Source organism: Drosophila simulans, chromosome 3R (assembly GCF_016746395.2).
Source record: "Drosophila simulans strain w501 chromosome 3R, Prin_Dsim_3.1, whole genome shotgun sequence".
In the NCBI taxonomy this organism is placed as follows: Eukaryota; Metazoa; Arthropoda; class Insecta; order Diptera; family Drosophilidae; genus Drosophila; species Drosophila simulans.
In genome coordinates this window covers 14,017,281-14,259,665 of record NC_052523.2, presented here as the reverse complement: position 1 = coordinate 14,259,665, position 242,385 = coordinate 14,017,281, and the positions used below count along the sequence as shown (strand labels likewise).

Here is a 242,385-nt window from a genome sequence, read left to right as displayed (position 1 = left end):
AAACTGATATGCCTATGCATTTGCTACAAAAAAACTAACAAGATTGATATGCCTACTCAGTTGTCAGTTTTATGTCAGCCAATGAATAATCATAAATAATTTATAGAATGTTAAAATTACTGGAAAATATCCCTAAATAAAAACTATTTATACTGTATTATTTTAAATTTTTAAATTTAGCACTAAGAAAGCAGCTTAGGGAGTCACGCATACTTTGAACTTCTGAATCCACCCACGCTTTGATTTTTGGTCTGCCAACCTGTTTGAGTTCGATGTGTTGCATTCGCGGTGGGCTCCAAAACTCCCCAGACGGCAGAAGAGTATAAATAACAGGTAACGAGGATTTAAGAGCCACCGCGATTGAACCCATTTGATTTTGGCAACAAAAAACTACTAATTTAAGTAACGAATGCTACCCCTGCACTTTTCATTTAAGCCAGGCTTTCATGTCATTTACATTTCATTTTCATTTTTCTTTGTCGTTGATTGTTTGTTGATGTCATGGAGCGGTTTTTCTACATATATATGTATATGTACATGTATATGTATTGTTTTTTGCTGCTGCTAACTCTGCTTCTGTCACCGATGATGTTGTTTTTGTTGTTTTGTTGTTGTCGCTGCCGCCGCTGTCGTCGTTGCTAAGTCAATTTTAAGGTTTATTTGAATTTCATTTTTCCTAGTTTTTCTTTAGCGTTTTTTCGCTTTTTTACTTTGACAGCGGACGTTGCTGTTGATATTTTTAGTGTTTTATGTAAATTTTCCAAGGCGCTATTGAAGCCAGGTTTGTGCCCACACCCAAATACATACATACAAACATACATACAAACATACATATATGCATAGTTGGTAATGAGGTTGGCTTTATGCCCGGCCATACTTATTTTTTGCTCCTGCATCACTTTCCCTTCAAGCCTGTTGCTTGTGTGTGTTTGCTGCGAACTAATAACGAATTAATTTTGATTTGAATTATTCATGCTCGGCTCAACACACTCACAAATGGGAGTTTGGCAACACACACACACAGATGCATGCACACTGACAAATAAATTAGCATTTCGAAAAGGGGATAAGCCGATTTAACACGAAATATGCAATTACCGCACTGGAAAATCCGTTTTGTATATCAAAATCAAATTCAAATCGAATTCCCAATTTTAACTGCCGTGATAAATACACACCTACTGCTTGAAATATAACTTCTTCTTAACAACAATAATTGCATTATAAATACTGAAATATATTTCAAACTTAACGTTCCACATTGCTGTCAACCTGTTTTGCCGGCAGTTAGCAGAAATACTCTGGAATCTTCTGATGATCGGATATCTGACTTAATTCGGATTTAACTAAGTCTCCTTGCCTTTCTTGCTATCTGCCTTTAGCAGGCAATCAGCAAAGACAACAGGCAGGTGAAAGGGGCAAGGTGAATGGAGAAAGTCTGAGACCCCCTCATTTCTCTCCTTTCAAACAGCCATCCTTTCGGTACCGTTAATGATGATGCCACACACGTGTTCCTGCCGCTCTGTGCGTATGTGTGTGTGTGAGGAAGATGCAGCTGAGCTCCAGTAGGATGCACTCATGCAGCTTGATTGGCCTCCTCGTTTAACCAGCCAAGCTCCACCTTTCACCACCCCCAACCGCCCAGCCACCCTGCATTCCGCCCACTGAATGACAGTCAAAGCCGAAGAAGGAAAACAGGTGGTGCGGGGTATAAGCTGGGTGAGACGGAGAAAACAACTTCCTGTGCTTTATGTTTTACTACTTTTTTTGCTTTGCTAAATAAATGGGTTAGTATTACCAAGGACACCTGATATACGGGAAAAATGCGGCAGAAGGAGACTCATGCCAAATTGAAAAAGTAGGCATAGCAACTGAATAAATTGCTAGGGGAAATAAGGATGATGAAGTGGGGGTTATGGTAAATAATACAATAAGGGTACCTTACGCAGGGTTGACTAGGTCACAGAAGAGTAATTAAAACAACAACGCTCGGCTGAAAATATGAAAATGTGTTTGAGAATAAAGAACATATCAGTTAAAAGGTACATGAAACGATAAATGGCTTAACTGCTGTCAAACTTTTTAGACAATCCGCATATGAAATTACTTGACTCGCGCTGGTTCCATTCAAATTGGCTGTCGTTATCCATGGACACTGACCACTGCCCCCATTAGAAACCCCCTTTGTGGGCTAATTAGTTGGGCCGCAGAACGGAGCCAAGTCGGGAATTATTATAGTGCCGGCTAACTGATAAAGCCCTGCCTCTGCCCACAAAATGCCATCATCATCATCGATGGCGCCGCAACTGTCAGTGCAGTTTGGGCCATGATTTATGTGTGGATTTGGCCAAGGGGGGAAAGCAGGGGGTTCAAAATAAACATTTCGGCCCGAACTGAACTGAACTGAACCGAAAACCAGACAAAGCCAAACAAAACTATTGCTAATGAGGTCCGCAATGCGCGAGGCAAATAAATTCCGGGGGCAGCTGACCTCTAACCTTCGAACTCGCACTCACGCATTCACCCCTTTTGGCCACCAAAAAAAAAGAGCTACTCCGCTAATGACCAAAAGCGGATTTCGCATTGCAGGCAATTATTATTTTTTTGTTCTTCCTTTGCGTTTATTTTTTTAAAACATAAATTTAACTAAGCCGCTCAAGTGGTGACCCCACAAAAACACCCTCACTTGCCATTTACTCGGAGAAAGTAACCTCCGAAAGTAAATAAAACCCGGTGAACCGTTTCAGTTTTGTACATTGCTTGATTCACGGCTAATGCGAGGATATCAAATTTAATTTTGCGTAATTAATGTTTCCCAAACTTCCATTCGCAGCCATTTCCAACCTTGATAGAGGTCCGAGTCATGACCAAAAGAAAATTCATTAATATGATTTAGGCCCACAGGATAAACAACAACAACATGGGCTTAGAGGCATAAAACCTTTCAAAACAAACCAAAAAACAACAACGAAAAAAGCGAACATTTGACTTTGACAACTTTGTAAAGCAAAAGGGGTATACCAAGTTCGTGTATGGTCAAGATAGTATATATATTTATGATGTGTGATTTTCTATATCTCGGAAACTATATGAGCTAGAAAGCTGGGATTAAGCTTGCAAGGGATTAAGGTCTTGCAGACCTTACCGACCGGCTGAGTAATGGGTATCTTATAGTCGAGGCAGCCGACTGTGCCGCTTTCCCTTGTTATGTATTTGTATTTTGGGTCCCTCATCGTGCATGACTGAGCCAAGAAATGAAACCCTTTTGGCCAAAGTCTGGTCAAAAAAGGCAACTGAGGGAAAAATAACAGAGCACAAAAAGAACTTGGTGATAAAAGTGCTAATTTTGGTCACCTATATGGCGATGGATTTTAAAAATTTAACACTTCATCTCCGAAAACAAAATAAAATTTGATTGGTCAATAAAGGTATTAAAAAAAATTCAATTTTCGCAAACATTAGGTCGTTTAATCTAACACTTTTTTTCGGTTATTCTGTAAATAATTTTATTGTTGTCATGTGCTAAAATGTTTTGCGTGAAATAATAAATATTTTGTAATTAAAACGTTTGTAACAAACCATATTGCTTTCACACTGCCCAAATATTGAAAATGTACATTTCCAGTATTGAATTCGCGCCAATTAATTATTTTTGTGGCTGCACACATGTTTGCGCAACAGGAAGTTGATTGCTAACAAAACGGAAGCCCCAACAACCACCATGCACCACCCAACCGCCCTGCTCCTCCAGAAGTTAGGGCAAAGGGTTCGTAATCAGCACGTGGTATGCATCCTGCGCAGGTTCTCCTGGGTCTGCGGATCGCTTGTTGTTTTGGTGTTTGGCTATCTATCCGCTCCACCACGAATATTGCCTGCTGCGAGACCGGACTGTCAGAGGCGCTTTTCTCATTTTCCCGACTGAACTGGCTGTGTGTCTGCCTTGTTTATTTGTATTGGCTGCGGCGATGGATTTATGAGCGAAGCCATTGAACTTGCTACCCGCCAACGTTCACTCTGCCTTTGCTGGCTTCCCGGTCCTTACTATCAACTCATACCTACTCAGATGTGTGTGTTTGTGTGTGTGGCTGGCACACAAATATGCCAAAGGCACGCACATAGCCTAAGCCACTCGTTTGGAGCCAGAACAGCCATCCAAACACACACTCGCCCACCGGCACGCCCCCACACACTTGGTGGAATCCCCATCCTACGGCACACCCCTTTTGGCCATTTGACCCGTCAGGCTGCCCAATTTTGACATTTGCGTTTTGACGCACACGGCGTATACGTAATTTGTGGCTCTTACTCTGACTCTTTAAGCCCTGTTTCAGCTCACGCCGCTGACCACGTGACCAGAAAATTGTTATGGCTCCTATTACTTGGCAAAAGTTTTCAATTCTAAATATAGACGCGGAGAAAAAATACATCACGTTTCGTAACTAATAAAGCGTCACAAAATGGTAGCAAAATGTACATAACTTAAAGTACTGATTTTAATATGATATATAAATCATATTATCATAAATTGATATAAGTGTTTTATGGCCTATATAAACAGACAAGACGTTATATAAATAAAAGTATGCTTCAAGTTATTAAAACAAGCTTTGGCTATTACGATCATATTGCAGAACCTCTCAACTGTCATTCGATTATGAAACGCACTTTATGTACCACACACACACACACACCCTATGGATGCGTGCGATTTCTCATATATCATGGCTTGACCTCTGCTTCTTTAGCCAGTGGTATAAATTGTTTGTCCTGTTCGAGAACTGTTTGCTGTTGCCTTTGTGTTTATTTTTATGACCCAAATGTTGGCACGTATAAGCGGAGGGGTCCGAGCAAGCTGCCTTATAATACTATAACCAATATAAATGTCATTTATGTTTTGGACACTTTTTGGTAGCGGCAGTCCTGACCCAGGAGTTGGAGCAGCATGGAGGGTCCTCGAGTGGAGAAAAAATACAGTAAAGAGTGAAATTCTGTTGTGGTCAGCGATACGAAAACCACAGCGAATCGAGGATTCGGATAGGGATGGGGACGGTGAATTAGAATCAACAAGCACTTGAAGCTCACAAACATAGAAACAGGATATATGCAGGATGCACAGAGTGCTGGCTCCATTCGTGGGTATCCGTATCTCCGAATCCAAGAGTATTTGTATCCCTATCTGCACGTGAATCCAAATGCTGTTGTGGCGTGTGATAACCATCACATTCCGCACACATGAAAGAATGATAGCACCACTTAGTGGCACTTTAGGATATGCAAAAGCTGTAAGGACTTCCGCTTACGTTTCGCTCAGGATGCTCCAAAAAAAAAGTTGGAGTAAACCTGAAGTTCTCTGGATCTCCACCTACCTTTTGGTCTGGAAAAGTGTTTGGATTTGCGTTCTGTGCTGCATTTTGTGGCAAGGATGTACTTTGTGTAAAGGTAAGCTATTACTTTAGAATAAGCTTGCTGCAGAGTTATAAACTTAATTGACATTTCGATTAAAAATACAAGCTAGAAAATCAATTTACCAGGAGAATATCCATTTGCCGTTTAGCGAATGTAAACATCGAGTGAAATCGCCAATCTACGTGCCTATCTGCAAACTATTCAGACGCAATATTAATGGACAAGGAAATCCTGGCTCATCCATCTCAGCATTCTCATTTCCAGCTGAGGCGAAGACAGTCTTCCATTTACTCCATGTGAACTGGATGACACGCGGCGCGAGTGGGCCAACCCATAACCCATCTCCTCCGAAAAAAGCTCCTTCCAACTTCCGGTCTCCCGCTGCTGATGGTTCCCCCACCAAAGTTGGCTATAAAAGCGGAAGGCGTCGCTTTCCAAATGGCGTCATGCTGCTTTGAGCTTTGTTTTCCGCCCCCTCTGCTTTTATACTTATACAAATATATATATATTTTTTTTTATTTATGCTCTTTGCGCATCGGTCTTATTATTGCATTAAGTGGAGAGGAAAGTGTGGCGGGGGGTCCTTGTTATTTTTTGTTATTTGTTGTCCTCCGTGCTATTTTGCATTATCTTTATATGAATTGGGGATCCCCCGAACCCTGCACATTTCCCCGATATTATTGTTTTTATTATTATGCATGTCGCGTGTGTTGCCGCAAAGATGGAAAACAATATTTATTTGTTTTAACCCTTTTCGCTTGCTGGGGTGGGAAAAAGTTGTGACACGGCTATCCCTAATAGACCATAAATATGACAAGTCTTAAATTTTCCGTCCTTCCTGCTACATTTGCACAACCTTCGTCAGAAAGTAGAGTTTATTCTCAGGTCACGATTGTGACCCCTTCTTCGTTTTGGCATCCCAATTCAAATTGCAACTATTAATGCATAAATTTCATTACCCAATTCAATTCGCCCACGCTTAACTTTATTTTCAGCTTGTTTTGTTTGCTGTCAACTTTCTGATGGTGCATTTGCTGGGTTTATCTAGCTTTGGTTTGTTTCTATTTGATTTATTTTTAGTGTCAACTAAACATGAAACATGCAAAATATGGCACTTTTAATGGCCCCACACTCAGCTTTCTCCAACCATCGCAGCATTCAAAATATATGGGGGGATGTGAAAAAAGAGCACTTTATGCTGTCACCGAAGTGATTTAAAATAATGCGATTGCATGGGCTTAAAATCAGAGTCGAAATAGGTGTTGACAGGACACACACACCTTAAATACTATTTATTGGGCTTAACTATTTAAAATGACTACTTAGATATGTTTATTCACATAGTTGAATATATCAATAAAATTCGAAATTCGTGTGGTCTAAAGCACTGTTTTTTGCAGCTATCAAAAGCAGTTGATTTTTAAAAGGCTTAATGCAATCAATCCTGTATTGTGATCCTGTTAAACAATCCCCCAAAAAAGGCATTAAATAAATAATATTATTTATAGAATTATTTTGCATGGGATTGTATTAAAATTACATTTTGCTTGCACGTTTTCAATTTTATGTCAATCATATTTTATAAGCCCATATAAACACCAACGGTTTGACACAGAATTGACCAAAACAATCGAAGAAAAGTTGGCAATTACCTCAACTTTCTCGTTCTCCTGACCCTTCCTGCTCCCCCCATCCCCTTCCCCAAGCTGCCAATTTGCATGGCCAGCAGAGTTTTAGTGTCCAGTCAGCGCGTCTGGCCAAAGCGGATCGCATTTGATTTGCGCGTATATGTACATATAAATATATATATATATATATCAATCCGCAGCACTATCCATATCCATATGTCCGATTCGATGCCCACCGGCATCGCCGTCACACTGATCGTGTGCCTGCCCATCGCAGGTAGCCGATGCGATGCGATCCGCTCCGATCCGATCGGATCGGCGATTTGGTCGCCGGCTCTCGATGCTCGATGGGTTAAAAGGCCCGCTCCGGCCGGCGGGTCGAGTCAGTCTGCCCCTGGCCTGGCCCTTTGTCGGGACGCGTTTTCCAGAGCGTTTCACAGCCGAGAGCAGGTGCAGGTGGTTACCCCCCGCTGCCACCGTGACGTACACCGATGACCGAGAAGAGAGAGCGGCCGGGCCCGCTGCGCTGGCTGAGACACCTGCTCGACCAGCTCCTGGTGCGAATCCTTAGCCTGAGCCTCTTCCGTTCGCGCTGCGATCCGCCGCCTTTGCAGCGTTTTCCCGCAACGGAACTAACGTCTGCCGTCGCCGCCGCCAAATACGTGCCCATTCCGAGGGTGAAGGGACTTCCGGTAGTCGGGACACTTGTGGATCTTATAGCCGCCGGCGGAGCCACGCAGTAAATCCGTATAGTTGAACCTCGAAAAGTCGGAGAGATAGCACTCGTGTTGAAAATGCATAATAAATACTATAAAATTGGCTTATGCCGGACTAGTTCAATGTTAAACAATTCAACCTTAATTGGCAACCTTTTGAAAAAAGTGATTATCTGTAGGTTTTTCTTTTAAGAAAGTGCTTAACCCTACTAAAATTACCAAAAAGTGCAAAACGTAATAGAGTTGTTTATATCTAAAATGCTTTATGAAATAAAAAACTATATTTAAATCTCACAAATCGAAGAAATCGATATAATACTTACAAAATATCAAAGCTTTAAATAAAAAAAATATGTTGAAATATAGAAGGACGAAAGTAAAATAAACTAAAAACTAATCACAATCTCTGCGACTTAAGAGAGTTCAACTACATATGTACTAATATATCGTCGCCTTAAGGATCCCTAGTATAACCCGTATATCCTTAATCTGTTTAGCCTTCATAAGTACATCGATGCGAGGCACAAGCAGTATGGTCCCATTTTCCGGGAGCGCTTGGGCGGTACCCAGGATGCAGTGTTCGTGTCGTCAGCGAATCTCATGCGCGGAGTCTTCCAGCACGAGGGTCAGTATCCGCAGCATCCGCTGCCGGATGCCTGGACGCTGTATAACCAGCAACATGCCTGCCAACGGGGACTGTTCTTCATGTAAGTGGAGTGGACCAAATGAGTCCGTTGAATTGCAAATGTGGAGCCGACGAAACCGATCTCTTGTCTCTTCTTCGATGGGAATAGGGAGGGCGCCGAGTGGCTGCACAACCGACGCATACTTAATCGACTGCTGCTCAACGGAAATTTGAATTGGATGGACGTGCATATTGAGAGCTGTACCAGACGAATGGTGGATCAGTGGAAAAGACGCACTGCGGAGGCGGCGGCGATTCCGCTAGCGGAGGGTGGTGAAATCCGAAGCTACGAACTGCCCCTGTTGGAACAACAGCTCTACCGTTGGTCGATAGAAGGTACAAGCCGTCATGCATTAAGCGCTGATCCCCATACAAAATGATTTCATCCCAACTCTATCCACTTGTAGTGCTGTGCTGCATCATGTTTGGCACCAGCGTGCTCACCTGCCCCAAGATCCAGTCCTCGCTGGACTACTTTACGCAGATTGTGCACAAGGTGTTTGAGCATAGCTCGCGACTGATGACATTCCCGCCTCGCTTGGCCCAGATTTTGCGCCTGCCCATCTGGCGGGATTTCGAGGCCAATGTGGATGAGGTGCTGCGTGAGGGAGCTGCCATAATCGATCACTGCATCAGAGTGCAGGAGGACCAAAGGAGATCGCACGATGAGGCGCTCTACCACCGCCTCCAGGCGGCGGATGTGCCAGGCGATATGATCAAGCGGATATTTGTAGACTTGGTCATTGCAGCAGGTGACACGGTGAGCAATCCAATTGAATTGTAAAGCCCATTACTTATTGTAGCTACACCTCATACAGACCGCATTTAGCAGTCAGTGGGCTTTGTTTGCCCTTTCAAAGGAGCCGACGCTCCAGAAACGACTGGCCAAGGAGCGAGCTACCAATGATTCTCGGCTGATGCACGGCCTGATCAAGGAGTCCCTGCGTCTGTACCCCGTAGCTCCCTTCATTGGCCGATATCTGCCGCAGGACGCGCAACTTGGCGGTCACTTTATCGAAAAGGATGTGAGTGAAAGAAATTTCTTTGAGAGCCTCATCGCTCATGCACGCCTCTTTCAGACCATGGTGTTGCTTTCCTTGTACACGGCAGGTCGCGATCCATCACACTTTGAGCAGCCGGAACGCGTGCTCCCGGAGCGCTGGTGCATTGGAGAGTCGGAGCAGGTGCATAAGTCACACGGCAGTCTGCCTTTTGCCATCGGCCAGCGGTCTTGCATTGGTCGCCGTGTGGCACTCAAGCAGCTCCACTCCCTGCTGGGCCGATGTGCCGCCCAGTTCGAGATGAGCTGCCTCAACGAGAAACCCGTTGACAGCGTGCTCCGCATGGTCACCGTGCCCGATCAGACTTTGCGTTTAGCCCTTCGGCCGCGAACCGAGTGATACAGTCATACACGCATAAACATAATCATAGAACTAACACTAATCGTAATTGTAATCGTAGTATCTTTAGTTTTATAAAAATATATAAAAGTCACATATCTAGTAATCTATCTAGTTAAACATTTCAAACTAGGAAAACAATGCCTGGAGCATGATATAGACTAATAGCACAGTCGCCAGAATAAATATTCCCAGGAGTGGGGAACCCCACACCAGTTGTCCAAGGATCATCGAGCAACCGATCGTTGTGAGAGCGGATATAGAGCCCAATGGTCGTAGACAAACTCGCGGAGGAACCAGATTTTCGCATATTTCAACGTGGCCGGAGCTTTTGTCAAACCACTGTTCCGTCATCGGAGCGTACAACAGTTGCCGGGACACTTTTCCGAAGTAATCGTCGCGGACGTAGAATCCTTGTAGTTGACTACCATACTGGATAAAATGTTATTACCAACAGGGAAAAACAAAAAGGCCATTTTAAAGAAACTTACCTTTTTGTTAATCTTTTCCGAAACGAAGTGCAGAATTCTTACCAACGCTCTAACTTCATTGGTCTGGATGGGCAGCGTCGCGGGATCAACAGCGGCATGCAGGTTAGAAGCATTGAGCGACATTTGGTGCGGGTTCAGCTTTGAGGTGTCCAAAGTGTCGCTGGCGTCGAAAAAGCTGAAATTTTGCACAGCAGGCGCAGAAGGTATAGATGGTTCCTCTGGCAGAGTTTCATGCATAGATAGATTCGCTTGATCAACCTGTTTAGATATTCAAATATTTAAATTTTATGTTAACCGAAAACGAACAGTAAACTCACATTAAACGTTCGACAGAATGCGTCGATGCATTGACGCAAAACCTCCGGAATGCGACTGAACTCGCGCAGGGTCACTTCTTCCTGGGTGCACTCCCCAAACATCTTCTTATAAAAGTTCTTAAGAAATCCTTCAGAGCGCTGTTTCTCCGCAATTTCGTTTCGAAGCTTGGCGATGTCTCTGAGCACCGAGTTTCGGGCCATACTGATCACCAACAAGAAGGTTTCCATTTGCGTTTGCATGGTAAAACTAAACAGTTTGACGGAGCTTGTGTTCACCGATTGATTCCATTGAGTGCCTGGAGAGACGGATTTGCTAAACGAAACAGGATATTTTAAAATGAGAAGTTATTTAACTAAATAGTCTCAACCCACTTCATTATGTTGACTTGGCGCTGTGGCGAGTCAAAGCCAAAAGCATTGCCTGCATGGATTTGCTCAAAACGCTGTAGTTTATCTACTAAATCATGTTGAGAGAAGATTGTGGCCAGACGGTACAGCATAAATGCGTTCCGATACACAGTGTAGTCCAACCGACCGAAGTGTGGCATTAGCTGCGTAAATACGTGAGTATACATAATAAGGTTGTCGATAATGAAGCCATCGAAGCAGGAAGAAATTGGCGGCCTGTAGGAAAGACTAGGTCTAAAAAGAATAAATTCATTAGTGGTCTTCAGTGTTTCAATTTATAAGTTTAATCTTACGCTTTATTGTTCAGCGCCGCTATAGTGTATCTCCATGGCTGAATGTAACTGAGCCAAAGCTCCAGCACCACCATCAACGAGCTGTCCAGAGGCCAACGATCGATCAAACCAACTATAAAGGCGTAGATCCTTACTTTAACCATACTCAACGATACCTTACGCAGCGCGCACAGCGAACTGTGGTCGAGCTGAGCGCCATTTGCAAAGAAGTGCACCTGCTTGACCAAGGTGCGTACGCCGCGCACAAAATCGCTGCTGGGCAAATGATGCTCCGACTCGATGTCGTAGCGCAGCCAGATGTCTACGAAAAAGTGGAGAACACTTTCAGATCGCCAGGCGTAGGCCCTTTGGGAGCTGGCATTTGGGCTGTTGGACTGTGGTGACATGTTCCCGCCAACGCTTGCACTGGGACTGCCACCTCCGACAGACACGTTTCCGCCATTGCGATAGGAGCTGGAGATCTTAATGTAGCGCGGTTGTCTTTGGGGCTGTAATGCCTGGGCTGGCAATGGCTGTGGCGCCTTAACCCCGCTGCTAAAGTGCACCGGTTCTATGCGTGCATCGGGAACCAGCGGCAGGAAGTTGTTAAGGTACTCGGCCACCAGTTTCAAGTAGACCGTTTTGCTGCGCACATTGTGGATTTGCATGGCTATGGGATTGATAGAGTGTAGTGGCTGCAGGGCGTGTAGCACAAAGTGAATCACGTAGAAGTCGAAGGCGTTGAGCGAGAGCGTGGAAACCTGTTGCATCATCGTCTCCACATTGATGAGTTCCGCATAGAAACTAGGATTCTGACCATTCTGCAGCAGGCTAACGAATTTCGCCTGAAACGAAAGGAATTAGAGTGAGCCATAATACCCCTATTAAGTCCACTTACCGGCAGCAGATTGATGTCTAGTTCGAATTTGTACTGGTCGACGAGCAGGCGGTGGCAAACACGCATCCAGGGACCACAGACGCCGAAGAACTGGTTCAGCGTTTGGAATTGCAGCGGATTGTTTTCAAGCGTCGTGGTCCGCAGGCCCCAGCCCAACGGATTGCCATCGATCCCGAATATGGAGTGCACAACGTGGGGGAAGATCTCATGCACTTGGCGCAGGGAGCACCGATCGAACAGGATGCTCAGCTCGTGCACGCGCTCGAAAAGCGGCAAACTGAGCACCGTCAACAGGCGGCTCTGGAATGGGATGAGATTAGAGCGCAATTTGTATTACCTCGATGCTCGCTACTCACGCTTAGGTTTTCTGGCGGCATGGTCTGCGACATGGTGAGTTCGTGTATGTCAAAATTGTCTTAAATTACAAATAAATATCACTTTAAAACTTAAAAACTTCTGCCGGCGTGCAGTAAACAAAAACCTTTCGCCGTGCTGCCGGACCAGTGAAAAATGGTATCAGTCCATAGGGCTGCCACATCGGCAAAGAATACGTGAAATTTTTATAACAATTACATTAAAATGTTGATGAAATTCGCTAGCGGTCATTAAAAAAATACTGAATAATTAATATAATTTTATTTGTTACATTCCTAAATTTATAAACGGGTAGGTTATTCGTTTTGCAGTTGGTACGGGTTGAGGTGGGAACAGAGTATTTCGGAATAAAAACTTTGGTATATTGTGTCGGCCCTTCAACGGTCACACTAGCAACCGGCAGCGTTTGTTTTGCTGCAGATTTTTGTGTTTATTATCCTTTTTGCCCAATTTAAGAAGATCAACATGAAGCGAAGAAGTCAAACTAGAGCCGAACAAGCCGTTCCACCAGCTAAAACTATAAAGGAGAAGAGTGGAGCGCTCACAGTGGCCCAGCTCAGCTCCGATGTCATTTGGCAGGTGGGTGCTCCGCTGGACAAATCGAAGTGTGAAATTTAAATCTGGATAACCTATTTACAGCTGGCATCGCAGTACTGGACGCCGGATACCAAAGCAGATCACCTGCCGTACAGTGCCAAGATCATCGAACGTATCTACAATGAGGAGATCGGTGATGGCGGTGGCCACAGTGCACGGAGGATCAACATGCTGGAGTTCAGTCAGTATCTGGAGCAGTATCTGTGGCCACACTACCAACGTGAAACCGCCACCCATGCCCACCTTATGTCCATCGTTATAATGGCCAACGAGAAGTTCCGGGAGCGCGTCGAAGTTTGGACTGTGTTTGAAAAGCTTCCGGATCAGTATCCAGCCTTCTTTCGCCACGTGCTAGAGAGCTGTTTGCCGAGCAAAAAGGCAAAGGAGGCTAGTAGCACGCTGAGGGAGCGGACAGCGCTGTTGATGTTCATTAACCACTGCTTCAACAGCATGGAGATAGAGCTGTGCCGAGAACAGGCCAAGCGACTAGTCTCCTTGTCCATGTGGCATTGCCTCCAGCCTCGTAAGTTCTTCTTCGCAACTCTTAACATCTATCAAAGTGATCCAAAATGTATTTGCTTGCAGGCCGTCGCGAGCAGGAGCTTCGAGAAGTTCCCGAGTGGCGAAAGTACTGGAAACGCCTGCTCAAGAAGGAGAAAGGCAGCAAACCGGAGGTCCTCTGGGAGAGACACTTTATGCAGAACCTTATTATTGACTTCCTGCACATACTCGAAAGCATTCCCGCAGAAGGCGAGGTGCCACGCAACGTGGTTCACTACTGTGAGCGCTTCCTAGAGTTTATCATCGACCTGGAGGCACTTTTGCCGACGCGACGCTTCTTCAACACGGTTTTAGACGACTGTCATCTGATTGTGCGAGCTCTTCTGTCACCCTTGGTTCGTCGCGAGGAGGGAAAACTGTTTGGTCAGGTAGGTGTCAGACTTCTCTTTTAATAACTATCTCGTACAGCATAAATTAGTTAAAATTAAGTACAAATCTCAATGTTGGACATTGCTAAACTACGAAAACACTTATATTAGTGTGGACGGTGGCTCCTCAGTAATCGTTGCCGTTCATATAATGCAGCTCATCGCCCCAGTCGTTTGCCGACGGTGGCTCATTGTAGCAGCAGGACTTCTTTAGCAGAAATGTCACATGTCGCTGGCGCAGAACGCAGATGTATAACAACAGAGGCGTCTGCAGTGCGTTGACTACGATGTGGGCATAAAGCAGGCCTTCCATCTGCAGCCAGGACATTATGAGGAATAGCCAGGCTATTGACATTACCAACAGCATCAGGGAGAACATGATGAAACTACAAAGAAGAAGATGTTTTAATAGATGTACTTATGTGTCTTATGAGCAATGCCGAGTTGCCTTTCTACTTACTTGGCCTTCAACTTGTGCGCAATGCGGCCGTATACCGTCCTGCGGTTAATCAACTTCCTGGTGGTCACATAGAAGAATATGTTTACCAAAATGGTACAAGCAATAGGAGCAAAGAATATGCATATGCCTAGCCAGCCGATCGTCTCTTGCTCGCCCACCATGTGCTCCTGTTTGTAGGATTCGGCGTCAAGGAAGAAATGTGCGAAGACAGCCAGTGCAGCCATCGTTGCTGTGCATCCCCAAGCATACGCGGAATAGTAGCAGTACTTCCTGCCGTCCGTGACTCGCAGGAAGACGTTCCTCGAACGAAAGGTCTTCCAAATGTAAAAACCGAAACTGTTCAGCCAGAAGAAGGCTGCCAAGAGGCTGAAGCACAGGATGATGTCCGCCACAATGAAGCTCACATGGCTGGTCAGCTCGGTGAAAATTCTCACAAGGTCTGCTGCCTGGCTTACCATAAGGCACACGGCTATCGTTGTCACAATGTTGCCAACCAGATCTCTGCTAAATGGATTCGAAATTAACGCATGAAGCAAATCAAATTCAAACTATTGCTCACCTGAGAGTAGGGAGTATAAAATAGATGATGGCGATGACCAGCAGGATAATAAGCGAGATGCCATGAAATATTGGGTTTAAGATTTTGCGGAGCAGGAAGTTTGAGTCACTCCACTTGATCTCCTTGCGGGCCAAGCAAATCTTGGCGAAGAGCACATTTTCCTCTCCAGTACTGGAAGTGGCCTGCGAATGGATTTTATGATTATCCATGCAATTTATGTGGACTTTAGCTACTCTTACCTTGTCAATGCAATACAATCCCTTATCGTAGTCATGGTATAGCGGTTCCAGACTGCCGGCAATATCCTCCTCATAATCCGACTGTATTCCATGACGCTCCTCTTCTTCATTTTCGGCATTGGTGTAATGCCTTAACCTCCCATCATCCAGCAACACCAGCTTATCAGAGCTCTGAAAAATATAAAAATATCTATAAGTATCTAAAAGTTTATGTACAAAGAACTTTAAACTCACGCCAGCATAGTGATATATGGGCCACATCTGCATGGATCCACAATTTGGAATCCCGATGACGAATTTGAAATTAACGGGCCTGTTTTGCTCTCCTCCATAGCTGGTGAACATTGGCTGGAAGTAGTCTGCAAATGGAAACCGACGATAAATAGAGAACACAGACCGTGGAAAATCATTAAGGCAGTTCAAGTTATAGCTGCTTTTGTCGCGGCTAGTGGATCAGAGGGGAGCCAGATTTTCTTTTCTCTCCGCGATAAATATTTACGCTTCTGGGCAAAGAACTTGAGCTGTTCCATTTGCCTTCATCAGCTGGTTTTGCAATTTGTGCGGATTGGTTCTTCTTCAATTATCGAAGTTCGGATACATTTTTTTCCACTCACCCATTCATATGTTAATCATTGCTAAGCACGCGGAAATTAGATTGCATGTTGCGATTATGTGCTCTGTTGTAGTATAGGGATTACTCAAATGACTACAATTAAATTCGGATGAGATCAGTACAATGCAATGATTCAACTATCAGTAATAGTTACATACATTTTTATGTGTCACCTATATGGCCGATCCATGGTCATAAATGTTTTATTCAGTTTTAGATGTCCGAGCTAGAATTTCGATATAGTTGCTAGAGTAGGTTTTTATATTTCCCACAATTGTTGCGATTGTTTGTCAAACATTCACCCAAGGCAAATAGTCATTGTAAGTTGGTATATAAGGCTTTGACTCTTTGACACTATTCAAATATTTGTGTATCACTATATTCACCATTAGCTCCACAAACATAAATTAAAAAAAAAAATTGGCTTCCCATTTATGGGGAACAGAAGCATCTATAGTACCTTACTAATGGATTTTTTGCCTCATTTTACTTCCAAGAGATGATATTCTCGATTTGGGAATCCCTCATCAAGTGGCTACTTTAATGTTTAAACAGAAACATGCCCCACAGCATAAATCATATTTCTCATCAGGATTGGGGCCACCCTCTGTTTGTTTTAAGAACTTTCTTGGGGGAGTACGAACCGTGGAGTTGGGGATATTTAGCTGTTGGCTTCGTTCCACTGATCCACTGATAGCCAACAAATGGGCCATTTAATGTTGGGCATACATATGTTGCATGCCAGAAGGGAAAATCCATAAAGTTGAATGGCCAACCAACTTCGTTGTGGTTGTTATGGCAACTTTTTCGAGCGACTAGGAGTTTTCCGCCTGGCCAGCTGTTGAACTTACCCGTTTCGTTGACCTGATGACACTCTTGGTCCACGTGTATCTCGAACTTCTCGCAGCATTTGTTGACCAGCACTAGGTTGGGATCGGAAGATCGCCCCGTTGATGATCCGCCGCTAGTTAGATGACTGGTTACTGGTAAAGGGCTAAGACTAAGAAGTAATACGCAGAGCAGGGGAATCAGCAGAGCGGAGCAGCTGCACTTTTTTGCATTTTGCCCGGCTGCAAAATGCGCGCCAAGCGTTTTTACGAGCATCTTTTGCTTAGTAACACAGACACAGATACAGATACAATACACAGGTAAAAGGCAGTTGCCGTTGGTGTTTATGTGGATCTGCGCTTGCTAAGAAATGCGTCATCAAGGTGCCGGCTGTGAGCCAAGATCATGACTTGCATGCCAGAACTCAAGTAAGGCGACACTTTTTTGTATCAACACACACCCACAAAGGCACTTTCGTCTGGGTTTCAGACTCGTATTCGGTTAATAAACAATGCGCGCTTTACTTCCTCTTTAAACAGTATTCAAATCGAAATAAAAATTGAAGAAGCAACATCAACCGATTCGAAGCGACGACAAAAAGCGAATGACTCTCTGTTCTCGGCTCTTAATATCGAGTCACTAAGGCGGCGAGAGAGTGGAGAGTTGCGATAGCAGCGCTCAACCCCCACCAAAGAGCTCCCTCTCTCGAATTAAAAACCAGACAACGTTGTACCCGACTGCCCCGACTATTCACTGCCCTGCCTGAAGGAACTGAAACCCACATATAATAACGTTTTTATTTATTTACCGATTAAATACTTTTTTAAGATATGCTATCAAATATAGAAGCCATTAGACATTTATGTAGGCGTACTACGGTTCCTATATTACAATTTAACAATTTATTCTGATTTCATTTGAAAGTGAACATGCAAACAGATCTATATACTCAAAAGAACCGTTGTATAATACCCTTTGATCCATCGAGGGTATAAAATGTTGAAGCAAGGCTTTGAATTCGCGCCCTCTTTCCCTCTCCGTGCTCTCTTTTTTTTTTAAATTGAGCGACGCAAATTATCAATTGGAGCAAGTAGTCAGTGCGAGTGAAGCAGGAACCGGCAATGTCTGCCTGTACGAGTATGCGACGGCTTTGTTTGCTCCTCCAGCGCACTCTAGTGCTCCCCCTCCCCTCGCTTCCTGCGCCAGGATGAGGCTTGATGATGCGGCGCGATAAGATGCAGCTGTGTGCAATGCTCTATTGACGCGTGCCCTGTCATCGCACTTGTCCTCTCGCACCTCCACAAACTCCGAAATGGAAGGGAAGATAAGAAGTCTTCTTTAAAGACTTCCCTTTAGTTAAATGTTAGTCCGCAACACCCTTCAGCTAACCTTCAACACAGATTTGTATTGAACACACACGCATGTATTGGGTTTCAGGGAAAGTCCCCCCATTCCAACAGCAAGGACTTCCGCTTTCCGCTCACCTGGCTGGTCTAATTAGCACTACCTCTCTCGCACACATAGCCAAACTTAGCTGGTGCAACTGTGTGAGTGGTCTTGCCCAAAATGATGACGTATCAACCTTTTGGGGTACACCAACCGGCTTGGCTTACACAGTATGTCTGGCTTTGAATACCTGTAGTGCAGCTGAAATCAAAAAAGAGAGAGAGAGCTTGGCAAAGAAAGAGAAACGCTCAATGTTTGCGTGAGTTTGTAGAATTCACGAGGGCAGGTAGTACAACAAACACGTTCCATTCAACACGCGCGTTTGGGTAACCGAACAGGAGCGGATCAGCCAAAATGGGGGTTGAAAATTAATTTATGTGTAATATCCCTTAATTGGATTTAACGACATCTTGGCTAATTGCTTTAACATTATGGAAAAACAAACATACCTACAGCTCCTGGACATGCTGAAGTTTTATACCCGCTTCGAGATCAACGACGTTACTGGAAGTTCGCTCACAGATCACGACATGACCCAGCTGCACTACAAGAAGATCACCTCGCTGCAGCGAGCGGTGTTCGCCAAGTTTCCCAGCCTGCGGGTATTTGCCTTGTCCAACGTGGCGACGGTTGATAACAGGGAGTCGCTGGAGCAGCACTTTGGTGGGTTGGATGGCAAGGGACTCCTTCAGATTGCCACGTTCCTAAATCTGGTGCCAGAGGAGGTGGTCTCACCTTTGGACTGGCATCGGGTAGACGAGCAATTTCTGCGTGAGCTGCTGATTACGCGACATGAGCGACGCTGTTCGCAGTTGGAGGCGCTTAATGAGATGCCCCTGTATCCCACGGAGCAGATCATCTGGGACGAGAATGTGGTACCCTCGGAATATTACTCCGGTGAGAGCTGCTTGGCGCTACCCAAGCTTAATCTGCAGTTCCTGACTCTCCACGACTATCTCCTACGCAACTTTAACCTATTCCGCTTGGAATCCACCTATGAAATCCGGCAAGACATCGAAGATGCCGTCAGCCGCATGTTGCCATGGAAATCTGAAGATGGCGATGTTGTGTTCGGTGGCTGGGCAAGAATGGCTCTGCCCATTGCCAGCTTTGCCGTTGTCGAAGTGGCCAAACCTCATCTTGGCGAAAAGAAGCCATCAAGAGTACGTGCTGATGTGGGCGTAACTCTCTCCGTGCGTCGAGAAATCAAGGCAGAGTGGGAGAACCTTCGAAAGCATGACGTGTGCTTCCTCATAACCGTAAAGCCAACACAACCATACGGCACCAAGTACAAGCACCGCGAGCCTTTTGTTCCCCAGGTGGGCTTGGTCAGTGTCCGTGGGTGTGAGGTGGAGGGCATGCTAGATGCCAATGGCCGAGTCATAGAAGACGGCCCGGAACCAAGGCCACAGCTGCAGGGTGAGAATCGTTGCTACCGTGTTTGGCTGGACTCCAATCAGTACCGCTTGGATATGGACGATCTCCAGGAGGTAGGTGTCCAACTATTTCCTGCTAATTGCCAACAGTGTTACTTAATAAGTTGTTTATTCAGGGAGCCGACGATGTCTACGAAAGTTTTAACATCCTGATGCGCCGCAAGCCCAAGGAGAATAACTTCAAGGCCGTGTTGGAAACCATACGTCATTTAATGAATACAGAATGCGTGGTTCCGCCTTGGCTTCACGACATTCTTCTTGGCTATGGTGATCCTGGAGCTGCGCACTACAGTAATATGCCCAATCAGGAACGCAGTCTGGAGTTTAACGATACCTTCTTGGATTACAATCATCTTGAGGCCAGTTTCCCCAAATATAATTTGAAGTGTGAGGTGCCAGAGGAAAACCGCCAACCTCCTTTTAGGCTAATATTTGAAGATGTGCCTATTCAAAAGGAAAGCGATGGAGAGGATCCTGAAGAGAATTCTGAAATGGAATTGACCAAATCTATTTTGGTGCAGCCCTACAAATATGAAGCCAGGGGTCCATATCCTAGCGACAAGCCTAAACAGTAAGTATTGAAATCGAATATCCAGCGTAATATATTTTATATCTCTCATATATGATTGAACCAAATTGATCACAAATGACCGTTTCATTTCGTTTTAGAAACTCTATTCGTTTTACACCCACACAAGTGGAAGCCATTCGTGCGGGAATGCAACCGGGGCTGACACTGGTGGTCGGTCCTCCTGGTACCGGCAAAACTGACGTGGCCGTGCAAATTATATCGAATATTTACCACAACCACCCGAATCAACGAACCCTTATTGTGACCCACTCCAATCAGGCGCTCAACCAGTTGTTCGAAAAAATCATGGCTTTGGATATCGATGAGCGGCATTTGCTACGTCTTGGTCACGGCGAGGAAGCTTTGGAGACCGAGAAAGACTACAGTCGATATGGACGAGTCAACTATGTTCTGGCCAAGCGTATGGATCTTCTAAGCCAGGTGCAGAAGTTGCAAGAGGCGCTCGGCGTAAGTGGTGATAATGCTTACACTTGTGAAACCGCCGGCTATTTTTACCTGTACAATGTCATGGCTCGATGGGAGAAGTTCCAGAGTCAGATAAGCGTACATAAACAGGAGGCGGACGTGGAGAAGCTGAGAGCAGAGTTTGAAAAAGAGTTTCCGTTTGGAAAATTCTTCGCAGATGCCCCGCAGCCATTGTTCAAGGGCGCGAATTATGATGAACTTATGGATATTGCCTGCTCTAATTTCCGATACATTTCGGATATATTCAACGAACTAGAGGAGTTCCGTGCTTTTGAATTGCTTCGCACGGGACTGGATCGATCGAAATATTTGCTAGTCAAAGAGGCAAAGATCATTGCCATGACTTGTACACATGCGGCACTCAAACGCAAGGAGCTGGTTAATCTCGGTTTTCGATACGACAATATCCTTATGGAAGAATCGGCACAGATCCTGGAGATCGAAACGTTTATTCCCCTGCTGCTGCAGAATCCTCTGGATGGACTTAATCGTCTAAAACGTTGGATTATGATTGGGGATCATCATCAGCTGCCGCCTGTGATCAAGAACATGGCTTTCCAAAAGTACTCCAACATGGAACAGAGTCTGTTTACCAGGCTGGTTCGTCTCGGAGTGCCTACCGTAGATCTTGACGGGCAGGGTCGTGCACGAGCCAGTATTTGTTCGTTGTACAAGTGGCGCTACAAGAAGCTGGAAGACCTACAGCACATCTTTGAGCGGGATGAATACAAACAGGCTAATCCAGGATTTGTCCACGACTACCAGCTTATTAATGTGGAAGATTTCAAGGGAGTGGGTGAAAGCGAGCCCAATCCCTACTTCTACCAGGTGAGACGAAATTGAATAATTCCAAGCATTTTCCTTTTCTGAAAACCCTCTTTAAAAACCCGCAGAATCTTGCTGAGGCAGAGTACATTGTCGCCGTGTACACGTATATGCGTCTGTTGGGCTACCCTGCAGCCAAGATCTCCATTTTGACAACCTACAATGGTCAAAAGCATCTCATCCGAGACGTAATCAACGCCCGCTGCGGAAACAATCCTCTTATTGGTTGGCCGCATAAGATTACCACCGTGGATAAATACCAGGGTCAGCAGAACGACTACATACTCATCTCTCTAGTACGCACCAAGGCGGTTGGACATCTGCGGGATGTACGACGTTTAGTGGTGGCCATGAGTCGAGCGCGTCTGGGATTATATGTATTTGGGAGGGTCTCCTTGTTTAAGAACTGTCTGGAACTTCAGCAGACTTTCAAGCTTGTAAGTTTTTATAGCATATTATGGATTTTCAGAGATTTATAATTCCGGAACTTTTTCCATTCCAGCTAACACAGAGACCTTTAAAGTTGAGTCTGGTACCCGAAGACAAGTACCCGACGGATCGTTTGGCTAGTGCTGATGTTTCCAGTCAAGATATCAAGACGGTAGAAAACATGTCCGAAATGGCACAGTTTGTGTACGAGCGGTACATGGCCAAAATGAAGGAGCTAAAGGGCACTCTACCTTCCGAAGAAGAGTTGGAAGAAATGCGCAACCAGCTGCTACAGGAAGATGAGGAATATGTTCCAGAAGCTTCCCAAGAGCCACCGGAAAAAAGAGCAGCTAAGGAAGAGCCATTGTCCAAAAAGAAAACAACAGAAGCCTTCAAGCCCACCCCTATTCTCAACGAAATAAACGTGGACGACACGGAGATGGCCCAAAGGGAACAAGTTGAACAGGAAGCTACTGCTACTACTACTCAAGATAAAACGCAGGAGTCCGCTCCACCTGAAGAGTCTTAGTTATTGTTCAGTTGCTCAAATAATTTAATTTCATTAAGTTCCAACAAAGTTAAAGTGACAAATGCAAAACGCATAGACCACACACCATAAATCTCCGTTTACTTCTTGGGTGCGGTTATGCCCTCCAGCTGAGCCTTCAGCTGAGCGTTGGTCTTCTTCAGGAAAGTTATCTCCTCCGTGAACTTCTTTTCTTCGGAGGCCCTCAGTTCAGCATTACGGCGCTCTGCCTGTTCCTGCTTAAGCTTCATATCTGCTATTATCTCCTCCAGTGCCTCTTTGTCTAGTTCAAGAGTCTTGACCCGATCTCGAAGCATTTCCTTTTCCTCATGCGCCTGCAAAGCCTTGCGCATGCCAAAGGCTACGGAACTGCAGTACAATGTTTCATAGGCCTCCATTGACATGGCGATCTCATCACGTATGCGCAGCAGTAGCAGGCCACGCTCTGAACAGTTAATGGTAACCTGGCGAATGATTTCGTCTGATGGAGTTGATGATGGAGTTTTAACAAGATGGAAAATGGCAAAAATGGATTGTCTTACCAAAACATTGTGAGTAGAGTTCGCGGCGCACGGGACAAATACCTGTCTCACGAGCTTGGGTCTGCTGCAGCCTAGTATCAAGCATCTCCTGCAAATTGATCACATCCTGGCGTGTTGCTGGAGTACTAGACACAGACTGCTGCCACAACTGACCATCCTCCTCCCAGCAGCGCGGTGGCAATATGGAATTAAGAATCTCCTCGGTCTCCCTTTTGGTATCTAGCAAAGCTCCCGCCGTTTGGGGCCTTTTCATCTCTATCTCTGTTAGCGGAGCGCCACCTTTCTTGTCCGGGTGCTTTACCACCAGCACCGGGTTGTTGTAGCGCACCAGGGTCTGGAATTGACCCACGCTTGTTATATCCAGCTCCTCCATTTTGCTGGTACTATTTCAATTTCTCAATTTCTATCTCAAAAAAATATATATATTTAAATATGTGTGATTAGGAATTCAGCAGGTTTGTTCACCGCTGTTGATGATTAAAAAATCAGAAATGCCTGTGCTAAGAAAATTCCAGGGGGTGTGAGTTTGTTATTCTCCCTGCGCCTTCTAGCAACCATGCGCAACTCGGCAACGGCTTCTGTTTTTGTTTATATATGTATCAAACTTGCAAATATCAACAGGTGTAAAACTGCGCTGTTCAATGAACCACAAAATTCAAATAAAACCACAATTATCATATGTATGTGTATATGTTTAATGTAAATGCAAACATAAATGAGTTTCTGGCTCTGCCCGTGAGGAGTCGGACAGCGGTCAAAAGTAACTTAGTTCGTTGCACATTTCCAATTCACTCCAACTTAAATTCTGAACTTATAAGTATGAGCAAGTTTGGCTAATTAAACTAGGATCTAAGTAACTAATTGTTAACACACAACTAAACGTGTTACGGAATTGGAAGAGCAAATAATTTAGTCTTTTTAGTGGTACAACTTAAGCTGTAGACGATTTGGATCGCCATTAAAACTAATATCGCGGAAGTTTTCGAGTAAAGACTGAATTGTGTAGATGCCATTGTAGATGTACATTAGTAACTCTTACATATTCATATCGTTTCATTACGGCTAGACATTGTCAATATATAATAGTACATATATATTATTGTCATTAATTATGCGGGAGAATTTCCTCTATGGGTTCTTGTAGTTCTGTTTCTGCTCCTGGCTCTCTATCCTGATTACTTGAGTTCTAGATAAACGCTGGCTTACCAGTTACAACTACGCTATGTATATAAGTATTTATATGTGCTATGTACGTGTCTAGAATATTGTTGATGAAAACGCAACGACGAACTCAAAGGTGCAACAGAACAGATTCGGTTGAACTTAACCACGGCGAGGGCTTGTCTACAACACAGATACACAGCTACTACATAATTTACACATCTTTTTGGGCAGCAGTTCCCATCGACCATTAGATCAGCTCGGCCACGGCGTCGTCTCCGTCCCGGATGGGAGCCTGAAATGTGGATCCTGTGAACTCGTACAACTGAAGAGGGAGAAGTGTAAATATAAATTATATTCTTTACTTTCTGCTTGGTGGATTCATACCGAGGGCGCTCTATTGTTTCGCAACGTGGCATAGTCCGCAAATTCATTCATGTGCGGATCAACGCGGGCCAGTAGTAGACCAGCACCTCCCACTCCTCCGGCGCTGGCACCTCCCCCGCTGCGCATCGATCCACCGCCGGCACCACCGCCGCCAGTTAGACGATTTTGATTATTGCGCGGCTGAATGGTGGCATACGTGTTGTCCACCGTCTGGCCCACATGATGAACCTGCTCAAGAGAGCTACGATGGTCGAGGTGGCCCGGTGCCTCAGAGTTGGATATGTGATCGGGCTCCGAGAAAACCTGCATGGTTAGTTCTTGTTCCTCATACAGTTTCAATTTTCTGAAGGAAAATACAAAAATCAGAAACTATTCAAAACCAGTTTATATCAGGACTTACTGTTCTATCCACAGCGGATTTTCGGTAGTGTTTAGGTCCTCTATTATCTGCTTCTTAATTAGGGCCTCCTTGCGACGGGTCTCCACGGGCACCGACAGATTCCAATGCTTTAGGCAGCAGCACAGGACAATAAAACTAATAACGCCCACAAAAAGGACGATGACCAGCGCCACCAATCCAGCCACTGCTAGATCAAACTCATCTTGCACAATAGCTATGTAGGCGGGCACAACGTTCTCTATGGCAAAACCAGCGTAGTAGTCCTGAAATAAAGCAATGTTAGTTAAAATACATATGCACAAAACAAAGTTTAAAGGAATTACCTTTAGATAATCGTAGTTTCTGTCGATATCCTTGAGAATCTCATCAACTGGTGCAATTTGCTGGGTCTGAGGATCAACTGCATGGAAGTACAGGTCACACCAGTCCATACGAATGCGTCCAATCGAGTCCAAATGGAATCTTATTTCATCAACAATGATGCGATGCTGGGTGGCATTGCGCAACTCAGCAATGATCTCCTCCTGTTCCTGGTAAACCTCTTCCGGCGGACGGGACAGAATTACACGCACCAGCTGCGTGCCATCAAAGACCCAGATCTGCATGAAACCAAATAATATTTATTGGATTGTTATATATAATATTACTACCACTTACATTCACTTTAGTACTGGCTGAGCGTTGGGGTTGCTCCAATTCTCTTGCCACGATCTCCAGTTCGAAACGATCCTGGTTGTACTCAGCCATGATAGTGTTTGCTGAGATGCGACCATCCTGTGAAATGGCAAACGGACTGGGAACAATCGATCCTGTGGATTTGGTGGCTCCAAACTTATACAGATTTGAAGCGACAATCATAAACTCGATCTTTGCGTTCTTGCCTTGATCTGCATCCGTTGCATTTACTAGCGTAATAGCTGCCCCCATCTTGGCATTAGCGTTTACTCCGGCATAGTAGATCGGCTTCTCAAACACGGGAGGATTGTCGTTAACATCCAGGACAGTGATGGCCACTTTTGCGACTGTGTTATCCCGGTTGAGGGTCTTAATCGAGAAAGAGGCGCGTTCCTCCTCGGATATATGCAGATCCGCCTTGATGCTGGCTAGGATGTATAAAGTGTACACATCCGTTTCTTCGCGATCTAGGCTCTTGTTTGTGTAAATATCCCCAGTCAGCTTGTCCACATAAAACGCACCATCCTCATTGCCCAACAGCATGTAGTAGAATATATCCCGGTTGTGCTTGCTTCTAGAGGCCGCTTGAATGTGTCCAATCTTCACATCCCGACCGCTATTCTCGTTGATCGACACCTTATAAGGATTGGAGGCATCGGGAAACTCCGGTCGGTTCTCGTTGGCATCCACAATACTGACGCTGAGGAGACGCAGGGATTCAAATGGAGGATTGCCTGCATCTCGGGCAACCAATATTATATCGTAGCTAACGGATTTAAGAATTACAGATTAGAAAAGCTCTACGTAAAAGTAAAGTACACTTACTTGGCACGGTTTTTTCGGTTCAACTGTGTTTTGGCTCGCAATTCTCCTGTCACTTCATCGATCTTGAATTCCCCGGTCTGCTGCTCGTTCCGATTGTTCACCTGCAGGTGGTAACTAATTTTGCCGTTTTCCTCCGTATCATTATCCATTGCCCTGACGGTGAGCAGTAGATAATCGGGCTGAACAATATCACCAGGTATCTCAATGGTGGCATTGGACAACGCGGGTATAACGAACTCCGGCTTATGGCGGTTAACCCTTAGTACAGTAATAATCGCTTTCGTTGTGCTTTCCATGGTGCCCGATCCTTGAGTGTCGCGTGCCGAAATGGTTAGCTCGTAGGCTCCATGTTTTCCGGACAAACTTTGTGCAGGATACACAATGCCAGACTGCGCATCGAGTTTGAAGAGTCCCATTTCGTTGCCAGCTGTAATGATATACCGCACATCTCCGTATAGACCCTCATCCTGGTCAATGGCCTGAACTTGGAGCAATGCTGCAGGCGGCTGATAGGCGGCATTTTCCGCCACCGTAGAGTTGTATACATCTCGTGTAAAAACGGGAGCATTATCATTGACATCCAAAATGTTAATGTGGATCTGTTGGTTATAAAGTAACTAAGGTAATGCAAAAAGGAAATCGGGAATCATTCTACTCACCGTTGCCGTAGCCGATTTTTGGACAGCAGCCGGAGCCTTATCCTGAGCCACCACGGAGAGCGTGAGCTCCTTAATTTGCTCTCGATCGAGAATCGAGGAATTGGCCACCATTACGTTGCCCGTATAGGCATCAATGCTAAAGTACTTGTTATTTTCCCCGATAAGCGTGTAAGTGATTTCGCCAAAGACGCCTACATCACCATCGTGGGCCTCCACTTTTCCCGCCACCGTGCCGCGGGGTGAGTTTTCCGTAACATTGAAGTAATAATCGGATTGAGAGAACTTTGGGTCATTATCGTTCAGGTTAATAATATCCACCACCACATCAGCGGTGGCTGTTAGAGCGGGCACACCCGTATCACTGACGGTGACTTGGAACTTGACCTCCTTTACGGCTTCGTAGTCGAGCCGGGCAATGGTGTAGATCATTCCGCTGGTCTGGTTAATGGCGAAATAGTCGTTGTCACTGATATTAAATTCGCCAATGCTGGAGTCCTCATCGGTGGCCTGAAGAGTGGTCAGTACGGTGCCCACAGGCTGCTCCTCCACCATTTGCAGCTTGATTTGCGGCTGCTCCACACTCCATGGTGCATTGAAGCGCTGAAAAAATTATGTATTTTTATTATCTGTGACTTTGAGAACATAATCAAAATTATTAGCTCAAATTTCTCGTGAATTTTCTCTTTAAGCCATCAAACCCCACATTGGAAGAATGATCAATGAGCTATCCGCTCCTAAGCTTAAGCTTCTATTCATTAATGTATTTTCGATTTTGCACAGTGCCACTTATATGAATGTGTACCGCTTATATGCAGACTTAAAAAACGTGAAAGCTGGCGTGGATGGATCAAATGAGGAGCTTTGGATCAGGGAGATCTTTATATTCCTCATCAGTGTTTTCATAGTGATTCGCTTTTGTCTATGCTTCGTAGGATTGGCATCTAACATTGTGGCCATGTGAGTGAATTTATTAAGCGATTACTCCATTTAATAATTCCAAATATTTCTCTATGCAGATACCCAATTCTAACAAATTCGCAAGCTGAGATGCTTATGCCTACCATCATAGTGCAGGCCATTGACAATGTCGTCCTAAATCTCTGCGAGATTACTTTGGGCTACGGCAGCTTGTGCTATCTCTATCCTAAAAGTACGCCTGTTTTCATCTTCTTTCTTATACAGATGGGAGTCAAGATTGTCTGCAGCATCTCTGTCTTGTAAGACTTAATAATATTAATATAAAAAATTGCTTTAAAACATTTATACTCGTCTTAGGAATATTTATTCGGACCATCACAATCACTTGGCAACTCTAGTTTCCTTCAACGAGGAATCACATAGTTTGGGACCAGATAGTGTAGATGAAATCGAATTGGAGAACCAAAACTTGGATTTTTCCTAACTAACTAAATATATATCTTAAAATAGAATGATAATATACTATAAAATCTGCAGATATTTTACTTACCGGTGGATTCTTATTGACATCAATGATTTGTATGATAAGCAAACCGCGACCCTGCTGGACATTGGGAGCCGTGCTGTCCGTAACCAGAACGTTGATCCTCATCACAGCAAACAAATTGCGATCCAACTGCTTGTTGACCGAAACCTTTCCGTTTCTGGAAATCTTAAAGTACTCCTTGAACTGATCATAATGCGGCAACTCCTTGCCTTCCTTGTCGATTGCGGTGATGTCGTCGGTGCCGGCAAACTCCAAAGCATTATGGCTGGCAACATCGGGATCCAAGGCGATTAGTGTGTAGACCAATTGCCCGGGAGGAGCGTCTGCTCGCACTTCAGCATGCTGTGTAGCTGGCACAAAATACGGATCCTTATCATTACTGTTCTGAACATTTATCGTCAGAGTGGCGGTTCCCGTAAGACTTGGGGTTCCCTGATCGGAAGCCTGAATCTGCAGCTGATAGGTGTTGCGTCGATCGAAGTCCAATTTTCGGGAAACAAACACCTCGCCGGTGGTCTCAACGATGCCAAAGTCGTCAAAGCTGCCCTGTTGTATGCGGTAGCGTAGCTCTGCATTCTTGCCCGTATCCAAGTCGGTTGCATGCACCCGCTCAACGCTCGTTCCAATCTCCGAGTTCTCCTCGACGACGGCACTGTAGCTCTGCTGCTCGAAATTGGGCACATGGTTATTTACATCCCGAACCGTGATATTCACGCCGCAGTGAGCAGTGAATAGTCCATCGTTGGCTTCCACAGCGAAGATGAGCTGATCGCTATTTAAATTGGTCACATCTAGTGTGGCATTCGGCCTGATGATGATCTGCCCGGTCTCACGATCAATATCGAAAATGGTCTCAACTTGCTCAGAGCCCCGGATTCTGTAGCTAATTCTGGACATGGTGTCCGCATCCCTTGCCTTGACAATCAGCGGGGAATCAAAGACCACTGCTCCCTCATCCACGCTCGCCCTGTACAGGGGACTTTCGCAGACTGGCGGGGAATCGTTGGCATCAGTTACAGAAATCCGTAGGGACACTACAGATGCGGATCCACGTCCATTATCGTCGGTGGCCTAAAGAGATAGATATAGACAAATTTAGTTAAAACCTCATAATAGTTATTTAGTTTCATTCAGTTGTCATAAAACTACGGAATGTATGTACACGCAATTAATTATTAAAGCTTTTAATTTATTCAGCTTATTATCATAATTTATGTGCAACGAAGTGGCCATTTGAAATATACATTTGAAATGGGAAAAAGAAAAGTAATTATTTGGCTAAATATATCTAAATGATAAAACGGGAAGAATTAGTTTAAATCAGATTTAAGGCGTTAAGAAGATATCAAATGTATCAAGAGGCAGGCCTGAATTTCAATCCTCTTTCGTTACTTATATTCTACATGTTATGGAGGGATCTGCCCACGCGATGCACATCCCACATGGTTCCCTCACCAGCGTACGCATATAAAAACCTTGCCACCCGCACACGAAGATTGAGACAGTCACTCACCTTGTATGACAAGAAGTACGTGGTCTCCGATTCGTAGTCCAGACACGTCTGCGGTGCCTTGTCGTCATTAGCAGTCGCTGCGGGAACTCCAGATGGAGCTGCGTGTGGAACAGGAGCTGATAGTGGAACCGACGATGCCTGCTCCTCTGGCGCCTGGGTGATTAACGTGTACTGGACGGTGGGCTCTGTGCCAATTTCTCGAGTAGCTGCCTCCATGGAGAGCATTTCCAGGTGACCCTCGCCATCTTCATCCTCGACATGCTCATCCCCGTTCAGATCACGTCGCTCGCGTCTATTGCTCTCCCCATTGCCATGGCAATTGGCTAGGATTATAACACCCGTCTGCTCATTGACATGGAAAAGTTCGGCACCGGTTCCGGATAAGCTGTACCGAATGCCGGAGTCACCATAACTTCCGGAGTCCACATCCCGAGCCGTAATGGTTGCGATGTACTGACCCGGAAGCGCCGCCTCCGAAACAGATGCAGAGTAGCTCTCCTGCTCGAAAACTGGCTTATTGTCGTTGGCATCCAAAACACTCACTGTAATCGTTGCCGTGGAGGATAGCCGTGGATTGGTGTCTGTCTCTTCGGCGACCACCAGAACGATGAACTTCCGCTGGTTGGGATTCTCGTAGTCCAGAGTGCCGTTTGCGACGCGAATATTGACCTGCGAGTACCCGGTGACCAGCTTAGGTTCCACATCGAATACGCCGGAAACGTCATCCAGGCGCAGTGCAAATTTGGAGTTAATGCCCACGTCAGCATCACTGACGCTCATGTCCAGCGCGAGCGGTGTGCCAGGTAGAGTGTTCTCCAAAAGGGACACGGAGTACTCCTTGTGATTGAACACCGGTGGAGAGTCATTTACATCCCTAATTGTCACCGTTGCCTTGGCCGTAGCACTTGTGAGGGGATCATCGCTGGGCACTCCGTTCACAAGCTCACGAGCGCGAATCACCAACGATATAATACCAGTGGAATCTTCCAAAGCTTCCCGATCTAATGGTTTAGCTGTACGCAGTTCTCCTGTCTGAGCATCCAGCAGGAAGTAATCATTGGGATCTGTGAAATACGTGAACATATAAGTACGAATTAAAACAAGAGAATATATACTCGACTTACTTGTCCGTAGATCATAGACAATCTTCCTTGGTTCGCCCGTATCGCCATCCCGAGCGTGGACAGTAAGCACCAAGGTGTTAATGGGACTGTCCTCATCAATAACCGTGGAGAGGGAGCCCTGAAATACGGGCGGCTTATCCTGCACATCCTTCACCCTCGCCTCAAACGTTGTTTGCGTCTTGTGCGGCCCATCGGTGGCTTCGATTTGGAAGTGGTAAACCATCCGCTGATTGTAGTTCAGGGTTTCATTGAGCACAACTGCTGCTTCCAGAATGGTGGCATCTCGCTTTATGATATGCAAGCGGAATCTGAATTGGAATTTATTTGATTAGTTCGGTATTTCTATTGATTTTTCGAGAGCTACACACTTTTTGCAAGCTTCTGGACTTTGCTGTTGGGGCAAGCATTTCAAGTCGAGACTTTCGCCAACTATATCCCTATCCTTGACTGTAATCTTATCAAATATAGTTGTGCCCACCGCAGCATCCTCGTTTACATCGGCCTCATAGGGAGTCTGTATTTTAGTTAAAACCAGTATTAAATGTATATCCAATCTTATAAGCTAATAAGTGTACTAACATTTTGAAATTCCGGTGGATTATCGTTCAGATCAAGAATAATAAAAGTAATCGGCACTTCGACCACATTATCCCTTTCCGACTCTCCCTCGGGATCTACGCGATCCCTTATCGACACCAGGAACTTCAAGGTATCCTTCTCCTCACGATCCAGTGGTTTTATCAGCGTTATGTTTCCGGAAACCGGATCCACGCTAAAGTGATCCGCACCGATGGCTCCATAGGTAACAGGACTTCCTTCGGGATCATAGGCTTCCAGACGGAAAACTACCGTACCCACAGTCACATTCTCGTAAAGGATAATATTGTTCAGGGTCTGCGTGAATACAGGTGGCAGATTTGTCTCTCCTGATTTAAAAAGTTAAAAATGATTAAATTTATACAATTCTTTTAGGTTTTTTTCGTGGTACTAACCTTTTGCGAGGGTCAAGCCCAAACAGATCATCAACAGCCCCAAGGGGAGCTTCATTTTAGGGTCTGCAAAAAGTAAACAAAATGAACGTAAAGTGTTTGTTTGATTTTATACTCGGCAAACATTGAAACCAATGAGCTTAAACAAACAAATTTGCGACACAAAACGGAGATACAAAAAAAACAAGAAAAAAATCAATGTTGTGAATGCTGTAAAAAAATGTACATTTTCTTTATAATTGCAGGTGAAAAACGTTTACAAGTAAATACCTTCAAGCCTACCTTATAATTGTTATTCAAATGGAAGCTTAAAAAGGGTGCCATTTAAGGGGAGACTTAAAAAAAGACTACTCGGAATTGCAAACAAATACATATGAGCTCCCAAAAAGCGCATAAAAATCCTCTTATCAAATTTTAGGGTGTTATATATTGTTGTTATTTGATTTTTTTTCGGCTTTGCCGTGTTTTTGTTTTCATCATTTGGTGGCATAAACAAACAATAAAGATAAATTAAATTTCATTTCATGCTGAAAATTCAATTAGCTGACAATGCACACAGGCCAGTAAGAGCGTGACAACCATGATGCGGATGATGATGATGATGATGATGGTGGTGGGATGGCAGGGGGCAGCTACTGATGATGATGGCTATAACAACATAACGTTGTTGATGACAACCAGCAACAAAAAGAGGCAACAGGCAACATTGTGGCAAATTGTGCACTTTGTCTGCGGGCTGGAGGGGATGTGGGGTCGAAAAACGAAGCAGGGTTTTGGACCAGGGAATCGCCGAAGGCGCCAACATTCCTGATGCGTCCGTCCATTTGTCCGGCACGCACCACCTAACCGAGAACCAGCATCGCAGGCCCGTGGACCAGTGGCGCACATATTTGGCAACCAGCAGACGGGACAGCCGGGCGATGACCACACAAACAGGCGAAGGGACACGAGTACACTTTGAGAAAAAACGTGGTATTTTCACTGTTTGAGGCGGAAATTGGATGTTGTGAGGTAAAAGAACAAGCAAATTAACTCAAATACTTATACTAAAAAACTTCAAATATATAGATAGCTATTTACCGACCAATATATATTTTTCGAATTATTTTAGAAATTTTTCAAATATTTTTTAGGTGCATTCGCAGGAGTTGCGGAAGACTGGAGCGAGAACCAAAACCAGGCTGGGCCAATTAGTTATGCATAAAAGCTCGACTAAATATTTTCAGTTTGGACCTTGTTTTGTGTGGGTTTATTTGCTTAGAACACTGGCCAAGGGCCTAAATGGGCAGCACGAGGAGCACAAACGCACATCGCCTCCAAAAAGTAAGTATGTCCGGCTGAGTTGGGTGCATAAATTCACCTACAAGCGTTGTGCTGTCTTCCCGAACTGACCATAAACTAAACATTTTAGGGTTAAGCGGGATTGTTTTCGGGTCTGCTGGGGGTTTGTCCAGCTTGAACTTCAACTTATTTCCCCCCGTCACGAAACTCGATCCGTCCCTTAATCCCCACCGCAGGCCAAAAGTTCTGGCAGGAACACAAAATACTCTAATGGCGAATAAACTGTGAGCACATAGAATTATGCTTGTGCATCGGATATAAACTTATAGTTTTGCACTTTGGCAATCAACTTAAAATATTTAAATCCATTTAAGTAAATATTTAAACACAAAAATGATTCAGATATTTATTCAATATTTTCCTTTAATGTCCTAGTTTTAATACTCTCTGCTCCGGCTCAATATAAATTCAATTCCATATTCAACTGGTTGCCATCGCACAAAAGCACACACCATTAGCAACCCACCCACCTTGCATTTTGATGCCCCAACGTCATATAGTTTGGTGTTTAAATGTGGTTCCCAAACGATATTCTTCCTGGATAGTTGGACGGGGTATTTGGGTAAGCTTTGTCCCGTTGATTAGTGCCAACCTGTGTGAATTTATGGACGGCTAAATCATGTTACCCCCAGCTAAATAGACTCCTAGCCATTGTGCGTTAATCTGTGGGGATTATGGGCATAGATCCCCACATCCATTGTTTTCAGGTGAGTCGGAAACTAATGATTGTCCCTATGGCATTTTAGATAGACAGTAAAGCATTAAATTGTTGCATAAATGTCATTCGTTTTGTATGTGTCATTTCTAAATTTTCTGGCACACAAGCTAGGACAATTTTCCGGAGCAAAATAATTGGGAGGAATTCATCTTCTTTTCAAGCACAAAATAAAATTGAATATGCAAACTGAATGTAGGTTTTACATTTAGATATTCGTTAACACGAACGAGTTTATGTATTTTCTTACACCCTAATGGTTTATTTTAAAGGCTTTAGTTTACACCACATTTCATAGCTGGGAATTTAAGTGAAAGTATACTTTTAAAAATATGAAAATTGTGGTACAAAGGGGAGAGATTCTTTTCTAGATATCTTCACTGCATTCTATTTAAAGCTTCAAGTGAGTGTGAAAATGTGTTGAAGTAAACAAGTCAGATACTTTTTAACACTTGCAGTGGCTTAAAGTCTTTGGGGATTGGATTATGTTCAATGCGATTCTCATCATTTCCCCCAATTTTCTGGCTCCGATAAACTCAAAAGATTTCAACCCACACAACCCACTAATAACCGGCAATCTCCTGGCAATATATTTTTTGCTTATTTTCCAGTCAGCTCTTCTGCTCTGTGTCAATATTATATCACGACCATTAAGGATGGCTCCATGGGTTTATGTGTACATGCGTACCCACACAAGTATATAGACACGCGTTCGGCGGAGCATAACCAATATCAATCATACAGTAAATTTATATTGCATTTACGTATTTTCCCTTACGCGTTTGTCAATCCAAAGCCGAAACGATGGGGGAATTTCACGAGCCTGCCCAATCCCCGACCAACCTGTTGATGATTCAAGCCTTTCCAGAGGTGGCAGCCACAATCCATCCCCCGGGGGTCACGTCGTTTGCCCCAATCACCTTACTGTGGCACCATAAAAGCCATGTGTACCTTTAACCAAAATTTACTTTGAGTACACGGCACAGGTCGGCAGTCCTTCGAGCAGATTGCCTTTCCCGTTGGGAGACCCATCCATCCATCCACTCCCTTTTTTTTCGGTCATGTCAAACATAATAAATCATATTTATTTAAAATACATTTTGTTTAGCCAGCACATGGCTTTGGTACCGTCCTCCTTCGACTGACTCATACATTCTTTTGCGAGGGGCAATAATAATTGAATTAGGTGCGCTCCAAGGGACTCTGTTCCCCATCGGTTCACCCCAGTATTCCTGCCCCTCATCCGATTACGACTAATGCTTTAAACTTGTTTGGCCGCGTCTCTGGCGCGGTTTTCGCCGCTAATCCGAGGAATCCCACTACGACTGTGACTGGCTGGCAAACTTGACACTTGACTTCCCCGAATCCGTAACTTTTACGCTTTACTCGCAGTTTTTCCCAGACCGAAGACTTTTGGCCAAAGCTATTTCTTTGTAAGCTAGAAAAAATGGTTTAAAGTCTTATTTTGAATGCCAAATATAAACAAAGTGTAAAGCTGTTACAAATATGTTTTTTATAAGTCAGTAAAAATGGATACTCCTTCTTTTTTTTTTTTTTAACACAATACACAGTGTCATTCAAATAGATTTTACAAGTTTTGTTGAATATGTAAGTAGCTTTTTATTAATTTTCAACCTTCGGTTCGCAGTGTATCTCATCAATGTTTCATCTTCCCCATCGTTATTCTTTTTATCTGATTTCAGCCCTCGCTGGCATAATAAAAATGTCAAACTCCGTATGCTGTCGCTTGTAATACATTTTATTCATAAAATGCTTTTTTTATGATTCCAGTCGGCTGTTGCCTAGCTCCCTTCGACTTTATACCCATCTCTATCGCTCGCCATCTATCTTTTTCTCTCTTCAGTTGATTTTTGTGGGTTGTGTGCGACATTTGTTGGGGCTGATGATGATGATATCCCAAATGCGGGAGGTGTGGGGCTCACAAAGTGCTCCACTTAAGTATGCTATGTAAATCACCTGTGCGAGTGGCGCCTTACCATCTTGCCTTTCGTTTCCCCTCAGGTGACAACCCCCTCCCTCTCCCCTTCGTCGTAGCGCGTGTCAGTGGCGTCATTTTCTTTATGCCTTGCAGTTTACTTGGCCCAAAGCGTCGCCGGCGAAAAACCTTTGCCAGGGATTCTATTTAAACGGCATTATCTTCAGTTGCCCGCCCGCCCTTATCTCACCTCCCCCAGCCCCAGCCCCTTTGGATTCGCCCGGCTCCTTGGAGATGCCCCAACATTTTTCGTTCGCATTTAAATTGCTCTTTTTTATTTGCGCCTTCTGTCCCCGTTTTGGGTGGGGTTTTCCCTCTTAATTTATTCATAAGCCTGATGGCGTTGGCCGGATGGCCGAGGTGTGGGTTGGTGCTCCACTTCTTGAGTGGGCCAACATCATTACTATTACTCATGCACGGCACACACACAAACACACACACACTCTAACACAAACAAACACACACATTTACGTGCGTGTTCCATCGTAACTCAAAGTTGTCCTGTCCGTGTTTGTTTAGGTACCATCCCCATGCTCAAAAGTCAAAGTTTCGTCTTTCTTCTGGTTTGTTTTTGTTACTTTTGCTAAGCAATTTTCACATTCACCTGACTTGCCACGCCCCCTCCCCCACCCCACTTTCCAACTCCCGTTTCGTGCCACCTCGCATCGCTTATCGCCCCCCTCACAGTTTCACAGATTTGCGCTGTATAATTATGCCTAGCCCGGCCCAACACAATCCATATAAGCCGAGAAAGGTACGTTTCGAAAGTATAGGTCTTAGCACCTCACAAAAGTGGGCCTGCCTTTAGAAGCGTTATCATACACTGAATGTTTTTTATACACTTATATTTTATAGTTAAGAATATATTTTTAAAAAGTGCATTAAATGATTTCAGAATGGTTTATCATTTAGTAAAGATTTTTTCATATTTTTAAATTAAGAAAATTAGAAGAAAATCGAACCTTGAACCGAAAATTATGGTGACACAACGTGCTGTCCTCCGGCGCGACTTCCTCATTTCGTATTCAAAACACTTGTGACAGTTTAACAAATTTGGAATTTAAATTGCACTTGCACTTAACTAAGAAGGGGATGGGATGTGGGGCCTTTGCTACGAAGGGAAAACACGACGAGTCCTGGCACCTGTTGGGGCAAGCACACACACACACCCACACGCACACACACAATCTTATATCATAACCCCACATACTTATATGGAAACACGTGTGTGTCTATAAATCTGTTGCCTTAATCGTTATCGTCGAGGATGCTGGTTTTTATTATGAGCGAGTCGCTTAATTTCTACAATCCCCCACAATTATGAAAGACAAACGGGATGAGAGAGCGGGGATTTTGGGGGCAAACGTGCCACATCCGCATCCTTCAGCGGGGGCGTGGCTGCCGCCCCCGAAAACTTCGGGTCTTAAGGAACAAAGCCAGGAAGCAAGCGAGTTCGAGTTCGAGTTATTATCAAGTTTCTTTTTTAGCTGTTTGCCTTGGCGCCTCAGTTGTGTTTTTTTGTACATTTTTCTTTTCGGCGGGATTACCATTGTTGTTTTTCCCACGAGTATTAAGTGGCAGTACGCCCACGCCCCCGCCCACCCAGACACACACCCACTCCCATAGTCGGAACTCCATCGGCAAGGACAGGTGGTATGTCGAACTTAAAATTACGGCTCTGAAATGAAATTAAAATGGTTTTCTTTCTCGTTTTCCTGCCAAAGTAGAAGCTTGGCGCGGTAGTTTGTTATTGTCTGTCTGCATATTGAGGAACGTTAAACAGTCCTCCACCGGGCAGAACCCATCCGCCCACTTGGCCAAGTTTAAATTGGTTTTATGTTAAAGCCAAATGAGTACAGCTCGGGGGTCGAGAGCTGCTGAGAGCTTTTGGAGTTGGGTTCCGACCATCACCACGCCACCGTTTCCAGTTGAGCATCAGGAAATGAAATTTCTTCTGAATTCCTCTTATTTTTTGCCTTCCTTTTTTTGTTCTCCTCTTTCGTGCGGAAAATAGAGGGGGTTTTTGGGGGAGGGGACTGAGCGGAAAGTGCCGTCGAGAGGCAGATTTCCCAGCACTTGACGAGCGGCCGCTCAAGGAGTTTGACTGCTTGTCAAACACAGCCAAATGTTTTGATATATTTCATACACTTGACAATCAGCTTCGAGGGATTCTGCTCCTTGGCGGGCTGAGTAGAGGGGGTACATCGGCCCAGATGAGAGCATTTCAAATAAATGACCCGTAATGTATTAGTTGGCCTGACCTTCAAAAATATTGCCACGCAGACTTAACCCACTAAAGGCTATACAATGTAATGGAAATTCTTATTCATTTGAGTCGTTTTTCCATCGAATGAAATCATCTCAGCTTCTATTATTTGTAATAACTTAAATGAAAAGTTGGAAATATTCTTGTAGAAAATATTCTTGTTCAAAAACATCATTTACTTGACTTGTTTATGTCGAAGCTCTTCAGAAATGCCTAACTTTAAAACACCTTCCCTTGCAATTCCCTCTTTAATACCATCAACTTTAAAGTATGTTTATCGGAACCCGGTTGACACCACAGGGTTAATTGCTTGTTTGTTTTCCGTCAGGCTCTAATGCAGCGTGTTTTCCCTCAAAGAACAACAGAAATTTTTCCTTATTTTCTGTATTTGCTCTAAACTCATTGTTCTCTTGGGGTAAAAGCGGTGCAAAATGTGTGGGCCGCAGGAGTGCGAGGTTGGAAATGATGTGGCGTCTAGATTTTCGGTGTTTTGTTTTGAGATTTTCCCAGCTCTACTCCGCCCTGCTCCACTTTAATAGCAATACCATTATCAGCACAGCGCACACAGCAATGTCTGCGACAATGGCAACAGTGGAAGCCAACCTGTTACCAAACACACAACCAAATCCAAAACACCAACAATTTGAACAATACTACATATAGCCACTGAAGCAACAATACTCGAAGGAACAACAGGGACATGGGCAACAACAAGCAAGAGTCATGCCATTAATGCAATGGATTTATAATGCATATGAGATCAAATTTACTGTGCATTAAAGCCTCTGTAGTAGTTGCATCAGGACCTGCTTGTGTGCAAAGTTTCCCCAAATACAATTTAGCCCTAGGGAAACAAAGTAACTAAATAAGACTAAAGTTTTAATCATAATACCATAACATACAATACCAAGTATGTGTACTTATTACAATAGAGTTTAGAGCAATTCAACAAATATTCCATTACTTGCACAGCTTCAACTTGCTATAATTCTAGCACTAGGAACCACAGGTGTAATTACTAGCCTCGAATATGGACAATTTTGCTCGGCTCCTGAACCGTAATCGCATTATATTTCCCTTGCCTCGTCGATAATCGACTGCTATCATCTCGATTGCAGTTGGCCAAACGCCACCACCCGGCAATTTCCCTTCGAGTTTACCCCCTCACGCGCTTCAAGTGGCCATTCATTATGGCCCTTAAACCAGGCATTGCAGCCAGCATGGCCTAAAGCATTCGCCCCGTTAGATGGGCAATCCGTGGGTTGGGTTCGGTTGGGTTGGTCGGGTTTAGTTGGTGGCGGGCGACTGCAATGCCAGCCGTAGGGCGGCCTATGCCATAAGCACAGCTATTATAATATAGTACCTGAAGCTATGGAGCTCTGGCCGTTCGCCTGAATATATAAGCTGTCCTGGAATGGAGCTGGAGCTGGAGGCTGGAGGCAGGAGGACTCGGGGCACGTTCCGGGAGAAAGCACTTAAAATATCTGCGCACGCATGACTGATGATGACTACTTAGGGCCAGGCCAGGCAGGATTTTCCAAAGCTCCCTCTTCACCGAGCACAGCACAGGTGAGAGCAAAAGCTGATAAGTATTTTATATTTAACGGTATTGTTTGTTGTACGTGCCCCAAATGCCACCCACATAATTGCAAGGCCCGCTACTTTTCACTCCACATCGAATACATCGAGGAGCAAACATCAAACGTTGCATTACACAAACTGGCTGAAAGACATCAGTATTTAATTGCCCCTAATGCGCCTGAAATGGCAAATGCAAACATGCCACAAGTGACGTGGCGGGTAAAGTACGTATGTATCTTACAGATGTACGTGTGCAGATACATATGTATCTTGTGGATTTTCCTGGCTGCCGTCGACTGCAGTCTGCAGTTCAATTATGCCTGACAACGACTGCGTAATTATCGTAACATACACAAAGAAAGTCATGAAGATGGGACCCAGAAAAACATGGCTTACATCGAACATAAACTTAATTAAATCAGTCCATCACACTGCTTAAAACAATTAGTTTTGAACTCTAGTCAATTAGTTCAGATTAATTGGCATTGGGCATTTGCAATATGTAGTTGAGCTGGAAGATAATTTGAAAATGACAACATGTATGTATGTAATAGGCATATGAATGGTATGAGTGCAATGCAGTGCAATAAGAGTTTTGCCATTTCATAATTTTATTTCCTTCTTTAACTCCGCCTATTCTTAAGAAATCCTACTTTTTCCAAGTAAGCTTTTACCGCCTGATTTGGTCAAGGTCAGACGAGAAATCACGTAGTTTTTATCTACTGAAAGTCACGACGTGACCATCACTCCATAAATCGAATCTTCGCATAATACATATATAAACAAGTAAACAAAGCAACCAGAAAGAAAGCAAACATGAATTAAGGCAAAAAACTAAGTCCGCCGGAATAACAATAACTTTTATTCAAGACACGGAGTTCTATCAGTTTCCTCGTGGCTTCGTGTTTGTGTGACTGTTATTGTGATTTGCTTTGACTTTATTTTGTGACTTTTTATCAATTTGTCTGATTTGCTTTTATCCCATTCATCTTTCCATTTCCCCCCCATGTACGTCACAATGGGAAAAGTACGACGAAAAGATTGGCAGAGTGAAACAGTTAAGCGCATTTGATGCTTCAAAGCGTCAAGAAGAAGGGCGTATTACGTATACGACTAGTGGATACCTAGTGGATGTTAGAAATGTAAGCAACTCAACAGGTTATTTCTAACAATCCGATAAACGATAAAAACCATAGATTATATCGTACATATATTTTACCCAAATAAATTTTTGACCTTTTAAATGCATAAAGTGCTAACTAAAGTAGAACGAATATAATAGATACCAGCATTAGGAATGCTAAATATCAAATAGTTTCATCTTATGTGCTTGCATTACTGCAATTTTGAATTAGCTCATATACCCCACAATTTGTACCTCATACCCTGCACAAAATTTCACAATAAATATTATGCTACTAAAGCTCTAAGAGAATTACATGACAGCAGCAGCATCCACAGTAGCAACAAGAACTCCCGACGACAACTTGCCCTGCCAGCTCCTCATACATCTCGTCACCCGAAAAAATATAACGAAAAAACAACGGAAGAGGGGACATCGGAAGTGGTTGGCAAAAAGTATAAAGAAATGAAAGAAATAAGCGTTATTATCGTTATTACGTGAGCAAAATAAAAATACATACTAACAGCATCTAAGTAAAAATAGCCACGAAAAATAGCAGTAAGCAGAACTATACATTAACAAACAATAACAACAAGCCAACGATGGGCAAAGTGTAGGGAAGGGTGCCTTCTTATAGAGACGACGATGACGAGGATTTTCGAAAAAGAAGACTACAAACTGAAGACCAGAGTGCAAGTGGAAGGAAGTGATGTGGAGAAAGCCGGAGGAGGGGCTCTGGTAACGTCAAGCTTGGAAGTGATTTCAGGGAGCACTTATACCACTTTTATATATTTTACTGCTCATGTGATATAGAAAAGTATATACATATATATATACATATATATACGATACATGCGAGGCTAAATGGACACACGTACGTCGCCTTGAACGTGAAGTGCACTTATCAACAAAAAAAAAGACAAGGGTCAAAATAATATTGCGCACAGCAAGCCCTAGATGAAACATAGTATTTTGGGGGGAAACTGAAACAAATGCACACAAAATACATGATTTATGTTACACACACACACACACGAATGTAATGTATCAATTTGAAAATTGATTTGTTACTGCATAAAGCCGAACAAATCTACGGCAAATGCTGGTTAACTGAGCCAAACATGTCGGTAATAAACAGGAAAATGTAAATCTTTTCAAAAAAAAAAAAATAAAAATGATGAACAAATATGCGGTTGAAATAAACGCTTTAATTATGACCGGCATTTGCAAAGGAGGTAACTTATATATCAACTCCAATTAAGAGCAGAGAATTTACATATCATTTGTTGCTAGTGAAGATTATGCCCTGGTTTATGGTATTAAGATATATATGTATAAATGCTTCGCAATTGCAACAAATTATGTTGTAATAATAAAATAAATGTTTTTCATTACGAAATACACGGATGAACCCTTTTAGGAGCCGTTTAATAGATTCCAGGGGATCTGAATCGAATTTTATTCCGCCGCTTGTAGTCCTATTCAAATTACGGCGGATTTGCAGCCGCCAGTCAACATATGGCCACCAATGGGCCCTCCACCAACGACTGACTTCCTTTGTGGGCATCAATGGGCTGGCGCCTGGCATCCCAGTGGCTGCAGAATGGGTATGGGGCCAACATGGCAAATGCCGTTGGATTTGAGCTGCTTATGCCGGGGATTTAGTTATAAATTCCCTGGTAAAGCGGGCGGAGATCGCTCCTCGTCGCTCTCTGCGAATTGAAATTTAATGCAAATGTAAATGTGTTGCGCAAAACGCCGTGATGGGGGGTGGGGGAGGGGGGTGTGGCAGTAACAGAAACAGATTATTTGTAGCACACATTTGGGGGCTCTCCACTTGAACAGCCTTGCGAGCTGCAACCCTATCGGCATTAGTGCCCACCAAATCCAAATACACAACCATACAGATTTACATACAATTTTAATACGTTTCTATATTGATTCTATGTTTTTTGATGCGCCATACACGCATTTTTTGTGTATTCCAACTTGATTTAATTTCCACAAAAAGTGTGCAGAGCAGAGAACTGCAAGGGTGGCATTTTTAGCCACTCGACTCACACCCAACAATTTTGTGTGCGGGTGCTACCCGCCACGCACATCGCGGGTACTTACAAACACACAGTATACGTCTGCACATGTAGACAAGACACCCCGTTGTGCCCGCACCCGAATCAATACGGTGACCTGCGTCGCGGGTGCCGATCATACTCGGCACCCATAACGGAGGGTAGAGAAGACAAACAGTCAGAAAAAGACAAATGCCTAAAAAGGGATGAGTGACAAAAACACTTGTGGGTTTACCGTTAAACACATGGGTGTTTCCAAAAATACTCGGGTGTTTCGAAAAATACTCGGGTAATAGTCTCTATCAGTCTATCTACTCTTGTAGATAGTCGAGTCACAGACAAGATGCGTAACTCCATACGTTTTACACTCCATACGTTTATACACTATTCTTTCGGCGTGGCTCTAGACTTTGTCGAATACTTTGTAAAATATGCCCTTCATCTTATTATTATATTTTATTATAATTATATATATTATATTATATTTTATTATATTATATATTATAAATATATATATATATGTAATTTAATTATATAATATATATATATATATATATATATATATATAATATATATATATATATAATATATATATATATAATATATATATATATATATATTATATTATATATTATTATATATTATATATATTATTAACGTTTTTATTATTTAAATGTAAATTATAGTAAAAATAATAGTAATAGTAATAATGCTAATAGCCGAATCTATGTACATAATGTCACAAAATTCATTTCAAAAATGAATTTATGCAAGAATATTTGTCATTAGAGTATTCAGCTAGCGACTTGTGAAAAATTAGTAAGGCAATGATTCGAAACGGGTGGCACCCGACATGAGCACGAAATTTTTCTTGGGTATTCCCTTTTACCCTTCATTTCTTATACCCGTCGCTCTTCCACCCATACAAATTTTAGGCGTACAAAAAATGACCTGCGGCCGATCGTTGACTGTGCGTCCACTCACCCATACGGCTCTTGCGCAGCAGGCCTCGGGTGGTTTTTTTACTCGTAACAAAAACACAACGTTGGTAAAACACCCGAATATTTTCTGTTGCCGCAAGTAGGGTGTCAAAAAAGACGGGGTGCCTAGAGACCGAGTGTTTATAGGGTGGACGTAGAGTGCCAGTGGCGGGCTGCAGTTCTCTGGTGCAGAGCTTATGTAAAGAGTAAGAACTGGTTTGCTGTTAAGCCTTCGATTATTTTATTTTTCGCTGCATCTTGTTTGAAGTTGACACAGTGCTTGAAAAAACAATGAAATATGCGCAACAAATACGCAAATAATGACAAAATCCGCCAACAGCGAGATGAAAAAATCTGTAACAATATTGAAATATTTTATGAGCGAAAAAAGTGCATGGTGGCCATCTTCACTCTCCAGCTCCAGCTTCACCCTGCAATCATCTCTCGCCCCCCGCCAGACATTCCAAAAAAAAATATGCGGTGTTCACTCCATATATACGAGTATCGTATCGATGCGAGCGTTACGTCCCTTTTCGGATTTTGTGGAGAGCCAAGGCTCCTTGTTTTTTATGCTTTTTTGGCTTTCACTCAACGCGCGGCATTTAAAGCGCTTTAAAAGCACATTTATCTGCCATTTCCTCAAATACCACGGGCTCAGCAGACGAATCCTGCTCCTCTTCGAGTGTCTCATCCTGCGTCCAGAATTTAAGTTGCCTCCAACCAATCTCGGCTGCTTCCAACCAACTCTCTTTAGAACCCCTCTTCAGAGACAATTGCATTTGCTGCAGGGTGGGGGAGCGGGGGATAATGCTGAGGGCATAGGACAGACACACTCAAATATTGATTTATCGAGTTGCTCACATGCTTTTCCCATATGTCCTTGCAGCAACTTCTATTTCCTTCGGCCTCCTTTTGTCCTGTTTCATTCCCTCGACTCCTCTTTCCGCAAACAATAAAAATTGCTGCAAGATGGCAAGTGGATGATGGGCAGGGTGCGAAAATTCGCAACCGAATCACTTCAGGTTAACCTCAAGTCGTTTGCACCTTTGTGGGTGGAAAAGGAACTGTAAAAACTTTAAGTCTAATGACTTTTATAGATACTCCACAATAAGTCCGTGCCCATCCCCATCTGCCTTTTTCCTGTCTGTGTGTGTGTGTGTCTGTGGTTGGATTTGGCCAATGAACTTGATTGTGGCAACAGAGTCTTAGCCGGGGATTGACACAACTCAAGTGGAAGAGCAGCCGGCAGCACAAAAGGCCAAAAGGCTCATAATGCATTAAGCCCTCTTTTGGAGCAGGATGATGGGTGGCAAAAGCAGGAAGAGCATCACTAAGTTCACGATGGATGGTTATGAGACTATTTTCCATGAATATTCTTAGCTTTTATTAGCTTCTTACTCTGTGGGGTATTATTTGAATTTGCCTTATATCAGTTGATGCCTTTATGATCAGCTTATAAGAGTCTAAGCTAGCTTGTTTTATTGAGATTGCAAGGCTAAAAGAAGCATTATCATTAAACGCTTTATTTAGCTCTGAAAATATTTGATATATTTTTACCTACTTATTTCAATAAACAAATATAACACATTAACTGAATGTCCTTGCTATAAAACTGTTACTTTAATTTCAATTATTTCACTGAAGCAAATAGTCTTCGTTTATTTTCTTTTCTTCATTCCTCATTTCTCAGCCATTTATCATAGGCAATGACGCTGCGGAAAAAGGACTCCCAGGACGAACTCTTCCTTTGTCCCTTAATAATCGGCACTGCAGCAGTGACTGCAGTCCCCGAACAGCAGAGCCCACTGCTGCTTACTGACCAAGCCACCAGGAAGGAGAAAAAGAAGATCACCTCGTATATAATATACGTACATACATACATATATCCACTGAGCTTTATTACACGCTTTCGGCGCCAAGGATTCCCCCTCCCTCTCTTGTGCAATAAAAATTATATAAGAAGGACTACAAATTGCCAGAGGCCATATAAGAAGAGGTGTTGAACAAAAGTGGCAAAACTTTATTGTCAACCAGAATGAAATTCCTTAAATTGCGAATTGGATTGTGTGCATTCTGCACTGGGAGTAAAAGTAAGCCCACAGATATTTAAAAGCCTTGTTTAATTACAATGACAAACAATTGACAGCTTTTAATGAGACAAAAACACGGCGCAAATTGCGAGTAAAACATTTCGTTCTCATTCGCATTCCAACTTTTATGGCCTTCGATAGATGATGGTATTGCTTTGGCCGCAGAACTCCCACCCGGCCAGCTCCTAACCAACACCATTTACCCCCTGACTTAGCCAGAAATTAATGGCCTAAAGGGAAAGGACGTGGCAAGAACTCCTTATGGACTGCCAAATGGGGGGAACACAAGTGTACATGTGAATGGATGAAGGAAAAGTAAAACAAATTCCAAATGCTTTTTACGGCAAATGGAAATGGAATCGGAATCAGAGTTAAAATCCGATTCGGAAGTGCAGTTGCCTAGGGATTAGCATTGCAAATTAGTTGGGCAAATTACAAAAGCGAATTAGATAATTAAAAGGAGATTGATTAGGTTGTTGGTTGTGTGCACACAATTCAAGAAATTCAAGAATTTTGGTTTGAAAAGGGATTTCGAATTTCCTGCAACATCGAAAAGCAATTTTCATTGCCAAATGAAACATGTTTTCATAATTATATTTTAAATTAATCATTTCATATCCTTAAGCTGATTCTGCCAGTTATGATGGTATACCATCGAATATGCATTCTCCAGAAAAGAGAATAGAAGGAACTGAAAAGTTGCAACTCAATTGGCTCCAAATTGTTGCCCAACTCGAGCATCTCGAGGCAAGCTGGTAAAAGTGCATAATTCTATAAAAGGCACACAAATTGAAACACAAACACAAGCCGGAGCGAGAGTTCCAACTTGGTGGATCTACCTCCCTCCACCCATCAAGTCAGTAAGGGAAAAGTTGGCCTGGCAGACTGGCAGACAGAGTTTCTATTAAAAATATTGTCAACTCAATACTGTAAGGAGTAAGTGCAAGTGCGCGAGGGGCACGGTGACTTCGAGTTGATTGTTGTAAACAAAGTTTTCATAAAGAATTTCCACGCCGCTAGTATTAAGGGGGAAAAAATATGCAAAAGCCAAAAAAAAAAAAAAATAGGAAGCCGACAAATTGGCAAAACCTCCAAAAGAATCACAACACAAGGAAAACCCAGCCAGCCAGCCAGCTAGCTGCGGTTGGTGGCACAACAAATAAATTGACATTCCCCCAGCTCCACCATTTACTCCGAAATCCCCCGTCTGAGCCACTCGTTATCATAGTTATGGTTGAGGCTGTAGCCGCAGCCAGGCAGCGATGAATGCTGCGGCTTTTCCGCAAAATTGAAGGAGGAGTGGGGCAGTGCCAAGGTGTTAGGCTGAGGCATGGAATCGGATGCTGCCGGTGGCTTTTTCATATAGCAAAACCGATTCTCTTGCTACTACTGCTACTCCTGCCGCAGGCTGTTGCTGCCACAAATTAAAATGTGGCCGCGCTTAAATTCCGCACACAAAATTTATTGTTTGCCGCCGCCTGTTTGGCAAGGAGCCCAAGGAGAAGGAACAAAGCCAGCCAGTCAGCCAGAAATAGGCAAATAAGTTAAATGCTCTCTGGGCCAAATATTTATTGGCAAGGAATGGGCACAAGTGCCAATGAGATCATAGAATGGTTTATGTACATTCCACTTCGATAGAACAGCTGAAAAATTGGAACAGTTATCAGTTATTCACCCTTAAAACAAGTAAAATGTAATCGAACAAAAACCTATTTAATTTAACTATACTTAAAACACAATTGCATTCAAATCCAGTTACATTGAATTAACTAGGTGCCTGTTTTAAATGGATTTTACTTTGACGCAATCCCATTGCACTGATTCATTTTTTATGCCGCACATTAGTCAAACTGCCCAACAGAGTTATGAAACCATAGCCACTGACATAGTATAAAAAATGGTAAAAAAAAAAAAATTAAAGAGAATCTTCTATTCAGCAAAAAAAAAAAGAAAAGCCAAAACAGAAATAGCTGCCAAGGATAATGCGTTGCAAATGTCGACGACAATAAAAGGGATAATGCGACAAGTTGAAAACGAGCCAAAAGGCGACCGAATGACCGCCATTTCTGCCCAGAAAAGTTTGAGCCAAGTACAAAGAAACGGGAAGGAACAAAAACAAAAACAAAAAAACTTTGTTAAAACGAGAAACAGAAAGTTGAAAGCGTTTAATGAGTTTATTGAACCAATTGCACAAGTTGCAAGTTGTTAGTTGCAACTTGCATGTTGTTGCGTCATTGGACTTGCAGAAAGCCAAAGAAATCCCGGATTTGCTATTTCACTTGGCCAACTGATTCTTGGCCAAGTAAGACGAATGAAGAGAAGCGCCATCTTATCGTTCAGTTAAGAATGAATTAAAGCTTAAGTTACGGAGAGACTACAAGTTTTTGTGTGATTTGCCGCCTCTTAGAGTTAATTCAGAACATCTTTCAGCCCCGCAGCCAACTGCAATTCTTCTTGGCCATTCGTCTTGGCCATTTTGCCCATATCCGAACCGAATGTAGCCAGGGTCAGCAGTACTGGCTAACGAAATTGCGGCAGACAGAAGTCATTTAAGGAGAATTTATGGGATTTTAACTGACATTTAAACAGTCGCCAAGAAGCAGGGACAGATAGCCCGGGGAAATGAAAAGGAGCAGCATGGAGATCGGGTTGGGGATGTAGATGGGACAGAGGAACTTGTCGACCAAGATTAGCGACGACTGTGCAACAAAATGTTATGGACAGGGCCGGATAATGAACGACTCCGGGTCCTCCGAGATCCGGGGATCTGAAGAGAGATGAAACGACCGAAAGATGCGAAGCGAGAAAAATGAAATGTAATTACATTTGAAAATGGCAAAAGGGAAAATGCTCAAGAAAAACGTAAACGACGGTCAGCAGTCCGAGGAGCATCTGGAGACGAGGGCCAGTTTCGGGGCGCGTCGCTTCCGAGCAAAAATCACTGCAGCATTTCCTAGTAATTAACTTCATGAAGATGTTCCCCATTTCAGAGGAGCTGAAAAAATGAATGAAATAAGCTTCGCTGACAGCTTAGATTGAAGTAAGATGACTGAGTGAATGGAAAACGCTGACTGGGAGATTGAAATGCTTGCATTTGTGTGTTAACTTTGAGAATGGCTATTGGCAGTTACATATTTTAATAAAATGTAAGGACACCTTCAGGAATTCCTGTATTAAAGAGAAAATATTTCATTTTTCTCCATTTGCCAAATTTTTGTAACCTGATTACAGTTTGTAGTTTTTAGATTACCGCCCGGGGCTTAATGAGTCATTGGGGATATTTCTTCAATTAAAACAACCCTTAATACATAACAGTGCACTCAGGCAAACACATCATGAAATTAATGAAAGCAAATATGCTTTAATAGGAAAGAAAGATTTTATTTTGCAAAAAGTTAGTGGGAATTTAATTAAGAAAACTAATGGTAAGATGTATTATTTTCTAATTTACATTTATAACACAAACAAAATTACTCTTACCTTTAATACTGATTATCACTCTTGTTGATGCTGAAAGAAAACAAAAAATGATTTAATTAGTAAATTGCAGTTTCATTAAAAAGTTGCAAGTTTGCGAAAATAACAAGTTCGCAAGTGAAAAAGTTTGAAGTCGAAGCACTGCTTGAAAAACTTTAAAACTACTTTAGAAGTATATCTTTTATAAGATTTTAATTTCAGAGCTGTAATTAGCCATTAAGAAAATGCAATTATTACTTATTATGCCTTAAACAATACCGTTTTCAATACAATTGATAGAAGGTACCTTACTTTATGGTGCTTATATACATACGAATTTTTATTAAACTATGCATATGTGTATTCTATTTACTCGAGTGGGGGCATATATATTGTGGCACATTCTGAAAAAATCAACTTCAACTTAACAAGGTCGACCCCAATTTAATGCCCCCCATGAAAGTGTGAATAAAAAGAGGGGTTTCCATAGGCCACAGGTCAGCAGAGGGGGGCGATTGTGGGCTTTCAAACTGCCAAACCGCAAAATTTGCAGCCACAATTTCTGTCTGTGATTTGCTGCTCTCCAGTGCGTTTTAGCATATTTCCATAATTTTTTGAAAAATGTGCGGCATTCAGAGGGGCTATCCGAGAAACAATTTACTCGTTATACAATTCCTCGACCCTTCAACCAACGATATTTTTTTTTTCATTCTAAAAACTGCACTTGTAAGTTTCTTCTTCTTGGCAGCAGTAACAAACTGTGGCAACAGTAATCGAAAAGTTAATTCTCCGAAAAACAAGGTAATTAGTGTAGCAGTGCCCATAAAACCCAAGCGAATGTGCAAAAATAACGAGAAAAGTTTAAAAAGTACCCAACAAAACGGCGTTAGAGATGAGGAAAGAGGAAAAGGCTATGGAAAAAAGTAGAACTACAAAAAAAAAACGGGCAGAAAGAAGAACTACGAAGTGGGGAAAAGTGTGGCATTGTTGGTTGCAACTAGGCAAAGGCAAACACGCCGTAATGAATGGCTCCGACTTGTAGGATGCAGACCGGGTCTACAGGTGTACTGGTACTGGCCTCGTATAGCTAAGGGCCCCAGGTAAAACTATAGTTGCAGCCGCAGCTCCAAATAAGGGTACCCAGCCAACAGGAACTGGGAACATCTCGTTAGGCGTTGCCAAGGTTGCCATTGCCAAACATGCGGGTTAGTTCGTGAATAGTTGGATTGGTAACTGATTTCATGTCAAGGTTTAATTGCATCATCTTACTAGTATATCTATGCTTTGATAGACAGCTTCCTATTGAACTCTCTGTTGTTACTAAAATCCAGCTACCATTATTACCATCATTAGCTGTCAAATTCCAATATGTGAGAAAACCCCAATCTTTAGCATATATTGATGATCTGATTTGCCGTACGAAAATAGTACTTAATGAATCTGCACCAAAAACCATATGGGCTGAGAATCTCAGAAACTTTTGCTCTAGATTGTAGCAACTCTTTTCGAACTACTCACATGCACGAGCCCTCAATTAATTAATAAACAAAACTTTGTGCAAAAGCCTTCGAGTGCTGCATCCACAGACGCGCGTGGTGAACGAACTTTTTGCCGACTGTCGTTTGTTATGCCAAAAAGTTGACTTCTTCGCCCGCCGCTCGTCGATATGGCCCCAAAAACACAACCCAAAAGGAAACCCTTTAGCTTCCCCTTTGGCCCACTTTACCCAGCATCCACGACATCCTCTAGTTGCGCCTAATGACAAACATGAAGTTTTTGCCACCACATCAATCAAAAGTTTTTCATCAACGTCATCAGAGTTATCACCATGGCCGCAGGCGGTACACAGATAAGAACACACACACACACACAATCGCACCCAGAAATATAGATTCAACAACAGGAACAACCGCAGCAATAATAAAATGCTGCCAACACCCTGAGACATGTTGACAAACAAGAACAACATCAGCTAGCCGAGAAGACAACGGCAATGGGAATGGTGGCAGGCGAGAAGAGCAAACTGCCGAAAGCGGGAAAAACTTAAATTATGAACGGACAAGCGGCGAACACGCGGCGTATACGTAATTTTCCTCGGCCTCGTGGCTGCTGCTAAATGTCTGCATAATTTATGGATTTAACAGCAACAACAGCAACAACATCAACCGCAGCAGCCACCACAACAACGAGCTGTTGAAGCCGAAGGAAAAGAACCGGAATGGTGGCATGGCTGATGCGCTCGCACCTTAAATAAGAGAAATGGCAGCCATAAAATGCCAGCAGCAATGGCAAGTGGAACCAGAACGATCGAGGGGGATGGGGGTGGGGGGTGGTGGTAAATATCATCAGCCGACCAACTAAATAACTCAAATAAAATGCCTCGAATGCCGCACAAATCTTTGCAACTTGCTGCACAGGTGAGGCGCGGAGTATATGCTGTTGCTCAGGGAATATTGCTATCTGCAGGGAGACACTGCGAAAAATAGTGTGGTGAAATGCACGATTTAAGTGTGGTAAACTTCATTTAAAACAGAACAAGTAGCATATATAGATTGCTTTTTTAATTCTTGCTTCCATATTTACCGTGGCATTAGTTTATTGCCACCCTAATATATTTCAGTGTAATATTGATAGACCAAGAGCACTTCATCTTCTTCAGAGGGCCAAGTAAAAAATTCAAGACGAAGATATGGCCAAAAGAGGCGGAAGATAGGACGTAGCCACAGAGCCAAACATAATCAGCTTCATCATCAGTGCGATGCGACGGCGGTGGGGGGTGTAAGGTTACTGAGGTGGCAGATTGCCACACCTTCGCCTATACATGGCCATGTCATGAATCAGGCTCAAAAGGTGGCGCCTGGATTGGGGTGCAGCTGTCACCATCAACTTCTTCATCTTGCTCCTGTTCCTCCTGTTCTTCCCATTTGCGACGAGGGCGACATCTTCATCTTTCAAATGCGTTTAATTATGTCAAAGTAGGAGCCTTTTTTTCCGCTTTCTTTTCACCATGGCTCCTGTACCTACTCGCTTTTCCTGGACTAACTGTCCTTTGGGAGACACCCATGAGCAGCTAGAAACCATACATATATAAGCCAGCAGGAGATTGTTAGAACCAGATATATATGTATATACATATTTATATGCGAGTATCTATACGTATTTGTGTGGAGATTCTCTTGAAGTTTGGGTGCCCAAAAGCGCACACAATATAACCTTGTCTTAAAGCCATGTGTAAGATGTGTCATTTCCATTTTATTTTTCCAACCACCCCCCACACCCCCGGGCTGGCCCAACCTATCGCTTTTTGCATTTGTTTCATTTGTGCGACATTTCACATTAAGCTTGACAGCCGGGCTTTTGTGCATAATCGTGATGCCGTTAGCTCCGGCTTTTAGTCCGGGCTCTCCGGCTCCAGCACTGGTCCTCTTTTCTGGCTCTGTCCCTTCATTTCCTTTAGTTCTTCGTCCCCTGGACTGGAAATCACCGACCCCGCAAGCCATTTCGCCTGCTGATGGAAATAAGCTACCAATTACTAAAGTGTTTCATTCTAAAGCCAGTGCAGTTGTTGTTGCCCCTGATTTTGCTTCGGTCGCTGCGTTTGATTCCGTAACTCCCTCGCTCCTCCGATTCCCTTACAGCTTCTGATCTGGAGTTGAATGTGAGCTTGGAGTTGGACTAAAATGCTGGACGTCTGCATTAGTCGGTGCTTCAGGCAAAAGAACAAAGCAGCTGGATATACACAAATGCAAGTAAAATATGAAATTAAGACTTGCATTTGGGGTATTTTGAGATAAATTGTACCTTAAACATGGATGACATAATCCTCCTTAACGATACATGTCAATTAATTCGAAATTTAAAATGTCTCTTTGGCATTTTAGCAAATTAATTGAGACTAAACTTCTTACTACTTTCTTCTCACACTTTCACCGGAAATGGCAGTGCTGTTAATAATCTTTTACTGATTACATAATGTATTTATTTATCTTCCGCTTACTGGTTTAATTATTATCAAAAATAAAGACGCATGTTCGCATTTTAACCTACTTTATTGACACGTTCTAGCTTTTTATTTAGATAGGAAAGACTATCGCTTCCGGATTGTTTAAAGATTAGGGTAATATACATAAGTCGAAAAATATTATTTAATCAATTTGACATTTATAATTTAAAATTTATAAAGATTGATGGTAACTCCCGGATAATACAAAAGCGTCATCCCCATCAAAGTTCCCCATCCACTCACATCTGGTCGCTTTTTCAATTGGCATTCGAGCGTAACATACGCACACACACACACACACACACAAGTCCGTCCATCATCATTTTAGCATTGCAGATTTAATTTCGTCAAAGTGGAAAAGTCAGCCAAAAGGTCGCCGAAGGCAGACTACGCACCAATGAGTGCCACACCAAAACACTCTGATTCCAGCGCCCCAACCCCACGAAATCCATTCCTCCGGGCCAAATACGCTCCTTGCGTATGCGTGTGTGACCCACAGATGGCGAAAGGACACAGGACAGCGGGCAACGACCAGGACGAAAGCAAACATAAGGTGGCAAAGAAGTGTGCACAGTCGCATAGGGTTGCTTTAACAATTTTAAATATAGTAAACAAACAGCGTACGCTTTGATGTTATAATTGAATAAATATCCAAATTAATTTGGAGATGCTATCGGGATTCAATTATGTAAGTAATGAGATTTCATTAAATTGCATATTCTTAGGGGATTCTAACTAATTTAATCCTACTAATTTAATGACGAACTTACAGATTTCGAAAACTGAGACTCTTGGTACTTAAAGCTTTGAACATCAATATTTACACATTTTCTTAAGAATTTTGTTTCCACTTAAAAAATAAGATTAGGAATGTTATTTTTCCAATTATCAGAATGGCACTCCAACAAATTTTATCGCTCCCCCATTTTTGAACCCCCAGATTGGCTAAATAGATAACACCTTGAAGTTCTCGTTTAACCCTCGCCCCAAACCCAAAACCAAACTTGAATACTAATGACATTTGCTATCTGTTCATTTGTCTTTGCTGTTTTCGATCTTTTTTTTTCCTGCTATTTTGCGTTTAGTCTGAGAGCTTGTCAAAGGGTTAAACGTTAGAGACGGAGAGTGAGAGGGAGGCTGAGGCACCTGCTTACTCGCTCTAACTAACCGTACTCGACACGTTCCACTTGGCTGGGTCAATATGCTGGCGGATTTACTGTGCCCTGTAATTAAACACTTTTTCTGGAACGGCGGAACGAACGGGGAGACGGGTATTCTCTTGATGATTAGCTAAAGGTGAATGTCTTGCTCTTCCACCGCCAATCCCCCTGGCCAGGCCATCAATGTCTAGCAGTTTATTCCCCGAAATTAATGAGAATCTTCGAGTGGCCACCTGAGTTCATTCCTCTCAACGCGTCGAGCAACTCAAACGCTTTAAAGACCCAATTAGTTGACTCTAACGTTTATTTGGGGCCACAAAACGGTGCTCCCAATTTCCCAGACATTTCCATTTAATTGACAACTGTTGACTTTCGGCCTAATTGATCCAACCATCCATGGCTACTCCCGAAAGTATAAGGCGCCATCGCAAGCATCGTTTGTTCCATTTGCGAGAGGAGCCGGCTGGCTGCTAAACAAATAAATAATTCGAGATATAAGCAAAGAAGCACTCGTGCTACCAAATAGATTCGAAATAGTTTCAGTCCATCCGTAAAGCTGTTGAGTTCGTCCCGGTCATAAAGTGAAGAATCCACTTGCCAAGTTGGGCACTCGAGGACCTCTGGTGTGGGCAGTGCATAAATTGTATAAATACGTTTTCAGCAGCACATCAGTCATGGTCAGTCCGAACAGGACCAACTGCAGTCATCTGCTACCCATTCAATATCGTGTGCATAGGCATATGCATTCTTAATGTAGGTTGGTAACTAAGTCAAACGTTTGTTCAACATTCATGAATCATTCTAGTTCAAGCTATCCAAATCCAAAGGATTAAAGATAGTAAGGTAACTTAAAAAATGTTTTACACTACTAATTGTGTACGACAAAGCGTAATATAATAAATAAATATAAATATTTTTGTACCAAAACATAAAGAGGCATTCAAAAGCCCATACATTCGATCAGAAAATATTCTTACTTATTTTTGCTCGTTTCAAGAGCTATGAATTCATACAAGAGAAGTAATCTGTGGAATTTTTCGGACATGATATCTCAGCCTGAGCCCACATGGCGCACATCACCGGCATCCGCATCAGCATCAGCATCAATGTCGGAGGAGGCTGCACAAAATGCATTTTGAATATTTATGAAACATGTCAGGCTGTCACCCACTTCGATCGAATGCGAATGCGTGCAGTATGGTCATTATTCAAAATAATCGAGATGCACGTGCCTCTGTCTTGAGGATAGGCAATTCATGAATATGGAAACAGGCATATAACACATACACGCCTCCTGGGCGGATGGCTTAATAACAAATTGTCAACTCCGACAAAATTGCCCAGAATATTGCTGGAAAAGTGACCAAAACCTGACCTTCCATCGTTTTAGCTTGTTTTGCATTGTTAGCAATTCTGTTGTGGCTGCTAAAGGGTTTTTGAGTTTATCCCATTTATTACTAAACTATTTGCAGCCCTAACAATGAAACGTGATCATCGCCAAGTTGTTGGGATTGCGGAAATCGAAATTGTTTGCTCGAACAATTATTGACAACTAGGGTACAAACTTTTTATTGCCAAATGCAATACTCTGGGCCAAAACAAAAAAAAATGTTTAAATTATCTAACAAAACAAATGGTTTCTTTTAGTACATATTTTAATACATTTATCAAGTTCATTTCATTATATTTGCCATTTAAAATAAATTTATTTCAGAAGCATAACAATTAAATCATTCAAATTAAACAAACAATAATATATAGCTTTGGCATAATCAAAAACAAAATTTACACTTGACAGGCTTTTTTCGATTAAGCATTAGAGCGGACAGCCAAAAATTCAATTAGATGCCATGTCATAGATTTGCTGTCATTTATTGTTTTCTCCTTCTGCATTTTGTAGAAACCATTAAACAATAGATTTATGGAGTAAATCAATAAATGCATTTGACAGGAAATTCGAGTGCGGCAGAGAGTACAACAAATGAACTATGGCACCCAAAGAGTATCCCCCACCCGGCACTCCAATCCCTACACCACCCCATTGTTCACTCGATTCACTTGTCCACTTTGGTCCTGCCGACAAAACCCAAAAAGAGTCCGACAAACTAATTCAATCTTTGCCGCTTGTTCACGTTTATCACTGATTTTTTTTGACACCCTCCACCGCCAGCAGCCCCGACTATTCCCAATGCGCCTGTCAGTGTTTTACAGCGAAACGAGGGGGACAAAAGTCCATTTGTGTGAATTGCATTTTTATTTGTATAGAATTTTCATAGCGAGCTTCTCCTGGCATTCACACATGTCCCTGTCCCTGTCCTTGTCCCTGTATCTGTCCCTTTCCCTGTCCTCCGGCAGGATATTCGACTTTCCAGGGGCAGAAATCTGGATGGCGGCAGGAGGCGTTGTCTCGTGTTGCTTTGACAGTTTTTTGGCAAACTGCCAGACGGGCCGAGCGAGCCACCGGCAATGGAGTGCACTCATCGAGAACAAAAAGGATAGCTACTGCGTTGGGTTTAAAATCCGAAATACCCTCTAATTAAAAAAAAATGCAATCTGGGCAACAGCTTTATGCTGGCCAACACGAAAGGCGAGTATGCAGTGTTGCAAAAGCACATAAACCACATTTATGTATCTGATTTGAACGCCAACTTATCATTTGTGCGAAATGTGTAACTTCTTTGTATGCAAATTACCATTCAACTCATAATTTTATGTGCAATCAATAATCTATCAAGAATCTAATCATGTATCACAAATCACATTAAGCTTTCAATTAGGAGAATTTCATGCGCAATTAGCCTATTAGTTTTTACAATGAATGCGAATGGAAATATTATAATACAAAATTGCATTATTCACCATTTACAGGATATGCCGAAACCAGTATATTGTTGGATTAGATACGTGAATAGGGCCGAGTTCCGTAGATATAACGATATAGGTAGAGCTAGGGAGATAGAGATAAAACGAAGAATGCGTGCGGAAAATTTAGCACGCTCTACGTGCTCTGGCGGCAAATAAAAAATTGAAGTAAATTTGGCAACTGGCTACAGAGTCGTTAGAAGGATCAGGAGCGGGGAGACGTTTTCGACTGCCACGGGAATCTGTGGCGTCAGTATTGGGTCTCATTCCCATTGCCATTCCCATTCCCATACCCAAGCCTTCGCCCCTCGGCACACAATGAAATCCGCTCAAACCAAGGCCCCAACTCAAGTTCAGCAGTGCGGCAATGCAGTTGAAAGGACAGACACAGAAAGAGACACGGAATCCTGCTGCAGACTGCAGACATCCTGTCGCCAGACTATCGTCATTTTTTTGCTTTCAACTGCTGTGTATTCAGATGCAGCTTAGACCATTAGCGTTCGTGTTCTTCGATTGGTTGAAACACAAGAAAACCATTGGGATTGCGGTGCAAGCTCGGTCAATTACAAATGGGCTACAAACGAGAGAGTCTTTCTTGGAAAAAAATCTTGAATATATAGTTTTTACGGAATTTTTCGTGACCAATTTCATGTTATATATGTAATAGGGTAGTTTAAAATTTCAACATTTACCACAATTTATTGACCAATGATTTAAGACTTAAAGCAAGGGCCGCCACCAACCGTTGCAACGACAACGTATACGCACCGTTGGACAACAACAGCGGCAGGAGCTGAACAACTAGAGCAATCGTCCAACGAGTCTAATGAATGCCCAACTATGGCCAGCTGGGCCACAGCCAACCCACTAGCCTGGCTCGAACTGAAGCAGGAGGAAATATACATTATGGTGGCTGGAAAAGCGTGGCCCGAGCAACTTATTAATATGCAGAGCAGCCAGCAGGTGTCTTTGCTACCGTTTTATGCCACAATTTGCGCCACGTGCGCCTGCTACCGCCGCTTTTCCTGCCGCTGACAAGGCTTTAATAATGCTGCCACTCGACTGCGTTCGCTTGGCTGGCAAAACGATTTCTTTGCTCAGCTGCAGCTCGAAATTAACAATTCGTAGCTCATTTTTCTGCCAGCAGGGTGGGCGTAAATCCATGAAACACGACGCAAGAACGGGGGACCACTTGCAGCGACAATTAGTTGAGTTATTGGCAGCAAGCTGGTCCTGGGTAGCTACCTCACCAGACCAATCTTTGGCCAAACCAAGTAATTTTGTAGCTTGACAAACAGCAATCACGGGAAAAAGTCAGATGAGAATGTTCGCCTTACATGTTTTATTGAGTTTCGCAATTGAAGCACGAACTTACGTAAATATCGTAGAAAACGTATATTATATAAAGGAAGCTACAGTTAATATATTTTAAAAATAAAAAAAAAATTTAATATAGAGAATATATTACTTGTTACTGAAAATAATTTTTACCACAATCTATGGGTATAACCCATATGAACGATAATATATTTGGAAATAAGCATTTTCTTTGAGTGTGTTTGGGTAATGTTTTAGCCACCGCATGCGGGACGATGATCGGCTTGTTAGCTGTTCATTCCAACCTCCCTCCCTGCCAGCATCTACGGGCCCATTTGGGCAAAGGTTTTGAGGAGCCCACTGTCAACGCATAGTTGTTGACCAGGACAACGGCCAGAGCAGCAGCAGGTGCAGAAGTTGCAGCAACCGCAGCAGCAACATCCTCCCCCGGACGCATACTCATATGCTGAGTCCTCTGACAGGTTGGCATACCGGGCCACAGGGCAACTGCATACTGGACCCGACTCTTCTGGTTGGTCAGTCAGCCAGCACAAGGACTTGCAACGTGGCAGGAGGCAGGGAAGGGGGGCTGAAGCAAGGATGAGCACTGGCAGATGATGAGCACTAAGCAAAAGTAGCAGTATTAGGAGGAAAATCAGAAGGAGGAGCTGCAATCCCAGCAATCCACAAATTGACTGCTGAACATGTCAAGTGATTGAAACCCTCCTCGAACTCTTCACGACCAGGCCAAAATTGTCCGTCCGATGACATTGCCATGAGGCAATTCTGTGTCCACTGCAGGATGAAGAGACCAATCGAATCAATTGCTGCACCAAGCAAAGTCATCCAATTTGGATTGTCTGAAATCTGATTTCATTTTAATACGATTATAAAGCTGATCACGTTTAGACATAACACAACTCGTACACATATTTTGCACACAAATTCCATTTACAAGATTCCGACTACTTCACATTATAGTATCTGCTTTCAAGATCATCAAAAAAATAGAGAAACAAACCCAAGCGAAGCAATTTGCCTTCTATGCAGCCCATCGTTATCCAATTACTTCGAATTGCAAGAGCCTAAAACGCTATAGACAAACAACAAACTCTCATCACAAACTTTTATGTTATCCACAGCCACAACGACATTTTCATTATGTTTCCATGATTGTTGTGTGCGTATACGTAACGCAATTTGATGAAGAACTTATTGCACATACGCAGTGGTGAACGGACGTCAGCCTCCATCCTGGCCATTCCCACCATTCGTTGCAGTTTCTTTTTTCTTCTCTCCGCTTTTTTGTTGCCTTTTTCGGTAGTCACGGCTGCATCTGACATTTCTTGATATCATCTCTTTTTTGTCGTATTCAACTCTGAATGTAACTGCGGCGGTAACTTGCACCGAAGCATCAGCTTCAGAAACGATGGCAGCAGAGGAAAAGCTATAAACCTGCTCAATGCACAAGGTTTCGCTACCGAGGGAAATGTCAACGAAAGCTACAAAAATGCAAAATACATTGGCAAAAACGGAACAAAACCATAAAAAAATGAGAATTATATACAGCAGGGGGGGTGTGGGAGATGTAGAGAGGAATTCACGCCAAATGAAATCTGCAACGAGTCTGACGCATTTAGCTGTCAGTTTGTCTTAGCGAGTCGGTCGTAGGATGTGCCGTCGTCATGTCTCGTTGTGTCGCTCTGCTTCTCCGAATCCAAAGGATCCTGGGCAGAAGGCGAGGCAGGATGGTTATCCTGCCAAACCGAGGCGACGCGAAACGCAATGCGCGTAAAATAAACAAATTTCCGCAGACGACACTCAACTATGCAAACTGTAATTGGAGCAGGCAGCGGGTGGGCGAAATCCAAGTCGATCCGAGTCGAGCTGAGAGATGCTGGTGGGTGGTTTTGGTGGGTGGCGTAAGCGCAGGTAAAACCTTTGGCCAAAACCAAAAACTGAAACTGAAATTCAACGAAATAAAACAACAACAATCAGGGCAAAGAAGAAGTTTTTAATAGGGGCCATGGGAATCCAAGGATATCCTGTAAAATCCTTTGAGATGTGTAAATTTACGAGGTTTTTTTGTGGAGATTTTTATCACACATTTTAATGATTTTCGCACATTTCAGGGACACCACAAAATTACCTTTCGAATTCTAACCATTAAGCATATATTTTCTAAACATAATTAACCAAAAAACTATACTTTGCACACACATTTACAGGGTATGCACGGGGAAATTGTAACTCAAAGCTAGCGTGGGTGAGCGCAATGGATGGCGGCAAGAGGTCGCTAGGATCCACAGGATTCGCGCTGGATTCACATAACGCAAGACAGTTGGCGGTGGGGGCGGCGATGGCGAAAAGTACGGGAAGCGGTATCCAAAAAATAAGGAAAAGGATAGCGGTGAGAGAAATGTTTCTGCAAATGCAATATTGTTATGCTGTAATGGTATAAAATGTATGCATATGTTTTACACAGGATACAGGATGCTGCAAACGAGACATGACCGAGGAATGGAAAGCAGCCAGAGCAACGGTTGGAAAGGAAAAGGATCACAGGAAGGCAGGAAGCCGACGCTTTGCTGCCTCCGTTTGCGGAAAATTAAAGAAAACAACATCGTGGAATTCGCATACGGCAACGGAGAAGCAATAAAAAGGATAGCGAAAACGAGAATGAAAATTGAATGAGGAACACAATTCCCATTTTGTCTCAGACTGTGAAATAGATCCGGTTACTCTCGTTTGGTCTCCGGCTCAGTCGGATTGAAGGATGGCGGATCCTGACTCAAGCATCCAGGATGCTCACTGGTCCACCAGTGGATTTCAATTCAGTAATTTAAGGCGGAAAAGAGCTAGCTGGTTGAATTTACAGTTCAAATTAGCGTATCTGCAGATGAATGTCATCTTAAAGTTCTTCTTTCAGTAAATCTCATTAAAAACTATGCTCCTGTGGCGCACATCTTAGATATTTATCCACTAACTTTATTGCTAAACTAACTAATTTTCTTTGAATAGGTTTCTACTTCAAAGCGTAGAACAACTTACTTGTCTTATCTTACAAATTGGTAGAATAGAACAAAGAACTAAAGACTGCGAGTGTAAAATCCAATCCAGTTAGCCTAATTAAAAAGCGCCCGACTACAAACTCAATCACTAAACGCCTTTTTGAATGCCTTTTCTACTTTAGCTTTTCCATGTTTTGGATGGTACTCTTTTCTCTCTTTTTGCAAACACAAACAAAGCCAGAAAGGCCAAAGTACTGAAACTGTAAACTATGCTAATTGACAAAGAACAAAGTGCAACAAAAGCGAGAGAGAAAACAAACTAAATTTAAAGTCAATCAAACAAGGAGGATTACGTGTAAAATAACTAAAATATTTGGGAACTAGTGAATATTCTGGAAATTTGATTAGAATTATTACTAATAGTGATTACCTTTACAAACAGTTTTTTTATATATATATTTTCAAGATCTAGATACCTGATACGAATATTTGACTGCCCTTGAAATTATTACCATTTTTTAACAACTAAGGAATATAAGACTTTGAAATGGGATATAGCCAACTCTTTGTTGAGTTAAAGAAGAATTGCTTCAGCTTAATACTGATGTGCATAATCCTCTACGTATTAATAAGTTTTCGAGAAGAAGTTGAACATAAAATGATAGTACAGCCGCCTGTAGAAGGAAAACCGGATAATAGGATGCTATTTGTGAACTCCTCACAATGCCAGATAAATTCGATGGATCCTCTTTCTCCCATGGCGATGTACCACATGACACCGCTGCCCTCAGTTGGATGCTCAATGATCAAACTGCTGAAGCCTCAATCCATTGACGGAAGGAACTACCTGTACTTGATCGCCAGTGCAAAGGAGCTGTGGAAAAAGCTAGGAGTTCGGAGGTTAAGCGATATCTTTTGCGCCTACAAACGCTTTGTGCGCTTCAATGACTTTGTGAACATCTACTATGAATCGACATGGTTTCGCTTTACCAAATGGAGAAATTTCACAAAAGTAGATTCCGGCAATGTAACTCTGCGTGTTTGGTGCTGGATGGACTATGGTCGTCTAGTGTATCACGATGTCTTTATATTTCTACCATTCCCAAACCCTGAAAAGGTCAATAATTCAGCGCCAGTGAAACGTCTTTCGGTTCTAATACTGGGTATAGACTCTATTTCCCACATGCATTACCAGCGATACTTCAGGTTAGTAGTTAAAAAGTTTTAATTGCATAATTCTAGCATGTGTTTGTTGTTTAATTGTTCTTTTGTTTAATCGTTTTGTATGAAACAAAACAAAGAAATGCGTAGCGTTAATATCACCAGTTATCCAATTAAAACATAAATGAACTTCGATTGCCATAAAAACCACCGACATTAATATGTAGCAGCAATTCAAAAACAAAAGGATTCGCTAGTAAATATTTTAAAATATTTTCTAGCTGCCTGCGTCCAATTAATGATTGTCAAAAATACGCTAGGAGCACTTCTTACATTACAAATACGCTAAACAATATAATTAATTCTATTAAATTTACAGTCGAGTAAAAGACTTGATAGAAGGTCTGCCACACACTGAACTATGGGGCTACAACCGCGTCGGCCAAAATTCGTATCCAAATCTGATTCCATTGCTCAGTGGTCAGAGTGTGGAGGAAGTGGAGGCCAAAAGTGGCTGCTTCGGAGGAAACAGACGTGCCAATTTCGATCGGTGCCACCTATTGTGGCATGATTTCCAGGATGCTGGCTATGCCACCATTTTCGGCGAGGATTCCCGTGTAGCTGGAACCTTTACTTACGTAAGACCCGGCTTTAAGAAAAGGCCAACTGACTTTTATTTGCGAAGTGTGATCAACGAGATCCACATGAAATCAACTTATTACGCACGAGGACCACTTGAAATCAAATGCAGTGGCGATCGAGTATATCATCATGTCCTGTACGACTTCATCTACCGTTTGCTGCCCCATATGCAGACAAGAATGTTCGATCGAGGATTCTTTGCATTTTTTTGGCAGACAATGGGCGTCCACGATTATTTCCAGTACGGGGAGCGGGCCGACTGGGAATACTATAGGATTATGCGCGCCTTAAAAAGACGAAAAATCCTTGAGAGGACACTAGTTCTTATTGTGTCTGATCATGGCCTGCGATATGGTCCTTTTGTGGACACATTTCAGGGCATGAGAGAAACATCACTGCCCACAATGGTGGCTATATATCCACGATCGGTAATGGAACGATTTCCGTTGGCCTTCGCAAATCTTGAAGCCAACGCCCATCGCCTAGTGACCACCTACGATCTGCACGAGACCATTAAAGATGTGGTCGATCTGGAAAACCTTAGTGACGAGCGGATTTTGAATCGTACTCTGCGACTGCGAAACGATCACAACGTTTCATTATTCCTGCCCATTCCTGAGGAGCGTAGCTGCTTCTCTGCCCGCATTCCGCTTCACTATTGCCAGTGCGATGGATTTGTCAAGATACCATGGAATGCCCATAGTATCCAGCGGATAGCCAAGCTTGCTGTGGCCCGCATCAATCGACTGCTTGCGACCTATCCACAGTGTCATCAGCTGGAACTGCTCAATGTGGAGGATGCCTATCTGAGAAAACAACACAAGCTCAATAAAACGATCACTGTGCGACTGGTGACGCAACCAGGAAATGGACACTTTGATGCAACGGTACTTTCCAAAAATGAAACCTCGCTGCAAGGAGCTATCACAAGGACTGATCAATACAGACACCAATCATTTTGCGCCCGAGAAGCTCCCATCGAGATTTATTGCTATTGTTCTTAGATAGATGTCTTTCTATCTAAAAGTTACAAAATACATTTTAAAAAATGAATGATATGTTTTTAATAAAGCAAATAAACAAATACATTTCAGTTTATTATTATTAGAATTCAGATGCCCATGGAAACAAACATCATTGACTCATAAAAACCACAACTCATAGGTCAGTGGTTTATAGATTAAGTTGCCAACAATGTGCAGGTATAAATTACAATACAAATTTGTATATATATTAAGTTATCTTTTTTTGAGAACTAAAACGAGTAATTATATTGTAATTTAACTAAATGAATCCTGGCCTATTTATTTATCGCTTCAAATTGGACATTTAAGAGGTTGTTAAAACTCCGCTGTCTGTAGCAGCAAAGCAAGCAATGAAAATGAGGAAAAACTACCGCTGCGCCAAGAACCTGAAGTGAGAACCAGAGTAGCTTGCATTAGGATAAATGGCTAGCAAATGTGTTTAGATTTCTCTTAATTTCATTTACCGCATATAAACATCCAGGCACTTAACTAGAGCTGTTTTTGCGACAAACTGTCAACAGATGGCGCCGTTGTGTCTCGCCATGCATGCAAGTCAGCGATGATCGCGTGTCACGAGATTTTCTCTATAAAATCATATGCTGTCTGGGATAACACCAAATTCCTTAAGTAAATTAAGTAAAACGTAGTAAAATGTAATAATTTACTTAGGCAACCGTAAACATTTTTTTATTTTTGGTGATTCATTAGCGATTTAACTAAGCTTAAGTTAAAATAATTGGCCATTAAGCTTGTTGTTATTCTTGGTAATACAATTCGCTCACGTGGTCACCTCTAACGCAAACGTCAGTTGTGAAAGACAGAGACAGTGCGAGTGGCACACATATGGCGGGCATAAACATTTGTCGTCGCTTTGCTGTAATTAATAATAATTTGCATTCACAGTTTGCAGTTCAGCGCCCCGTGCGAGATTTCATTTTAATTAAATTATGTGCAGCCTTGTCGTCGAGTGCGGGTGCCTGTGTTCATGTGTTCATCATGTGGTGCCTGCTCAGTGGTTGAGGAGGCGTGGCTACTACAAGATAACGCTTGGAAGTGGGCGGTTTGGTGGTTGGGCAATGGGCGATGGGCGATGAGCGATGGGTGGCGCCCGATGCTGGCACTCCACTTGCAACATGCAGCATGCATAAATTATTAGCGCTATCTGTTGTCATTTAAGGTTCGCCTTAGTTTAGTTAAATTCAGTTCGGTTACGCGTGTTTGTGTGTGCTTACAACATCCACAATAATCGCAATAACAATGACTCGAACCACCATAACCATGTTATCAGCTACCACAACAAGCAGTCAAGTAGAGGTGCTGATGGTGCTGGTTGCAACCTGCATGAGTGATGCCATCATTTTGTTGTAAGTTTTAATTACATTTCTCTCAATTATGCAGCATAGCATTCTCATATTTGGACAATAGCTAAGCTGTTTTGGATAATCAAATAAGTTGGGTGCTCAACTCTTTTTACCATTAACTCTAATTGTCAAAAAGTTATTTTTTAACTATCTATTTAATTATATGTTCGCACTTCCATCATAAATTACCTCACTATCAAATTTTAAACACAGAGAGCCCTTTCATTCAACTCTGCTGCATGGCGCAACATGTCGCATACTTAATATCACGCATACGAACCGTGGACGGTTATAACATCACAAAGCGCAAACTTCATTTCGGAAAACGGATGGCCGCCCTGGTGAGGGACGAAGCCAAGGATTTGGTACCGAACTGAGCGGGTTAGGGAGAGTCAGAGGGTAGCCGGACTCGTGGCAAATGCCATTAAGAGCTTTTGACCAGAACGCGTCGTAAATCAAGTCACTTTAATTCAATAACAAGTTCCCCAGAGTGGCCCAGAGGTTCCAACCAGCCCACTGTAACCATTGTAGCCACCCGCACCGATGGCCCCTCAATTCCGGCACAATGTGCAGATGTTGCCATTTGGTTTTGGGCCCGGTCCGTGGACATTGATTTCGTTTATCTGCGATGCCAAATTATTCATTTGGACCGCAGACGGACACACGAACACAGATAGAGATACACAGTGGGAGAGAGACAGAGACAGAGACAGAGAGGTAGAGCGAAATAGAAGCAATATTGGTTAGACCAAGCATTTTGCTGGCCAAGTAATTTGGCACAATTTGATTTTGAGTTTGGACCAAAAACAATCGAAGCAAACTTTGGCTGCCTTTTGGCATTTCCAATTGTCTTCAATGTAATTCAAATGGTTTTTCTGTGAGCTTGCTGCTGCTGTTGCCATTTAATTTCCATTTGGTATAGAAGCCTATTCAACCTTGAACAAGTTTACACAATGCTAAATAAATTAGACAACGACAATAGCGACAGAGCCAGAACAACAACAACAAAGAAAACTTTTAAACTCTGCTCAAGTGTCAAGCAATTGTTGAATTTATGTTTTGCATTTTCCATCTTAGATTTATTTGCAATGCAAATCTCAAGCACAATTAATAGCAATTATGGATCATTGAAGTTGCGTAATGGAAAGGGACAAGAAAATGAAGCCGGAAAACGACGAAGACAAATTTCGTTTTTTATTTGCACATTTTCTTGCATAATTATTGTTATTTATTGTGCGAGTATATCTTACTTACTTTCCAATTGAGATTTATTACGGGAAAATGTTTTGTCATCTGCTCTCAATGAAATTGAATAAATCATGATATTGTCAATTCATCCAAATAATTTTGAACAACTGAATATTGATTAGATTGCCAAAAAGTTCCGCTATTAAAAGCGTATGTTAGATTTCATAAGAATGAATTTCAAATGTGTTTGCTATTTCTATGTAAGAGAAGAGTATGTTTTATTAATCTATGTTCGAAAGTAGCAATGTCATGTGCACAGATTAAATAAAGCTAATTTCGTTGGTTCTTGATGTGAAATTTAATTTGGGGGAACTACATATGTATGTATCTGTCCCTTTGAGCTGCTACATGTGGCCAATTGTGGTTGACACACACAAACTTGACTTCTGGGCAGACACATACATATGTGTGTGTGTTTAGGTTATGATTTAAGCAACCACAATGGCAGTAGGACATGCACCATATCCCGGCAACATGTCCCCCGTTTTCCTTTTTCGCATCTCTAGCTGATGGCTTTGGCTAATCGCACTGTCATTGCGTTAACCGCATTTCGTTTATTTGCCGCATTGCATTAAATGACCAAATTAGTGGGTGGACAATGGGTGGCATGGTTTTCTATCGGGTGTTGGCATAGAGCATCGATAAGAATGCTGCCACAGGGTTCGTTCTAATGCGTTTTCCATGGCATATTTCATTATCAATTTGCATTGAAATCAATTTGCAGCGGGTAGAGAGGAATTTTCCCAATGCCCGAAAACCAATCGCATTTAGACGGTTTGCATAGTTTGCGGGCATCATTCGAGCTTTAAACATATCGAACAACCAATACCAGAATTTCGAACATTGGTCCGTCTGAACTTTGGATGCATTTTAACTGATTAGATTTATAAAATGGGTGTAGGGTCAATTGGAAACTGGACTGGGTCGCAGACAACTTTGGTATCTGAGTGATTGGACAGGATTTAGGGCATGCAACGTTTAAAACGAAAGTATGCGAGACTCTTAAAAACAAAAGTTTACAAGGACACTTATCTTAAAATGTAATATTTTGGTTTTGACTTACAGTTGTTGACGCTTTAATTCTGCAAAAAAAAATTAAGAAAAATGTTGATCAGTTTTTTTCATATATGTATATATTTTTTGAAAGGGTATATTAGTCTGCCCTAAAGGGCATGTAAATATCTTACAATCAAATGACCTAATCCCTACAACGAGTAGCTCCAGTTACCTACTTACATACATATGTGCATGTGTGACACCCACAAAAATATCCACTCAGCTCCAACCCGAAAAGCCACAGCTTTCTATAGAGTAACATTCCCACCCACCGGAACGAGCTACTGACAATGGCAAAATCTTTAAACTATTGAATTGCAAATTTCGCATAAAGTCAAAAGAAAATTTTTGCAATGTAAATTAACAGCCAACGAAACTGGGCAAAAGAGCAAAAAAAAAAATACGAAAATCAGAAATCGCCGACAATAAGAGAGAGAGGGCGATGTAAGAACAACGAGAATAGAAGACCAAAGTCATTTGCTGACCCATCGCCGCCCACTTCGCCACCCCCGATTGCTTTCAGTGGAGAAGAGAATTGTGCTGTGAAATAATCCGCAACGACAAATATGCGCGCTGTTTTATATGTGTCTGTTAGCCATGTTTGTAGGAATGAGTGTGTGTGTGTGGCCAGTTGGTTAGCCAAGTATCGCACAAAGCCGTGTGCTGTGCAAGTATTTTGTATTTTCGGAGCCAGTTACCCAGACCCCAACAGCAACAGCAACAAAAGCAGTAGGTAACTGCCACAGCAGCAGCCACTGGCGAACCACACACATAAACCGGTTCAACGAAATTCCAGACAGCAGCCGTCGTCGCCAAAAGAGCAATAGAGGCCCCCAGTCTCCGTTCCAGTCTCGTTTTCAGATTCAGCCGCTGTCTGCCGTCTCTTTCTCGGACTTGGATTCTGCCCCAGTCCCCGTTTGAGCCACCATCGAAGAGCCCAAGACACCAAGACATGGCCAGCGCACAGCAGCCGGCACTAAATGTCAAGCAAGTGAACGGTTTGCAGTTGGAGGGCGGCCATCGAAAGTGGGAGTGGAGTAGAGTGGGGCAAAAAGGGTTTCATCAGTATTGTAGCAATAGGGTTCTAGACTCGACTTAATTAGCTTCCGTAAAGGTTATCGCACTTTTGTAGTTCAATATCGTTAATCTTCAAGACTTTTTAAACATGAAAAAAGCAGGAAATGTAATCACATGGCTTTGAAAACTGCACCAAAAAACTCCGAATTCCAGTAGAGAATACAGCTAAGTCTAAGAAAATAAATCTAAGAATAGAGTTTTAAGAAAACAACCAACACCAAGCGGTTGATGAATGTTAGTCCTTTGTCTACAAGCTATCCTTTAACTAATCCGCTTATAAACTAAAGATATAATGCCTCGCAAATCACTATTCCTAAACATACCTCCATTTCCTTAATGACACGTAAAAGTATCCAACAAAAGCCAAGTATTAATAGACACCGATGAAAGCTATATCAGGACATTAAGAAAGCTCAAAAAATCCAGAAAAGTATGAAAGGGAATGCTTGCTTTTGACAAGTCAGACCTGTATCTAAATCTCCAATTACTATACCAAATCATATTTCAATATCCTTAATGGATCTTTAATGGAACGTGGAAGTATTCGACACAAAAAGAAAAGGTTAATAAAAACTGGCATACATAGCGACACAAGTACATACATACGCAGGCAAGTACTTACTCGCTTACATATATCAGTTATATAATCACGTTTATTTCTCTCTTTTTCTCCAAAGCCGGCGACAACTCCGAACGAATGGCGACGGCAAATTTGTTGTAATCAATATGAACTGGCGTCTGGCAGCCGCCTCAGATAACTCCACACACACACAGATAGCACACATAACACACATAACACACAATCACACAATCTGCCAACAGGCCATAAACGAAGGAGTGTGTGTGTTAGTGTGGAAAAACAGATTTGTGAAAAATGCGGAAAATGGCAAGAAATGAAATCGATGGTTCCACAATCCACAGCAGGAACCATTGCGTTATATTGCAAAATATAAGTGTTCGGTGAAAGGGGCAAGGGAAATGGAAAATGGGAAATGCTAGCTGCCCAACATCTTGTGTGTGTTTGTGCGTGTCTCTGTGTATGGCTGTATGTGTGTTACATGCGTCAGCCATTATGATAAATCGCACCTTTTATTGCAGCATCAGCGCCTTGGTAACTGATTCATAAAGGGTGCCTAGGGCGGTCTTGATTTTCAGTTGATTTAGCTCGATTCGTTTGGATTTGGCCAAATAGACAAACGATACCTCGCCGAAGAGAGATGGATGCACACGAAAAAAAAGATATGACATCATTCGACGATGTCGCTTTTCCTCAACTTTCATACTTTTTTTCGCTTTTCCATATCTGGGGTACACCATCGCCTCCATCTTCTACCCTTCAACTCTTACAACTTTGCTGTGTGTGGCTTGCTGCAATTACGAATACATATTTTTGATAGACTTGCTTAAGCCGAGCAAAAAACTGTGATAAACGACCTGGTAAAAGGAGAAAAACGCGAAGGGGCAAAGGAGATTGTTCAACGCAAGTGGAGCAATTTTTATAACACAAACCCACATATATGTATGCAAAAATTCCACGAGGAATTTAGAGCAAACAAAGTGACTCTAAAGCGAGGTACTCTAGATAAGTTCATGAGAATCTTAGGGGAAATACTCATAAGTAGATTGGAAAAAAACTTCAAGAGATCACTTGACTTTGGATACAGTTCTTGGTGTGTAAAGTGTTTTATTGCTCTTTAGTTGATAGCATGACAAGTTCTCGAGCACTTGAATTGTAATTGGGAAGTGGATAAACTTATAATTCAATTTTAAGCATATACAATTCCCAGCGGAATGGAATATTAAGCGTTGTAAATTCAATCGGCAAAACTCATTGCCGCCTTCCGCCATCATTTTCCAACGCTGAAGTTTGAAGGCAATGTTAAAAATCCATTTCGCTTGAAATTCTAACAATATTTTCCGGCAACTTTGTTGACATTGCAACATGTGAGAATTTGAAAGTTTCGGCAACGAACCGCTCCATGATGCATGACCAGATCCCAACCCTTCCACCATCATCCGCCCGATCAGCCCAAACCAAACCGAATGCAGTGCAACCTCCGTGCCATCAATATGTTACCTCAAAATGTTTTTGCCGTCGCACTGCCCCATTAAACATTCATCATTTTCCATGGCCATCCGTCATCAATGCGTGGAAAAGTTAACGCCAAGAGACGAGAAGCGAAAATGGTCCGTTGGTTTGGAGGATGGTACAAGAGTAATGGGGATATGGTGCAGCAGGGCTAACGGAAAACAAAAACAAAAACAAAGATATAAAAAGACCGACATCGGTCAGCGGGCTCACACGGACACACACACACACACCCACTCACACAAATAGTGCAAAACACTCGGTTCGCTGACTGATACTCCGCACAAACCCACAAACATTTATCGAAATATTTCACACGCATTCGAGCCGAAGAAATGTGTGGTAACAGCACAAACAATTACAAAACACCAAGCTCTTTTGCCGTGATCGAAGATTTAACACACTGGCACATTTTTTCATTTTCACATGGAATAAATATGTAACTGATTTAAAAAATCTGATTCAAAGATGACTTTCGAAATCGAGTTGTACGAGTATTCAAAAATGTGTTACAACAAATCCGAGAGTATAAAAAGTGCAACGAGAAATCCAAACACCGATAAAGTGCATTGAAAATCTGCAGGTGAGAACCAAAGTGAAGTGAAAGCCACAGACTGCACTGGAAAAACCCTTCATTCTGGGCTTTGCATTCGAACGGAGAGAAATGTGGATTCCCAGAGCCAAGCTCAAAACTAATGGACAGACACCTGCGCGAATAAGGTCAATGGAGTTACGGAAGAAATGGGTAAGTCGCAACACGATAGAGTGAAAAGTAGACCCCGAGCAAATACACTGGTCCAATGTCACACCAAGAAATTGTTGCTCTTTTTTCGTTACCGGTATTTTATTTGCTTTTGCGGTTAGCACCAGCATCAGAAATCAAAGCTCTACTTTTGCCTGACCCATTCATTACCATAAAAAGCGGTGGGGGCTAATTCAAGTTGATGAGGTGCAGGGAATGGAGGAGCGGAAACAGGTTTCGTCATCTCATCGCTGCAGAACAAGAATATTCATTGGCATCTCCGGGGGACAGCGAAAGTGGTGCCATAGAAAGTTGGCTCGACTTTGAGTCGCTTCTTTTTTATTCTTTTTTTTTTTTTTTGCTTAGTCTAGGTGCCACACAAACGCACACAATCACGCAGGCCGAGAACTTTTTAATTAGACACTAAACTGCAACTGTCACGGGACCCTGGGACTTTTATTTCATTCCGTTGAAGAAGAAAGTAGCTCATTATCCTGCTGATTAATAAGGAAAACAATATATGCTAAGGCAGTGGATGGAAACGATTTGAATTACCTTTAGATGTAAAATAAGCTATTTTACAAATAAGCTTTAATCATTACTATTTTAAGTTAAGATAAGCATTCCGGATACCCATCAAATGCTCATTTAGATCTCTTCTATATAAGCTACGATTTAAGCACATTGCTTTGGTTATTAATCCCTAAAATCCTGCCCATCATAGAGTATTATCCAATGCGACCCCATTCCCTGCAGAATACCACCTGTCACGCTCCAAACGATCAAGTGACTGACTGACAGTTGGCTAACTGGAACAAGTCGGTGACTGAAAAATGCCCGCCAGGCAGGAAACAAGAATTCGAAAAAAAAAACACTGTTTTCAAAGTGCAAAAAGTGCTGAGCCCAAGATGAAAGTTTAACAGCATTTAGCTGAACAGGCACAAAGTTGGCAGGCGGCAAGAATATAAAAAAAAAAGGAGGGGAGCCCGTGGGCGAAGGACTGGCAAAATGGCGGAGGATGGAGAGGATGACTGGGATTCTGAGCTGACTGAATGGGATCAAACAATTCGCTAGTTTACACCTTGGACTCATTTAATTATATTCATTGTACCAGTCCAAGTCTCTCATTAGTCGCTCTGGCCAACCCCCCTCATTACGCCACCCCCTCTCGAAATATTCCATCCGTGGCTCTCTTCCTTCCTTGGCCATAACAACAACCAGTTGGCAAAGTTTTGTGAAATTTCTTGAACAAGTGACCCATAAGTTGGGCCAGCCATCAAGAAGGCAGCCAGACCAAGCAAGCATCCTGAATGGAAGCCTCTCCTCCCTTTACATTCTGCGATGGAAAACCCTCGCATCTTCCGACACCTCCTTTAATCCTCCTCCGCCACGCTGCCTAATGAATATGCTGCCTTAGGGCCAACTCAGGGCGTCTCGGCCACGTTTACTTAGCAAACTCGAACGGTGTTGGCGTATCCGTGGCTCTAATTGCTTTGTTAGACACCGCTGGGGCAAAATATGATGGTTCTGGGAGGAGTTGCAGGCGCAGAAGTTCGGTTCTATCTGAGAGAGTTGGTGGCACAGTTTGCTTGCCGCAGGATATGCATTTTGCATGTGGGTCTTTAATTTAATCAGAGAGGGGATATGATATCTTCAAGTAAATAATTTCATTTCCAAATAGTTTTAGTCATGGTAACGTAATGTTTGCTTAGGCAGCAAAATCACATTTAAAGTTTATCTACAATTTATTTTCTTGATATATGTATTTAATTTACACCTTAAACAAGTGTACCTGCGTTATAACTCGGACCACATAATCCCATATGCAATCGACTGCAATCACATAAACTTGTCAATCAACCCTCGAAAGGAGGAATTGGGCGGAGTGCCCATCTATCCGACCGGATTCGCACAAGTCTAAAGTCCCGAGGCTGGCAATTATAAATACTCTTCTACGCTGCGTTGGCGTTTAACAGGAAAACATCACAGGACACTTCACTAATCTCCAGGACAGCACCAAGTCCATGTCAACACCGGAAAAGTTGTGGATGGGGGGAAAAGGGGAGGCGGGTCACTGCTTTGCCCCAGGCAATCAAACTTCGACTTCATTTGACAACTTTAATGGAGTCCGAGGCGAAGCAGCAGTTTGAAAAAGTTGCTTATTGCATTACCGCTGACCGTTGACTAAACTTTGTATTACATAACTACTCTGTTGGCTCAACTTCATCCAGCCCCTTCCCCCTTTTGCCCACGAGTGTTTTCCCACAGCGCTAGGCCACTGCCCATTGTCACTCATAAATGTTAAACAAATTGTGTGGAGATTAGTCTTGTGGTCACACACTTTCTAATACTCTACTCGAGGAAAGGAAAATGAATTCCTGACCTAGAAAATTATGAAAATATAGCATAAATTAAGAGAATATATCCATTTGCAGTAATATAAACAAATGTTCTATATTAGAATAATATAAATACAAATTTTGAAAGATATGATTTTGAAAACGAAACAGTATGATAACATTTAAGCATTTTGAAACACTTTTTGTCTAACTAAGCTGACATAGATGCAATAATATGATATGATAACCCCGGACTCAGGGTATCACTTTCATAATTTGCCAAAATGCCTCATACTCTTCTTTACTTTTTTTTGGTGATTTTAGTTGAAAACTTGCTTGGTAGTTGTGTGTGTGTAAAGTGCCCATCAGACCACCCACCGCCCACCGTGTAGACCAACTGATGCGACATGTTGGCTTACCGCTAATTGTAAGTGAAATTAGCGGTTTTTGTTGTTGCTAATGAAAATTGTTTGAGCCGCGAACTTTGCATCGTTTACGGGGGCAGACGTTCTAAGCGATGGAAAAACTTTTACCAAGAACCGAGAATGGGAAACGGATGTGCAGCGAGCGATTAATCGGATTTTGTGTAATTCCAATCAAAGTTTGACTCACGTTGTGCGCATAATTAAAAATTACTTTTCTCCACAGCAGAGCTTTCATTGCTTTTTTCTTATCGGGTTTTTCTCTTTTTTTTGTTTTTTTGTAACAGACTATGTCGCCATATGTCCTGGCCACGCCCAGACATAGTGCTCCTACTTTTTTTCTCGCCCACTTTTGCCCGATTCTCGTAACATCTTCGACGAGAAGTGAAATTAATGGCTTTTCTATTATTTTGCACAAAGTTTCGAAGCGCATTTGACGTTGATTGCATTTTTTGCGCTTTCCAAGGACGAGCATTACGGGGAGGTGGCACGGGGCAGCTCCAAAATGGCTTCCACCAGCGGAATCACAGCTGCTGGCAAGCTTGATTAAAAATTTAGTTAGTGTGCGGGCGTATTAGTGTGTATCTATGTGAGTGCCGCCGATGCCAAAACCGGGCAATTTGCCTGTTCCTCATCCACGTATTCCCATTAACCAGCGAAGATAAACGGTTTGAGGTGTGGGCGGATTGGCGGTGGGGATTAGTGCCCAGAAAGTGCAATCCACTCTCCATGGCGTGGTCCATCATAGCCGCATATGTTCCTATGACTGTCTCTAGTTTATGGTTTGATTTATGTGCTCCAAGGTGCGGAGGATCATAAATCCCGATAAGAAATTCTTCAAATTGCTTCTGGCACAGATGCACTGTGGCAAACTGCGGTGGAAAAATAAGTGCCATAATCCAAAAATGAGTCCAGATGTGGTTAGATATTATATTGGAATTTTCGCGTGCTAATTTTAAAAACAACTATAAAGAAACTATAACACAAACCAATTGAAAAAGGAATATATATAATTATTACATTCCCTAACTACAATAAGACTAAGATTTGTTAAATTTTCTAAAGAATATTGTTATATTTAAGCACTCCTTTACTTGGATCGCACGATTGTACTATTTTACAAGCGTTATCTGATCCCTGCAGCCTATTCAAAATAGCGAACGGAATGAGGATGAAGGAACTGGACAGACTGGCTCCCAAACTAAAAGTGTGAGAGCGGGTGAAAGCGTTAAGTTGCACAAAATGAACTTCCTTCCGGAGCTGTCTTCCTGTCGCGGCTGAATGGCCGACTTCCACCAGCCACTATTCGCCCAACGCCACCGACTCTCTATTGCAGCACACTCTTACACACACACACACACGCACCCTTTATTTCTAAGCGTAACCGCCCACTTGGCTAGCAAAAGTTTTTCGGGGGCAATCCCAGACGGTCCGGTCGAAAACCTCAACGCCCCAAAAGAACCAACTAAAAGTGAGCCCAGGAAAACTTTAAGCTCACTTTATTCTCCACATACATACATATATAGAGCTGTCCGTCTCGCCGCCGTCGAACAATACAAATGGCTAGAAAGCGTTGTGGCCCAGACAGGATTCCAGGGCCAAAAACAACCAAACCAGTTAATTTCCAAATTGTGAACAGTACCAAAAAGTGCGACAGACCCCAGGGGAATGGGGTTATTGGACGGGGGGTAATGGATAAACTGTGTACGAGGTAGATTGCTGGGCAGTGGAAGAAAAATTGTTGGTTTAGAGATGGTTAACGTTCTTGACCATGAGATCATAGGGCTAACATACAGGATACATAAGCTAAAAATAATTATAGAGATTTTAAAATAATTGTTAAACAAAATGCGTCAACAAAGAAGGGAACATTTTTAATATCATATTATATCATCATCTATTTTACAGATTTTATAGCGAAGAACACAACATTTCTTATTTAAATTTGAATAAATTTTTTTTGATTTTGATTCTTTATGAAGGTAACCCCTTTAGATCACGCTTCCATCGCTTGGTCAGTGTAATGGTTCAGCCTGATTTGAAGTACCCCAAAAACACAACTAGTTCAAAACTACACAACGCGGCTGCACCACAGCTCCACCACTGACTGAACCATACACAACGAAGTGCGCTGGGGAGCAGGGCGACCGGGTCTGGTTTTTGGGCCGGGAATCGCAATCCGAGGTGGAATCGGAAGGCGGCCTAAAGGGGGGTTAGCTCCGAATAGTGTAGGCCAAGAACAACAAAGGCAGCTGGCCACAGAACTGGTCAGATGGACTGGTCAGAGCCGCAGCCGCGGAGAGTTGGAGTCAGTGCTCTAGCGTCATCATTGCCGAAGCATAAAACTTGTTTCTGTCTAAGCACGAAACCCGCCAGTGGCACCCAAACCCACCGTTCCACCTCTTCACCGCCCCACACCCACAGCCCCTTTTAAAGGCCCGCTTGCAAGCCAGTCTGAAATATCTTCCGGCTTGCGATGGCAACAAAAACAGAGACAGAGTCGCCAAAAGAGCTGAGCAGCGGCAGCGGTTTGCACTCAGTTCCGTCGACGGCTTGGGCAAGTTTTCCATTGTTAAAAGGTTTCCCAAACAAAAAAGAGGCAGCCACTTTTCAAGCTCCCGCTTCTTGGGTTGCAACAAGCAACAACATTCTTCTTATTGTTGGGCCTGCATTAATATTGTGATTTTCAAATTCCAAAATTCTACAGTGGCGGATAAAATTAAAGTATGGTGGCGAATATTGCAATATTCCTCGACTATCATATACCCCTTAATCAGCTAGCACAAGAAAGATATTTCAAAATTTTGTAGAAATAGGAATAGAAATTCATTGCCATGGGATCGACGGAGTCAGAAATGGTTCATATCAATGGCCCACGTAACCGATTGAGTGGCGCTCTCCACTTTAGCATGTAGCCCCCATCCTAAACCGAAGCAGACCAACTAAAAAACACGCCCAAACAAGCAGACTTATTCCAAAAGAGACAGCCGGGGAGCAATTCATAATTAACATAATTGAGGCACCCGGCCGTTGAATGTTTTTGTGCTTTGATGAGCAGAAAGCGAAGACCTGATGATACGGGAGGTGGAACATGGAGCAGGGAGTTGGGAGTTGGGAGATGCAGATGGAGATGGAGGACTAGGGGCTCTCCTCGGGCGCTTGGCAGAACAACGATGGATGACGACCCATAAAAATACAAGAGGCTCGCCGAAATCGTGGTAACAGAAGCAGGGGGCTAACAGCCCGTAACCAAGCTACAAAACACGATGGGGCAGGTGGCGGGCAGCAGGCGGTGGGGTTGCTGGGATGTGAAAACGGAACAATATGTAATTTCTACGCAAAAATGTTTTCTCATGGCGGTGGGCGTGACCCAGCAACAGCAACAACAAGAACGCGGAAGGAGAGCAGCACAAAATTGACGTTGATGTACTTGCTACCTACAGTGTGCAGTGGATTGTTGGATCTAAGCCATGTTATTTTAAAACATAAGTAAGTTTACTTCGTAGAAGTGACAAAAAGATACATAAATCTGGGCTTAAGCTCAACTACAACCCATAATACAGCCCATAATGCAAAAAAAAAAACCCTCTGAAAGTTTTATCGAGTGCTGCCTGTACTGTCAAAGTTGACTTACCCGCAGATGTTGTTTCAGCGATCTCAGTTGGGGAGAGGTGTGTTCTCCGGCGAAAGAAAGAATTCGGTGACCCGGGTTTGGCGGCTGCACCGGCCTTCGCCGGCTGATGACGTTGGAATGTGGCCACCAAGGCTTGGTTCTTCCTCTTCTTCGTTGGCTCTGCTGACGTCGCAGTTGCGTTTTGTTGTTATCTCTGTTGTTGTTCTCTCTTTTTTTGTCTTCTCCAATGCCGGCTTAGTTGTTGCTTTTTGGCTTCTTCTCTCTGCTGACAAAGGTGATGGCAATTTGTTGTTGTTTGCTCTTCTTCGACTTCGCACCTCGCAAAGTGCCGTTATTCATTGACGAAGGGCAAAAGCAAGCACACAAACACACATTCAGAGAGGAGAAGAGAAGGAGAAAAAACACAAACACTAAATATTTCAGCAATTCAATCATTCACATATGTATGTATTTATATTTCTTTTTTGTTGCTATTTAGCAATTATGCACGAATTATCTCACGGTCAACTGGTTTTTTTCGAACGATTTTTTATTGTATTTTATACGAGTCGAATTTCGCATTGATGGAAATGCAAATAAACGCGCAGCGAGAAGAGAACATTTTCCGGGCCCCACGGCAAAAGGAAAAAGAAAATTCAAAACGGCACGCGACGCACGAACTTAATTATTTACTACGTGTGTGTGCGTGTTGTTGCACAATTACAATAAAAACTGAAAAAAAAAGCAAACAACAACAACGATCCAATGTCAGAGAGCCACCCACACGAATTGAAAAGTCAAACGGACAAATTGAATTTCGGCCAGCAATTTACGCTTTTAATTAAATCATTAAAAGGGGGCACAAAGATTACGATTACGCCATTACAGAGCACACAGAAAAATCAAGATCTGCGTATGATAACAAATTTCTCAGATCAAGTTAATATTTACATTTGTATATCATTTTGATGTTTGAAATTTGTGCAAGATAGATGAAGAGTTAATTTAACTTTTGTTTGCTTAACATAACTTGCAAGCCACTAAATATTTGTATATATTCTTAGTCAAATTGAATCACATGCTATGTATATTAATAAAACGTTTGTCTTTGAAAAATCACCGAATTTATCACCTATCCGTCCTGTTTTGCTCCCAGTGTAGCAGCAACAGTTGCACTGTTTGTGTTTTGTGTTTTGTGGCTCAAAAATGTAATTACGCACTCCAATGCAAATGCAATCGACAGCAAATTACATATTTGTAATGGTTTGCAATTGAACTGCTTTTAAAATTGAATAGCAATTAAATTGTTGCTTCGCAAACACGAAAACACACACACAGCCCAAAAAAAAAAAACCAGACAAACCACTACACACTCAAACACACACCGATAGAAACGCTGCTGCGCCGACGCAACTGCGCTGCAGAAGTTCTCTTCCTCTTCTCCCTCTTCTTCTTTAAATTTCTTTTACCTTTAACTATTATCTATTTTAGCATAATTTCATTCACACACCAGCTTTTGTTTGTATTGAAATTAGCCGCGGCGGCTGTAATTAAACAATGCGGTATTTCGAAACTCGCGCTGAGAACGACCGACAATAACACCAACACAGACAGGAGCGCGCCCTTCTCGCACGCACACAAATTTATTATAACACGTAAACAACAACACCGCAACGCCGACGCAACTTATTTTCCCGGCAGCGACGCGTCCGCACACGTCCGCTCACGTTCGGTTCCGCAGAGAGAAGTTGTTGAAAACATAAACAGAATCACTTGTTGCACTCTTTGACGAAAGTGGGGCTATTGCTGAAAAAACCAACCAAAAATATTGCAGCTTGGGGATACTCGCTCGGTTGGCGAACGGCCACACTTTTACGACTTCACTGTTAACCGCTACTTCATAGAGACTTTTACCCGATAACTGTTACGAGTTTGACTGCCTCTGTTAATCACAAGGAAAAATATTGTGGAAATTAAAAATTTTCAAATATGTAATGAAATAGAATATATACACCTATATTTTAAGGAAATGAACAGTAAATAAGTTATTTAAAGGACCATTTTAGCCGTTAAAATAAATCTCCTTGAATGTGTATTAATTAACGATCATTGAGTATATGACTTGGCCATCTGAATTATACTTAAATTTCTTGAATTTGGTTAAACACCATTTTTAAAAATAAATCGATCCGATAAATCGATTTGGTGACAAAATGATAAAAAAAAAAAATTAATTCAACTGCATAAAACGTAACAAAAGAAATATGTTTTTTTGAAATAACAGTATAGCTGAAGAGTATTAAAAAATACCGTCATATGAGCGACCCGCTGTCTACGCTTCGCGGCGAATGACCAAACGGGCTGAGCGAGAAAATGGCGTAGAAGGCGACGAAAATTCGTTTCATTCGTGAAGAAAACCTCGATAACTGAGGAATACAGCTGGTATTTAAAGAGCATATTCGAACTACAAGCAGAGATGTTTCCTGGTGGAAATGGAAACGCCGATTTGGGCTACAACAAGCACGCCCACGTCCACGGGCACGGACAACATGGCCATGGGCACAACCATAATCACACTCAGTTCCTGGCGCAGCCCCCGCCGCCCCCCACACATTTTCCAATGCCCCCGGGCGGCGGTCAGGGCATGGTGACGCCCCTGGTAGCCGCCGGCCTGCCGCTCGCCATGCAGGGTGGCGTTGGCATCGATTGGGCGCAGCTCGCCCAGCAATGGATTCACATGCGGGACGCTACTCCGGTGCCCATGCCCCTGGCCCCTCCGCCGCCCATCATCAACAATTTGCGAGAATACCACCAGCCGACGCTAGCAATGCCGGTGCCCAGTGTGGTCAGGGCGGGATTTCCGCAACTAGAGGAGCACGGCGAGGCGGATATGGACATGGACGATGAGAACGAGCGGGGACATAGCTCTGGGACGCCCCCACCGCCAGCTCCTTTGGTTACGCAATCCCAATGGCTGGCGGGCAGCGAAGTGGCTGGTCAAATCCCAGACGCCTCCAACGGAGCGGGTTTGTAGAAGATCCAAGAAGATAGCACGATAATCAGGTCAGAAACTAACCCTCCTCTCCGTTCCTTGCAGCTGTCACGCTGGGCAAGCAGCCATGGGCCGGGTGGCAAATGCAGACCGACAAATCGGGCAATTCCACGGCGCATATACCATCTCTGCTGAAGCTGAACGTCAGCAATCCCAATGAGCCGCACCAACAGCTGCAGTTGCAGTTGCAAGCGCATCAGCAGCAGCAGCATGCGCCCCAACCAACGCATCCACACCATCCACCAGCACCTCAGCCGCATCCACATCCACACCATCTATCACCACATACACACCTGCCGCCACAGCACACACAGCAGCCGCATGCGGAAAGCGGAAGTAGCGGGGCCAGCAGTGAGATCGATGCCAACAAACGGAAAATGTTGCCAGCTTGGATAAGGTGAGTGCGCCAAAGAACCACCATAAGATTCACAATTATTTCGTTAATCTTTCAGAGAGGGCCTGGAGAAAATGGAGCGGGAAAAGCAGCGGCAACTAGAGCGCCAGCAGTCCTCTATGAGCACGCCAGATGTCGAGGTCGACCACGTTAAGCAAGTATCAAGCAAAACACTAACCACACCTGGTAATCTTTTGAACATCGCGAACGTGGTAAGTAAGGTCGATGGGCGGCAGGGTTAACTGACTCTCAATACAGACCGAAAAGTGCCGAAAGTGTAGCACACACCATTTCACTCCAATTGGTTGCACAAAAATCCAGACGGGACTGAACCTGAACTTGAAACAATGTTTCGTCATTGAAACCACACAACACTTAAAACAATCCGGACAGTAGAGCAGACTGCAGGCTTAATTGCAGGCTGTCGATTAAACATTCCCTTGAAATTCAGGCTAGCGACAGCGAAGATTCCATTGACTTGCCTGGGGAGGCGCGTGAAGAACTAAAGGTGCAGCAAATAGGTAATGAATTGATAAGTAAGGACGACGATAGCAGCAGCAGCAGCGAGGAGCCGGAGTCGGAGCTGCATGGTGCCATCGAAAGCGGCAATCGGGCAGCGGCGGAGCACGCGAGGATGGCTACCGTAAACGATGTCAATGGTAAAAACTACGAAGAAAGACTGGCGGATCTGGTAGGCATCACCATTTGACCCGGATGTTTGCTCAGCCAGGCGATGAAATCGAGTGAGTCTCAGAGGCGAAGGAACTGCGGAATTCTGGCGACACTTTTCTGGCTGCTCTGCAGTTCGTTCACTCTTCACTAGAGTTTCATTCCCTGGCCATCGGCGGCACATCCAAAAACCCATTTGTATAGTTGCAAACAATGAATATGAACACCCAATACCACCCATCTGTAGATGCTTGTGGTGCGTCGGACACTAACCGAAATCCTGCTGGAAACCACAAACGAAGAGATTGCAGCCATTGCAGGCGAGACTCTAAAAGCACACCGTGCGAAAGGTACATTATGCATTATACTTAAGTTTATCCCCAACCGATTTCTTCCAGCGGTCGCGCGCGTGTGTGTGTGTAAGTAGTTATAGATCGTAAGACGGCGCGGATATATCGCGGATCGATTGTAGCTTGGATGACCGGATGTTTCGGCCAAGCGATTGGAGCCGTGTTTTTTCCGGCTTCACAGCGCGTTACCAACTCTTTTAATCCTATGTCTATGCTAATCTTGAAATCCCCCATAATGAATTAATATCGAACACCACACAAACCAATGAAATCACTTGCTGAATTTTTTAATTTTAATATATAATATATACCTATATATATATATGTATGTATGTGTAAATCAAAAGCGTCATCAGCCCAAGTGATTCGCAAAAGCGCCTTGTCCTCCATTACCGGCAACTTGGGTAAGTAACCAAATTCCAATTTAGTTCGTACATATTCTTTGCACTATTTTTGTTCAGAGGTAGTCTGAGTTATGCTTGGTCATCCTGTCTTTCTATACCCCAAATCCTAATGGCAAAACGAAAAGATAATACAAAGAATTGGATTATTCCTATGGCCGAGATTTAACTTTCTATGCTTCCTGTAACTTAAAGCCGTGGCCAAATGAGTTCGACTTCCTTCGACGCAGTTTGGTCTTTCTAGCCCGCTTCTTCGTCCTTTCTCCTCCCCATTTCCCCTTCCTTTCACCTTTCCGTAAATTCTTGCGAATATATTGAAAATCAGTTCAAAATATACCAAAATCTGCGCCCGATCTACATTGAAGCCTGGTAGCAACAATTAGCACTTGACTGATTTGAATTATAGGTTTAGCTGCCTATGGCGATTCTTCCAGCGAAACCGAGGATGATGAGGATGATGAAGATGAGCGTCAAGCGGGCGCTGGAAAGGATGCCGAAAAAAGCGCGCAGCTAAGCGCGGAGGAGTTGAAGGTATGTTGGCACCACGTTCATTATCAAAAAGAAATCATGTATTATTTTTATTTGGCTTTTTAGGCTCGCATAAGGCGCAGCAAACGATCCTTCGAGAAAGTCATTGACGACATTGAGGATCGAGTGGCCAAGCAAGAGCTGCTTGATGAGCAAACCCTGCTGCGACATCGCAAGCGGGAGCTAGAGCGCTCCGTAACTGGTGGTGGTGGTGAGCATCGTCGACCGGTGGCCAATCCAGACCCGCCCAGTGAGTCGGCCAGTCAAGCAACCCAGGAAAAGATTCATCAGTCAAATGGTATAGGTGATCCACATAAATCCCAAGAACTCCTAAGCATACATTGCCATCATTTAGGCAAAAGACTCAGTCGCAAGGAACGGACCACCCGCTTCAGCGACAACAAGGACGGCAAAAAGCAGTCGCAGAGCTTCGTGCAACAAGTGGTGGCGACCGCTGTGGTGCCACCACCCGGAAGCCTAAGCAATAGCAGTCCACAAAAGCTGAAGCCCGTTCCCAATCCGGCCACTAATCTACTGCAGATGCCGGAGTCGGTGGCCACCATGCTGAGTGCGGCGGACAAGGCGCTGCACAAGGCCAACAAGTCGTCGCGTAAGTCCAAAAGCAAGCGCCGCCACTCGTCCCCCTCGTCATCGTCTAGCAGCAGTGGGAGCAGCTCTAGCAGCGATAGCGACGACACTAGCAGCACCTCGAGCGGATCCAAAACATCCGGCAGTCGCAGCAAGCGATCCAGCCGGCATGGACACCGAAGCCACCACAGCAGCAGTCGGAGCAAATACGAGCGTCGCGATCGCGACAGAGAAAGGGAGCGGGAGCGGGACAGAGAGCGGGACCGTGATAGAGGTCATCGCCAGCATCGTAGTAGCCATCTTAGTGGCGGCGGTAGCAGTGGACGGCGGCGACATCGCGAGTGCAGCCATTCAGGCGAGGATGCTGGCGGCAGCAGCAGTTACCACCGCTCCTCGCGGCAGAGCAGCAGCCGTAGCCATGATCACGGCAGCAGCAGCAGCGGACGGAAGCGACACCGCACGAGATCCCGCTCCAAGTCGCGCAGCACTCACCACTCCAGCTCGAAGGCATACTCCTCCACTTCCGCGTCGCATCCGCGCAAGCGCCATTAATAAAACTCTTGCGGATAAAAATCCGAAGTTAATTGTTAATATTAAATAATTATTATTTCTTCTGTTTAAGATGCTTTTTAGTAAACAGTTTTAAATCAGCCTAATAAATTAAAAACTCAGAAAAATTGTTTTTTTTTTAAGTGTTATGGGCGTATTAAGTACCCAAAAATACAAACAAATTGAGTTCTTTAAAATTCAAATAAATAATTTATTTTTTCTATAAGCAATAACATTTTTGCCAACTTAAGACGGGCAATTAGGTAATACTATTGTTTTTCTATGGAATATTCGATCCAAACATTCTTATCAGTCTCAAAAACTTAAAACAAACTTATAATATAACCCATATGTTTTAACCCATTGATGAACAAAAATTAGTCTCTTTGGCCTTAGTCGACCTCCTCGACCGTGGGTCCAGAGTAGCCCCCAAATCCTCCCGCCTGCTGGCCGCAGTTTGCTCCCGGACCACCAGCTCCGGCTCCCGCTCCCGCACCCTGCTGATGCATCTTGGTCATGATGGGGGAGCAGTGGCGGGTGAGCTCCTCCAGCTTGTGGTCGAACTCCTCCTTCTCGGCAGTGGTGTTGCTGTCAAGCCACCGAATAGTTTCGTTGCACTTGTCCAGGACTGAGTTCTTGTCGGCCTCGTCCAGTTTGCCAGCAGGTGCCTGATCCACGGCCTGCTTCACATTGAAGACGTAGCTTTCCAGGGCATTCCGAGAGGTAATGCGCTGGCGCTGCTTCTCGTCCTCGTCGGCGTACTTCTCAGCCTCGTTCACCATGCGATCAATCTCGGCCTGCGAGAGGCGTCCCTTGTCGTTCTTGATCGTGATGTTCTTGGCCTTGCCCGTGCTCATCTCCTTGGCGCTGACGTTCAGGATTCCATTGGCGTCCAAATCGAAGGTAACTTCTATCTGGGGCACACCCCTTGGTGCAGGCGGAATGCCGGACAGATCGAAGGTGCCCAATGCATTGTTGTCCTTCGTCATCGCACGTTCGCCCTCATACACCTGGATGGAGACTCCGGGCTGGTTGTCCGAATATGTGGAGAACGTCTTAGTCTGCTTGCACGGAATGCGGCAGTTGCGCTCGATCAGCTTGGTCATTACACCTCCAGCGGTCTCAATTCCCAATGAAAGTGGGGCCACGTCCACTAGCAGCACATCCTGGATCTTGCCGGTCTGGTCTCCGCTGAGGATAGCGGCCTGCACAGCAGCTCCGTATGCCACTGCCTCGTCTGGGTTGATGGATAGGTTGAGGTTCTTGCCGTGGAAGAACTCCTGCAGCAGACTTTGTACCTTGGGAATGCGAGTGGATCCGCCGACGAGCACGATGTCGTGGATCTGACCCTTGTCCATCTTAGCATCGTTGAGGGCCTTCTCCACAGGCTGCAGGGTGTTGCGGAAGAGGTCCGCGCACAGCTCCTCAAACCTGGCGCGGCTCACTTTGGTGTAGAAGTCCTGACCCTCAAACAATGCGTCGATCTCGATGGTGGCCTCCGTGCTGGAGGAGAGTGTACGCTTGGCCCGTTCAGCTGCTGTTCTGAGGCGTCGTAGGGCGCGAGGGTTGGAGCGCAGATCCTTCTTGTACTTGCGCTTGAACTCCTCCGCCAGGTGGGTAACTAGCCGGTTGTCAAAGTCCTCGCCGCCCAAGTGTGTGTCTCCGGCTGTGGAGCGCACCTCGAACAGTGATCCCTCGTCGATGGTCAGGATGGAGACATCGAAGGTGCCGCCGCCCAAGTCGAAGATAAGCACATTGCGCTCACCCTTGAGGTTCTTGTCCAGTCCGTAGGCCAGTGCTGCCGCCGTGGGCTCATTGATGATGCGGAGCACATTCAGGCCGGCGATATGACCAGCGTCTTTGGTAGCCTGGCGCTGGGAGTCGTTGAAGTAGGCTGGAACTGTGATGACTGCATCTGTGATGCTCTCTCCCAGATACGCCTCCGCCGTCTCCTTCATCTTGACCAGCACCATTGAGCTGATTTCTTCGGGGGCAAATCTCTTGGACTCACCCTTATACTCCACCCCGATCTTGGGCTTTCCGCCGTCGCTTACCACCTTGAAAGGCCAGTGCTTAATGTCCTCTGCGATCTTGGGGTCGTCGTATTTTCGGCCGATGAGTCGCTTGGCGTCGAACACTGTGTTTCTGGGGTTCATGGCCACCTGGTTCTTGGCCGGATCGCCGATCAGGCGTTCCGAATCTGTGAAAGCCACGTAGGACGGCGTGGTGCGGTTGCCCTGGTCGTTGGCGATAATCTCCACCTTGCCATGTTGGTAGACACCCACGCAGGAGTAGGTGGTGCCCAGATCGATTCCAATAGCAGGCATTGTGTGTGAGTTCTTCTTCCTCGGTAACGACTGGTTGAAAGTATTCAGAGTTCTCTTCTTGTCTTCAATAATAACTTCTTGGTTGATTTCAGTAGTTGCAGTGATTTACTTGGTTGCTGGTTACTTTAAATTGATTCACTTTAACTTGCACTTTACTGCAGATTGTTTGTTTAGCTTGTTCAGCTGCGCTTGTTTGTTTGCTTAGCTTTCGCTTAGCGATGTGTTCACTTTGCTTGTTTGAATTGAATTGACGTTCTGGGAACGAAGCGGCTCTATTTATACTCCGGGCGCTCTTTTCGCGAACATTCGAGTCGCGCTCTCTCGAAGCAACGAGAACAGTATGCCGCTTACTGTGTGTCAGAGTGAGAGAGCATTAGTGCAGAGAGGGAGAGCCACATAACGATGAGAGAATAACGGCCAGAGAAATTTCTCGAGTTTTCTTTCTGCCAAACAAATGACCTACCGCAACAACCAGTTTGTTTTGGGATTCTAGAATTTTCGCTTTATTTTGGAAATTTCTTTATAAATACGGCTGCTTAAATAACTTATGGTCCCCGTCAATAAGACCTATGCAACTTTGACAAAATACGCTTCAAAATGTATTTGTGAACTTAAAAAAGACATTTATTTATTAGTTTGATCAGACAATTGGATGCATATGATTAGTTTATTGTATTTAAAATTACATACATATACATATACGTTAAATTATCACATATGTAGGTTTATGTATGTTTGTATTACATATGCATGCAAAATCATATGCAAACACAGATGCTTTTATGAAAACAAATGTAACTAAATTTAATCATCTTTCTATTGCAAGAATTTAGCGCGAAATTTACATGTAAGCCAATTAAAAATTTGTATAATCTGAGGCTTGACAGATTTTGGGGTTTGTTGGAGCTGAAAGGGGCGTTTAAATATATTTAAATAAAACCTGTGCTGGTTAGGCGCCACAAGTTACACAAGGTTTTTGGTCGCATCTTTCTAAATATGTACAAAGCATTTAGTTTAATTAAAGTCAATGAATCTAGTACACATGTAGTATGCTTGACTTATTGAATGGAGCTATCCACATAAAATACATACATATGTACATATATGTAAATTCGCAACTAAATTGTAATACACTTTCCAGACCCTTAAATTTATGTTATCCAATATTAAAACAAAAGAAAGTCCGTTAATAGTTAAGTTCATTAACTAACAGGCCAAAATAATCTTTAATACATAAAAACTGTGTATTGACACTGTATGTATGCCGATTGGACATTTATTGGTTTAGAAACGCATCAATTTTTTGGCGGCATACGCATAACAAAGCGCCGCGGTTATCTTAATAAGTTATAAGTTATTTAAGCAGCCGTATTTATAAAGAAATTTCCAAAATAAAACGAATTTTCTAGAATCCCAAAACAAACTGGTTGTTGCGGTAGGTCATTTGTTTGGCAGAAAGAAAACTCGAGAAATTTCTCTGGCCGTTATTCTCTCGTCGTTTTGTGGCTCTCCCTCTCTGCACTAATGCTCTCTCACTCTGATACACAGTAAACGGCATACTGTTCTCGTTGCTTCGAGAGAGCGCGCCTCGAATGTTCGCGAAAAGAGCGCCCGGAGTATAAATAGAGCCGCTTCGTTCCCAGAACGTCAATTCAATTCAAACAAGCAAAGTGAACACATCGCTAAGCGAAAGCTAAGCAAACAAACAAGCGCAGCTGAACAAGCTAAACAAACAATCTGCAGTAAAGTGCAAGTTAAAGTGAATCAATTTAAAGTAACCAGCAACCAAGTAAATCACTGCAACTACTGAAATCAACCAAGAAGTTATTATTGAAGACAAGAAGAGAACTCTGAATACTTTCAACCAGTCGTTACCGAGGAAGAAGAACTCACACACAATGCCTGCTATTGGAATCGATCTGGGCACCACCTACTCCTGCGTGGGTGTCTACCAACATGGCAAGGTGGAGATTATCGCCAACGACCAGGGCAACCGCACCACGCCGTCCTACGTGGCTTTCACAGATTCGGAACGCCTGATCGGCGATCCGGCCAAGAACCAGGTGGCCATGAACCCCAGAAACACAGTGTTCGACGCCAAGCGACTCATCGGCCGAAAATACGACGACCCCAAGATCGCAGAGGACATTAAGCACTGGCCTTTCAAGGTGGTAAGCGACGGCGGAAAGCCCAAGATCGGGGTGGAGTATAAGGGTGAGTCCAAGAGATTTGCCCCCGAAGAAATCAGCTCAATGGTGCTGGTCAAGATGAAGGAGACGGCGGAGGCGTATCTGGGAGAGAGCATCACAGATGCAGTCATCACAGTTCCAGCCTACTTCAACGACTCCCAGCGCCAGGCTACCAAAGACGCTGGTCATATCGCCGGCCTGAATGTGCTCCGCATCATCAATGAGCCCACGGCGGCAGCACTGGCCTACGGACTGGACAAGAACCTCAAGGGTGAGCGCAATGTGCTTATCTTCGACTTGGGCGGCGGCACCTTCGATGTCTCCATCCTGACCATCGACGAGGGATCACTGTTCGAGGTGCGCTCCACAGCCGGAGACACACACTTGGGCGGCGAGGACTTTGACAACCGGCTAGTTACCCACCTGGCGGAGGAGTTCAAGCGCAAGTACAAGAAGGATCTGCGCTCCAACCCTCGCGCCCTACGACGCCTCAGAACAGCAGCTGAACGGGCCAAGCGTACACTCTCCTCCAGCACGGAGGCCACCATCGAGATCGACGCATTGTTTGAGGGTCAGGACTTCTACACCAAAGTGAGCCGCGCCAGGTTTGAGGAGCTGTGCGCGGACCTCTTCCGCAACACCCTGCAGCCTGTGGAGAAGGCCCTCAACGATGCTAAGATGGACAAGGGTCAGATCCACGACATCGTGCTCGTCGGCGGATCCACTCGCATTCCCAAGGTACAAAGTCTGCTGCAGGAGTTCTTCCACGGCAAGAACCTCAACCTATCCATCAACCCAGACGAGGCAGTGGCATACGGAGCTGCTGTGCAGGCCGCTATCCTCAGCGGAGACCAGACCGGCAAGATCCAGGATGTGCTGCTAGTGGACGTGGCCCCACTTTCATTGGGAATTGAGACCGCTGGAGGTGTAATGACCAAGCTGATCGAGCGCAACTGCCGCATTCCGTGCAAGCAGACTAAGACGTTCTCCACATATTCGGACAACCAGCCCGGAGTCTCCATCCAGGTGTATGAGGGCGAACGTGCGATGACGAAGGACAACAATGCATTGGGCACCTTCGATCTGTCCGGCATTCCGCCTGCACCAAGGGGTGTGCCCCAGATAGAAGTTACCTTCGATTTGGACGCCAATGGAATCCTGAACGTCAGCGCCAAGGAGATGAGCACGGGCAAGGCCAAGAACATCACGATCAAGAACGACAAGGGACGCCTCTCGCAGGCCGAGATTGATCGCATGGTGAACGAGGCTGAGAAGTACGCCGACGAGGACGAGAAGCAGCGCCAGCGCATTACCTCTCGGAATGCCCTGGAAAGCTACGTCTTCAATGTGAAGCAGGCCGTGGATCAGGCACCTGCTGGCAAACTGGACGAGGCCGACAAGAACTCAGTCCTGGACAAGTGCAACGACACTATCCGGTGGCTTGACAGCAACACCACCGCCGAGAAGGAGGAGTTCGACCACAAGCTGGAGGAGCTCACCCGCCACTGCTCCCCCATCATGACCAAGATGCATCAGCAGGGTGCGGGAGCGGGAGCCGGAGCTGGTGGTCCGGGAGCAAACTGCGGCCAGCAGGCGGGAGGATTTGGAGGCTACTCTGGACCCACGGTCGAGGAGGTCGACTAAGACCAAAGAGACTAATTTTTGTTCATCAATGGGTTATAACATATGGGTTATATTATAAGTTCGTTTTAAGTTTTTGAGACTGATAGAATGTTTGGATCGAATATTCCATAGAAAAACAATAGTATTACCTAATTGCCCGTCTTAAGTTGGCAAAAATGTTATTGCTTATAGAAAAAATAAATTATTTATTTGAATTTTAAAAAAGTCAACTTGTCATTTAATTTTTTGAAGACTTAGATACAAATAGTATCTAATATACATTGGGTTTATTCTACATTCTATATTCGTGTTGCTTTCTATAGCTTGTAATACATTTTAATTATATTCGGCTTTGATCATTTTCTGATTTTTTCCGAATGGATTTTCGTAGACCCTTTCGATCTCATAATGGCTCATTTTATTGCGATGGACGGTCAGGAGAGCTCCGCTCTTGAATTTCTGTTCACAGACACCGCACTTGTAGCACATAGCCGGGACATCCGGTTTGGGGAGCATTTCCAGTCTCTGTTGCAATTGGTTCTCGGGAATGCGTTGCAGGCGCATACGCTCTATATCCTCCGAACGGCGCTGGTTGACCCTAGCATTTACATAAGGATCAGCAGCAATATTTGCCTCTACTTCATTGCCCGGAATCACAGCATCCAGATGTCCCTTCCGGTTTCGATGGATATTCAGGTGCGAACCGCACACGAAGCTCTCGCCGCACACTCCACACTGATATGGTCGCTCGCCCGTGTGTCGCCGCATATGGATCTTTAGGTCGTTGGACTGCACAAAGCTCTTGCTGCACATGTTGCAGGAGTACGGCCTTTGACCCGTGTGCAACCGCATGTGTCGCGCCAGCTTGTTCTGCGAAATGAACTTCTTGGAGCAGATCTTGCACTCACTGGGACGCTCGCCGGTGTGCTGACGCATGTGAAGACTGAGATCTTGGCTGCGCGGAAAGGCCTTCTCGCACTGATCGCACTTGTACGGATTATCGCCCGTATGTCGCCGAATGTGGATGGTAAGGCTAGATGCGGGAAAGCTCAAGCCACAGTGTGGACAGTCCCGCCGCTTAGCTATGCGTTTTCGGGCGGAGTTTTCCGTCGTTTCTTCGGGTTCCAATGCGATTGCGTCGGGATGGAATGCCTGCATGTGTCGCCGGAGGGTGTCCTGACGCTTGAATGTCCGCGGACAGTGCTCACAGGTTAGCAGACCGGTGCCGCAGCTCTCGTTGGCCAGCTTCATGGCGGCCACGTCCGCCGTCAGTTTGTGGGCTTGGGAAAAATGGCGAGTCAGAGATTCACTTTTGGCAAAGACACGCGGACAGACGGCGCACTTGTAGATGAAGTTCTCCGAATGATTCAAACGACTGCCCAACTGGGAAGGCCGCGGAAATTCTTTGTTTTCTGTTTCACCTGGCAGAGGCTTCAGCTGAGTGGGGTCTTCAGGCTCATTATCACGATCCTCGCTCGTATACAGTGGATCTTCGCCCACATCTGAAGTAAATGCTGGACATTCTTGGTCTCCATACTCCGCCTCCATTTCCACGTGCTGTTCCGCAAAAGACGTGGACAGGTATTGTTCCATACTGACCACATCGTCCTGGTCTATAAGCTCCACGACATCCACATGAACTTCATCCGTCTTGGCAGCACCTTCTTGTTGCTCGAAGAGATTCTGTAGAGTTTCATGGGCGTATTCCACTTCGACGATGAACTCATAGGCGCCGATCAGGCGGCGGGCGCAATTTTGGCACAAATGCATAGGTAGATTTGGGTGCGTCCATGTCCACTGAAAAGAGTTGAACTTATTTATCGAAGATTCTTAAAAATTCTAACTCCTTACCTTCAATTTGGAAACGGCCTCCAGCAACTGCCAGAGCTCCAGCATTAGATCGTTGTATTTAATCTCATCGTGGATGTACAGATTGGTCTCGTGGGTCTCCAGGCAGACGCGGCAAGTCTGGGAGCTTATATTTACGTGGATCTCCGCTGTGTCCATGATTTGGCATCACATCATAAACGTTGAATTCCAAGAGAAACTTTGCTTGTTGATACCAGCTGATTTTCAGAGATGACCGATAAAGTCACAGCTGTTCCGGTTCCCAGTCACCGTTATGTTTAAAAAATATTGGAATTGAGATGTACATAATTAACGATATTTATAAATATCTTCCGATAGTCAATCTTCCGGTTAATCAAAATAGAAATTATGGTTAAAATACCATGAATGCCAAAGCTTTCAGCCTTATTAAATAATTCCCTCGATTTCAAATGCAAGTGGTACCCAAATAAAATTGTCTAACACTAAAAAGTCACGATATTTTTCCACCGACCGATAGTATCGCACACTTGCCATTCTCCTCATCACGCACACGCCCGCTTCACAATTCAAACGAACGGCATTTTATTTTCACAGGATCCCGGGAGTCGTGAATGTTTTACCCAATATCGACTTTCATTGTTAAGTGACCAAAATTGTAATCTGTTCTGTTAGTTGTCGAGTGCCCGTGCCGCCATGTCCCATCCGTCTGACCATGTGCTGCGTCCCAAGGAAAATGCTCCGCTTAGAATGCCGGAAAAATCAGCAACCGTGCTCAATATGCAGAAGAACTTGCTATTGGGAAAGAAGGTAAGTGGAAAATTTCTGGAGTGCAGCTGAAACTCTCATTTGGTCCCATTGTGATGCAGCCCAACAGCGAGAATATGGCTCCAGCCAGCAAACCCTTGCCAGGATCCTCTGGCGCTGTGATTAGGAGTGCGGCGACCACCGTGCGTCCAGCTACTAAGCCAGGCCTAGGAGGCTCCAATCCTATAGCTTCCACCGAAGGAAGCAACTTCCAGAAACCCATGGTGCCGTCCGTGAAGAAGACCACATCAGAGTTTGCTGCTCCGGCTCCAGTAGCACCCACCAAGAAGCCCGAATCAGTTTCCAAGCAGAAAACTGCCGCTGCGAGCACGGAATTCTCCAAGGAACTGGGTGCGGCCAGCAGCTCCGCGGACAAAGAGAAAACCAAGACTGGTGGGTAAATGCTTCAGCTGTAATCTTTTGCAATTACGAACTCAGTTGTAATTTTCTGCAGAAACCCAACCCCAGAAGCCGAAGAAGACCTGGGAGCTCAACAACTTTGATATTGGTCGCCTGCTCGGACGCGGCAAGTTTGGCAACGTTTATTTGGCGCGCGAAAAGGAATCCCAGTTCGTGGTGGCCCTAAAAGTGCTCTTTAAGCGCCAGATTGGCGAGTCCAATGTGGAGCACCAAGTGCGGCGGGAGATCGAGATACAATCGCACCTGCGTCATCCGCATATCCTGCGTCTGTACGCCTACTTTCACGACGACGTGCGCATATACCTGATCTTGGAGTATGCGCCACAAGGAACGCTTTTCAACGCCCTGCAGGCACAGCCGATGAAGCGTTTCGATGAGCGCCAGTCGGCCACCTATATTCAGGCGTTGTGCTCGGCGCTGCTTTATCTGCATGAGCGGGACATCATTCACAGGGACATCAAGCCGGAGAACTTGCTGCTCGGGCACAAGGGCGTCCTAAAGATCGCCGACTTCGGTTGGTCCGTGCACGAACCGAACTCCATGCGCATGACACTGTGCGGCACTGTCGATTACTTGCCACCCGAAATGGTTCAGGGCAAGCCGCACACGAAAAACGTGGATCTATGGAGCCTGGGTGTGCTCTGCTTTGAGCTGCTGGTGGGCCACGCTCCCTTCTACTCGAAGAACTATGACGAGACCTACAAGAAGATTCTCAAGGTGGACTACAAACTGCCGGAGCACATTTCCAAGGCAGCATCACATCTGATATCCAAGCTGCTGGTCCTTAATCCGCAGCACCGCCTACCGCTGGATCAGGTGATGGTGCATCCTTGGATCCTGGCGCACACGCAGTGAACACATTCTTGTTTCATTTTCAGTTAATTCCTTTTAATTACGTTTTTAGTTTCGGGCTTGCCGCGTAATTTAATTATGGCATCATAAATTTTCATTTATAGAGATACGAGAAATTAACATTTATCAATTAAGTTTATTATTATCATTACCAATAAAGTTTGTGTGTGTGTTTTCGAATGCTAGCGTACACTCCTATCTTATGTGGCTACCTAATCTCTAGCGAAATGAGTTGACGGAATTGCAAATGCAGAAGTGAAACGTGGTGGCAGCGACAAAAAAACAGGCAACATTGCCCAAATGCAGTGCAGCGAGTTATTTTTATCACAGAAAACCAAGTGTATAGAGTATATTTGTTAATGAAATGGGGTTAAGGATATAGCAACGATATCGATGATTGCTAATTCGGGACTAATAATTTGCAAGGCTGAACCGAAACAGTCTTCATTTTAAATATGTCTGCATTTGTTCGTAGCTCCATCTCAGAGTATTGTATTTTCTGCGAGTTTTAATTTCTTGTTCTTCATTTGCTATTAACGAAATGATGGTAGTCATGACGCTGAACTTAACTTACAAACTAAGTAGCTTAGGGCGTGCTCAAGCCAGGATAGATTTCGATTTGTAATCTTCAATTAACGTACAAATTTAATGATCGATTTGCGACATATCGTTATGATTAACCCTAGAATCTATGGCTTACCGAGCACGGCTTTAATATAAAGGGGTTTCTAAGCCTTTGCACACTTGCCGCTCAATATTAATAGAAAATTATCTTACTTAGTGTCTAATAACCTCGCCTCCCTTCTTGCGTGCCGCACCACCATTGGAGTAGTCGTCCTCTGCAATTTGAGTTAAAGTGTTAAGGATTTATTCCGATTTGTGAGCACTTCCACTCACCATCTTGATCTTCATCCATGCCGTCTTCCAGGTGGATGCCTTCGGCGAACTCCTTACCCTGGTCAGCCATGATTTCGTTGTTTAGATTGTCTGTATCGAGCAGGTGCTGTGGCTGTTTCACGGCCACATCACCCACATCGTCGTCGTCATCTCCGTCGCCACCTCCTGCGGCGCCGGCTGCCTCGGCCATCTGTTTGGCCGTTTCATCGGGAACGGGTCCGGGACCAGGTGCTGGCAATTCGCCATCGAAGAAATTCTGGCCGCCACCAGCGGCGGGCAAATTAAAGCTGGGCTCGTTTAACGCGTCCTTAACTTCATGGGCGCCCGAATCCTCGATGGGTTTGGGTGCTACACCTACATTTTTGTTGCCCTCCATATCATTTACGGCATTGGCGTAACGATTGTTGTTCTCGTTCTTCGGCAGCTCCTCGGCGGCGTTGTCTACATCGACAGCGTCGCCCTTGGTATCCGTTTTGTCTTCAAAGTTCTCGGGAATGGGAGCCACGTTTTCGGGAAGTTTGCGCTCTGTCTTCGCTGGTGGCACTGCAAGCGGCGGAAGGCCGCTGCTACTGACTTTTGGGGCTACAGATGCGTTGGGGGCATCGCCGGCTTTCTTGTCCGACGCGCTGCCCACTGAGGCTTGTGTGCTGCTCTTGCGGGGTGCACTCAGCGGGGAAACAGGACCGCCGGACAGTTGCGGCTCCTCCTGCTGCTGCTTCTCACTGGCCGATTTGGGCACAATCTGAAAGTTTTCAACAGAGTTTAGTATGAGGCTGTGGTTGTTGGACACGGCAAAAGGCATCAGAGGCAGTTTCGGCTGCTCCTGGGTTCCATCACCATTACTCTTAAGTGTGAAGTTAGTAGACGCGTTTGTTAGGTTTTGATTTGGGTTAGTTGCTAGCAGATTTACCCCGCCGCCAATCCTGTAGAGGCCTTCACTCACTTGCACTTGGGCATCGAAGGACTTCTCGTTGCGCGGCTTTTCAATGCTGTGCGCCAGCTGGGCGGGATTTGAGTGGTGCGTGGTGGGCATCTGCTCGGCGGGCTTGTTCAGTTGCTGCTGGTGTCCATGGGCCGGTGCCTCGGCGGGCTGGACTTTAGGTACATAGTTGCAGTTGGTCTTGAATTCCGCAATTGTGGCTTCCAGGGCGTGAATCTTGTGCTCTCCATCGCGCTGTAGCTTGTCCAGTTTTTCCTGGTGCATAAGTAGATATTGTTAAGAAATTCACTTGGATGCATTAGAAAAGCATACCTTCCAGGCAGCCACCTCGCGCTCCTTGCTGGCCTTGTCCTTATGAAGATCCGCCAGGACCTTTTGCAGCTTTTGGTCGAACGCATTCGTGTCCTCGATGTGTTTCTTCTTGCTCTTAACGCACTCGGTCTCCAAGTCGGTGTACTTAACCTCCAGCACCTTGTACTTCTCCACCTGGGCGTCGAACTTCTCTTGTAGTGCGTGTTCCGTGTCGTGCTGCTTCCGTAGTGCCTCCGCCAACTGACCCTCGTACTGCTCCTGCAGGGTCATCTTTTCCGAGCGCAGCGCACTCATTCTCTTCTCGGCAGTCAGTTTCTCGGCATTCAGAGCTGTGGATATCACCATAATCAGTCGGCATAAGGGCAAGACAAGATAGAAACAATAGACCCACATTGCATCTGGACATTGAGGCCCTCTTGGAAGGCGCGGCTCTCGTCCAATTGGTGCTGGGACATTTGGTAGATCACAATCATCATGATGAGCACGATGAACATGGTCATCAGGATGCAGATGCGGACGCGGCCGGAGCGCGCGAAGCGAGCCGAACTCATTTTACAATCGATTTAAGCTAGTAAATCAACAAATTGCAACTATTTCCTTTGCAGAAAAAGAATGGTTTTTCTTCTTGTTTTGCTTTAGAGCTGGTACGATGGTATCGGTATAACTGATGGTAGCGAAGGCCTATCGATGAATTTAGTTGTATTATTTTTTTATATTTTATTTTTATCGTACGCTTCCTGTTACTCCTTGGATATTTTAAAAGGTTCTGGATAATTAATAATCGCAGTTCTTTGCAATAATATAATAATTGTTGAATACCGTTTTTTTTTATTAAATTTCTAAAGCTTGCTATGTTTTTCACAAGTTTCAAGGCAAGCTCAAGGTGCCAGTGTGACCAGCTTGGCACCACCAGGCGATAGCCAATTTGAGCCGAAGATATATTTCAAAGGTGTCGAAACGGTCACTTCGCTGACCAGAAGCGACGGCGACGCGCGAAGAGAATATCAATAAATAGTTTTAATTTAGCTTAATTAGCCGCAAATAAGTGTTGCTTGTCCGCAGCAGCCGTTAAGTTCAAAGTAACCGGAGTCAATTAAACGAGCTTCTCAGCAACTAGTGCAAAGTGAGTTCAATATCGCGGCTACGATTGATACCCTCACTTTTCCGCGAGGCGTTCGGTCAGGTGGAATTTATTTAAACATTTGGGAGAGCTTCGCACGCGAACGCATATACGCAGCGCGGCGAGAGAGAGTGGCAATCAAATTAATTTAATAAAGGTGCTCGATGGCGGTGGTAAACACCGAGAATTACGTAAAGTCCGCACAAGTGGTTGCTGCTCCAGTGCAGCCAATCTGGAATAAGTGTGCCTTCAATAACATTAATAATAGTAGTCCAGTATCAGTTGTGTGGATCTCACCTGTCCGCCAGGTGAACCATGCGCACGGGAAAAAACGTCGCCATAAAACGGCGAGCCCCCCGCCCCTACGAGTTCCCAAACATTTGGGCAATAATCAATAACTGGACTGCCATTTACCGTTAGGTGCCGCAATCTACACTTATTTTTATCTTCGGAAGTTTATAACTTCAGCTATAAACTATTATTTCACCCCATCGGTTTTCTTCAACCTGATATCTTTATGCTTGAGATATTTCTTCCACCTGATATCTTTATGCTTGACTTGCTCTGCCCAAAAACGAGAAATGATAACAAGTTCAGACACTCTTATCGTCTGCGCAGCGTGGATAACCCGTTATTCGGCCTTGAGAGCTGAGCAGATAGATAGCCACCAAACTTTTTGATAAACTTTTTCGATTTGCACCTTCGTGTAATTGTGCTAACGAAGCAATTTTAACATTCATTCGCGAGTAGCGACTAATGGCGCCCACCGATTTGCTGCTAATCTCCGTGGGGTCCGCCGATCATGTCAATAAACTTTGGATCCCACATTCTCGGCTTATCGCCAACCTATATTAAGTATCCGCCCATATGATACACACACCCAACATCATTATCAGTTGCTTAACTTACATGAGTGTAAACATTTATGGTTCGGTTATTGTTCGCTCATTTCTGTTAGCAATCAAAACATTAACCATAAATTATATAGATATGTACAATCTTAATTGGGTATTTCTATACTGCCTGACAACCAAAAATTGTATTGTTTGTTTGATAAATTCCACCGGTTAGCATCGAAAAAGAACTTTTCAAATATACATATATATTATATGCGTATATTAAAATAATCCAACAGATATATCAGTTGTTTGCGATATAATATGCATACATACTTATTGTTTAAGTTATTGTTGGAAATTATATATAATTATATATATAATTCTTATAGTACTCTCTATTTTTTTTTGTACTTATGTTACAAATTATAAACAAACCAGTTTGTACCAATTCTTTGTTTGCTCATGATATACAGTTGCGGTAACAATAATAGCACCAAAAGCACATTTCGTGTTTGCCCCATCGTTTCTCTATTTTCTGAAATTTTTTCAAAATTTTTTCCACTAATCTTAAATACTACAATGATTTTCAATTGAAATAATAAAATTGGTAACAGATCTAATGGATATTTTAAAAATAATTGGTAAAACAAAGAAAAACCTCCAAATTTAGGCGGTAACAAAAATAGCACTGTTTCTCGTATTTTGCTAAAATTAACTAAAAAAATAAAATAAGAGTTCAACAAATGGATTATATCTTAAGAACTATGTTTAAAGAATCTTAATATTTGGTTGCGTGACCATTGTAGGCAATGACAGCTGCGCATCCTCTTGGCATAGAGTCCACCAAGTCCTGGTACCGTTTTTGAGGAATTTTGCTCCATGAATCCTTGATCCTCGATCCCCCATGAATCCAAAGTTTCTCGTTATGGTTGGGCTTGGCTTCAGAAACCTTTTTTTCACGTCATCACAAAGTTTTTCGATTGGATTCAAGTCGGGTGACTGATCATTACTCGGATCGATTTCTGCTCAAACAACTTTCGAGCCTTCTTCCTCGTGTGTTTTGGGTCGTTATCCTGTTGAAATGTCCAAAAAAACGGCATTTCATCCTCGGCATATAGCGCCATCACATTTTCCAGGATATCTGTGTAAATGTGCTGATCCATGATGCCTTGAATCATATGAATCGGATCTACTCCATAGTATGAAAAGCACGCCCATACCATGATGTTTGATCCCTAGTGCATTACCGTCTTAAAGGTGAAGCGAGGATTATTTTCAGTTCGTGGTGGACGCCGAACATAAGACCGAGAGCCTTTCCAACCAAAAAACCCAATTTTGCTCTCATCTGACCACAAAATGTGTCGCCACTTCTCCACAGGCCAGTCTTTGCGTATCTTGGCATATTCGATTCGCTTTGCCACATGCTTCACAGTCAAAAGCGGGACTTTTCTGGGACTGCACACATTATGGTTGTTTTGTCTTAAGTGTTTGCGAACTTTTTCCACGTTTGCAGATATCTGAAGCTCCTTCTTCAGTTCCGTCACCGGCTTAAAAGGCTCCTTCTTGCTTTGCCGAACCAAGCGCTTGATCTCCACATTGGACATAGAGGGCTTTCTTCCACGTTTTTCGTTATTTTCGAAAAACAGCAGTGCGTTGCGGATCATATTGTTTGAAAAACAAAAAAAACCGTCTCATTTTAGCGTAGGTTTTACCTTCACAGATCATGTTTTTAATCAAATTCCTTATTTCGACGGTAAAATGCTTTCCCCGACCCATAACTAGAGAATTTTTGGTCTTCTTTTGAAAAAAATTCAATTAAAACCTTTAATGCAACTCCTTTTTTCAAAATATGTCGAAAAAAAACCCAAAGCAATCACTCCTATTAATTTTATTTAGCAAAAACGTGGTCAGTGCTATTTTTGTTACCGCCTCATTTAGCGCCCTTTTGCAGAAAGTGCCCAAAAACAAAAAGAACCGTTACATTGAGAGAGTCAAAATTTCTTGCTTAGGGAGACAACATATGGTACTTATTATTCATGCAATCAGACTTTAAAAAAAATAAACATTCAATACCTTTTTTTAGGAAATCAACTTTCCACCTGCAGTAGTGCTATTATTTTAACCGCAGCTGTATATCATATGTACATATATCTTTAATGGTTGTGTGTATTTCGCAGAATGTCGAGCAGTGGAACCATCGCAACAACGCTGCCGCAGCCGCAGCACCAGCAATTCGCGTAAGTTATCAATAAACATTTCAATTAGCCTGTGTAATTTAATCTTAAAGACAAACAAACATATTTGCTTTACAAAACGTATTTTTGCACGGCCAAACAAGGCAAAGTCACCTGTGAATTATAATAACAAAGGTAGCGCACTCAACTTAAATTGATATCAAAGGGCTCATCTGTATAATATATATATTGATTTATAGCTATTTAACTCTAAAATAATTAAGTCTAATGTTCTTGGTTTTGAAATTAGTTCCCCTTAGTCAATATCCACTGTATTTGAGTGTATCATCGTTATAGACTCGTCACATGAAATAGACATTTATACACATTTCATTTTCAAGTGCTTTGCCCTCAGCCAACAGACAATTTTTCCCCTTCACCGCACATTTCCCTCGTGTAGTTGCAATAAAACTAGGACAAATCGGAAGAGAAGGATAGCAGTACTATGACATAATATGATTGCATTTTGCACTTGGTTTTTGTTCTCGCGATTGTTTAAAAACAAATGCAAGTCGAAAATAGAAACAAGCTAAGACTAGATACTATACTAGATACTATATCCAATCATACATATATATGTATGTTTTGTTGGCAGTGCGCCAAATATTTCTTCCTTATTAATGATCAACCCATTTGACCTTTTCTCTGCTTTAATTGTATGTTCAATAGTAGACTCTTAGGAGCGCTGATGGTATATGTGGGCCAAGTTCAAAGCCAATAAGACTATTGTTTACATTTTGTTGTTGCACAGCGCGAATGCAAAGTTAGCGCAGTGCAAATAATTGTCAATTAGCCAAGCATAATGAGATAGCGCCCCGATTTATTTCCTTCTATTTGCAGCCTGCTCCCGAAGATCATTAACGGCGGAATCGCGGGAATCATCGGAGTGACATGCGTCTTCCCACTGGACTTGGTCAAGACGAGGCTGCAGAACCAGCAGATCGGACCCAATGGCGAACGCATGTACAACAGCATGTGAGTAAAGGCGGGGTGTATCTCTAGATGGCTTTATAATGTGGAATACCCTTCCAGGTTCGACTGCTTCCGCAAGACGTACAAGGCCGAAGGATACTTTGGCATGTACCGCGGCTCTGGCGTGAACATCCTGCTGATCACACCTGAGAAGGCCATCAAGTTGACCGCCAACGACTACTTCCGCCACAAGCTGACCACCAAGGATGGCAAACTTCCTCTGACCAGTCAGATGGTTGCCGGCGGTCTGGCCGGTGCATTCCAGATTATCGTCACCACGCCCATGGAGCTTCTCAAGATCCAGATGCAGGATGCGGGTCGCGTGGCGGCGGCGGCCAAGTTGGCTGGCAAGACGGTGGAGAAGGTGTCGGCCACCCAATTGGCTTCGCAGCTTATCAAGGACAAGGGCATCTTTGGCCTGTACAAGGGTATTGGTGCCACAGGACTGCGAGATGTCACCTTCTCCATCATTTACTTCCCCCTGTTCGCTACTCTCAATGACCTGGGTCCACGACGAAACGATGGATCTGGCGAGGCTGTGTTCTGGTAAGTAAAGCATAGTTGTCTATTTGTCATTTTTATATTAATTTTATGTTAATTCAATAGGTGCTCCTTCCTGGCGGGTCTGGCGGCCGGTTCCACCGCTGCGCTCGCAGTTAATCCCTTCGACGTGGTCAAGACGCGCCTGCAGGCGATTAAGAAGGCCGACGGCGAGAAGGAGTTCAAGGGCATATCCGATTGTATCACGTGAGTTCCAGAAATATCGCCCATATATACTTAAGCTAATATAAATTCTCCAATAGTAAGACACTGAAGCACGAGGGACCCACCGCCTTCTTCAAGGGCGGCCTGTGCCGAATGATTGTGATTGCTCCTCTGTTCGGAATCGCTCAAACGGTCTACTATCTGGGCGTGGCCGAGGGCCTGCTGGGCTATCAGAAAAAGTAGGGGGGCTTGGAATGGGTACGCGCCAAGGCGGATTGACAAGACCGAAGCATTTTAAATGTACTCTCTTTGAATATTGAATGTGTATGTATATCGTGTTTAAATGTTGTTAAAGCTGTCCATGAATGTAATCGTGAAGTCTCTATAGTAAGCTAATGTAATCGAGCTATGCGCCAGCCAGCCAAGTTGTTAAAGTTTTCCCCAGTCCTCTTAAACTACTCAAACGATGTACTACATATGTATTTAGACCATGTCAGAAGATAACTGATGCTCCAATGACAATAAGATAAAGCAAATTAATCGCTGATATAATGTACATCTTTGGTTAATATCATAGTCTATAACTGTTGTGTTTGGATACTCTCTCTATTTAGTCTTTGTTTCCCGGGCAATCCGCAGCTAGCCATCAACATTTTGCATCAAATTGTATTAGTAATGCATTTTCCTTTGCTGCCAGGCGAAATTTACTTTTAGTGGCATTCAATAACATGACTAGATAAATTGTATGCTTTATAAAAACCGTCAGAATTGAACTAACGAAATATACTAATGTAAATTCAAAATTTTCGTACAACATTAATTATTTCTTCGGCTATTAAAAAAATGTTGGAACAAGTTGAGCAAAAGAACCAAGTTGATAAAAAGAACCAAGAGCCAAAAAAACCGCAAAAGTTTAAGTTAATAACTTCTACCATTTGGTTAATACTACAACTTATATTTAATTGCGAACCCATCACAGCGTTTTTCCGAAAATTATAAATGGCGGCGTCGCCGGTATTATTGGAGTGGCATGCGTCTACCCACTGGACATGGTTAAGACGCGACTGCAAAACCAGCCAATAGGTCCCAATGGAGAGCGCATGTACACCAGCATGTGAGTAGGTTTTCGGTTTGGGTTGTGTTGTGTTATTATCCGCCTAATGGAGAACTCTACTGCCTTAGCGCCGACTGTTTCCGAAAGACTATCGCCAGCGAAGGCTACTTTGGAATGTACAGAGGCTCAGCGGTGAACATCGTGCTGATTACGCCCGAGAAAGCCATCAAGTTGACCGCCAACGACTTCTTTCGGTATCATCTGGCTTCCGATGACGGGGTTATTCCGTTGACGCGGGCTACTTTGGCCGGCGGCCTGGCCGGGCTCTTTCAGATCGTGGTCACCACGCCCATGGAGCTCCTCAAGATACAGATGCAGGACTCGGGGCGGTTGGCTGCGGCCGACCGAGCGGCAGGACGAGAGGTGAAAAAAATAACGGCCTTGGGCCTGACCAAGACGCTACTTCGTGAGCGTGGAATCTTCGGCTTGTACAAGGGTGTGGGCGCCACTGGTGTGCGGGACATCACGTTCTCGATGGTGTACTTTCCGTTAATGGCCTGGATAAACGACCAAGGTCCACGCAAGTCGGATGGTTCTGGGGAAGCGGTTTTCTACTGGTCTCTGATAGCTGGACTCCTGTCCGGGATGACTTCTGCCTTTATGGTCACCCCTTTTGATGTGGTCAAGACTCGTCTGCAGGCCGATGGCGAGAAGAAGTTCAAAGGCATCATGGATTGTGTGAATAGGACCCTTAAGGAAGAGGGCATACAGGCGTTCTTTAAGGGCGGTCTATGTCGGATTATGGTGCTGGCTCCACTATTTGGTATCGCGCAAATGTTTTACTTTTTAGGTGTGGGCGAAAAGATTCTGGGCATCGAGCGAACGAAATCTGTGTAACTTTTAATTAAAGGTCTTTTCCCCTTCCGTTTACTTATTATACTGAATAAGAATTTTGCATCCCCGATTCGATTTAGCCATGTCCGTCTCATCCGTCCGTCTTCTACGCAAGCTAGTCCGTCATGGTTGAAGCTATCTGTATGAGACTTTCCCAAATCGGAAGGCTACATCAAATAGGAACTATCAAAACCAACAATTAGAATCAATTAAACATTTAATGTGTGTACTTTCTTATTGCATATAATCGATAAGTAATTTTCAAGAATCAGCCCAGGGTTGATTTGCAGCCCATCTCTCTCATCACAATCCTTTCACCTCAGCCACTCCTCAGCCACCTTAGATCACATCCGCTGGCCGGCTGTTCGGAGCAGCCGCATTCTCAGTACCCAAATCCACGTAACGAGCACGATACCAGCGGGCCACTGCAGCTCGATACCAGTCGAGGAATAGGGCCTGTCGGTAGAGGACGATACCCATTTGCAGGATGAGGAAGCCCATGATCGTGACCAGGTTCATGTACTCCCACTCCATGATAATCACGAACACCCAGATGAAGTACACGCGTAGGCCATCGGCCAGAAGCCGGTTGGCGCTGGACGAGTACATCGCTATGTACAGTCCAATGAAGTTGTACATGGCACATGAGATGGTGAAGGCAATCAGAGCCATAACCAATGAGATACTCCCCTGCAGAGCCGCAAAGAGATCACTCCAATCGTCGAAAACTGCACGTGAACTACAGCTAAATGGATCGATACTCGGCAGGAAGTTCAAGCAAATGCCCAGCAGCGAGGTGATGCCCAAGCCGAAGATTCCCTGCCAGCCAGCAGCTTGCAAAGGAGCAACATTCGAGGTTTTAAGCTGTTTCTCCTCGCAAACATACTGCAGTCCGTGCAGAATCTCAGCAATGATGATGAGTAAGTCGCCGGTCAGAATGGATTTGTAGTCCGTGTAAGGCAACGTAACCAGGTCGTATTCCACGCGATGGACGTCCAGACTGATAATGTCCAGCAGGCCGCAGGATATCGTAAATATGGCCAACCAGTGCCGTCCGGTCAGCGTGTGGTTCAGAAACATGGTGCTAAAGATGCCCACAAAGATCAGGGCGGCGCCTGCGGGAAAGATGAGGCGACGTAAGTAAAGATAAGCAAGGGCATTTGCTGATAGAAGTACCTCTTATCATCTGAAAGCTGGTGGCGTATGTCAAGTAAAGTCCGGTGAACAACAGAATGGAGGCTGCCGCATCTAGCAAGGTGGGCAGTAGCATGCTCACAGGGCGGAACTCACTGCTGTCCTGCGACAAGATGCTATCCAGATCGGATACGACCTGTGCATGATTGCCAGATGATTACAATTAAAGTTTCTTAAGCACGAATGCATTGCCGGTTATGAACCAACCGGCATTGGAACTTACTCCACGACGACTGGAGATCAGGCGGATCACCTTGAAGGCCACAAAGCACAGGAACTCGCCCAGGAACATGAGCAGTGTGAACACCACTGGATGTTGGAATCCATGAAGTTTTCCATCGCTGCCGATTACCTGTTGTTGATTGGCCCACCTGCAATGTGCAAATACACACAGCATTATTCAGACCTATTACTTACTATTATTAAGCGATTTTTTGGTACTCACTTCACCACCAGAACGTTGAAGGTGCCGCTGAGCACAAAGATCAGCGACAGGAAAACACGATGATCCATTCGTCGGCGGAGGATTCACTTTTCGGGTGCAGCGTTAATTCGATTTATAAATAATGACGTTCTTTGTGCAATTCGCAATTGTGACTGCGCAGTGATAAGTGCAAGAAAGTGCGGCCAGACGGGCAATTGACTGACCTTCCACGGATCTATATAATCTACTTAAGTGGTTGTGGTCATTAACCAGTAACTCTACCTTTTTCAAGGTCAAAAACCTAAGTAACTAGTAATTTTTTTTGCAAGTAGTGCGAATTAGTTTGTCTTTACGGGACTTTTGTTTATTTTTTTTCGCCAACAGTGTGACCGCACAGGATAGCAAAAATACTACACAAAATAGAGTGAATAGGAAATCAACAACGAATATGGTCATACTACAAAGCAACTGGTGGGTTTTTAAAAGGCGCGGGCTTTTTGAAATTAAAACTTAATCGACACCAAAATGCTTATGGATTTAATATTAAGGGAAGTGTCACATAAAACATCATTGACGATTTCTGGGACCTTACAAATTGTATAAATTGTTTAACAGAAAAATGGATAAATTGTTTTCAATTACTTTTGCCAAGTTTTTATTAAACACAAACTTAAAAAATATCACAGGATATGAAAAACCATTTAAATGAAAATACATGAAGTGGTGTTAATGCATTTGCCGCACAATCGCCATCAATTTGCTTCCGTTGGCGTCTGCGTCGCATTCTGTGCTAATTTCCTGTAAATAATGCAATAATATAATATAGTATGGAATCGCAAAATGGATATTTAGCAAACATTAGCAAGCAAAAACACAGTTGGCAACCAAAGCGTGTCCTGTCGCCTCACCTGTACTCTGTGGTGTTTCTTTAAGTGTTGTGATAATGTCTTTGAGTATCTTGTGTTCTATTTTAGTATCGTTTCGTGCAGTGTAGGTGTTCCTAGAGCTCATCTCGCGCCTGGGAGGACGACGATGGCAGCGTCACTTCCTCCACGGAGCCCAGGTGTATGGTTCTATTTGGCCGACTGAACTTTGGTATGTATGCGACCGAGTCGCTGTTGCTGACCACCGAGTTGTGTAGGTGTTCCGTGGGTGCCGCGGGATCAGGACTTGTGAGTGTGATTTTCGAACCAGTGGCCACTCTGTGGAATGCATGTATGTGGGTATTGTACTGGTGGTGTGATTAAAGGCGGAGGTTACAACAAGTGGACTGAGGTATTCGCGCGGAATTCGAATATCCTATGAGTACCTATCTGGACCATAAGTGATTGTTGTGTACCAAAGTTGGTTATGTAAGGTTAGTATAGCGCTACTTGGCTGGTATTAGTTTTGGGGGGTATAGCAAAAAAACTGGTCATCTATCTCTCTTGTACCTTATGTACAGCTTTTGGAGGTGATTGTAGTCGAAGAGGAAAGATCTAGAGTGGTTGAAAAGATCTATTGGCGCTGGCGGGCTCCACCGCGTGCTCCGCGCAATTTTTGTGGGTTTCTAATGCAGATCAGAGATCGTAATCAGAGATTCGGACTCAGATCCGCCACCTTACCTGTCCCTGGCCTGCATGCTGGCCTCCACGTCCAGGCTGCGCGGCTGCCGGAAGTCGCATTCCAGCGAGAAGGCCGAATCTCCGGGTGTGATCAGCTCTGGGTCGTTCTGGATCACCACGATGTTGGTGTAGAGGTCACCATCCCGGATCGTCTGGCACTGGTCCAGCTGGAAGTTCATCTCCATGGTGCGGGATCCCTGGCTGGAAGATGGCTTCATGAAGCACGGCGCAGACTGCTTGTAGAAGCTGCCGCGGGTGTACATCACACCCGTAAAGGGCTTCTCCGTCTCCAGCACCACGTTCATGGAGTCTGCTCCGCACTTGAGGTTCACCTTTTGAATGCCCTGGTCGCTGCCCTCGATTTTAAAGGTGTCCGAAAGGTCTTGTTCCCAGATTTCTGCAATAGGGCGAAGTAATTTCATGGGTGACATTATAGGTGGTTTATGTAACACGTTGGCTAAGCTATTAACTAAAAATATCTGCCTTGTTATTGCTTTTTAATGTAATGTAAATGTTGTACGTTTAGTAAGCTAGGTACATTTTGTCCCTATTAAAGAAATGCAAGTAACTAAACATGAAAGCATGCTTAAGGTTTTAAACTTTCTTTAAGTTTTTATTAACTATAACTCTCTATTTCTTTTGTTGGCCACTTTTAAGTGCTTTCTTCGCCTGAGTAGCCGTTAGAACCACCTGAGCCTACCATTTCTATGCACCTCATCCACCGAAGCGTTGAAGTTCACTCATCTCTCAGATAGCCGGCATTGCTGTTAACCGGTTTCTGTTTATTTTGGTCTGGCTAGAACAGCGCGCAGCAAAAGAACTTGGCATTGGGAATTTCTCCGCCCAACCTGGATGATTCAGTCACGTTGTTCTTTTGTTGGCCCAAGTCGACGATCTTACCTTGGTTTTGATTTTTCTGCTGCTTATTGGCGGAGACGTGCACAGCCAACAGCAAATTGCAGGCGAACAAAAGCAGAAAGCCATTCATTAATCCCGACATAATATTGCACTTTATTATTATTTAACACAAAACGATGTAAAGTTATAGCGAGTTTCCTGACTCTCGATGATATCTTCACAGCTGCAAGCCAAGATTCAAACTGACGAAACAATTGCGCCTGCGCAGCGCATATAAGCGCGACTCGAAAGCTCCACTCACCACAGGCGATGAAAGAAAACTGGAAATATGACACGACTTAAGAGAGGAAGAGTCGTCTCCACAGAGAGTCGATGAGAATTTGGTCAATAGCAGAGCATGAAAACAGTTAATTGCACTGCGCTTTTGATAAGGCGAAAATTTATTGGCAGCGCCGATGGAAAACCAAAATGAATCCATAAGGATAGGCATATTTAGTACCCATCAAAATGATATTTAATAATTTAAATATTCTACAATTAGGCCCAGCTATAAAAAGATTTGGATTCCTTTTCTGAAAGCCACAAATATTTATTTAAAAAATTTTTTTAGAGACTTTGGCGATGTTTTAACGCTTAATTAAATAGATACGAAATACTTTTGATAAGGTCTAGATTAAAAAATTTTTAGAACTCGTAACATTATAAAATTTTGATTAATTTTTTAACTATACTTTTAACTTTAATTAACTTTAACTTAACCCTAAAACGATAAACTACATTTTTCCAGGGTATCAATATTTATTTAAAGCGGCAGTTTAAGGAAAACAAAATGCGGCATCGCTCCAAAGACATTTCCGCTTTTCGCGTGTGGCATGTGGATTTCTGCTGCGGTGCATTCGTTTCGCATTTTTAGCGCTGCATTCAACCGATTTTTTTGGTTGCCGTTCATTATTCAAAATGTTATTAAACTTCCCCGTTTTTTGCAAGTGGCTATGCTCTCGACTTTGGTTCTCCTTCATGCAACGAATTTAATAATTTGAGCAGTGGTTTTCATCTTGAGGTTGCCTTTTTATTTTCTTCGTTAGTTTTCCACCAGCATTTGTTGTTGCTCACGTCTTTTGTTATACGTTTATTGCGTTAATTAAAGTGTAATTAGTTAACGATTTCGGTTTTGGCCATGCCAAGCCAGCGAAAGGTGGAAGTGGCGTTGTTCAATATTGGCCAAAAATGCATTTACTTCGTGAGATTTGTGGAAGCTCAGCTGCAGTTGATTAAGTTGTTATGCCTCCATGTGATTGCCTGTTTTCAAAGCTGTGTTTTTTGTAAAAGATTGCTGCATTTGTTCGGATTAATTAATTAATACTAAATTTTGCTCAGTTTTAACTAAGCAACTTTACCGATTTTTCTTATATTTCAAATCATATTTATAAGAGCTTGTTGGTGACTTACCTACCCTGTAATTTATGTCACATATATGTGATTTGGCTTGAAGAGCTCACCACTTATCTTCTGTTATTGTTATATGCTATCTGTGAGAATTATCACTCGCTGATTAAACGCTTATCAAATGTTGTTTGCAAAATAAATTGATTTTTCCATCTGAAGTTCACTTCTAGGGCACTGTAGGGCATAAAAAAGGTCACCCAAAGAAAACACAAATCATTTGCCGCAAAAGTGCATATTTATCGTTTCGATTTTAAGATCATTTCATCATTATTTCTTCTTCAGGGCCGCCCAATATACTTCCAGTTCGTTGCCCTCCCAATCGAAAGGCTTGGTCAAAACACTGAAAGTAGCAACATAAAATATCAAATTTACATAATGCCTTAATAGAGAGGATAGTGAAATTAGCCAAAGCAAAAGGAGAAAAAGCATCGCTGATGTGTATGGATAATGCTTGTGGAGCACGAAACGCTGCAGTGGAGAGACCCACAAGTTGAACCTCCAAACTCCAAGCGGGAATCGCAGAGATCGCGCACTTGGGGAAGTGGTCAGTAATTGCCGGGGAGTGGGTATGGGGGGAAGAGGTTGTCTGGTGCCTACTGCACCGATGGCCAAGATTGACAACGATCATGCACATACACACACACACTGCCGTGTATGGACAACTAACAGAGCTGTGGACCCCCAATGGCTGGGGAAGTGGATGTGATGTAATGGTAACATTGTATCCGAGTTGCACAATTTTCGCTGTGCCGCTTTTGGCCAACTTCCGAGTCGGACACTCACTTTTCTTTCAGGTAGCGCAGCACTTCCTGCTCCTTATCGCTGAGGCCCACTTCGTTGGCATCCAGGTTGATTCGCAGCAACTGGCGCGTCTGCATGCCCGTGAGGAAGGTGCTCACCTCGGGCAGTCCGCTCATCGTGTAGTACATGGCCAGCTTGCCCAGCTCCACGCCGCGCTCCTTGCAGACCTCCGATGCCTTCCGGGCAATGGCCTTCTGCTCATCACTAGCCGGATGCCATGGCTGTGGACCGGCATTGGTCAGCAGTCCGAGGGCATGAGCCGCGGCACAGATGATGCCCAGGTTCTGGGACTTTAAGAAATCCAGGTACTCCAGGAGCGTTTCATCGGTCAGGGTGTATCTGGCATAAGTGAGGACCGTCTAGTGGGTGATATAAGATTCAAAACTTGATGTTTAAGGTGTATGCTATGAACTCACATCGAGTCTTCCGACTGTTCGGGTCAGAAACTCCTTGAGCACCGAAACCGGGTAAGCGGATACTCCAATGAACCTGGCCTTGCCCTCCTTGACCAGCTGCTCCAGAGTGGGCAGTGTCTCGTTGATCACAATGTCCAGATCCTTGGCAAACTCGATGTCGTGAATCTGGATGACATCGACGTAGTCCAGGCCCAGGAGTTTCAAGCTCTTCTCCACGCTTTCGCGTGTCTTCTTGGCACTAAAGTCGAACATGTTATCGTAATCCAGTTCGTAGCGAGCCACTTTCGTGGCGATATAGTAGGATTCCCGCGGCACATCCTTCAGTGCCAGTCCCAGGACCTCCTCGGAGCGACCCTGACCGTACCAGGGAGCAGTGTCAATGTAGTTGATGCCTGACTTTAGGGCCTCGTGCACCGTCTGAATTCCCTCCTCCAAATCAAAACTGAAACAGAATATATGAAATTAGAGATAAATACAATCTTAAACATTTTCCCACTATTTTAATTTACAAATTCGTACTTTCAGCAATACTTTCTAGATTTTTTTTTTATTAAATGCCAAAGTATTTTCTTTCTGTGTACGAGAGTAATTGCATTTGTTAAGATTTCCCTTACCCGTAGTTCGCGCACAGGGCGCCGCCCCCGAAAGAGACTTTCGAGACTTGCAGGCCGGTCTTTCCGAGATTGCGGTATTCCATCCGGCGCACCTTCGCCTCATCATGGAATCCCTTCACATAGGTAGCCGGTAATGTTCGAGACATTTTTGATAATCCCAATATATTGCGCGGTCTGTTGAAATTCGATCGGCAGTCAGAGAAGTACTGCCTGTTTAATTTCATATCTATAGCTTATATTCTGAACATCACAGATTGCCTCTTATCAAAGAGAGATGAGTTTCTATATTGGAGCGGTTTTCAACTGTAAGAACAATTCTTTAGTTTTCTCTTCTCGAATTAAAATCAAGAGAGGGATTTCTGTTTTTTAAGGGAAACGTAGGGATTCTTCAGAAGAATTCTGTTTTGCAATAAGCCAAGTGTAAGGCTTTTAAAACCCTCTAGACGACCCATAAAATACACATTTCAAATATTAAAACGGTTCAAAAATTTTCATTTAATATCTTTTTGTTTTAGTGCATGTTATAATCTAAAGTTAATTTTAATTCCATTAAGACTTCTTGGTTTCTCACTTCAACAGCTTAGCCGTGGATAAAGTGGAGCCCCAGCTGTAGGACTTGGTAAAGACGCTGAAAAGAAGACGGAAAGGAAACCAATGTATGGTGTCGATTAAATGGAGATTCACCATTAACCAGTCTGGCTAGGTTGAGGCCTAGTTCGTGACCGTGATGCAATTGCAGGATTGGTAACACCCAATCCGACTAACCAGTTGTTGGCCAACTTACTTTTCGCGCAGATACTGCAGCACTTCCTGTTCGTGGGGAGTGAGGCCGTCGAAGATCGCGTCCAAGTTAATCCGCAGCAGCTTTCGGTTTGGGATGCCGATGAGGAAGGTGGCCGCCCCATCCAGTTGCATCGTATAGTACATGGCCAGCTTTCCCAGCTCCACGTTCCTCTGCTGGCAGAATTCGGCTCCCCGTTTGGCCACGGCCAGGACTTCCGGACTACCGGGATGCGAGGCATGTGGTCCAGCGTTTCTCAAGAGTCCCAGTGAGTGAGCGGCCGCACAGACAACGCCCACTCCCATTTTCTGGAAGTCATTCATGTAGCGCAGCAAGGTGTTGTCCAAAAGGGTGTAACGGGCATAGTTGAGCACCACCTGGATGCGACTCTTACCCCGCTCGGCACACTCCTTCAGCACGTCCACATCGTAGGCGGTGACACCGATGAATCGAGCCTTACCCGCCTGGACGTACTCCTCGAGGACGGGTATGGACTCATTCAGCACTATGTCCAGATTGGGTGCCGCGTCCACGTCATGAACCTTTCATAAGGGGCACATTAGTTCATCGGCTTATACACGAATCTACCCAACCCACCTGTAGTATGTCCACCCTGTCCAACTGGAGCCGCTCCAGACTCCGCTTCACACTCTCCCGAGCTTTGTCAGCCGAATAGTCGAACATATTCTTCGGATCCAGCCCGTAGCGCGCCACTTTAGTGGCAATATAATAGGCCTCCCGGGGCACATCCTTTAGGGCCTGGCCAAGCAGCACCTCCGATTGGCCATAGAATGGAGCTGTGTCTATATAGTTGATGCCAGATCTAATGGCCTCCTGCACCATAAGGATGCCCTCCTCGCGATCATAGTCATCGAAGAAGAGATTGCAAAGGGGGGAGCCACCTATAGCTAATTTGGACACTTGCAGACCCGTGGATCCCAGTTGGCGGTACTCCATACGACGCACCTTCTCCTCATCATGGAAACCCTTGACGTACGTAGCTGGCAGTGATCCCGACATCTTTTTCTGTTAAACTAACAAGTTTGAATGAAGGGAACGCGTAGAAAAATTGGCCTTTTATATGATCTGACGACCGGGTTTTCAGATAAGAACTGTGGGGGTAAAAAAGTGATTTTTCACCTTGCTTGAGTGAGTTTCTTAATATAATTGCTCCGATTAGTAAGCTTTTCTTATTGATAAGGTGTGGAAGAGAATTACCGCTTTTGGCTCTCAGGAAGAACGATTCTGATTTTCTATTTTTAAATAAAAATTCGCAATTTCATCAAAAATGTCTAGAACTTTCTGTTAAAGATTATTTTGCTTTTACAATTATATATTGTTTTGAAAACCACAAATTTTTTCTTTCTGTGTATGAGAGTAATTGCATTTATAAAGATTTCTCTTACCCGTAGTGCGCTCACAGGGCGCCGCTTCCAAAAGAGACTTGCAGGCCGGTCTTTCCGAGATTGCGGTATTCCATCCGGCGCACCTTCGCCTCATCGTGGAATCCCTTCACATAGGTAGCCGGTAATGTTCGAGACATTTTTGATAATCCGAATATATTGCGCGGTATGTTGAAATTCGATCGGCAGTCAGAGAAGTACTGCCTGTTTACTTTCATATCTATTAGCTTATATTCTAAACATCACAGATTGACTCTTATCAAAGAGAGATGTTTTCGATATTGGAGCGGTATTCAAGTGTATGAAGAATTCTTTAGTTTTCTCTTCTCGAATTAAAATCAAGAGAGGGATTTCAGTTTTTTAAGGGAAAGTAGGTAGGTTTTTAAGGTTCTTCAAATAAACAGTAATCGCTTTTAAGCGGCTTTCTTCTCTCACTCTGCCTTTCTCATTGGATCTCTCAAGACAAACAAATATAAATCAATCCGCTGTTTGTTTGTTTGTAAAACATATCTACATTTGAAAAAATGAAACACTTCTCGTGCATTTTCTAATCCTAAATGACCTGAGCTGGTTCTATCTCGGAATAACTTAATAATAAATTTTCATAAAATTTCCTTTGGGCCGACTGTTATAAATAATAAATAGGTTCAAAAATTTCCTTGTAATATTTTATTTCAGTGAATAATATAATCTAAAGTTAATTTTAAATCCGTTCCTCCTGCATTTCCAAATATTTCTTGGTTTTGGAGCTCAAGTTTCAAGATTGCCCATCCAAGTGGTCGCTCATTTGAACATGTTAACCGTGGATAAAGTGGAGCCCCAGCTGTAGGACTTGGTAAACACTCTGAAACGAAGACAGAAAAGGAAACCAATGTATTGTGGCGATTGGAATGGAGGTTGGACTCGAGCAGTCTGCTCTGGATCGAGTGACCATTAACCAGTTTGGCCAGGCCGAGGCCAAGTTCGTGCCCGTGATGCAATAGCAGGATTGGTAACACCAAATCAGACTTGCACAGTTCCCTGTTCGGCGTAACCAGTTGTTGGCCAACTTACTTTTCGCGCAGATACTGCAGCACTTCCTGTTCGTGGGGAGTGAGGCCGTCGAAGACCGCGTCCAAGTTAATCCGCAGCAGCTTTCGGTTGGGGATGCCGATGAGGAAGGTGGCCGCCCCATCCAGTTGCATCGTATAGTACATGGCCAGCTTTCCCAGCTCCACGTTCCTCTGCTGGCAGATTTCGGCTCCCCGTTTGCCCACGGCCAGGAGTTCCGGACTGCCAGGATGCCAGGACTGGGGTCCAGCGTTGCTTAGGAGTCCTAGCGAGTGCGCGGCGGCACAGACAACGCCCACGCCCATCTCCTGGAAGGCCTTCATGTGGCGCAGCAAGGTGTTGTCCAACAGGGTGTAACGGGCATAGTTGAGCACCACTTGGATGCGACCCTTGCCCCGCTCGGCACACTCCTTCAGCACGTCCACATCGTAGGCGGTGACCCCGATGAATCGAGCCTTTCCCGCCTGGACGTACTCCTCGAGGACGGGTATGGTCTCATTCAGCACCATGTCCAGACTAGGAGCCGCGTCTACGTCATGAACCTGTTACAAGGTGTCAGTTTATAGACAAATCTATAGATTGGTATACCAAACCCACCTGTAGTATGTCCACCCTGTCCAACTGGAGCAGCTCCAGACTCCGCTTCACACTCTCCCGAGCTTTGGCAGCAGTATAGTCGAACATCTTCTTTGGATCCAACTCGTAACGTGCAACTTTAGTGGCTATATAATAAGCCTCCCGGGGCACATCCTTGAGCGCCTGGCCAAGGAGCTCCTCCGATTTGCCTTGGCCATAAAAGGGAGCTGTGTCTATGTAGTTGATACCGGATCTAATGGCTTCCTGCACCGTGCGGATGCCCTCCTCGCGATCAAAGTCATCGGAGAAGAGCTTAGAGAGAGTGGCACCGCCCAAGGCAATTTTGGATACTCGCAGACCCGTGGATCCCAGTTGGCGGTACTCCATACGACGTACCTGCTCCTCATCGTGGAAACCCTTGACGAACGTAGCTGGCAGTGATCCCGACATCCTTTTCTGTTCAATTAACGAGCTTGAATGAATAGAACTTCTGGAAAAATAGCGCTTTTATATGATCTGAGCCCCGTGTTTTTAGCTGCTGATAAGTGCAGTGGGGTAAAAAAATGATTTGAACATATGTATGAGTGAGTCCCAAAATAGATTTGCCTCCCTTAGCAAACTTCTCTTCGTGATAAGCTGTGGAAGAGAATGTTCGCTCTTAGTTCTTTATATATATATATATATATATATATATATATATTATAATATAATCCCGCATTATGAATGTATTTCTCTATAAGAGCTATTCGAAAATACCAACCACATTTTTTAAAGAGAAAACCAATTCCCAATTAAGGTAATTCCTCTTAATACCTTACAGTTGAACAATAAACATAACTGCGATCATGTTTGTTTTAATACTATTTATTTTATTTATCAGAGGAGATACTGAGCTTCCAATCAGTTGACAAATCGTTAAGATTAAATATAAATATCTGCTTTATATATCAATATGCATGAGATGGGGACGAGCACCGCTCAGAAGAAGACATCGAAGTCGCCCTGTGGCTGATAGCCAGCTCCGGGCGGGATCAGCTGGGGTCGCTGCTGCTGCTGGCGCTGGGGGCGTGGCACGATGATGTCGTTGATCTCGTGGAGAATTCCATTGGTGGCCACCACATCGCACTTGGTGACGCCGGCGTTCTCGATCTTGGGACGACGATCGCGAGTGATACGCAGATGCTGGCCAGAGATGGACTCAATGGAGCGGACAAATGGCCAGTTGGTTGGGATAATGCCGGCACAGCAGACGACATCCTCAACGATATGGGTCTTGACCAAGGCCATGGGATCGGCGGGCTTTGAACCCTCACCGGACTCGTTCAGCTCCTCGAAGACATCGTTCTTGGGCACCAGCAGGGTGAGACTCCTCGAATCGTTGGACAGCAGCTGGGTAAGATTAGCCTTGCGAACCAGCTCCAGGAACTTGCTGTAGTTGGGATTAGCCTCCAGCAGCTTAAGCATGTTCTGTGGAAAAATGTACAAATAAACTTAAGCAACAAATTCCGTGAAAACCTCGGAGAACTCACATTCTTGGGTGGCACCAAAGCACGATCCACCTGGTGGAGAACGGATCCGCAACTCTCGTCATCGAAGTGCACCAAACGGGCGCAGTTGACCGTGGCCCGGTTCATCACGTCCGAGAAGAGAGCATGGGTGGAGTAGAGGTTCAGACGCACAATGGATCCAGCAACCGTGGGCAGGGACTTCTCCGACAGGTCACAGGTCTTGATCATGGGCTTGACCACATGGTAGTTAAGGAACTCCAGCAGATCCAAGTTATGATTCAACAGCTCCGGCTGTTCCTTGAGCATGCGAGCCCATTCGGTGTTCTGTAGAGCCTTGTCAGTTGGTGCAAAGATGGTCACGTTGTCCAGATCGTCGAACTGATCATCGTAGCCGGAGGCCTCCAGCAAGCGCTGGAAGATGGTCAGGTTCTTTTGCGACATCAGCGAGGTCATGGGCAGAGCTGACTCGGTGGGCAGAATGGTGTCGATCACGTGCAGGACACCATTGGTGCCCATGATATCGGCATCAATGATTTTGGCCAAGTTATTGATGTAGATGGGAGTCGGTCCAGTCTGATTCGCAGCCCGGTGGGTGCGGTTGAGGAGCAGGGGTTCTCCCAGCAGGTTGTAGGCGGTCGTCTTGGCACCCGGCACAGTGGCCAGCGAGCAGAAGGTGAGGTCCAGCAAGTGGTTCTTCAGGATGTCTGCGGGATAAATGGGAATCATTTTGTGTTAGTTAACTGGTTGTGGATGAGTTTCCAGACCAACTCACTTGAGGCACAACCGCGACCCTCCTTGAGGGCACGACGCAGATGTGGTTCCAACTTGTCGAAGGCGGCGTCGGTGGGCACAAAGATGGTCACCGGCTTGTCATCCTCCAGCATGGCGCTCAGGTTGGTCTTCTCCAGAACGGTGCGCATAATAGACATATCCGCACGCTCCCTGATGATGTCCATAAGGTTCTTGGTCAGCGGCTTCAGGACTCCGCCCAGAGTGTGGACAAGGGCCTGTTCCGAGAGCTTGTCGTGCTTCTCGATGGGCACACAGTTGGCGGCAAAGCGGAAGGGTTCCAGACCCAAAGCCGCAGGCAGCTGGTAGCTGTTGATGCGGATCTTCTGGTCAGGCAGCTCCGTCTGCAGAAGCTTCTCATTGGGCACGTCCTCCAGTTGAACTTCGCCGAGAACAGCGTGCAGTTTGTAGATGGATGGCTTGGAAGCCTCGGCCTTGGCATCTTCCACATTCTGTTGTTCGCAAAGAATTCTCATTTATTTACATGAATTTTAGTAACCAAAGTCATGCTCACATTCTCCTGCTGATGGTGACCACGGTACTCCATGAAGGCGGCGTCGTTGGGCACGAAGAGGGTCACCTTCTTGCCACTGCCTGCTCCGAGCATATCGGCCAGCTCGCCGGCGGTGCGTGCGCTCTCCAGGAACTGCTTGGCACCCATGTCACTGGCCGTGGCCTCCACATCCTTGATGTCGATCTTCTCGCAGGGCGTTGTGAAGTCAGCGTTTCTGGGGCGTCCATATCCATAGCAGCACTGGCGGGTCAGCGTCAGCGTTTTCTTCTTGCCATTTTGATTCACGCTGCAGGGGAGTTAACGAGTTCAATCAATTGGATGATATTAGGTAATTGTACTGTAATCTGCTTACATCTTGGTGCAGACGTGCTTGTTGGGCTTCTCGGCGCAGGAGTTAACGCTGAACTGGAACTGGCCAAAGAGTGGGGATCGCACAACGTTGGTAACGCCATCACGTTCCTGGCCAAAGGTGTCCACGGTTTCTTCTGCCTCCGTTTCGGTGGCCACGGTCTCGTCTTCCTCCTTTTCGGTGCACACATTGGGGCTGAATGAAGCGGAATAAATTGGTTATTGGTTAACAATGTGATGTAGTAATAGTTTGGCGAAATGAACATATATAATTCAAGGCAAGAGTTTTTTAGAGACTCAAATATATATGCTTTAAAAATAGTTTATTTTATATGCATATATTCAAAACATCAGTTTTATAAGTTATATTCAATGAGTTTGAAACATTTTGTGCTTATAGTTTGTAGGAAATTACTTATAACACATTGCTATATTTAAGCTATGATCATTCTCCTGTTAAGTTCTCTACAAATTCCTTAATAAAGGTCTAGTCTAACCTGCTAATGAGTTGGTCATATATCAGACGTGCAAATCGAAATGTCAACGCACTATATAGCTTATAATTCTGATTCAACCCCAAATTCCCATGTACCCACAGCTCCGAATCCCAATCCAACTCAGTCGGTTGATCAGCACTCCGCTAACCGATTGTTTGCCCAATGGATTTGCACAATGAGTTGTTGGCGCATAGAAAGCATAGTTATACTACACAAACTGACTTTTTATATAAATGCGTATGTGTGTGTTGGCTTAACAGCTTTGCCAGTCCATCAATTCAATTATGGCAGCGATGAGAGGAGTCTGTCTACTCGCATTTTTGTTTCTGAATGCGAACTCATTGTGTGCGTAGATTTTAGAAATTTCTCACTGAACCATAGATACACAGTATATATATATATATAAGTATATATATGTAGTTTGTAATGCAGCTAATTTTTCAATTTGCCACATCTGTGACTTTCATTTACTATGCCCGCAGTAACGAGTTCATCGCACAGTGCAAAAAAAGACGACAAGTGGATTTCACAATTTATAAAAGTGCAAGCTCGGCTATGGAAACCGTGTAGTTATGCACTTATCCAATATAGTCACTATATAACTATATATTCATTCACTTTTGCCTATATACAATGCTATATCTGGTTGGGCAATTAATTAAAGCAACAATCGAGCCCTGGAAAATTATTAAGCAGCCTCAGCTGCGAATAATCTTGGATGGAAAATTATTTAAGTTGGTATTTAACATTTAATTGATATGCTCGATTGCCTCTATGATGGCGATAACCCATCCAACTTTACACAATTATAGAATATATACAATCATATAGTTAATGGGTCGTATGAACTTGACATTGTGCTCTCTTAATTGCCAAATGCCAAGAACGGCGAAGTTGGCCACAGAATCACTCGAGTGCGGCGATTAGGAAAGACGCCAAATTAGTGACCATAACTGGGGGGAATCTTTTTCAAGTGGGGCAAATGCCCTTGATGGATGCCACTTACCCCTTCCACCAGGGCTCCTGGGCAGCTCCAAAGCCAAAGCCTCCGAACGAATTGAAGAACTCATTGCCAAAGAAGGGGAACGATTGCTGGAAGAAGATGGCCGGATTTGGGGAATTCACATCCGTGGTGATGGTGTCCACATCTGCGAGGTAAGGAAACGCAATTGAAACCACATATTTGCATCAATTAAAATTTAGTGCTGCGCTTAAATTTTTAACAATTGCTTAACACACTTAAAATGTACTTTAGTAACAATTCTAATTACGCTAAGCTTAAGTTTGCACATAATTTTCTTCAAAGTACTAAATTTGCGAGTGCAGTTTTTATGGCATGGTTCAATCACTATAATTAAGCGATCAGCATAGTTGATCAAGGTTGGCTACCTTTTGCTATTTTGCAAAGTAGTTTATGGATTAAGATTCAATTTCAGATTTGAATTCAGATTCAATTTCAGATGGATTTGAATTGGACTAACGAATTGCAACAGAAATAATAAGATGAGTTTTGGGATTTCTATTTTATTTTATAGAGAATGGAACACTTACTGAAGGGCTTCTGCTCCACACCGCTGGGGGTTTGAGCTGGAACGGTGGCCGCCGTCTCCTGGCGTCCCTGCGGCTGCTGCTGGTGCTCCAGGGGCACGAACTCGGTGTCGTATCCGCTGCTGAAGAGGGGCAACAGGTGAGATGATGAGTGGAGCTGCGGCGCCAGCGGGGCGGGTCCGTTCCAGACGCTCGCCATCCGCTGCGAAGCCTGGGCATGCATTGGATCTTGGGGCTCGAGCGGTGCGAGTGGTGCGAAGGGCAGGGGCGCGAACAGATTGCGATGCGCCGGCAATGGGTGGGTTAAATGTGGCATAAAGCTGCAGATCGGTGGTAGTGGGCGTAGGAGTGGGCGTGGTGTAGATGTGGTTAGTGTATACAGTATTAGCTGGCTACTGTGTGGCCATGTGTGTTCCCTTCATGCAAATTCCATTGGTGAGCGGAACGAATCGAAACGGAACCGGGACCCAATAATTCATATGCCTCCATTGTTACCTCGCATAAAAAGAAGCTCAACTCTATCCCCACCAAACTAAATATATGTATCTGTATGTAGTATATATGCTGATCGTGCTCATTGTTTCGGTTTTTTGCGCAGCATTTACCTGAGCCGCATACTAAGCGCCTGTCAGTGGAACTCTTTTTAGAATCAAATGAAAATAACTTTTTAAGTGCCGAAACAATCGCTAACAAAAAAGGCGAACAAAACTTGAGAAATGTTCCTGCACTTGTCATCCATCAACTGAGATTTATGTCAACGGATTTTTGGTTTTTTCTGCGTCTCCCAATGCATTCGAAATCTAAAAAACTGACTCAGATACTTTCTATGAAGACATACATACGCGTTAGCCAACTTCAAATATTTTTTTTCTGCGCTGCGGCTCATTAAAATTCGCGTCGCGGGAGCTAATTAAAAAAAGCTCATAATAAGTGCTAAATGAAAAAAAAAAATACGAAACGAAACTAGCTGGAAATAAATAATAAAACAATAATGCCCGAAAAGGCGAAACGTAAACAATTTGTTGGGTTGCTGACTTTGAGGTACTTCTGTGTATCCGATTCACTTCTGGTTGGAGTTCTGCCTTCGGCCAAGATGACTCATCCGTGCGGGACGTGATCGGCAGGGCTCAAAGCGGCTTTGGCTGAGATACAGATACAGGCGGCTTAAGCCGACATTATATATATAGATATATAGAGGCTTGGCCAATTGCCAATTGTCAGATTCTCTGGAAATCACTTCTATAGAATTACTATAGCGAAGGTGCACTCAGTTTGAATCAATTGTGTGCCCATCAATCAAAAAACCATAAGAATATTCAATAAAAAATAACTCTTCATTTATTCGCAATAAGAATATGCTCAAAATGTTATCATAAATATTTCATATAACTTGTAAATATTTAAGTCAAAACTTTTTATTTGTTTTTCATTATTTTAACTACTGTACGTCGATTATTGAATGCAAATAATATTTAAAAATGCATACATTCATGAACCCATTTGAATAAAGAAATAAAAAAATCCTACAATAGATAGAATGACTTTTGAAACCTAAAAATAAATACCCTTTAACTCAAAAATTGTGCAAAAATATAATATCAACTGTATGTTGTTTGATGAGCTATTAAATATGTCCATTTAGCAGTAGTTTAATGACTAAGTACTTTGTGAAAGATTAATGAATATCTGAAGTATTTGTTTTATGATCATGGTATTCAAGACTACTTGGAATATTTGTAGACTGCGTATCCAATCTGTGAATCGAATATTATTTGTAAGCAAACTAAATTCTGTCCGCTTGGAGCCAGAGCGAAAGTCATTGGCCACAGAAATTTCCAGGGAATTGTTTACGTCGAGAGCGGAGATGGATCCAACCAAATGGCTGCCTGATTTAATTAAAGCGCAGCCGTGGCAGGCAGAATAAAAAACACAAAAAAACATTCGGCGAGCGTTTAAGGGGGGAAATGCGAAAGGCAACCAAATTGTGGGTGACCCAATTCGAGGGCAGATTATAGAGTTGGCGCGGACATTCTTTAGCCGGCGCATTACCCATTACCCACAATATGCCACTTAGTGCCGTGTCAAATGTCAATTGCTTTCAGGGCCAAAAGCGTTCGAGATTTGTGTGCCAAAGATGAGCCCTGCGGCGGCATGAACCCAAAGGTGGCAAAGTCAGCCAAGTGTGGAGGGCGACCGGAGAAGATCGGAGGAAGAAGATGTGGATCTTGGTTGCCCAAGTCCCGCGGTGTTGCCCCACTTTGGTTGCACATTGTTCTCTTGCGATGCAGTCGGTATCTTTCGCAAAAAGGGGGAAAAAAAATGAAAAAAGACAAATGGAAGACTCAGATCGTGGCCTTTGCACATTCCCAATGGCGGCAAAGAACCCAGTTCGATGCGGATTTATTGGCAGACAATCTCTGCGACTCAACAATTTCAGTTTAAGGTTTATCAATTGAGGTCAATATACTCGACTTTCTTTCTGGGGGGAACTTTTCGCTCTTTCAGCGCCTTCGCTGCCATAAACATTTCGGTCAACTTTATTTGCAGTTTCGTTTAGCGGGCGAAAAGTTTCTCCCAGAACAAACAGGGCTCGGTGCTTCGGCGGGCTTGAAAATGTCATAAAAAGCACTGAACCCGGTATTAGCCAACTTTTATGTCATGGTGTCAGTGGGCCCAGCGGAACAAAATATTGAAAATGTTTAAGCATTTTAAAGTTGTTTCACATGTAAACCTCGTCGGTATGTTTGCTTTGGTAAGTAGTTGTAAATGAGCAAATCTACGGGGGAATGTTGGAAGCTCAACAGCTGGGTTTACTACGTTTACTTATAGTTCACCTGGAGTTATCTGAGGACTCGTGTGTGGAATCCGAGGAGTCATCGAATTCGGCAACCTCTTCAGAACTTGAACTGGAATTCAACATTTTGTTTATTGGGACAGGTTCAAAAGGTCGGGCGAATGGGGAAAATCTACTTGGGGTAGTTCTATGGGACTTAAGCACTTAATATTAACGATTATTGTTCGCAATTCTTGGTCTTCAACAATTTATTTGAAATGTGTTTGTAAAATATATATCTAATGGCAAAATACCTGGTTTTTAACTCGTGGCTTATATTAATATTGTTATAAACATTATTATTGATGGTATCAAAAGTTTCAATTCAGGGATCTCGTTAGTCATAGTTTATGAAATCAATCTCATCTTGTATTCGTTTTTATAGGGTTTTTGAGATGTTTTCGAAATATAAAGTTTTTAATTATTTTGGATGTTAGGTAAAATTTTGTTTCAATGATTCTATGAAATTGTATATGTTAAATTGGACAAGTATTTCAATTTTGTGGGTCCCAGGCATTCCTGGCATTTCAATTGTGTTCCGATAACATCAAACATTTAGTTCATGCCTTATCAGAAGATGTCGATGTATGTTAACCATTTAGCCCGCAACGCAAACAACTCAAACTACGTGAAATGTGCATGAAACGAACGCTACTACACAGCACGAAAAACTAGTCGGTTTGATACTCACTCGCCGTAGAATGGAACCGCCTGGATCTGGATTGATCCCAGGAGGAGCAGGCAGGCCCACAGCCGTAGCATGTTTGGTATCACAATCTTAATCTGGAGCCTCGGTTGGGAGCTACGAAAATGAACGAGACAAGCTGAAAGTTGCTGTAATCAAGGGAATGGCTGAAGCTGGCTGAATGGCTGGTTGGATTCGAGAAATTTCACCGCGATGGATGGAAAAACAGCTGGGAAACCCGAAGAAATACAGGTTTTCCACGCAGCGCTGCACTCGCGTATGTAGGTGACTGATTTTGGGAGTGAGAGCGACGATCGACGAAGAAAATTTTCCACTGTCTTCACGCATTAATTGTAAATATACAACGGATGGACGACATATACCGCCTGTCGCTCACGTGTAATTATTGTCAATTGTCTTGTTTTACAAAAATTGGCACATACACTCAATTATCAAATGTCTTTAGCTCCTTTGGCTGCAGTTAATCGTTAAAAAACGGGCACTTGTGGCACTCACGAAAAAGTGGTTATAGGTTGGGATTGCTTGATCCGACGATGTTGCCGCTTCAAGTCGCAGTTTAAAACTAACTGCCCAAGAACGTCGAGCATCTGGTATTTATAAGCTGCTCTGCCGCAGTCGCCGTCGATTCCTCTGCCGCCATAAAATCGCATGTAGTGATCATGGGAGCTTTGGGAGAACGGAGAGAACTTTTGGGGACGCTTTGAAATCGGTGTATATACATACGTACATACATATATGCAAATAGTGCGGGTGGCAGGAGGTTCGAACAAATTGTGAAAGTGCCAGCTATTAACACTTCATAGAAAAGCGAGCGAAACGAAGCACTTTTATTAATCATAGTACTTTTTCAAAAATTACTGTATAATTTGGCATAAAAAACAGAAACTAAAAGTGTGTAGAATCTGAAGAATACATCCTATAACATAGGTTACATATTATTTCAGACTTTTGCTTGACGATCATTTCAAACTTATTCATTTCGAATATTTTCCATTTCCTAGAACAATTTTCAGGTAAAACTGCACCTAGAGCGTTTCTGGTAATGTCCTACCTGAATTTGTTAGCCAGGTCTAGTGCGCACTTGAAATTTCGGATATTCCCGTAACCTCTAACACCCATCAATCACTGCGGTTTCTGGTCGGTTCCGCCTTATTAGGAGTCTCCTCATATTTTGAAACTGTTCCGATCGGTTTTTATTGTTTTGTATAAACAAGATGTCAGCTTGTAGCTACATGAAATTGAAATTCTTGGAACTGTGAGAAGACTTTTTAATGTGTTCTTGTGTTTAATTGCTCATTGTCTTGATTTCAGTCAATTTTTGTTATTGAAACTCCATGTAAAAATCGTAGTTATCAGTTTCAGAAATAAATATTTATTCATTATTTACAATATTTATTTGTGCTATTAATGTAGGTGTATATATATTTTGTATACGTAGATGTACCACAACTGAAATGTATCTTTTAGTATATTCGTTTTAAATATATTTGATTTAAATAAATAAATACTTTGCCACTTTTCTGTTAATCTTGTGCATTTGAACTTCTTCTAGTTTAATGTTCATCATAATTTTGATTAAAAGTTTACACTTAGATATGCAAATAGTACAATTGAACCCACACACACTCATCGAAGCATCTTCATTCAATTTTCAAATAAATTCACAATAAATTATTCGCAAGTCTCGTTATGCAGTAAGCTGAAATTTTGTGTGTTTTTGCTGTGTCCGTGTTTGAAATAATCTCCAGCCCAGCGATTATTTGAAACACTCTTGTGATCCAATCTGTTTCCAAATCTGCTCTCCCGGTCTCCGGCGTCCATCTACTTTCGCATTTCCTAGTTTTGTAGCTCTAAGAGGAACTTCCATCAAGATCTTTCAAATCGCTCAACATCGCCTACTCGAAAAGTGCTGTGAATAATCAAAATACATAATTAATTAGGTATAAAAGTGGGTTTCCCCGATTTGCAAGCAATAAATAATAATGACTAAATTCAGCAGTTTAAGTGGCCTTAATAATAGGTTGCCACCTTAAGTTTGAAAAGTGTATACAACATCTTTTTAAACTAATAAATGTTGGTTAAATGAATTTGTACCTGGCCGTTTGCCTCGCATTCCCAGGAATCCATTGGGCGCTCGCTTTTCTCCCCACAGGTAGAGCCATGGATGCACCAGAGCCTGCTCATGATCCTCTCCAATCCCGACTCCGTTGCCCTCCAGATCGCTCTTCTTGCCACGCACCGCCACAAATTTGCTGTTGAAGTCCGCGAAGCGCTGCTGTTTTCCCCTCAAGTCATAGGACTTTTTAAAGAAAGTGTGCCAGAACTGGGGTCGATTAGATCTTCACAAAGATTGACTACAATACGCCATACTATGGTCTCTTTTATGTATTATTCAAAAAATACTAAAACTTTGATTTGCAATGTGCTTTTAAGGCTTTAATGAGCTCATCAAGAGAGACCACTGTACTTGCAAGGTAAGTCGACTTACATCGGAGAGAGCTGCCCGCTTGTAGTGCTGGTGCGAGACGTCCTTCTTGCCGCGCATCCCCACAAAGGAGTTGACCGGCGCCCGCTTCTGTTGCAGCTCCATGGCCTCGTCCGCCTCCGCGTCATCGTCTCCGGCCAGCAGGGCGGGCCGCTTGCCTCGCATGCCCGTGAATCCGGTGGGCGCTCTCTTGCCCACCACTGAGCCATCACGCCCGGCCACGCGATCGAAGAAGTCCTGCAGCAGGCTATCCCGCAGGCGCTCCTCCTCGAGGCTCTGCAGGACATCGGACAGGCGGGTGTTGATCGGTATGAACTTCTTGCCACGCAGGCCCACAAAGGCCAGCGGTGCCTTCTTCAGTCGCCGCCCGTTCTCCGAGTAGCTGCTGTCCGCCTCCTCGTCGGCGTAGTCCAGCGGATCGGGTCCCGATCCCAGCCAGTTACCCTCCGAGGTGTCGTGCTCCTCGTCCTTCTTGCCACGCATCCCAATGAAGCTGGACGTGGGCGCACGCTTCACCACTCGGCGTGGCTCTTCGGCGCCGGGCGTCAGTGGACTGCCGGAGGACTCCGTCTCCGTGTCCGCCGCACTCGATGGTGCCGTCAGCAGGAGCAGCAGCAGCAGCGCCACCGCTATCAAACCGCTCAGAGGGCGCATTGGATGTGGCGAGCTTTTAGGCGGGCGTGGAAATCGATGCGCTGCTGGAAAAGCGAACTTGGGGAGAAAATCGATGATTAACTACAATGCACTTTTTGTGTAATTATGTCAGATAAATATTTAGATATTTTATAGCACATGTTGATAAAATGTTTATTTAGAAAATAGTTACATTTTTTTAAAAATCAAATAGTGTTTATATCTAATGAGCACCTAAATATAATCACTTTCTAATTATGTTGATTTAACTAGACTCCACTCAGCTGCTTTATAAAAATTTAAATGAATTTAGCTTTTAGTTTTTCTTGCTTATAAATACTTAATATTATATTCTTACTCACGTATGCAATTACAGAAATAAAATAATTACTACAGGTATTATAAAGAAAGGGCGCATGAAGAGTTACCCCTTAAAAATGTTTTCCATTTCATTTCCTGCTTTGTTTGTTTTGATTTTCCTTTTTTATTTTTTTTTTATTTTTGCATACACTTGCTTTAGTGCACTTAGACTCGCAAATTCCCCGCGGCGGCGTCTACTTGACCTTGTTGTACTCGCTTTCTGGGATTCGCGGGGGGTGTGAATGGGTTAAGGAGCTTGGGGGCTAACAGAATGGTTTGCAACACACACTCATGCAACATAGTATTAAAGAAAAAAAATAATACAATCTAAATAAATACTAAAAATAATACTTAAATTCTATGCAAATATTAGATCATAACCACTGCAATTCGCTATTTTTAGTGGCGCAAATTTCTGCGGAAGTATCCATATATGTAGATTTGGATGCTCATGAGTGGTGGCCTTTAGGCGAGATGCAATCGAGTGCAAGTGCAACGTCGGCTGATGCTGCAACTCATGGTGAAAACACAAAGGACGAAGTGGGGCAAAGTACACTCAAGAATTTAAATCCCATAAAATTTAACAATTTTAAGGTTACAGAATGGGATTTTCATTATTATTAATTTATGTTACAAATTAGATGCAGTCAGTTATTTTATAAATTAAATGCAGTTAGTAATGAATTTAGATTTGTTTTAGATTTAGATAAAATCTTTCCTTAATTTAATTTTTATTTAAATTTATCGTTTCTTTTTTACAACTAGATTTTGTTCGTATACTTTTAGATGCAGCATCCCATGCCGCAAGTATCTCTAACGAGTTGACGCCACGCATGATTATGCCACGCCTTGTAAAGTGAAATTGCCATGCAAATAAACCCCTGGCCTGCTGGCTAATACCCTGTGGGAAAGAAGGGGGGTGATGGTGTCGAAGTGGCAGCTGCAACAGGAGCAATAGATGGTAAAAACTGTGGCGACGTCTAACGATGCGATGCGCACAGGAAACAACAAACATGTAATTCAATTGATTGCCACCGGCGGCGACAACAACCGCAAACAAGCAAACATTGCAGCCTCGAGCAGAAAAGTGCAGAGGCAATTCAATTGAACTTAGCGAAATGCATTTGAATTCAATTGATGTCGAGTTTGCCACAATCAACAGGTGGGTTAGGCACTTAGGGCTCATCGCTGTTATGATTACGATGGCTCTGTTTGCTTGGAGTTGGAATGGAGCCAAAGTGCTTGAAAGGCTCCAAAGTTTGATGTTTTTTTTAAGGATAAAAAATATAGTTTTAGGGACTAGAGGAGAGGCTCTCAAATGTCAAAGCATCAGAACATGTGGGTTGTACTTTAAACCAACAGTGGGCATAAGCAGCAGTTTGCTTAAAAAACAGGATATTATGTTAACTGAAAATCATTACTAAATACTAATTAACATTTTATTGCTTGTATTAATCTTTTTTGCAGCGCTTTTAGATTTCAATTACTTTTTACATAATTTTTTTTACCTTGAAATTTGCCATTTTATTCCACTGTGGCCAACTAATTCCAGCAAAGTTTGCTGCTGCAAAATTAACCGTGTGCAAATGTGGCGAACTTCCGGTTCTCGAGCTACCTGCTAACGGCTCGTCAAGCCACGTCCTGGCAGGACATGAGGACGCCAGGACATCGGGCTGACAGGCGGCAGTTGGACAATGGAACGGCACTAGGAAAACTCAACTCCCACCGCTGCCTTAATGCGGATAAGCTGTTAACTTGGCCGTGTCTGTTGTCTAATTGTCTATGTAGGACACTCTCTGTCCCAGAACGTGCGTGTGTGTGTGTGCCTCGGGGTGTGTGTGTGTGCATCCCAAAGGACACTTTAAACTGCCGACAGGCGTGCGAGATTAAAGACGTGCCAAGTCGTCCCACGTCTAGATTTACATTTTGGCCAACACATTGTTTGCTTGGCCTTTGGTTTGCTAGCGTGTGTGTGTGGGCCTTTTTTTTTCGTGGTTGGGTAATATGTGCCCATTAGCCCAGTTGTAAGCAAGGACTACGCAATGTGAGCCCAGGACAGACGGACGGAATCAGAGAGGCCCAGCAGAAATGTATGAAATTAATAATAAAACAACGTGGAACTAACTTTTCGGCCAATTGCCCGCGGCTGCACTTCCATGTCACCCTATTTTGCATGCGAAAAGGAAGTTAGAGTTCAGGCCGAAAGCAAATACACACACGGTTAATGCATAAAAAATGAGGCGTGACCATAATTTGAAATCGACTCCTTTTCTTTTCTACCAGCAGCTGCAGCCCAATTTCGAATTTCCACCGGCATGCGTGGGGATTTTAAATAAATTTACATTAATTTTTTAGGAAAACGACTTCGACATGCTCGGGGGGCATGGAATATTGAACAGACCAACAATATATGCAAAAAGGGACAGCATCAATAGCAGTAGGTTAAAAGTCAAGGATCATTTGATGTAATGCCCAGCTAAAAGGGTTTAAACAAATGGGTTGTTTCATAAGAATCATAAACAACAAAAAAAAAATAAATAATAGGAAAACAAACGCTTCAGTTTTTACCAATAATACACAATAGGTGTTGTATTATAAATTCATTAAAATATTGTCTACATTTACTTCCTTAGTTTTTTCTTTGTCCCATAGTTTAGGACAAATGTTGCTCAACAATGTTGCCGCTGCGCTGCAATTGCGCTGGCCTCATGTTGCCAGCCGCTTCTTGGTTCTGTTCTGCACTTAATCGCGGTTTCTGGTCACCGCACGATCAGTTTGAATTTGGATTTGAAGCAGAACAGTTGTCGCACTTTCCTCCTACTAATTGCACCCATCGCGATCGTATTCTGTGTTTTTGTATCGTCTGTGCTCTAAATCAACACTAAAGTTAAATACTTCTTTCACTGCGTGTAGCTGCAAATCGGCGAGGTGAGTGTCATATGAATAATTGGAGATCGTTTGGCTGGCTTTGTTTTTTCGAAAAAAAACCTGGACTTCTTTCGAAAGAAAAAAGCGGCGATCGCCAACTTTCTCGTCTAATTGCCAGTAAAGTTAAGCGGAACACGCAGTGGGAATCCAGCTTTGTAAAGTCGGTAACTGGCATGCAAAATAATCTATTTAGGTCAGATGCCTAAAATTTACTTTGCGTTCTCGTTCGGATTTTCCCTTGGAATATATTCGAATTACGAGAAGTTTTTTGATGAAAGTGTATTTATTACAGGTTAATTTAGAGATCATTTGGTTAGAGGGTAGCACTTGCCTTATCGGTTTAAGGGGCATTCCATTCAGTGATAAGAGATAGGGAATCACAGCGTGTAAATCACCATCGGATGTAAGCATTTGTGTATTTTTAATATTCAACTTAATTCAATTAAACTGTTTATTTCATGTCAATAAGGCATGAATGACTTCATTTCATTCAGTATTTGTCTTAGCTAAACAATGAAGATTTCCTAAAGTAATGGAAATTTTATATGAAATTTTTGAGTTCATTGGGGCAAATATTAAATAAAATAACCTCCTGCCAAAATTAGTCAATTATAGTGCTTTAAAATGCCTAAATGAATCATAAAACGAATTTATAAGCAAACTTTCCAAGCGGAAAACATTTATAAACTGCTGACGGACAAGCATCAGAGGATAATGAATCACAAAAATGATTTTTAATAAGCATAATGCTGCCTGCAACAATATTTCATAGTTCAGCGTTATCAAAACAATCCGCATCGGGAATTAAAAATAAAATAGAACACAAACACACGTAGCGTTCGTTTTGTCAAATCGCATAAAATGAAGAAAGTGAAGAGCAACAAATGGTGCCGATAAGAATGAATTCATAACAGAGTGTCCGAATACAGAAATAACAATCCATTATTATTGTGGAACAGCTGCTGTGGAAATAACAAGAAAAAAAAAAAGAAAAAGTTTTATATGAAACACTACTCCGCGCGAGGAAGCCAGATTAAATAATTGACTTAGGGTGAGCTTGCATTAATTAACGAGACCCGAAGGAAATGCAACAGCAGACCAAACACAGCTCAAGCCAATAAGTTCTGGGCGGTCTGGGTAAATGGAATTAATTTCAAACAATTCATAAGCAAAACAAACAAAAGATTTTATCGTTTTGTTGTCACTAAGCAATTGAGCCGTGAACTTCAATTGAAACATTTCAGCTGAAACGAGACACGCTCTGCACTGCGATGAACTCAACTGGGCTGATTTAGATTGATTCACTAGGAAGCGGAACGGGATGGGTCTTCGGACTATCCGGAAGATAAACGTTGGCTAGAGAAAACAGAACACTTAAAGGAATTTGTTGAATAATTCGAGAATCTGTTAAAAAATGCACACAATACGTTCATAAAACATTTGTTGTAGCGTACATAAGTCACATTTTAGTAGTTTAATCATTTTGCTGCGTATCTTTTTGCTACTTTCAATTACTTAAACAGTTACAATTACTTTATAGATTTATCAGGAATGAAAAGATTACTTTTTTGTACTAACGAAGCTAGTGTGTACGCGTGTAACCAAAGTAAATATCACTTTAATGATAAATATAATGAAATTTTAGGCAAGACATACTTGCGATTCCCAGTATCTTAATTGCTATATTATCTTCCCCACTGTAATCCTTTAGAATGAAGTTAAGTGTGGTCCTGGTGGCTCTACTACCGCTGCTAGGAGCTGTTTCAGCGAATCGCACTTTCGTAGTGGACTACGAGAAGGATCAGTTTCTAAAGGATGGCGAACCATTTCGATTCATTGCCGGTTCCTTCCACTACTTCCGTGCTCATCCAGCCACCTGGCAGAGGCATCTTAGGACCATGAGAGCCGCGGGTCTGAATGCGGTGACTACGTAAGTCACTACTATGGTTATAATGGTTCAATAGTCATGTTTCCATTAACTACCAGCTATGTGGAGTGGTCATTGCACAATCCGCGGGATGGCGTTTATGTTTGGAGCGGCATTGCCGATCTGGAGCACTTTATACGCCTGGCCGTGGGCGAGGATCTGCTGGTCATCCTCCGCCCGGGCCCGTATATTTGTGCGGAGCGTGACATGGGCGGCTTTCCCTACTGGCTGCTAAATAAGTATCCGGGCATTCAGCTCCGGACAGCAGATGTCAGTGAGTATTAATTTTTAATTTAATTTAATGAATTTTTAAGATTGCTTATGCTTAACTGCTTAATTCCCTGAATGTACCAGATTATCTTAGCGAAATTCGCATTTGGTATACCCAACTGTTTGCCAAGATGAGCAAATATCTGTATGGCAATGGTGGGCCAATTATCATGGTTCAGGTGGAGAACGAATATGGCTCGTTCTTTGCCTGCGATCTCAACTATCGCAATTGGCTACGCGACGAGACCGAGAGTCATGTCAAAGGTCAGGCAGTGCTCTTCACCAACGATGGACCCAGTGTGCTGCGCTGTGGAAAAATCCAGGGCGTCCTAGCGACCATGGACTTTGGAGCCACGAACGATCTCAAGCCCATTTGGGCCAAACTTAGAAGGTATCAGCCGAAGGGTCCGCTGGTCAATGCGGAATACTATCCCGGCTGGCTAACCCACTGGACGGAGCCGATGGCCAATGTTAGCACCCAATCGATTACCTCCACTTTTATGTAAGTTTCTAATTTGGTTATAAATTATAGATAATAAATTATAAATTATAATTATAATATCGTATATATAACCATGCCTTGGCTTCCAGAAACATGCTGGATCATGGTGCCAGTGTGAACTTCTACATGTTCTACGGCGGCACCAACTTCGGATTCACAGCTGGTGCCAATGACATTGGACCCGGTAACTACATGGCGGACATCACCAGCTACGATTACGATGCACCCATGACGGAGGCGGGGGATCCCACACCCAAATACCAGGCTCTGCGACGCATCATTGGCCGCTATCTCCCGCTGCCAAATCAACCCGTGCCCGGACCCGTGCCCAAGCGATCCTACGGAACTGTGCGTCTAACCACCTGCTGTAGTCTTCTTTCGCAGGAGGCGAGAGCTCGGCTCTCCACCGGATTTGTGCAGTCCGCCAAGCCGAAGAGCTTCGAGGCTTTGGGACAGTACTCTGGCTTGGTGCTCTACGAGACCTGGTTGCCCAGTTTCCAGCGTGATCCGAGCATCCTTAGCGTTCCCGGACTAGCGGATCGAGGTTACGTTTATGTGGATGGTGAGTTTGTGGGTATTCTGGCCAGGGAAACACCCGTGTTCGACTTGCCAATCAGTGCAAGTGCCGGGCGGAGGTTGCAGATCATCGTAGAGAATCAGGGACGCATCAACTACGGTCGTCAGCTGAACGACTTTAAGGGCATCCTGCGGGATGTGCGACTGGACAAGCAGGTGTTGAGCAACTGGAACATGACCCAATTCCCTCTCGAGTCGTATGACAATCTGGAGCAGCTGATTACCCAATCGGATGAGGCAGTTCGTCAGGGCTTCCAGGAGCTAAAGAAGTTGCGCACAATGCTGCGCACTGGTCCGGCCATTTACCACGGTCAACTGGACATCCAGAAGGAGTCTGATCTGGCGGACACCTATCTGGACATGTCCGGCTGGGGCAAGGGCATTGTCTTTGTGAATGGCGAAAATCTCGGCAGGTACTGGCCCCTGGTGGGACCTCAAGTCACCCTGTATGTTCCGGCCGCTGTGCTCAAGGTGGGCTCAAATCGACTGGTGGTGGTGGAGTACCAGCAGACACCCACCTCACAGGAGCTGCACTTCCGGGATACCCCCATTCTGAATGCGAGGACCGTTTAGTCGTCGGCCTAAGGACCTGTGCGACTTGCATCCATCGCTGTAGCCATACATCATGCATCATCATCCGTTTATGTAGATCTTAATGTAAATTTATGCGGTTTAAGTTCTTTGCAAGACATTAAAGCAACTCCGAGACGGACGCGTCCTGTCTGCCTCGTTATCCCTTTTGTAAAAGACTCATTAAAGCTGTGGGGGCATGCGGGGATGGAGTAGCGACAGGCCTGCCATGTGTGACCTTTGTGCCTGGGCCAAATTAATCCCTAATGATTGAAATTGAAATCCACAGAAATGCGCTGATGATGAGCCAGAGTAAGTCAAAGGCGAGTCGGAAAATGAGTTGCGTCTTGGTTCGTTGATTTTTTAGGTTGCCAAAAGTTTTTTATGACAACCCCACTCCATTCGTTCCCGCTGGCATTTGGGTTTCCTAAGAACATGTTAGATAACCGCTGTTGATTTTGAAATGTGTACATGTCGTGGAGTTTTGCGATATCTTAGGATGGAGTTTTCCAATGAACTGACCCAAAATATATATTTTATTTACAGGAACTAAGAAACTGTTAGGATTCTTAAAATTGTTTAAAAAGTGTTGTTTATTTTCTCGCATTCTGCATTCTTTTCCCTATTAATATTTATGCTAAATTAACGAACTAATAGTTTCATCGCCCTTCAGTTCTCCCAAACTGTAATAAAATATTTACCCAAATTGTGTACCTGGGCATGTTGACATTACACGGAGTGCTCCCGGGCCGGAGAATCACTCCCTACTTGACCATCTCTTGTTGCCGTAATGAGTGCGGCAGCTACAGTTGTTGGCCGGGTTAATTAGTCCTGGCTCACACACACGCACACACATTCACATGCAGTGGCTTACATTTTAAAGGATCTTTCTTTTAGGCGCAGCTGCAGCTCAAGTATTTGTGTTTTATTTTTTTGCTGGCTACACATGCTGTAATTGCCCTGTTCTCGTTGTCCAAGTTGACATAAAACAAGTTAAGACCCAGGGGCGGTTTTAAAGCGCCGCCTCATGTCACCCGTGGCCACCCAGCCAGTCCAGTGGCCATAGTGGCTTTTTGGGAGAGTGCTTCCCTAATGGGATGGCGTTGCGTGCTGCCACCGGATGTGTGCCATCGCCATCCCAATTCCGAAATCTGCTGCCCTGCATTGATGTTGCTTTTTATTAGCTCTGCCCGCCGGCTGTCAATTGATGACGACCATCCTCCATAAACAATGTTTCAGCTCCCGCCGGACCCAAATATGTAAAAACAAAAGGAACTGCACTGCGAAAGTCCTAAAGAACTTGGTCAACTGCCTCTTTTTTATCACTCGTTAGAATCGTTAGAAGGATCTTGTCAGCTAATCAGGCCAATTAACACATTATTGGGAGTGTTTTTTTTAGTTTCTAATATTTCTTAATGTGCGAAATTTGTCAGCATTAAGTGAAAACGTCTTGTTTTCTCTTCTTTAAATTGGCTGAATGCCACCCAAGAAGTTTTATGTTCAGACTGGACAAATGTGCTGTCATAAAAACTTGTTGATTATATTAAGCAGACCCACGAGATCAAATGGGATATAAAATCTGATAACAAAGCTCAAACATTACTCTTAACATGCCGAAGCATAAAAGTTTGAATGTGTTGTTTTTCAGCTAATTTTTGACATTATTATGACAGAGGCATCATTTATTTAAAAAGCTTTTTTTTTAAGACCATTACTTTCAAAAATAACGTAGTTGTAAGCTTAGAACATACTTTTTATTTTAAGATACAAGTTATCTTTGATCGCAGCAAATATCACTTTCAATTACAAAGTTTCTATATATTTTGAAAATTGTTTTGTTCATAAGAAATCACTGCTCAAGTTATTTGAGTAAATATCATGTTAAATGTTAAGCAGAAAACTGCATCAGGCTAATAAAGTGTTCATGCTGAAGTTCACTTACAAATAGAGCCAATTCGCTTGGGAAATATCTTTCACTTTCAGTTCTATCTAACTGTTTGTCCAAATGCTCGCGTACCGAACGCGCCGAGAAGTATGCAACAACTGAGCGACAGATCGAAGCGACAACGGACCTTTATAAAAGCGGCAGAAGGATAAGGCCGAAACGAAACAGGAAGCCCGACCGGCAGGACACGAAGTTCAGCGGAACACGAGCTGCCTCGGCTGGTGTGTGTGTGTGTGTGCGAGTGTGGGTGCGAGGGTGTGTGTGTGCGCTCGTGGATATCAACAATTGGTCGAATAGAATCTGAAGCGATACGAGGTGTGAGTGTGTGTGTGTGCGAGTGTGGCGATGCGGTGTGTGTGCTCTTTTATGCGGCCGCCACTTCAGCGTGGAATAAAAAATTGACTCCTCGCCGGAGCAATTGAATTGAACGGAAATTCTGTTTGCATATGTGAATAAAACATATGCAAAAAGTAGGCGAAATGCGAAAAAGGCAAAACACAAAAGGAGCAGAAGATACGAAAAGCGAAATGAGAATGGGAGCAACAGCATCCAAACTGGCCAAATGGTAAAGTTTCGCGTAGAAGGAAATATTAATTTCGCTTGCTGTTTTGGGTTTATTTTAATATTTATGATTTACCATATGCCTGCGAAATGGACAAATAAAAATGATGCACTTTGTTGATTTTTCCCTGGATGTTTGTCCAAAAAATTTGTAATTAAAATTGTTCCCATATGCCGCCTATAAAGCAAACAAAACATTGACCTTTTCAACACTGTGTTGGGTGTTTTAAAAAAAAATGTTGTAAGTGGCTATTCGAAACAATTATTGGCTACAAACGAGATATGCAATGAAAATGGACTACGTTCTATAGAAAATAGTTAATTACAAAAGAATGTTGTGCTTTTTTATATATAGATAGTATTTATGATTGCATTCAATATATTAGCCATGAATATTTTACATTTTAAATACATCAAAATTATTGCTGAATTGTTTTTTTTTTTTTTTGCGTAGTATAAACTTAGGTTTATTTTAATATTCAAGCTGTTGTGGATTCTGATAAACATTAAGTTTCAAACTTATACTCTATGGAATGGATATGAATGGAACTATAAGATGCACTGCATACTTGCAGTCTCATTTTGACTTTTAAGCCGTATTTCAATCACTTTGAAATTAAATCAAATTTAAAGCGTCCAAGCGGATTCGTCTCAAATGCGTCAGAAAACGAGCCGGAAAAGTCGTTGCAGCCAGATTTCAACGGGTCGCGACCATCAACAATGCACTTGAGGCGAGGTCGCGGCATTTGAGATAAGACAACACCCGGATCACCCGCATCACCCGCATCGGGCGCAACCCTCCACACGCCACGCGGAAAGGCCAAGTGGATGCCACACACATCCGGGGGCCAGCTCGTTGCAACTTGCAGCCACTACAACGCCAGTTTTTCGGTCTAAAATTAAACGTGGAAGCACCGCCGCTTCCTGCTGGCATCTTATCTGCGCATCCTTTCTTGCAGGACGACTGCCTTCCGCCTTTTCGCGCGATTGAGTCGTAAAAGTTACAGTGTATAGAGAGCCCGCTGAAAAATTTGCATATAAATTGCAACAGATTTCGGGGCAAAAAAAAAATAGCCAATTCCTCACCCTCCAAACAATTAGACGGATTTCCAACTAAACGAGCTCCAGTTTGGTGGGTGATAAACAATTGTCCCCGGTGACGCAACAAATATTTACTCCAACCATTTGGTAAACATAATTAGCATTTAATTAAAATAAAATTGCCCATCGATAGACAAGCAATTTGTGATTTGATTATCAAAATCAAATAAGACCGCCGCCACAAAGCCTTTTCGCTTGTGCAAATAGCCGCGCCGCTGCGGAGCTACATAAATATACATATCGCCATTGGCAATTGGGAACAGGACCGGATCGTATCCGGATCGGCGATAAGGTCCGCCATCGCTGGAACCATCTGATAACTGCGGAATATGTACGTTAAGTGTGCAATTGATTGGATTATGGCCCTTTGCAGTGCGTATGGCATTTTATGGGTCAGTGATAGACGGCAAATTGATTTTGTTTTGGTTTGGTTTGGATTCGATAGCCTCTATTTTCGGATGCGCCATTGCCACCTGTTGCTCCGAATTGGTTCTGCTGCAGCTGCACTTTGAGCAGGTGGTGCAAATCGAATTTAAAATTGCATTCCGCGCGTGGGAGGTGTACAAATATCAAAAGGGAAGAGATACTCCGCATGTCCAACTGAGATGCAACGAGGGAAGTTACATTTATTCGCTACAAAAAAAGTAATAAATTGTTGATAGACATTGGGATTTGGATAATAATATTTAATCACTTTCAATTAAAACTGGAAGTAATTTATGCACAATAAACAATTGCAATGCCTCTCATAAAGGTCTGCTCTTTGACCATCAACTTTTTGCGCTGCCCTCGCCGTATTCGCCTTTTTGTCGCTCAGATTGCTTTGTTATTTGTCAACCATTTATTATTGTGCAAATAAAACGTATCCGCCGCCCATATGGATCGTCGAAACACAATTGATTTATACGATGTGCAAAAGGTTGAAAGTCCCTTTACTGTAAGGAAATTACTGAACTTTAACAACCTTCTAAAACATTTCAAGATTGCAAATGGCGAGGGTATTGACTGAAAAATTAATACAAAGAATAAGTTTTAAGTTTAAGTTTAATGTTAAGAGCCTAGTTCAATTTAAATGAAATTAATGAAAATATGGTTTGAATTGGTCTGAAGTTGATTTTAGTTATACATAGTACCACCTTACACGTCTTACAAAAATAAACCAAGCATTAATCAATTTTTACACAACATGCGTTATACATGTTTTTATTTGGATGATTAATTTTGTAGTGAGTATTTAAGGCTAGGCGTAGTTACTAAACAATTACATAACTGGAATGACAAAATCTATAGAACCGTGAGTAGTACATGAACAATTTTGATAGAGCTGCAGGAGCTGAGCTGAGTTGCACACGAGGCGGCCGCACGAGGGGCCGCTAAAGCTTGGTTACACTCAACAATCATATCTAGGCTAAACTATATCGATTCAATTCACATAAATTACCTAAGACGAGTGTGGCTAGAGAAACGGGTTTGGCCGGCGAATCGAGTGGGCTACTCGATCCGTATGACCCCGGCTCCGACACCACCACTGTGGGCGCACATGGGCGGCATAAAGGTCCATTTGTCGGTCTCCGGATCGTACACCTCGACTGTAGACAAATTTGACTCGCCATCATAGCCGCCGATGGCCCATAGTTTGCCCATGTTGGCGGCCAGTGCCACCCGCGAGCGTTTGCAATTCATGGGTGTCACCAGCTTCCAGGTGTCCGTCTGGGGGTCGTAGCACTCAACGGATCGAAGGAATGAGTTGCCGCAGTAGCCGCCGCACACGTATATCTTTCCGTTCAGCGTGGCCACGCCCAGTCTACAGCGACGATTCAGCATGGGCGACATCTTCACCCAGACATTTTCCGCCTGGTCGTACCGCTCCACCGAATCGAATATAGACAACCCATCATGACCGCCAAGGGCGTAGACATAGCCGTTCAATTGGGTAACTCCACCAGCCGAGCGATATTTCATCATTTGAGCAACCTTCGGGTAGTGAAATTGAAGTTGGGTCAGTTTCCATCTGGGTAAAATAGAATATTTGTTTACTCACAGTCTTCCAAGTATTCGACTTTGGATAGTAAACTTCAACGGTGTTGAGGGACGTGACGCCGTCGTAGCCGCCGCACACATAGATACAGTCATCCAATGCGGCCACGCCCACGGCGCTGCGTTTGCAGAGCATGGCACAGCCCTGGGACCACTTGTTTTTGCGCGGGTCGTAGACCTCAACGGTGGACAGACGTTCGGTGCCATTGAATCCACCAAAGGCGTACAGTTTGCCATTCAGAACGGCGACACCCACGCGAGATCTGTAGAAAAATTGGCAATTAGTATGGGATAGAATAGAAATAAACGCTCCTCGCACACCCACCTCATCATGGACATTTGTTCGCCCATTTTCCATTTTTTGGTGAGCGGATCGTAAATCTCCACAGTGCTCACAGATTCACCGGTGCTGGCCAATCCTCCCACGGCGTATATTTGTCCGGTAAAGAACTCACCGGATCTCTGGCGCGTGCAAAAGCTCTGCAGCATACTCCTGCGCTCGGGCATGAGGTGAAAGTCCTTGGCCTCGTCTAGGAGATCACGGCATTGGTGCGAGGATTGAATGAGTTCCTCGCGTGCCACACGGTCCGCCAGGAACTGCGGCGAGAGCAAGGGTAAACGCACTGCAGCCAGAACCTTGGGAAAGAGCTCAGAGCGCTTGTCTTGTGCGAACTTGACCCACTTCACGCAGGCCTCGAAGATGACCTCTTCGCTGCGTACGTTGAGTTCGTCCCGGTGCATCAGCTCCAGCAGTTGTTCGCAGTCCAGGGCGAGAAACTCCTCCGACTGCGAGACTTTGGCAAAGTTTTGATCAATGTACTTGTCGGCAGCGTCAATTAGCTGGCGACAGATCATGGAGTCAGCGAAGGTGCGGATTCCCAGGACATTGTTCGGATGAAAGCGGGAGATCAGGAAACTGGCACAGGCATCTCGCACGTTGGACAATTGCAGGAAGCTGGCGCCCACCATCAGGCTCTGTACATTCTGGTTGTCGATGCGCACTTGGCCGCTGTAAACATAGTTGATCAGGCTCTCCAGGGCACTTGGCTCTATGGCGCTCTCCTTCATGGTGATCTCCTTGATCCGACTCTCTGCCATGTTGTTAGTGAACATCGCATAGAAGTACGGGATGGTGGCCGCCAGCACAATGCGATGCGCTGAGAAGGTCTGATCTTCAACCTGCAATAATTGGGATGGCGTTTTATATTTAGACGCTAGATAATGAACGTATCTCTGATACGATAAAGGTTGCTCACCAACCAACCTTTAGGGTGACATCGCACAGCTTGCCCATTCTGCGGATCTCCTTGAACAGGGGGAAACTCTCGCCGAATAGCTGATCATGCTTGTAAACAAAGTATGGATCTTCCACTTGGCTATTATCACTCAAATCCATCACTTCAACGGATGAAGAAAATGATAAACAGTAGAGATGCCAAATGTTGCTTGTACTGTAGAGCTAGTGGTGAGTGGTCAGTGGTGAGCGGTTACAGTAATCGATAGTTGCGGTTCATCCGATAATTGAAACAACACCAAAAGTAGTGAAACAAATTCATTGAAAAATAGTGTTTAATTTTTAATTGAGAACTTTTTATTCAACAGTCATAATTTCATTCTTAAAAAACGCATATTTTTAAGACATTATTATTATTCTTATCACCTAATTTGAATTATTAATTTTTCCATTTTTGCGTCACCTTCTTAAAAAAAGACGCTCATCACTAATTTGGCGGCGATGACAGCCCTATCAGCTGTTAGTGTGGCTGGAGTGTTTTCTTCACTCGGATTGATTAAGGGTCCAAAAACATTTCCAAATAATCTGGGTCGCTCGCTAATTGGGAAGCCACTGATCTAAGTTAAGACGTTAATTCTTGGACCGCTCTTAAATGCAAGGATACGCAAATAGCAAGTAACATGGAAGCCGCATCACCGAGGGAAACCCAGGTGAGTGGAAAGTTGTCACTAGAATTGATGATGACGTCTCATCTTGTTATTTGCATTTGCAGAAGAACCCGAATCCGATCGAGGCGCTGAGCAAAGATGAAATCATCAGCAAGTATAAAGGCCTGCTCAACATCGCCAAAAAGGCGAAACAGGCGAAAGATGGTAAGTTTGATGGAGAGCTTAAGGGAATCTTCCAGAATAACACAAGCCACTCTCTTTCAGAACTCACCGAGGAAAATCACCGACTCAAGGATGCCCTCAAACGGGCGGCGGAGAAGCAGAGCAGCCTGCCAGCCATGCAAGAAATGGTCCAGGACTTCACCGATAAGAACCTCATCCTCACCGAGCAAGTGAATACCCTGAAACGAAAGACCAAGGAGGATGCCGACCGGCTGATGCAATGCGAGATCGAGAACGAGAGCCTAAAGCGCCAGCTTGGGCGACTGAGTGATGAAAACGATGCCCTCCTTGCCAATGTGGATCGCATGGAAAAGGCTATGCAACAGGTCAATGCTCTGGGTAACGAGCAGCGCAAGAATCTGGAACTTTTGGAAGTGGACATTGCCAGAATTAAGGAAGCGGAGGCGGAAAATGCCAGTCTTCGCCAGCAAGTCGTCACGATGGAAGAAGAGTCGAGGGTGCTGCAGCAAAAGTACCAGAGCATCAAGGAACTCAACTCTGAGCAACGCAAGAAGTTCAATTCTCTAAAGGACCGCTTCATTGACGTACACCGCAAGTTGAAGAACCTCAAGGAGTGCAAGTGCGTGCTGCTGGAAACGCAGCACGAGTACGCCGCATCCGTTTCCAAATGGCAGGTGGAGATCATCAAAGCTTCGCAACTGTTGTGCGCAAAGATGACATCTCTACAGGCCGAGAATGAAAAACTGAAGCTGACCAATGGAAAGTCAGACAATAATCCTCAAACAATTGACACTGGAATTGACCGCAAGCGGTTGCTGCAAAGAGTTCAGGAAATGGATCGACTAGCCAAAATAGTGAAGCAGACGCAGAAGGACCAAAGGAGCAATGTGAATGTGGGGTACCTACTTAAGAAGATAACCGCTCTCGAAGAGCTGGCAGCCATTATCAAGGAGCAGCATAGAATTGACAAGGAACAATTGATAAGTGTAAAGAGGGAGCAGGGAAACACCAAAAATCACGCCAGGAACTTTAATGTAAGCTTATTCCAGACCAAGCTTGATCAAATGCAAAATCTGGTCAAAGTCATTGCGAAGGAGCGTGATAACCAACAGAGGAAGTTGCAGGAGTTGGAAGCAGTCTGCATAGAACTGCGCCAGCACAACGAGGATTTGCTTACGCGATACCACCTCAAGGAGCAAGAGCATGGAGAGTTGCTAACGGAGATGCGGGAACTGAACGAGGCGCTCAAAGGACGCGGTGATGCCATTTCACGCCTACAAGAACAGCACGAAGCGGAGGTCAAGCGACAACGAGACTTGGAGGCTCAACTATCTAATAGTCAGCAGGCGGCGCAGGAGAAGTTACAGAAGATCAAACAACTCCAAGGCCGTGTTGAGGAATTGGAACAGGCCAATGCTGATGCCCAGAGTGACGTTCTGTCGACATCCACAATATCACGAGCAGAAGAACTAAGCCGCCTGCGTGAACTGGACGAGGGCTACGAGGAGAAGTACCATAAGCTCAGAGCAATAGCTGCCAAGCTGAAGAAGAAACTGCAGGAGCAGACGCAGCAGCTGAATGAAATGGAACAGAGCGGTGCCCTAAAGGAGGAGTTGGAGGCGGTCAAGTTGGCACAGGTCCAACTGCAACAGGATCTAAATGCAGCTCGAGCTGAAAACCAGAAGCTAAAGTCCAAGGAGAAAGTAAAGCACTCCAGTGTCCTTAATTTGGAAATCGAAGCAGCCGAAAAATCCCTGAGCGAAGTTAGTGCGAAGCTGGCAGCTAAGTCTAGCGAACTAGATGCCGTTAAGGAATCACTGGCCAGTAAGGAAAACACCATCGTCCAGCTGCGCAAGGAGATCGCCATCCTAGAGGAGGCCAAAAACGGAGAAGCGGCCCACTCCCTAGAACTTAAGGAGCAGATTGATCGCATGCAGGTCCAGGTCAAAGACGCTGTTCACAGCAAGCAACAGGCGCTCACTCAGAACAAGGATTTGGAACATGGCGTTGAACAGGCCAAGCTCGAGGCGGAGCAATTGCGTCTCCAGCTGGCGGAGAGCGCCCAACAATACGAATCCAAGCTAAGCACGGCCACTCAACAACTACTAAGCCGAACCCAGGAGCTTGAAATGCACCTGGCAGAGCAAAAGCGATTGGAGACGGTGCTTCGAAATGCGGAACGAGCTCTGGAGGATCTGCGAGTCGAGTACACCGAATACAAATTGAAGGCGCAGTCTGTGCTGCGCAAAAACCAAAGTAAGGGCTCCAACCGCGAACAGGAGTTGGAAGAGGAGTTAGTTGCTCTTCGAGAGAGTGAACGCAACCTGCGCGCCAGCAATGATGGAAGAGCTGCCCGCCTGGCCCAGTTGGATAGTCAAATAGAGGAATTGCGACTGGATAACACTGATCTGCAAAAGCGTAGCAAAGAGCTCCTCTCTCTAGTTGACGAACTGCGTCAGCAAAACGACCTGCTGTCACTAGAAAACCAACGGCAGTTGCAATTCCAACACGACCTGATGCAGCAGCATCGCCAGCAAGTTGATGAGCTGGACGCCGGGCACCAGTTGCAATTAAAGCAGGTGCAGCAGCAACTGGAGGATGCGCAGAAGATGCAAGCAAACGTTTCTCAGCATAGCACTGCATCCGCCGCGAGCGTGGACCCCAGTCCAGAGCAGGTAAAGATCGATTACTTGCTCATGGACCACGAAACGGGCTTGGATGCCCACGCTGGCGACGTCTCTCTGGCCCAACTGGCTGCTCAGCGGAAGATCTCTACTGCCTCGCGACGTTCCCACGACTTCATGCCGCTTGACGAGCTGCTCAACACATCAATGAACCAAATAACCAGCGATACCGTGACTACCATCTCTAATTTCGGACGCAGCGTTTCGCAGCAGGAGGATGAGGAAGCGGAAATGGCCGCACGCGGAGACTTTTCCGTCCAAAGTGCCCAGCTTCAGGCCACAAAGGAAAGCCTAAGCATCCAGGAGAGTCGCGTCAAGCACTTGACTGCCCTGTTGGCCGAAAACGAACAGGATTTGGCTAAACTGACCCAAATGAACGACATGCTCAAGGAAGAATTGCGCCGCCAAGAGCGCTCCGAGGAACGTGAACAACACATGCATAACTCCGAGTACTTAAAGAACGTCTTCTTAAAGGTGAGATCAAGAAAGCAGTAACTATTTCCACGGACTTTATTTACTTTATAACCTTGCAGTTCCTTACCTTAAACAATGTTGATGAGCGGCAGCGCTTGGTTCCCGTGCTAAATACCATTCTCCGCCTGAGTCGCAACGAAATGGAAATGCTGAACTGCGTGGCCAAGGGACAGAAAGGTAACTACTAGCTAAATATAAATTTTAGAATGTTTTCTTATATTGAAATATTGCTTTTAGTTTCTGCAGATGGTAGCAATCGCAGCTGGACGGGATTCCTCAGTGCGTGGAGTGGAGGAGGCAGTCCCAATAACAACAACTAGCGAACATCATAGGATATATATTCGTGTTGTTGGATGCGGATAGTCGTCAGTCGTTGGGCAGTTGCATAGCATTCATTCTGTAAATCTTGTACAATTTTCCTTTTATATATGATGTATTTTAAAATTGCTCGTTGCTGTTTGGCACACCGTACTTTGTACACTCTTGTATTTGTCCACACCCGTTGTGTTGAGTGCCCTATACAGCACCATCGGCAATATGCGCGTTGTAGATTGAAGAAAGCCTTTGCATATATTTAAAAACAATGTTTCATGGTTTGTTTAATTTGAAATTCTATTACCATATAGATCAGACTATAAATCAGCTGCATTGTCTATAAATTAGTATTCCATTATTTGTATTGTATGTACTATATATAAATAGGATCGGTATTTATGCTTACATGTACACTTTTAAACGGTGTATATTGTTTACACACAATATAAAATATCATTAACATAAACCTAACATAAATTTCATTAAAATCAAAAGTGAGTAATCAAGTTAAATAAAAAATCTGTCTTGGCGGAATACATATGCAGGTGAACGATTTGAATCGAAATGCGCCAAAAGATTATAGATCACAAGTCGAATAACTACTTAAATACTAATCAGTATTGTGAGCCCGGATCGCATCCTATGCCAATCTATTGCCAAACGCCCGCATAGTTGCCCACCAAAGTCGCCGGCAGTGGTCCTCCTGCAGCGAAGAGCCGCATCCTGGTGCTGTCATAGCAGTGGGTGTAAATGGCAGGCACATACTTCACCTGCTGGAAGCCATCCATCTCGTCCTCCGGATACTGAGTTACACGAAACATTTAGCTGTATTTTGTCCACTTATAACCACTATAACATATCCACTTACCACAATTCCTTTGCTGCACTTGAGTGCGACTGTGCGCGAGGCATTTACACTGCTCTCCAAATACTTTCCGGCTCGAATGTCGTAGAACAGGAGCATGCCCAGACCAGTGCCAACGGTGAGCAGGTTACCTTCGAACGAGGTGGCCCGTATACCGCAGCCACTGTATCGAGATGTGATCTTCTTAATGGTTTGAAGGGTTCGGGCGTCCAAGAGGATGGTATAGGAACGGCATCCAACGGCATAAAGGCCGTCGCTGTGGTAGGCGATGCTCACGTTGTCCTGGCAGTTTGGCAGCTTCCGTGAGAGTGTCTGCTTGAAGGTCTCCGCATTGAAGATGTGAATGTATCCGTTCAGCGAGAGGGCGGCGATCTCCTTAAACTCCTTGTTGAAGCAAAGAGATCGAATCTGTAAAAGATCATATTGATAAAATGGTTCTATTTGATTTGCATTCGTAAACTCACCCTCTGGGCAGTGCGAACTTCCTTGACACTAAGTGGATGGATCGTTGCAAATGTAGGACATGCTTCCTCACCGCCATCTGGAAACTCCATGTGATCCTCGTTGATGCGCCACAGAGCCATGCGTGAGTCCTTCGATCCGGACACAAGAAACTGGTCATCCAGCCAGCACATGCCCATTATAAGGTCGCGGTGCCCACCCTCGCCCACACAGACGGGATCTAGCGTAGGCAGTCGGTACACAGCGATGTCAGAGGAGTTGCGCGCACCGGTGGCTAGGAAGGATCGGCTGGGCGACAGCTCGATGGCGTGCAGGCCACCCTGGATCTCAGGATGGTTTGCCCGGCTGTTGGAGAGCGTTGGGATAGCGTCCACCCGGCGCATGTTCACATCGTAGACGAGCAGTTTATTGCACTTGGTCCCGAAAACCACTTGTCGACTGCTCAGCCACTTGGAGCAGAAGACTTTGTTGATGTAGCCCAGACTGATCTGCGTCTCGCGCAGCATGTCGTGGGTTAGCACATAGCGACTGGTGTACTCCACATTGACGCTGCGACGCTGCAGAGGAAGATGGGACAAAGTTCACGTTAGCAATGCAAGTGGTGCGACTCCACAACATATACCCACATCCCGGAGTCCACTCTCCCGGCTGCGCAGGTAGTCGCACAGGTTGTAGGATGTGTTCAGGACCTCCTCCTGCTGTTGGGGCGTCTCCTCGTCGCTGCCGGAATCCTCGTAGGTAACAAAGTCGTCTGGTTTGTCCGGTTTTCTTCTGCGCTCCTGACGCATCGCCCGCTGCTTGGCCCTGCGCTCCTCCAGCCGCGAGGATACGTGGCAGGACGGATAGGTGCCCACGACGCTGTCGCGAATGGTTCTCACCATCCCGTTGAACATCTTAAGGTAATGGTATAATCCGATTTGTTGTCTTTTGCTTTACGGGTTATCATCCGCAAACAAAAATGGTGGTGCGTAGACTAGAGTGGAACTACTGGTTCCGAACTGAAGTTTGCTGAACCGATTGTTTTGCAATTTAATGCAGACTATAAAGAGATACAAATAAAAGGAAATCAACATAAAAGTGTTGACATGTTTCTATTTGGCGTGCAATCGGCACAATAAAATTAATTATGCCGCTCTGGTTACCTGAATATTAATTTATTATGGTATTTATATAAAGTCGGATGTCGCATAATATCGTTACTATCGTTCATCCCTAACGATAGGCCATCGCTTTCACAAAGGGTTTTCTCTATTCTTCCGAAATCAGCTGTTGCGATTGAAGTGGTGACTTTGTTTGTAAATAAAATGAACTACAACGCCAAGCGAGTAATGCGCCAGAACTCGGTTTGCGTGGGTTCCAACGACATGGCATCGTCGCCGATAATGATTGGACCTGCCCCGCCCTCGGCACCCAGCACGCCGCAACTGCAGACCACGGAGGACATCAAGCCACTGCTTGTGCAGCGCCAGGTGATCCTGCTGCAAAGTGGAAGCATACCGACGAATCCCTCGCCCCAGCAGATCAACCTAGCTGGACAGAATGTAGCCGGTGGTGCGAGCGGGAGCAACGTTGCCAACGTTCTCATTCCGGATGATGCACCAGTCTCACTGCTCACAGAGATTGCGGATATTATGCGAAGCTTTGGCGATAGCGATCAGCCCAGGACGGGAAGTGTCAAGCTGGTGGAGCAGATCCTGCAGCAGCAGCTGCGCGGCATATTTAATGAGGCTTCGCTGGTGGCCATGCGGCGAAAACAGAATCCCTGCCCGTCGCAGGCGGACTTTGAGTTTCTGATGCGCAACCATCCGGTGAAGATAGCGCGGATGCGTAAACACCTCAAGGATATGCGCATACTCAAAAGGTTCCTTAGTATCCGCACGGGTAGGCCGCAGGACTTCATGGACGACTTGGAGCAGCAGGAGGAGGACGAGGAGCTGGCCATCGATGTGCACGAACTACACGACGAGGACCGAATGCGAAGATTATTCCGCGCAGATCGGATCTCGCAGATCCTTACGGGCCAGCAGTACCTGGAGTTCAATGAGGCGCGCAAGACGTCATTCTACTGCCGCCATGGGGAGAAGATCAAGAACAAGTTCCGCCGCTTTCTGGACCTGCCCGCGGACCTTCGCATCCCAACGCCGACAATGAACATTCTGGCCTATCTGGCGCATGAGACCATTGCCGCCATTGTCGACTATTCAATCCTGACGCGCCTGAACTCGGACAACCGTGCGACCGAGCCCTACAGCCGAGTGACATCCGCCGGCGGCAGTCCGGCCATGATGCACGTCTGCCCGGAGGTCACCCAGGGTCGCGGCATGGAGGTGGTCAAGCCAATCAGTGTACCGGAGATCCACGAGGCCATGCGCCGTTTTCGGCAAATGAGCAGCCGGAAGATTGGGCGGTATCGAAACTCTTGCGACATCGATTTCCGGCGCAGTTTTCTAGCCATTTAAGTTTGATTGATGTTTGCTAGCGTATTTGTATTTGCTCAAATTATTTTTATTTTTATTCACAAAAAAATAGACTATACAATTCATTAAAAGTAATTGAACCCCCTACAATTAACGCGCTCTACATTTAAATTATACAAATTATAAAATAAAGCTATTTTGGCTCGTTAAACATTTTTATTCCTGAGAGAGGTCAAGAACAACTAGGCATATTCATTAATTCAATTTGCCTGTGGCACACATCCTGGCTTTTGAGGCTGCGACTAAAAGACAGAAAAACGCACTCCAATTACGGACGAGTGAATCTGCCTCGCATGGAGCCGATAAATTGAAGCGGTAAACGAAGTTGAAACTGGCACCGACAGATAAATAAAAGCGCAATAAAGAAATTTGCCGACAGGCGCACTCACACGTGTGCCACACAGACGGAGCGAAGGAGAAGGACCAGCAAGGATGCCGCAGGATTGCAGGAGGTATTAAGAGAAGCAACTCGCGAACGCACTTAATAATCAACTTCCTGTTGTGCATATAAATGTGTGTGGCATGCATAGCAACGAAGGAAAAAGGGGTGAAAATTCATTTCGCAGTTATGGGTGGTGCGTTTCATTCTGCTTTTTGCCGTGAATTGAAAAGGATTAAGAATTATTGTTCAATGTCACTTGAACTTTTAATATATTCGCAATTACGGTCATGATTGTTAAGCAAAGACAAATCATATTCAAATCTTTTCCAAAAACCGTTTTAAAATAACTTTTAAAAACCTTTCATTTGAAAATTTTCTTATTCCTATCAACCGCTTGTTTATCTGCGGTCCGAAATTTGACTTAAAATCGATGCACCTTTAAAGGTATCCTCTTGTTATTTTCTTCGGTGGGATATCCTAGTTTAATCGGATCTTAATGTTGATTGCTCTGTGCTGCAGATGTAAATCCAACGGCCCATTATTCTTAATCGATTGCTCATACGCCTAACGAGCGGCGGAACCCAGCCGAAGGCTCCTCGATGGCCAGTTAATGAAAACAAGCTGGCTGTGACGAAATGAAGCCAACAACTTGTTTCCATTCCCGCGTCGTCCTTGTGATTTTTTTCCTTGACCCCGCGCACTGCTCTCCCCGCACTGTTAATGTTTCCAAATTTGCATTTCATGCGGCTCTTCGCTTCGTCCCCATCAGGACCATCATCATCAGGTCCGTGGAGCTCGTCGTCGCGTCGTCATTTCTTCGTATTGTCAAGTCACGTAGCCAATTTCCAGGCGGCGTAAAGTCAATATGCCCCAATCCCTTGTAGCCGAGCTGCCTTTAACTTCTCTTAAAGGAAAGGCACTCATATTATATGTAAATATGCGTCATTACGATAAATGTTTAGAATACTTTCAAAGGATTATTCATGCTTCGAAAGATAGTGTTTCTAAATATTTGTAGAGAACTAAAAATGATAGTTAAATAGAATTTTAAAGGGAAAACCATAACTAACCTTCTGACCATTATATATAAAATATATCTACATTTTTATTTAAAATGAACTTATGTTTAAGAACCTGTTTGGTGAGTGGCTAATTAAGTAAAGCTTTTAATTTCTCTAGCTTGCCACAAAGAGTCTGCAGTTGAGAAACATGCAATTGCTCTGGCTTAGCAATTGGATATTTTTGAAAATCCGTTCGGCTAAACTTTTTTAATTACTTTCGCTTTCTCGAAAAGTTGCTGACGTCAGCCGGAGGCAATTTTCCCCGATGCCCAGCCCCCGAGACCATTGACAGTTGTCTAGGCATAAACCATTAGAAGCTGGCAAAAAAATAAAAGGAAACCAAAACAAAAACAGTCCCTCGGAGGAGCATATTACACGGCCTTTTAATTTGAAACCGTCTTGGAATGTGTTGACACAAGTACTCAGGCTAAATACGCTGGAGCCGGTCTTATTCAAAATGAATGAGATTAAACGCCTCCAACGGAAAGATCCCGCCAACGCCATCGCCATTGCTCCGTCCGTCCACCTATCCGTCCTATGAACGCAGCCCAAGGGCATTCTCATCTCATTGTCATTGGTGGCACAGCATTCATGGCCATGCCACTCCATCCCCGAGTGCGATTGGCAGTGCCACCGAGTGCGTTTGGGTGCCCAGGTGGGAGGCAGATGGGTGGCAGGTGGGTCGAGGTGAGCGCACAAAGAAAACTGTCTTTATTTAATTAGTTAAGTGGCAGGAGCAATTATATATTATATGATCAAAATACTTGACCTACTTACTCGACACTCAACAGCGATTTTAACTTCCTCAACGCAGCTATTTACATCTTGAATTAGGAACGCATGGATGTGTGATGAAAACAAGTTATGCGTATATGAATTGAGTGTTCTCATTGAAAGTCTTAAGTTAAGTATGATGAAGATGTAAGAATGGCACGTTGACTGGAATTAAGCAATTTAATTCAGTCTAAAGTGCAATTTATACAAATTATTTTAGCTAATTTTATATGTATGTAATTATTTGATGTCATTAACAATTATTAATTAAGTAAGAACTAAAGCATACAATTTGTTATATGTAGATTCTCCTTTATAATTAGATATTAATAACACATTATTTACATTTATTTAATATGTTTTACTTATCAGTTGACTTCATTATAAAAATTCAAATTCTCGTTTCTAAAAACTGGGAACAATTCGTTCAGGTTCAAGCGGTTAACAGTGAACGGAAATGGGAACAGTCATGCGCACTCAGCAGTGGGAACAGCATGCAACAGTTTGTCGCCCCCGAAAATCCCCTCATATTTACCATTTTGGGAATGGAAATGAATGAACTGAAACGTAATACCACCGAATCCTCAGTTGCAAAAGCGAAATTTGAAACGAACCATTCCCAGTCGAAGGATGCTGGTTACATCATAAGGCACTGGATAAGATGAGACCGAAGGAATTGTTCGGGGTAAGGATAGGAGCTAAACAATGTTACTTTTGTAAGACCAAAGATTTTTTTGTCAAAGAAAAAAAAAAAATTTAAATATGTGTTTAATGGCAAACACACCATGGGTAAACATATTATGTTTATAATAAATGCAGCTTGAAATATCATGTATAACAAATATGTAAACTTTTTTATAAATTTAAATATTTGCTATCCTTGCTTACATTAGTCGCCGCATTTAATTGTTTTTCACCAGGTTTTCCGCAGAAAAACAAACGGCAGCAAATGCATTTCAATGCTTTCAAAGAATGCATTTTATTGAAAATATAAATTTAGAAATTTGAATAACATGAGGCTTCAGTTTACAAACACATGTTGAGTAAAATTTTAATGTAAATCGAAATGATTTTAACCAATTTATAAATATATTTTAGGTAAGGTTTGTTATCAATGTTAGTTGTTTGGAAATTCAATTCATCTGAACGTGTAATTCCTGTTGTTTTGTTTCGTGGTTTTTTGATATTTCATATCCTTTTATTATTGATTACCCACTTTCCTGCAATCAGATAAATTACATGGCAAGTGTTTAAGTGTCCTTCGAATGGAAAAAAGTAATGACACAAAAAGGAAACTTTTTCTACGGGCTGAGCAGAAATAAAAGTGAGCCACAACCTTTGCCCCCAAAAAGTTGGTTGCACTTTTGTTTGAATTTTCTTGGCTCTTTCACGCTCCCGTGGTCGCGAAAGTATTTTTTTCTTTTCATTTTTTTTTTCAATTTTTTTTTATCATTTACAATGGCCTCTCTGTGACTTTTGTGAGGGGCTTTGTGGGGTTGAGTGGGTGAGTGGTTGGGTGTAGGATTACCCCGTTCTCCTGCGTCGGCAGATGCTTTAAAACTTTTGATGCTCCTCATACATATGCTACATGTGTACTTTTAAGAGCCTCCGGGCGAACTTTCCACTGTCTACGAAATGCGACGGTAAAGGGTTTCGCTCGGCGAGAGGGGGAGGGAGAGGGGGTGGCGCAGGATCTGCGGTCGAGGTCGTCCTTGGGGGTTGAACCTGACTGTCAAAGTTATAATGTGTGGCTGCCTAATTTGCTGTGAAAACTGATTTGCACATAATCAAAAAGGTTGTCTCCCCCGGAGCTCACAATTGAGGTTAAGGCTGTCACATAGACTTGTTATTAACCATCATTAAATTGTTTAATTATTCTCTCTGGTCGCTTCTCTGCGTTTTGCTGGCGTTTGTCATGGATTTATAATGACAGCCTAGAGTTTACAAAAGCCGCATGACTTTGCATAATATCCATTTAATTAACAATTATTTTAAGTGAGTTCATTCAATCAACTATTCAAATAATTAGCACTGCACAAAGCCACCTTTGCTTTGGACTTTACGGTGGTTCATTGACATCCTCGAGTGCAATCTTAAATGCTGTAAATCAATTAAAGAGTCAAATTTGAATTACGGATTAGCTCGATGTTGTTTGTTATGGACTAGGCTAATTGCATTTGACACCCGAGTCCAACCTCAAAAAACTCGCAAACATATTTCAAGTTTTCATTAGATTAAAGCAAGTCATAAATAAAACAGAAACATTTGTTGGAATTTAAAATTCATATACATTTCGGTGTGGCTTATTGGGTATTGCTAAATTGGAACCTTATGCTCATACCCTCGATGCTGGATAAATGTAATTCAAATTCAATCAAATCTTAAATTCATATTCACCGATTGTTCGCTTGTTCGGTTGGCACATTATGCGATCTGAATTTATGCTGCGCAGCTTTGCCGTTGATTTATGCAGTATTTATGGCAGCCAGAGGGTAAACTTGAAAGAAAATTAGTGAACAAATGCAAGGACCTCCCCACTCTTTAAAAGCAACGCGGCTGACCCCTGAATGTGTAATGAGGTCAAACCGTGGGCGGAATAAATCAGCGTTGGCCGAGTATCATAAATTTCGAAAGTGTGGCCAAAGAATCGCTGGCTATTGACCAGGCCATGTTATTAATATTTTCCATATCGCTTTTAATGCTTTGTTTGAGTTCTTGAAAAGTGAGATTCGCAGCACAATGGCCTGCTGAGGATTGCAGCTGGCGCAAGGGCATCGAAATAAATCAAGAGGGCGGACTCCTGGACGCCTTGACTCCCTAGACCGAGAATAAAAATCAGCGTCGACATGCAGGCCACATCCTTAGCGATGAAGATGGGGTTTCTGGGTGTGCGGTCTCCGATGGCGTTGGCTTATGGGGCGTATGAGCAACCGCATGCGAGTCCAACTCGGTGCGAGTCTCAATCAAACAAAGAGCCGTTGTTGTGCTGCTTGCTTAAATGGCCAAAGTAAGAGGGGATCAGGCTCTCGTGATTGTCCAGGCTCGGTTAGCAGCTTTTTCCATCCTATGCTCCTTTCAACTCATATACAAACAATGCCATTGGAGGGCCAGGCTGGCTTAATGAGTGTAAGCCACAAAATCAACGAGTTAAATCGTGTAAAGAATGAAGTTGAACCCGGCGAACAGGCTGCATTACACTATTCGAAATCGCAATGGGATTCTATATAGATCGATTTCTTTTTAAAGATATATGTCAGCATTACGGTTTCACCTTAGCTATCTGCATGAATGAATGAATAAACTTTTAATCATGTGAATTTAAACATATATTTTATATATTTTAAACATTTTTTTTTGATATTCTGTATTTTAATTACGAGTCCCTAGCCCTTTAGTTACCACTTTTTGTATGCAAACAGACAGTCATGTTCCTACAGCCAACAAATAGATTTCATCATTATTTTTGTTTAATTTAGCACACTTTCTTCTCTTTTCTGGCAGAAAGCAATCAAATTGTAGACAAAACCATGGTCAAACAATGTGGTTTTAGCCACGGGATATTCTTGCAGTGCAACATATAGTCCAGCTGCATTTCGTCCCGTTTCCGTGCTGCACATTTATCAAATTCTAATATGCCTGCCCAGGCATTCGACCCACCAAGGACCCGACCCAACCTGACCCCCAAAACCGCCAGCTGTCGACGCTCTGTGAAATGGATGTGTGTGTGTGTGTGTGTGTGTGTGCCTTCCTGCTTACGAATGCCACATGGCGGAGGAAGTGGAGCCACTCTGGACATTGGACTTTGGTCGGAGCCACAAAGTATGCAGCAGAGGATCAAAAACATTGCTTCATCAATTTCAGCTCAGTTTGGCTCCAAACAATGTGGCAATGTTGCAAAGCAAACCCAAAGGGACAAATCAATGTGGGTAAATAATTTGCGAACGAGCCTCAATCAATGGGCCTGGTGATTGATTCGATAAATAAATTTGCAAGACAAGCGGCTGCAAATTGAATTCTAATTTGAGTCAAGAAGTTGCAAATATTGCATTCGATTGGATGGCATGCACTTCAACGTTTAATTATCGCAAACACACACACACGCACACCTTTTAAATTGTTTGGTTATATTAAAGGCTCGAAAGGGTTGACACGACCAGAAACAGAAGCCTCAACTCGTTTGCGGTCTGCGGCTGGTGATTTACGACGACAGTCTGTCATAATGTCGCAGTGGCCTTTGTTAATGCACCCAAATCGAATCGAATCGAATCGAATCGAATCAGATGGCATTGCACTGGAAATTGGCAGTTGGGCAGGAAAGAAAATCAATTTGTCAATAGCAATCAATGCGTTTTTAAAGCACTAAAGCGCATTGCAAAGCTGTTAAACTTTTAATTCCGATTGGATGGCGGGATGGGAGCAACAAATAAATCAAAGTCACCCGGGGGTCGCCGTCCCTTATATATTTTTTATTTTTCCCCTCTGGGTCGCCAGCTGCACCGAATGAATTAAAAGTGCCCGCCAACAAACATACAAACAAGCACAGACCAACAAACAAACAATCCAACGAATGGCCGAACAAACATTCAGTATAGTAAAAGTTTTCAATTTTGCTACAGTTGCGGCCGTGATTTAAGTGCCACGCCTGCTGTGACACACCAGTTCGGAATATATACGATTCGGAATTCGAGTTCCATATCCCCAATCCGCAAATAAATTCATTAAATATATATATAAAACAAAAAAAAAATTGAAATGCCGTTGCGACGGCGGCGGAAAATGGCATATAAATTTCAACTGGCAGCCATAATTTGAACAATCATTTAGACATTACGTATACACAAGTGCATTTTGTCTAAATTGCTTGCTTCAATTTCGATTTGAGTGTGCATTCAATTGAAATTAAATTCAATTGTTTTTTTATGGCCAATCCCATGCACTCTGACACTCACTCATTCAGCTCCAAGCTCCAAACCCCAAAACAGCAACCGCCATCCTTCAAAACGGCCACCCATCCGTGAGATAAACAATACCCAATGCATTTTTAAAAATTGCTTGTATTTGAGATTAACGACATCCGCCGTATTTATAGGCAAAATGTTGATACGCTGCCAGGAACAACACTTGGCCAGCCACTTCTCCGGGGTCATTCCGGCCAAATGTACGGGCATGCATGTTTTGGGTCCGTATCCCGATCCCGATCCCGCTTACGCACAGTGGGCCAAAACAAATTTTCAATTAACACACTGTTTATTCATGTATACTTGGGATTCATCTTCAAATGTAGAAAATATTGTGTTGCTTATTATATAGCTATTTTCACAATACATGGATATATTTATAGCGAATTTTTGAAAAGTAATAAAATAACAATTTAACAAAGTATTTTTCACCAATAAACACCCTTTTTCGATTGTTTTATTAATCTTAAAATAATAATTTAACATGGAACCATATCAAAATATTTATAAACTTTTAAATCATGTTTAGAGCCACTGTGCGAACGTCTGAATATTTATTTGTTTTTGTGTTTCGTGCAGCGCGGCAACATAAAAAAGGAAACCGAAAAGGACTAGAGGCGAACCGGGAAAAAGAGAACAAATCGGGGCGGAACACATTTCATAAATCTTATCCGCGATTGAGCACAGCTCCGGCAGCCTTCGAATTTGTTTTCGATTTTTTGGCCAGTGCTCCCCGCTGCCGGTTATTTTGTGGCCGATTTGTTTTTCGCCGATTGCCATTCGACGTGCTGCTCCACCGCTCCGGGCGATGGCGATGGTCACGAGTTGGCGCTACGACTCCGCCGGCTGGCATTCCGGTCGCATGGAGGCGGTCTGGAGCAGCTTCTGGTGCTTATACGGACCGAAACGTGTGCGTGGGTCGGTGGTCCGGCCAAAGGAGATGAAGGCCTTGGGCTGCTTGGCTGGCTTGCAGATGTCCTTTTGGGGCGGCGTCTCCACATCGGCTGGTGGTGGCGGTGGCCTCTCTTCCTGTTTCACCTTTATTGGTGGAGCACATTTCGTGCGGCCCGACCAGCGACGTTGGCTTTCGCAGAGCACTTTCAGGGCACACCCCATGGCGATCATCGAGGAAACCATCACTATGATCAGTAGGATTAGCTGGCAGAGCGTCCAGGTGACCGGATTGCCTTCCTCCTCGTGCCACTCCTGATCTCGGCTATTCGTCACCTGGCGGGCAACCTCTTTGCGCAGCTTGTGGCAATCGTAGGCGGACATAAGATTAACTCTCGACTTGAACGGAGCGGGCAGCTCGTCCGACCACCACTTGTCCCACAGCTCCGCCTCCTCCACGCCGGGCAGCAGGTGGGAGCAGTGGGCACACACCTCGTTCATCCACTCCTGGCATTCCTTGCTCTCCAGGTTCAGTCTGCACGCTGGATTCATTCTTATTACACTGGTGAATATATATTGGGAAAGTACATATATATTAATCTTTACATTTCATTTTTCCCAAGCTTGCTTTATTTCAGTCAAAAAGAAAAGGAATTTCTGTAAATTAAATTAGTAATTCAATTAAGGGTAATCTGAACTTCTATTTCCAACAACTAATTATTGTGGGCTTTCAGTTTCGGATTGTTTTTTTCGATTTCGCCTAATAAAGTTGGACCACTTGATCCTGTATTTCCTTTTTGGACTGCAGAGGGCTGATCCTGCCAAAGCCTGACTGGTTGAGAGAACCGATTCCTTGCTATCAGTTTTTTGCACAGATTCGGTGGCTCTTTGTGTTGATCCGCCCTCCGTTTCCAAGACTGGAGCTACGGAAACAGCCGACTTTCCGCTCAAATTCATTAAATGACAGAAGTTAGCCTTCGGAATACCTTGATTGGAACCGCTATATTTCAATGGATTACCATCCCAGTCCGCCAGTTCATCAAAGTAACTAATTTTTTGGCTTTTGCATTTTGGAGTTGAACCTCCTGGAACGCGATGTACTTCCCTGCTCTTAAAAGCAACCGGCTCTGGTTGCGAAAAGAGGCAGCTACGCGATATTAACCAAATCCAGAAGCCGATCAGGAAAAGCAACAGGGTCAGCATAAGGCACAGGATCATGGGACTAACCTCGAACTCATCTGGCCTCTCGGCTTCCAGCTCACGCTTCAGTTGCATGCATTCCTGTGAGGTGATCAGTTTATGTTCCGGCAGCTCGAAGATGCTCCTTTCTGCCTTCCATTTCGGCTCAGGTCCATCGCAAACTTGTTTAAGGACTGACATTGTATTTGATGTATTAAGGAAATTTTAAATTGATGGGGCTCACAATGAAATTAAATTCATGACGCGTTATTTAGTGAAATTTTGTTTAAAAACCCTGTTAAATATTCTATAATAGAAAGATATTTTAGTCATTTTAATATAAAAGCTCAATCGCTAAATAGAGATCTTAAAAGTAATAATTTTTGTCGGCTTTTCATACTTTTGGATCTTTTTCTGGCGGAGTCGATGTATTCTTGGGAGGGGGTATGGGCCGTTCCGGAATGGGAGGTAGAGTTGGATGTGGCGGAATTGGAGGAAGTGTCGGAGGATCAGGACGCGGAGGAATGGGAATGGAAGAAGGCTTAGTAGGAGAACTCGAACGGGCTGGGGGTTTGCTCAGAAGTGGATAGGGTTCGATTGCATCATCAGTTCGATTGGATCTAGCCGACGGCTGACCACTTTCCGGACGAACTCTTCGACTGCTAGATGGTTGTTCGCCATCCTGGGCAGATCGCGAGGGTCTGAAAAATGGTGGCCATAGCCACGAACGCGCCGGTTTGTTTTCTTCCACATTCTCAGTGGTTTTTCCAACTTCGGGATTTTCAGTTCTGCTATCTGTTTGCGCATCATTAAAGAAATCTGGTGGTGAACCCGAGATGTAAACTTTTGGTGAAAATAAATGTAAATAATCGTATTCGTCATCACTATCCCTCCGGTCATCGTCATCTTGTGCTGCATCCGACGAATCCTTTCCATCCATAAACGGTGCCATAATTTCCAAAGGTATGGGGAAAAGCACATTAACCCGACGTTCCGTTGCCAAAGAACGGAGAATCTGCAGATGCCTTAGCTAAGTTGGATAGAAAATATACAAATTTTTGAAAAAAAAATTAGTCAGTATTATTAGCCATTACTTGTAGTGTAATTTCGTTTTCCGACATCACATCTGAGCATTCTTTTAAAGCCTTCGAGGCTTTGGCTTCTCCTTCTGCCAAGATGATTTTGGCCCTGGCCTCCCTTGTCGCCTCCGCTTCGCTGGCCAATGATCGCTCCAGACTACTTGGCAAGGATATCTCCATCCTGCAGAGGGGGTACCAAAAAGTACAGATCACTTAAACAACGAAGACTAACTTACAGGTCCACTCGTTCCACTCGCACGCCCCAACGTTCTGTGATCTTTGCAACCGCCTGCTGGATTTCCTGGGAAAGCTGCTGCCTGGATGCCAGAAGTTCGTGGAGTCCTTTCGAGCCCACAATGCTGCGCAGGGTGACCTGGGAGATCCTTTCGGTGGCATCCCTGGCATCGTCCACCTTGATGATCGAGTTGATGGGATCGTAGATGCAGTAGAACACCACTGCGTTCACTGTAATCGACACCGAGTCCTTGGTGAGCAACTCCTGCGGATCCACATTAACCACATCGGTGCGAATGTCCACCGTATTAAACGAATCGATGCAGGGAAGGAGAAAAACTAAACCTGGTCCTAAGCAACTCCTGAAAATAGAATTTCAGTTATAGATCATACTTTTAGGTGGGGAATAGGTTTACCTAATACGACCCAATCGAAATACCACAAGTCGATGGAACTCTAAGGCAATAGTCAGACAACACAACAGCGATAAAGGAAATAACAACAACACTAAAATCCATGATACGAACACCGCTACCTTTTCAACGATATAATAGCTGTTATCTGCAAGGGCAATAAATTATTATAAATAAGTTAAAAAGATGTGGCTCCTTGAGGTCCTCCAATCCTTACCATCTTCTGGGGTGGGTTCCACATTATCTTGCTTCTCTGATTCGACTGCATATCGCTCCCTCATAACAAGAAATTTTTGGATGACAGTTAAAATAGATCGATTTCATTGAATGTTTTTTCAAATGTAAGTTATTTCCGGTATTTATTGAACACCTCAATCCGCTTATTGCACTTTTCCAGGCTTAAATAAATTCCAATTTAATCATTTGCATATTGCGCTCGCAGTTGAAGAAATTAAATTTTATTTGAAATTTTTGAAATTACATTTTTCCTGCCAGCTCCTCGGGTGGCAAACTTTTTTCGGCAGCAAAAACAGAAGTAGACACAAACTCTCAGAATGGTGAGTTACAAATAAAAATTGTCCACAAAATAAAATAGAAGGCAGAAACTTTATCGCAGAGCGTTGCTGCCCAAAGTTCATAGGCCAAAAGGAGGAAAACTTTTGTTTTCTCGCCTTTCTTGCTGTATGTTCTTTTTTTTCATAAAGCGACAAACAAATGGAAACTGACTGGACCTGGCTTTAATACTGCAGAATGGTTTGTGGAGCGGGGTAATAACTTCGAAATGACTTTTGTTGCTTCCTTGTGGCAGTCTGCAAGTTGCCACTCTTTTTTTATACAACTCTTATACATTTTGTTTTTTTTTTTGCCTTTCCGTGACCACATGTGCCAGGCTGAAAGAAAGTTTTCCTTCTCTCACCAGATTCATGGCCCAAACGCCATCATAAAGTAATTTATGTGATTTGCCCATTCTTCTGGTGACCCCAGTCCGGCCATCCAGATCCGAACCTCCTCCTGCCACAATATATCTGATTGCAAGTGCAGCGACATATGGTCAAGTCCGAGTTCGAGTCCGGATCCAACTCCAAGTCCAGCCAATTATCCTGGCGCGTCACATAGAAAATTACTCTATTATATTTCGCTCTGATGATGGATAAAGTTATTAGTCCCCAAGGGGGCAAGTGTGTGGGCTGTGGGTTGTGTGGGTTCTGCGATGAACTGCGAAACAAAGAGCAAATGAATGTCCTGACCCGCTCTGATAAACTAATCCATCATTGTCAGATGTCAGTTGTCGGGACAGGGAAATGGGGCTTCCTCGCATGGAGCGAACGTACAAACGTGGCTAGGTAGGTGGGTAAAAACGAGCGAACTGCGGAGGAAAACAATACGGGAATCCACCTGTTGCCTGATGGAAGGTGGCAAATTAATGGCTTTTCAGTGCAGTCTCAGATACCGATGCAATTGCCTCAATCATCGCCGATAAGTGTGTTGGCGTGTGAATTGAGCACCGATGGGTTGAACGATGCATGCGAAAAGGTATTTATCAGTGCCCGGGTTTTTATGTAACATAGTGACACCCAGTGGCAATTTCAGCACAAATGGGTGTGCGGCTTAAATGGAACATGTAAGTATCCTTGCATTGAAGGGGCAATATAGCCCCTATGTATGAACTCCATATCACGAAAAGTGGGCGTGTTAACTTAAATCTAAAATGATTTAGTTCAGTCTAAACTTTCAACATATGCATACATACATCAATCAAAATTTTAAGTAATTTTATTTAGCCTATTTATTTTTTATATTTTTCGCGATACCAACTAAATTGTTGAAGTAAACCATGCTGGACAAGCCAGCCCCAGTGGGCGCCTCATGGTACACCAATCTGTCCGACTTCCAGGTGCAGGCCGTCGAGGCACTGGCCTTCTCGATCCGCGATGACCACGCTGAGGGTACTGTGTACCGCACCCAGTTCTGTCTCAGTCGCTTGGGAGTCACGCCCATGGTGAAGACACGGATGTTGCGCAAGCTAATTGGGATTTGTCGCGGCAGCGACTTGGCATTCCTTTACTTTCTGATGGAGGCGTGCTACAAGGGCACAGGGTCTGCGTATAGTGAACGGATCCTGATGTCCGCCATCACTTTCTTGGATCTGGAGATGACCATGAGGGAACTGGACAAAATTCTGCCGCCGGGAGTGGAACGGCTGAATAAGAAGGAGTCGATAGCTCCGCCAGTGGATTATCGTTCCATGTCGTTGCCAACACCTTTATCGACCAGACGGGAATCGGATTTTCGAAAGGTCCGCTCGCCCTATTTTACCTCGTTGCCCAAACCAAAGCTACCCAAGGGTGGCGAGAAGTTCACTGCCAAGAGACCCTGCCACGTGGTCTCCTTTCCATTCTGGCCCGCCGGCGAGAGGCCCAACTACAGGGTGAACGAGGAGAACCGCTGGTTCGCCACTTATAGGTTCCAGCCGGTGAAGCGGATGCTCTTCAAGATGGTGGGCGACATCATGGCCGACTACTGGACAAAGATAGATGGTACTCAGCCGGCGGAGAGCGAGACGATGCCCATGTGCGAGTTCCACAAGGAGGCACTGCGGCAGGAGCAGCTGCTGAAGGATGCAGCTGTGGTCAAGGCCCACAAACAGTGTTTGGCTCTCGTGGATATCACTTCACGCCAGGATGCCCTCCTTAAAAAGCGTATTGTGGCCCAGTTGGAAAGGGACATTGAGGAGGTCACGCTGCGTTGGAAACGACTTCGTGAGCGCCACCACACGGATGTCATGTTGTTGGAGGATCACGATCAGATGTGTTCGGTGGGCAAAGTGCCTACGGCTGTGCAGGATATCAAGATAAAGTACCTATCCCAGGAAGCGGACATCGGGCGTCTGAGTGCCAAGCCCACCTTGGGTATCCATGTGATCACCGGCAGGGGTAACGTGAGTCTGCTAAGTAAAGTGCGGGTCTCGGATCCCGATGATGACATCCCATGCCCCACGGTACCCGTGGAGCAAAAGCTGGCCAAATGTCCACCCCCCTTACTAGGTCACCTCAAACGTCCGCGGAAGGTGTCCATCACGAAATCCAAATTCGGCGACGATAAGCAATCTTCCTGCAAGAAATCTTCGAAGCCAGGACGCTTTTTCGAGGCTCCTCGCCAGCACAGCCCCTTCGTGTTCAAATACCATGAGGTTGCACCGCAGGATCAGAATCCAGATCCCAAGGATGTGATGCGTGCCCAGGCCATCCGCTCCTTAAAGGATCAAAGTTGCCCCTCAAGCGAGGATAACTACAACGGACGTATCAATCCCCGAGACCAGGTGGTGGCGGCCATCATTGAGTGCGCCCAAAATATGTGGTTCGGCTCCCTGGAGGCTCATCAACGGCGCCTGACATCTGGCCAATCCGAGAGACCAACGACTATTGAAGAGCCAACCAAGAATGAGCCGGAAGAAATCTGCAAAACAAATGAAGCCCTAGATTGGACAAAGACAATCAAGAAGTTCGACCCCAACAACCAACACTTAATGGAGCGCCTGCTGCGGGATGGATTTTCCGTACTGAGACGGGATCCACGCTGCGTGTTCGCCGCTTTTCCCAACTCGCACAAATCCTTTGTGATGCTCGAGTGGATTAAGCGTCGATATGGGAAGACCTACTGCCACGAAGAGATTGTCGATACGATTGAAAAGGGACTGGCCACCTTTATGCATGTTGAGAGCCAGCTAAACGAAGCACCCAGCGCCAAGCGCGAAGGATTCTCGGCAAAGGACACATTCGACGACATTAAGCGTCTGGAGGCGCTGTGCAAGAAGTTAAAAACCGAATACCGAATGCCGCTCAACGATAAGATCCTGACCCTGACAAGGATCTGCTGGAGTGCCCTGAGTCCCCACTTGGCCAGAAGCTCATCCATGCTCAAAACCTTCTTCGCCTATCTGCCAGTTCGATACGCAGACATGCTTAAATAGGATGAAGATCATTGTTTGGATTACAAATTAATTGTTGCTAAATTGTTTGTTGTTAAATTGTTTGTAATGTCTAGTTTTAATGTTTATTGATATATTTATGCATATGATATAATTGTATATGTTAACCCCAAAGGATTGAAAGTTCTCTTTTATTTCGACAAATTTAATTAAATATTTATAGAATATTTATTCGCTTTTAAAGTAAGAAATTGTTTATTTCTATTTAATCAATTTTAATTAAATTGCAAAATGCAAGAAGTAAACTGTTTACAGTACAGATTTAAGATAATAGTGTAAATATAAATTAGCCCCACTGTCTTCTAAGAAGAACTATTCAAACTAAACGTATTCAATATAAATGAGAAAATTTAATTAATGACCGGCATACAAATAAGTGGATAGCGTGCCGTGGCATGGCATGTCCTTCAGAATCCCCGCAAAATTCATTGAAATTACCAAGCGTGAAATGAGCAGCTGTCACAGCGGCACAAAGGACACCCTGAACAAGGCGACTTGAGTCGACTCCTGTCCGACATGCAAAGCCCACGATGAAGGCGTAGAAGAACGATATTCCGATATTCACACTCGCCGATTTTGGTTTTTCGATTAATTCCACTATTTGTGGAATAAGTATCCTAGCTTAGTTGTGCCACAAGTTGCTGCCAAAGTGACAGGATTTCATATACTTAGAACCTTTACTTAAGCGTGAGCGATGAGATATACTAATAATAACAAATTATTTTGTTTATTTTTGATTTCACAAACATGACTTTGTGGCTATGTCAGTTTATTTAGTTAAAGTTGCATCGGTAATGCGAATAGTTTAAAAGGCCCTCTTAAAGATTTAAACATTTTAGAAGTTTGTTGCAAAATTTTCGAAGAGAAATCCAGAACAACCTCTTGTAGCTGTGACACGACGAAGAGGAGTCGAAAGCATCCTGAGATCTAGACAGAAGGCGAATGGCAATTTGAAATTTCATTAAATTTGTCTCAATGCAGCAGACACTTTTTCCCACTTTCGGTTTCTTTTTTGGGATCCATTGTTTGGCGCTGGAAATGAATGGTGCGAAAGGAGAAATTTGCCATGGAAATCAGCACAGATGACTTGGCAACGATGGTGTTCGGAGGAAAGTGTGAGAAGTCGCAGAAATCCTAGAAAAGGACATTCAATGAGCGTGCAGCCACCAATGTTTCGAGTGAATTCAATAATGCCCTAACTGTTTTGGCTAGCTGTTTAAGCCATAAATTATTGTTGCCAAGAAACGGAGCTGTTAATTCCCACAATCAGCGTGCAGCATTGTTGGCCCCGGTATAAATCTGGTCCAGCGATAATTCCACGTCAGCACACGGGCATACGTATTTCTTTAGCCGGAAATGTCCGGACGGCGACTTCAAGGAGCCAAAAGCAACAAGCGTCTAAAAGATAAAATCCCTTTTTTTTATCCGTTTCTCGTGCGGATTTGTGCGCTTACTAAAGTGCAGGAAAGTCCAAATGCCGTGACATCAGCAGCAGGGTGTGGGTATCCAGACATGGCGGGGAGGGGCTGGGGAAATACGTAAATTTTCCAAGTGGGTAAAAATGTGAAAATGTGTTGGTATTAACAATGCCAAAGCTGAGCTTAGATAAAACGGCAATGCAAAGAGAATAAGGACGACGGAAGAAAGGCATTGGCAGTGGCGCAGGATAAGGATGTGCAGGTGACCAGTAAGTCGGTCTGGTTAGGTCATCTAATACCACCAAGTCTGGGTGCCTGGGTGTGGCTATAGAAACATTCACTTAGCATATGGATGCTTTCAATCACTAAGCTTGTGTGGAAATTCACTTCAAAATAAACAAATAGCAAGCACTGCAAGTAGAACTAGCGGGTTTATCTTTAGAAAATTACATAAGTGTATTGTCGTTATTGGATAAAAGGGTTTAACTCATTCTTGAAAGACACAAGTTTTTAAAGAACATATATACTAGTTTTTTAGGCTAGATATGTATCCATTGAATTTGACATACCATTTCACTATCTAGACTGCTTTCCCAGAAATTCCTCTACCACTACTGAGCCGATTTTCCGCTACTTACGCTTCTTATCCCTCTGTGTAAGTAACGCTCCCCGTAAGTCCTGGGTTCTTAGAAAGCTTTTGTAGAACACTGAGCCACACATGTTTGGCAAAATGTTTTTCCTTGTCAGCAAAATCCTGGCCTTGACTTAATTTATGCTCGGCAAAAGGTTGCTGATATGCATAAACATGTGTTGGGTGCTCAACTGAGGCGTATAAATGTCTTGCTAATGACACTCATCCAAACACACATCCATTCACACACACACACTCACAAGACACCCACAAAAGATGGGCCAATTGTTATTTAAATTGCGTGTTGACTTTGCTTAAAAGTCAAACATTCGGCATGGCCAAATTCCGGAAAAGGCCAGGGCAGCTGGCTAAACGAAGCCGCTGAAGATGGAATTTATGCGATACGGCAACGAATCTGGGGTATTCACATAAAAGGCTCAATAGACAATCGACATGGAAAACTCAGCCAGAAACCACTAACGAGCACATTTAGTCTGTATTTTTTCCGCCAACCTATTTTTTTTTTTTGGTCATATGAGTGTGATCCTGTTTCGCGTATTCCCATTCATGCTCCAGGGCGCTTCAATTCGCCCTTTTTTTTTGGGTTTTCTGTGTTCCTGCGGTCACATACTCCAAATGCATTTTCAGCTGCATGTGACTGGGACGATGGGTTGCCAAAATGGGCTGGTGGCCAGTGGATATGAGGTCAAAGACCCTTATACCCTGGCTGAGAGCTATCTCAATTTGTTTTGGAGTGGTGAGTGTTTTCGTGTTTATACTTGAGAACCACACAGCTCTTGACTTTACTATAGAGAGGAACTGAATTTATATCCTGTGAATTTTTAAAGTTTGAAAGAATTAAATTAAATGTTTTTATATTAGAGTAAATTTACTAAAAACACTTTGTTTTTATTGCTGTAAATAATGAATGAAAACTGCCTTAACTAGGACATTATTTAAATATTTCTGACAAAATTAAATCATACCAAACTTCAAGCTATAGTTTCTTATTTATTCATCTATTACCTTTTATTTTATAAGATTTTTTATTATAGGGCTAACATAGTGCATTTGAACGTCGGTTTCAAATGGAAATCCCTAACCATATCCTGCCCATCTGCTTATTTTGGCCTAGTTATTACCATCCGCTATTGCTGTTGACTCTAACTTCATTTGGGACTCGTTTTCATTAGAACGTGGCCAGACGGAGGGCACAAGCAGAGTGGCCCACCAGCACCACCAAAAACCAGGGCTGAACCAGTCAATTTGTAGGCTTTAAGCTGGCGCAGCTCACTGAAAAACAAACATCAAGTATTCAACTAATGGTGCTCTAATTATTTCGTTATTCACCCTCCCTCAAAAAGAAAAAAAAAATTAAGTGCGCAATGAAATCGGAAATTGTTTTTTTCTTAATTAGATTTTTCAGAGCGAAATCGTTAAATCGTTGTTCATGTTAATTTGGAAATTCCCCCAAAAACGGACCGACCTACAGCCAAACACCCACTTTTCCCACCATCCAAGGCCGCGGAAAACCGTCGATGGGAATAAAATAAACCAATTTCCTATCGTCGCATTGCCGAAGGCTTCCGGTTGGGCGGGCGGATCCGGAACCGAATCCGGAGTTGACCGCAGACGCGGATGTGTGTGTCGAAATTTGGCATGAAAATGGAAACGAAAACGAAAACTTTTCCACCGCACCCACACCCCCCGCGGCCCTTGGTTACCCCAACCGAAAGTTGTGTAAAAGTGGGTATTTGAGCCCGGGAAAGCATAAATATCGGCATAGTCCAAATGTCACGCTTCCGCACCCCGAAAACCAAGCTGGCAAATTGAAATAGAAACAATTTCGAGCGGTTTTTTGGCCGCGCTGCATTTCCACACGAGCACACGAGTATTTGTGCGCTGCACGTTTTAACCCAATTTTTGGTGCTCGCCCAGCCACGTGGCTTTTAATTGAGCTCCCACCGTCAGTCACATCTAATTATAATTGCCCACGATGGGAGCCGGAAAAATTGGGCAGCCCCATCATCCGGGAATCTTTTGGCAGCGGGCGCAACGGAGACTTGGCCAAGGTAATATTTCAATGTTATCGTGCCAGTCATCGTCACGTTCACGCCGCCAGGTATTATCATCGGAAAAGCCTTCTCGCCAGCACCGTCTCTTCTTCTTCCGGCCACTTTTCCAACTTTCCAGAGTTCTTTGGGTTTTCCGCGTCACAAAGAAGCCCGCCAAACGCTTTTGTTACTAAAATTAGGAGCTCTTCGTGTTGGGTTCATTTTTCCATGTCAGATTTTGACACTTTTGCCGCGGCACCTCTGGCCTACGGTACAGTGCGTTTCAAAGTTGTAAGAGCAATAGGGAAATACTTAATAAGTTGTGAGGAAATTTCGTAGAAGATATGTTGGCATGGAAATTCATATTGAATAACTTTTTAATAAGACAGCTTACTTTAAATTTAGAAAAGATTTGAATGGATAAGGATATGAAGTGTTCTTCAATAAAATATACCATGTATTCATATTTAATTTAAATAATATATATTTGTAAGGTTTTATTATACGTTTTACCCTTATTGGCGAATTGCTTCACATTATTTTGTATTATGTAGCACTCTGCTAATTAGTCCCATTTTTCAAATGAAAACAAGAATCACGAATTTTCTTATGACACCAAAGCCGCCGGTTGGTTACATCTCTGCCCAATATGTATTTCCATTAGCTTCCGATCCCCCATCTCATATGCTGAACCTTTTCCCCCGCTGTCACCGATGAATTCTGTGGAAAAATGTGGCTTGCTTATAAGCAGAGTAATGTGCACTTTTGGTGTTTTTGCGGGTCGACAGTGAATGGGTTGCAGTTGAGCTTTTCTAGCTGGAAAAAAGGGAAATTTATGAGCTCTTGCGGGTTATGTGCAATTCAACACCCCCTTCTTATTTGCTCGAATTTTCCTCACTTGCATGGCGAAAATAAATGAGAATATTCATAGGGGTATATCAGGGGTCTTCCTGGGTCAAATATTTTATTTCGTAGTATAAGCTTTGAATGAAACATCATACACACAAGAAACGTAATTTATTTTTACTGAAATTTATTATCAAAATTGGCGTTATGAACGATCAAAACGAAAGGAAAGATGCGGCATCTAATTCAGAGATGAGTAAACATGACCAAAAGATACCCCCCAAGGAATTCAAACGACCTTCAGCTGATGGTGGACCTAGGCCACCACCGAGTCGATATATTCAAACCTGTATGGGCAATCTAACCAAATGTCCTGGTTCTTTTCTATAAGCCAGCATATTTTTCAGCTGAGGACAATAAGGATACCACGTTCGAGAAGGTTGCAACCGGAATTTGCTGGTTCCTTGTGATCATAACCTTCCCCTTTTCCATATTTTGTTGTCTAACCATAGTTCCCGAGTACTCTCGAATGATTATCCTACGCCTAGGTCGTCTTAGGTGGAGTTTCACATACATTACCAGCTTCTAATGGCTAATTTGACCTCTATCTCTCCCAGGAAAGGTCTTCGAGGCCCAGGATTGGTCTTTATCCTGCCGTGCATCGATGATACTCACAGAGTAGATATGCGAACCGACGTGACCAATGTTCGCCCGCAGGATGTGCTTACAAAGGATTCGGTTACGATTACCGTAAATGCCGTTGTGTACTACAGCATCTATAGTCCCATTGACTCCATTATCCAAGTGGACGATGCAAAACAGGCCACCCAGCTCTTATCCCAGGTCACGCTGCGTAATATCGTGGGATCGAAGACGCTTAATGTCCTCTTGACCTCCAGGCAGCAACTCTCCAGGGAAATTCAGCAGGCAGTAGCGGGAATCACATATCGCTGGGGAGTTCGCGTTGAGCGGGTGGATGTGTAAGCATATGTTTTATGGATGTTGTCAGAATTGATTAGTGTTTACGTATTTTAAAAACAGAATGGATATCACATTACCAACTAGTCTTGAAAGATCCTTGGCCAGCGAGGCCGAGGCTGTGAGGGAAGCTCGTGCCAAGATAATTCTGGCCGAAGGTGAGCTAAAGGCTTCCAAGGCGCTGAAGGAGGCCTCCGATGTGATGTCGGAGAACAAGATTACACTACAGGTAACAATTTCGGATTTGTGAAGCTTTTGATTAAATTCATTTTTCTGGTTTAGCTGAGGCATCTGCAGATCCTTTCATCGATCGCCTCGGAGCGAAGAGTAAGGATAATTTATCCTATTCCTCTGGAGATGATGGAACCCTTTATGTCTGGCAAAGAGGGGCGAAAAAAAGGTGGTGGAGGTGGTGGTGGCAAAGAAACTAAGAAGGAAGATGTTGCCGGAGGTAGCCAGGAAACCCGAAAGGAAGGTGGTGGTTCTGATGGTTTCAGTGGCGGAAGTGGTGGAGGACTTTTGTCCAAATTTATTTTTTCTGGTAAGGACGAGAAGAACCAAACTACAAGAGCAGGTGACAAATCAAGTGACCCAAATGAACCCTGTTCCTCCAAGAGTGTTATGAAAGGTGCTGGTGAAGCCATAGCATTAAATCAAGAAACCAAAGAAGGCCGAGAAGTTAGAATAGATGTGGAAAATCGGAGACCTACATGTATAAAAAAACGCCGCTTACTAAAGGTTTAATCTGATTTTTCTTATCAAATTTTCCAGATGTCGCCTACGAAATGGAGTGTGTTAAACAAAGTCCTGCGAGTATGGCCTATAATTTAAAATTTTCCTCACCCAAATGATTTAATAAATTGAGTAAACTATTTTTTCAAATAAGCACATCAAAAGTAGTCACTAACCCAATTTTTGGCTACATAAGATTTATTAAAGCTTTTTATTTATTCTTTTTTTTTAAGAGTTTCCCGATGACGTTGACACTGCCGAGACGAATCAGAAGCGCACTGCTCCACGTCGACCAGGCGAGTGATATATAAATACAAAGTGATTTGTGGTCCCACCGCCTCTAAGCGTCGCCATGTCTCGAAATTTCTTTTCCAACAGGAGGCCTGGCGTTTATGGACCTGCAATCTTATCGGGACTTCCTGCGAACTCGTTGGTAATCAGCCGGCGGGCTGGCTGGCAGCCTCCTGGTAGCAGGACAATGGGAAGGCCAAGCGTGAAATGAGCAACAGTCACGTCAGCCGATGGGGCCACAAACTTGATTGAAGGGCATTATCCCTGCTCCCCTTTCCACTGGAGCGACATTGACACTGCCATTGAATGGCCTCCAAGCGGTTTTTTTTGGGACACGATAAAAAATAGCTGAACACTGGGTATTTTTCATTCGCGGTGAGAATGGATCTCGGGTGGCAATTTATCTCCTTTAATAAATTGGGAGTTTTCGAGTCGATACTTCAATGGCGTGATAAAATATAGTTAATCATCTATTCCAAACAGATTATTTATGGCCCAAGGTCTTCCTTCTTCAACTATTACCTAAATCATAAATTTTGAACTGACAATTCTATTTTACTACATTCCATGTTCTTTGAATATCTTGCTGTCATAAATTCGTAATTATCAAGCGTAACCAATTAACTTGCAATTATCCCAGACAGCAAAAATGTACTCAAAAGTCACTCAACAATTTCGGAGTAACATTATAAATTTGCTCAACTTTGCGCATTATTTAATTTGGACAAGGCAAAAAGTTGCCACAAAAGTGGGCTGTGGGCGTGCCAGGATGTTAATGCACTTTCTGTGTGTGTGGGCACGAATTCCGAACGTGTGTGTGTGTGTGTGCAACGTAACGTAGCAACGAAAGTTCTTCAGCTAATGTGCAAGAAATTGCGAAGAAATCAAAGGAAATGTGAGCTTGACAACAAGGGCAACAACCCACCAAAATGTCAGAATCTAGACATCTAAACTGCAAGTCTAAGCTATTCATTTTAGCAGTTCTAATAAATAAAACGAATTTCATATTAAATATCTCGGAAGTGATACGTGGCGTATGAGTAATATTGTGCAGATCCACTGCAAGAAGCTGTAGCTTTAAAATATGATGAATGTATATTAAGAATTAATTAGATTCATTATTAAGTTAGTGGTATTTTCACCTGTAGAAATAGAAAAAGCTTTAGAATGATTTCTATGCAACTGAGCTCCCACAAGCGCAGAAAAGTATGCTATAAATAGGGAATGCAGAAAGTTTTTCCTCGAGGCTCTTGACTCTGGAGTTTTGACTGGCTTTTAGCTTTTAATGGCACATCGTTTGGGCTTCTTTTGTCGGAAGTGAGTTTTTGGCACTGCTTTGTCGCTATTTGTGCCTGCGCCTGTGTGTGTTTGCATTCTCATTTGTTTTTGCGTCTCTGTGTGGCAGGCGAGCGTGCGTAAGTTTGGCTGCGTGCTCATTGCCCTGTGCGTGTTCGAGCACACACACTCACAGGTGGATCCTACTGCACTCATCCTTCTTTGTGTGTACGTGTTTATCCAGCTGGAACACCTGGCTGCCTGCGTGTGTGTGTGTGTGTGCCTGCGGAGAACGGAGCTTTGAGTTTTGCGACAGGAGGTAGGAGCAGCAGCTGCTGCCGCTGCGGCGGCTCCTTCTCACCCACTGAAGCTGCTCGTTGCAGGCAGCAATGCAAATTCAAATTTGATTTATGCAAATGGCACATGCAGCAGTAGCAACAGCAGCAGAAAGTGGGGCTCAGATCCCGGGAACCCATGTTTGCACTTGCCACTCTCGCCAAGTGGCCAACAGCCAAATAAGCAATCTACCACATGAAAATGTGTGGATTACAAAGTCCTCACTCCCCCCGGGAACGGAGATTCTTTAATTCACGTTTAAACAAAACGCTGACAAATGCCGGCTATGCCATTGGCTTTGATTTGTTTTTGCCTTCCTTCTTCGGGCATGCACTTGACATTTGCTCATTTCAGTTGACCATCTCCTGTGCCTTCCCAACCCATTGTTACACTTCACAAAAAAGGTGGAATTTAAAAGTATTTGGTGGCAATAGAAAAGCAATTAAATAGCCATTTAATAAATCCGCAAGAACTTTAACATTTGATTTCAGTGGATACACCCATTGTAAGCCATGTTTAGTTTATTGATTTAAGCTGGTTTTTGATTCCAGATACTATTAAACTGGAATGGAGTTTGTATTTGTGAGTGTACCACCACTGGCCTGCAATCATCCGGACTGGCTCCGGTTGACATATGTGGTACTGTGACCGTATATGTTCTGCCATCTGTTAACCCGGAGACGGGCCCATGAGCCAAAAAAGGGGACCAAAAGGGTAAGGGGCGCAGAGGTTCAGCTGTCACTCAGATCTCTCCGCTTTGGTTTAACATTTCCCTTTTTTTAGCTTATCCCAGTGACCTCACTGTGGGGATTTTGCTTTTTGGGGATTTTATTGACTCTGCGGGGCTGGGGGAGTTCGGTCTCCGTTCTGGCTACTTTTTCGCTTTCATGTTTGTCATTGTCAATCTCATTTATCGACATCCGTTTAATGTCCAGCAATTTGAATGGGGCAGACCTGAGTGGCATTCACTGCCTTACTTTATCATTCGCATTCCAATTCAAGGTTGGATGTGATTTTCTTGGAAGCGTACGGGGTTGTCTTACATCCGCTTAGATTTATCTTAAGGGCAGATGGATGATTTCTGTTTTTGTCGAGGATTGCAGGGAAATTGTTTCTTTTGATGAATTAGTAAATGGTTAGCAATCGGAGAACCTTATCGTTCGATTTGGTATTGACGGATTTATTTATTTAATAATATTCAAAATAATATAAACCGTTTAAATTTTATACTCTATACTGCGCACACATTCCACTTCTATTTCAGGTCTAACTACTAATTGAGATGCTCCACAGTGTCTGCATCATTAGGGAAACTTTGGGCTGCCACGGAAGGTGTGTGTTCGCAAACAATCTTCCTAGTCGGAATGAGGTTCCTCGAGCCTAACCACTAAGGATTCGAACAAAAACATTCTCGGCTAAACAAGCTGTAAGCTGCCTGGTAATTGAAGCTGCATTGTTTGGCGTATGTCCAAAGACACGGCTTCAATCCCTGACATTGCACATTCCCAGCCACCAGTTGGGTGCTCAGGTGGTGGTGGGTACCCAATTGTGTAGGCAAACAATGGTCATGTTCGGGGGGAGAGAACCCGGTAAGCCAAACCGCTGTGCCGGAGAACTCTCAAGGGTCTCAAAGTGTGGTTAGTCCAACGGAATGTTGAGTACCTTTGAGTGGAGGGAACGATTGCCTGGGTTTTCTGGAATTAACAAGACATTTATGCGGGGACACACACAAAGGTGTGTCTCCGGCAAACGTATTCCCATCTTCTTCATCATCAACAAACTACTGTCTTGGCATAAATTAGCCGAGTGAAAAAAAGAATGGAAGGAATGAGGTCCTTCAAGGAACTGGAACACATGTCCTTTGGTTGTCAAACAGGGCGAAAGAAATAACTTGCAAGCAGTGGAACTCCTTGGCCAGGTGGAGGGAAAAACCCAAATGCAAATTGTGTGTCGGAAAGTTGGCAGTCATAACTAACTCGGCGAAGACGACGACCGAATTTTGTTTGCCAACAACTCGGGAACTCTCGTGAAAGGACCCGCTCCTTAATGAGAATAAGTCCAAAGGGGGCGGATTCGCAGAGATTGTTGTGGAATGTTGTCAACCCTGTACCACTGCAAACTTTCCATCAAGTACGAGCGAAGTGCCTGGTTTTCATTCCCAGTCACGCCAAATTGTCAGCAGCTAAGAATTTGGCATGAATACCGGAATATAAAGACAGAACGACTCCTCCAAAGGGCTGGAGACAGTACCAGCCTGGCGGCAGCTTCAATTTCATTAACTAAGTGGTCCATACCAATTAAGTTTTGTGCATCCTGGAATAATATAAATTAATTAGAATATGCTAATGAGGCTAGCCTCCGCGTGGCATTACCGTGCAGAGTCAACTAAACTCGACTCGCCTCGCTGCGAGTCAATTGACTTGAATAAATTAGCGCTAGCGGATGCATGCTCAATTCCAGGACAGTTGGCTTTAACCGTCTATTGACCCATTCAGTTGGCCATTGAAAAGTGCTTTCAGTGCCTTGCTCAAGGATTTTTCGTTTAAGTCAGAGCTGGGCTCACGGATGTCTGGCGCAAAATGTTTTATCGAAGTTGTTTGATTAGATGATTGATATACGTTTTATGAAATGTCAAGCCCATGCAGACTGCTCCTTTGGATACTAAGACTTTGGCAGTAAACATTTACCTGCAATTGGCAGGCGATTGAAACTTGTTTGATCCGTGCAAAATAAAATGCTTCAGGGCAAAAAATTAGATTAAAAGCCAAGCTGGTGGATGAAAATTAACAAATGAAATTAAATATAAATTGAATTTGATGGATATCTACATATTCAATTCCAGTCAGAAAATCAAAATTTAAGCATAATTTAATGAACGCCACGTGTTTGTACCTCAAAGAGAACAAAAGATCTGGCTCCAATTGCATTTCGTTCCTCAGACCCAATCATTTTCAATCGAATGTCTCACTAAAGACATCATTTCGTTGTGGAAATGTGAAGATAAAGTCATTCAGAGTCGAAAATGGCAACGACTATTGCATAAATTCCTTTCAGGAGAGAGAGAGCCACATCGTATTCTAATTCGATGGCAACACACGCAGACAGGCAGGCATTCGACCTGGCCGAAACCCCTGAAGCCCCCCAAGCTCCGTTCTCATCCTCGGATATCCAGGATTGTCTGCGCAACTGTCTGGAACACTGCACTCACATTGGCCATGGTCTTTGGGACTGATAGGCAGGCGGGCAGGAAGATAGGTGGCCAGCCATTCAGTCAGAGATTCAGACCAGGCCAAGGTAGCAGGCGTCAATAAAGCCAAATTCACGTCTCGGTGGCCCCCATCCCCACATCATAGTCGTATTCAACCAGACTTGGGGACAGGCAGACGAATTCATTTCGTCAGTTTTGCGAATCATCACTTATCCAATTTTTATCCCACAGATATAGATTGGCCTGCACCCCCATTCGAGTCTCAACTAGAAGGATAGCAGTAAAGTTGTACAGACAATGGAAACTCCATTCGAAATCCAACCAATTAATGATTGTTTGCCAGCCTTTAAGTTTCGGTTTAAATTGACAACCGTTTCTCCCACTCCACAATCGTATCAAATACAATTTATCAACCATTTAGCTCCATTGTTATGGCTTTCAAACTTTGAACTGTCATCTAGCTGGGTTCAGCCTCTTGGGCCTTCAAAAACAATTGTTTAAATAATTATCACAATTAAATCGTTGTTTTCACATGACTGCACTTTTGAACTGAACCACATAATAGGATTACCAAAACCTTTCTGGCATTTAGCCTAATCAGACAAATTAATCAGAAATCACCTGTTAGGAGCTCTTTGGACGTGTTGACTGAAGTTGGCATCCGTTTTAATTATGGTCATTGAATTTCTAATTGTCCTTAATGGAGCGAAATTAATTTCGTATCGGAACATTACAGCAATCTGGTTTCATCCCACTCGACACAATTAAGGCGCACAATTTAATATCAAACATTTCTTCAAGGCATTGGACAAGCCATAAAATTGTTAATTGTCATAAACTTTTGATGAGGATTATCTTAAATTAGATGTGAACTTAAAGCTGTTAATAGATACGAACGGGTTACATTAGATCATTTTACTTAAAATTTCGATATATTTGTCCGTATACAATCTTTTATCATACACAGACACAAAAAAGACCTCCCGAATACTCAATGGCTAGCTTGATCCTGGCAGGGCAATGTGAGCGTTGTTCCTGTTTCCAACATCGTCATCATCCGAGTCCGTCAGCAGGTCGGATAGACTGAGATCCGAGGAGCGTTTCTCGAGGCCCTCCTCCACCAGTTTTCGCGTCGGAAGGTTGACGGGCATGGCGTACGTCTTCATGCAAAGGATAACGTGCTCGCGGAAGAGTTTCTCCGAGTGTTTCATGATGGCGGCGGCCTGGTGATTCAGTGAGTCGTGAGGATTCGGGTGACGCAGCAGCTGTGGCAGAAACGTTTCGAATATGTTAACCAGGTCATAGCTGGATGACCAAGCCTGCTTAAGGACATTCATGCAGACCAGGCCCGTGATGAATTCGATGTTTGGGTGCAGGATCTTGGTGACAAAGCGAACGCGCGGCGCCGTCAGCGGATAGTCCTGCGGCATGGTCACATTTACCGTCCAAATGCCACCCTCGTAGGCACTGCCCAGTGGCCCCTCGAGGCAAACATTCAGGTTGGTCATGTCGTCGTCCACGGTGGTGCGGTAGCCCGACGCCATCAGCCGGTTAACATCCCGGTCCAGGCGGCGCCCCGCCATCGGCAACGTCGTGTTCACCAGCAATTGCTCGGCCATGTGTATTCTGGCGTTCTGTCCTGTGCCGCCACTGAATCGGATCTACTCGTATTTTGAGTGCACTCGTCTGCTACACAGAGGTACCTTCAAAACTATGCAGCTGGCGGTTGGGCTGGTTAATCTCCATACGTGCAAGATTTAAATAAGATTTTATACTTACATAAAATCAAACCAGAATTTTGCTCCTTTTTCATTGAAATTTAATACAAATATGTATAAAACTACCGCCTACTCTAACTTACCAATCAAAACTAGATTACAAATTTTAAAAAGCTTGGCTTGCTGAAGTCAAATCTAAACACTATTTACTTTAGGATGACATTTTATATTAGAAATAAAGTAAACCAATTTCATGACCTTTAAGCTTGTGTATTTAGTATTTTTGTAAAGAATGTTACATTGTTATTTTTTTGGTCAGCTGCCAATTTTGAAAAGCCTAAGCCAAATCGATAGCCTGTGAAAGTGAGAATTTATAGAGTTTTTTATTTCCTGGTTTTGTTTTTTTCGAACTTGTCGCATTGCGTCTAAGAGGATTTTGGCTCTGGGCCGAGCATTCATTAATTGGGCGTGGGTCAGATAGTTGGGCAAAATATTTTGGCCCTAATGCCAACTGTTTGCAATTGGACACCGGGGAACCAGTCGAATGACCCAAGGCAATGACAATCGTGCACAAGAAGGATGAGCTGTGTCCTTGCAACCGAAATCACCCACTTCTATAAGTGGACATTGCAAGTTGAATGCTTCTCTGACTGCTGGCAATAAATCAAAGATCGTCTGCTGGCGTTTCCATAAAGGAAGCTGTGATAACTCCAATGGAAGAGCCAGACTGCGAGTGCATTAAAGTTAAATGGACTCGGACTAAATGCTGCAAATTGCTGCCATAGCCAACAGTCATGGATACAAGCACCCGTATCTAAGGGATTGCATCTGTATCTGCGCATCTATATTTGTATCTCCATCTGTATCTGAATCTGTATTTGTGCATCTCCTACAATGGTCGGAGCTGAAACAATGGTAAATAACGACTAGAAAATTGTAAAAAATGTTGACAATGTTTCTCATGGCTGGCGAATCCTTTGGCCCGAAGCTTTATTTTTAGTGCGACAGTAAATGCGTCACTCCCCCCCGCATTTTTAAACCACCCTCAGTCACATCCCTCCCTGTCTTTTTCAGTCTGGGTTTGGAATGCGCTTTGTTGCAGTTTTCACAGTTGAGTGCGCTCATTGTTTTCGCTGTCAGCGAGCGGCGCGTCGACAATGAATAATTAGAATTTTGTTGAAGGTCCATTGCTCATTTCCCCAAACCCCTTTAGCTCCCCCTTGTAACAAAATCCATGGAATAAGCTCCGCCACTGTTTGCTGGGGCCAATTCATGCGACTTTTAATTTGCCAGCCATGGACAGCAAATCAAACAAAACCGATTTGGGATTACAATGAAAAAACGCTTTGAAACTCGGTTGAAATATCTAAAAATGGAGTTGGACATTGCAGAACAAAAACGTCAATATCCAATATCTATTTTATCAGCTTGAATTTACAGGCAGTAGCTAAAGTAAAATTGGAATTTATTTGGATAACTTTATCTGGCAAATATAGAACCGAAAGACGGTTACACCTTTCAAGGATGTTCTTTTTAAATTTTGTATCTATGTATATTTGCTAATATAATATAGAGTAGGAAAAGCAATTGAAATCTGATTAAAAAGTTCAATAAAAAGCTGTAGAAGTGGAAGTGGACTCTACAAATCAATAAATTCCTTTATCTAAAGTAAAGGAATTGCAATATATATACCCTCGGCATTAAAATTCCAGACTAGTTGGCCTGCCATCTCTCCCTTTTCAGTAGATATAAAGTAGATATAAACCAACTTTCGCATTGAATCCGCAGCCAAGCAAGCAAAAATGGAAGTAGCCACGCTTCAATGTGATTTTCGAGTGCATAAATAAAATCTCAAATAGATGCCATTAAGAGCTTTTTAGCCGTCATTAAAGCAATATGGGAGTCCCCGCCCCGACAACCAGTTTCAGACTATTATACGAAGAAATACGATTATCGCGGAAAATTAACGCGAAATTAATGCAAACTACGCGCGGCAGCCCAAGGATGACTCTCAGAAAGTGCTGGCCGGGGGGTAAAATGGTTGGGTTATCTCCTTGGCAAAGGCATTACGGAGTAATCTCAACATGGGCGTTAATTTCGTGAATTGTAATCAACTGGGAACGGGCACCGTAATGAAGCTGTTATGGCGCCCAAGCATTGACCACGTCAAAGTCAACACTTCAACAAGTGAAAACAGCGAAACCCGGCGAAAAAAAAAGAAATTCCTTTACTAGGCCCCAAAACAATGGCCTGGTCCAAACAGTTGGGACCATAGCCCCTTTTTCACTCCAGCCCCACCCAATCCACGAAATTTCCAACAATAGACCAGCTAAAACAATGGCAAGCGACAAAAGGTAACCGCGAAAAGGATAACTCAAAAGCCAGAAACGTGGAGGACCTGAGTTCCAGCACCAGTCCAGAATCCGGACTCGTTCGGGCCAGAACAGGGCAAACCGCAACCGCAGGTCTAACCCGCTGGCATTTTGGCAACATTCCATAACTCAGCCCGCCGCCGACCCGATGCCATCCCATGGTGGCGCCCCTGGAGGCATTCTTCACTGGAACTGGTGGACATCCCCTGTGGAGGTAGTAAAATACACACAAATTTGTGAAATTAACTTGATAATTTTTAATTAAATTTCACAGCAGGCGCTAAAATGAACAACAAATTTTAGCCAATAAAGATGGAATTAAATGGCATTTTCGTTGTCATCGATTATAAAGTTTGCATTAAATCGAATATAATATACGTTGATTTACGCATTATTTGGGATTAGCAGGGATTGGTTTTTTTGAATGCCATGGCTTTTTGGTCTCAATTTCTAACGATAAAAGCTTTAATGCAAAATATTAACGCATATGCACTAATTACTTCAAAAAAAAAAAAAAATACAAAAAAATCTGTCAATGGCTTAAATGATAAAAAACAAAATGGAATTGAATTTCTTTATTTTAACTTATATATAAAAAGAAGGAACAATTTTCATATATATTTTTTTACTGGTTATAAAATTTACCCATATTTAGTTACGAAATATTCATCATCATTTTCTTTAGGTAATAAATTAAAATTTAGCAAGAAACCCAAGAACTACAAGCCAATTATTTCGAAAAGAATGACGAAACTCAAGGGTGAAAGCAGTGGTGCTAATAATTGTTTGATTTAAAATTAAAGCGAAACATGATAAAAAAAAAAAAAAACTGCGGGCCAGCGAAAAGTGGCAGCCAAACTCAGGGAAAATCTGGAGGGGGGAAAACAAAGTAAATTGTTGCTGTTCCCCAGTAATAAAATATTTGTCGAGCGCCATTTACAAAGTCATTTTCAAGCTCAATGTACTTTCAAAGTAATGCGCTCCACCTGCCCGCGTTTAGAACCTCCATCAGCCACCCAACAACCAACCAACCCACCGCCCACCACCCACTTACCCACCATCTGCCCCAATTGCCCCAGCTTTTGGCCCACTGGCAGTTGTTCTAGTTTTTATTGCCAACGTTCGCCATTTTATGGTCTCGTTTCAGGTTGCCTGGTTTGGCTGATGCTGATGCTGATGCTCCTGCCACATTTGCTTGTACCTTGTAGCTTCGCTGTTTATTTTTTGTGGCGCGAGTTAGGTGCGATATTTGAGGCATAAGCGCCATCGTTTGCCTTGCTAAACACGTGCTTTCATTTAAAACGCCGTAAATATGTCGCGTAAATATACGCGCTTTTTCTTTGCTGACACTTGGCTGTAACGCACACATATGTAAGTCGAATTCCATTTTTATTGAATATTTTTTACGTTTCGAACGCGATTTGTGATTGCGTGCACTAAATCCCAAGGAGTTTGAATGATTTCGTTGATTTTAAAAGGTGAGGTGGGGATTTAAGCATACATTTGGAGATGTACTACCTAGCAAACGTAAAAATTACGTATACGCCCGAGTATCTCTTTAAAATAACTGAATTATATATGTGTATTAGCAAACTAGATTAAAATCAACTGACAATTCAGAATTGATTTATATTTTTTAATGCAGCAATCTTCTTAGTTATCGAAAAAGGATTTAAACCGGTAAAGCAGTTTAAAGAACTGACTGAATGAGTCCTTCGGTCCATTTAAAAACCAGGCTTAAGATTAACCCATGTTCCATTTCAGACATATGTCGACGCTGAATACTGAAATGGAAAAGTGAAAAAATAGCTAGAGAAAGTTAAGCCAACTTCATGACCAAAAGACGTGCAAAGTGCTGGCGATTATGGCAGTCATAAACCGATTAGGTCACATGAATATTTATGGATGAACGCGATGGGAACGCAGCTCAAATGGAGATGCAGCTGGAAATTGGAGTGAAGCTGAATGGAATGCAACAAGCGAAGTAATTTTCCACTCAGTGGGGTCATAATAATATTTCCAAGATGTGACCGGGGTCAGCCATTTAGAAAGCTACTTTAATATTCTTAAAATGTCGCAACTTGTTTTCACTTTAAGAACCAAACTGTGCATATCGCTTGTCAGTAACAAAAAAGGATTTCTTGCAACTACATGGAGAGATATTGCTGGGGACATTGGTATGCTGGTATGAAAGGACCTTTGTTTGCACTTTGTTGCTCCGAAATATTGCAATTTTTTCAAGTAAACCCAACAATAGGGAACATCAATAATACGTTTTTCTTCGTCTCTTTTTCCGCAATATAAATAAAACATTTGCATTTAAAAGGCTTTCCATCGATCGTTCAGCCAGCGAGCTTGCAAATAATATTTTTTTCTACAAGGATAGCAAGCACAGATGATGAATGACAATTCCCCTCTATGACAATACCGATAAATGCTGTCAGCCAAAGACCAACTCGTAGATAAATATACTTTTGAAGTAATGTATTTATGCCTACATTGCGATCCCGTTCATCATTTGGGGCAGGAAAAGGGGCTGGTGATGTTTTGACCTTCGCCAGCAGATGATTTTGGCTGGTTGATTTATGCCGACAATGGATTAAATCGATTTTAATCGCTCCCAAATGTGAGTGCAGTCTAGTGCTCAATAAAACACACGCGAGTCCTTTCGCGCACAATCCTTGGTCCTTGGCTTCCTCAAAATGGAAGTGGATTGTCTGAAGTGGGCGTGTGTTTGAATAGCTTCAGTTGACTCGTTCGCCGATAAATCTCTTTATCGCCATAATCGTTAAATCGTTCACTCGTCACGGACATTGATTGCCCCCGCCAGCCAACAGTGAAGTCCAATTCAGCTAAGACATTTAATAAAATATTGTTCAAGCCATATTGAACAATATTAAAAGAAAGGAGTATGGACGCTTTAAGCAATTGACTGGACTTTAAGATACCCGTTACGTGACTAATTAATTATAGTAAAACTAAGGAACTGTAAGGGTCCCAACTCTCACATACGGATGGACAAGCAAACGGATAGGGATATGTAGACCAGTTAGGTTTTTAGTTACTCGTAACTCATATTAGTTAACTCATATAAGTTAACATATGTTATTTCTTGCTAATGAGCTGCTTTTAATATACATTCAATCTTTATACCATAAATATACAAACTTAAGCTTTATTAAAAAAAGTTTAAAGTTGCACAAATGTACATCCTTGTTAATGAGCTTTTATTTGTCACTCTAATTATATTTTTAAAAGTGACAACATTTGAAAATGTCTCTCGCCAAATAATGCAAACTGTTGCGACAGTAGAGATAAAATACAACAGCCTGCAGCATCAACAGCTTGGTAAACAAATTTCCATTTGGTGCCGAACATTTTTGCAACAAATCTGAATGTAAGTAAGTTTATGACTGCGTGTGTAATGTTTTACAAATTTTCTGATTTATTGTAAAAGTTTTTTATGCGCATTTCGGATGCTGTTCAAATAGTTGAATGCGATATGTGTGCAAAACATTCTGTGTGTTGACGGGCACATGACAGTCGGACTGCAGATATTTTATTTTTAGAAAAATATGTACATAAACCTTTTGCTCAGTTTGCAACATGCAATTAGAGCGGCTAAAAAGTAAGAAGTAAAATATTAATACAACCAAGTGAAGGTCAAAGCAAAAGTTTTTGGTTTTCCTTCAGAATATGAGCAAAAATTGTGTTTAGTTAATGTCGGTAAATTTACACACATGTTCGTCTAATTTGCTCGCAGCTATAATTTGCAATTAAAACGCATCAAATTGAGCAGGAAAATTAAATGAGTTTTCCTATTCAAATATGATAAGCGGAAAAACAAAACTAAAAGGTTTTATGGATGGAAGAAAAATGTGCAGCTGGTTAAATTCAAACTTTTCCATTTCGTTATAGGGTATTTGTTCAATTTAAATCGATTATCCTTTATGAACGTGAACTTCAGGCATTTCAATTAAAACGATATTTAAGTCAATATCTTCAAAGGGCCGAAACTCTTCAAATCGAATTTAAACTCCATTCACGCAAATCCAACCGAAATCAAATGAAAATTCAACTCGACCGCAGGAGTATGGAAGCAGAAATTTTAGTAAATAAACAAAGCAAAGTTTATTGAACTTTACCGCAAAACACAAAGCCAGTTCAAAACTCATTTATATACATTGCTATAAGCCATAAAACAAAGCAAGGATTATTTTCCCACAGTGCGTGTAAAGTTGGCTGAAATTTTTCCTCAAACTTGGCGGGACATTTTTCTTGATCAATGCTGTCTGAATGTTTTTAATTTGTTTTTAATTAAAATGTCATCTTGATTGACAAATTGAAACGAATAGCTAGAGATATTTCAGGCAAATGCCAAGTGTATTGATTTTTGGCCATGGATGGATTACTGGATGGGAGACTTCATAGCAACAGATGCTGCCACTGCTTCTGATGTGAGATTAACTTAATTTATCCCGCTTTCGCTTACTCAATTCAGCAGTTGCTCCTAGTTTCGTATGAGCTGAATTATTAATGAAACCCCGCAACACAGGAACAACAGGAGGTCAGTGCTGAAGTAAATTTATGGAGGGCTGGCAGTTGTATTGTGTCAAAATTTGTTGCCAAACGAATGCCAGAACAATAATAAATTAATTAACTTGAGTCGCAGCAAAAGGGCCAAGTAGCACGTGCTGCAAATGCGTAATCACTAATTAAAGCGGCTGCATTCTTAAAGCCAACATCTCGACTTGGGCATATCTTATCTGCCAGTTGGCCAGAATCAGCCGAGTGGAAAGCATAATTCGCGATTTGAGTACGCGAAAACAATGGCCCAGATAGCAGGGGCAGAGGACACCTTGTTGGTCCTTGGTGCTCGCTTGATAATTACAAGGACAAGCAGATAAGGATAAGCGACAACTGCAGTCCATTCACCAAAACCTAATTCAACGAACAATGGAACCGAGCCCAGCCAGATGGGTACGATGCTGATGATGTTGACGATGACAAAAATGGGATACCAAATTGCAAACAATGCGGCAAACTTTTCCTGCTCCTAATTAAGCAGCAAGCAATCAGAGAAGGTAGCAAACCGAAGAAAAGAATCCTTAGGTACGCCAATCTGCACGCAAATCGCGCATACGCCCCATGTGCAGCCGTTTATTGCCTATTAGTCTGTAAATCAGTGTTCTTAAATGGCTATCAACTTAATTGGGTTGGTTTTTGTTTTCCCAAATATATGCTAACACAAATAAAAAACAATCTCCATAGTCAAACGAAAGTTTTCAATGAGCAGAAATCAAATATAAATCGGTGAAAAGCTGGTTGTGTCTGTGAAACACTTTTACATATTATTAAAAAGCATTATTGTGCATTCTTTTATTTAATTTTTGCTTCATTCAGTGCAATGCATGTTGATGTAATTAATCTTTGGTGATTTAATGTGTTATTTATGTGCCGGTTAATCGGTAACTTAAAATCAGTTTATTATTCGTGGGTTTTTTAACAGTTAAAGATATTGTTATAGTTATAGATAGTTATAAAAGGTTAAAGTACACAGTGGTTTCGTATTGCACACAGAAATAAGCCAAATCGAAATCGTTGAAAATGGGGGCCAAACTGGAAGATCCTTCGCTGAAACCAGAATGCCATCAGGACGCATTCACTCCATCTTCTGTCTGTCCGGAAAAGGTAAATTCCCCATCCAACTCCGCAATTCCCAGCACCACTCCCTTTTAGTGTTAGCACAGCGTTGCTGTGCGGAAAAATAGCGAGTATAATCGCAATTATTTTTACCTGCCGGCACTTTTAGCACATTCCGCCGGGCAAAACTATGTGCGAATACTTCTTCGACTGGAAAATGAAATAGTAAACGCCAGAGAGAAGCAGAAAAAAGGAGCTGGCTGTAAAATGGTCGCAATATAAAAGGTAGAACATTGAAAAGTTCTGCTTGGGAAACAGTTAAAGCCGTAACGCTGTTTATTGTTATGTATTCTAATAAAAATTTAAGAATTAACAGCATACATGGAATATAAACATACAATTTTGTTGTCCTTTTTAAATTTAAAATTGTAAAACAATAGCAATTAGCCAAAATATCAGATATCAAAGGAGACTAGAATGCACGAATGGCACATTAAAAAATCATCAATTTCAGACAAATAACCCAATAATGCATCTCTCATTAGCGACCAAATCAATATTAATAGCGATTTATTTAAATAACAATGTATAATGCATTGTTTTCATTAACCCTGTAATTAAAAATGATTTAATTATATGGAAAATAAATATGAAAGAAACATCGAAATAATTAAACAATTAATTAATACAGGGAACGATTTTCGAGGCACATGTTTCATACATAACTAAATGAGCATTTCAATGATATCCATTTTAAATAATCTCGACTCGAAGACCATAGCAATTTATAAAAGTCATTAGGAAAGTACATTTAATATGTATAAAATATTAAAGTAGAGAAGAATCTGGGGCAATTTATTTGGGAAACTTCCGGAAAACTGCCACATAGAAGCCAACCGTTACTGGCACTCAGTCAGTTACTACTGCTGCTCTTTCAGCATGTCCTTTCCTCCTTTGGCCAGTCGTTGTTTAGAGAGGAAGAATTATAATTTTCCTGCGTACCCGGCAAACTTTTCACTCAGCCCAACAAACATACGCATATATAGCACATAGCGCACATACATACATACACACACACACATAGTTATTTTTCACAATGTCTGGATGTGTTTGTCTGCAAGTCGCCTTTGTCGAAAGCAACTGCAACTTATTTTGCATATCTTAAAAAATAGAACATACGCAGATCCACAAGCAGCCTTGGTCCGCGCTGGAGACCATTATAATACAATAACATTGCGACGGGGGAAAGGAAACTGAAAGCCGGAGGGGCTTAATACTCGGGTTTGATAGCGACTCGAGTGCAGCTGCTGGCGCAGCCATAAAGTTTTTGGTCTATAAGGAAGTTATTGCATTGCCCCCACTGCCTTCATCCTTCCTCAGCCCCCTTCCGCTTCCTTTTTAGCCACATTTCGCTTACATTTAAAAAGGCACAATTTAAGAAGCTCCCCGTTCTCTCTCAGGCAATGAATGCGATTACGAAGATATGCGAAACACAAAGCACTTCTTGGTTGGAGTCACTCAGAATGTCTTCTTAAAGTTAACCGGAAGTTAATGAAATGAGACCGCAGGCGAAATGCAAGACAAAAGCGCGGCTTTAAGTGAAAGTTTTCGGAATGCAGCGGAGAGTGTTTTATTTGCCAACATTTTTTGTGGCCCCCAGAGGAAGTTATAGTTATCAGAGCAGCATGGTTGCTATTCCTTTTCAAGATAAACTCCAAAAAATCCCATTATCGCTAATTCGTTTATGTTTTTGGCAAGAGAAACTGATTTTTTAAACCCACCAGTGTAGTCGAACCCAAGATACCGCGTAAGTTTAGATATTAAGTAAGCAAAAGCAGTAAGATACTTAGTAGGAGTATGTTTGGCATAGTTTGTTTCCTGTCATATATATTTTTGGGCATTGATGTTGTGCAGTTCCATCATACCCTTTCAACTTTGTTTCTTGTAAGGCGAGTGATGCCATGCCCTGGTCAGTTTTTAAAATATCCCCACATAGTTGCATGCCAGACACAATTTCGAAAAATTTTTAATCTACGGTTTTGTTTTCTTTCTAGACGAGCGAAAAGTGGGAGGAAGGGAGCACGCCCTGTGGGCGGCAACGAGAGCGATGGGTTGGAAAGCACTTTCGCATTACTTTTGTTTTAATATTGCAGCAAATGGCTGAAAGCAAGTTGGCATATGTGCGAACATTTTATATGACTAGCACTGCTGCACACACGCGTCCCACATCCAGATGGAAGTCGAGCATGGTTTTATTTTTGGGTCTGGCCAGGCGGCGGGACAGCAGCGGCCACATGGACAGGAACACGGTTGATGCGGATGTGTTTCGTTCCCTTGCCGCCCATTTTTGTGGCTGTGTGCGTGCTCAAGTGGGTGAATTTGAGCGTGTGTATGTATATATGTGTGTGTGTGTGTGAGGGTTGGGGCGGGATTCGCTTTCCTTTTCTGACATCCAAGGCCACTGGAGCAGCGAACATATAAGGCCAGAAGCGTGATTCCGCATTTTGCCCACCCAAAAACAGTTTCAAATTATGTTTGAAAAAATTATAAAAAAAAAAAAAACCGAGAGAAAAAAGCGGCGTGTAGCTGCGCACTGAATTGCAATGAAAAAGTTTTTAGTGATTTCCCTCAACAATAAAATAACTGTGCGGGAAAATAGTAAATACTTTTATTAAAACGTTTTGCAGCTTATTTTTCCCACCAGCTTGGGTAAACATATTTCAACTTTTATCATTTACATTCAGCTCCCCCCTATCGCATCCTCATTTCCCATTTCCGTCGAAAAACCTCCCATGCTCAAAGCAATTAATAATAAGTTAAGGACCGGACGGGAAAAAGTAGTTCATGATCATATTATTATGGTTGCCAAAAGGGGCGGGAATGTATTCATTTGTGTGTGGGGAGAGCTGGAAAATTAAAATTCGATTAATTGTCGGTTATAACGTGGGACATACCATGTTAATATAAGAATGATATGTTAAGTGTTACTGCCGATAAGTGTAGTAATTAAAATTGTATGGAATTTACAAAATTGCATAAGATCATACCTTTACCAATATGCAAATGCATAGAATTCTAATTCGCAGTGGGTCACTTGCTATGTAGGCCAAATAAACATTTTCGCTAAAAAATGATTATGAAATCCAAGAGAGTGTTATCTAGGGACCTGGCTTAATAATCCCCAAGGACTTGCATAATAAAAATAACAATAAAATATCAGTCATAGAAACAACAATGAAACTAAAAATGGAAATGGAAAGGGGTAAGCCAAACAATGGGAGAAATTGAACTGAAATCAATCAGTTGATGGAATGCTTTTATAAAAATTACAATAATCATGAGTACATTCAATGAAATTCGAATCGGTTGGCATAGAGGATAGCAGCAGGGGAATTGCATGCACACATTTATATCCTTGATTTGTCCAGATTATCCAAGTCTCTGGTGAGTGTTTGCGTAGAATCCAATTCACATTTAGCGGTATTTCTCAACAATTTCAATTAATTTGTGGCCAAACTATTGAGACTTCTTCTACTCATTGCAACCGTTCTTCGACTGTAATTAAAATGGCTTACATTTAATCATTTTAATTGTGCAAAGCTTGGATTACACGACTGATTTATGATTCACTTGGGGAAGGGGGAAACCAAATGATGCCGGGGGATGAATATTAGACACGTTTTTGGGAGAACCCAACATCAAAGCAATGGAAATGCGATTTATTTAGGCCATAATTACAACTCTAGGACCAAAATAAGATATTCCATCCCCCAAATTCTCTTATATCATACTCAGATATAAAATGCCAGTTGTGAGTATCTCAAGCCAATTACAGCATGTCAAACGCATTCATATGGTAATGACATATTAAATATGACTACAACAGGAGTATCTTTTTATAATTTTTATTGGAAATTTTATTGCACATACAAACATCGGCTGTTATCTAAAAAAAAAATAAAATAATTGTAGAAAGTTTAGCATGATGAAAGCAAACATTCACCTCAGTTCTTTAGCACTTTTTCTTATTGTTCTTTTTTCCTGCCTTTTTGTCCGCTTCATTGATGAATCTGCAGATCTCGGTGGAGGAAAATGACTTTGGTCTTTCAATTGGGGCTCCCAAAGCCCTGGACCAAATCAGCTGGGACAGAACTCCCAGCGCCCGAGAAACTCCGAAAAGAACTGTGTAGAACTTTAGCTCCTTCAGGCAGTAGTGTTGCAGCAGGACGCCCGAATGGGCATCGACGTTTGGATAAGGATTCGCCACTTTGTTGAGCTTCTTGAGCACCTCTGGTATGATCTTCCACAGACGGGTCACCAGCTTTACGCCCGGATCATCCTTGCAGTGCTTCATGGCGAACTCGTTCTGGAGGACGAACCTGGGATCGGTGTCTCGAAGGACGGCGTGTCCATAGCCGGGAATGACCTGGAATGTAAGTATAATACTACTACTGATCACGAATTGATCCTGAAATCAATCTCACCTGCCCCCCTTTCAACGTATCATCGATGAACTTCTTCAGCTCTTCATCCGAGGGGTCATCGCCAATAGCCTTCCTAAGCTTTGTCAGCCAAACCAGCACTTCCTGATTGGCCAAACCATGAAGTGGCCCAGCCAGGCCGCACATGCTGGCCGAGAAAGACAGGAAGGGATCGCTGAGCGCCGTTCCGACTAGGTGGCAAGCATGGGCGGAAACATTGCCGCTCTCATGATCTGCATGCAGGATCATATAGAGCCGCATAAGATCAACGAAATCCTTTTCGGGCAGTCCAAGCATGCGACAGAAGTTGCCGGACCAGTCCTCCTTATGGTTGACCTCCCGTGAACCTTCGCCATCCTTAAACACGTTAGCATAGATGGAAGCCGCTACGGTGGGCAGCATGGCGATGAGGTTCATTGAATCCTCGTAGGCGTATTTCCAGTAGTCTGCACGCCGGGCCCCTTTGGTGTAAGCCTCGACGAACTGGCTCTGCGGATTGAGACAGGCACTGGCGGCGCACAACTGGGCCATCGGATGCACCCGCTTGTCCATGGAGTCAATCATCCGGAGGCAGTAGCGCGGAACTGAGCCCCGCTTCAGCCACTCCTTGGTCACTTCCTGCGCCTCCTTCTTTGTGGGCATCAATCCGGTGGTCAGCAGGAAGAAACATCCCTCGGGAGTGCCCTCTTGTGTGCCCTCTTGCACTCGTGGCAGTTTGGCACACACATCCTTAAGCAGTTTTCCACGGTAATAAATACCCTTGTTTTTGTCCAAGCTGGTATAGGAAGAAAGGAAAAACAGGTTGCAAATAAGCCAAATTTTACAACCATTTTACTTAACATACCTCGATGTCTCGCAAAACAAAAGCGGCAGTCCTCGCATTCCTCCTATCACGCTATTAACACTGATCTGGCCAATTATTTTCTGGCCGTGCAGACACTTTATACCCAAAAACTTTTCACGTTCTATAGGAATTTTCTTTGCCAACTTGGCCTTTATGCCTTTGCCTTTACCATTTTTGCAATCGGGATATGAACGACTTGGAACGCTCTGAAACAAAAAGGTCAGCGCAAATTCTACACCAATTATATAAATTACCTTGAAGAAGATTTTGAAGCTTTTGTAGTTATTGGTTTTTTGCATAGTGAAAGTATTCGCGAAAAGTAAATTTAGATTTTATATTATGACCAAACGGAATTTAGGAAACAGATGAATAGCTAGAGATTTGAAACACAGGCTACTTCATGATATTCACAAGCGTCAATAGATTAAAATGGTAGCTTGTGGATATTCAAATCAAAAATGTAAATGAAGTCGATTCCCTTAATATGCCAAACCAAACTATTTAATCTTTAGAGCCAGATTCCATAATTCACAGCTGCAGCTCTGCAGCTCTTCAAAAACAAATGATTTTCTTGTAGTCCCTGGTGAGTCCTGATTTAAGTGCAGTATTATTCCATGGCATTTCAATGTGGTCGTCTAAGGCCAAAAGGGGCTAAATAGTTGTCCGCAATTTGTCGAGTGTTTCCAGGGACCAACTTTAAGCTACAACCAAAATTAATTCCTGTTTGTTTGTCGCTTAACGAAATTTCTGGGTCATTTGTGTGGCACCAAAAGCCCACCCACTGGCACACACACACTTTCGCTCTCGACTGTAAAAACTGTGTATGGAATTGCAAAAAATTAAATATCTATTTGTAGTTTTGGGGCCATTGGGGAATTCAACGTTACTTTGGCTCATCTGCCAGAAACAGAGGGCTTTTGTGCGGAGATGAGGGGAATGCGAGCATGAGTGAGTGGAATTGGTACTTTGGCAGCGTTTTTCATCTGCCATTGCTGCACTTTGGGGAATTTTTCGGTTTTTGCCACCATGGCTATTGCCATTGCTGCTGCCCAGCAAATTTATATTTGTTTGTTTGCCGTTCTGATTTTGTCCAGCTTTGGGGCAATCAGCCGGCGCTCAAAAGGTTCCCAGCGAGAAAAACTACATAAAACTTTTCTTTTAATTAAAACATATTTTACACAAAAATCATACAAAAAAAATGTATTTTCAAAATAAAACGCATAAATATGAAAATATTTTTGCACTGCTTCACTAACAGCCATCAAATGGAAATTAAAACTTCATCGCGCGGTAGATCTCGCCACGCTTTTTGTGCACCTTTTCCGGCTTGAATTCTCCGTAAATGGGCATTCAGTCAACAAGTATTCCACTCCGAGTTTATCCACTCATTATTCCCCTATTTTTTTTTGTGCCATTCAGTTTTGCTTTTTATTAATTAACATTCAATTAGCGAATACGATTGTGGCCTTGCCGCATTCAAGTGGCATTTAAGCCTTTCACGAATTTTCGAGCCGGCCATTCAGATATTCAAATGGCGCCCAATTCTAAAATGTTCGTTAAAATACGATTCACCTTTTTTTTTACCCTGCTGTTTTAGTTTTATCTCTTTTGGCTGCTTTTAGTTAGCAGCTCTCAATCGCTTTCTGTCTCGACACTGCAAATAACAATTAAATTAAGACTATTTAACATGAATATTTGTTTGAAGAAATTGGTAGAAGCATAAGTCAATTTATTAATATAAATAATATTTTAACCAGCTTAAAAAGATATCAACAACATATCAAAAGTCTTAAGACATTTCCACATTTTCCGGGCTTCCCTCAATTAAAAAAAATAATAATTTGAATTATTAAAAATTTGTGATGAGTATGGTTTTGTATATTCATATTTAATTTAAATTTCAGATACTCTTTTTTTAAGTGTCTTCAGTTTCAGCACTGCCTTTTCTGTGTCCATTTCGTCCTCCATAAATTTCCCGCCCTGATATTTTTTCCGCTTCGCCTTTGCTGTTCGGTTCATTACAAGTTTAAATAATTTCCTCTTTTTCGCCCAGCTCTTTTCGCCTTTTGCTCGCCGTTTTGGCCAGATATTGCGAGGAAGCAGAAGCTTAAAGTGGACAACGCCCTTGAATGCGAAATCGAATTTCGCACTTAAGCAGCTGTCAGAAACGGTATCTATCTTGGCCCAAACACCACCCATCCGACCACTCGACTCCCACCCATTTTTGTAACGTTTTCTTTTTTTTTTTTTGCTGTGTCCTGGAACTTGCATCAGTGGACAAGTTGCAAGCTGAAAACATAGGAGCGAAAAGGTTGGCAGCAATTTTGTTGCCTTAATGCATAATAGAAAGTGTCGTATCCATGACAGCCAAACTTTAAAATGATTTTATTAACTTAACTTTGTTGCGGACCGAAACATACACAAAAAGTGAAAGCACTGAGATTCGAGGCAGCTGAGGGAACGGTATCCGTACTTTTCTACATTTAGGTTGCGTATCTTTCCCCGGAGCTTATTTCAGTGTATATATGTATGTATTACGGATTCATTTTTGAGAAACTACGGCAATAAGTATTTCCTGACGAAAGTGGCATTTAACTTCTGGCGGGAAGATTTCTCAAACTTGAACGGAATGTCATATGCAAATGCAATTACAGTAGTTTCAGCATCGCTTTCTTATTTTCTCTGTGCCACCCAATCGATGGCTCTGCATTTCGCCACTTGACGGAGATGGAGCGTTCTATGGGGATCCTTTTTCCTTTTACCCACGAACTTTGACGTTTCCACTAATGAAAGTTCGTCCCACATACGTGCGTGCCTGTGTGTGTGTGTATAGATGTGTTGGAGTGTTGCTGGGTGTGTGTGTGTAAGTGTGGGAGTGTCAAGGAGTTTTCGCTTAGGTGGATATTGCTTGGCTTTTGTTGACATCACGTCGAACCTGTTACGAGTGTCAGTTGGATTTTCCCTATTTTTTCGTTGCAGCCCGAACTTCACGTGTCTGAGGTCACGGTGAGTCGATGATTTTGACAAATCGGTAACAAGGACGTGGCCAACCCAAAAGGTCAGAACATTTTCTGGTTCGTAAAAAGAAGTCGACGAAACCAAATATCTCAATTTGCCTTCAACGCAAGCAAGGAAAGTCATATTGACTAGAAGACAACGGAAGGCAAAATTAAAGCTGCGCTTGAATGTGCGAGCTGAATAAATTTACCTATTTTGTTTTTAACAAATAGTTATAGCACTTCCCTAAACAAGAGTTTCCTTCGCTTCAAGTAAGTGTGCACTTTATAAAACTCATTTAAAGTATTTAACTTGTTCCGATTTAATTGTAACTGACTTTTGGGTATGCAAACAAGTGTCTCTTGTTGTCAGTGAAGCCAATTAAAATGTGTACTTTGTAGGTAGAAGGTATGAATCAGCAACTACTTGAGCGTTTTAAGTATGAAAACCTTTATTATTTTACTACCGACCTCAGCTTTTGATCGCGAATGCAAAGTGCATTGAACACCGGTGTACACATGTGCATATGATAAGAATATGTTTATACACGGAAAATATGGCCATGAATTTTTCATATTTGTACACGCGGCAGACGGATGACGATTGTAAAAATTCACTCGAGGGCCCTGGCCATACATTGATTGTAAGTACAGATTTTTAATTAATGTTTTATTGCCGCTTGGCTCAATTATACATTTAACAGCGCTACTGCTACCTTGCCTGCTTGCATTGAGTGCCTGCTGATTAAATGGCTGGATAAACTCGAGCATAATGAGTAATTAAGCGGTTAAGTGCCGCGCATAAAAGCCTCAAGCTCTGCAGTCTCTATAGATTTATGCCAAGCGCATTCCGCACTCCGCACTCCGCAGCACTGAATGGATTTCTTTAAAATGAAAGCAAATCAAAGTGAAATACATTCAAGCACCATTTGGTCGGCAAGTGTTTGTTGCAGTGCCAGTCGTAGTAGCAGTGCGGCAGGATCCAACAAGTTATTCAGCTGGCTAAAGACGCTTTTATCTCGCTTTTGCCGCACAGACGGAGCCCAGAAGGAAATGCGACCAAGTGGGAGAAGCAGTTAACACAACACACATGAGCTTCCGCCCACATCGTTCCACTTTCGCCCACTTTCACCCACTTTAAACCCTCTGGCACTCGTCTGGCATAGCATTTCGCTCTGTCTGTGTGGGTCTCTCGGCCAAATTGAGTATTAAGTATTTTGAAAATTTTTCCGTAAAATGAAATAAAATAAAAACGAAACGAAACGTTGAAACGAGAATGAGGATGTGGCTGAGGCAGCAGGAAGTGGCCACACAAACCCACATATAGACACACGGAAACGGAAGCACTCACATTACTCAACGTACCAGAAGTGGCGCAGTCCAACTTTCAGACTGATTACAACTCTACCACCGAACCCGCTTGATGGGTACGTTGACTTCAAGCGCTTGAGAATGTACATTTTCTTCTAAATTAAATAATTTGTTAAGGTTTTAAAAGTTTAACACATTTACTTGATTTGAAAACTAATTACTGTAGCATAAACAAATAAAATGTTCCATTGAACAATGCTGAATTACTCGAATTACTCGAAGGGGAATTAAGTCCCTGTTGACCAGTGTAACAACTCATCAAATAACTTTTATGATTTTGTGTTTTTTCTTCGTTTTATGTACCCTTTGCTTTGAATACCACGGATACACATCAATTTAGTTTTATGGCCATATCTTAGCTATTCTACATGGCCCAAGGGTACCATTTTCGCTGATCCCTTTTGGCATTTGAAGTTATTTATCTGCATGTAAAGATTTTGAACAACTTGCGGAACGATTTTCCCCGATAATTCGTAGCCAAGTTTTGGTTACCTTAATAAAATTGCCCATTTTATGATGATTTTTCTACGAATTTCGTATTGAGTATAATTCAGTCAATTAAATTGTTTGACCCTAAGACCAGCAAAAGGCCAATTTTGGTCCAAAGAATTGCGTCATTGCGGCAGCTTCTGGCCATTTCTCTTTCAATCTTCACTTTCCTTGAGCTTGGGGCGCATTTCGGCCGCATTCATTCCTCACTTTAAGTCTCGACATTTTGACTCGCAAATTAAAATAAATGGCATCACATTTTTTCCTCCAGATTTCTGCTGTTGTGCTCCATCGCTTTTATCTGTTTCTTCCCCTGCAAAGTGGATGTTTAAGCGACATTAAGTTGACTTAATTCCAACGCCTTAAATTCACCCAGCATCTTTCAGTTTCTTTTTCGATAAGACAGGATAATGAAAGAAAAAAGTTTGCCGCGAAGTGTGGCCAGTGAAAAGGTCAAGCAATTTGATTGTAACAGATTTAATTACAAAGTTCCGACCTAGTCGTGTGTTAAATTTGACCGAAAAGTTCATAAAAATGCATAATCTTAATGTCCAGCTAATGAGGCGTAAACAAGTCACGGGTTTGGGCCGGCGTGCTTTCAACTTTTCTTTTAACAAATTAAATGTAATTTGTTACGCAAATTGAGCACAATCTGAAAAAGAGCAGATATACAAACGCGATGATGTGAAGCTAAGTTCGTTTAAAAATGCCGGATTAAAATAAGGTTAATTATTTCAACAACCGGAAATGCAAATTAATGTTGCGATTCACAACGAAATTAAAATAATATTATTGGGTGTATTTTAAATAACAAACAAAATCAATATGTTCAACGTGACCAGGGAAAAGGCAGTAAAACGGGATTTGGTTTATGCATTTTAAAAATATTTCGCTTTAATTTTATCATTTAAAAATGTACTTAATGCATAGGTTCATTGGCTAAAATTGTAGATAAAAATAAAATGTTTTCTCTTTATTTGGTTTAATCATTATCTTTCAATTTCCGTCTTGTATAGCAACAAATTGCACATTAAAGTTAGGATTATCTATTAAATTTGCAATAGCTTCTTGCTCATAATGCAAAATTATTTACCCAATAAATTCTGCTGTATTAATAATGACTTCATCCCTTTGTTATATAAAAAGCGACTTTAAAGTACTTTCTCCTGCTCATTAATATTAAATCACTTTAGACCGATGTTACTGTTCGAACCCACAGCCCACTAATTCGAATGCCCATCTTTAACAACCGAATAATAATGGGAATCCAAATTAGAAAACCCGATACTGCTAAAAGGACTTAACCCTAGGGACATTCTAAGGCAAATGTAGGCTTTGATTCTAAAACCCTATTTAGGAACACAGACGTGTGGACTCTTCTATGTGTTTGTTGTGTCTTTGTTGGGGGTAGTATATGGTATATAGCATATAGCATTGGACTTTGAGACGAGAGTTCGTTCAGCTATTTGTAGATAAGCTACTCTGAGCGGTGGTAAGTACCGCAGTTATATTGGCTAAGCACACAGCACATCTGTAAGCAATTAAGTACACTTTCAGTTTCCCAAAGACAGTATAAACCTAATATAACCTATACTAAATTCTCAAAACCAGGCACACAATCAATCATTCAGGGGGCTCACTCTCTTAAATGCAGTCAACGATGATATAAATACGTGAAAAGGGGTTTTTGTGCTTCTTTTGAGGAGTTTGGGTATATTAGTACTGGATTGTCACAGGAAAGGATATGACCTTGCTATAATATTAGGGGATGTGTAAAGGTGATGAAATTCTTATTGATTAAGTGAGTTCTGAAGGGGAGATTATGCGTAATAATAAATAGGCTTCTTATGACATTGTACGATGATTTACGGGCTTCTAGTGGAAATACTTTTAACATAATTACTGAGGAAATTAATTAAAAAGCATAATATGCACCTTCTTAAGAAACTGAATTACGGAGATTGAACATGCGTTCGTCATAATACTTGTTCAATTTTGTTTGGCTCACACACTCACACACTGATCTAAATTAATTACTCCCCTACTAAATTCTAAAGCTACTGATAACATTTTAAAAATATACTTAAATCCTTAGCCTAGTGTTCGCTAACTTAAATTCATTATAGTTTTTGGTGTTTGTTACTAAACCCGCTACCGATCCAGCACCTGCATCTAAAGCTTAGAGATTAATCGTATCCAGGTCCTGGCAGGGAGCACGAGGACTCATATCGTCCGAGCCTCCACTTCCTCTGCCATCATCCCCCCCAATGTCCCGCCCATCAGCCGTTATGTCCGCCATTGACGAGTGGTTTTGGTTCTGATTCTGTCGCATATTTGTGTTGTTGTTGACCATATGCTGGCCAGTCACATTGTTGCTCTTAGAATTTGGTCCATCGGCCGAGTTCAGGTTGTTGTGTAGCACCTGTGTCTTCTTGGTGCCCAAGCCCAGAGGAAAAGCAAAGTCCTGCGGCAGCTTGTGCATAATTTTGCCGGAGGTTATCAGGCGACCAAAGCCCTCCTGGAAGGTGAAAGATCAGGTATAGGTTAATTGGGTTCCATTAAAGATTATTAATTCGGTATTACCTGATGGGCAAAGGCGTATCCTGAACGTACGGAGCGCCGTCCACGACGTGATGAGGCCGTTCGCCTGACATCACTTGAAGCTCTGGAGTGGATCTTCTTCAGGGATTTTTGTCGGATCTTTATTCGGGATTTCATATTTAACAAGAAGCTTGGAATTCTTAAATGTTGCTTACCTTATCCGACAGACTGGGATGTACATCCAGTAAATAGAACTTGTAAGCCAAGACAGGAGCCACCAACGTCATCACCGTGATCAGCATGGTAACCCAAAAGGTCAAGTCCTTCATAGCTTGAGTCAAGGAGCCAACATAAGGGCCACCAATCACATAGTTGTAGAAATAGTCCAGCACAAAGTACCAAACTAGACTACCCCAAATGGTCACATGATTGACAACGGTCCAATAGGAGGTGTACAAAGATATCTAAAGGAAAATTAAAAAAATTGACGATTACCCGCCGATAATAGATTAGAGTTTTACTTGCCTGAGCTGTATTATCCACTATAAGTATGGTGGCCACAACGGCGCCCAGGGTCATGTGATCGCTCACAATAAATCCGTTCGCCGAGACGCCATCCTTGTAGACGCCATAAGGAATCAGGAACAGGACCAGCGAGGTGAAGGCACCGTGCAACACACTGTAGATGAACTCTCGAATGTTGAACAACTCGCTCTTTAGACCCGGAGTATAGAGGCGGGGAAACTCTAGACTGTTCTTGTCCGAGACATCCTGTTCGAAGACGCCCAAAGCCAAAACGGGTAGCGATGTGTAAAATAGATTATACACCGATATGAACATCGGGTCGAAAACCGTCTGTGGAGGGATTGAAGTTAGTTGGGGCCCTGGAAAACACTTGTAGTTCAACTCACCTGAGCGCTGAAGCCGCAGAAGAGCGAGTACCAGCAATGGCACAGTGTAAATGCAAAGTTCTTGTAGAAAAAGTATCTGAGGAACTTGCACATGCGGTAGTAGGACCATCGACCATGTACCAGCAACAATCGCTCAAGGTATCGAAACTGGGCAATGGAATAGTCACTGGAGAGGACAGCCTGCAGACCCTCCTGCCCCGAGATTCCAACGCCTATGTGAGCAGCTTTATGGGAAAGGTTTTTGAAAATTACATTTCAATATTTTGTTATGACATCACCTACCTTTTATCATGGACACATCGTTGGCGCCATCGCCAATGGCCAGAGTGACTGCGTTTTTGGCACGCTTTATTAGCTCGACGACCAGCGCCTTCTGAAGTGGCGTTACCCGGCAACAGATGACCGCCTTGCACTGCGAAGCGATGTCCAGGAATCTGCAGATTAAGTCAAATGATGTTAATGATTGCGACTCTAGGATTATATGAATAATGATACGCACTTGTTCTCCAATTCCGGCGAAAGGCAGTGCACCAGGGAGTGGCCATTTACCACCAGAGCGAATCCTGTATTTTCATCCACCACAATGGAGGCAGTGCCTCCATCCTCGCTCCCCTTTTCATCACCGAACAAGTCATTGCACTCAGCACTGTTTTTGAAAAACAAAGCACCAGATTAGTTGGACAGAACAACATGATTTTGAACAATTAAATGGAAATGTCAGTGTACAGAGTGGTAAAGCTTAATGAGTTATATGTACAGAGAATTTGTTAAGCAACTATTTTGGAAAATCTATTTTGGTAATGAACAAGACTGGACAGTGACTGTTTGTTTTCGTGGTTTTGGAACTGGTATTTGTTTGAAATTAATTCTTAAGATTGGTATTTGTACAAGGTATGAGGAACAGACAGAACGCAAACAAATGTTGGGTGTTTTTAATTTGTAAAAAATATTTAGTTTGAAAAATATGTAAATATAGTTTACTTGACGGGCGGAACAAGCACCAATAGAGGGTTACATCCTTTGGTGGGTACTACTAAACTGTTTTCTTTCTAAGTTATTTATTTTCTTGTTACTTAATTTAAAACAATAGGATTCTATTGAAGTCAAACAGTCCTCTAAGACGAAAATAAAAAGAATCTGAAGTAAGGTTATTAAAATAAAATCTTGAAAGATAGGTGAAATTAAATAAAATTAAACATATAAATAAAAACTTTTAGATACAACGAAAAATACATGAAGAAGTATTAGACATTTAGCTAAAATAGACTTTGATATAAGAAAGATATTCTAGCACTTAGAAGAAGATTAGGTTTCATTTCAGCTAGAAATATGTTTGGAAAATCATTCAATTTTAACAGCTAATCTATTTGGGATAGTTTTAAGGATTGCCCTCTACCTGTCCGGTCCGCCCTTATTATCCTTATTTTTCTCATCCCACCTAAAGGTAACCACCGAAATGGCGGGCGGTGGAGGCGGCGTGGGCGGGAGGTTCGTCTCCTGCATGAAGGCCGATGTTTGTGTCATGGTCACGCTCAGCGGATCCATGTTGCTGTCGCTATTTAAGCGATCAAATGGATCAAATCCTGAAAAAATAAAATAAAATATAAATAAAATCTTAACTTCTTAAAATACAAATTCATTCTCTTGTACTTACCGCCTGGTCGAAACCGGTTATATATCTTAATAGATTCCTTAAACTGCCTCAGCTGCTTTTCCACTTCCTCCACCGAATTGCCGTCCACGATGAAGACATCCGCAAGTTCATCCGTAAGCAGCTGACACGAGTAGCCGATATTGATGGCAGTTTCTGTTGGTAAAATAGCGAACAAATTGCAGTGGAACCACGAGAATTTTTCGCATCATGGCTTACCCTGCTTGTCGCCGGTTAGGACCCATATCTTTATGCCTGCATTCTGCAAATTAGCAATTGACTTGGGCACGCCGTCCTGCAGTTTGTCCTCAATTGCCGTCACCCCGACCAGCTGCATCTCGCTCTCGATCTCCTCGTAAATAGCGTTCAGCTTCTGCTCCCTCGAGTCCATCGAAAGTGCTGCCTCCTGTTGCCGACTCCTCCAGTCGTTGTAGTACTGCTCCGTTAAACGTCGTTCAGCCAGCGCTAAAGTACGTAGACCCTCGCCAGCAAATTTCTATGGGAGGAGTATGCCACAAATTAAATCGGGGTCAGGAAAATCATTAAGTTCTCTCACATTAAGGTGGTCCTGGGTGCGCGCCTTAAGGTCCTCCTGTCCGCCATGCAGACGATCATATATCACATTGTCCGCTCCTTTGCAGTATAGAACCATGGAGTCACCGCGCCGGAGAATCACAGACATCCGCTTGCGGACGTTGTTGAAGTCGAGGATATTTAGGAGCTCGTACTCCTGTAATATTTTATTTAAATTATTTGGATTTTTGTGTATAACAATCACTCACCTCCGTTTGTCCCATCACCTCGATGGTAATACTATTTGGTGTTCGTGTGCGAAAGACAAAGCCAAAATTGCGAGCGGCCGAAACGAGGGCAGCCTCGTCGGGACTTTGGGCCTGGTACTCCAACTTACCGTCCACCGTTTCGGCCATGACCGTGTGACAGAGGGCCAGGAGACGGAAAAACACATGGGAGTGCTCCTCATCCGACCGGACGGCATCCAGCAACGTACGATCGTACCAGCGGAAGTCACTCTCGTGATGCGGATTGGCCGAAAAGTCAACACTTTGAAGGGCCTGCGAAAAACAAATAGTTTGCTTTAGAATCTGCGAGGATGGAGGCATTTCTAAGTTACTGTACGATAAGCTTGGCTGTACACAATTTTAAGCCAGGTTAGCATAGTGTCCCAAAGTATATAATGCTTAGTTAATTATTTTTGTGTTACAATGGAAGTATTTACGATTCTAAAGCGTTCAATTTCCTCTTAAAAGCGATACTCAAATGGCTTCAACGTTGAAACGCATCAAAAAGTGTTTATATATTGTTCATCGGTAGAATATGATGTAAAATACGGTCTCGTGTGTAAACAAGTAATAAGCGGTACTATTTACATAATAAACATAAAAACGTTTCTTAAAAAATAAATATTTTTATATTTTATTTGTACAATAACGAATTCACGACTCTGCTGTGGGTATCAGAAAAAAGGGTTGTGTACAGCATACATACTTTCAAAATAATAAATACTTTTATCGTGTTAAAGCCAAAAATATCGTTAGCTGGTTGGGTGAAAGTGGCACACATACACGGCGGAAACACATAAACAACTCGTAACAAGATACTAATTGATAATAGTGGGTGTGAATTGAAGGACATGCAGCATGCATACGTGCACTCTGTGAGGCGACGAACTCCAATTGGTGGCGAGTGCCTTGGGTCGATGATGGTGGTGCTTGGTGTTGCTAAGTGTGGATGTGGATTGTGGCTCCTCGTCGAGGTGGTGCTCGAGCTGGGAGAAGACAACACCCAGCGTGGCTGTTGATGGCGCTTTTTTAAACCGGATCTTGACTAATCGCTTGCGATTGTGACTGGAATGGTGCATTTTGTGTGTTTCTGTCTGTTGGCTGTCATGCAAAATCTTTACTTTGTCGCAACTGCTAGTGCGGGACAATTGGCGCTGCATACATCCGGCTCCACTCCTTTTGAAGCCGCCACTGATTCGTCGCTCCTCATTGCCTACGGGTGGACTAAGTCCTCCACATCCACCCAACCTGGGTGACAAGCGACCAGCGTCTTCGTCCTGACTTCTACTGGGCGCCGAGTATCGCACATGCTTGAGTCCTGGCCGCTTCTCGCTGGCGTCCATCGGCGGAGCAGAGCGCTCGAGATCCGATCTGGGTCTGTCTGGCAGCACTTGTGCCTCCCCGGAGGATGTGACCACCATGGAAGTCTTCTTCGCATGGACCTCGGCCTTGTGCACTAGGATGATGGGGGGTGGTGCTGCAGGTGGTGCTACGATAGCTCCACTTGAGGGGCTGGGTCTGTTGTTGGTGTTGCTATTTTGGAAAATTGTTTGCTGCTATAACGAGTAATGTGAGTTGTTGTTTCTTCTCTTTTTTTCTTTTCTTTTTTTACATTGTCAGACGCACAATTAAACAAATACGCACACGGTTGGGGGTTCAAAGGGGAATGTCAAAGTTTAAGTTTGATTTGAAGACACGGCCTCGGTCGAGACTGAAATTTCTTTGGGCAGACTGTGCAAGAAACGGACACCGACACACACAAGACAACATTCCCTCAACCAAGTTAGAGGTTAAATTGGCCTTTTGGACCCGAAACCCCGTCAATCCGCCACTCACCTCCGTAATCTCGACCAACTCGCCGGTGCGCAGGTCAATCACATCGCCATAACTGCGCCCATTGATGCTGCACTTGTTGAAGGTCATGATGTTCTGGGTGAGGGTGCCCGTCTTGTCCGAGAATATGTACTGGATCTGGCCCAGCTCCTCGTTGAGCGTGGTGGTGCGGGCTTTGGCATAGGTATTGGTGGTCGGATAGTACATCTCCTCATCCCAGTTGATGAGGAACGACTGTACGAAGCGTATAACCTGCACGGTATTATATTTGTTTCTCAGAAAGGCATTTAATTAACTGGTTGACATTGTATACATACCTCTACTGAAACGTAGAGTGAGATTGGCACAACTGTGTTTAAGACTATGGCATACGAGAAGAAGACCAGCAATCCAATGACTGTTGCTCCCGTGGGTATGTAATCTTTGGGTATGATGTGCTCCCATGGCAGATACAGCTGGAAGTGCTGGCCAATTAGGCCCTCCCAGATGGCACAGCCAATCGCAAAAAGGGCACAAATCGACACCAGAAAGAGGACGATCTGAAGCGAGTGATGCAGTATATGTTAACTATAAGTACGATTCATAGAAATCGAAAAGGACTCTACCCCAATGATAATAAAGTTGAGCAGGCGATCCACGCCAGTGCTCTTGAACTGCGTCTTTCCGGAGTTCTGCATCAACTTGGTGTCCACTCCGGCGAAGACCACCACGCCATAGCACCACTGCGTGTTCCGGAGGACACAGCCCCTCAGCAGGATCTTCTCGTTGTCCAGGGCGAATCTCTGGCCCCGCCAAATCAAGGTGCCATCGAATTTGTTCAGCAGGTTGTTGGGCCGCTCGCAAATTATCTCTCCATTGAAGTTCCAGAGCAAGTCATGGCGGTCGCCCAGTTCGATGGTTTCGGTCAGGCATTGCTTCGCCTTGAGATTCGTCTCCCCATCCAGTTCGGCTGTCTCGATGAAACACAGACCATTTGGCTCGGATGTGGACAGCAACAGGGTGTCGGCGGCTACGAACTGATTGTTGTCCAGCCGAATGACATCGCCCACCTGTACCTCCGACCACTTGGCCTCCACCAACTTGCCATTGCGCAGCGTTTTCGACTTGCGATTGTTTACCTGCGAGTCAGAAATATGACGTTGCTGAAAGGAAAACACAGATTGGCAATTAAGAAGATACTGCGGAGTATTTTGTACTCACAATATCATCATAGGCATCCTTAACAGCCGTCAGAGTAAGTACTCCTATCAGGGGAATTGCTGTGGTCACTGGGGTGAGTGAGGATATCGCGGGTATCAGCTGGAGGACCAGCAGGCAGAGGAAATAGAAGTTGGCCAGCCGCTGGAATTGCTCCAGCAGATTGAAGGGCAGAAATGTGAACAGCGAATACTTGGAGGTCTTGATGTAGTTGTTCTGTAAATTAAGGGGCATTATAATTTATAGTTTAACAAACAGAAAAACTTTATTTTGTGTGCATTCTAGATGCAGTGTAAATATTTACTTACGTGATATTTGAACTGGGCATTGAACTCTTTGTCGTTGGCTCGAATTCTTCGTTCGTTTTCTGTGAATATAAAAAGAATATCTTAGCTAGGATTCTTAAATAAACATAATGTGGTTGATAGATGATTAATAAACATCTAATTAAATTTTGCAATACTTTTGCTATTATCTACTATAATCTTGAAAATAATTTTTTCCTTAAAGCTATTTTCCATTCTTCTCTTTTTACCCGAAAAATAGTACGAGCTGCGCCGTCTTCTAATCTGGGAAAGGCGTCTCAAACTGGGCACGGACTTTGACTCCGAGGCCACCGAATGATCTCTCTGCTTATACAGCTCCTGGTCATCGGATTTGTTGGCTGGTGAAATGACTCCTCCCGGCGCCAAGCTGTAGAAACTATCGCCTATCATTAGGGGTGTAGCAATGGTTTGCGTAGAGCTGCCTATATTCATGCCCTCCGGTTGGGCGAGGCAAGCCCTCCGACTGCCCTCCAAGTCGGAATTCCTCCTGTCCGGCTGCTCAACATCCTCATCTTCATCACAGTGCAATCGTTTCCTTCGATTTTTTGAGCTCCTGGCGAACTGAAACCAACGGGTTCTTTTGCTGGGCGCAGAGCACGAAGCTTCGGAAGCTTCTATTCCGGGTGCATTCACATTTCCGGCTCCCGTTGTTGGGGTCCGCTCATTGTCCTCCTGGAGTTCCGTTTCCATAGGTTGGCCACCCAGAACTGAAAGTTCCAGAGTGTCGGGACGCCTCCTTAGCCGCCGGGCGGCCTCGCTGCATCTCCTGCCCCCGATCATGACCAGCTTAGGCTATAGGTGGAACAGTATCGATATGGGGCGTCCGCATTACTCTTCATTCTACGAGGAAAAGCGAAAGTTTAACGTGTTGCTAACTCCCGAAAGATTAAAATGCAATTGAAAACCCATCGGCGCCGAACAAACTTCCCTGGGGGGCTGGCTCAATAAGACTGTTCGATCCATCATTTTGATAGACTGCTACCCCTCCCATTGCCAAAGAGCCCCAGACAGCTGGAAACGATTCTCCTCACACATTGAGTGTTTGCACGCATATGTCTGGGCAATAAATAAATAAACAAATTTCTCCTTTGATTCTCGAATACCCAGGGGGAATCGCCTTCCAAGGGTATATCAAATACTTGTTGAGATTTTTAACTAGGGCTGAGTTCGGGACTGAATGCGTCACGAAATTTATGTACTCCCACATTTTAAGGCAATTAAGGAAAATTTACCCGCGTTACAGTACTCCAAATAAATAGGCTCTCATAGTTCTATCGATTTTTCTAAAACATAAATACAGTTTACCCTTTAAGCCTACAATTTATATCAATAAAAGTTTTGATTGGCTTCCAAAAAGCATTGTAGGTTGTTCTAAACTGGCTGATGCCCCATCATTCCTTTTTTGTTCTCCACAAGGCAAATATAGTTTAATAGCTATGGTGCAGTTCAATTAAAAGTTCCTCCAATAATTATTTATTGTGTGAGATTTTAATTTGAAACTCAAACAAAACGATTGTAACAAAAACTGGTAATTAATTTGGAATTGCTTTTCAGTGGTTTTTAATTATACTGTTTACTGTATAGTCTGGGGTATGAAAGATTTGAATTAAAATATAACTTTGGTTGAAGCTTGATATCATCTTTAAGGCAATATTAAATTGCAAGAAAAAGCTTTCCAAGAATCGCCTTTCTGGTTCCCTTGCCGTTGCTTTTAATGGTTCATTTTATAAAGCACGCACTGTATTTACTGCCAGTATTCAGCCAAACATTTTCACCTTGCTTTCTTGGAATTTTCTCGGAATTTTCATGTGAGTACATCTGGGTGCATTATGGTTGAGCAGTCGACTACAAATATACGCAGACATGTGTACTGCTTTATGTTTACTTTACTGCCTTATGCTCGATTGAGCAAATCTGCAGTAAGCAAGTCGCTCTGACGTCACAAAGCTGCCACTGAGTGAGTGTGTGTGCGTGTGTGTAAGCATTTCACACATTCAACAAGTGGCCTTTATTTGGGCAACAAAGAAAAGGAAGCTGCAGCAAAATAAAGTTCTCTCTTTTTACTCTCTCTTGCCTTTCATAAATGTGGAAAACGGGCGGGTGTCAATGTCAAAACTGTTGTCAAGGCCACGGCGAATGCAGGCAAAAGGTGGATATGAAAGGCATAACGGTAAGGGAGAACGGAAATTGAATCTGAGACGAAAAGTTGAGCCCAAAGTTTTTGTCTCTTTGTCTCTTTGCTAAGGATAATAAAGGCAATCGGCAAAAGTTTGGCCCCACATCCGCCCGTTTTCGAATTACAGCTGATTGGCGCTCTCACATTATTTCGTATGCCTCTCCGAAGCGGACTCTCTCAACTACACTGAGGAAATTGGATTGGTTAGAATAAGTTATTCTGGGATTTAATTCAAGCCCAATTTATATTAATTTAAAATATATTTATCTAAGTACTTATGTATCTCCATGTAAACTTTAAAATAGTAATATTATCTTTTTTCCCTGTGAGGCAACAACAATGCCGGCTAAGCTCTGTCACGCTCTCTCTCCCCCTCTTTTCCCATGCACTCTTCCGCTCTCCTTAACGATATCCTGCTGCGAACATGAGTCATGCATGTGAATGTAAATTTGCTCCTTGCTCTCAATTTGTTTCGCCTTCTTGAGTTGTTTCTGCTGTTCGCTTTTCCTTCGCTCGCATGCGTCACCTTTGGTGGGTTTGCAAGGGGCGGGGTGGAAACAAATTAACTACAAGAAAAGGCCGAAAGAATCGATGAAGGCTCAATAATTATGCTGAGAGCAAAGAAAACACAACAAAACAGGGGCAAATGAGGAACATGTTTTCGGTGCCAGGTGCCAAATGCATCATCATGATCCGCCTCTCTTCGGCCCTTCGCCTTCTACCGCTATCTCGCTCCTCCTCCTCCTCCTCCATTCACCCAGCTTCGTACATTTTTAGCACATTTCTTGCACTTATTTTGCACCGCTTGCGTTTGTTTTTTCCGTTTGTTGCTTATTATGTTTGCCTTTTTTCCGTTTTTCTCGTAAGTTTTTGTGGAAACGCGGAAACACCTTATTTTGAAACTGCAACTCGAGTTTTTCGCGAAGCAGGGAGTTATATTCTACTTAATTGGCCCAAGGCAACGCGAAGTGCTAGGCGGTCCGCAGCGCGATAAACAAAAACGGCTAACGCCAAAGCCAAATGGCCAACTGCCGCGCGCAAACTGCGGCCAAAATGGGCGACGGCGACCGCGACGGCGACTGCGACGCCGTCAGCTGAGCGAAATGCGAGTAAAACGATGACAACAAATTGTCGACTGCGCTGCCAAGGCAACCGGACTTGGCAACCGATTCACGCACACCTTCAAACGCAAACGGTTAAAACCAGCTTGTCTCAAAAGAGAGCTATGGAAAAGCTTCGATAAGCAAAGTTTATCATTCCAACTAAAGTGATCTGCGGTTCAAAGGTTCAAAGCACAATAGGTGATAATTTCCACTCTCAGAAAAGAGGATTTACTTTGAGCGTAGAAATCTTTTGAAAAGCTTAAATAATGTGTTGTGAGCTGACTTGATCGATTGCCTTGGGGTCGCAGTGCAAACGCTGAAGCATTTTGATGGGCTTATGGGTCGTATGAGTAATATTTACAAAAACGATTATGCTACCAGGGTCCACCCTAATGCTTTTGTGGTGTCGGAAATATAACTGTATATATTTAAATGTGTTTTTGTATTTTGTTTTAATATTTTATTTAATCCTACGATTTTTTAAATTCATTTTTTAATAATAATAATTTTTGAAAACCAAATTATTATTGATGATCGAAAGAGTATTTCCCCGTTCGTCGTGGCAAAAATTCGGTCAACAATTTCCCAAGTTTGTCAAGCATAAAAATGAGCAAATTTCGTAAGTCACCCTAAGAAAAAAACAAGGGAACAAATTCGAAAGAGAACGAGTGAGTCGACAAACAAATTGGAGGTGCTCTCCCTCGCTCTGGCACGTGAATTGAACAAGCAAGAGAAAGCGTGCTCTCTCTTACTCTCTTTTCATTCAAATAAGCAGCAATGTCAATGTCAAAACAAAAAAAAAACACATTATTGGCGCTTGAAGAAGTGGCGCATATGGGTTAATGAATGATTGCCGGGGGGCGGGAAATGGTAATCACACCCCGTACACATTGCATTATGTTTTTTTTTTCTTTCGGAACAAGGCAAACTTAATCAGTGTAGCGCCAAACGCTGAATGTACATTTGATTCGAGTTCCTATTGAATAATGAATTTCGAAAGATGGATTGTGTAAGTTTATTGTGCGGTTTTCGTGGCCACAGATTCGCATTCCCGGAATTCTTTGAAGGTATTACCTGTCGCTCAATTATCAAAAGCAATTGCAAACATTATAGTTATATATAGTTCTATATTACTTTCTTACGAATATTCCCTACTTTCGTTTTCGCTGGGAAAAAAGTTGTGTCGTCTTGCAGTTTCTCAATTCGTTTTATTTTTAAAACAACTTTAACAAAATTGAGTTTAAGTCACAAACTTAGCTTGGCAACTTCAAAGCTGGGTGGGTCGTCAAGATACTTGTCTCAAGTCAATAAAAAAAATTTTACAAGTTTTCCTGATTCGACACACTTGGATAAACGTTTATTAGTTTCACATCAAAAGGTCAGTTTGTATCTTTGATCATTTTGTATATAAACAAATTGCACAGATTTTATATACTGCAATTTAAATTATATTTTTATAATTATCTTAATAAAGTGTTGGAATGAATACATCTTTTATATTTTGCTGACTAGTGTATTACACAAAGCTATGTGTACACACTTACAAGTCAACAAGTACCCACCCTTACTCATGAATCGGAATAATTCGCATTCATTCACTTCATTCATTGAGCGGACGAAACAAGGCGCCTAATAAATCGAAGTGCCGTTTTGACCAAGCTCAAGGCACTCACGCACTTACACATACACACTTCGACTCCCCCGCACACACACACACACACATGCACATGTTTGGGGCATTGGCTAACGGTACCTTTGCGGAATAGTGTCAGGGCCAAAATCGAGCAACGGGCGGCTTTTTGTCAGAGTTCCGCGTCGACTCTCCCTGCAATTGGTTTAGTAACGCCAAAGAACTGGGTCACTATCTGGCCGAAATCAGTAACAACTGTTCAACTTTTTGGCTCCCCGAGGCAGCGAGATTTCCCAATCTGAAATGCCAAAGGCTTTGAGCAAAATCAATTTGTAGCGAGAATTGTGCTTATGCTGCTTATTGATTCGTAAGTCGAGTTTTTGTTGGATCGCTAAACGCATTAATTTTGTTTTAATTGTTAGTATCGTAGGTAAATCTACCAATACAGATAACTATAGAGGTATGCATTTTATCATAGAATTGGGATGGTCCGTACCTGACCTGACCTACCAAAATTCTTATCTTGTTTGGTATTATATTATATAACTATTCCTTAGAGTTAAATAATCGGTTATATTTGTTATAAATAATGTAATAACAGCACAACTCTCCTTTAAAGTACAATTCGCATGGATTTCGCTTAGATTTATTATACATTATACATTATAGAGTAGATCTTTATTAGCTAAATTTGTGCCATTTTAAAAAATTAAATTTAGGCTTATTTCTAATTTCAATATTAGCCCGATATTCATCGCCATGAAAAGTGACCACTTGATGGCATTTCGGACCAGCTTAACTTTCTCTCTTCCACTCACCTTTGGCCAATTGTGGTTGGGTTTTTGTGCCCATTATGAGGGTGTCTCTCGGGGATGTATGTCCTCGGCGGGTTTCTATCTGATCTGATAAGGCCAGCAGGACTCACGCGGCTGGCGGCATCCGGGGCTGCTTGACTCCGGTTCCGACAGCGGTTCCGGCTCCGACTGCGAATGGGACTGCGACTGGGACTGGGACCGGTTGGCCAGCAGCTCGGTTTCGATTGTCGTCGTGGCTGAGCGGACTGATTGGACCGAGCGGACGCCAACCTCCTCCATATGGCGGCCTTGTCGAGCCGCCGAAGGCTGCCTGGAAGAGTGGGAATGGGAATGTGTGGATTCAGTAAGCATTCAAATGATTCGTCATCAGGGGAAAAGTTTTGCTTTTTCTAGATTTCACTGTTGAATTTTTAATGGCGCTCGTAAAGCTTTTTAAATGGTGTCAGCTGGTGACCCAGAAGGTCGATCCATTGGCCACTATTCACGGCTGGATGTGGGAAAGGATTGTCTGGCGCCCAGCTGGAGGAAAAGTTTCCCCAAACAAATAAACTTGGGCTTGGTCTTGACTATGGTCTATTTAAATTTTGATGCGTTCACATGCTAATTGTCACACGAATGAGCTGATTTACAGGGTCTGATGTATCCATTAACAGCTGTCCATTGTGGTGTAACCGCTATTAAAAGCAAATACGCCCTCCTAGGATCACGTCCTTGGTGGTCATAGGAGCATGCACGGTGTGCCACACGGCGGATACGTAATGTAACAAGCATTAATTGCATTTGTAGGTGGGGTTTCGTCGAAATGCTGGCGTAATATTTCGTAATTCATTTGCAAACGGATGCACAAAACTAAGTCAAAGTAATGATCGAATATTAATAAAAGCAATTACAGAAGCGAGCAAACAAAACAGAGCCAAAATACATAAATACAAAGAGCGATTTACCTAATGTGACTCACTCGACGACTCGTAAACAAAGCAGAAAATGAAGCTCAAAAGCAGATGAAAAACGTTGCGAGTGCACATGAACCCGGCCGGAATCTGATATAGTTGAGATGAATGCGAATTGTGAACACCCTTCCTATACATTTTTCAGTAATATGATAAATTTCTAGCAAGACTCGTTTAGTTTGTCTGAGCAAATAATTCATCAACAATATTATAATTACCAATTCATTTAATATTTTCAAAAACAATTTGCTTTGCCAAGGAAACCCAAGCTAAATATAACTATAGTTAACCGTATCGTTAAACCCCGTATGCTAATTGCGAATAATAAGAGTCCATTCATGAATAATAAACAAACGACCGATTTGTGTGTCGATCGCAAACCCCTATAGGTCAGTCGATTGGAAGCCTTTGTTGATCGTTTACTTTTTGAATACCATACGTCCCCCCCTTGCCTTATAGCTACAGAGTAAGTGACTAAGTGGCAAAAACCCAACAAATTGTTTATAACGAAATGTACGGCTGTGTGTGGCTTTTGAAGTACATTGCAGCTGGACATCCAGATGTGGCAATCACTTTTGTACCGGAAGTTTTTATCGCTGTGACCAAAACCAAACATCATGTATCAACCAGATTTCCAGATTTTATTTTTGGTTTTTACTTATGATCAACTAATGCATTCAGGCTTCAAGCTTTTTGCGTTTGTAATCTGTGACCCACTTAACTTATAATTAGAACAAGAAATCAAAAATGCCAAACCTTTCAAACCAACGATAAATAAATCAACTGAAGCAACACAAGTTTACCAAAAATATAAAAGTGACTTCCAGCACTTTCGGGTGACCGATATATGAATTATCCATAATTATATTCATCCGAAATATTTTCGATTATTCCCATGCTTACCCTACCCTAGATAGGCATTTAATTGTTTCCTATCTATTTATGGATCATTACTAAAATCCTCGTATAAATTGGACTAGTCACACCCCAAAACATTTTAAGCTAATAAACCTTGAACTAGTTACACATAATTAGTATGTGTATGTGATATGTAAGCCCTGTGTTCTGAATTTAAAAAATTAACATAAATAAATTATACTAATTTTAATTAATCAATTAATATATAGTCTTATTGTTTTTTTTTTACAAACAGGCAAATTCTCAACTATAAAAATGCAGTAGCTACTATATGACAGTCATATATTTGGAATTTCACGGCTGTCAGTTTTACGATCAGATAGTCTGTATCTAAAACCAAATCCATCACTTTGGAATAATTAATAAGACAGCCCAGGCAAGATAAGCTCATTTCACACAAACGCATCTGATATGGAAGTTTGAAAAAATACAACAAAATGTATTTCTCGAATATGAGTGCCCTCCATTAACCGCTCGCAAAAGCAGATACAAAATCGCCCGAGATACTTGTGTTCAGTCACTCGGGCGACTGCAAATGAAAGGCAATCAATGCAATTGAATGTTGGGAGCATCAATTTCAATTGATTTGGCGCAATTAGAGCACCAGCAGTAAGAACTAACAAAGAAAGGGACTGTGCAGTGGGCCATAGAATCACCCACGTGCAAATTCAATAAAGACTGGGTCAGATTCCACGGCGGTGAGGTGGAGAATTGGGCTCCAAGCGCTCCGCTTGGGTCCCACCATAATAGGCGCATAAATTATTTAGCCTGCATTCATAGTCCCTAAATGACGCGACCGCCACGGAAGCGAGCGTTTCAGAATGGAAATGTGCAACCAAGGTCAATGCTTCCCACATTACCAGTTTTTCATCCCCCCCACAGTGCAAAACTCCCTGCAAATTCCTTGAAGTACCTATATATCGCCATAAACCGGAGGGCTAATGTCCGTGCAAAATTCCTGCTGCAGGAGTGGGTTGGGTCCACCTATTATAACATGGGAATTCTTAAGTTGCGTGGAAATTTCAACACGCTAAACGGCTGATGAATAAGTAGAGCAACAAAATTCAACCAGTATTTGAAAATTGAGTTTTAAAAAAATCGAGATTTAAAAAGGAACTTTTTGAAGTTAGTTGCTTGCTTAGTTCATCAAAATTATTTAGCTAACATGTTGAACACAGATATACACTTAAAGAGTTCGTATATCCGATAGATACTCGCTGCACTTGTTTGCTTCTAACACTCTGACAGCTGAGGAAAATCCATTAGCTGGCATACACATAGGTGTCGGGGGGACATCTTAAGTTGAACTATAATCCCTCGCAGGACTTTCCCTCCACCCTAGATTGACAATCAATAATTTAGCCGTCTTCGTGGTCGAGAAAGGACTCATCGCAGATAATTACCATGCAGTGGCCACTAATCCCGGGACTCGTGGGAGTGCGTGCTCCGTGTGTTGCATTAAAAATGTATTTGCTACTGAAAACCCCGGGTTGGTGACACGTGGCCCACTATTGGATGTCTTGCCAAGGTGTGGGAAACGGGCCTCTTCCAAGTTTTCCCGCACAGCTCCCCGCTGGAAATCCTCCTCAGACTTGTTGAACCAAACGCCGCAATGAGACATTTCATGTGGCAACATCTGTCCGTCGATTTCCCAAAGCCATTGTGCGCTCGGATACGGCGGTTTGTCTTTGGGCCAAGTTGTCACCTCACCGGGAGCGACGAACGGCGAGCTTCGGTTACCCCAGGTGGGCTGTGCGTGTGCCGGCGATTGCGTGATGGGAACACCTCATCCTATCCTATCGCCGCTCCAACTCGCACGATTTCCATCGGTAGATAGCGAAATTATGTATCCAATGTGGGCAGGAGCGGAGATGTGGGTCGTCTATAGCAAACGCTTAAAGCCAAATTGACGCTAGGAATGCAAATCGAAATGCGGGTTGGGGTCGTAGTTTGGTAGATAGTTTGAGCGGGATATTGGAATGCGCAAAGAAAAAAAATCAAATAAAGATATTCCTAGTCAGGTGAATTGAATTGGTGCCCAAATCTAATTGAATTCGGGAAAGCGCTGGAACTTTTCGTTGGAATAGATATTATTTGGTCAAATGGAACTTTATTTGATTAAATTGTATGGAATTTAAATTTAAGTGATTTTGTTGGAAATTTTAATAATTTTTTAATGCTTATATGAATAGTGGTTATTCATTTAAATGAAGTTACGAGCTTGACGAAACATATAACACATTTGACTAATTTATAAATGGTCTTTACCATCTATAATTTAACGATTTTTGAAAATCAGTCCAGTCTCACCTATTCACAGTAAGTATGACTTAAAACAATCCATTAGCAAAGACCGCCAATGCTGATTATAAACGTGGCATGAAGAACTGTAACTATATCAACCCACATACTTTTTTTTTTACCAAACTATCCAAGTTCATGGCGGACCTAGCCCAGCTAATTTGTGGCAATGTTAATGGGGCTACATGCCCCATTGGGTATATTGGCACTACCTTTCCCTTTCTATGGTTATGGCCCATCTCTTGCTTTCTGGCTTTCCCTTTTTGTCCAGTTGTCTATCACTCTTTGGCCTTTCGGGGTAACCATATGAAATGCAGTTGGAGCTGAGGTAAATCAATTCAGTGGCCAACGATTCCCGTAGAGTGCTTCTACATACCCAGTTATATATGTATGTGTATATAGTTATTGTACATGTAGGAATATGGCAACTATAATTTGGTTGGACATTTTGCGGGCGCCAAGTGTATTAAGCTTCGTGGAAGTTGTGGCGTTCAATTTTTTCATTCATAGTTCAATGAGTGGAAAAATTCCTCTGCAGATTTTAATATATTTCCGATGCTTTACGTTCTTCGATTTTTATTACATGTTAGTGTTCCTTTTTTATCTTGAAATAAATGGCATAATAATTGATATTAATGTCGAATACGTTAATCGGAAAGCCTTCTATATTTACTGTTTGCAAAATAATTATAATATAATTGGGCCAAATATCATGAGCGATGGAATTTTTTATTTAGATCCATGGTCGTGTGCGGCAAATATTTTGCGCTGTTTTCAGGTTGCCAGGTAAACCTGGGTCAGTGAAAGCGACTAAACCGATTATTCGACTCTTATCTGGCCACGAGATTGCTTCCACCCTAACTACCTATTTTTTATACGCCACTTTCACCTGCCCACAGTCCTCGCCCTTGTCCTCGTCCTCGTCCTTTGCGTGTCCGTCTATTGCCTTTGACAGTGACCGTCGTCGTGGTCGTCGTTGTCGGTTGTGGTGGTGGTCACTGGTTGGCGTGTGGCGAGCACTTATAGCTGTGCGCTGACCGATTGTCCATTGTCCGTTCCACAGGGTCTACAAGGGGGGTGGGGGATTTGGGCCACAAATAAGTGCCGGCCGTTGCCGGACACGGCCGTGGCTGTACAAATTCGGAGATAGTCGTGGACAGGGCTCTTGGACAGAAGCTCTCTTAAAAATTGAGTTGTGGTCCCAAGTGTGTCAATCAAAAGTGCCACAAGTGTCTCCAATGTGTATCGATATCGGGTAAGATAGCAAGTGGCAGAAATATCCTCAAGGTTGCAGTGCAGCTATTTTCTCGATAGCTATGAATAAGGTGAAGCAATTGAGATAAATATTACACTTGTCACACGTTTTTGAAACCTTGTCGAGTAATTTATATTGTGTTTACGTTTCTTAGTTGAGTACCAACCTATATCGAAAATATATAGATTTATCTTGCCGTTAAGGCTCATTATTTATTAATATAAATTTCGATTTTGTGAAAGTGATTATAGGTAGTTGAAGCAATTCACAAATATTTTGGCATTGCATTTTAACTGCGAACTGTCAACAAGCAAAACAGCAGTGGTCAAAACAACCAAATTTGCATTTATTAAATATTTATGCAGCGCCTGCAGGCCCCTGATAATAGCTTTAATTGTAAAATATGGATTTTTATTTTAAATAATGTATATCTACCTTTGTTTTATGTTCTTTTCCCTGCCTTTCTGATGTATAACATAATTTTGTGTATTTTTTGCCTTTGGCATCTTTGCTTTCATTGTTCACCTTACTTATCTCACATGTGGGTAGAAGCAATTTGTATCTCTCAATGCCTTATCTTTGTCTCAGTTGTGTGGACACTAAATATTTCCATCTTTCGAGTGAGTCAGAATGGCAGAAACCTGAGGTGGTGTCTAACCTATTTTCATAAATATCTTTAAATTAACAAAATGTTCCAAGTTCTAGAATTTTATTGCCATATTTTAAGTTCCAAAGGGCGTTGCTACTGACTTTACTAATGTGTTTGAGTTCTACTGAACTAGATGCTCCTTTTATCTCTGATTCGTTTTGGCTTCTATTATCTCAACTTTGGCAAACACAAACAAATTGTATGAAGTAATCACAGAATTGCCTTGTTCATAATATCTACAGTTTTGAAACAGCCATATTCCTAAGTAATTATTATTAAAAGTCGAGGGTTAACTGCCGGCAAATACGTTAAAAAATGATAAAAACAATTAGAAGCATCGCTAAGGAATGGAGAAACAGTAAGCGGAATGGGAAATGGCAGAAATTAGTTTTTGCCTTGCTTTTGGTGATTTCTTTCGAACGAAACTTTTTACTCGAAGATGACATCACTATGTGAATACCGCCGCTGGAAGATCAAGACGAGAAACAGCATGGAGACACGTGTCTGCCTTGGCTCGATCTTCACTTTATTTTTCCAAAATCTTTTCAATAGCTTACGGATACACACATATATCATTATTCTTAGGCCTAATTAAGCTAAGTCAAGTCAACCGACGTATAAAGGAATTACACGGCTGGGAGTCCCCAACATCAAAACTAATTTTGAATATCTACATCTACCAAAGAAGTGATGTCGTCAGTTTGCCATTTAAAAATTCTTGGAAAAATATTATAATTATTTGTGTTTCCAAAACCATACAATCCCTTCCATTGTATTTCTTGTATTTGATTTAAAACTACCTATCTTCATAACTTGTAATCTGTTAATTCGAGCGTGTCGATCTCAAATGTCTATAAATGCATAGGAACTTATTTAGGGCACACACGTTTTACCTTATTTATTTTAACCCTTCAATGTTTTTAATAACTAACTACCAGTGCCGGACGCCTGGCTAAAGTCAATGACCAAGATCGACCGATAATGCCAGTCACTATAAACATGACATTGCGGAAAAGCTGACCACCCAATAAGGGCAAAAATCGGAATAGACCCTTAGATACCCCTATAAACCCACCTGAGTGACGAGGTGTCAGCCAGTGTGTTTAACATAGAAACGGAGATTGCAACAGATTACCTCGATCCCCGACTTCAGCCGAGTTGCAAATTTTCTGGGAGAAACTGTGGCAAAATTGAAATGGGGAGCAGGTGGGGAGGAAGGGGTAAGATTGTGCATATTGCACCAGCTGTTTATAAGTCACTCAAAATAATTGGAAAAGCAAAAGTGCAGCATCAGTGCTGGCACTTTTGTCTGCGGGTTTCCATTTCTTTCTATTTAGGTTTATATAGATTTAAATTCTTTTTAACACATGTTAAGTATGTAAATTAACTGTTTTTTAAAAGTTTACATGTAAATACATTTTTGAAAATGGTATATATTTAAGCACCACTGAACAACTGATTGTTGAATAAAATTGTGAAATTAATAAATTTTACTACGGCACACTACTCCACTTCTTTGAAACCCAAATGCAATTGGCACCACTGAACAGCAGATTCAGTTAACTTCTCTAATTTGTTGAAAATTAAGACCTTTGAGTCTTGAAAATACTGACAGCACTGAACGAAAAAACTTACCCGGCAAATCGGCCCGATGGGATGGGTAAATCGGGAGTTACGGCAGAGCAGAGCGTTTAAGCCGAGCTTGAGACTATAATGCCGGCGCCGACTTTTCGAAGCTTTTGAATTTGCCGCTGTTGTTTGAAGTTGTTGGCGCTGTTGTTGTTGCTAATTCTGCAGCTGTTGCATGCGCTCTATTGTGATTTGTGTTTTGCTCGTTTTATTGCACTTGACATAACTTTTCGACGGGATTTAGGAATTTGTGTCGAAACAAAAATTGAGAACGAAACGTAGAACTCAACAGAACTTCGGAATTAGACCCGCTTCTTCGCCAAGAACTGTGATATTTCCGGCCAACGGTTTGGTGTTTTTTTTTCACCGAACACGCGACCGCTTCGTTAAAAACTTGGATTACAACTGAAGCGGCGAATTCTCGGCGACGTAGTACCAACAACTGAGCGCGCTATAGCTATAGCCATTGCTTCTCTTTCGCTCGCGCGAGAAGAGAGCTTTGCACTCTTCTTACCAACTGATAAATGTTAATTGGTGTTGCCAACCCGCGTTGCCAACTACTGGGGGTCTTGGGAAAAAGCTAAAGCTGGAAAAGCTAAAGCTAATTGAACTATCGCTGCAGGTAAACCTATAATTTCGCATGGGACTAACAAGCTCACGGGGGAATTTCCCATGAGTGCCGAACATTAAGCACTGATGATTAAAGTCGGGTAAATATATTACGATCAGTTTACGCTGTAATGAACATTGAATAAGACATCATTTTTTAGAACAGAATCCCTTAATTTAAAAGTAAGAGCTGTTATTAAGGTATGAGTATTAGCCATTAAAGATAAATATTAAACTAAAATAAAGACTGAAATTCTACACTTTAAATTCCTAAACGTCGTTACCTACTGTTGCAAAGTTGATTACTTACCAAAAAAGAAGTTTACATAAACAATTAAAGGACCAATTACTAAAAACGAGGGACTAAGTATCCTAAAATTCCCATTTAGGGTGTGTTGTGTAAGAAAAATGCCCAGCTTACCACTTAAGAGGTCTGGCAAGCCCACAACAATTAATATAAATTAAAGCGTTACGATTATGCGAGACAATCTTCATTAATTAGACGCAAGTCGAACATAGAACAAATTAGCCAAGGGTTCGCATCCAGTGGGTGTTTGCGACCCCAGCCAACAATGTCATTAACGTCACGTCGCTTTCGCCAGTGTCTCCTTCACCTTTTCCCGTCCCAGGATAAAGGGTGCAGTAATTATATTTACCGTTAATCCTGATTCACCACAAAAGGATAACGACGCGCAGGGCAAAGGGTGACCGCCTGAATAGGAAAAAAAAAGAAATGCAACAAAGAGCGTTAGTAGCGCGAATGTTGTTGGTGCTAAAAGTGGGTTACGGCGGTTACAATCAACCTTAATGAACTCGAAAACCCACGCACACGTTTTATCTATCATTTTTAACTTAGTCAACTAAAAGTTGACTGGAATCAGGGGAAAAAAACTAATTGCTCACAGAAAGAAGTGTGGATTTTGAGGTTGTGGAGGAATAAAAAAAAGTTACTCACTTATTCCGAGCAAAATTAATTTAAGACAATAGAGAATTATAACTTAGTACAAGGTATCTCGAGATCGACTATTCGGCTTGCAATCGATTCCATCTGCAGTTCATTTACATAGTATTCGATTAAGTGCAATTTACTTTGCGCTTCGATTTCTATGGGTTTCCTTTCTCTATGGCATTTGAAATGAAAAGCGTGAAGCTTAAAGTGCGTTTGGCTCGATTGCCCGAACACTGAAATCAAGTGCGGTAGATTGTGAGCTGCTGGTTGCACTCAAACCCCATTGATTCTCGAACTTTTACTGGGTTCCTCTGACAATAAGCACGGCTCAACTGGCTCAAACCGCAGGTGCAGGCTGAACTTTGGTTCTCTAGGTTGCAGTTGATGTTTATCTATTTCCGAATATTGGTTTTATTTGTCTTCCATTGCTGTTTTGTCATTCAATTCTTTAAAATTGAAATTTACATGAAATTTTCTAACAGAGTTAACACTTGCGAGCCTCAGGCTGTCACATCCGTTTCAATAATAACAAAATTATAATTTGCATTATCGTTTGGTTTCCTGTTAATAGGACACGCTGCGAGTATAACTTGTTTGGCCTAAGTGCATAAATTGCTAATAAATTGTCACAACATTATGCATATTGGTATTTTCCAGACCATCTCCTTGGCTCTTCAATAGTTTTCCTTGACAAATATTTAATATCGTAGATGCATTTTCCCTTGTACTGGCAGAATGAAATCAAACCAGATTTTCCCATATGTGTATGCGTGTATGTTCCCTTGTACGTCTATCAGAAATTTGTCTAGCATGTCATCGAAAATTCGCATATTCGGAGAGAGCCGAGTTTGGGCACCCTTCCAAAACGAACAAGGATATGGACAAAGGAAAATATATATTTATATGCATTCGCAGGGAAAATTGAAGTCTGAAGAAATCTGAAAAAATTGAGAAAAGCAATCATAATGTAGATATTGAAATATATTGACAGGCGTGCGACTCGAGATTCACTCCCCAAAAATGAGCAAACCAATTTTTGAGTTCAAGTTCCTGCCCCAAGAGAAATGATGTTTGTTTAAATTTAGTTCTACGCCCAGATGCGATTGCCTTCAACAAAACATATTAATTTATTTACGACCTTTGTAAAAAGTGCTAAAATTAACAGCTGCGCAATGTTTAGCTAATACAAAGCCAGCAGATTGTGATAAAGGAAAAGTTTTCTGTTTGGGAAGAGCAATTCCCACAGACCATCAAAAATGTACTGAATAATTAATATTTATTTTAAGTTTTTGATATATTTAACCTTGTTAAAAAATGAATTATAGTTGAAAGGCCTAACATATGGTCTAAAATATTTTGTTATAAGAATCTATGTATTAAATAAGATATACAGTTTCCTAATGGCCAGAAATGGAAAATTATGTGTACCAGAAATAGCTTGTGTAATATAATATATTTTTAAGAGTACTATGCAGTCGCTTTACTGCATATTACAATTTTAATCTTTTGTTTTATTTCACAACTCGATTGATGGGCTTTTAGCAGCTTTTGGTTTTTTGTTGCTTGGCTTTTGGCTGCGATAACTGGCGCAACTGTTCACTGTTTTCACTGGCTCAAAGGCGACATAAAGTATATTTTGATTATTTTGTGAGCCAGAAGTTGAGCATTTTAAGGCCCGCCGGCATTTGCATTTCAAATATACTTTTACGACAGCCAGCCCTTAGCCTTTGGCCCGCATCCCGCCCGACACCTTCCGCCGCAGGATCTTTTGCTGCGGGCGAGACGAGGTGAGCCACATGGAAGTGGAAGTGAGTGAAATACCACAAATGGCGTGTAAACACAACAAAGAGGTAATAACAATGGATGCCAACGAGGTCCCTGACTTCGAGGACCAATGGAAGGGCGGCGAAAGTAGCCGAGGGGAACTCGTCCGCATTCCTGGAGCCTTTGCGAGGAGTCCTCTACGCAGCGCTGGGAAGGATGGGGGGGATGGACTTTGGCACCAAGCGCACCCGCACTTTCGAAAACATTTTTATTTGTTTCTCCGTAAGCTGTGTCAATACACAATAAATTGAACTGAGCAGGAATTTATGTTGGTCCTGTGTGAGGATATTCAGCACCCTATCTGCCCGCTGGCTCTGTTATCGCACTGGGGCGTCAATTGCCTGCAGGCCACCGCCCCCTGGGGACTTAAAAGTTCAATAATATTTATTTGTTACTTGCTCTTTGACAACAAAGCACACCAGATTATACTTAGTCCTAGGCCGTCGTTCATCAAGCCGCGCATATTGGCCCACTCCCTCCTACATAATGGCATATTGTCGCACAATAGCCGAGACCACAGATATGTCTTTGCCGGGGCAGTAAATTCCGGCCACTAAAGGCGATGATTTTTCAACAGACACCGAGCTAATTTAGTGACCGAGTGCCAACGCGGTCACCACCGTGATTTACGGGGTCACCATTTGCACGACTCCAATTATTTGTTGGTTGACTCGTGACTTTAACCTTAGAGGAAAGTGCTGAAAAACGGATGAGTATATTTCAGCTTAGATTAATGTCAAAATGAAGCTAAAACTCGGTTTAAGAGGAAATAAAAAAATATATAATAAATACATATATAAAATATATATTATATGAGGTCGGATACAAACTGCTAACTCTTAAACTCTTTCATTTTTCAATTGAATAGCTATGAGATTTATATATTCCATGTATCAATCTTTATACCATTTTTAAGAGGCTTCAATTCATATTTCACATCGTGGTCGATTTTTGGTGGCGTTGAGCGAGCCAATTGATATTCATGTGCGACTAAAATAGGTATTTGTCCGGCGGAAACAAGTGTTTTGTTGGTCATCTACAAATGGCATCCGCGGAATAAAAAATGAATCTTCAATCTTCTGTTGCCAAAGCATTATTAGCGCGCAGGCGCGTACAAACAGCCGGCAAATAACCCGACGGTTCGATTCCGAAAATTCAGTGCAACCCGAGGGATGTGAACGGCACAAAGCTGGGGAAGTTGGAAACGAACCGGCATGCCACATGAAACGGAGGAGAAGCCGATGGGGAACGCTCGACGGAATGGCTGTGGAATCGGCACTATCCGCCACGGAATGTTAAGAACTCGATGGGAAGTGGGATGGCGTCGCTCGAACGCGACTCAGTCGAAAATTTGAATCCGGTACGCGCGGACGTGACTCGGATGGTGGAAGGAAACCCAGACCGCAAACGAAACCGCAACCAGAAGTCAATTTTACGCGTTTATATCTGAAAAGGACTTGTGCTGAAGAGGCGGGAGTCAGGAAAACAAAATGTGACAACAGAAACGAAGAAAAAAGTTAATGGAAAGTGGCGAAGAAAGAAAAGAAGAATTAAGACAAAGTTAAACCACTTGATGTCCTCTTGGGTGTCCTGTGTCCCGTGTCCCGTGTCCTGCAGTGCCGCCTGTCGAGTGTCTTTTCCCGAAATCACTTTTAAAATTTGTTTGCTCCCGCCTTATGCAAATGGATATTAGAATGCCGCGCTGAACTGCGAAGCCGAGGAGCAAAAACAGGACCGAAGAAAACAGAGGATTTCTCCAAGGACGCGTAACGTAAAAAAAGGGATTATTGTGCATCATTTTGGGCAGCAAGAATAATGCCACGGAGGGCGAAATAAAAAATATTCTCAAGTCGGATTATGCGATAAATTGTTACTGAAGTGTAAATGTTTTCTCACGTGTTAAATCATTAAATATAAGCCACCCAAGGAGCTGCACACAATTCGTTTAGAGCCCGGCCATATGGCCATTGTTACCTTTTACCACCGACCTAAAACTCAAAGAAAGCCCATCGAAAGGCAATGTGAAACTTGTTAAACACTATAAATGGTCGAAGTTTTTAAGGTTTTTTTTGTGCGAAAACTTTTGCCCATTAGTCATCGAGAACATTGTGTGATAGTTCTGCATGAAAGCCGTGCAAGTTATTAACTTTTAAGAAAGTGAGCCGGGAACCAAGGAAAAGGAAATTCTATGTAATTAATTGCAAAACGATTATGAAAGTTTAAGTGGAAATAAGTTGATTTATATTTCTTGGCAAGTTCGAGCACTTGACTCTTCCATTGATTGAGCTGTTGAAGTAAAAGTGCAAGATGTAGAAATATGTTTTAAAAAGTTTCATTACCATGCAGAAGTGTTAATTCTGTTCAGATTAAATTTTTTAAAAATACCATTCTTAATGGTAAGGTTAAATTGAATTCTCCTTGTGCTTTTACAACTCAATTAAATGGTATTCCAAAACCACTGCTGTAATCACAATAAAATCGTATGCAAACAACATTTTAGGTAAATGTATTTATTAGGGATTAAACGGATTTGTGCTGTTCAACAAAATAAGTTTTGGAAGAGACCAAAAAGCTAAATAAACAAATTGGATTACCATGGAATAAAGTCAAGTTCCGATGCCAGTTTATTTGTCTATGTTGGTGCCACTGCATCGCCAATAAAAGTTTGCCACTCAACAAAGGCGAAAACACTTAAATAAATATATAAATCAAGCAACACAAAAATTGTGCAAAACGAGTGCAGAGACCGAGTAAGCCAACAATGGGTTTGCAGGAAAATCGCTTGAGAAAACGCATCGAAAAACTTGTGGCCGACCCATAAAGAAGAGTTGCAATTTTTTGTCGAAAGCTAGAAATAAAATCAAATGAAATAAAATAAAATGAAACAGTATAGAGGTTAGATAGAACCCAAATGGAGGCAAGCCAGGACCCAAGCCAGCCCCAAGTGTATTAATTCAATAAACCTATTTATCTGAGACTTCGGCTGGGATTTCGAGAACGGAGCAGAGAATGCGACAAAGTTTGGCAGCCAAGACGGCGCAGTGCAATCAGCAGATCCTGTCTGTCCTGGTCCTAGCCCTGGCCTTGGTCCCAAGGAGCACGAGAAGCCAGATTCGATGCCGCAAACGAGTCCCAATTGGAGGCAGGCGGACAATGAGCGCACAAAAGGCGCTGTAAGTGTCATTGCAGCCAGGAACTGGGCCACTGGGACTGCCACGCAGGACTGGAGCCAGAAGAGCAGCAGTAGCTGGAGCAGCACCAGTCGAAGAACCGGAATCAGCAGAACCAGGACCCGGCCAGCCACGTTGACAACCGAGATGACAGTGGCAGGACGAGCAGAACGAGCAGGAGTAGGAGCGCCGTGGTGTCGCCGATTTTTCCACACATCCCCACCAGCGTCTTGGCTGCGCATCAGCTTCGTCCTTTTGGTCCTTCCAGCTCTCGGCTTTGGGATACGTAAGTACAGCTGGGGGGTTTCCCTCACGCCTTGCGTGTGCGTGTGACTTTCATACATTTTTGATTTAATTTAACGCATTCACGTCGCACACACACAGTAAAATGGGGAAGGAGTGCTATGAACGGGTGGGATACCCTCTAGGATTTGATATTCCTTAGTGTTAAACCAGATATCCCTCTCTTTGCAAGGTATCAAATAAGCAAAATGCAGTTTGAACATTTCTTCCTAAATGCATTATCTTATTTAAACCTTAAATCATGCCGCGCAGAACTAGCAAAACAGCGACATCCTTTCACTGCATTATGCTCTCCTGTTGTTCTGCCAGATTAACAGGATAAGTATCTCCAACTCTTCGTTTCCTTATTTATTCGGGTACCGGGTGAAAAATCTTATGCGCACTTGGCAACACACACATGGATAATTGTCCTCGTAAGCGGATCCCAAGACGCGGAATAGCTGCTGGCAAATTGTTTTAGTAGTTCTGGATCAGCAGGGGGAGTGGAAACAAGGCAATTGTCGTTCTTGGAAATTGCGGAGGATGGGGCTGGGGGCTGAGCTTCCCGTTGTTTCATTTGATTTGCCGAAATTAGATTAGAAGAAGCCACGGGGCTAGCGAAATGGGAAAACAATGGCCCATAAAAGATGACAAAAAGTTGTGCGGCATTGCGCAGCTATTCCTTGCATAGAGGTTCTTCTGGTAATTCCATTTAATAATTTAATTCGAATTTCCCACGTAATTAAGATAACTTAATATAATTTATTCTGACCCGTAATAAGCACCTGAAGATGAAGTAGAAATATGAAAATTATATCGATAGTATCATTTTTATCCAAACTAGATATATGTACTTGAAAAAATTGAGAGCTTAAGATCATAACAGTTTCTAAATTGGCAATCAGCATTTAATTTTGTATTACAATCTAGCTTTGTTTGAAATTTATTTTATTCTACCTAACTTTCACAAGTAAGCAAGTGTTTCAATGCCATTAGAATTTATTGCTTTACCAGAATATAAAGTCAAAATTTGTTAAAGTCAACTGATATAAATTCCTTGTAAGCCCTTTTTTAAAATGGCATGTGCTGCACCATTTGGTGCGTTGATTATGGAAGTTCTTAAAGAAAAGAAGTGCCCAATGACTTACCGAGAAATTTTGGAAGACGTAGCCTTTAAGCTTAAAGTTGCAAAAATGCATATAAAGTGCGGCGTAGATGTTGCAATGCGACTTGCCATAAATAAAGGACATATTCTGAAGTGTGGGCACCGATTCTATCTGATGAAATCAGTAAAAAAGAAAAGAAAAATGCGGAAATGTTCAAAAAATCTTGTAGATCGAATCAAAAAATGCCGACAGGATGAGACGTTGCTTAATAATGAACTCGATTCTTTTGAGCTTTTGACATATTCCGACGAAGAAGAGGCTATGGTGTTTAATTTTGTAAATCAAGAGAAGTCACGTAGAAAACGGAAATGTAAAATTCCAGTGTTAAATCCGAAGTGTTAAATCCAGAAGTTCGACGTCAGTAAAAAAAGCGAAAAACGACTGATATCAGTACAAGCTGTCAAAGAAGGTAAATTTTTAGTATTATTAAACTTAAATGGTTTGCTAATTTTAAACCAACGAATCCAGTTTTCAGGTCCAAATCGGATGTATATAAAATATGTTATTTTTTACCACAAAAATGTTAAAATAAAAAACACGTTTTTAAACTTTAAAACAAATATGCGCACCTCTTATAAGTGAAAAAGTTTCAAAATGGCCCACGACCGTTTCGCAAACTGTGAAAAAAAATAGTTTCGTAAGGTCCTTAACCTCATTGCTCTCCATCAGCAAAAGCAGCTTCTCATTCTGTCGGCTGCCCAATAATGGAGGCAAAAATAAAACAATAAACTATACCCCTTCGTATAGCTCTACGTTGCTCCTTTGGCTTTGCAGCCCCACAAAAATATTAACGAAATTGAAAACTTGCCAAAAAATGTTTAATAAACACGTTTACAGCAGTGTTGACTTACCCCTTTCTAAATCCCTTATACGATTTCCCCACTGAGCTGCCCTTCTGTCCCTTTATTACAACTCTTAACAAAATGCGCTTTTGGAAAGTTGTGAGTGCAACTCGTTATGCCAAAATGCAGAATGGGCCAACAAAAGCATATGCAAGCCAACTCAAACTCCGAGCTCCGAAACATTCAAAATTATAATGCGGCCAAAGTTGGTCTTGCTACCCTGCCGGCTTTTGTTCTCTCGAAATCCCCATTCAGATTTTTTGAAAATTTCTGTGGGATTCTGTGGATTGTGGAATGGTTTTTTTTCTGGTTTGCTTACACAGTGCCTGGATCTCTGCTAATTTTGGGAATGTGCCTGCAAAGTCGTTGGGCCTCGAATCAAAGCGGCCTACAGGTTGACTTGGGCCGACCTTTCCTTCCTGATCGCCTCCGTCTTCTCACTATTACACCTGGCCAAATGGCCAGAATCCTTTAAGGCTGCTCTATGGGGTCGTGATGTCATGTCCTCCAGTCCTGTCGTGCAGTGTCGTGTGTGCGGTCGTCGTTGCGAGGGCCAAAAGTGTTTGCTTACCTTCATAAATTATAAATGGGTTTGCGGAGAGACCCAAACAACAACATCAGCAACAGCAGCATCCCTTAGGCGGCAGGACACACACACACACACACACACATTGCCAGTTGACCTCAGCCTCGGCAGGTCCTGTGATGACGGAAAATATTGTAACACAAGCAAAGTTGGGCAAGGCACATGACAGTGCCGCAGGTCAACAAATTGTCCAACGGTGGAACAATGTATGCCACATGGGTTTATTGGATGCCCGGGAACATCGCGAATTTTCAACAAACTCGCATGTTTTAAGGTGCACTTAGGTTGAAATGTCTTATTCGGAATGTAAGTAACACTGAATAATTTGTGTAAAATTCCTGACAAATATAGGTGGGCATGTTCTTGAAACAATTACATTTCAATTTCAGCTTTTTGTATATGCAAAATCACTTTGGTTGATGTATTCATTCTTATGCGTTTAAAACAATGAATTTTATTTGCAAGCAAGTGTTCTACATATACTTCTTCCTTATTTCGGTGTTTAAAAGCCATATTAATTGAAAGTAGTTGTACATATTTTATGCTTTCAACAAAGATGCAAGTCTTCTGACACTTGCAATTGACTTCCCAAAAAAGAAAATCAGTTGTTTTCCGTTCGCAATTCGGCCCACTGTTTCTCATTCGCCATGCAACTAACAATTTCCTGTTCACAGACACACAATCACGCTCACAATGTAAGCCGAATGGCCTTGATGCGCTTTTGGCTCGCAAAATGTGAGCTTAAATTATTCAGAGGGTCAGGGGTCAGAGGCAGCTGCAGCTGCGTCGACGCTTTGGGCAATCAAAGACAACAACAAGTGTGTGTATATGGGCCATTTAATTGCTCGGAGAATAGCAGTGGGGCGAGGTTAAAGGGGATTAAGCCGGAAAGGGGCACAAAGGGGCTGAACGGGGCAGTGAACGAGCGACAAAGACCTAGCGAGAAATGACCCACAAATGACAAAGTGCAGCGGCAGTCAACGAGCCTTGTCTTTATTCCTTGCCGAAGTGTGAAAAGAACAAGACAAACCGCCGAAGAAATAAAAAAGGATATACAAAGCAAAGGGCCCAAGAGGCTTCTTTGTGGTAATTTATGGATCGCAGCATGGGGTCTCCAGTATGGAGGGGGGATACATACCATATCCTGGCAGGAGGCTCTTTGAAAAATTATTTCATTTCTGGTCAACATTCGGCAACTTATTTATAGCTTTTTCGCCCCCACCAGCTCCTCTTTTCTACAGTTAGAGCTAAATATTTACCAAGAAAGCAATAAAAATCAACTAGATAACGCAAAAGTCTTATATTTCTATGATGTTGAGATTTCGCATAATTATTTTCCTTGATTTATTGAAGCCAAAAGCACAAAGTGTAGACACCGAATGAACCATCTCTTTAATGAAAGCACATTATGTTAGAAACAAGAATTGTATATACATTTATTTAACATTTTACTTTAAGCTAATAATATATAATATAATATAGTAATCTTCCTTATTTGTATCAGTTAACTCTGCAAATTAATAAAATGCTATTCATAAAAATCATTCTGCCATATTCCAGGTAAACTCTTCATCCATTTAAAATTCAACCAAAATTAGATTTTGCAATTTTTAAAACATCCCTCACCCAGACGTATTTTTTTAGAACACATTGTTATTCAACTTCATCCCTCACTCGGCAAAAAGTCAAGCAAACTGAGATATCCAACTTTTTTTTGCTTTTAATTTCCCTAAAGGATTTTTCCATTCACCACAGCTCACTTAACAGACCCACAACCCCACTGATTCATCTTCATCAGCTTGAACCGTTTGTATCATAAATTATTTATTTTTATGCATATTGCGATGACATTTGATCACAAGTGCTTGGTGTTCCCATAAATATTTGAGTAAAAAATCAAACGAGGGGTCGAGAATTGTATTTAAAGTGGCATTTATCAAATCGATCAATAAACAATTACCGAATGCCAATGCTCACAATATAAATAAATAAATAAATAGCTCAAGCACATACATAGCAGGCATGAAATCTTATGGAAAGTATCTGTGCGTGTGTGTCGGCAAACAGAAACGCTGTCTACGCATTAAAGATACATTTGCATGAGTGTGGGTGCTTTGAGTGGGTGAAAGCTGCCATATTCCATGGCATTCTGTTATTCGAGTGGCTTTCGCCGGCACGAAGGTGGGGGAAATGTTTGTGTTTAGTGTGAAATTGCTCTGTGCCACCATTATCCGAGGATTCATTCAAAACTGAAACATATGTTGGGTGTCACTGTGAAAATTATACAACAACCGAACAGCGAGGGGGTTCTGCAGCTCTAGGGTGTTCAATATGTCCTTTTCCAGACCCCCCTTCGTCTCTGTCTCTTTGTCGGCACACCCAGTTTTCTCGTTGACTGTGTGCCCTGTGTCCTGGCTCAATTTATTTTTATGGCATCGTGTTCGCCGGTCTACGTGTTCCCAACAAACGGCCCAAAAAGTAAGACAGCAAAGAAAGCAGCGGCTCTCCTGCCCGTTGTCTTTCCTTTGAGGTTCATTTCAGTTTCGGTTTCGCAGTAAATTGAAATTGGAGCATTGCCCAGTGTTGCGTATACGCACTGTTGTATGTGGCACGTTGCCGGGTGCGCGTTGCGTGTTGTTAGCCTTTCGCTAAAGTAAAGTTGTTAATGGCCAGGCTGACGCTACGTTTTCCTTTTATTTATATATATATTTCACTAGAGCCCAGCGACAAAGTGAATGCCAAATGCAGTTTTTTAAAGAGTATCTGTAATTAATTATGTCAACCTTTTGAGCATTGCGCCTTTGTAAATATGGTACTTGTTGTACACATGCACTGGCTGCTGTAGCGACTGCAATATTGATATAAGATCTGTTGTAAAAATTAAAATAATTAATTGATTGCCTATTGGGTATTCTGCATATGTGTTGCAGGTAACAGGCGGCATAGAAGTTTCTTGAGCAAGAGTCAAAGTTATCCAATTAGTCATTTCGAAACTTGAATTTAGCTTAATGTGATCTCCTTTGAAGTGGCGCGCGATTTCCTATTTTTTCACCCTCTCCTTGGAAGTTGTTTTCCGTATAAACATATACATACATCCCCAAGGCCCAACATTTGATGTGACTCCCAGCTTGTAATTTGGCTCATTTGAACTTTAATTGCTTGGCGGCCCCCAAAGGGGACTCATTAAGATTGCCAGCCCGCAGCTGGAGCAACACAAATCTGGCGACACAACTATCAAGACCAGGCCCATGCCCATGCCCATGCCCAGCACAAGAATCTCTACCCACACCGAAGTTACTCATGAGTTAGATAGATGCAGCAATCTGAGTCCTCGGGCTCGTGTTTTATGTGCACTCGAGGCGGCTATAATCCAAAGTGCTCCCCGGTGAAAAGTTTTCTGGTTTATGCGAGAATGTGTGTCGGCGGCTCCTGTTTGCTCCACTGCTCCGCTGCTCCGTTTGCTGGCTTTTCCTCATAAACACCAGCGTTGGCGGATGCGGGCAGGATGCGGATGGCGTTACAGGTGCGGATGAGCTTCAGATGGCCAAGAGTCAAGTGGCTCTCCGTCTTCTTTTGGCCACAAGCGCCTGGCGTTTTAATTACGGCCGCCGCCATTTTGTCCTTCCAAACAACCATGACTTTTTATTGGACATGTAATTACTGCGTGTGTTTTCGGCTCGCGGGCCCACGCATATTTTTTATAATTACATGAAAAATGAAGACCCGCAGCTGATGCGAATTTCCCGAGCATCCTGAGTGTCCTGATGCCACGCTAATGATGCACGTGCCACGAAGTTTACGCAGATTAAGACCTCTTGACCTTTGGCGAGACGAAAAGTTGAAAGTGCGTTGAATTATAAAATAGGAACCAAAGAGGTTGCAAGCACTTTTGGTGCTATAAAGACCGAATATGGAAATTTGTGTCAACATAAAAATAATATTTCTTCTAAGACTATTATGTTTATATAATTTATAAGTTTGAACCACTACTTTTATTTTTTGTTCTTTTTTTCGCAAATATTTGCTGACGTCCAATAACTTTTTTTCTAATTAAGAAGTCGCTGGGCCATAAAGTAATGCAAACAACTTTCAAGCTCTTTTTTCGCAATAAATATTTTAAGACTAATTAAATTTCAGTTTTTCTCCCCTTGCAAGTTAATCGATACTGAAGGCAAAAAAAAGAAATGTGCTTCCAACAAAATCTAATCATTTTTTATGCGCTTCCTTTATCATCCTCTATCTTTCTCTTTAGCCTGCAGCATAAAAGGCAAAATCCATGAAATATTAACTATGGGGTCACAGTGGCAGAACGAGTACACCATATGGGCCAGTCTGGACAGAATCCCTGTCCCTGCCCCTATCACATCCCCATCCTATTCCGTCATCCTCCAGGTGACTGCGTCATTGGCCGACCAGGGCTGCAGCATACAAAGTGAAACATGGCACACGGCACAGTGGGAGGGCTTACTCACTTTTGTGGCCATTAAAATGGAAACGTTGTTCGAATGGCTTTTGTGGGAGAAAGCTATGCACACACGCCTCAGGCTCAGCTCGAAATAAACGCTATACTTTTAATTATTTGATGACATTTGTGTACAGGTGCCCAAGAATAGGTATTGGCTTTGGCTAGGATTAATTGAGTTGTCCAAAACAGGAACATCAAATAGGTGTGTTTTCAAGTTTGCTGAACAATACGGATGATATCGATTGAGACTGGAACATACTAAAGGTGCCATTATTAGCCATGTTAGATCTGTTTCCACAAATATTTATTAATTTTAAGAGTTTCCACATCATTTGTGCCTAGTTTTTGCTGTTTAGTAAACCCATTGTCATCGGCTATCGCCATTTCTGATGACATTCGGGATGCTGATGAGCTTTGGCCAAATGTCCAAAATGGTTGTTCATTTTGTAGTGGCCTAAACCAATTCCAGAATTTACATAACTGCTGGGCATGGCGAGCATGCTTGTTGCCCATTTGTGTCTGCCACCGGTAGAGTGTATGCCAATTTCAGTAATTTTTGCGTCTGGCCACTAGCCTAATTTGTGAGCATTACTATTCCGCTGGCGTTCCAGTCCAAGCCGGCTTAAATATGAACTCCAAGTCCCTTTGGGCCCACACAAGCTGTGGTACGCTTTTGGGGGTACGGATTTGGGCCACTGTCCCTGGAAGCGGCCAATTCTGGTTGAGGAAAACAAGAAAACAATTTGAGTGTTATTGCACGTTTCACTCTTTTTGCCTCGTGTGTGTGACTGACTGTCGTCAAGTGCTATAAATGGCCAGATCACACTTTTGGCCGAGACTAGGCGCTTTTCCCTGGCAAAACCAAACAAACCGAGGACACGGCAAAAACCCAGTAAATTAATCGGCTTTGGGGGAATAGTTCCTATTTTTTTTTTTTTTTTTTTGCACTCTCTCTCCCCCTTACAAGGACTTACAAATACCCAATGCACCACAAAAATAAATTCCCTCTTTTGTGTTTGACTAAGCAAATTCCTTTGAGGGAAATCAAAACCGATTTGATTGCAGGCTAAATCGGTTTTAATTGAAAATGCAAACTCTGCCTTGAGCAACCCGTGCCGGCTTTACTTTTTTTCCAAACCCTTTGGGATATTCCATCTTGACACACCAAGTAAAACGGACACAAACTAGATGGGGAAAAAGTATGCCACTCTGGAGTGGATTTTAAATTTACTATTTTTCTGGCAGTGAAATTTTCAATTTGCATTTTAACCAAAATTCGCTTGCAACCTTTTCGTGGGCCAGGATTTGGGCCAGGGTGGACCTTATCAACACAGCCAAATCACACGCATTCGTTCGAAATGATTTCGTGGGGAAATTTATGCGGTTGCCTTGTGGACTCCCTTTTTTTCACTTTTACTTCCACTTTTTTTGGCTTTCTTCTCTGTTTTTTTTTTGTCTTTTTTGTGTGCAACCAGACACGTAGAATTTCTGGGTAGCCGAAAGGTAACGAGAGCGGCTGAAATTTCTTGCTCAACCTAAATCAAGGCTCTGACAAGCACGTGAAATGAAATAATTTAAAAATGCAAATTCTATTTTATCAAACCACTGATATCTTAGCCCTGGAAAACAGTACCAACTCCCAGTCCTTTCATTTCGGCCCACCTTTGTTGGCCATTGAACTGGCTGCCATTGGTGGTTGGTTGGTTCACCGCAAATGAGTTCGTTTTCCTCTCACGAATATTTCCGATTTTATGGGATACGACAGGAAAAATAATGCTGATTTATTTTGTGACTCCGATATTATTACCAAGGTAAATTTCCAATTCACGGCATTTCCCCAAAGTTGTTTGCAATACTAATAAACTTTTAAAGCATGAAACTAAGTGTAGAAGCTATATTGAAATCAAACAGATGGACATGTAAATTTTTGTGTTCACCGTTTTTGCGATTTTTTTGCAAGAGTTTCTTTTTCCATGACTTGGAGTGGCAAGTTCAACTGCACTTCATCCTACTTGCTCCCTGCCTCCCAATTTAGTGGATGAGTGTCCTGGGGCAACATGTCCTTGCCAGCGTGTTGGGGTAGAAAGTTGCTTAAAATAACTTTATTTGAGTGGTTGTGTTGAGCTAATCAATGGTGGTGTTGCCTTCGCCTAGTCGAAAAGCTGCTCTTTTTTTCCTTTTGTTGGGAATTTATTGCCTTAAGTTATTAGCTTTGTAATCTTTTAATAAAGTTTTGCCCCAATTGATGGGGCTTTACATCACTTGTACAGAGCAACAATGATTTTTAGTTTTTGCCATCAACTGAGTAAACATTCTCGCGATAGTTGCGGCAAATGGAACAAATTCTTTAAACAAATAAAAGCAAATTAAATGCAGGACATTGCAAATGGTAAATATTTGCATAAGCACTTTTTGCAACTTGGTTGCATTTTATTTGATTAACCAGAGCCACTTGGTTAGCTGGCGCAGAAGTAAAGGTGTGTTGCTTTGAGTTACTTCTGCCAAGGACGTTTGATGCACGTGTATATGAAATGATTATGTTGCTAAAGTTACCATTTATTTTTTATGCTTAATTTTCCTCTAGGGCACAAAGTCGAAAACATAAAAAGGAAAAGTTTAAAAGGGAAACAGAGACCGGCAGTGGCAAAAGGAAAAGGCAGCCAAAGCTACAAAAACAAACAACTTTTAGCAGCAAAAATGTGTGGAAAAAAATAAAAAAGTAAAAAAAATTAAAAGCTAAAAGGAAACAGAGAGCCAAATGAAATAAAAGCCACCACAGGCGGTGACATTAAGCGGCAAATTTTTATGATTTTAATTAGCATAAAAGCGTAATTGAAAATTAACTGAAACGAAATATGTACATGTGCCGCAGGAAGTGTGAGTGTGGGTGGCATCGTTTCCACATCCAAAGAGTGGGGCATCCCATTTGTTTTACCGGAATTTCAATTCATTCACCTTGCATAAGCCGATTGCAATAATTTTTCTTAATTTCCCAGCGCTTTGATATTCGCCGCAATACATTTATAACATTTATTTATTTAGGACTTAATGCGTGTCAAGCGAACGTACGCATATCCTTGATATTTGTTATTATCATAATATCAGGCAAAAGCGTGCAAACGAATTAAGAAAACAAATTTGGGTATCCTTCTAACAAAAAGTCGAATTTTAAAGTACACTTATGACTTTAAATTTATTTTACTCATTTCTTGTTCTTTACATATTTTCATATAAATATCAAATTTAATTGGGTCTTGGGTTCTTTGATGTTATATTACAAACCTAAGTTACATATTTAATTCCATTTCTGGATATTACGAACTTTAAGTACAAACCACTCTAATTAGCAGTTCCTTTGCCCAAGCTTGCTGTTTACTAACGTGCTCAGCTTTATTTCTCTTCCACAGAAGTAGTCACCTGCAGCAATCCGGAACTGGGAGCAAGTGCTCCAGATCCAGTGGATTTAACACGGGGAGGGAAAAGCACTGAGGGACAGCTTACGACGGCCACAAGATCCACTCTGCCAGATAGTCCAATGACAACACAAAACGATCTAATTACGACAGCCAGCAACTTAGCGACAGCAAAAAAGCCAGCCACAGCAGCCTCAGAGGCAGTAGATACGGCAGAAATAGCAGAAACAGCACCACCGACAGAGGCAACCAGCTCATGGAGCTCCACGGCCGTAGCCCGGGGCATGTCATCAGCAGATGGAGCAGGGGAGGCGATAGCAACCAGCCAGTCAGCACAAATTGGGCTAACTACTCAGGCCACAGTACGGCAAACAGAAGCGCAGACAGCATCAGCAGCGACACAAGCCGCAGCAGCAACATCAGCAGCAATAGCATCAGCATCAGCAGCAGCAGCAGCAGCAACAGAGACCGCAGCAGAGATGCTCATATCAACAATTTATCCAGCATCAACGGAAACGGATGTGCACAACTCCATTGAGCGCGTAGAGGGGCGAAGTGGAAAGATGGCGAATGCGGTGCATCCGGGTGTCGCTGATTCATTGACCAAGGGCTTCTCCATTCCGACCTTCCTGCCGCCATTTCCCGTTTTCGCGGCCGCGGATTTGCCAGCTTACCGCGCCGCTGCTGATGCAGCCGAGGCGGCCAAGTTGGCGGCAGAGGCGGCAGCCCAGGCAGCGGCCGCCAAAACATCCTCGGAAGCGGTGACAATGTCGCCGGAGGAGCAGCGCCGTCAAATGTTTAATGAGCAGCACTCCTACCTGGCCGCCCACCGCGATGGCAGCGAGGGGGCGGGGTCGGCGGTGCGGCGCAACCTGACAATGCCCGTGCTAAACATCACCGCCCAGATGGGAAACCACGCCTACATGCCGTGCCAGGTGAGTGAAATGTGCACTCGAAAAAGGCCTAGTCCAAATAAGTGTGCTACGAAAGTTTAATAATATTTACCTTTAAATTTGCATTAGAACTTTCTTACTGCGCGGGTATATCAAGGTTACAAATTTAGTTTTCCGATTTGGGTATATAGTTTCGAGTAACAAAAATAGCTTTAAAATTAATTAATTAATTTTCCTATTTAAAATGAGTGCTCTTTAAAGAAATCTTTTGTTCAGTGCACTGTTTTGTTGTGTCTAGCACAATCCGTTGGACTTGTTTGCCTGTAGGTCGCGGAACATCGTGTGACGTAAGTCGGTTAAGCCTTAAAGGTTCGCTGGGGAAAAAAGGGTTTTATTACGAGATTACGTTTAATTGCGAATATTATATTTGAATTAAATGTCACGTGTTATAAATAGCTGTCAGCCAGTTAAGCGGCTTATAGGTTTATCCCATTAAGGAAGCTTTACAAAAAAGAAGAATAAACATACATTAAAGGTAACTGAAAAATATCGTACTTCTACAGCTTAGAGAAAATCAATTTAAATATATATGTATTTACAAAGACGTCTGTCTATTTCTAACCAAATACTTACAAAGATTTTGCCATAATTTAAAATGTGGGCAATAACGTAATACAGAGATGAAATTTCCGCCAGCTGAGTTTAAGAAATTAGCTAAATCTTAGGACCACACACGTCACCAAGGACTTAATTCGAGCATTAAGACTTTAACCACTCAAGGCAACCCTGACTGACTTACGAATTCCTCGAAACTTAAACCAAACGAAGACAGGCCAGCGACAGACTGACTGGCTCAGTGTCCCCCCATCTGCTTCAGAATTCCTTTTTAATTTCAACGGACCGGAGATAAAACTAGCATTTACATATTGCACACAGACACGCTTTCACACATCCGCAGATACAGATACAGATACATTTGCACATACAGATACAGCTGGATAGAAGAAAGCGAAACACTTATTTGCATGCATACATATTGCACAGTGTATTTTCCATACGGCTACAACAGACATCAAATTTACATGCGTTCGTAGGTGTTTTCTTTCCCCCCTATATATATATATAAATATATACATATATACAGGGGTATCTGGTGAATGGAATTTAACAAAGCCCAAAGAACAGGTTCTGAAAAGAGGCTGGGCTAAAAGAAGTGAATATATATATATATATTTATAAATTGTGCGGAATTGTAAATGGCAAATAGAAGCCCAAGTCTGGGCGCTTGTGTACGTCATAAAAAATAAACGTAAACAGAATGAATTGTTGATATGCAAATGAAATTATGCTGATCTGTGCCGGACCACAAGCGAAGCCAGAATCAGGACTAAAACAGGAGCCCTGCGAAAATAGGGCCAAAGCAAAGCGCCAACTGTGAGAATATTTTAGCCCAAAGATGCGCAGCACCATTTCCAGAATCCGCCTTCAGATCCGACCTCATTTCCATTTCCGGGCCCCAGACATTCACTTGGATCTCAGATTCAACGTCCGTTGACGTCGTTTGAGCCATCAGATTTTTTGCTCTTCCTTTTTTGTGAAACTTAACACCGAAACGACAGGCAAACGTGGCCGGATTAGTTTGCCGGGCCGGGGTAATTATTCATGTATGGATTAGTCAACATCGAATGCAATCCGGGTAATGTGAAAGCTCATTAGCGGCAGATTGGCAGCGATTAACATAATAATAGTTATGTAAATGCTGGCTGCCTTGAGCTTTGATGCCTGAATAGTTGACTGGTTTGCGGAGAAAGGGCACCATGGGTCTGAGGTTAATTAATCACTGATATAGCTATTTAAATTCATAGTATATTAAATAGATAGTATCTCATGTTTAAGATGACTAGAAAGCGGTTCCTGAATTATTCCCTTTAGAATTTATATTAACACTCCCCGTAACAATATACTGAAATTTTCAGATACATCGATTGTCGGATAAACCCGTTTCATGGGTGCGCATGCGCGATAACCACATAATCAGCGTGGACGAGACCACCTTTATAGCGGACGAGCGATTCCAATCGATATATCAGGAGGATCACGACTACACCTGGTCCCTGCAGATCAAGTACGTGGAGCCAAGCGATGCCGGATGGTACGAGTGCCAGATGGCAACGGAGCCAAAGCTGAGTGCCAAAGTCCACCTGCAAATAGTCAGTGAGTGTTTGTGAATATATAATATTTCTAGCTCCCTTGCAAGTTAAATATCATTAATGTCATTAATATCATTTAATTGTTTTTTTTTTTATTTACAGAACCCAAGACTGAGCTGATTGGGGATCAGAGCCGCTTCGTGAAGGCGGGCAGCAAGGTGGCGCTGCACTGCATCGTACGGGGCACCTTGGATCCGCCCAAGTACATAATCTGGTTCCGGGGCCAGAAGAAGATTAGCGATAGTGACGAGCAAACTGGCTGGTACACGCAGCTAGATCGGAATATATTTGGAACCGTGGGCGATAATCAGAACACGGTTAGTTGGGTGTTTACGAGCGGAGCGACGGTTAATGATGAACTAGTTGAGTGTCACTGAACATAAACATTTATTGCAGATCGGCTCATTAATTATACCGCTCGTGCGGAAGGAGGATTCCGGCAATTATACGTGCCAGCCGTCGAACAGCGTCTCCGTGTCCGTGGACCTGCACGTGCTAAGCGGTAAGTTAACAGCCTCCGGGATGTGGATTGGACCCATCATATCCTATCCAATTCCATCCTATCCTCTACCTGAATGTGTGGCAAAATGAATGATTCATATTAATCGCAACTGTCGCCACCGCGACGAATTGCGATGGCCAACAGGTGAATATTCCGCATCGGCCATCATGTCAACGGCGGCAAGGACGACGAAAGGCGGGAGGAGCACGTGCCATTCGACGCTGGGACTCCTGGGAATTCTTGGACTCCTATGGGCGATGCAGGGAGCGATGCACACACCACCGACCCAGACGTGACTCGCCTATTGAACGCCTGGTCGTGGCGTCCGACTTCCAATTATTTGTAAGCTTTTGCGCCATCTGCAGTTACGTAATTTAGGTTAGAGATTAATTAAAGGCGGCCTTGTAAATAGCGGAGATGACAACAGGGGCAGAAGGTGGAGCAGGAGCAGAGCAGGAGCAGGAGCTGGAGTCCTGTCGAAACTGAATTGACGGTTCTGTAATTAGGTTAAACGTTGCCATAACTCTCATGTCTGTGTGTCTCACATTATCCCCGTACCATACTGCATTCAATCTAATGTAAAATTCAATTTAAGCAGACCCCATTTCAAGTTGTGAAATCGAATCAATAATTAGATTATTGTCGGAGAGAAATATTATTAAATGAAAATAATAAAACTGAATCATAAAAATCCATCATAAATAACAGGCATTCAATAAATCATGTGAAACTTTATTTAAATCTGTGTTCTCTTTCGGTTTTTGGTTCATCCGAATGGTAAACCATTTATGAATATTATCAGGCTTAACTAATTGATTGGCTGTATTAGTATTCTCTGGCGAGCTATTGATTAAAATGAAAAAAGTTTCATTTAAATACAATTCGGTGCTATAAATCTGCTTGCGCTGCTAAATGCGCAAATGCATCGAATGAGTTATTTTGCTGGTGCTAACCAAATTAATTTGGTGGGTGGGCATTCAGAATTATTTGCGTTTTATCTTCAGCTGGCGTAAATAAGATTTAATGCGAGATTTATTTTGCAAAAAAAAAAGGGAGATACAGCTTTGTTTTATGAAGGGTTTTTTCTTTGTTTTTGGGTTATTTTCATATTTTAAATTTCTGGAAGGCCCAAAGAAAAAAAAACACATTAAATGAGTTGATATTGCTTTAGTTCTTATAAACTGTAAGTATTTGACAACATTAAGCCGAAAAGAAACCCTAAGTAAGTCCAACCACAACCCATTTTCTGTTGACCCCCAGTTGACGTGAACGATAAAAGGAGCAGCCAGCAAACGAATTTCCTCGATGGGGATATGCATAAATAATTTAATATTTTATGGTAATTTGGCAGTGACTCCAACTGGCGGCCTTGTTTGGGGCATCAAAGTGACGAAGGCAAAACAAAGATGAAC

General features: G+C 43.0%; 37 protein-coding genes across 81 annotated transcripts; 15 read left to right on the top strand and 22 right to left on the bottom strand.

Annotated features, from left to right (window-relative positions):
• The first annotated feature begins 7,403 nt into the window (after window positions 1–7,403).
• On the top strand, window positions 7,404–9,941 carry LOC6728460 (cytochrome P450 315a1, mitochondrial). Its single transcript, XM_002103769.4, has 6 exons — window positions 7,404–7,773; window positions 8,248–8,457; window positions 8,545–8,771; window positions 8,843–9,195; window positions 9,254–9,460; window positions 9,515–9,941. The coding sequence occupies exons 1-6, from the start codon at window positions 7,526–7,528 to the stop codon at window positions 9,833–9,835; spliced, it is 1,566 nt and encodes a 521-aa protein (XP_002103805.2). The 5' UTR covers window positions 7,404–7,525; the 3' UTR covers window positions 9,836–9,941.
• Window positions 9,885–12,792, bottom strand: LOC6728459 (sphingomyelin phosphodiesterase 4). The gene is made up of 7 exons (XM_002103768.4): window positions 12,578–12,792; window positions 12,222–12,521; window positions 11,345–12,168; window positions 11,016–11,285; window positions 10,644–10,956; window positions 10,327–10,584; window positions 9,885–10,267 (listed from the first exon to the last, which is right to left on the bottom strand). The coding sequence occupies exons 1-7, from the start codon at window positions 12,608–12,610 to the stop codon at window positions 9,965–9,967; spliced, it is 2,301 nt and encodes a 766-aa protein (XP_002103804.1). The 5' UTR covers window positions 12,611–12,792; the 3' UTR covers window positions 9,885–9,964.
• A 147-nt stretch (window positions 12,793–12,939) lies between these two features.
• On the top strand, window positions 12,940–22,634 carry LOC6728457 (RNA helicase aquarius). The gene is made up of 8 exons (XM_016175157.3): window positions 12,940–13,175; window positions 13,236–13,716; window positions 13,779–14,122; window positions 18,723–19,757; window positions 19,820–20,274; window positions 20,373–21,588; window positions 21,654–22,022; window positions 22,088–22,634. Exons 1-8 carry the CDS (start codon window positions 13,062–13,064, stop codon window positions 22,541–22,543), a joined length of 4,470 nt encoding a protein of 1,489 aa, XP_016035076.1. The 5' UTR covers window positions 12,940–13,061; the 3' UTR covers window positions 22,544–22,634.
• LOC6728458 (probable G-protein coupled receptor Mth-like 5) lies at window positions 14,124–17,458 on the bottom strand. Of its 2 annotated transcripts, none has more exons than XM_016176911.3 (6): window positions 16,845–17,458; window positions 15,615–15,739; window positions 15,381–15,551; window positions 15,142–15,323; window positions 14,583–15,086; window positions 14,124–14,508 (listed from the first exon to the last, which is right to left on the bottom strand). In XM_016176911.3, the coding sequence occupies exons 1-6, from the start codon at window positions 17,095–17,097 to the stop codon at window positions 14,250–14,252; spliced, it is 1,494 nt and encodes a 497-aa protein (XP_016035077.1). In that variant the 5' UTR covers window positions 17,098–17,458; the 3' UTR covers window positions 14,124–14,249. The 2 variants fall into 2 exon arrangements, with proteins under 2 accessions (XP_016035077.1, XP_002103803.1); XM_002103767.4 differs by having other exon boundaries at window positions 14,583–15,083.
• LOC6728456 (putative inner dynein arm light chain, axonemal) lies at window positions 22,547–23,570 on the bottom strand. Its single transcript, XM_002103765.4, has 2 exons — window positions 23,083–23,570; window positions 22,547–23,021 (listed from the first exon to the last, which is right to left on the bottom strand). Exons 1-2 carry the CDS (start codon window positions 23,453–23,455, stop codon window positions 22,642–22,644), a joined length of 753 nt encoding a protein of 250 aa, XP_002103801.1. The 5' UTR covers window positions 23,456–23,570; the 3' UTR covers window positions 22,547–22,641.
• Window positions 23,571–23,753: 183 nt separating this feature from the next.
• LOC6728455 (cadherin-87A) lies at window positions 23,754–80,861 on the bottom strand. 4 transcript variants are annotated; one of them, XM_016176909.3, is made up of 17 exons: window positions 80,495–80,861; window positions 79,047–79,363; window positions 68,751–68,769; window positions 49,922–49,951; window positions 32,284–32,346; window positions 31,871–32,217; window positions 31,660–31,805; window positions 31,292–31,599; window positions 30,168–31,231; window positions 28,658–29,725; window positions 27,190–27,789; window positions 26,531–27,129; window positions 25,688–26,471; window positions 25,354–25,629; window positions 25,031–25,293; window positions 24,631–24,973; window positions 23,754–24,568 (listed from the first exon to the last, which is right to left on the bottom strand). In XM_016176909.3, exons 5-17 carry the CDS (start codon window positions 32,336–32,338, stop codon window positions 24,494–24,496), a joined length of 5,928 nt encoding a protein of 1,975 aa, XP_016035073.1. In that variant the 5' UTR covers window positions 32,339–32,346; window positions 49,922–49,951; window positions 68,751–68,769; window positions 79,047–79,363; window positions 80,495–80,861; the 3' UTR covers window positions 23,754–24,493. The 4 variants fall into 4 exon arrangements, with proteins under 4 accessions (XP_016035073.1, XP_016035072.1, XP_016035070.1 ...); XM_016176908.3 differs by having other exon boundaries at window positions 79,047–79,355; XM_016176906.3 differs by having other exon boundaries at window positions 79,047–79,311; window positions 80,495–80,860.
• Window positions 27,810–28,652, top strand: LOC27207248. Its single transcript, XM_016182974.3, has 3 exons — window positions 27,810–28,146; window positions 28,206–28,406; window positions 28,465–28,652. Exons 1-3 carry the CDS (start codon window positions 27,902–27,904, stop codon window positions 28,589–28,591), a joined length of 573 nt encoding a protein of 190 aa, XP_016035075.1. The 5' UTR covers window positions 27,810–27,901; the 3' UTR covers window positions 28,592–28,652.
• On the top strand, window positions 62,720–65,124 carry LOC6728454. Its single transcript, XM_002103763.4, has 2 exons — window positions 62,720–63,456; window positions 63,791–65,124. Exons 1-2 carry the CDS (start codon window positions 62,798–62,800, stop codon window positions 65,055–65,057), a joined length of 1,926 nt encoding a protein of 641 aa, XP_002103799.1. The 5' UTR covers window positions 62,720–62,797; the 3' UTR covers window positions 65,058–65,124.
• Window positions 80,862–81,333: 472 nt separating the features above from the next.
• LOC6728453 (arginine/serine-rich protein PNISR) lies at window positions 81,334–85,684 on the top strand. Of its 3 annotated transcripts, XM_002103762.4 has the most exons (9): window positions 81,335–82,051; window positions 82,123–82,474; window positions 82,530–82,683; window positions 82,923–83,162; window positions 83,388–83,490; window positions 83,838–83,894; window positions 84,298–84,422; window positions 84,486–84,717; window positions 84,775–85,684. In XM_002103762.4, exons 1-9 carry the CDS (start codon window positions 81,502–81,504, stop codon window positions 85,557–85,559), a joined length of 2,598 nt encoding a protein of 865 aa, XP_002103798.1. In that variant the 5' UTR covers window positions 81,335–81,501; the 3' UTR covers window positions 85,560–85,684. The 3 variants fall into 3 exon arrangements, with proteins under 3 accessions (XP_016035066.1, XP_002103798.1, XP_016035067.1); XM_016175159.3 differs by having other exon boundaries at window positions 84,486–85,684; XM_016175158.3 differs by lacking the exons at window positions 84,486–84,717; window positions 84,775–85,684 and having other exon boundaries at window positions 81,334–82,051; window positions 84,326–84,405.
• Window positions 85,685–85,743: 59 nt separating this feature from the next.
• LOC27206470 (major heat shock 70 kDa protein Ab-like) lies at window positions 85,744–88,134 on the bottom strand. The gene has a single exon (XM_016176842.3). It carries the CDS (start codon window positions 87,881–87,883, stop codon window positions 85,949–85,951), a length of 1,935 nt encoding a protein of 644 aa, XP_016035065.1. The 5' UTR covers window positions 87,884–88,134; the 3' UTR covers window positions 85,744–85,948.
• Window positions 88,135–89,521: 1,387 nt separating this feature from the next.
• On the top strand, window positions 89,522–91,920 carry LOC6728451 (major heat shock 70 kDa protein Ab). Its single transcript, XM_039295953.2, has one exon. It carries the CDS (start codon window positions 89,782–89,784, stop codon window positions 91,714–91,716), a length of 1,935 nt encoding a protein of 644 aa, XP_039151887.1. The 5' UTR covers window positions 89,522–89,781; the 3' UTR covers window positions 91,717–91,920.
• Window positions 91,882–93,805, bottom strand: LOC6728450 (zinc finger protein 345). The gene is made up of 2 exons (XM_002103759.4): window positions 93,547–93,805; window positions 91,882–93,492 (listed from the first exon to the last, which is right to left on the bottom strand). Exons 1-2 carry the CDS (start codon window positions 93,700–93,702, stop codon window positions 92,032–92,034), a joined length of 1,617 nt encoding a protein of 538 aa, XP_002103795.1. The 5' UTR covers window positions 93,703–93,805; the 3' UTR covers window positions 91,882–92,031.
• A 244-nt stretch (window positions 93,806–94,049) lies between these two features.
• LOC6728449 (aurora kinase C) lies at window positions 94,050–95,704 on the top strand. Its single transcript, XM_002103758.4, has 3 exons — window positions 94,050–94,332; window positions 94,392–94,722; window positions 94,784–95,704. Exons 1-3 carry the CDS (start codon window positions 94,219–94,221, stop codon window positions 95,602–95,604), a joined length of 1,266 nt encoding a protein of 421 aa, XP_002103794.1. The 5' UTR covers window positions 94,050–94,218; the 3' UTR covers window positions 95,605–95,704.
• A 13-nt stretch (window positions 95,705–95,717) lies between these two features.
• On the bottom strand, window positions 95,718–98,461 carry LOC6728448 (putative protein tag-278). 3 transcript variants are annotated; one of them, XM_016176902.3, is made up of 5 exons: window positions 98,142–98,450; window positions 97,751–98,079; window positions 97,409–97,693; window positions 96,499–97,240; window positions 95,718–96,440 (listed from the first exon to the last, which is right to left on the bottom strand). In XM_016176902.3, the coding sequence occupies exons 1-5, from the start codon at window positions 98,299–98,301 to the stop codon at window positions 96,379–96,381; spliced, it is 1,578 nt and encodes a 525-aa protein (XP_016035063.1). In that variant the 5' UTR covers window positions 98,302–98,450; the 3' UTR covers window positions 95,718–96,378. The 3 variants fall into 3 exon arrangements, with proteins under 3 accessions (XP_016035063.1, XP_002103793.1, XP_016035062.1); XM_002103757.4 differs by having other exon boundaries at window positions 97,442–97,693; window positions 98,142–98,448; XM_016176901.3 differs by having other exon boundaries at window positions 96,499–97,693; window positions 98,142–98,461.
• Window positions 98,462–98,686: 225 nt separating this feature from the next.
• On the top strand, window positions 98,687–104,423 carry LOC6728447 (mitochondrial glutamate carrier 1). Its single transcript, XM_016175160.3, has 6 exons — window positions 98,687–98,873; window positions 101,887–101,946; window positions 102,784–102,918; window positions 102,976–103,461; window positions 103,522–103,662; window positions 103,719–104,423. Exons 2-6 carry the CDS (start codon window positions 101,888–101,890, stop codon window positions 103,861–103,863), a joined length of 966 nt encoding a protein of 321 aa, XP_016035061.1. The 5' UTR covers window positions 98,687–98,873; window position 101,887; the 3' UTR covers window positions 103,864–104,423.
• On the top strand, window positions 104,396–105,618 carry LOC27208714 (mitochondrial glutamate carrier 1). 2 transcript variants are annotated; one of them, XM_016184276.3, is made up of 3 exons: window positions 104,396–104,537; window positions 104,600–104,734; window positions 104,803–105,618. In XM_016184276.3, the coding sequence occupies exons 1-3, from the start codon at window positions 104,464–104,466 to the stop codon at window positions 105,569–105,571; spliced, it is 978 nt and encodes a 325-aa protein (XP_016035060.1). In that variant the 5' UTR covers window positions 104,396–104,463; the 3' UTR covers window positions 105,572–105,618. The 2 variants fall into 2 exon arrangements, with proteins under 2 accessions (XP_016035060.1, XP_016035059.1); XM_016184275.3 differs by having other exon boundaries at window positions 104,600–104,738.
• A 149-nt stretch (window positions 105,619–105,767) lies between these two features.
• LOC6728446 (solute carrier family 35 member F6) lies at window positions 105,768–107,585 on the bottom strand. 2 transcript variants are annotated; one of them, XM_016176900.3, is made up of 5 exons: window positions 107,411–107,585; window positions 107,208–107,293; window positions 106,986–107,133; window positions 106,745–106,898; window positions 105,768–106,683 (listed from the first exon to the last, which is right to left on the bottom strand). In XM_016176900.3, exons 2-5 carry the CDS (start codon window positions 107,273–107,275, stop codon window positions 105,908–105,910), a joined length of 1,146 nt encoding a protein of 381 aa, XP_016035058.1. In that variant the 5' UTR covers window positions 107,276–107,293; window positions 107,411–107,585; the 3' UTR covers window positions 105,768–105,907. The 2 variants fall into 2 exon arrangements, with proteins under 2 accessions (XP_016035058.1, XP_016035057.1); XM_016176899.3 differs by having other exon boundaries at window positions 107,208–107,584.
• A 239-nt stretch (window positions 107,586–107,824) lies between these two features.
• On the bottom strand, window positions 107,825–109,901 carry LOC6728445. Of its 3 annotated transcripts, none has more exons than XM_016176896.3 (4): window positions 109,691–109,901; window positions 108,791–109,187; window positions 108,095–108,388; window positions 107,825–107,984 (listed from the first exon to the last, which is right to left on the bottom strand). In XM_016176896.3, the coding sequence occupies exons 1-3, from the start codon at window positions 109,788–109,790 to the stop codon at window positions 108,187–108,189; spliced, it is 699 nt and encodes a 232-aa protein (XP_016035054.1). In that variant the 5' UTR covers window positions 109,791–109,901; the 3' UTR covers window positions 107,825–107,984; window positions 108,095–108,186. The 3 variants fall into 3 exon arrangements, with proteins under 3 accessions (XP_016035054.1, XP_016035056.1, XP_039151889.1); XM_016176898.3 differs by lacking the exon at window positions 108,095–108,388 and adding an exon at window positions 108,620–108,735 and having other exon boundaries at window positions 109,691–109,896; XM_039295955.2 differs by lacking the exon at window positions 108,095–108,388 and having other exon boundaries at window positions 109,691–109,899.
• Window positions 109,902–111,310: 1,409 nt separating this feature from the next.
• On the bottom strand, window positions 111,311–115,317 carry LOC6728444 (L-galactose dehydrogenase). 2 transcript variants are annotated; one of them, XM_039295954.2, is made up of 5 exons: window positions 115,151–115,317; window positions 112,926–112,972; window positions 112,312–112,753; window positions 111,878–112,254; window positions 111,311–111,434 (listed from the first exon to the last, which is right to left on the bottom strand). In XM_039295954.2, exons 1-5 carry the CDS (start codon window positions 115,247–115,249, stop codon window positions 111,362–111,364), a joined length of 1,038 nt encoding a protein of 345 aa, XP_039151888.1. In that variant the 5' UTR covers window positions 115,250–115,317; the 3' UTR covers window positions 111,311–111,361. The 2 variants fall into 2 exon arrangements, with proteins under 2 accessions (XP_039151888.1, XP_002103789.2); XM_002103753.4 differs by lacking the exon at window positions 115,151–115,317 and having other exon boundaries at window positions 112,926–113,156.
• On the bottom strand, window positions 113,414–115,249 carry LOC6728443 (L-galactose dehydrogenase). Its single transcript, XM_016176895.3, has 4 exons — window positions 115,113–115,249; window positions 114,304–114,818; window positions 113,710–114,248; window positions 113,414–113,553 (listed from the first exon to the last, which is right to left on the bottom strand). Exons 2-4 carry the CDS (start codon window positions 114,724–114,726, stop codon window positions 113,493–113,495), a joined length of 1,023 nt encoding a protein of 340 aa, XP_016035053.1. The 5' UTR covers window positions 114,727–114,818; window positions 115,113–115,249; the 3' UTR covers window positions 113,414–113,492.
• Window positions 115,318–115,767: 450 nt separating the features above from the next.
• Window positions 115,768–117,242, bottom strand: LOC6728442 (L-galactose dehydrogenase). Its single transcript, XM_002103751.4, has 3 exons — window positions 116,757–117,242; window positions 116,163–116,701; window positions 115,768–115,953 (listed from the first exon to the last, which is right to left on the bottom strand). The coding sequence occupies exons 1-3, from the start codon at window positions 117,183–117,185 to the stop codon at window positions 115,893–115,895; spliced, it is 1,029 nt and encodes a 342-aa protein (XP_002103787.1). The 5' UTR covers window positions 117,186–117,242; the 3' UTR covers window positions 115,768–115,892.
• A 341-nt stretch (window positions 117,243–117,583) lies between these two features.
• Window positions 117,584–126,069, bottom strand: LOC6728441 (periostin). Of its 12 annotated transcripts, none has more exons than XM_016176886.3 (10): window positions 125,974–126,068; window positions 125,464–125,574; window positions 124,774–124,845; window positions 121,943–122,061; window positions 121,398–121,539; window positions 119,899–120,090; window positions 119,547–119,832; window positions 119,016–119,484; window positions 118,265–118,947; window positions 117,584–118,202 (listed from the first exon to the last, which is right to left on the bottom strand). In XM_016176886.3, exons 1-10 carry the CDS (start codon window positions 126,063–126,065, stop codon window positions 117,714–117,716), a joined length of 2,655 nt encoding a protein of 884 aa, XP_016035044.2. In that variant the 5' UTR covers window positions 126,066–126,068; the 3' UTR covers window positions 117,584–117,713. The 12 variants fall into 12 exon arrangements, with proteins under 12 accessions (XP_016035044.2, XP_016035050.2, XP_044779397.1 ...); XM_016176892.3 differs by having other exon boundaries at window positions 121,943–122,058; XM_044923462.1 differs by having other exon boundaries at window positions 125,464–125,596; window positions 125,974–126,060.
• A 1,137-nt stretch (window positions 126,070–127,206) lies between these two features.
• Window positions 127,207–137,826, bottom strand: LOC6728440 (tachykinins). Of its 2 annotated transcripts, none has more exons than XM_016176883.2 (4): window positions 137,672–137,826; window positions 127,967–128,674; window positions 127,573–127,801; window positions 127,207–127,387 (listed from the first exon to the last, which is right to left on the bottom strand). In XM_016176883.2, exons 2-4 carry the CDS (start codon window positions 128,615–128,617, stop codon window positions 127,374–127,376), a joined length of 894 nt encoding a protein of 297 aa, XP_016035040.1. In that variant the 5' UTR covers window positions 128,618–128,674; window positions 137,672–137,826; the 3' UTR covers window positions 127,207–127,373. The 2 variants fall into 2 exon arrangements, with proteins under 2 accessions (XP_016035040.1, XP_016035039.1); XM_016176882.2 differs by having other exon boundaries at window positions 127,573–127,777.
• LOC6728439 (beta-galactosidase) lies at window positions 131,706–135,906 on the top strand. Its single transcript, XM_016175161.3, has 5 exons — window positions 131,706–131,884; window positions 133,596–133,814; window positions 133,871–134,085; window positions 134,166–134,583; window positions 134,673–135,906. Exons 2-5 carry the CDS (start codon window positions 133,597–133,599, stop codon window positions 135,730–135,732), a joined length of 1,911 nt encoding a protein of 636 aa, XP_016035041.1. The 5' UTR covers window positions 131,706–131,884; window position 133,596; the 3' UTR covers window positions 135,733–135,906.
• A 2,181-nt stretch (window positions 137,827–140,007) lies between the features above and the next one.
• LOC6728438 (kelch-like protein 18) lies at window positions 140,008–142,859 on the bottom strand. 4 transcript variants are annotated; one of them, XR_005544139.2, is made up of 5 exons: window positions 142,638–142,859; window positions 141,699–142,552; window positions 141,378–141,636; window positions 140,778–141,310; window positions 140,008–140,341 (listed from the first exon to the last, which is right to left on the bottom strand). XR_005544139.2 is itself a non-coding variant. In XM_002103747.4 (4 exons), exons 1-4 carry the CDS (start codon window positions 142,767–142,769, stop codon window positions 140,828–140,830), a joined length of 1,728 nt encoding a protein of 575 aa, XP_002103783.1. In that variant the 5' UTR covers window positions 142,770–142,858; the 3' UTR covers window positions 140,507–140,827. The 4 variants fall into 4 exon arrangements, 2 of the variants coding, with proteins under 2 accessions (XP_002103783.1, XP_016035038.1); XR_001599935.3 differs by having other exon boundaries at window positions 140,008–140,271; XM_002103747.4 differs by lacking the exon at window positions 140,008–140,341 and having other exon boundaries at window positions 140,507–141,310; window positions 142,638–142,858.
• A 236-nt stretch (window positions 142,860–143,095) lies between these two features.
• On the top strand, window positions 143,096–147,397 carry LOC6728437 (GRIP and coiled-coil domain-containing protein 2). Its single transcript, XM_002103746.4, has 5 exons — window positions 143,096–143,317; window positions 143,380–143,479; window positions 143,540–146,616; window positions 146,676–146,793; window positions 146,854–147,397. Exons 1-5 carry the CDS (start codon window positions 143,288–143,290, stop codon window positions 146,934–146,936), a joined length of 3,408 nt encoding a protein of 1,135 aa, XP_002103782.1. The 5' UTR covers window positions 143,096–143,287; the 3' UTR covers window positions 146,937–147,397.
• Window positions 147,186–149,260, bottom strand: LOC6728436 (DDB1- and CUL4-associated factor 12). Its single transcript, XM_016176880.3, has 4 exons — window positions 148,885–149,260; window positions 148,261–148,815; window positions 147,800–148,204; window positions 147,186–147,734 (listed from the first exon to the last, which is right to left on the bottom strand). The coding sequence occupies exons 1-4, from the start codon at window positions 149,149–149,151 to the stop codon at window positions 147,582–147,584; spliced, it is 1,380 nt and encodes a 459-aa protein (XP_016035037.1). The 5' UTR covers window positions 149,152–149,260; the 3' UTR covers window positions 147,186–147,581.
• A 226-nt stretch (window positions 149,261–149,486) lies between these two features.
• On the top strand, window positions 149,487–150,886 carry LOC6728435 (transcription initiation protein SPT3 homolog). The gene has a single exon (XM_002103744.4). The coding sequence runs from the start codon at window positions 149,563–149,565 to the stop codon at window positions 150,715–150,717; it is 1,155 nt and encodes a 384-aa protein (XP_002103780.2). The 5' UTR covers window positions 149,487–149,562; the 3' UTR covers window positions 150,718–150,886.
• Window positions 150,887–158,358: 7,472 nt separating this feature from the next.
• On the bottom strand, window positions 158,359–159,356 carry LOC6728434. The gene has a single exon (XM_002103743.4). It carries the CDS (start codon window positions 159,351–159,353, stop codon window positions 158,742–158,744), a length of 612 nt encoding a protein of 203 aa, XP_002103779.1. The 5' UTR covers window positions 159,354–159,356; the 3' UTR covers window positions 158,359–158,741.
• Window positions 159,357–159,408: 52 nt separating this feature from the next.
• Window positions 159,409–160,299, bottom strand: LOC27206982. The gene is made up of 2 exons (XM_016182747.3): window positions 159,788–160,299; window positions 159,409–159,724 (listed from the first exon to the last, which is right to left on the bottom strand). Exons 1-2 carry the CDS (start codon window positions 160,179–160,181, stop codon window positions 159,519–159,521), a joined length of 600 nt encoding a protein of 199 aa, XP_016035036.1. The 5' UTR covers window positions 160,182–160,299; the 3' UTR covers window positions 159,409–159,518.
• Window positions 160,294–162,215, bottom strand: LOC6728433 (band 7 protein AGAP004871). Its single transcript, XM_016176879.3, has 5 exons — window positions 161,924–162,215; window positions 161,710–161,854; window positions 161,296–161,655; window positions 161,075–161,240; window positions 160,294–161,010 (listed from the first exon to the last, which is right to left on the bottom strand). The coding sequence occupies exons 1-5, from the start codon at window positions 161,985–161,987 to the stop codon at window positions 160,375–160,377; spliced, it is 1,371 nt and encodes a 456-aa protein (XP_016035035.1). The 5' UTR covers window positions 161,988–162,215; the 3' UTR covers window positions 160,294–160,374.
• A 1,208-nt stretch (window positions 162,216–163,423) lies between these two features.
• LOC6728431 lies at window positions 163,424–165,808 on the top strand. The gene has a single exon (XM_002103740.4). The coding sequence runs from the start codon at window positions 163,541–163,543 to the stop codon at window positions 165,674–165,676; it is 2,136 nt and encodes a 711-aa protein (XP_002103776.2). The 5' UTR covers window positions 163,424–163,540; the 3' UTR covers window positions 165,677–165,808.
• Window positions 165,809–170,764: 4,956 nt separating this feature from the next.
• Window positions 170,765–173,101, top strand: LOC6728430 (band 7 protein AGAP004871). 2 transcript variants are annotated; one of them, XM_016175163.3, is made up of 8 exons: window positions 170,765–170,992; window positions 171,051–171,201; window positions 171,261–171,623; window positions 171,685–171,850; window positions 171,904–172,333; window positions 172,393–172,434; window positions 172,587–172,649; window positions 172,732–173,097. In XM_016175163.3, the coding sequence occupies exons 1-8, from the start codon at window positions 170,785–170,787 to the stop codon at window positions 172,788–172,790; spliced, it is 1,482 nt and encodes a 493-aa protein (XP_016035033.1). In that variant the 5' UTR covers window positions 170,765–170,784; the 3' UTR covers window positions 172,791–173,097. The 2 variants fall into 2 exon arrangements, with proteins under 2 accessions (XP_016035033.1, XP_016035032.1); XM_016175162.3 differs by lacking the exon at window positions 170,765–170,992 and having other exon boundaries at window positions 171,062–171,201; window positions 171,266–171,623; window positions 172,732–173,101.
• A 5,275-nt stretch (window positions 173,102–178,376) lies between these two features.
• Window positions 178,377–179,360, bottom strand: LOC6728429 (ubiquitin-conjugating enzyme E2 4). The gene is made up of 2 exons (XM_016176878.2): window positions 179,243–179,360; window positions 178,377–179,182 (listed from the first exon to the last, which is right to left on the bottom strand). The coding sequence occupies exon 2, from the start codon at window positions 179,080–179,082 to the stop codon at window positions 178,462–178,464; it is 621 nt and encodes a 206-aa protein (XP_016035031.1). The 5' UTR covers window positions 179,083–179,182; window positions 179,243–179,360; the 3' UTR covers window positions 178,377–178,461.
• Window positions 179,361–191,085: 11,725 nt separating this feature from the next.
• Window positions 191,086–192,940, bottom strand: LOC6728428 (probable citrate synthase, mitochondrial). Its single transcript, XM_016176877.3, has 5 exons — window positions 192,776–192,940; window positions 192,522–192,727; window positions 191,681–192,452; window positions 191,200–191,622; window positions 191,086–191,142 (listed from the first exon to the last, which is right to left on the bottom strand). The coding sequence occupies exons 1-4, from the start codon at window positions 192,818–192,820 to the stop codon at window positions 191,209–191,211; spliced, it is 1,437 nt and encodes a 478-aa protein (XP_016035030.1). The 5' UTR covers window positions 192,821–192,940; the 3' UTR covers window positions 191,086–191,142; window positions 191,200–191,208.
• A 5,382-nt stretch (window positions 192,941–198,322) lies between these two features.
• Window positions 198,323–220,469, bottom strand: LOC6728427 (phospholipid-transporting ATPase ID). 11 transcript variants are annotated; one of them, XM_016176866.3, is made up of 20 exons: window positions 220,069–220,469; window positions 212,364–212,670; window positions 206,619–206,677; window positions 206,314–206,526; window positions 205,719–206,255; window positions 205,431–205,652; window positions 205,117–205,365; window positions 204,147–204,836; window positions 203,263–203,553; window positions 203,037–203,210; window positions 202,700–202,976; window positions 202,484–202,636; window positions 202,226–202,412; window positions 201,329–201,475; window positions 201,112–201,263; window positions 200,830–201,053; window positions 200,444–200,773; window positions 200,134–200,382; window positions 199,961–200,077; window positions 198,323–199,895 (listed from the first exon to the last, which is right to left on the bottom strand). In XM_016176866.3, exons 2-20 carry the CDS (start codon window positions 212,395–212,397, stop codon window positions 199,557–199,559), a joined length of 4,644 nt encoding a protein of 1,547 aa, XP_016035020.1. In that variant the 5' UTR covers window positions 212,398–212,670; window positions 220,069–220,469; the 3' UTR covers window positions 198,323–199,556. The 11 variants fall into 11 exon arrangements, with proteins under 11 accessions (XP_016035020.1, XP_016035022.1, XP_016035019.1 ...); XM_016176868.3 differs by having other exon boundaries at window positions 202,268–202,412; window positions 220,069–220,468; XM_016176865.3 differs by having other exon boundaries at window positions 204,402–204,836; window positions 220,069–220,468.
• Window positions 220,470–224,770: 4,301 nt separating this feature from the next.
• On the top strand, window positions 224,771–241,708 carry LOC6728426. Of its 6 annotated transcripts, none has more exons than XM_039294885.2 (7): window positions 224,771–225,634; window positions 225,962–226,900; window positions 237,363–238,303; window positions 240,238–240,475; window positions 240,574–240,788; window positions 240,868–240,973; window positions 241,118–241,708. In XM_039294885.2, exons 2-7 carry the CDS (start codon window positions 226,561–226,563, stop codon window positions 241,267–241,269), a joined length of 1,992 nt encoding a protein of 663 aa, XP_039150819.1. In that variant the 5' UTR covers window positions 224,771–225,634; window positions 225,962–226,560; the 3' UTR covers window positions 241,270–241,708. The 6 variants fall into 6 exon arrangements, with proteins under 6 accessions (XP_039150819.1, XP_039150818.1, XP_016035016.1 ...); XM_039294884.2 differs by having other exon boundaries at window positions 225,945–226,900; XM_016175167.3 differs by having other exon boundaries at window positions 224,771–226,900; window positions 241,118–241,315; window positions 241,386–241,708.
• The last annotated feature ends 677 nt before the right edge of the window (window positions 241,709–242,385 follow it).

Excerpts from the sequence above, each read along its gene's own strand:
- LOC6728457 (XM_016175157.3), top strand. The coding sequence starts at position 13,062 with ATGAAGCGAAGAAGTCAAACTAGAGCCGAACAAGCCGTTCCACCAGCT. Across the intron at positions 21,589-21,653 it reads CCAATCCCTACTTCTACCAG|AATCTTGCTGAGGCAGAGTA; the intron begins GTGAGACGAAAT and ends AAAAACCCGCAG. Across the intron at positions 22,023-22,087 it reads TTCAGCAGACTTTCAAGCTT|CTAACACAGAGACCTTTAAA; the intron begins GTAAGTTTTTAT and ends TTTCCATTCCAG.
- LOC6728455 (XM_016176909.3), bottom strand. The coding sequence starts at position 32,338 with ATGAAGCTCCCCTTGGGGCTGTTGATGATCTGTTTGGGCTTGACCCTC. Across the intron at positions 27,790-28,657 it reads ATGTCAATAAGAATCCACCG|CGCTTCAATGCACCATGGAG; the intron begins GTAAGTAAAATA and ends TAATTTTTTCAG. Across the intron at positions 27,130-27,189 it reads AAAAATCGGCTACGGCAACG|ATCCACATTAACATTTTGGA; the intron begins GTGAGTAGAATG and ends TATAACCAACAG.
- LOC6728437 (XM_002103746.4), top strand. The coding sequence starts at position 143,288 with ATGGAAGCCGCATCACCGAGGGAAACCCAG. Across the intron at positions 143,318-143,379 it reads CATCACCGAGGGAAACCCAG|AAGAACCCGAATCCGATCGA; the intron begins GTGAGTGGAAAG and ends TTGCATTTGCAG. Across the intron at positions 146,617-146,675 it reads TAAAGAACGTCTTCTTAAAG|TTCCTTACCTTAAACAATGT; the intron begins GTGAGATCAAGA and ends ATAACCTTGCAG.
- LOC6728460 (XM_002103769.4), top strand. The coding sequence starts at position 7,526 with ATGACCGAGAAGAGAGAGCGGCCGGGCCCGCTGCGCTGGCTGAGACAC. Across the intron at positions 8,458-8,544 it reads CAACGGGGACTGTTCTTCAT|GGAGGGCGCCGAGTGGCTGC; the intron begins GTAAGTGGAGTG and ends CGATGGGAATAG. Across the intron at positions 9,196-9,253 it reads TCATTGCAGCAGGTGACACG|ACCGCATTTAGCAGTCAGTG; the intron begins GTGAGCAATCCA and ends CACCTCATACAG.
- LOC6728434 (XM_002103743.4), bottom strand. The coding sequence starts at position 159,353 with ATGAATCCAGCGTGCAGACTGAACCTGGAGAGCAAGGAATGCCAGGAG.
- LOC6728428 (XM_016176877.3), bottom strand. The coding sequence starts at position 192,820 with ATGCAAAAAACCAATAACTACAAAAGCTTCAAAATCTTCTTCAAG. Across the intron at positions 192,728-192,775 it reads GCTTCAAAATCTTCTTCAAG|AGCGTTCCAAGTCGTTCATA; the intron begins GTAATTTATATA and ends TTTTTGTTTCAG. Across the intron at positions 192,453-192,521 it reads TTGTTTTGCGAGACATCGAG|CTTGGACAAAAACAAGGGTA; the intron begins GTATGTTAAGTA and ends TTCCTATACCAG.
- LOC6728446 (XM_016176900.3), bottom strand. The coding sequence starts at position 107,275 with ATGGATCATCGTGTTTTCCTGTCGCTGATCTTTGTGCTCAGCGGCACC. Across the intron at positions 107,134-107,207 it reads TTCAACGTTCTGGTGGTGAA|GTGGGCCAATCAACAACAGG; the intron begins GTGAGTACCAAA and ends TGCACATTGCAG. Across the intron at positions 106,899-106,985 it reads TGATCTCCAGTCGTCGTGGA|GTCGTATCCGATCTGGATAG; the intron begins GTAAGTTCCAAT and ends AATCATGCACAG.
- LOC6728443 (XM_016176895.3), bottom strand. The coding sequence starts at position 114,726 with ATGTCGGGATCACTGCCAGCTACGTACGTCAAGGGTTTCCATGATGAG. Across the intron at positions 114,249-114,303 it reads ACAGGGTGGACATACTACAG|GTTCATGACGTGGACGCGGC; the intron begins GTGGGTTGGGTA and ends CCCTTATGAAAG. Across the intron at positions 113,554-113,709 it reads CTGCAGTATCTGCGCGAAAA|CGTCTTTACCAAGTCCTACA; the intron begins GTAAGTTGGCCA and ends TCTTCTTTTCAG.
- LOC6728438 (XM_002103747.4), bottom strand. The coding sequence starts at position 142,769 with ATGGATTTGAGTGATAATAGCCAAGTGGAAGATCCATACTTTGTTTAC. Across the intron at positions 142,553-142,637 it reads TGTGCGATGTCACCCTAAAG|GTTGAAGATCAGACCTTCTC; the intron begins GTTGGTTGGTGA and ends CAATTATTGCAG. Across the intron at positions 141,637-141,698 it reads GAACAAATGTCCATGATGAG|ATCTCGCGTGGGTGTCGCCG; the intron begins GTGGGTGTGCGA and ends ATTTTTCTACAG.
- LOC6728456 (XM_002103765.4), bottom strand. The coding sequence starts at position 23,455 with ATGGAGGAGCTGGATATAACAAGCGTGGGTCAATTCCAGACCCTGGTG. Across the intron at positions 23,022-23,082 it reads ACTCTACTCACAATGTTTTG|ACGAAATCATTCGCCAGGTT; the intron begins GTAAGACAATCC and ends CAACTCCATCAG.
- LOC6728429 (XM_016176878.2), bottom strand. The coding sequence starts at position 179,082 with ATGGCCGAGCAATTGCTGGTGAACACGACGTTGCCGATGGCGGGGCGC.
- LOC6728430 (XM_016175163.3), top strand. The coding sequence starts at position 170,785 with ATGAAACATCATACACACAAGAAACGTAATTTATTTTTACTGAAATTT. Across the intron at positions 170,993-171,050 it reads GAGTCGATATATTCAAACCT|CTGAGGACAATAAGGATACC; the intron begins GTATGGGCAATC and ends CATATTTTTCAG. Across the intron at positions 172,334-172,392 it reads GGAAAATCGGAGACCTACAT|ATGTCGCCTACGAAATGGAG; the intron begins GTATAAAAAAAC and ends CAAATTTTCCAG.
- LOC6728435 (XM_002103744.4), top strand. The coding sequence starts at position 149,563 with ATGAACTACAACGCCAAGCGAGTAATGCGCCAGAACTCGGTTTGCGTG.
- LOC6728454 (XM_002103763.4), top strand. The coding sequence starts at position 62,798 with ATGGGATATAGCCAACTCTTTGTTGAGTTAAAGAAGAATTGCTTCAGC. Across the intron at positions 63,457-63,790 it reads CATTACCAGCGATACTTCAG|TCGAGTAAAAGACTTGATAG; the intron begins GTTAGTAGTTAA and ends TTAAATTTACAG.
- LOC6728441 (XM_016176889.3), bottom strand. The coding sequence starts at position 126,065 with ATGCTCGACGTTCTTGGGCAGTTAGTTTTAAACTGCGACTTGAAGCGG. Across the intron at positions 122,260-125,463 it reads GCGGTTCCATTCTACGGCGA|CTTTATGCCACATTTAACCC; the intron begins GTGAGTATCAAA and ends ACCGATCTGCAG. Across the intron at positions 118,948-119,015 it reads GGGTCGCGGTTGTGCCTCAA|ACATCCTGAAGAACCACTTG; the intron begins GTGAGTTGGTCT and ends TTTATCCCGCAG.
- LOC6728431 (XM_002103740.4), top strand. The coding sequence starts at position 163,541 with ATGCTGGACAAGCCAGCCCCAGTGGGCGCCTCATGGTACACCAATCTG.
- LOC6728433 (XM_016176879.3), bottom strand. The coding sequence starts at position 161,987 with ATGAGGGAGCGATATGCAGTCGAATCAGAGAAGCAAGATAATGTGGAA. Across the intron at positions 161,656-161,709 it reads TTTCGATTGGGTCGTATTAG|GAGTTGCTTAGGACCAGGTT; the intron begins GTAAACCTATTC and ends TTCTATTTTCAG. Across the intron at positions 161,241-161,295 it reads CGAGTGGAACGAGTGGACCT|GATGGAGATATCCTTGCCAA; the intron begins GTAAGTTAGTCT and ends CCCCCTCTGCAG.
- LOC6728449 (XM_002103758.4), top strand. The coding sequence starts at position 94,219 with ATGTCCCATCCGTCTGACCATGTGCTGCGTCCCAAGGAAAATGCTCCG. Across the intron at positions 94,333-94,391 it reads ACTTGCTATTGGGAAAGAAG|CCCAACAGCGAGAATATGGC; the intron begins GTAAGTGGAAAA and ends ATTGTGATGCAG. Across the intron at positions 94,723-94,783 it reads CAAAGAGAAAACCAAGACTG|AAACCCAACCCCAGAAGCCG; the intron begins GTGGGTAAATGC and ends AATTTTCTGCAG.
- LOC6728436 (XM_016176880.3), bottom strand. The coding sequence starts at position 149,151 with ATGTTCAACGGGATGGTGAGAACCATTCGCGACAGCGTCGTGGGCACC. Across the intron at positions 148,816-148,884 it reads GGGAGAGTGGACTCCGGGAT|CGTCGCAGCGTCAATGTGGA; the intron begins GTGGGTATATGT and ends CTTCCTCTGCAG. Across the intron at positions 147,735-147,799 it reads AGTGCAGCAAAGGAATTGTG|TATCCGGAGGACGAGATGGA; the intron begins GTAAGTGGATAT and ends CGTGTAACTCAG.
- LOC6728444 (XM_002103753.4), bottom strand. The coding sequence starts at position 113,149 with ATGAAATTAAACAGGCAGTACTTCTCTGACTGCCGATCGAATTTCAAC. Across the intron at positions 112,754-112,925 it reads GCCCTGTGCGCGAACTACGG|TTTTGATTTGGAGGAGGGAA; the intron begins GTAAGGGAAATC and ends ATTCTGTTTCAG. Across the intron at positions 112,255-112,311 it reads GAACAGTCGGAAGACTCGAT|ACGGTCCTCACTTATGCCAG; the intron begins GTGAGTTCATAG and ends ATCACCCACTAG.
- LOC6728451 (XM_039295953.2), top strand. The coding sequence starts at position 89,782 with ATGCCTGCTATTGGAATCGATCTGGGCACCACCTACTCCTGCGTGGGT.
- LOC27206470 (XM_016176842.3), bottom strand. The coding sequence starts at position 87,883 with ATGCCTGCTATTGGAATCGATCTGGGCACCACCTACTCCTGCGTGGGT.
- LOC6728447 (XM_016175160.3), top strand. The coding sequence starts at position 101,888 with ATGTCGAGCAGTGGAACCATCGCAACAACGCTGCCGCAGCCGCAGCAC. Across the intron at positions 102,919-102,975 it reads GAACGCATGTACAACAGCAT|GTTCGACTGCTTCCGCAAGA; the intron begins GTGAGTAAAGGC and ends ATACCCTTCCAG. Across the intron at positions 103,663-103,718 it reads GGCATATCCGATTGTATCAC|TAAGACACTGAAGCACGAGG; the intron begins GTGAGTTCCAGA and ends ATTCTCCAATAG.
- LOC6728445 (XM_016176896.3), bottom strand. The coding sequence starts at position 109,790 with ATGTCGGGATTAATGAATGGCTTTCTGCTTTTGTTCGCCTGCAATTTG. Across the intron at positions 109,188-109,690 it reads GCAGAAAAATCAAAACCAAG|AAATCTGGGAACAAGACCTT; the intron begins GTAAGATCGTCG and ends GCCCTATTGCAG. Across the intron at positions 108,389-108,790 it reads AGCATGCAGGCCAGGGACAG|AGTGGCCACTGGTTCGAAAA; the intron begins GTAAGGTGGCGG and ends TGCATTCCACAG.
- LOC6728426 (XM_039294885.2), top strand. The coding sequence starts at position 226,561 with ATGCCGCAAACGAGTCCCAATTGGAGGCAGGCGGACAATGAGCGCACA. Across the intron at positions 240,476-240,573 it reads AGTCCACCTGCAAATAGTCA|AACCCAAGACTGAGCTGATT; the intron begins GTGAGTGTTTGT and ends TTTTATTTACAG. Across the intron at positions 240,974-241,117 it reads GGACCTGCACGTGCTAAGCG|GTGAATATTCCGCATCGGCC; the intron begins GTAAGTTAACAG and ends GATGGCCAACAG.
- LOC6728458 (XM_016176911.3), bottom strand. The coding sequence starts at position 17,097 with ATGCTCGTAAAAACGCTTGGCGCGCATTTTGCAGCCGGGCAAAATGCA. Across the intron at positions 15,740-16,844 it reads TCATCAGGTCAACGAAACGG|ACTACTTCCAGCCAATGTTC; the intron begins GTAAGTTCAACA and ends TTCCATTTGCAG. Across the intron at positions 14,509-14,582 it reads GCGCACAAGTTGAAGGCCAA|TTTCATCATGTTCTCCCTGA; the intron begins GTAAGTAGAAAG and ends TCTTCTTTGTAG.
- LOC6728450 (XM_002103759.4), bottom strand. The coding sequence starts at position 93,702 with ATGGACACAGCGGAGATCCACGTAAATATAAGCTCCCAGACTTGCCGC. Across the intron at positions 93,493-93,546 it reads AGGCCGTTTCCAAATTGAAG|TGGACATGGACGCACCCAAA; the intron begins GTAAGGAGTTAG and ends AACTCTTTTCAG.
- LOC6728439 (XM_016175161.3), top strand. The coding sequence starts at position 133,597 with ATGAAGTTAAGTGTGGTCCTGGTGGCTCTACTACCGCTGCTAGGAGCT. Across the intron at positions 133,815-133,870 it reads GGTCTGAATGCGGTGACTAC|CTATGTGGAGTGGTCATTGC; the intron begins GTAAGTCACTAC and ends ATTAACTACCAG. Across the intron at positions 134,086-134,165 it reads GCTCCGGACAGCAGATGTCA|ATTATCTTAGCGAAATTCGC; the intron begins GTGAGTATTAAT and ends TGAATGTACCAG.
- LOC27207248 (XM_016182974.3), top strand. The coding sequence starts at position 27,902 with ATGATCAATGAGCTATCCGCTCCTAAGCTTAAGCTTCTATTCATTAAT. Across the intron at positions 28,147-28,205 it reads GCATCTAACATTGTGGCCAT|ATACCCAATTCTAACAAATT; the intron begins GTGAGTGAATTT and ends TTCTCTATGCAG. Across the intron at positions 28,407-28,464 it reads GTCTGCAGCATCTCTGTCTT|GAATATTTATTCGGACCATC; the intron begins GTAAGACTTAAT and ends TACTCGTCTTAG.
- LOC27208714 (XM_016184276.3), top strand. The coding sequence starts at position 104,464 with ATGTTGGAACAAGTTGAGCAAAAGAACCAAGTTGATAAAAAGAACCAA. Across the intron at positions 104,538-104,599 it reads AAAAAACCGCAAAAGTTTAA|CGTTTTTCCGAAAATTATAA; the intron begins GTTAATAACTTC and ends AACCCATCACAG. Across the intron at positions 104,735-104,802 it reads GAGCGCATGTACACCAGCAT|CGCCGACTGTTTCCGAAAGA; the intron begins GTGAGTAGGTTT and ends CTACTGCCTTAG.
- LOC6728442 (XM_002103751.4), bottom strand. The coding sequence starts at position 117,185 with ATGTCGGGATCACTGCCAGCTACGTTCGTCAAGGGTTTCCACGATGAG. Across the intron at positions 116,702-116,756 it reads ACAGGGTGGACATACTACAG|GTTCATGACGTAGACGCGGC; the intron begins GTGGGTTTGGTA and ends ACCTTGTAACAG. Across the intron at positions 115,954-116,162 it reads CTGCAGTATCTGCGCGAAAA|AGTGTTTACCAAGTCCTACA; the intron begins GTAAGTTGGCCA and ends TCTTCGTTTCAG.
- LOC27206982 (XM_016182747.3), bottom strand. The coding sequence starts at position 160,181 with ATGTCAGTCCTTAAACAAGTTTGCGATGGACCTGAGCCGAAATGGAAG. Across the intron at positions 159,725-159,787 it reads ATATAGCGGTTCCAATCAAG|CTCCAGTCTTGGAAACGGAG; the intron begins GTATTCCGAAGG and ends CTGTTTCCGTAG.
- LOC6728448 (XM_016176901.3), bottom strand. The coding sequence starts at position 98,301 with ATGAGTTCGGCTCGCTTCGCGCGCTCCGGCCGCGTCCGCATCTGCATC. Across the intron at positions 98,080-98,141 it reads CCTCAATGTCCAGATGCAAT|CTCTGAATGCCGAGAAACTG; the intron begins GTGGGTCTATTG and ends TGATATCCACAG. Across the intron at positions 97,694-97,750 it reads GCGAGGTGGCTGCCTGGAAG|GAAAAACTGGACAAGCTACA; the intron begins GTATGCTTTTCT and ends CTTATGCACCAG.
- LOC6728427 (XM_016176874.3), bottom strand. The coding sequence starts at position 207,416 with ATGATCGGGGGCAGGAGATGCAGCGAGGCCGCCCGGCGGCTAAGGAGG. Across the intron at positions 205,653-205,718 it reads TCAACTTTATTATCATTGGG|ATCGTCCTCTTTCTGGTGTC; the intron begins GTAGAGTCCTTT and ends CACTCGCTTCAG. Across the intron at positions 201,476-202,225 it reads AATAAGGGCGGACCGGACAG|TGCTGAGTGCAATGACTTGT; the intron begins GTAGAGGGCAAT and ends TTTCAAAAACAG.
- LOC6728440 (XM_016176883.2), bottom strand. The coding sequence starts at position 128,617 with ATGCGCCCTCTGAGCGGTTTGATAGCGGTGGCGCTGCTGCTGCTGCTC. Across the intron at positions 127,802-127,966 it reads AGCGGGCAGCTCTCTCCGAT|TTCTGGCACACTTTCTTTAA; the intron begins GTAAGTCGACTT and ends AATCGACCCCAG.
- LOC6728459 (XM_002103768.4), bottom strand. The coding sequence starts at position 12,610 with ATGTCGCAGACCATGCCGCCAGAAAACCTAAGC. Across the intron at positions 12,522-12,577 it reads TGCCGCCAGAAAACCTAAGC|AGCCGCCTGTTGACGGTGCT; the intron begins GTGAGTAGCGAG and ends ATCCCATTCCAG. Across the intron at positions 12,169-12,221 it reads TAGACATCAATCTGCTGCCG|GCGAAATTCGTTAGCCTGCT; the intron begins GTAAGTGGACTT and ends CTTTCGTTTCAG.
- LOC6728453 (XM_016175159.3), top strand. The coding sequence starts at position 81,502 with ATGTTTCCTGGTGGAAATGGAAACGCCGATTTGGGCTACAACAAGCAC. Across the intron at positions 82,052-82,122 it reads AGACGCCTCCAACGGAGCGG|CTGTCACGCTGGGCAAGCAG; the intron begins GTTTGTAGAAGA and ends CGTTCCTTGCAG. Across the intron at positions 83,895-84,297 it reads CTCCATTACCGGCAACTTGG|GTTTAGCTGCCTATGGCGAT; the intron begins GTAAGTAACCAA and ends TTTGAATTATAG.